General features: G+C 38.8%; 2 protein-coding genes and 1 long non-coding RNA gene across 4 annotated transcripts; 2 read left to right on the forward strand and 1 right to left on the reverse strand.

Annotated features, from left to right (window-relative positions):
* Nucleotides 1-1,007: 1,007 nt before the first annotated feature.
* stk32a.S (serine/threonine kinase 32A S homeolog) lies at nt 1,008-84,117 on the forward strand (the record flags this gene model as incomplete). Its single annotated transcript, NM_001092047.1, is given in 13 exon segments — nt 1,008-1,124; nt 7,951-8,107; nt 37,388-37,443; nt 40,725-40,876; nt 50,089-50,262; nt 60,611-60,648; nt 67,582-67,671; nt 72,017-72,114; nt 73,001-73,117; nt 74,956-75,081; nt 76,217-76,345; nt 82,945-83,009; nt 84,007-84,117. Coding segments are annotated over 12 exon segments (1,191 nt in total). The 3' UTR covers nt 84,101-84,117.
* A 15,151-nt stretch (nt 84,118-99,268) lies between these two features.
* dpysl3.S (dihydropyrimidinase like 3 S homeolog) lies at nt 99,269-192,751 on the reverse strand. 2 transcript variants are annotated; one of them, NM_001086642.1, is given in 16 exon segments: nt 99,269-99,704; nt 99,707-99,719; nt 99,721-99,777; nt 101,005-101,167; nt 101,788-101,967; nt 104,150-104,320; nt 105,204-105,345; nt 109,257-109,413; nt 110,935-111,055; nt 116,156-116,224; nt 118,315-118,395; nt 119,362-119,423; nt 120,387-120,551; nt 120,720-120,904; nt 123,655-123,743; nt 146,013-146,210. In NM_001086642.1, coding segments are annotated over 16 exon segments (1,713 nt in total). In that variant the 5' UTR covers nt 146,052-146,210; the 3' UTR covers nt 99,269-99,685.
* LOC121402211 lies at nt 192,737-208,458 on the forward strand. Its single transcript, XR_005966691.1, has 3 exons — nt 192,737-192,868; nt 204,573-204,689; nt 208,012-208,458. It is a non-coding gene; the product is annotated as an uncharacterized LOC121402211 (long non-coding RNA).
* Nucleotides 208,459-231,394: the final 22,936 nt, after the last annotated feature.

A 231,394-nucleotide genomic window follows, 5' to 3' on the forward strand; every position in this document is an offset into this window, starting at 1 on the left:
TCGGCTGAATCTTTCTGCCAGGCCGAACCGAATCTGAATCCTAATTTGAATATGCAAATTAGGGACGGGGAGGGAAATTGAGTGCATTTTTGGAAGGGAAGTAAAGGAAGTAAAGGAAGTAAAAGATGTTTTCCCCTTCCCACCCCTAATTTGCATATGCAAATTAGGATTCGGATTTGGTTCATTATTCGGCCGAATCTTTCACAAAGGATTCGGGGGTCCAAAATAGTGGATTTGGTGCATCCTTAATGCAAATCATAAAAAGAAACCCACATTAGAAGGCCACTTTACGAGAAACCATAGAGTGCAGGCGCTATTATCGGTTCAGGATTCGGCCAGGATTCAGCCTTTTTCACCAGGATTCGGATTCGGCTGAATCCTTGAATATGCAAATTAGGGACGGGGAGGGAAATTGAGTGACTTTTTGTCACAAAACAAGGAAGTAAAAGATATTTTCCCCTTCCCACCCCTGCATATGCAAATTAGGATTCGGATTCAGTTCGGTATTCGGCCGAATTTTTCACGAAGGATTCGGGGGTTCGGCCGAATCCAAAATTGTGGATTCGGTGCATCCCTACCTATTATATAAAAAAACATTTTCAGTAGTTTCATTTTGTTTTCTGTGTAATAATTAGTCCGTGCCTTGTACATATGACTAAGCTGCATAAATCCATACGCAATTCCAATTTTTGCGATTGAAGATTGTGTTAGCTTTCTTTAAGGCATGGTCATGCAAACATTGCAGATAATAGAACATGTACCTGTACATTGAACAACTGACCATTTCAGGTAAGAAAACAAACCTGGCCGCAATACAGTGGGATTTTTATTACTTCTGATCATTTTCCTGATATGACCACTAGGGGTCCCTAGAAGCCTCTGTCAGTTTGTGCCGATATAGAGGAAACTTCCCAGGGACATCCCTTTGTACTGAACTTGTTTATACTGCTGATTAGAAGGACCACCCTCTATGACTGTCAGCCAGTATCCCTTTCTTACCTCCTTCAGCATCTTCCCCAGCTGCTGCCTGCCTTGCACTTATCTAAGGAGTGAGGAATCATCCTGAACGACCTTCAGCCTCAGCTTCTGCGGTCTTCATCCTCCCTCTGTCAGCCAGGAGCAAGGTAATTATATGATCACCATGTCTGATCTTGTGTCAGTGATAAGTTAGTGCCTCCTACGGTTTCCATTCATTAGTTCAGCGTCTCACCCCTTGCTGCACTCTACCGCACTTTTATTATAATTCTATACAGAGCGCCTGATTGCAGGGGCTAACCAAATTACTGCAGCAGCTTTTAGAACTTTTGCTACTTGTGTATCTGTACCATGTAACGTATTAGTGCCAGGACAAACACACAGCGGAGGTGCAAATGTAACAGAATAACAGCAGCAGTTCCATTAATGCAAGGATGCTGGGAGTTGTACTTCTGCAACATTGGCTGTGACAAAGGCTGGATTCCCTGTTATCCTTCAGGAAGCAATCATTAATAATATATGGCATGAATGAAAGAGCAGCCAGTGGATTGTGCTTCCCCTGTTGCTTCTCTATACAAAGATCTATTGAGTGTTTAAAGATTTCAACTTACAATTATCATTTTATATTTATAAAGTGCCAGCACTTATTTCATGGACTTCCAAGATGGTAGTGTCCTCACTGAAGTTCTTGTCTCAGTTTTTGCTTCAACCCTGTCCCATCAGCTTTCTATTGCTGGTTGCGTTTACTACAAAAAAAAAACTGCAGCAATTCTAAGGGGCCGATTCACTAACTTCGAGTGAAGGATTCGAAGTAAAAAAACTTCGAATTTTTGTGCTCCTCGACTATCGAATTGGTGTAAATTCGCCTAAGTAGAATGATTCGAATAGATCGAGCGCAAAAACGCTGCGACTATTCGCCATTCGATAGTCGAAGTACTGGATCGAGCACAAAAACGCTGCGACTATTCGCCCATTCGATAGTCGAAGTACTGGATCGAGCACAAAAACGATGCGACTATTCGCCCATTCGATAGTCGAAGTACTGTCTCTTTTAAAAATACTTCGACTGCCTACTTCGCCACCTAAAACCTACCGAATTGCTTTAAAAGCCTATGGGAAAGTCCCATAGGCTTGTTTTCCAAGTTTTTGATCGAATAAAAAGGCATTCGATCGAATGAAAATCCTTCGAGCGAATATTCGATCGAGCGCCTATTCGCCTGGCGAATATTCACCAATTCGACTATTCGCCAACGCGTGAATTCGCCCGAATTGCCTATTCGATTCTATTCGATTCTATTCCCCAGTCGAATTTCGAGGGATTTAACCCCTCGAAATTCGACCCTTGATGAATTTGCCCCTAAGTGATTCTTCAGATAATGTATTATTTCTATGGAAGGGTTTGCTCTAGGAACTACATGCTATGGCTTGATAAATGTGGTGGATCTGACAGTTGAGTTGTGCTAGGGAGCAACAGCATGTCTAGCATGAATGTGTTCTATAACACTTGCTTCATACATGAAGGGTGTTAGAGTTCTGCAAACATCAGTGTGTGTGGCACATGTGACACACACACACACTAGTGGCATAGTAGCAAAATAAACTCCACTTAAAATGTTGTTAGGTAAGTTTAAAGTAAGTATAAAGTATGTTTCCCTCTATAAAAACACTGAATTTGCCCTCACCAAATCTGAAAACAGAAAGTTGGAAGTACCCTTACATCACGGGGCACATTTACTAATGGTCGAATATCGAGGGTTAATTAACCCTCAATATTCGACCGTCAAAGTAAAATCCTTCGACTTCGAATATCGAAGTCGAAGGATTTACCACATTTCAAACGATTCGAAGGATTTTAATCCATCGATCGAACGATTTTCCTTCGATCAGAAATTTGTTAGAAAGCCTATGGGGACCTTCGCCATAGGTTAACATTGATGTTCGGTAGGTTTTAGGTGGCGAAGTAGTTGGTCGAAGTTTTTTTTAAAGAGACAGTACTTCGACTGTCGAATGGTCGAATAGTCAAACGATTTTTAGTCAAAGTCAAAGTCGTAGTTGAAGGTCGAAGTAGCCAATTTGATGGTCAAAGTAGCCAAAAAAAAATTTGAAATTCGAAGTATTTTTTCTTCTATTCCTTCACTCCAGCTAAGTAAATGTGCCCCCACATGTATATTACATGCCCGCTGTTAAGCATGCATTTGTGTGCTTGTTAAATAACCGTTCCAGTCCATAAAATCCCTCTGACTGGTCAGCCTGAAGGGGTTAACATTGTACCTGATTCTGGAACCTTTGTTTTATAGCAGTGATCTCCAACCAGTAGCTCGTGAGTAACATGTTGCTCTCCAACCCCTTGGATGTTGCTCCCAGTGGCCTCAAAGCAGGAGCTTATTTTTGAATTCCAGGCTTGGAGGCAAGTTTTGATTGTATAAAAACCAGCACTGCCAAACAGAGCCTCAATGTAGGTTTCCAATCCACATAGGGGCTACTAAATGGCCAATCCCAACACGTATTTGGCAGCCCAAGAACATTTTCATGCTTGTGTTGCTCCCCAACTCCTTTTATTTCTGAATGTTGCTCACGGGTTCTAAAGGTTTGGGATCCCTATTCTATAGTGATACAAGACTAGTACAGGTATAGGATTCGTTATCCGGAAACCCATTATCCAGAAAGCTCCAAATTATGGAAAGGCTCCCATGGGTTCCATTTCATGCAAATAATCCAGACATAAAAATAATTTCCTTTTTCTCTGCAATAACAAAACAGTAGCTTGTACTTGATCCAAACTAAGATATAATTAATCCTTATTAAAAGCAAAACCAGGTTATTGGGTTTATTTCATGTTTACATGATTTTCTAGTAGACGGGGAGGCACATTTATCGAGGTCGAATTTTCGAATTCATGTTTTTTTAAACTCCCCTAAACTCCCCTAAATTCACAATTCGACTAGTCGAAGTTTAATAATAAAACCAAATTTTTTAAACTCGAACGAATTTAAGCAACCTGAAAACTCGAATCAAATTTGATTCGAAATTAAAAAAACTCGATTCGAGTTTTTCTCTCCGAAAAAAACTCGAATGTCGGAAAGGCTACAAACATCACCAAAATGATCCCTGGACCTCTCCCATGCAGCAGCTTTTTAGCAGGTAATGCAGCAGGTTTAAGGTGGCGAATAGTCGAATTTGAGTTCTTAAGGGCCAGAGTATGATAAATCTCGAAATTCGAATTAACATTAAAACAATTCACAATTCAAATTTGAGAGTTTTGATCAAAACAAAAATTTGAAAATCCACTTCCACCCTTAATAAATATGCCCCTTAATGTATGAAGATCTAAATTACTGGAAAGATCCATTATCCGGGAAACCCCGGCATTCTGGATAACTGGTCCCATACCTGTACAAAAGATGAAGTGAATGCCCTACTCACATAGGGAAACATTTATTTTTCCAATATTTGTTGCCATATCTATGGCTAGCCTAATTTAGCCTGTGCCAAGGCAGTTCCAATTCTTCCTATCAATGAAGGCTTTAAGGCTTAGTACCTGCAAGACCTTCTATTTAGACTTGCAATTTCAACTTTATGTCCAGAAGTTAAGACAGCAATTCATACAAGCTTTGTGCACCGTTAAAAATGGGTATAAAAAAAATTACAGTTCCGAAAATAAGATCATTTTATATCTTCAGGAAATCGTTTCCCTTTGGCGTTTCTCATTGCCGGTGTGAATGCTATAGCAAAATAAAATAAGTGCGAGGAGATAAAGCTCTCTCAGGGAGAAAACTGCATTGTTTTGCTTTGAAGGGAAATCAATAGGAAGTGAGAAAATAGTGGGAGAAGAATCCTCTTGATAACATGGTGTAAAAAAGGATCATCCAAAGGGTATCAGATAAGCACAGGATAACCATGAAATATTAAAAACAACCTTGAGCAGTGCACGCAAAACTAATATGATTGTTCATTTATAAAAGGGTCACTTTTAATTTACAGGATGCAGTCAGATACGCCAAAATGAAAAAGATTGATAAGTCTATGGGGCTCTTTTACTAATATTCAAATCTCTCTATTTTTCACAGAAAAAAATTGCGGTTTTTCTGTATTTACTTACAGCTCAAAACATGTGAGATTTATTAAAGGGACAGATTTATCAAGGGTCGAAGTGAAAATTTAAAGTTCGAATTTAAAAATTTAAATTTTCAAGTTTGTTAGTGTAATTCGACTAGGGAATAGTTAAAATTTAATTTGAATTTCGAAATTTATCATGTACTGGCCCTTTAAGAATTCAAATATGACTATTCGCCACATTAAACCTGCCGAATTGCTATTTAGCTTATGGGGGATGTCCTGGAATCAATTTGGAGTTGTTTGGAGACATCCTGAAAAAGTTTTTTTTTGGTGAAAAAACTGAAATCAAATTCGATTTTGATTTGAGTTTGCGGCTCAATCCCATTCATCTGAATTTGAGACATTTGATTTTTTTTGAAAAATTTAGATTGGTCTGTTTTTTTTTCAAATTTCGAGTTCATGGGAGTTTTAAAAACTCCCATGAACTCGAAATTCGACCCTTGATAAATCTGCCCCTAAGTGTAAAACCCACGAAAACCTCTAAGAAAAGACTGTGCCAAGTAAAAGTGTCTCGTGAGCAACATGTTCCTTTCCAGCCCCCTGGCTGTTGCTAACAGTGACCCTAAACCAGGTGCTAATTTTTGAATTATTGGCTTGGATAGAAGTTGGCTGAATAAAAAGCAGATGAACTGCCAAACAAAGTCTCCTGTAGGCTGCCAGTCCATATAGGGGCAACCAAATAGCCAATCACAGACATTATTTTGCACCCATAGGAACTTTTTGCCTGCTTGTGTTGCTCCCCAACTCAACCAGAAGAATTCGAGGTTTAATAAATAGGCCCCTAAATTGATAGTTACATAATTAATTTGGATTGAAAAACGACACAAGTGCATGAAGTTCAACCCCTACACATTAACCCCAGTGCAAATATATATATAATACAAATACCTTACATTCACATATATTAAAATATATATGTACACATATCTATATTTCACTAATTGCAGATTTTAAGATTACAAAGGCCTTGGATATTCTAGATCAGGGATTTCCAATCTTTTTTTACCTGTGAGTCACATTCAAATTCAAACACAAACACAAACATAAAGAGTCCCTGGGATGCTAAATACAGAAATGTCACTTATTTGTGTTGTTTAAATACTGGCTGGCAGTTGATGTGCATCAGATGTATTTTTAAAGGTTTTTGTGTTATGTGTACTGTAAGGATTTAGATAATTTATTTCTTTTTGGGGGTTCAGTGTATAAAAGATCTGTTTTGAATCACTTGGTATCAGTCATTTATACATTTTCTTTTATTTTTTTTAAAGTATTTATTCATGAGTGAAAGATGTGAAACCATGAGTTGTGTGAGTTTCCCGTAGACATAGCTTGAGTGGTTTGACCCATAGCATAGAATTCTTATTATCTACTCAGAAACTTGAGTCTACTCAAAATTAGTGATGGGCGATTTTCTCCCGTTTCGATTCAGTCACGAAAAATCGGAAAGATCCCAAAAAAATTGTGCAATTCGAACATTTTCACTAAAAAATCGAGCAATTCGAGTTTTCACAAAAAATCTAGCAAATTTGAACGTTTTCACGGAAAAATCGAGCAATTCTAACGTTTTCACTAAAATCGAGCAATTCAAACGTTTTCACAAAAAAATTTAGCAATTCGAACTTTTCCCCAAAAAAAAAACCGAGCAATTCGAACGTTTTCACTAAAAAAATCGAGCAATTTGAACGTTTTCATGAAAAAATAGATCAGTTTGAACATTTTCACGAAACAATCGTGAAAATCGGAAATTGAGGCTGGCGAATTTTCGCGGGAGATTTGCAAATTTATTCGCCAGTGTTGAAACGTGGAAATTTGCAGCGAATTTGTGCCAGGCGAATTTATTCGCCCATCACTACTTAAAATGCATTAGACTAATAAGTTAAGTAAAAAGAAACGGCAGTAGTAGAGAAATGCTTTGATAACTGAAGGACATTCTTTTGGGATAAAAAGTCTTGAAAAGTTTTAATGAATGTGACAAAAGACCAATCTTCTCCTCTTATACAGTCCACCATTCTTTTCCCACCTGTTCTGCTATTCTCATACTCATCCAGGAGATAGTGGACTTGCAATGAGTGTTTCGGATGCCCTCCATGCTGGTACCTGAACACTATGGGGCAGATTTATCAAGGGTCGAATTTCGAAGATAAAAATACATCGAAATTCGACCATTGAATTAAAATACTTCGAATTCGAATGGCAAATTCAAACTTTTTTTCATCTAATTTGGCTATTCTGCAGTCGAAGTAAAATTGAAACGATCGAACGATTAAATCCTTCGAATCGAACGATTCAAAGGATTTTAGCGATCGAACGAACGATTTTACTTCGATTAAAAAAACTTAGAAAACTGCTCTAGAAGGTCGCCATAGGCTAACATAGCACTTCGGCAGGTTTAATTTGGCAAAGTATTGAAATCGAAGTTTTTTTAAAGAGACAGTACTTAGATTATCGAATGGTCGAATATTCGAACTATTTTACTTCTAATTCGAAATCGTAGTATCCTATTCGATGGTCGGAGCATCCAAAAAATTACTTCGAATTTAGAATTTTTTAACTTAGAAAATTCCCTCGAATTCACTTCGACCCTTGATAAATCTGCCCCTAAATGCAATTTATTCACATACAGGAGCATACATACACTGAGGGAGGGGGAGGATGAGATAGCACAACCAATAATTACTCTTTATCTACAATAAACAATCACTTTTGCTGGCATTTTTCTGTGTATGATAGACAGCATGAGGAACGGTTGGGGTGTAATACCAAACAAGAGATGAAGTTGTAGTTCTATAAGAATTGCTGCATGCTATCTTTCCTAAAAATACCATAAATGTTACAGAACATATTCTCTTGTTCACATAGAATGGAAGCTGCCAATAAGGAGTATTTTTGTCAAATGGATAAAAATTGATCGTCGGATCTATGAATCTTCGGAGAATGTAACTACAGAACTTGACAGTTGCAACAATGGGAGCCAACAATTCAAGTAAAACCCCCGTGTGTGATGAAAATGAAGAAGGTAAGGAGGACACAATATTAGCTTTAACTAGCTCAATGTCTTTACTAATTAGTAGTAGTTTATGTTTCTCTGCATGCAAGCGATTCACAATGCCAGATGTGAATACAAATGTTGGGATGATCTGTTGGTATCAGGCTTTATCAAGGTTGCTAGATGGTCATAAGAGATTTGCTTCTCAAATGCGCTGATAATAGCATCACAAATCAATACAAAAACTTGAATGCTATCAATCCATTAAAATATTCCTTTGAAGCCTTGCTCAGAGTACCTTTTCCTGATTGTTATTTGCTGCATGTTGCTGGAGCCCTAGGTTACAGTATATTGCCAATAGAGTAGCCACAACAGTGCAAGCTAGAAGCTCTCTCTGTTTGTTTAGGATAACAGCTGCCATATTAGCTTGTTGTGACATCACTTCCTGCCTGAGTCTCTCCCTGCTCACTCATAGCTCTGGGCTCAGATTACAGCAGGGATGGGAGGAGGGAGGCAGGAAAAGGGAGGGGGGAGTGGGAGAAGGAAACTGAGCATGCTCAAGCCCTAGCCCTGGAGTTTTATGATGAAAACAGGAAGTCTGATACAGAAGCCCATGTGTACACAATAGAAGGAAAGAAATGTGGTGTTTCTTTTGACAGAGGACTCAGAGCAGCATTATTTTGAGGGGTTACTGGTGTATTTATATAGACCTTTCTGATAAAGCTTACTTCATTTTAGCCTTTCCTTCTCCTTTAAAGGAAAACTATACCTCCCAAACAATGTAGGTCTCTATAAAAAGATATTGCATAAAACAGCTCATATGTAAAATCCTGCTTCATGTAAATAAACCATTTTCATAATAATATACTTTTCTAGTAGTATGTGCCATTGGGTAATCATAAATTAAAAATTACCATTTTAAAAAATAAGGGTCGCCCCCTGGGATCCTACTATTCACTGTGCACACAAACAAACCATACTTGTTAAGTCACATGAGCCAATTAACAGACAGGGTTCTGTCTTTTGCTGAAACTCATGCAAAATCGTCAGATGTCAGGGGGAATGCAGAAAATCTGGTAACTCCCCTTAAAATAGAGTAGGTTGACAGCCCTGCTGCAGTGCTCACAAGATACTTCAATAATTAATCATTCATGAGCTCATTAGATATTAGCACAGTATTATTAAATACCTTGAAGCACATCATAAAAACTCACTGATCCATTTTTTAAGGGTTCAATGTGCATGACTGCTATATTTGCTTTTTTGTTTCCCATAATTCTCTTATCACCTTCAGTTTGATACGGGTAAGATGGCATTTATTGACAGCAATACCATCTGTTATATATTGGCTTGGAAGATCAAGTTTTGCACTATTGCATTATTCTTTCCTCTAGACTGGAGCCCAAATGAATGCGTTGAGGCACAAGGTTGAAACAATTGGATTAACTACCACGTTTCCATAAATACAGGTCTGGCTATTGTATCTGCAGAAAGGTGTCCAATTAATTCAACACTTAGGGGCTGATTTATCAATGTTAGCAATTGGGATTTTATCAAACTCAAATTGTAACTGCAATTCAAGTATTTGTCAAGCTAGCAAAACTTGAATGCAAAATGTTGGTATCTAAAAGCTTAGGAGGTCATGAAGAAGTCAATGGGAGCTGTCCTAGACAAAATGCAAAGGAACAGTTCAGTGTAAAAAAAACGGTGTAAATAGATGAGTTTGCAATTGATCCTCAGCATTCAGCTCAGATTCAAAAGCAACAGATATGACCCATGTGGCTCTCCCTCACATCACTGGTTGGTTACTGCCTGGTAACCAGTCAGTGGAAACTAAGAGAGCTGAAAAGCAGGAAGTAGTGTTCTGGCTATTATGTTACACATCCAGTCCCTCCAGCCTTTATACATTACATTTTTGGCTAACTAACTATATTGAATTTTTTATTTTATTTTGCAGAGCCTATCTATTTACCCCGTTTTTATTTTTATACCGAACAATTCCTTTAAACTATTTATTTAATTCAAGTTTTTGAGTTTTTCTATGCCTGTTATTTTTTTTTCAATGACTTTATGCATTTGAGTTCTAATATTTAGATTTTTTAATAAATAAGGTAACATTCACAAATCCGAAATGAAAAAAAAAATTGGCATATTATATATTTTCACTCAAAAACAAAAACTTTGAATTTGTAGTTATCAACTCTGTCATTGCAATTATAGACCTTGCACATTATTTGTTAATATTATGTATTAATTATGAGTTTAGTTGAGAATATGTAAGTGGATGGATTATGAATTCGGCTGAAAATATGTAAATCATTACAAATACATCTAAATAATTTAGAGAAAAATAATCAGTATCAGTAAAAAAGTTATAGGGGGAATGTAATAAAAGTCAACAGAATAGCTGCCATGTGAAATATTTTACTTTTGGGAGAATGGTTATTCCTTTGCACAAATTTAACATTTTGCAGATATGGAAACTATTTAGCAACCTCATCGGCCAGTTGAAGAAAGATTGCACATTTCATAGATGCCCTTCAAGGGGTCATTGAAATGGTGCAGCATATAGGGCCCATGATGGGGTGAGCAATATTGCCTTAACCCCACAGGTAGTTTTGTAACATATTTTGGGTTGGGCGTTAACCAAGTTATGAATCAAAAAGGAGTTTGGAAAGTGGATTGGTGACAAATAGGAGGTAAGAGTAATGAAGGCATTAAAGGAGAACTATAGAAGTAGCTAGAAATTTTGTACATTATGTTTTGGGCTTCTGTACCAGCTCAAGGCAACCAAAGAAGATCTGTGCCTCCAAAGATGCCCCTGTAGCTCCCCGTCTTCTTTTCTGCTCTGTGCTTTGAAAATGTAGTCATCAGTTTTGTCATTCATGTTATAGAGCTTGCTCATTATTTAATATTGTAGAGGAATGATGATTAGTGATGGGCAAATTTGTGCCGTTTCGATGAAAAATTTGTGAAACACATTGAAGTCAATGGGCATTAAAATAATTTTGACGTGCGTCAATTTCAATGCCCGCAACAATTTTTATACGCCTATTTTGTCCAAATGCATTAAAGTCAATGGGCGACGAATAATTTTGACGCGCACCAATTTTTATGCCCACGACTATTCTGACACGCACCCACATTTTTGCTGCAGTTTCCCGAATGTATTTGCCGGTGGCGAAATGCGGAAATTCGCTGCGAATTCACATCGCAAATTCGGCCATAATATAATGTAGGGACCGAAACTTTGAATAAATCCACTAATTTTTCACAAGACCTGTGAGTGCGATTGTTTTTCTAAAACTTAATATGTTGCAACAATTTTACCAGCACCCAGGCATTTTTCCTTATGTTTTTTGAGTGCACCAGAACAGGACTATATATAGATATATAGATATATAGATATATAGATATATAGATATATAGATATATAGATATATAGATATATAGATATATATACAGTATATATTGGTATCTGTTGATGAGTAAGTCTAAAAAGTTGTATGTAACTGTCAATGACATAGCTAAAAAAGGTCCCAGTTGAGGACTGAAATGTTTACTGAATAAAGTAACTGTTGTTATACAAAGTTCTCGAGTGATCATCAGCATAGGATGATTTATAGACAACTATAAAACATATCAGTACTTTGATCAGGCACAGATCTTCCAATTACGTATGCAGGAACTCGATGAGTTCAACTTTCCAACATCAACATGTTTATTACTTGGTTCAAACAAGACCTGGGGACATTAAACCACTCCAAATATAATTATACTCCAATGAACTTAGATTTAATTGCACTCTTTATTAAATGAAATGGCAGTACAGAATGTTCCATTGAAACCTCATTCCGTGCCTTAACTTTTTATTAGATTTTAGCTGTACAAAAGCTACAGATTCTGGGTGATCTAAACCCATCTTTATTTGGAATAAAAGTAGCATATTACACAATAACAGAGTTTAGTATCTTAATACTGGGAAGCCAAATGTGTGTTGCCAAAAACTAAATGTTGAGTTGTTTTGCAGACCATCAGGTTGGGATGTAAAGGGACACAACTTTATTATAAGTATATAGCAAGTTTACAAACATATAATTATAACCAATTACTGTAGGTTACACAACATTTTTAGTAAAATCAATATTATTACCAGCACCCTTGTGTATTTTCTAGGGGATTTACCCCAACTCCTTGGCAGTTAACCCTAATGGTAAGCTATGACAATACAAACACAAGCATCTGAAGAGGCTTCTAGAGGCTTGTGTAGCTTCTTCTGCTTCATCTAGTAAAATATATAAATCAGAAATGGCACATTGGGACTGATTTTTTTCACAAATATAACTTCCAACCAAACTGTGAGATCCTCAGTTTGTAAGTGGGCTCCCTAACAAGCAATTTGGTCTTTCATATTTAATATTTTTTTATTGGTTTTCAGTATAACAAATGAAAAAATGCAATAAAGTACAACATGTATTCAGCTGTAAGTTTGTCCATGTCTGATTATTTTTCGTCGTTCTTAGTGAAACAATCCCATATATGGTCAATTACCATGAACTCTCAAGATAGACTGTTTCAGTGTTAATCTAACAGCTGGCATTGTTTAGAATAATGAACGAGAGGTGAGTTGGTGAGAAAAACAGAGAGAGAAGGAAGGGAAGGATGATTTAAAGTAAGAGATAGATATTTTGAAATCAGTAAAATATTACCAGATGACATCTGATGGGTCACGCTGCTCAAGTAGCTCCAGAATCACCATGTCAAGATCCGGGTTGGACGCTTTCCAGGAACTGGGCCCACGGATACCACTCCAGCTCACCCTCATAGCTCCTATCCAGAATTCTATCTCTGATAGATTCCATTGTTCATGTCCAATTTACTTTGGTTATCAGCAATTGCCTATCAGGTAATAGTGGCCTTTTCCAGTTTGCTGCCAGGAGAGATCTTGCTGCTGTCAGGATATGTGTAGCTAATTTATGGGATTGTTTAGAGTTTATAGCATCAATTTTCATGCCTAAGAGAAATGTTTGTGGAGTTGCTGTAATAGTGCTGTGTAGGACCTCGGAGAGCAGAGTGGCTACCAGAATGTTGGGCTACTGTGCAGGACCACCGTGTATGTATAAAAGACCCTTGTCGCCACAGCCTCTAAAGCAGAAGGCATGATCCGGATCGTTAGTCAATTTACTTATGCGTGTTGGGGTATAGTACCATCGAAAAACAATTTTATACGCTTTTTCACTGGACGTTGCGCATATAGATGTTTTTTTGGCATTGTCCCAAACATATGACCATGTCTTATTTGGGATTGTGAGGTCTAAGTCTGTTTCCCATTTCGTCATGTAGGGTTGACGTATGTCAGTGGTATCTGATGACAGTTGGCTATATAATACTGATATCAAATGTGCTGGATAGGAGTGTTTGAAACAAATTGATTCAAAGTAGGTCATGGGCAATTTGGTCTTTCATACAATAGATAAGTAGCAACAGTAGAAAGCCATGCTAGAGAATGACCCTCATTCGTGGGCCCATGGGATGAAAACATAACCTTACATTTTATGGGTTTATATTGCTTCTATGTAAAAAAAAAGTTATCAAATATACTTTTTATGAGCATGTCTTTCAATGTTCAGTAGTTACAAAGGACTGGAACCGCAGTGTAACCCATACTCTTAGTTTATACAAGTGTTGCTTGGTTTTATCTATTGCTTTACATTATTATGAGAAACACAGTGCCAGTAATATACTGTAAATGCCTTAACACTCACTGCCAATTATTTCCCAAATTTGTTACATTTATTATAAATCATCTGACTGCTGCATCCTCAGCTTGGCTTCCACCAATTACCACTTAATGTAATTAAATGCCTTTGCATTTTTGCTGCTTCATAGCTGGCACATAAACTCAATTTAGAAAAAATGGTATCTTATGATTACCATCAGGCTGAATATTACTGAAAGCATGTGCTGAAGGACATATGCTCCAATTCTACCCCATAGGAAGATAATATGAATGACTTAATAAATACATGTAATATATTGGAAAAAGGATCGGTTACCCAATTCCAGACACCTACCAAAGCTAAGTATTTGCCAGCAGTAGCAGGACCATCATTTTATTGAGTTCAATAAACTTATAGTTCTCATAGCAATTCTATGTTGTCCATCATAACTCACTGTGAGAGTTATAAGAGCCTAAAAACCCCATTTCTTTTAAAGCATACAAGAATGCTAAAGTACTAACATATTCTGAAACTTTATGAATCTTTAAATTGGGTGAGATCAGTACTGTTTCACATTTCTTTGGGGAGCTGGCTTACTGAACGATAGAAGGCTTTATCCTAGGATTACCAGTGTTATAAAGGGGATATATACCCACCCATATAAAGTAGAAGTCAGGGTGCTATTCTGAGCATTTTTGTTATTTACATTATTAGTTTTTACATTCCGTTGTATTACCAGTTGGTCCCTGCTTACAGTATATCATTAATGTGTACAGTTAATAATGTCTGTGCTACTAATATTAATACGTAATGATATATATAGGGTACTGCACACTGAGAACAACAGATGGAAATGTAATAACTGCATCAATTTTTTTTTTCCATTCCGGAGAGCCTTAGCAAACAATCAGCATTTTTTACAGCAAACCAGAAATGGGCGGAACCTTTGCGATACCTGATTATATTACCCCCTAGGGGTATATATATGGAAATATAAACAACTAAAGTAATCAAGTAGCAAGTTAAGGGTATTTCTCATCTAAGTTTCTACAATTTTGACATTAAGGGGCAGATTTATCAAGTGTTGAATTGAAAATTAGAATTCAAAATTAGAATTTTTGTTATGGTCAAAACTGTCAAATTTGGCTAGGGAGTTGTTCAAATTCAATTAGAATTTTTGAAAAAAATTGAATTCCATTTTTGAGATTTAGCATACTCTGGCCCTTTATGAACTTGAATTTGACTACCTAAAAACTGCCGAATTGCTGTATAAGTCAATGGGAGATGCCCAGGGATCAATTTGGAGTTGTTTTCAGCTGTTCTTTCTCCAAAAAAACTCAAGTTTTTTAAATTCAAATCTAATTTGCTTCTAATTCGATTTGAGTTCTTGGGTCAATTTAATTCAACAGAATTTGAAAAATTTCGATTGGTCGAATTTTGAATTTATGGGAGTTTGGGGGAGTTTTTAAAAACTCACATGAATTCAAATTTCGACCTTCGATAAATGTGCCTATAAAAGTAATTGTGGGGGGGGGACCGCATCACGCCATGATTGAGTGAGCATGCATAACTCAGGAGCTCCGTGATACAGACTGATTAATTCTCTTGAAGATTAGCTATCAGCGCTAAAAAAACCTACAGATCAGAAGAATAACTATAACTAAAGGTGCAACGAACGATGGGGAAACACAAGCCGAAAGAGCTGCAGATCACAATGTCTCCCTTCCTGCAAAAAACATCCGGGGACAAATAACTCAGAAGCCAAGATGGCGGCACATCTCCATACTCAGCTGTGGATGAGGACTCGCCAGCCTCTTCTCATAGCAAAGGCAGTGCATCTGTACAACAAAAGGCATGTCAAATTCTTGATATGCATATGCCTAATACTGATTCTATGGATAGTTTATCAGTCACTCCATAAACACTAGCTCACCAGCTCTCTCAACTTAAGAAAGGCCTCACTGTCACTCTTACTAAAGCAGTTACAGCTACAGCCATTAGGGACATACATCATGATCTCAATGAACTGGGAGAACGTACTGATAAACTGGAATACATTACAGATGATTTGGCACAGAGACAAGCTAACTTAGAGGAGGAATAAGCAACACTTACTGAGGAAATACTCCACTTAAAAGTATGTGTGAAGATCTTGAAAATAGATCTCAGAGACAAAATTTGTGTATAAGGAGAGTCCCAGAGGAGACAGAGGAACAAGAGATCCCATAATACTTAAAGGAATTGTCAGTGTAAAAATAAAAACTAGGTAAATAGATACACTGTGCAAAATAAAACATTTTTCTAATATAGTTAATTAGCCAAAAATGTAATGTATAAATGCTGGAGTGAATGGGGGGCACATTTACTAAGCTCGAGTGAAGGATTCGAAGTAAAAAAACTTTGAATTTGAACGATTCAAACTAAAAATCATTCAACTATTTGACCATTCGATAGTCGAAGTACTGTCTCTTTAAAAAAAACTTTGACTACCTACTTCGCCACTTTAAACCTACCGAGCATCAATGTTAGCCTATGGGGACCTTCGCCATAAGGTTTCTAAGCTTTTTTTGATTGAAGGAAAATCCTTCGATCGATGGATTAAAATCCTTCGATCATTCGATCAAAGTATTTGCAGTAAATCCTTCGACTTTGATATTCCCTCGATATGTGACCCTTAGTAAATGTGCCCCTGGATGTGTAACATAATAGCCAAAACACTACTTCCTGCTTTTCAGCTCTCTTGGTTTACGCTGACTGTTTACCCTGGTTACCAGGCTATGACCAATCAGAGACTTGAGGGGGGGGGGGGCTCATGGGTCATATCTGTTGCTTTTCAATATAAGCTGAATGCTGAGGATCAATTGCAAACTCACTGAACAGATATGTCCCATGTGGGCCACTCTTCAAGTCGCTGACTAACTCAGAGTTATAGAGCTGAAAAGCAGGAAGTAGTCTTCTGGTTATTATGTTAGACATTCAGTCACTCCAGCCTTTATACATTACATTTTTGGCTAACTAACTATATTAGAAACATTTTTTTATTTTGCACAGCCTATCTATTTACCCAGTTTTTATTTTCACACAGTTCCCTTAAAGGGTCTTTTCAGAAAATATAGCACATCGCTAATTGGGACCCAAACCACCTTTAACTAAATCTCCCAGAGATATTGTAGTGTGTTTTCACTATTTCACACAAAAGGAATCTGTAATCCCATGGGCAAGGTCACATGCCTCACATGAATATCTAAACCACAAGATTCAGATACAGGTATTTCTCCAATTACTTTAGCAAAGAGTAAAGTATCATTAGGGTTACCCATTCAGACTTATAGTGCAACATTGTGGACAGTGCTATTCTTTGTTTAGCTTGGACTAGCGACAACAGTTCCCACAAGTCCTGGGTCTTATGGCAGTCACAAACTGCACATTCTACGTTTGTAGAAATTTGGGTTTCAAGAAGGGTCTAGGCACAAATAGGCATGTTGTAGAGCAGATCTGGCCTGTGGACTTAAATAACACTGTTTGCAATTTTTACATATTGTGAGTGTGCAGTTTATGTTTTTGTTTCTGCATGTGTGTGTGTGTTGAGGCAACACACACAAGTGATGCTGCACTCCTCAATAAGTGAATCCCTATACTAAATAGAAAAAAGAACCTCTCCCTTTTACTGGTAGAGTGTGAGCCGCCCTCCATTGTGTTAGGGATGCACAAAACGTTGTGTGGGAGAATGGAGTGCCACCAAGCTGTTTATTGAAAGGGGCTACAAGAGCAATACAATCCTTCCTGCTAAGGCTAGGACATCCTGACCTTAACTCTTCACATTTCATTGGGTAGGAATTAGTGCAGATAAAGTTAATGATCAATTACTAAATTTAACAAAACTTTATTTAATAAAATATGAACAGTAAGCACTGGCAGTTTCTAAAGAATCATTTCTTGCAGGGTTACTAATCCCTATTGATTTACATATTTTATGACAAACATAACATATTTTTACCAAATACACAAAAGATATTACAATTCATTTTGTTACTGCTCTCCGTGGGTTTTTTTTTCTGATGAAAACAGTGGCATCTTAATAAAATTTGTGCTGGCGCATTGTATAACTTAGAATATCTTGTTTCTGCTCGGCGTTGATTGATCACAGTGGGTGCTGACTCAATTCTAGCCATTACAGGCTGTAACTATATACATTTGACTGCTTTATGCACCAAGGCATCTTGCTGAACTTCTGAGAAAGGCGTATTTGTTTGGATGGTATTTTTGCATGAATTGCTTTAATAAGTTTAAGATGTATATTATAAAGGTAAAAGGCAACTGCAGAGGTGAAGACTTACCTGATGCTGATTTGCAGTGGTTACAGTGCATGAAAAATCTTTATAAACCAATTTATTTTATTTATGTAAATGCTGTTTGCTCAAGGTTTTGGCTCATCATCAGGAATCTAGCGAAAAAAAATTGGTGTATAAGGGGAGTCCCAGAGGAGATATGGGCATATACAATTTTTACATATTGTGAGTGTGCAGTTTATATATATATATATGGGGGGAGCCATCGTTGTGTTGGACACAGAGATGTATGTTAACGAGATATTACGCCAATTGTCAGATGATACAGTGTATATGGTTCTGAAGGGTGACCCGACAGAAAGTTTCAAAAGAGAATTTGATAAATTGTTGCTGGATGGTGTACAAAATTTAACTATTACTGAATCCTCCAGAAAATATATGACGATACAATTCCCTATTGTTCCTCTAATCTACGTACTACCCAAAATTCATAAGGACCCTATTAACCCGCCCGGTAGACCGATTGTGGCGGGTATAGGGTCCTTAACCAGCAAAGCTGCGGAAGTATTGGATAAAGTACTTACTCCTTTATTTAAACAGACGAAATCTTTTATCCGTGATACGGGTGATTTTCTTGAGAAGCTTTCTGGTATACAGTGTGCGGGTGAAGAGGTTAGACTTGCCACGTTAGACGTGGCAAGTTTATATACATCTATCCCCCACGATGAAGGTTTGAAATCAGTTAAATATCTATTACAAGGGAGTGTTCAATATTCTGAGCGTGAGATTGACTTTTTTATTGAATTGCTGAGATTCATATTAAACAGAAATTACTTTAGATTTCGGGACAAATATTATTTACAGACCCGGGGGACGGCCATGGGCTCCAAGGTCGCCCCGGCATATGCCAACTCATTTATGAGCTGGTTTGAGGAGGGACACGTCTATCGGAATGTGCTCTTCGCCAGCCACTGTGTGGCTTGGTGGAGGTACATCGATGACGTGTTCCTTCTATGGCGGGGTGACCTGGAGTCTCTGTCCGCCTTCCTGGATGTACTTAATGGAGCCCATGTAAATATAAAGTTCACTATGACTGAAAATTTGCAAGAAATAGCATTCCTTGATGTTTTAGTCTCACGCTCAGATATTGGATTTAACACTCAGATTTATACAAAGCCGACTGATCGAACCAGCTACTAGACTATGACAGCCATCATCCCCCGGGGGTAAAGAAATCGATTCCCATTAGTCAGTTCTCTAGAATATACAGGATAACAAGTGATCCAAACACTCGCGAGAAAGATTTGGAAAATATGGAAAAAAAGTTTCTACAAAGAGGATATCCAAAGGAGGTGATAGAGAGAAATAAAGGTAAAGTTCAGTCTAGAAACTTAGGCTTTACGAGACAGCGAGAGGATAATCAGATTAACCAGAAAAGAGTTACTTTTGTTTCACAGTATAATGAATGTAGCAATAATTGTAACAGGATCCTGAATAAACACTGGCATCTTCTGAGGGAGGCCTATCCTTCTGTTAAAGAATTTCAACAAATGCCACTAATGTCCTATCGACGGAACACAACTATAGGTAACAGGATGGTAAAAGCAGATGTTCGCTCTACCCCCAGGAGAGAAACATTCCTTGGCCCTAGAAGGGAGGGTATGTTTAAATGTAAGGGCTGCACACAATGTAAATATGTATTAGTGGGTCCTGAGTTCGGGGATTCAGATAACAGTCGAACCTATAAAATCAAGGGGTTTAATACATGTGATACGAACTTTGTTGTGTATATGCTTGTCTGTCCATGTGGTTTGATCTATGTTGGGGAAACCACCCAGAAGGTCAGGGATAGGTTCTCCCAGCATAGGTCAACCATTAACACTAAAAATAAGTCTTTACCTGTCTCGAGACACTGTGTTGAAGCTGGACATACTGCAGATGATCTCAGATACAGAGTGATTCAGCATATACCTCCTCCAAAACGAGGTGGTGATCGCAATTTAATATTGAAAAGAACTGAGGTTAAATGGATCTATAGGTTGAGGACCCTCTCTCCAAAGGGACTCAATCGAGATTTTGATTTACATCTATTTCTGTGAAAATCATTAATATGCAAAGTATTCACAAATATCCAAAGTTTGATATACATGCAGATATACATGATGTTATGTGTTAATTTTTATGTTAACTATTTATATCTACCTGCAGAACATAAGTTTTTTCATATTTGGGTACATTTTAACTATATGCAAATTTTCCATGGTTGCTATGAGAGCTCCTAGGGGCTTGAAGTATGTTGCTTCTTTTTGCGAATGCGCTACTTGATATCCCTTTTCTTATGAGCGCGCAATTTGACGCTGCTCTTTTTGGGTGTACGCAATTTGACGCCACTTCCCTTGAATGCGCGCGACCGAATGCCGCGTGTAACCAAGGGGACTGTGCGTCATTTCCGCCCATACGCTGTAAAGCGCGTCAACATGGACGCAATTCTGTTAAAAATTCTTTTCAAGACTACACAGAGGGGAGAGGCTTGAGAAAGGGGACTGGATGCCCCCGAAACGTTATGCTTATACCTATGCTGGAATTATTTTAAGCGTTTTTAATAAATGCTAAGTTTTAACCACTGATGTGTGCGACCCTGTTGGACTGATTGTATGCTGTTTGGCGGAGTGACTCTTCCGCAGTTTGGGTCTGGGCACCATTGAAGAAAGTTATATAAGAATAATTAACCAATTTACGGATGGATTGTGCAACACAAAAGTTGGAAAATTATATATATATATATATATATATATATATATATATATATATATATATATATATATACACAATTACAAGAGTCCTCAGCACTCAACCCATTATCAATATATTTAAGACAGAGACATTTTGTGCATACTGCTACTGAAAAATGCCTTACCCTTTAAACAAAACAGGGATTGTTTGTCCATATATTGCAATATATATATCAAAGTCATCCCATATCTGGCCAGTCCTACACTAAATTTTCATCTGATTCATTAAGAATTCTATTGCTTCATTATACATTTTACAAAGGGACTAAGTTTTACCTGCAACTTACTAGCTGCTTTCAAAGTAAAACTCCCAAACTTGGCTGCCCTTTTATTAGACACCAGTGGGATCACCTGACTATAGTTGGAGAGGGTGGGAGCTACAACATATATATACATACAGTTCAGGCTGTGGTGCACTCCAATCCAGCAGAGTTTTACTGCCTGGGTGCTTTCATATATAGTGTAGATAGTCGTATTCCAAAGAATGACGCACTCCAGGACTTCATAATGAGATCAAGCAAAGTGAAGTTTTATTTGTCAACGTGATCTCATTATGAAGTCCTGGAGTGCATCATTCTTTGGAATACGACATATATATATATATATATATATATATATATATATATATATATATATATATATATATATATATATATATAATGCATTTTCAAAGACCAGCAACACCGGGATTTTTGTGCAAAACAAAAATATTATATTTATGTGAGCATATACAGTCAATGTGACGTTTTGGTCCACTCTGGGACCTTTCTCAGAGATATACAGTAATATCACATGGGGGATAAGGCATGTTGCATTTGTGAAATTTCTATAGAATAAAAGAAAACATTAAAACTTATTTGATCTCTCAAACATTAAAGTTTTTTTATGCTTTTGTTGAAAACCCCATAGTATGCCAAATAAGTTATGTTGTTTAATATTGCATTGGGTGAAATAGCTATGGTAATAATATCTATAATAATGGTGGCCTGTTGCCCCTAGTAATGCAAGTTTCCTGTTAGAGGACTCGTGTTGGGGGCTAGTTTTTGTGTTGCCAATAAGGGTAAGCCTTTACATTGTGGTTGATTAAATCTATGTGTGCAACACCAGCCATTTTGTCCACACATATATCCAGACCTGTTTGAAGGTATTTAAAAATCTCAGCTGTCAATAATATATATTGTCTGTCCTGCTTCCATACCTAAGGCACAGAGGCAGGGCAGGCAATGAGTTTCCTTTTCCATTCTGCATTACGTGGATGTCACTGCACTCCTCACACTCTCCCTCCCTCCCCACCATCTAATTGTGTAGCCAATGTGTAAGCATGGGCATCAGGTCCTCCATTTTGGCACATAAATAAGACTTCGAAGTAATACAAAGCTTGCCTTAATAACATTGTCTACGCAATATGGTGGCGCTATATAAATACATGTTAATAATAAAATGCCTGCTTACTGTGATTGTGAATTCCAAGACTAAATACAACAAAGATTTACATATCTTATATAGTTAAAGTACAATTTATTTTGCTTAACAGACCCAATAGAAAAGAATTTGGATTTATTTCTTAGGGTGACAGGTCCCCTTTAAAATGAAACCTGAGAGCTTGTCTATTGGCTGAATTTCTCAGTTGAAGATCAGAACATACATTTGTAGCTCATGATTCCAATCCATATAGACCGCACAATGTTACATCCAACCATACAATCCCCACCCTTATTGTTAGTCCAATCCCTTTCTGTGTCTACTGATTGGGACTAACAGGGCTGGATTTACATAGTGGGCACCCCTAGGCCCACTGCCGTTCGTTGCCCCTGACAGGAGCAATGGGGATTGGTGCATGGGAAATTAAAAAAACAATTGTATCTTCAGCGCATCTCCAGTGTTTTTGAACCAATGTGGGTGTGGTTGGGCAGCATGCCACCCCCTAAAATCCTGCCGCCTAGCAAGTGCTGTGTGCAAAGTGTAGTTTCAGGCACAAATTACCATGTTTTATACCCATAAGGCAGCATCCCCCCCCCCCCAGAATTAAACTCATGTAAGAAGTTGTACGTGTGGCAATTGCATAAATGGGATGCAAGTTTTGGCTAACATTTTCAGAGTTAGGCTGCCTCTCCAGGAGAAACACGTTTTTTATGATAGTGCCCTTTAATTATACAAAGTGAAAGGCATTGAGCCCTATTAACCTTAATCTAGCAATAGTTTCTATTGTACCTCCTCTTCTAAGATTCAACGTATCACCTTTACTAAGATTTTGTTGCAGATTGCTATAAAGTAATTTATCCTTGTTGGATTAAAAAAGATGAAAGGTCATTGTACCTTTAAATTTAAGACCTGTCAAGGAGCTTGAGTCCCATTAAACTGTCAGTTTCATTGTAGCACAGCAGCATCTATATTAATGTACTGATTGCATGACAGATTGATTACAAAATCTGCCGAAGCAGTAATCAACATAACTAATGCTAATCTGTAGTTTCAGAGACTGTTGCTAATTTTACCCAAGAAACCCTAGTCAGAAATACCTGCCTCACACTCGCATGGAGCTTCCATTCAACACAATTGTTTCCTAGTCTGAACACTTTTTTAAAGAATATTGCTAAATGAATACAAGGATAGAACATTTTGCAAAGGTGAATAACTCTAGAAAGCATTTTTTTATATCTTAATCCTTCCACTCCAGTTATTTTGGTAATGTAAAGGTATATAAGATATATGTATATAATATGTGGCTCTTGTACCAAGCATTGTATGGCATTCCTGATGCTTTGGATCACTACCCTGTGTTTATGCCTTTTAAGAGCTAACATAAAATAACATTGAATGGTTCTTCAGTAAAGTAATGCTACAACGTTCTGCATTTGGTTTACAAAAATAACTGTAAGATGGGACAAAAGTAATCTCACATTCTGACTATGAGGCACATTTAGCAATTTGAGGAGCCAAGTGCTCCTCCAGGTGAAAAAACTTTAGTCACGTCTGGGAGACACAGTCCTATTAAGGCAGGGCTAAGATGGTCAGCAATGATGCCCAGGTATCCTATGTGTAACACACTTTTCATTACTGAACCACAAGAATGGAAGAATGGACAGGACATGCGCCATATTTGGGTTTACACTAAATTGTGTAGATAATTTGCATTTATATTATTTCTGCCAAAGTGCATAACCTTGCTTTTATCAACACTCAATCTCATTTTCCAGTTTAGACAAATCACTTTGCAAAGTGGCAGCATCCTGCATGGAACCTATAGTTCTGCACAATTTTGTATCATCTGCAAAAATAGAAACAGTACTTTCAATGCCCACTAGTGATGGGTGAATTTGGGGTGTTTTCCTTTGCCGAAAAATTTGCAAATTTCCTGCGAAATTCGCAAAATGGCGAAAAATTTGCATAACTGTGCCGGCATCTAGTTTTTGATGCCGGCATCCGTTTTTGACGCCGGCTTTCATTTTTTTGGATGCTGTCGTCCGGTTTTGGTAAAATTGCGCCGGTGTCCATTTTTTTTTGACGCCGGCGAATTTTCACTGCGGTTTTGCAAATGTATTCATTGGCGGCGATTTGTGGGAACTCTCTGCGAATTCGCACCTGGCAAATAAATTCGCCCATCACTAATGCCCATCTCCAGGTCATTAATAAAGTTGAAAAGCAAAGGACCAAGTACAGAGCCCTTCGGAACTCCACTAACAATACTGGTCTAATTAGAAAATGTTCCATTTACCACCACCAATTCTCTATCCAAGTACAGGTATGGGACCTGTTATCCAGAATGCTCGGGACCTGGGGTTTTCCGGATAACGGATCTTTCCATAATTTGGATCTTCATGCCTTAAGTCTACTAGAAATTCATTTAAACATTAAATAAACCCAATAGGCTCGTTTTGCTTCCAATAAGGATTAATTATATCTTAGTTGGGATCAAGTACAAGCTACTGTTTTATTATTACAGAGATTGGATTATTTGGATAAAATGGAGTCTATGGGAGACAGCCATTCAGTAATTTGGAGCTTTCTGGATATCGGGTTTCTGGATAAGGGATCCTATACCTGTACAAATACTATGTTCCAGGCAAACATTCCTTAATTTAACCAGTAACCTTTTGTGTGGCACTGTATCAAATGCTTTAGCAAAGTCTGAGTAAATCACATCCACTGCCATCCCAGAATCGAGGTCCCTGCATACCTTCTAATAAAAGGCAATTAAATTGCCGGGCTAAAGATAATTAAAATTGCTTACGGAGTTGACCATGCAGCCCCACTAATTATATGTATTTATTGCCACCAAAGTTACTAGAATTGAAGTTTGAACCAAGTTGATGTAAGTTTGTGTAAGAGAACATAAATGTGTGTTTTTTTGCATGTATATTTGTGTTTGTGGTCAAACAGTAGCATGAGACTGTCTGTATAAAATGATTGGCTTTGTAAGTGTATGTAAGTGTATCTCATAAAACAGCTCGTATGTAAAACCCTGCTTTGTGTAAATAAACCATTTTCATATTAATATACTTTTTTTAATTGAAAGTGCCATTGGGTAATCATAAATAGAAAAAATGCCATTTAAAAAAAAAAGGGCTGTCCCCTGGGATCCTAGGACTGGTTGTTGGGCTGACTTCCCAGTGTTTGCCAAGTTACATTCATAGTATAATCATACATGTGACAAGGACTCCACCAGCACCATCTCAGCATTGTGAATCATCACCTTCTAGTACACAAGAAAAAAGCAAACAGACATTCTGTCCACATTCTAATGCCTTTCTCCAAAGCCACAAAACAATAGACTTCTCAAAATTCACTTTATTATCATGCAAATCATCGCCCAGCACCACCGTAAGTACTAGCTTTTGATATTGGAAGGTAGCAATACTATGCTAGAAGCCATCTGACATTTAATGATTTCCTTCCTTGGTTTTATATTGTGCTTCTTCAGTTTCTATGGACAAAGAAAAACATAATCCTTTCCTAAATGACAGGGAAGAAAAACAACATTACGTTTGTAGCTTAATCAGTACAATTGTGCACCGCAGTAGGAGCATTTAAATTCATTATAGGTTAGGCTGGGTCTGACACCCTTGGGGAAAGTACTTGTTCCTTGTTATTATTCTGTTTAAGTCTCTATTTTTGTTGTGCCACAGTTGTTATTTTTCTTCCTTCTCTTCTTGTGTTACACTTATAAAATATCACAGTACCTGGAAACACCACCTGGCAATATAACTTGAAGAGATGGAAAGAACTCTTTACTAAGATAAAGAATATTTTGGTGGTCAAAGAAATACAACATTCCCTCTTTCATAAAATAGAAAAAAACAACAAAGGCTATATTATAAAAATATAGTTAAATATAGTTAAGTTTATGTAGGCAACTTTGAATTACAATATAATATATTGGGACTATCCTTTTTTATCCCTTTTGTTCACAAAATACCTTTATGTTGTAAGATTCATATCCTCTTTTATGTCTATTTATAAATATGCTACTCCAGTCTAGTAATGGACATTCTATTGACAACAATAGATTTCCTGTTAATAAACAATCAGCCCGAGCAGAGCCTTACAGATCTTACTATCTGCCGTCTGCGGAATGGGTATGTTTCAGTATTGATAAGTGGCATTAGGCAGAGACAAACGCGCATATTCGGGGAGATCAGTCGCCCGGCGATAAATCGCCTCTTCTTCGAGGCGACTAGTCTCCCCGAACTGCCTCCCGTCGGCTAGAATGTAAATTGCCGATGGGATGGCACTTGGATCGCTTTGTTTATCGAAGTCGCCCTAAGTTTCCTCGTGATGCAACTTCGGGCAACTTCGAAAAACAATATAGGAGGCATTATAGCCTACATACACGCATATGTAGGATGCTCATGACTTGGGGTTTTCCTCATAAGAGATCTTTTCGTAATATGGATCACCATATTTTTAATCTGCCAAAAAAATATTTACACATTAAATAAACCCAATTGGATTGTTTTGCCTACAATCAGGATTCATTATATCTCAGTTGATATCAAGTACAAGGTACTATTTTACTATTACAGAGAAAAGGAAATCGTTTTTAAAAATGTGATTTATTTGATTAAAATGGAGTCTATGGGAACTGACCTTCCCTGTAATTCTCCCTGTAATTCTGTAATAGTTGTGTTCTCTTAGTATGGGCCATGAGTTCTTTATACTGATAGACTGTGGTTAATATGTAATATACAGTATTATAAATGTATATATTTTGCTAAATAATTTTATGTTCAAGAAATAAATTCCAGTAAAATGTAAATAGCTTTAGCATCTTTTACACCCATGTAATGAGTGCATTGTGTATTTCTAATAAGCACTTTCTGATGGCAGCACAAAGAGTGTTTAGTGGTGCTTGAAATCTGATGTGTTTAATCAGAGTTGTAAGTGAGGCTTTTTGATCATTAGAGTTGAGGAGGACAACACCAGCCTTTTAGGGAACCAAGCATTCAGCATGCTAAGTATTTTACTGCAAATATTTATTCCTCTATGGATGATCCTGGTTTATATTTTCATGCCATTTAAAATATTGCTAAGAAGATCAGTCAGTGTTCTTAACATAGTTAGTTACATAGTTCGTTACATAGTTAAATCGGGTTGAAAAAAGACAAAGTCCATCAAGTTCAACCCCTCCAAATGAAAACCCAGCATCCATACATACACCCCTCCCTACTTTCACATAAATTCTATATACCCATATCTATACTAACTATAGAGTTTAGTATCACAATAGCCTTTGATATTATGTCTGTCCAAAAAATCACCCAAGCCATTCTTAAAGGCATTAACTGAATCAGCCATCACAACATCACCCGGCAGTGCATTCCGCAAACTCACTGTCCTGACTGTGAAGAACCCCCTACGGTGCTTCAAATGAAAGTTTTTTTCTTCTAGTCTAAAGGGGTGGCCTCTGGTACGGTGATCCACTTTATGGGTAAAAACGTCCCCTGCTATTTGTCTATAATGTCCTCAAAATGTACTTGTAAAGTGTAATCATGTCCCCTCGCAAGCGCCTTTTTTCCAGAGAAAACAACCCCAAACTTGACAGTCTACCCTCATAATTTGTCTTCCATCCCTCTAACCAATTTAGTTGCACTTAGTCTCTGCACTCTCTCCAGCTCATTTATATCCCTCTTAAGGACTGGAGTCCAAAACTGCACTGCATACTCCAGATGAGGCCTCACCAGGGACCTATAAAGAGGCATAATTATGTTTTCATCCCTTGAGTTAATGCCATTTTTTATGCAAGACAGAACTTTATTTGCTTTAGTAGCCACAGAATGACACTGCCCAGAATTAGACAACGTGTTATCTACAAAAACCCCTAGATCCTTCTCATTTAAGGAAACTCCCAACACACTGCCATTTAGTGTATAACTTGCATTTATATTTTTTTGCCAAAGTGCATAACCTGCATTTATCAACATTGAACCTCATTTTCCAGTTTGCTGCCCAGTTTTCCAATTTAGACAAATCACTCTGCAAAGTGGCAGCATCCTGCATGCATAGTTCTGCACAATTTAGTATCATCTGCAAAAATAGAAACAGTACTTTCAATGCCCACCTCCAGGTCATTAATAAACAAGTTGAAAAGCAAGGGACCTAGTACAGAGCCCTATGGTACTCCACTAACAACACTGGTCCAATTAGAAAATGTTCCATTTACCACCACTCTTTGTAGTCTATCTTTTAGCCAGTTCTCTATCCAGGTACAAATACTATGTTCCAGGCCAACATTCCTTAATTTAACCAGTAACCTTCTGTGTGGCACTGTATCAAATGCTTTAGCAAAGTCTAAGTAAATCACATCCACTGCCATCCCAGAATTGAGGTCCCTGCTTACCTTCTCATAAAAAGATTAAAAATTAAGTTAGTCTGGCAAGATCTATTACGCATAAAACCATGCTGGCACAAACTCATAGTATTATGATTTGCTATGAAGTCCAGTATCTTTTCCTTTATTAACCCTTCGAAAAGCTTTCCTACCACTGACGTCAGACTAACTGGCCTATAGTTTTGAGTCTGAGAACAGGATCCTTTTTTTGAATAGAGGCACCACACTAACAATTTTCTCGGCACTATGCCAGACCTCAATGAATCCTGAAAAATTAATTCTCTGAAACCCGTTATCCAGATAGTTCTGAATTACGGGGTGACCGTCTCCCAGACTCAATTTTATCCAAATAATCCAAAATTTTAAAATGTATTCTTTTTTTCTCTGTAATAATAAAGCAGTACATTGTACTTGATCCAAGTTAAGATATAATTATTCCTTATTGGAAGCCTAACCAGCCTATTGGGTTTATTTAATGTTTACATGATTTTCTAATAGACTTAAGGTGTGAAGATCTAAATTACGGAAAGATCCATTATCTTTAGATATATTAACCCCAGGTCCCGAGCATTCTGGATAACAAGTCCTATACCTGTACTGTTTTAATGTTGGGAGAGAGTTCAACAATTATGACTTTCCTAAATGCTTTCAGAACTGAAAGACAACACCAAACAAAGTGAAGTTAAAAAACCTTTCATGTAGATAGGGCTTTCTTTCATCTTGGACAATTAAGCAGCAATGTTTCAGGCTTACAACAACCTTTCCTCAAAGGTTGTTCACACTTGAGTTAATTTTTAGTGGAACATGGAGATATTCTGAGACAATTTGCAATTGGCGTTCATTTTTTATTATTCGTGGTCGTTGAGTTATTTTGCTTTTTATTCAGCAGCTCTCCAGTTTGCATTTTAAGCAATCTGGTTGCTAGGGTCCAAATTCCCTTAGCAACAATGCATTGATTTGAATAAGGGTCTGGAATATGAATAGGAGAGGGCCTGAATAGAATGATGAGTAATATAAAGTAGCTATAACAATACATTTGTAGCTTTACAGAGTATTGGTTTTTACATGTGGTCAGTGACCCCCATTTTAAAGCTGGAAAGAGTCAGAAAATAAAGGCAAATAATTGAAAAACTATAAAAAATAATAATAATAAAGTCCAATTGAAATGTTGCTTCGAGTGCGTCATTCTACAATATACTAATATACCTAAAGGTGAACCACCCCATTAAGGGCTTTCAGGTAAGGATGCACCAAATCCTGTATTCAGCTCAGAATTCAGATGAATCAGGGCCTCTTTACAGCTGGATTTGTCTGAATCCAAAAGCCTGTGCAAATGGAATCTGAACCCTATATAACAGTAAAAATGTGTTTCTTTGCACGTGCATCAGCTTTTTTTGGCTTTAAGGGTTCAGATTTGGTTCAATATTCAAATCCATTCCCAAGGATTAGAGGGTTCGGCCAAATCCGTTCCCAAAAATACAGGGATCTATCTGTGTTTGCCTACTTTTAGGTAACAGTTGTACCAAGTAGAGAGGGCCTTTTTTTTTGCTTGAGGGGGCTACCAATAGAATGGTTTCCACTGAAGAACTTTAAAGGGGCAGTTTGCTTTTTAATACACTTTTAGTATACTATGAAATATCCTATTCCTAGCAACTTTGCAGTTGGTCTTCATTATTTATTCTTTAGAGATTTGAGTTATCTGCCTTCCTCTTCTTCCTCTTTCTAAGCTCTCAAATAGGGGTCACTGACCCCAGCAGGCACAAAACTATTACTCTGTGATGTTACATTTTTTTTTATTGCTACTTTTTATTACTTAACTTCCTATTCAGTCCCACACCCTTTTTATAAGTATTCCAGCCTCTCATTCAAACCACTGGCTGCTTGCTAGGGAGAATAAGACCCTAGCAACCAGATGCTGCTGAAATACCAAACTAGATATCTATATAACAAAAACTAGATAATTGGAAAACCATAAAAAATATTATACTAATTGCAATTTGTCTCAGAATATCACTGTCTGCATCAGTGATCCCCAACCAGTTGGATGTTGCTCCCAGTGGCCTCAGGTGCTTATTTTTTAATTTCTAGTTCGGAGTCAATTTTTGGTTGTATAAAAACACGGTTTACAGCCAAACAGAGCCTCCTGTAGGCTGCCAGTACAGATAGGGACCAGCAAATAGCCAATCACAGCCCTTATTTGCACCCCCAGGAACTTTTTTCATGCTTGTGTTGATCCCCAACTCTTTTTACAATTGAATGTGGCTCAAGGGAAAATAAATCATACTAAATGGCCTAACAACATTTACAACAGTTAGAAAAAGGACCCCAAGGTTTTATTTTGTTTTTCTAACAGAGCATCATATCTATATAATATTGTGTAACGAATTTTGTGATATTGTCATAGATTGCAGATGAATAAATGGATATGCTGATCCTAATATAGGCACAAATACATTGCTTTTAATACTTTAAATAAATCAGAATGACTTTGGGCGGCAGTTTTTCCTTAACCAAAGTGGAGACAGGTCGTCTGATTAATAGAGACAGAAAATTGCAGTGGCTTGAAATGGAATCTTTCCCTTTAATTACATCCCATGCATTTCTTTCTCATTGGCACTGATTAATTTCTGTCATGCCTCAATTTTGCAGTAAAGAGAAATTACATTTTTTTTTAGCATTTTGTCCTTGACCTTGACCATCTGAAACAAGTCTCTTTCTTTAACTGCAGCATTTAGCAGTGACCTTTCCAGTGCTATTATGGCACTTGTATTATAATATAAAGTATTGCCGCAGCTCATTCTTTATTGCAGTGCATGGTAATTAACCTGCTATCAAACTTCAATGTGTTATTGTGATGCTCTCTCTCTGTAGGAGAGAATAAAGTGCATTTTGTGTCTTCATCATCATTAAGATGGGGGTCTGGAATTTACAAACCAAATGGGTATAGTCAGCTAAAAATTGGGCGTGCTCAAAGTTTTTTAAAGGCAGGGTTGAATGGATCAGAGAGACAGAGACATCACCCCTCAACATGAGTTTAATGATTAGAGCTTGTGCTGAACATACTTTGTGGCAATTGGATTAAAGATATAGGCTCTGTTATTTTGAGGCCAGGGGTTTATGGATATTACTATTTTTTAAATAAAAATCAGTCATGTGTAAAAAAAAAAAAACTCAAATGGGCAAATATCCTTATACCTGCCTATTTTACGTCAAAGAATAAGGAGCATGAGCTTTTATAAATTTGCACTAAGGGGTTTATTTATTAAAGTGTGAATGCCAGAAACACAAAAAATGTATTATAAAGTAATTTTTTTACTACAAAACCCGAATTTTTAGTGAAAAAAACCTCAAATTTTTTCGAGATTTATTATACCCACAAGGATGGAAAAAGTCAGAATTCAAAAATTCAGCATCTCAGACCTGCTTAGGTTGCATATAAGTCAATAGGAGAAGTCCCAAAGATTTCCTGATCTGCGTTGGGTTTCGCGCAATAATCCAAATAATTTTGTGGTTTTCTGGCCGAAATTCCGAAAGATTTGTACGATCTTCACGTTTTGTTTTTTTTAGTTTTTTCCCGCACAGGAATTTTTTGGGAAAATGTATTGAGAGATAAGGGGAAATACTGTAACCTGTGTGGATTTGGTCAGAGTATATTTGAAAATATATATAATGAGATATTTCTGGATTTTAATAAATAACCCCCTAGATGTTCCTCATTAGTAATGTTTCTGGGAAAAAATAATTATTCTGCGTAATCATGCTGAAATTATTTATTCTGTTATTTGTAAGTTTATTGATGGCCCCCCAAATTAACTCCCCTCCCCCCATAACAGGACTGTGACAAGCCTACATTTTTACGGGAACTACTGTACACTACTGGAAAGAATATGCTCAGTTCCAAACAAACAGAGCAATCTTTTCCTGTTAAAATAAGTTAGCAATGACCTAGAAGAAGTGTAAAATAAAAACATGCCACTACTTGTCACTTTGGATCTGTTATTTCTCTACTCTACATGCAGCTGTGGATTGGGTGTGAGTGGTTTTGGACAAAAACATGTCAGATGCTGTCCCATTCCTCTACCTAATTGATTGGAAGTAAAGCCCCAGTGAAAGGAGGATTAGCAGAGTAATATCTGCAACTGTCACACTGATGTCTACCAGAGTTAGGGTCACATTAATTAGAGGTGATATGTTATTTAATGTTATGATTTATTTCTCTTTCCAGCAGAAACATCCAGTTCTAATAAACGTTATTTATGCAAATACATGAGACCTGAGAATGTAATCTTTGCTGCTGGCCCAGTATTGTTTCATTTTAGCACAAGTCAAGGGCTTTTAAAGGAGAAGGAAAGGTTAAAACTAAGTAAGCTTTATCAGAAAGGTCTGTATAAATACACCAGTACACCCTGAAAGTAATGCTGCTCTGAGTCCTCTGTCAAAAGAAACACTGCATTTCTTTCCTTCTATTGTGTACGCATGGGTTTCTGTATCAGACTTCCTGTTTTCAACTTAAACCTCCAGGGCTAGGGCTTGAGCATGCTCAGTTTGCTTCTCTTTCCCCCTCCCTCCTCCCCTCCCTGCTATAATTTGAGCCCAGAGCTACAGTATGAGTGAGCAGGGTGAGACTCAGGCAGGAAGTGATGTCACACCAAGCTAAAATGGCAGCTGCTATCCTAAACAAACAGAGAGAGCTTCTAAAACCGTTTACTCAGGTATGGTAAAGCATTCTGCAGAGTAAATATAGTGTTCTAACTTGCACTATTGTGGCTAATCTATTGGCATTAAACTGCTTTGTAGCTTTACTTCTCCTTTAAGACAGGTAGAGTGCTTGTAAATTAATTGCCAATGCCTATACCTAATATGTCTATAATATAATGTCTGTAATCTATGATGTTTTACAGAACCATAGAAAGCAAAAGAGAGAGCTCTTGTCATCACTAGTATAGAAGGAGAGTGGAGCAATGGAGAAAGTAATAGTCAGGGCTCCTATAACTTGGGGTTTCTCTGAAACAAGGGCACCTGTTTGGTTTCCTATTACCAAACTACCTTTTAATATAGAAAAAATATTGACCAGCTTGGGGTTATAGATTGTTGATTTTATTTAAAAAGTTATATTTTGATAATACTGCTGGTATGTAGGATCATTTAGCCTTTGAAAGCACTGTGTCAACCAACAGAGACATCAGATAATTTGGTTGTCAAGCTTCATGCAATCATGTCACACCTGCATATATGGGGAGTTTCTCATACTCCAGATGTAATGCAGATCATACAATAGGCTGGTTACCCTGCTGTTCTAATAAACAGTAATTGCAATGCTGCTTTGCGACTGTCCTATGAGCATCTTGAGATTTCTTGGGGTGTGCCGCCAATTAAATACAAATTTTATGTTCTAAGAGTAACAAATAGGACGACATACTGTAGATAGAAAACTTGTTGATATTTGTTGACTTTCTGACATCACAAACAATTCTTTTTTGAAGAGACTCACCACGTAAACGAGGAAGCCCAGGTGCTCTACCCCAGGCCTTTAGCATAAGGGAGCGGACATCACCGTATTGTTTTTAGGGTAGGCACTCAAAGAACAATCCTACAGGCAGTAGTAGTAAAATAAGGTCTTTACTGAAGTGCAAGTGTGGATTACAGTTTTACGTGTTTCATGTTATCACAACACTTAATCATAGGCTCTAGAATTAAGTGTTGTGATCCACATTTGTACTTCAATAAAGACGTTCTTTCTGGCTGACTACCCCATTTCAATATGAACTCTTGTTGAAAGTGTTGAACTACCAATTTCAAGACAGTTATAGGATCTGTTGTCCAGATACCTGTTACCCAGAAAGCTCTGAACTACGGGAAGGCCGTCTCTCATAGATTTCATTTTAATCAAGTCATTAAAAACTTGGAAAATTATTTCCTTTTTCTCTGTAATAATAAAAAGTACAATGTATTTTAGCCAAACTAAGATATAATTATTCTGCATTGGAGCATAAGCAATGCTATTGGCTTTAAGTAATGTTTAAATGATTTTCTAGTAGACTTAAGGTATGGTGATCTAAATTATGGAAACACCCCTTATGCATAAAACCCCAGGTCACAAGCATTCTGAATACCAGGTTCCACATGTATTACCATTAGGTGAGTAACTCAGCTTTTTAAAAGTTCAACATAAACCTTTACATAAAGGGGCATATTTATTATGCTGTGTAACAAAACGGCGTACATTTTTTATGCTTTTTTTCTCAAAATGACTTCTGTCGGAAGCAAATCTGGCGTTTGCATGGCGTAAAATAAAATACCATTTTTTACACCACTTTTTACACCTTTTTTTTTAGAAAATTTCATTTTATACAGCAAAATGTTTAATTATTACTTATCGATTTAGTATTTACTTTATTTAGTATGCTTCTCTTGCCAGGGAAAAAAATAGATATGTGAAACACTCACAGTGAATTTTAGTAGATACTGCAACAAGACAATTCCCCTTGGAATAATCTGGCTAACCAAATCGTCAGCAGCATTTATCTTTAAATACTGCGCTGAAGCAAAATATGCTTTGCATGGAACCAGTGAACACAACTGTCAGCCAGCCAATGATTCTCTTTAAGTAATTGTATAGCTTTTACAAACAATTAGCAGATTTCCCTCTTCTTTTCTTCTATCAGGAAGCTCTGTACAGATTATCTTTTGAATCAGGCAATGGGAGAAAGAATCTGGTAATTTTTGGAAGTGGGCAGGTGGTATTCTGGGAGATAAGCTCCTGGGATATAAATAATCAGTATGTGAAAAGCAATCGGCCAATCAACTTTTTTACATAAGTGCATTGTGGGCCCATTGTCCCCGATGGCACTTGCTCTTCTGCTGTGCCCCGCAGGGAGTCATTTTCCTATGTGATTTAATTGCTGTGGAATCATGATTTGGTGACACTGCCTTCACCAGAATTGTTTCAGAAGCACAACAACATATAACACAGGACGATATTAATTACAGCATATATATATAGTGAACTATAAACTTTGTAATGGGGTTATGCCCATAAAGTAAAATGGACACGTGGATTGGAAAACACAGGGCTCCATCAGTAGATGAAATATCAGTGGAATAATGGACTCTCAGCATGTTGGCGTGTAGCTCATTTCTTATATTAAAACCAAACATGAATGACTACTGACTCAATAGCAAAGTTATGTGGCAGTTGCTTTACTTGGGCATTACTAGTGTAGGAGATGTCAACAAATTATTTTCCCCTACTGTTCAAGAAGTCCTCAGGTAAAAAAATTTGCCTGGCGAAACGATCTCTAGAACTAAGGTTTTTCACTAGCGAATTGTCCTAGTAAATAGGACATTTAGTAAATAGGCGATGTTGTGGCGAAATGCCTTTTTGCAGGGTTTTCATAACATATTATATTACTCTGCATGATTGCCATCACCCTTACCCAAATTGGGCTCCCTTCTTTCTGCAATGTGAGCTCAGAAAGAAGCACAGAATACCACTGTTATTAGCAATCCCAGATTTTTTTAAATCAATGTTTAACAAAAATATCCATAATTCAACATAATCCTTTAAAATAAGTGTACCCAAAATGCGATGTGTGGAAATGAATTTATGTTGAATTGAAGTGAGTAGGGCAGCATTACGATCAATATTCATCTGTCTGTATTTTAATGCTTTCCTATTTCTTTATGTGGCTTCCTTTCTAAAGGCCATATCTTATACTCAGACACTTTCCATTTGCGAAGGTCCATTGCAATCATTTATATAAGGTGTCATGGGCGAAGAAAAATTGAATATTATGGCTCAAGTACAATCCCACTTCTAAAATGCTGGCAGATATTCAATGGCTATTTTATGAAGCTGCTATTTACACTTTGTGCATCTGTATTTTACCAGCAGACTGCAGCGTAAGACACTGGCTTTTCAACTCTTGGCAAGGGTTCAGCAAGTAAATAAAATTCACTTGTTTCTATATAAATTAAAAACACAGGCCTTGTTAGACGTAAAATCAACATGTTATTAATATTCTGTTGTCATCTGCAGATAAATGTTAGTTGTACGTGTTGCAACCAAAGTGTTCATATTTCAGGGTTAATAAATATTTTTTTAGGGAGTGGGACATGTTGGAATTGCCCCCCTCAACCCACTACCTGTTAGGTCTCCTCAACAGAGACCTTTACTTACCACCTGCCCTATTGCTGATTTAGGTGGTTAACTTGGTAAAATGTTTTTGATGCGGTCAAGCTCATCAAGCTCTCTTTCTCCCTGGAACAATTCAATCCAGCACAGAAATGATGGATTAACTTTAACAGAGCTCTTACACCCTATAGGAAAGTGTTTAGTAATTGTGCTTACTTAGATTCTCAAGGATTTCAAATGTTAGCAAATCTGCTCCTTAGTCTTAAAACCCAGGTTTTTAGATTTTACCTTGTGCTACTGAAAGGTATTCAATTTATATAATGTATGGGAAGCCTCATCTATCTATTCTATCACTGGTTTTACACCTTTTGCTTGTAATACAATTTGCCTCTGCACTACTCAATATCAATATTAGTCTCTTAAATTACTGAAATGAGTGATGCCGGAATGGTAAATAGATTCAGACGTGAGATTTTATTTAACATTTAAAAACATTTTGATAGTGTATATATGTGTCACTAATATTTTCCTTGTGCTTTTCTTACAGTCAATTTTAATCATTTTGAAATTCTGCGAGCAATAGGAAAAGGCAGCTTTGGAAAGGTGAGTGCCCATTTGGTTTAGCAGTTTGGCTTTAGATAGAATTTTTTCAGTGTTTTAAAAGAAAATGTAGCACTTATATATACAGTTGTGGTATGCTCGGGATCTGGGGTTTTCCAGTTAAGGAGTCTTACCTTAATTTGAATCTCAATATCTTGAGCTACACTACCTGCACCGGGAGGGAGCTCCCGGTGCAAGCAGCCATGTTGCGTCACTTGCATGCGCATAACGCACATGTGACTTCACACGCACGCATATAGGTTGCAATTCGGGGCACATTTTCATTATGCACATGTGAGTGACCAGACATGGCTGCATGCACCAGGAGCTCCCTCTCGGTGCGTGTAGCGTAGCTCTGGCGGGGGGCATTTTTTTTTAAAAAAAAACTACTTTTATCCCCAAACAGAATGTGGGTTCTATTAGCCTGCACCTTTGGTTAGGGATAACATTTTTACCCAACAGGAGCCCTTTAAGTCTACTAAAACACAATTTGTTTTTTTTGCATGGAATTGTGAATTTCTATTCAACCGCAAGACTTAAAATTAAGGTCACATTATTGAGTCTCAGGGTCAGTCTTTGCAATTGTGCGGGTTACATGTATATTTATCCCATGTGTTATTGTTTGCTTTGTAGGTTTCAGATGTAGGGAATTGCTTTTGTTGTGATAGATCAGCTTTCTTAAGGGGTAGTGAAGACTGACTGTATAATCAATTAATTTCTATGGTGTCATAATTTCATATGGTGTAGTTGTTCATCTACTGTACAGATATAGCATAGAAATCTATTACGTGTGCATCGCAAACAATTCATTCTACTATTGAACATGTTATTCTTAAAACAATACATGTATTTTTTTGTTTTAATAATAGTGTAGGCAGCCATCACAGTCCATTATGTAACAGCCACACAGTACAATGCAAGTCTTTTCAGGCATGTACTTAATGCTTGAAACACAGAAAGAAATCGTCAGCGATGAGTCTAACTCCTGCCGTAGACACCATTTTCCTAGCGCTCATTCTAACCCACATTCTGGAGTTGACCTGCTGCCGTAAACGATAAAAAGACAATATTTGTACACAAAGAGAAAGAGAAAATTTGGCAGCGCTCGGTTTACCTTTAAAAAATAATTACAAAAATGAAGGCGTTAGTACCGGACTTTGGCCAAAATATGTAAGCTCACGTGCCACGTCAAGGCCCCGTATTGTACGTGAGTCTTACATTGTTTGTGAGCATTATAAGCTTGTAGTGCATTTAAAATCAAGTCCCCCAACAACCAGTGTGACTGAGTAGTAAGACCATTGTGCACTTACCCTTAGCTCAGAGCTCTAGTGGGAAAGCTGGGAACTTTTAAGCCCCAGCCAACTAACATACACCTGTGAATAATTTCCTTCCTACACGATTAGCATTTTAACTTTGTAGTGCATTTAAAATCAAGTCCCCCAGTAAACATGTGACCATGGTGCACATCCCCTTAACTCAGGGGTTATAGTGAAAAAGCAAGGAGCTTTTTAGCCCCAGCCAATTAACAGACATCTAGAAGTAATTCCCTGTTTTAAAGGCTAAATGGCAGCCATAGGCAATATTTGGCTACACTTTCTACACGAAACACAGAAGGAAATGATCAGCCCTCGGTCTAACTCACGCTGTGGTGTTGACCAGCTGCCATAGACACCATTGTCCCAGCGCTCGGTCTAACCCACATTCTGGAGTTGACCAGCTGCTATAAATGATAAACGGCCAATATTTGTACACAAAAATGTATATAATGCTTATCTTCCTATCATCCACTCGCAATTGACTTATGCACCTATTTCTCCTACTTGGGTGCTACTCTCATATACACTAAGGGGCACATTTACTAATGGTCGAATATCGAGGGTTAATTAACCCTCAATATTCGACCCTCGAAGTTAAATCCTTCGACTTCGAATATCGAAGTTGAAAGATTTAGCGTTATTCGTTTGATCGAACAATCGAAGGAATAATCGTTCGATCAAACGATTAAATCATTTAAATCGAACGATTCGAAGCATTTTAATCCATCGATCAAACGATTTTCCTTCGATCCCAAATTGGACCTTCCCCATAGGCTAACATTGATGCTCAGTAGGTTTTAGGTGGCGAAGTAGGAGGTCGAAGTTTTTTTTAAAGAGACAGTACTTCGACTATCGAATGGTTGAATAGTCGAATGATTTTTAGTTCAAATTGTTGGATTCCAAGTCGTAGTCGAAGGTCGAAGTAGCCAATTCGATGGTTGAAGTAGCCAAAAAAAAACTTCGACGTTTTTGAAATTCAAAGTTTTTTTTATTCTAATCCTTCACTCGAAAATTTGCCCCTAAGTATACTATGGAACCATTTTTAGCAATGCAGAGAATTTAAGAATTAATTTGGATCCAATCAATTTTTTTTTTTTGGAATTGTATGGTTATGAAGGTAATGAACAACAGTAAGGGGCCGATTCACTAAGGGTCGAATATCGAGGGTTAATTAACCCTCGATATTCGACTAGGAATTAAAATCCTTCGACTTTGAATATCGAAATCGAAGGATTTAGCGCAGATAGTTCGATCGAGCAATCGAAGGATAATTCCTTCGATCGAACGATTAAATCCTTCTAATCGAACGATTCGAAGGATTTAAATCCAACGATCGAAGGAATATCCTTTGATCAAAAAAAGTTAGCCAAGCCTATGGGGACCTTCCCCATAGGCTAACATTGACTTCGGTAGCTTTTAGATGGCGAACTAGGGGGTCGAATTTTTTTTAAAGAGACAGTACTTCGACTATCGAATGGTCGAATGATTTTTACTTCGAATCCTTTGATTCGAAGTCGTAGTCGTAGTCGAAGGTCGAAGTAGCCCATTCGATGGTCGAAGTAGCCCAAAAAAACTTCGAAATTCGAAGTTTTTTAACTTCGAATCCTTCACTCGAAGTTAGTGAATCGGCCCCTAAGTCCATTTAAAAATTACAGAAAAACCTTAACAGGAAAGGTGGGTAAAAAGTGTGCTGGTGTGAAGCAATGGATAAAGGAACATATGCAAGTTTTGACTAGATGTGGCAAAATTAACCTGTAATACAGTTGCAGTACCATTAATAGCGTTGATTAATCATACCGTTTGTGGGACCTATTATACGAAAACCCATATCCAGAAGGCCCCAATAGACGGGAATGCCATTTTCTATAGAATTCTATTTAAGTACAGAGTTTTTCTTCATTTTTTTCACGCTTTCCCTTTGGCAGCAAAGAAATGGCTTTATTTTTAATAAGTGTGTTTTCCTACCAGGTCTGCATTGTTCAGAAAAATGATACAAAGAAGATGTATGCCATGAAATATATGAACAAACAGAAATGTGTGGAACGCAATGAGGTCCGAAATGTTTTCAAAGAACTGCAGATCATGCAAGGACTGGAGCATCCGTTTCTAGTGAACCTGTGGTGAGTCCGTGTGCAGAGTGCAAAAGGGAATGACTCTTTCACGCACTTTGCTTTTACAGTTGCCCTTGTTAGAGCCTGGTTAACAGAAAAACATGAATGCTAGAAAGGCCATGGCGTGTTCACAGCACAAGTCGGAGTTCAGAAACTGACAATTGCTGAACCTGAAAAAATAAGGGAAAGAGCAACAAGGGATATTTATGAAATTGATTTGCATTATCAGCAAAAAATAAGTTGCAACTGAATAGTGCACAAAAGCACTCACGTCTGGATGGAAGTAACAGGTGCAAAAATGTGCCTCTTAGTGCTTATTCAACTGCACTTTCGTCTACAAATCACCCCCCCCCCTGTTTCTTGTATATGATGTTAGCTAAACTAGCATAAATCAAGATAGATGGGACAACAATCCAAGTCTTTAGTTTCAGTGTTTTTAATAAGTCTTGCTGTAAATAACAGAAAAATCCCTGACAATTGAGACCCTTTTCAGCCATCCTACTGAACCCCATTGTTACACACCTTAATGAAACATCAGGAGACAGAAATGGGGTAAAATGGCCACAACGTTTATTCACATTTCATCAAATAAATAGGACCTTGCCAGCCTCACCCCAAGGCAATATTCAAAGCCAAAATTCCATAAGAGATCGCTACTACGCTCTTCCGTTTCTCAGTTGAGATTAGCAATATGGCATTATATCCACCACTGAGTATTAGGCTGCCTCTACCTACAGAGAGGATGGCCCCAAACTCTGCTACGAGCAGGAGCTGCATCTCCCACCATGAGAGAAGTTCAGCAGCCCTGCTGTCGGTCCGGAATCTGCAGTGTGTCTATGATAGGAAATTCAAGCAGGATGTCACCAGCACAAGCAGTAGTAGCGTCTGTATAAATCAACCCACTGTGCAGTCACAGGAGAGAACCTCCTTTCTCCCACTTCTAAATTTACCTGTGCAGTACTCTGGCAAGTTCCTACTGTTGTTGTGACAAATAAAATTTAAAATACATTACCATATATCCACTGTTTGATACAGAGGAAGGCAAAAAAACCCAGCCTGAAGCCAGTGACAATTAAAAAAGACAGGTCCCAAAAGATCCCATACTTTTATTATGATTCCAGGAAGTGAATGCAAACCTGCCTTTGAAATGGCAACCTAATAAAGCGCATTTGCCCTCTGATATTTCATAAGATGACATCATTTACCATAAAATAAAATAAAATACTTGGCAGCTGCAGATTCTGGAAATAACATTTTATATTCATTAGTAAAATGTTCCAAGAACTAGACACTAATATTATGGAAGGCCCTTGAAAATAAAAATTCTCGACTGCCAAGATTTGCCTCTGCTGCCTCCCTGTGTATGTTCAGTGGGAATCTGTTGCAATACCAGCAATGATACTACACTGGTTCTTTATAAACACCTGTTTGAAATGCACAAGTACTAGAATAAAACAGCATTATCAGGCACCTTGACACCATTTTTTAAACACTGATTATGTAGCAAAGCACTCACAAAATTGAAGACAAGTATAGCTGAACAGTGGTCTAAATGCCAACTGTGGCACGGTGCCACGGAAAAGTCTGCCCATGGATCTTCAGCATTCTCCTGCCATTTAATAAAGATATGGAAGAACTGGCAAACAGCGGAAATTAAATGGAGCTTCAAATTGATTAAAACTTTAAGATTTTCTTCCAATATTTTATGCTAACGCGGCTTCTAAAATTGACAGCTTCTTTCTCAGAGGGTGCCAGTATCTTGCAATTGGCAATTAGTGATGCCGGATTAATGCAGGAAGCTCTAGAAGCCCCATTCATAATGCTGAGATGCAAAGTAGCAAGTAGGTACTGATGGACTCCATTTCTGTTCATTTCTGGGGAACTGACCTTCTGCTTTATTCTAAGAAACAGTAGCACATGATGAAATCAATAATGCAAATAATCTAATCTATGTTCATCTGCATTTTTAAATGCACAATGCCATCTGTTAGACTTGATACCTGCAATTCTGCCTTTTTACTGATTATTTTATGTTTTTCTCTCTTTTCTATTGTTTTTTGTAATAACAATTTTAATTAAGAAAATTAGCATATGCTTTAACTGATTATAGGGTAGTTCCTTTACAAGAAAATTATTATTCTGAGGCAAATTGGTTTTATTTTTTTATAATATGGGGCCCATTTACTTAGTTTGAGTGAAGGAATAGAGGAATATTAGTTTGAATTTCGAATGGTCGAATATGGCTACTTCGACCATCGAATGGGCTACTTCGACCTTCGACTACGACCTTCGACTTCTAATCGAACAATTCAAACTAAAAATCGTTTGTCTATTCGACCGTTCCATAGTCGAAGTACTGTCTCTTTAAAAATTTCTTCGACCCCCTAGTTCGCCACCTAAAACCTAGGTCCCCATAGGCTTCCTAACAATTTCCTGATCGAAGGAATATCCTTCGATCGATGGATTAATCGTTCGATTCGAAGGATTTAATCGTTCGATCGAACGATTATTCCTTCAATCGTTCGATCGTAGGAATAGCGCAAAATCCTTCGACTTCGATATTCAAAGTCGAAGGATTTTACTTTGACGGTCGAATATCGAGGGTTAATTAACCCTCGATATTCAACCCTAGGTAAATGTGCCCCTATGTGTTTTTTGAGTTTTTTAGCTTTTTATTCAGTAGCTCTTCAGTTTGAAATTTCAGCAATCTGGTTGCTAGGGCCCAAATGACCATGGCAACCATGCTTTGATTTGAATAAGAGACTGGAATTTGAATAGGAGAGGGCATGAATAGAATGACGAGTAATAAATAGCAAAAACAATACATGTGCAGCCTTATGGAGGATTTGAAATCCATTTGAAAGCTGGAACGGGCCAGAAGAAGAAAGCAAATAATTCTAAGAATTCAAAAAAAAAAATAAAGGCCAATTTAAAAGCTATTTAGAGTTAGTCACATAGTAAAAGTTAACGTAAAGGTGAAACTTGTGAAAATATGTGATCTATGTTTGTTTCCACAGCCAGGTTATAACTAATCTAGGCATTAATCTATGTGAAGTTAACATTTCAAGAGATTTTAATAGGATATATAGAGAACTTCTGGAGGATAGAAATAACAGGCAGGCTCTGATGATGTAGGAGAGACATACACTTTTTTTCTTACCCTAAATTTCTTTCTTAGTTGTGTTTTTGTCTAAAGTAGTGAATAGTGCATCTATTTTTTATTGTATTTCAGTGTTTTTTCAAGTTTCATAGCATGCTGACACTACTGCAACTGTGATTTTGACCACTAATAAAAAGTATTGCTGTGGTTGCTTTTATTACATTTTAACAATTGCATTACATTCTACATTGTTTTTGGCCAGGAAATTGTTGTGTGTAGTGTTGTCACTGTGAGAAGGTAAGCAGGGACCTTGATTCTGGGATGGCAGTGGATGTGATTTACTTAGACTTTGCTAAAGCATTTGATACAGTGTCACACAAAAGGTTACTGGTTAAATTAAGGAATGTTGGCCTGGAACATAGTATTTGTACCTGGATAGAGAACTGGCTAAAATATAGACTACAAAGAGTGGTGGTAAATGGAACATTTTCTAATTGGACCAGTGTTGTTAGTGGAGTACCGCAGGGCTCTGTACTAGGTCCCTTGCTTTTTAACTTGTTTATTAATGACCTGGAGGTGGGCATTGAAAGTATTGTTTCTATTTTTGCAGATGATACTAAATTGTGCAGAACTATAGGTTCCATGCAGGATGCTGCCACTTTGCAGGGTGATTTGTCTAAAGGTGGCCATACACGGATAGATCCGCTCGTTTGGCGATGTCGCCAAACGAGCGGATCTCCCTCCGATATGCCCACCTTGAGGTGGGCAATATCGGGCTGATCCGATCGTGGGCCCTAGGGCCCAACGATCGGATCCTAGCGTTCGCCAAACGGGCGGTCGGATCGCGGGACCGCATCAACGAACAGATGCGGCCGCGATCCGACGGGATTTTTAACCCCATCCGATCGAGATCTGGCCGACTTTCGGCCAGATCTCGATCGGGGAAGCCCGTCGGGGGCCCCCATACACGGGCCAATAAGCTGCCGACTTGGTCTGTCGGCAGCTTTTATCGGCCCGTGTATGGCCACCTTAAGTTGGGAAATTGGGCAGCAAACTTGAAAATGAGGTTCAATGTTGAAAGTCTTTACACATTTGGAATTTGAAAAGCTTGTGTACTTTCCAAAGGATACATTTTCAGGGTCCACATACTTTTGGGGGCTTTTATAACACATAAAATGCATGCAGGGTATTTATTTTGCAGCAGCTAAAGAAGGACAAGGAACCCCCCAAATGAATTATGTTGTCCTAAAAGGGTGCATTACAGAGACACTTTAGGCAGTTACAAATAATTTCTTGTGTCACCTGTTTTCTTCAGCAGCTCAGCTGGAAGCTTTCCGAATCCTAGTGATTAGTGTACAGGTATAGGGCCTGTTATTCAGAATCCTTGGGGGTTTCCAAATAATGGATCGTTCTGTAAATTTGATCACAATACCTTACACCTACTAAAATTCATTTAAACCCAATAGGATTGTTTTGCTTCCAATAAGGATTAATTATATCTCGGGATCAGGTACATGGTACCGTTTTATTATTACAGAGAAAATGGTAATGATTTTTTAAAAAGTGAACTCTTTGATTACGGGAGACAACCACCCCGTAAATCAGCTCTCTCTGCATAACGGCTTTCCGGATAATGGATCACATACCTGTAAGTCATAGCTGTACACTAGCTGCTGAGACCATGTAACCATGAAAAAAAATAGAAATTCACAAGGGTGGGTATGTTTCAAAAAATGTGTTTACAATTTATAATGGAGGGATTTTGTTTGTCCTTTAACTTAACACAGCAGAGAGATGTACTATTGCTTCTTCTGTCCCTCAGCGATGCTGAATTTATTCATTTCTCTTAATAACCCACTGAATTTCACACCTAGCCTTCCCAGCAGAGCATTTCTACATTAACATGCCTTAGTTTATCTGTAACAGTAGATAATGAATAACTTTCATTCCTCATTCCAATAGTAATGTGTGAAAGGAAAACAAGAATAGTAAAATAAGGATGGGTCCAGTGTTTTTTTTCTTCAAAAAGATCAAGGGGCAGATTTATCAAGGGTCGAATTTCGAGGGTTAATAAACCCTCGAATTCGACCCTCAAAGTAAAATCCTTCGAATTCGAATATCGAATTCGAAAGATTTTAGCGCAAATACTTCGATCGATCAAATAAAAATCGTTCGATCGAACAAGAAAATTGAACAATTTTAATCGACCCATCAAAGGATTTTTATTCGATCATAAAAAACTTCGGTAGGTTTAAACTGGCAAACTATGCAGTCAAAGTTTTTTTTAAAGAGACAGTACTTCGACTATCGAATGGTCGAATAGTCGAACGATTTTTAGTTCGAATCGTTTGAGTCGAAGTCGAAGGTCATAGTAGCCTATTGGATGATCGAAGTACCCAAAAAATTACTTCGAAATTTGAACTTTTGTGTGCCCCCAAATGTTGGACTAAATAAAATGTTACAATTTTTTTCACCAACCTGTTCAGTGCTGTACCTTTAACGAAATACTATGAAATCTCAATTTTACATCCCCTGATTTTGAGTTTTCAATTATTTTACACCTTTTTTGTAGGTGGGATGGTCGTACAAATATCAAATCCATAATATATTTCTCTGATTTTACACTATTTTTTTCTGGTCCCCTGAAAAACATAAAATAATGGTTCTGATATACAGTATAGATATATATATTTAAATGGATGGTACTGTATGTGCAGAGGATTTATATCTGGAATGTAGCCATGTTTTAACAGTAGTTTGCTTAGTATGGCACAGCTGAGGGTGCCATGCATATTGCTTAGAGATATTTTCTTTCGTTTTAAGCAGTGTTTGCTGGAAAAAAAAAGCCTACACCTTTCTCATATTTCTTTCATATGTCTTTCCCTGGAAAAACAAAACTGCAGATGAACCACGTTATTACAAAAAAAGAGTGGGGAGTACGGTGCGGTTAGTAGTTATTGGGGGACTGGAGCATATCTGCTGTTCAAGTTCATGATGACTTTTAGTGAAGTATAAATTCTATAATTTTCTAAATCCACCAAATGTATAAATTTTACTGAGTGTGCCAAAATATTCGTTTGAAATCATATCATTAACATTTCTAGGGGATTGCCAATATATAATATAATAAAACATAAATATGCCCACATATACTATTGCCCCAAAATATCCCTATACTCAAAGTTAACATGGCTAATTGGTCACAGATATAATCTTCAGAGAGCCTTTGTCCAGGTGCAACAATCAAGAGTGAAGTGTAAGTTCATGGGTATAAAAACGAGGGACAGTGACATTTATTACCTATAATGAGAACACTGATTGTGCAATACTAATATTAAACTAGGGATGCACCGAATCCACTATTTTGGATTTGGCCGAACCCCCGAATCCTTCGCGAAAGATTCAGCCGAATCCCGAACCCGAAGGGGAAATCATTTTTTACTTCCTTGTTTTGTGACAAAAAGTCAGGCGAATTCTCTCCCTGTCTCTAATTTGCATATGAAAATTAGGATTCGGATTCGGTTCGGCCAGGCAGAATGATTGGGCCGAATCCGAATCCTGCTGAAAAAGGCTGAATCCTGGCCAAATCCCAAACCGAATCCTGGATTCGGTGCATCTCTATAATAAACCCACAAATGATATCTAAACCCCAATGTATATTGTTTTTTGTGATTAAGGGGTTTATTTATTTTCTGCTACAAACTCCAAACAAATCCTCTCAGGTTTTTTAATGCTTATTTATTATTGCATTTCCACGAAAATTTGCTTTGCAGGAAAAAAAAATCGGATTTTCAAGTTTTTTTAGGATTTTTCATCCGATTTTCACAATTTTTCACCCGAAAACTCCGATTTTTGTCCGAAAACTCTGAAAACTTAGGGGTATTGAACGAAACCCAGTGCACATGATAAAATCATTGGGACTTCTCCCATTGATTTATATGCAACCTCGACAGGTCTGAGATGCCGGATTTTCTGATTTGGACTTTTCCATCCTCGGGGTATAATAAATTCCGAAAAACTCATGATTTTTTAAAGGTCAGATTTTATTAAAAAAAAAAATCAAAAGTTTTGTGTGATTTTTGCATTCGGAGTTTAGTAAATAACCCCCTAAGTCTCTTGAAAAAGATAAATAAAATAACTGCAACTTTTATTGTTCTTAGGATGCATTGTACCATCCCCCTTCCAAGACTTTAACCACATATTAGATGGAACATTTATTACATTTGTTGATAAGGAATGCACCAAGAGGAATGATGAACTGATCCTTATGTGCTTGGATCATTTTGATGTAATGTGTTTTTCCACACAGAAGCTCTTTAGTTTTGTGGCGAAAATTGCATCATTTACAGGAAATTTGTATTTAATCATTTCTCATGATCTGAACCTTTTCTCTGCTATTCCCTGAACTATCATACAAATCTCCGTTTCTAAGAAACTATAATGAAAGCATTTTTTACTTTTGTGTTTGGAAGTCATGTGGGGGTTCTGAGCTAAGCAATAATATCTGACATTATTCCTTTTACATCACGATTAGTTACAATGTGTTCTGGATATAAGATGCCTGTGTTGAACTCTAGGAAGGAGGGTTGTCTTTGCTGCCGTTCAGAGAATAGTATATTATTAAATGTATAAATTAGTAATCTATATTGTTTGCCTGTTGTCAAGGCATCATCAGTGCTCATCAACATTTTCAGAAGGAGTTTTATACATAGGCTGGTCTGTGAGTGATTTTCTAAGTTTGTTACATTTTATAAGCAAAGCTCCTCATTAAGATTATGTGAGCAGTGAGTGACCGTTTTTAGAGAGTTGTTCCCCTAAACAGCCTACTTTGCACTTGTTATTCATGTCAAGGTGCTTCCAGAGTAATGTATTGCTTTTTGACATGGGATATTATGTCTATATATGTATATATTTATTCGCCTACTATGTAACATTTTCAATTATTTTCACATTCTCATTTGAGCTCATTTCTATGTTTTATTCATTCCTTCAAACGGTTCTACTCGCAATGTGGTTACTGACGTGACCTATCGTTCCCAATTATGCTGATTTTTTTGTAGAGATCGATGACTGTGACTCGGTGGGATCTCCATATCTTGCCATAACATTGTATCTCTTTATACTAAACTAGGGAGACTCATTTAGTCCACATCTGTACAGACAGAAAGAAAACATGTAAAGGCCAATGAACTGACATTCAAATCTCTCTTTCCCACTTAGGTTGAAGTAACAATTTCATATTTTTATAGTTTTATGCAGTATTCTAAAGCATTTTTTGTTAGTCCCTTTGACTTTTTTTTCACCTAAAATTTTCACCCGCACTGGCGTGAACATTTATAACATATAACAAAATGATACAGGTATGGGATCTCTTGTCCAGAATGCTCAGAACCTTGGGGTTTCCTAGTAATAGGGTCTTTGTGTAATTTGGATCACCAAAAGCTTTTCAATTAATTCCAATAAAAAAAACAAAACATATTTTAGCTTAGCTACCATCAAATACAAATTACTCGTTCATTAATAAATTATTAAAAATACAGGTATGAAATCCGTTATCCAGAAACCCGTTATCCAGAAAGTTTTGAATTTTGGAAATGCCGTCTCCCATAGACTTCATTTTATCCAAATAATCCGCATTTCTAAAAATGATTTCCTTTTTCTCTGTAATATTAAAACAGTAACTTGTACTTGATCCAAACTAAGATATAATTAATCATTATTGGAAGCAAAACCAGCCTATTGGGTTTATTTAAAGTTTACATGATTTTCTATTAGACATAAGGTATGAAGATCCAAATTACAGAAAGATCCGTTATCCGGTAAGTCCCAGGTCCAGAGCATTTTGAATAGCAGGTCCCATACCTGTATTAAAATTGTTTGCTTTAAATTGATACGATCATGACTGTTTAAAGTAGCAAAATGACATTGCTGCCCTACCATAGTACTTGGCCAGTGAGCTTGCATTGCCAATGTGTACTGCTCCACAATATGTCCATATTCAAAGGCTACTGACAGTAATTTTCAATGCCATATACAGTATATGCCATGTGATGCCAAATATAAGGGTCATTTATTTAATTTTTTTTCAATTCGTCCATTATTTTTAATTAATCCCATTCAGGTATTCATTTCAAGACGAAGAGGACATGTTTATGGTTGTGGATCTCCTACTTGGTGGGGACTTACGATATCATCTGCAGCAAAACGTGCGATTTACCGAAGCCTCCGTAAAGCTTTACATCTGCGAACTGGCTTTAGCCCTTGACTACCTTCAGAGCAAAAGTATCATTCACAGGTGAGTGATTTGCTGTAAAACATCATGCTTTAAAAGGGAAACTTAGGGGCAGATTTATCAAGGTTTGAAGTGAAAATTCGAAGTATAATCATTTGAATTTCGAGCTATTTTCGTGTACTTTGACTATCGAGTAGACCATAATTCTATTTGAATTTAAAAAAAAATTGACTAGAGTATCGAAATTTATCATGTACCGTTAAAACGTCGACTTCAACCATTCACCATCTAAAACCTGCTGAATTGCTGTTTTAGCCTATGGGGGACCTCCTACAACCTATTTGGAGTCATTTGGTGGACTTAGAAAAATCAAAGTTTTTTGGGGCAAATACTTCGATTCAAATTTGATCGAATAGGATAAATCTTTGATTCGAACAATTTGAATACAGCCTATTCATCCAAAGTTAAAAACTTTTTTTTATTAAATTTCGATCTGTCATGGGAAATCATGTTTTTTTTAAAAATGCTTCAGTTAATAGTGCTGCTCCAGCAGAATTCTGCACTGAAATCCATTTTTCAAAAGCGCCAACAGATTTTTTATATTTAATTGTCAGTTTCCCAGCTGTCATGTGACATGTGCTCTGATAAACTTCAGTCACTCTTTACTGCTGTACTGTAAGTTGGATTGATATCACCCCCTCCCTTTCCCCCCTAACAAAAGAACAATGGGAAGGTAACCAGATAACAGCTCCCTAACACAAGATAACAGCTGCCTGGTAGATCTAAGAACAACACTCAATAGTAACAGCCACGTCCCACTGAGACTGATTCAGTTACATTAAGTAGGAGAGATAACAGCCTGCCATAAAGTAGTTCCATCCTAAAGTGCAGGCACAAGTCACATGACTGAGGGCAGCTGGGAAACTGACAATATGTCTAGCCCCATGTCAGATTTCAAAATTGAATTTAAAAAAATCTGTTTGCTCTTTTGAAAATTGGATTTCAGTGCAGAAGTCTGCTGGAGTAGCACTATTAACTGATACGTTTTCAAAAAAAAACATTATCCCTTTAATTGTCTGGTTTAATTACAGTTTCGGTTTTAATTCATTTAGCGTTGCTACCAATGCTACTCTTGATACATACAGTTTCAGAAAGAATCCAAAGGAAAAGTACCCTCCTATCCGATCCTTTCCGTAGCACTGGTTTCATTTAACTAATTTTGTGTCCTCTAACTCTCAGGTGTCCAGTTTACAAGATTTTATAAAGCGTTCTGAATAATGAATGACTGTTTTCCTATTAAAATCTGATGAGAGTCCAATGATATGGCAGAATCATGAGCATATAATATAATAAGGGATCCTCAATGCACAGTAATGGATAATGCAGTATTATCAGTGCTTTAAGTGGTTTTGTGGCCACCATTCATAGTTTGATAGCTAAACATAAAACCCCCATTCATCAAAGTTTTATTTGTTCAGTTCATGAAATTGTCTTGATATTTCCTCATCTGTCGTGCATGAGTCATTCCATAGTAAATACAGAGCCGGCCGTAGGGACAGAACAATGAAACGTGAATATTTATGTGTATAATCCTGCAAATGTTTTCATCCAGCTTCAGCCTCAAGCGCTGCCAGCGGGAAAGACTAGACCCTGGCACAGAGCTAAAATATTTATATTAATTAATGGCAAGAGCTTATTTTATATAAGGGAATGCCAATAAATATTGACAACACCCTGATTGTGTAATTTTACAAAGCAAACATTTCATTTCAGTAGATCCATCGTGTATGCATTCATGTCATTGAGGAATGATTACTGTTATCGAACAGAAGTGTTTATAATATAAAGTTTCCCACTCACATGTACTGAACTCTTCAGTGTATAGACACAGATAATTGTTGTGTCTCTCTTACTGACTTTATTGGATTGTGATAGCCATTAATCAGAAAAAAAAAGTTAATTGTTGCTCTGTAGAAAACTTTATATCAGTCTCAGGCTGTGGATATATTGGAGATTCTGTTCTAATTGCATCTGCTTGATTGCTATGTAGTAGCTGATTAAAACTACATAATGAGCAAACACACACAATTGTGTTTATTGGCTTTGTTCTATACAGGGTATTATGTTTAATATCACCATGGTTAGCAGGGCATTTGAAGATTTTAAGACATTTGTTGAGATAGAAATGTCGGCTCGCACACCCAGGCCTTCAGTCAGGATAGCCAGGTGCTCAATGCTGGAGGGATCGGCACCCTCCCCAAGGTCAAATGGTAGAAATACACTGGCACACACGGCAATTCAAACAGGGAAATCCCTTGTGTCTTTATTTGCAGAAAAGCAACGTTTCGGGGTAGTACCCCTTTGTCATGCTTGACAAAGGGGTACTACCCCGAAACGTTGCTTTTCTGCAAATAAAGACACAAGGGATTTCCCTGTTTGAATTGCCGTGTGTGCCAGTGTATTTCTACCATAAGACATTTGTTGAGGCCACTTGAGATTATGTTCACTTAATAGTTTCTTCCTCTTTTCCATACAAATGTTGAACTCTTGAGTGTCTGTTGTATGTGAAATCTATTTTTCAAAAGGGTAAATAGATTTTTTTACACCGTATTTTAAAATCTGACATGGGATATGCTATTAGTTTCCCAGGTGCCTTCAGTCATGTGTCCATGCTTTGATAAAATTCAGCCATTCTTTACTGCTATGCTGCAAGTTGGTGTGGTATCACCACCCCCCACAAGAGCAACCTGGTAGATATAAGAATAGCACGCAATAGTAAAAATCCAAGTCCCACAGCAACTCCTCAAATTACATTGAGTAGGAGAAACAATAGCTTATCTGAAAGCAGCTCCATTGTGAAGTGTTGGCTCTTTCTTAGAAGCACAGAATCAGGCAAAATTACCCGAGATGTCTGCCTACACACTAATATTACTAACTAGAACAATTACACTTGTTGGAGCAGGAATATATTTTTATATGGTAGAGTGAATTATTTGTAATGTAAACAGTGCAATTTATGAATAAAAACTACAACATAAAAATCATAACAGAATGCATTTAATGAATTAGATGAAAGTTAGTAAAGGACTGGCCAGACCAGGGATGAATTTTAGGTGTAGCTACTCACCCTGGTGGCCTGGCGGGGGCTAGGGCCTGGCAGGGATGCCCGCCCTGGGATGCCCGCAGCCCTAGTCCTCTCTTCTCAAGCGCCGGTTCCTCTATGGCCGAGCGGCCGATAGCTTCCGGGTTTATGCCAGCCGCGCGTGACGCCAACACTCATGGTGCGAAATTCAAATGTATTTAAAGAGGCTTTGGGCTAGAACTCATTGTTAGGTCTAACTTGTTAGTTCCTGTGTGCGATTCCTGTCTTGCTTGATTCCAGTTTTGACCGTTGCCCGCCTGACTACTCTGAACTCTGCCAATTCTGACCTTTACCTGCCTGACTATTCTGAACTCTACTGGTATTGCCTGCCTGACTATCCTTTGAATGCTGCCTGTACCGACCCTGGCCTGATTGACCTTGATAGAATTCTGCCTGAACCGACCACTGCCTGTCTGACCCCGCTTGAACTCTGCCTGTACCGACTCTGGCTTGCTTGACTATGCTTTTGCCTATTCCCTAAACTGTTTCCTTCCATCCAAAACTTCGGTAACAACCGTGCCCCTTTGCCTGTCCAGAACTCTTGTTTGGGTCCTCTCTTATAAAGACCTGGCAGCATCTGAGTATCTGAGGGCTCCTCACGAGGCCAAAGGCGGCCGCTACAGGCCCTGACCAGAGAGCCTAGCATCTGTTCTGGATTTAGGGAGCTGATTGTGACATTAGGTAGTTGGCCAGCTTGAATACATTACAATGTATGGACAAACACTCCTTGTTTTGTTTAAAGGGTGGGCATTTTTTGGGGATCATAATGCACAAGAAGACCTCTTGTCTTTGTCTATATTGTTTTAACTGGTGCTCATAGTTCCTTCAGCAACTAGGGCCACGGTAACTATGTCACAACTGTCTAGACAAAAGGAACACAGATGAGGAAGGTGTAAGAAATAGATCCATATTTTTTATAAAGGCAGAGTACAGAAGTTGATTGAAATGTGTGCTGCATTAAAATAAATCCAGGTAACAACCTATTTGAAGGGGGACCTGAATTCTCCAGTATATATAACATTTAAGATCAGTCTGTGTGAAATAATAACCTATTAGCATATATTACTTTCAAACAGACAATTATTCTTCAAATAAGGCGATTCTTCCACTTTATCCTTGTGCCTCTATGTAGAGGAAAAATGATGTTCAATTCTACTGAGGACTAATTTATGTGTCTGCAAAGCTCTGTCAAGATCATTAAATATTTTATCTCACACTGTGAAATGCCTGGACATTTGCACTCTGATTTAACTACAAAACTGTCTCAGATGCCACTGCTTCTATTCATTTTAATTGTAATTTGTACAAATGTTTTAAATTATGAAGTTCTGTCTGGAATTATCTTCCTCCAAAGCATGTCAGAAGCCATTCTGTGCCAAAACAATTAGTCAACTGAAGAGCTGTCTGAATAAAGAAATATATATATAATCTAAATAACAAAATTATAATATATTTCTATAACACATTTCTGATTTTGAAAAGTCCCTTTAAAGCCAGTATTTCATGTTTGCCATGGATTATTAAATGTATATCTTACATTTTGCAATGGCTGATGGACTACAGATGTCACTGGCCTATGTTTCCGTGGTTCACTATCTTTGTTGTAATGTGCCGTTTGCATTTGTGTAAACACGCTGCCTCTTGTGAGTTTTGAGAACAATACAGCTGTTCTGTACGTATATCTGATTCCCCATCAGCCTAGTCACTCTTTGTGCTTGTTTCATACCCCTGGGCAAAGCCATAATTATAGACTATTAAAGATGTTCACTTGCCAAAGATATTTCATCATGTTGGCTGATTTCAGGTTATAGTTATTCTGTGTGCCTTTTTTCCCGTGTGAGTCCCCCTCCCCAATTTGCTGTTTTTTTCATCTTCCTTTGGAATCTTTCAAGTACAGCAAAGGAGAAACATGGGATACATATTCGGATATAGCAATGTACAGTTCTCATAGTTTTGAGAAGATATGGCCGGTATGCTAGCTCATATGTTGCCCAACGCTGTTTTAAAGAAAGAGGATGTTCACCTTCCAACACTTTTTTTAGTTCAGTTGGTTTCATACAGTTCACCAATTCCTTTCTGTTTTCTATGTGAGACTGTTTTGATGTGTATATTGAAGTGTAAAGTGTCATTTTTAACCTTCTAAAGCAGCTCTGGGAGAGGGGGTTGCCGACCCTGTAAACTGTTCCAAATTAATACATTTATGGGCAGATTTATCAAAGGTCAAAGTGAAAATTCAGATTAAAAAAATTTTAATAGGGAATAGTCCAAATACGATTCAAATTTGATTGGAAACTGACCTATTCAATTAAATTAAAATTCTGGAATGACATTGAAAATCACCTAAATATGAATTTACATTTAAATATGACGTTGTCTTCGCAGAATGCCCTTTTAGGTGATAAAAATGTACTTTCAATGGTATGTAAAACTTATGACTGGGGCTCTTCTCATATTTCAAAATACATAAAATTGACACTAGCTCCAGCTCGTAGAGTAATATTTAAAAATTGGATAGTTAGTTCTAGTGATGGCCGAATTTGTCCCATTTCACTTCGTCAAAATTTCGTGAAACTGGTGAAAAATTTGCGAAATGCCGATTTTGTTGCCGGCAACAGTTCTAATTCGCGGAAATCGTCACGGCAAATTCGCAAATTTATTCGTCTACGGTGAAACTGCCAAATTTGCTGTGAATTCACACCTGGCGAATAAATTCGCCCATCACTAGTTAGTTCTATTCCCACTCTGAACGAGACATTGTTAGAACTCAAAGCCCTTTACACTAATGAAGCTATGAACTACAGATTTGACAATATACACAAATGCTTAAAGTCCGACTCAAGATGGAAAATATTTTCTCAAAAATTAGAACCAGAGGAAAGAAACAAATGAAATTCTATCCGTTATTGTTCCATGGATAGGTAAATCCAATGTGCTCTAACCTTGTCTTTGTTTTAGTCTTTGAATTTAGTTTTTGCTTAATTTTGCTGCTTTATTATTATTTTTGTTCTTCTTATTCACAGATGTATTCTGTGACTTATTTTAAAGTTAATAAGTCTGTATTATTGATTAATACTATGTCTTAAACTGTATGAAGCAAATCAAATAAAAAGAGTTGGAAAAGAAAACAGAACTATTCACCCGGAAAATTTTGAAGAATTTCGGTCTTTTTTAATTCGAATTTATGTTATGGGAATTAAAAAAAAAAAAACTCCCATTACTTTGAAATTTGAATCTTGATAAATCTGCCCCTTGGTTGATACATTTTTTTATCATTGTCCCTGCTGAACAGAATCCCTGAATTTCATTAAAGGCAGCTGTTAGAATTGATACAATAATTGCTAGTACTCCAGACATAATTTTGCAATAGAAAAAATGCGTTTCAATCCTGGACTTCACTTCTGAACATTTTTGCCAAAACAGATGCCTCCTGAACTGGTCTCTAGTAACTAGTTATTTAAAGGAAAAGCACATTTCATATGTCATAAGTCCTATTTTCCAAAACAAGTGATATTGTACTAACACAGGAGTGCCCATACTTTGCTAATGCGAGGTCTACTTTTGTTGAAATAAAGACTTTTGGATGTTAGATCATTGATACATAAATATATTAACAGCAGGTCAGACAGCAGATTTAGAAACAAAATAATAGCAAAATAATTAGAAGCAAAATACTCCAGACATGCTGATGACAAATGTATCAACTAAGTGTTGCAAAATTGTACCAGTTTAGAACCTGCACCTGAATTACTGAGCTGCCAGACAAACACCAGAGACACGAACATTCAATTTTCAACTTAGATTTTGGAAAAACAGTAAAAAATAAAAAATGGAAAGTAATTGTAAAAAGTCTTTATTTCTGGAGAACAATCTGAAAACAACTGAACTGAAAAAAGGTGAACAAGGAAAATACAGGTGGCCCATAAAGTTCAGCAACAATTAATTGGCTGTATTATAAATAAAATTAGTCCAGTTAAATCTCACATTTAATTGGTTATATGGTACTGGACCCTAAAAAGAGACAATGATTGGAGTTTGCATAACAGTAGCTGAAATGGGTTGTCAGATATCTTAATTGAGGATGGAAAGTGGGTTTGGCTGTAATGCCAGTGCTTTAAATTCAACCGCCTGTCTCAATGAATGAAACTGTTTTTCTTACCGTATGTTGTTTATACTTTGTCCCTTCACTTCATGACTTCTGTACTTACCATAAAACATCTACATTAAAAAAAAGTAATTATATGGAGATGTTGGAGATGGTTGCAGGACTAAAATGTGTAATATAGTGTGGCAAGCTGGCGGCTTGTACACGTAACTTTTAGGGGGATTAGTCAATGGTGAGCAGGCAGCATAGGAGAAAGGAGCAGAAAGACAGGGACACACAGCTTCTTCAAGGAAAACAGAGATTTATTTTCCAACTTTAACACACACCGTCAATAACGCACAGACACAGGGGTGACCGTTTTCAGGACACAAAACATAAATCATAAAAATAAAACCTAGCCCACTGGGCACTACCTTCCAACTCTGGAGCAGTCCCTGACTAGGCTGGGCCCCTTGTAGACTACCAGCAAACAAAACTATTGTTATGGCTCACCCCTGTACTCACAGTCTTGGAGTGAACCTTTTAGCCTCATGGCTTTTCTCCAATGTCCCACACAGACAACAACTCTGGCTCTTAGTCACAGCCACAGGCTCCCTCTGCTTCTGGCAGGATCAGGCGGCACTCCCAGCTCCTCTGGGAGTTCCTCACACAGCCAGGTCTCCTACATGCTGTGCCCTGATGAGAGACTCACTCTCCCATTCTAATTAACTTTAAATAGTCTTTCCACAGGACAGCTTTCCTGTGGAAGGTGAACTCCAATCTCTGGACTGGATCTGCGGAATGGAGTCCCTGACTACTAAAGTCTTTAAATAGAGCGCTGATTCTCTGTTTCATAACTCCCTTCCTGGAGCCTAACTCAGTACCTGGGGCGAAATTAAAGGCTAGAGTGACCTTTTTCCACCTTTTCCTAGTCACTCTACCACAATAGTAATAATCTTTATGACATCTTAACTATAAATTGTCACATATGAAGTTACATTTCTACCCCTTTGATATATAACACTTGTCAGCCAAACCCCAGCAGTCTCTACTGTGCATCCTGCATGTAACACACACTCATACATTATTTGTTGCCCGTGATCCCTTCATTACTACACTACATTTTGTATCTTGATTAAATAACAGAATCAAAGTGAGCTTGTAAAGGCTGAGCAATTTCAGCCTACAGAACTATATTTTCATAACAGTGCCAGGAATTATATTAAACAGCCCCAACTCCTTGCTTGTAAGTATAGCTGGATGCAGAACTACAACTCACAACAGTGCCAGGAATTTTATTAACCAGCCCCAGCAATCGACTGGTGGAAGGTTTCAGGTCATTTTAACCCCTCTTCTAGCCAAAGCACCCCTGACACTCTCTTAATTTATTGTTTTTTAAAATGTATTAGTATTTCCCATATTAATTTAAAGGGCATTTAAAGGCAAAAAAATTATTTTTACTTTGTTTAATGAAAAAGAAACATATATCCAATATACTTTAATTAAAAAATATGTACCATAGACCATAAACCAGGATATATTCATTAAAGGGCATGTAAAGTCTAAAATAGAATATGGCTAGAAATGCTGTATTTTGTATACTAAACATAAACATAAACTTACTGCACCACAAGCCTAATCAAACAAATAATTTATGCTTTCAAAGTTGGCTACAGGGGGTCACCATCTTGTAACTTTGTTAAACATCTTTGCAAGACTAAGACTGTGCACATGCTCAGTGTGGTCTGGGCTGCTTAGGGATCATCATAAACAAAGCTGCTTGAGTTCTGCATGGCTGGGAAGTAAGGCGGGGGCTCCCCCTGCTGTTCATAAGTATGATTGTTTCCCTGCTCAGCAGTTAGGGACCGTCTGACAATTCCTATCCACAGCAGTAAATGAAGGGAGAATTTCACTGCATACAGTCAGGTTTCTTAAAAAAACAGTACACATTTTTTAATTAAAGTATATTGGAGATAGGTTTCTTTTTCATGAAAGAAAGTAAAAATGGGATTTTATTTTTTTGCCTTTACATGCCCTTTAAGGGAAACTACTAAGAAAGCTTGTGAGATGCGCTTGTTGGTGGTTGAGAAACTCAAAGAATAAGAGTAACGTACAAGAGGGTGAGACATGTTCATCCAGGAAATGAAAAGCCCTGCTGAAGTACAAAAATACACAATCTGAGCACCGAGTTGTCTTTTATGAGAAAGCATGCAAGAGGGATTATTTGGGGGTTTTCCATGAAGCCATAATAGGGAAGAAAAGATAAGAGATGTAACACTTTGGGGCAGATTTATCAAGGGTAAAATTTTCAAATTCGAATTTCGAGCTATTTTTAGTGTACTTCAACCATCAAATAGTCAAAAACTTCGACTTCGATCATTCACCATCTAAAACCTGCCGAATGGCTGTTTTAGCCTATGTTTTAAAGAATTGTTGGACCGTAGCTATTATGTTGACTAAGCCTTTCTTAAATTCTAATATTCTAAAATTAGAATCACAATTTTGTGCTTATTATCTAGCGCCTTCAACGGTATTAAAAATAGAGGAGAGAATTTAGTAAAGGTTCATGGTTTTCTGTAGTAAACTATTGCAGTCAGCGGGAACCCCTTAATGATCTCTGGTCTTTGAAAGCAAGCATCTGATTGGTTAGTTTGAGTTAATATACCTGGAGCAAATTTCGGCACTTTTTCTCATTTAAAAATCAATTTTATATGTCCACTGAAATCAGCTGTTCTGGCCGTGAAGGTGTTATAGCTCTACAGGTTAGACTAGTATTATGTTACATCTAAGGTTCCAAAGGATCAAGTCATTAGTAGAAAAGTAGTGTAATTGGCCTATTTATACTGGGTAATGTTTTGTGAGACTATTCAGGTGAAACGGAGCCTAGAAGGCAGCTCATGTTGCTCCAGTCTGCTGAGCAAACAATGGGGCCTATTCTCTGCAATGGAATGATCACTGTTAGATGTGAAACAGAAATATGAAATTGTTCAGTGTAGTTTTCTACAGAATGGTGCGTTAAATGAAATCACTTGCCAATTTACCTAGTATTTAAGGGGAAATGCTAAGTGAAGTTATTTTTCTTAAATGTATGGAACATGTAATGCCTTTGGTTACAATGCAAAGAATTGGCGTGCACTTCTTTGATTAATTGTTTTGATTAATTCTTTTACTAAAATTTTGTCTTATAGGGACATCAAACCAGACAATGTTTTACTTGATGAGCAAGGTAAGATGATTTATTTTCTTTATACTGTATTTGTGTGTATGTATATATATATATATATATATATATATATATATATATATATATATATATATATATATATATATATATATATATATATATATATATATATATGTGTGTATAGGGAACAGCTGGAAGCCGACACGTCTCATCAATTTGGAGGAAAAAAATGCCTGGGTGCAATATACCGATATAAGGATAATAGTCCGATAGAAAAGCAAGCACTCACAGGTATTATGCAAAGAAAATGGAGTTTTATTCAGCAAAAAGTACTGGTAACATTTCGGAAAGCACTCTAGCCTTTCTTGAAAAATGAAAGGCTAGAGTGCTAGTCGAAATGTTACCAGTACTTTTTGCTAAATAAAACACAATTTTCTTTGCATAAGACCTGTGAGTGCTTGCTCCTCTATCGGACTAGATAAATATATATACTGGAAACTGTGGAGGTAATTCAAACTCACCCAATCACACAAACTTACAGTGCACCTCCACACAATTCAGCTTCTTCCAAATGCACAGCCAGTCACAAAATACTTTCTTTTAAATTTGCCTCATTCACACTGCTGATTAATTGTTACCATTGGGGGCTAGAACCAAAGGAAATATGATTGGCTGAATACCCAGAAACAATAAGAGACAAGCGGGTCCAGAAAGGCTCTATCACATGCAATAATCATAGCTCTGTAGGAGTGCAGATCCATGTTTTGTATATCTATCTATCTATCTATCTATCTATCTATCTATCTATCTATCTATCTATCTATCTATCTATCATCTATTATCTATCTATCTATCTATCATCTATCTATCTATCTATCTATCTATCTATCTATCCCTCTCTGTATCTATGTCTATGCAGTTTACACTTGTTATTCACTCAAGTAGAAAGTACCCAAACTTAAATAGTCTTTTATTATCAGGATAGTTTTCTTAAAGGAGGTCACCCTAGAACACAACCTCTTCTAGCTAATTTGTCAGAAGCTGCACAATTTATGTTTCTATTCCAGTGGGTCAGACAGACTACAAAAGCTTGATGGTCCTCTGCACCCTTTGTGCATGTCAAGAAAACTGCCATGCTTATAGTCAGAGACAGGTTCTGTCAGTTGGGATTTGAACAAGTGAATCTCTCTAGCAGTCTATCAAAGCAAGGAAGGGAACAAACAAACGTGTAACCTTCAGGGGTGTGTGATATATAGATTGTGACAGCAACTATGCTTTTTAAGAACCAGTTGCTTCCTCTTGTGCTTCCCTTTGCTTGTCTTTGCCATAGTATTAAATATTTATAAATGGAGATGCTCAGAATCAGATGGAATTTTCAGCTGCAAAAGTCATTTGTGAAGGAACACCAGTTCACCACAGGAAAATGAGAAATATTAGAAATATTATCATCAAAATTAGCATTTAGTATTAAGGTAGGATGTTCTCTTTGCATGTGTCACTAAACCACAATGGATAAGATATGGCGTGTCTAACACCAGTCCCCATGCCTGATCCTGAAAAGTTTTACAGTTTTACCGGGGGCTTTTCCTATAAGGGAGTAAAGTTGGATTTGTGATTTTGCACCTAGTTGGTACAGCTTGTACTGCGGTAAATAACTCACTTTCATCCATAATTTAATTACAAGGAATCCTCAAAGATATTACACTGACACTGATGCCAGTTCTAAAAGGTTCTAGTTGACCTATCCAGTACCAGGACTGCAGGTTAACTTGTATTGCAGCAATCCTATCTTCAACTGGGTACTCCTCTTGGGAACCTATGAATTGTGACATTTTATTGATTCAACATTAGTATCACTCTAATAATGATATTCCCCCAGGTGCTACAAACCCTGTACTGGTCCTGGGGCCTGCCTTCCTTCAGTAACCAAAGATTGTTTGTTATCCTAAGGTAAATCAGGAGGTTGGCAGATGCATAAAAAATACAAAAATATTTTTTTTTCCACATTTTTATTCAATCAAATTTTTTATATTCAGAAATTTTGTGATTAACTTAAGTAGAAAAAGCTTCTAAAACTGCAACTTTTTTTGCTCAGGGAACCTCAGGGGAAAAAACGAATTGTTCCAAGATAATTGGTCGAGGTTTCAGTAATGATTTCTTGGGCCCTAAGGCTTGAGCAGTCATAAATAGGATCCCCTAGTATATGTAATCACCATTTATTTTACATGGTTTTTTTATTTGTATTTTCTTTTCTCCGTTCAATATATCAAACTCTAATAACTTTGTATTACTATGTTAGTTCTGCCGTTAAATGTAAGATGTTGAAATCTAATTCTAAGTGTTTAATGTAACCTTGGACAAAGTCACACTGGATGATGGGCACAAAATGTTTCTTTGGAAATGCTCCAAAATGTTTATGTTCACCCAAATGTGTTGCATTGTAATTTTCTTAGAAGATTATGATTTTTTCAATTATTTATAGCTTAAGATGTCACATTTCTTGGCTATGGAAACCCATTAAATTAGCGTTTTAGTGGGTATTAATTTCACCCTCAGTCTGTTTGATGCACACGGTGAAGCCTCTGCTTTTCAAAATCTCCTTAGCATAAGAAATTAATTCATATGTTATGAACTAATCTTTAAAGGAGAAGGAAACCTGGGCGCAAAACCCCTCCCCCTCCCTTGTGTTGCCCCCCCTCCCTCCTCCCCCTGGGCTACCTGTCCCCCCGGGCAAATGCCCCTAACTTGTTACTCACCCCTCTGCGCAGGTCTTGTCCACGGAGTTCACAGACGCCATCTTCTCCCACGCGATCTACTGCGCATGTGCCGAACGTCACGAAGTTTTTTCCGTGACATTCGGCGCATGCGCAGTAGATCCGTACCTGAAAATGCTCCTACTGCGCATACGCCAGAAGAAGCCGGTCAAAGCAGGAAGAAGATCTCGTGGGAGAAGATGGCGTCTGTGAACTCCGTGGACAGGACCTGCGCAGAGGGGTAAGTAACAAGTTAGGGGCATTTGCCCGGGGGACAGGTAGGCCAGGGGGGAGGAGGGAGGGGGGGCAACACAGGGGAGGGGTTTTGCGCCCAGGGGGTTTCCTTCTCCTTTAATGCTGGTACTAGATGTAGCAAGTCTAGAGTAAACGTTGTTAAATATATGAGACGCTCATACGTAACAACAGCCAAGTACTCTGTAGTTTTAGGTTTATGGAAAACTTTTGTTATGTTAGAAAATATCACATATATTTTATTGGATCATATTTTATCCAGAATATAAAATACTGGGAATAGTGATGAAGAGGTTACAAATTATTTTGTGTAAGTGGGAGGAAGGGTCACTTGTTGGGGTGTCAGAACAAAAGTAGTCAGGAGCTGCATCAGAGCTTCATTCTGGCCTAAAAACATGAAAGGTGTCTCATTAACTGGATGTAGTCTTACATTTATTTCTTGCTACTCTACATCATGCTAAAATATGTATTCTTTTTTTATTGGGATGCTTTTTTTCTTATTTTTATTTATATGGACCCTGGGGCAAATCACAGAAGGAATCTGTTTTATTGCTATATGTAAATGTTGTTTATGAAAAGCAGTCGATTTGAATTATACACAGAGGCCATTATCATTATTATGACTTATTTATATAAAGAGCATTACTGTATACAAAGAATCTTGCCACTTTGGGGTTTTTTTTCTGGTTAGCACACAATTGGCATCTTATGTAATGTAGAAAAAGAAAAGGCACAACATCTTATTTTGAAAATAGCACAGCAGGGATGAGGAGAGCATTCTTCGCGCTATAGTGTAGAACTGAATGGTTTTCAATTCTGTTCTCAACACAACAATCCAAGAAAAGATAGAAAGTGAAACATTGTTGAGGTCAAAATGAAAAACAAAGACATCAGAGACAATATTACACCTAGCAATTGTTAGTGGGGTGGACAAATATTGACTGAGAACCTTGCAAACACAGACAGTTGGTTTGGTCTTCTGAATAATTCTCTTTACTGTATAATACACTCTGTAAATGATAAACTATTACACTACTTTAAAACACAAGCCTGTACATTCTGTGTAGGAGAACTAAAGCATAAATGTATATGTTTACAATTATTTACTTTATGTACTGAACTTCCTGTACCTACCCAGAGGTTCAACAGTCCTGTAACAGTAATGGTCCAGGCCAGTGCTGTCCAACTTCTGTGGTACAGAGGGCCGTAATTTTCTGGTCTATGTGGTGGAGGGATGATAATGGAAGCCACAGTAGACCACTCCCTGTTTTTGAACCACAACCACTTTAAACCACACCCACTTTAAACCACACCCATGTTACCACAATAACTTTTAAGACCATGTCCACATTATTATTGGTAGCACACCAAACAACCAAATAGTTGGTGCTCACTGCAGAGATATCACTCATCATTCATATGTGAAAAATAAAGTCATATTAATACATACCCTTATATCTATCTGCCTTCTCCTCTCCTGTTGATAACACTGTACCCCCACCCAGGACATGAGTAAACACCTTAGGGGCCCCTAAAAACAATTTCCAAATGCAAACAAACCCTACTAGACTCATGCCCCACAGATAGCGTATGGCAGACAGAGTATGGCACACAGGGAGCATAGGGCAGGTAGAGTATGGCACACAAAGGGAGCATAGAGCAGGCAGAGTATGGCACACACAGTGAGCATAGGGCAGGCAGAGTATGGCACACACAGGGAAGATAGGGCAGGCAGAGTATGGCACACACAGTGAGCACAGGGCAGGCAGAGTATGGAACACACAGGGAGTATAGGGCAGGCAGAGTATGGCACACACATGGAGCAGAGGACAGGCAGAGTATGGCATATACAGGGAGCATAGGGCAGGCAGAGTATGGCACACAGGGAACATAGGGCAGAGTATGGCACACACAGGGAGCATAGGACAGGCAGAGTATGGCACATACAAGGAGCATAGGACAGCCAGAGTATGGCACACAGGGAGTATAGGGCAGGCCGAGTATGGCACACACAGGGAACATAGGGCAGGCAGAGTATGGCACACACAGGGAGATTAGGGCAGGCAGAGTATGGCACACAGGGAGCATAGGACAGGCAGAATACAGCAAGAGACAGGGAAACCTATCAGGACTATAAGATGGACAGTTCATACTGTTCTACAGTGATACAATGCAGGTGCCCCTCCAGCAGTTTGTATGAAGTGTGAACAATGTGGGCACTTTCATTCTGAGTTGTGAACAGTACAGGGCTTTAGGGGTCTGAGCAATAGAGGTGTTACAGGTGTGAACAATGCAGGAGTTTACTGTCTGGATTTGAGGTGTAAGCAATGCAGGGGCCAGTTAATCTAAGTACATTTTAAATCTTAGACAAGGTAAGCAGTCAGAGCAGGCAGACTTTCATGCGGGTGCCATTCAAGGGGGGAAACCAGTTGAACAGGACTGATCCAGGTCTTTAAAGTTGTACAAAGCAGCTCCCCATCTTCTGATCATATTAGTCCATTAGTCTGAGTGTTAGTGGCACTGCACATGCTTAGTCTACTCTGGGCTATTGTTTAGAATCTAAAATTAGGGGTCATCTGAAGTCATCAAAACATTAGCAGAAAGTGAGGTTACTTCTATCAATGTAGGTAATACTGCAGAACTGATTATTATTTAATTCTCAAGTAGAATGCAGTGGTTTCTCTGCTGATATGCAGTGTTAATCTGGAAAAATAATACAGTTAATTTATTTTGTGTATAATGAATATTTTCCTAAAATGTAAATGACTGCCGCCAAGAGTATGTGTTATGAATCAGCAGAAAAGAGCAACTGGGGCATGTTCAGTGGCTCCGATCTTCTCTACTAAAGGGTTGTAATGGCCTTGGGCTTGTTTAAAAGCCCAAAACATTAGTACAGTAACACTAAAAGGCACAAATTATACCCTTTAATGCTCAGGCATAGAACTCTTGTATCTGGTGTCAGGCTGCAGTTTACCCTGTACTATGCTCCCTAACTCACACATCTCAATGATACACCAATAAGGGGATTAGTAGGGGAGGGTGGCACATATGTATGGGAACATAACCCCAAGCAGCACTTTTCGGATGAGCACAGGTCTCAGTGCAGAGAACTGGGGCAATTTTTCTAAAGGATAGGGCACAAAGTAATGAAAAATTATTGGTCTAAACGTGTACCTTGGGTTGTATTTGACAAAGGACCTTTAAGGTGTAGCATGTCAACCATAATTCTTGGTTCAACTAGTACAGTCAGGGTTTACCAAAAACCCATATTATATGTGTTGCCTTGCCCAATTGATGTCATACTTTGAACATAACAATATGGAAGCAGATCCTGAGGTTGTTAGGGGACCCTGTGGAGTCTTAAATGATGTACAGTTTCAAGAGTTCAAATAAAGCCATCTTCTGGAAGGTTTAAGGGCCCTTAAAAATGTTGCCATGGGACCCATGTACCTTCATTAGACTACTCATGCTGTTCCAATCACTGACTGAATTTTAATGCCTTTGGAACCTCCATTACCCAAAAATAAATATTTCCACCTGCAATAAAAATGCACCATATCTGTTTTATACTGAAATATATATGAGCATATCCCTGGCACATACTGTTTGGGCATGCAAAGCCTAAAAAGCCCCAAGCAAGCAGTGGGAAATACTGAAAAGATGGTGGCACAGCATAAAGTAAGAATTATCCCTTTATTGGTGCAGGTTTCCTCCAAACATGAGCACCAGGTCCAGGGGGAAAGTTAAATAGGGGAAAGGGGCACTTTAATACACTGGGTAATGCCTAACAGTTAGCACAACCCAGTGTATAACACTTTACTTGACCTTAAAAAGCTTTGCAAACAAACATTTAATCTTTTTTAATAAAATATAATATTATTATAATCTTATTGTTACATATTTGCTTAAAGATTCATAATCTTAAGAAAGTTGGGATTGGAAGTTATCTCCATTTTCTCTTTTTATGTAGGACATGTCCATATCACAGATTTCAATATTGCTACTTTGGTCAGTAAAGGAACAAAAATAACCACGGTGGCTGGAACAAAACCTTACATGGGTAGGTATCCGTTACTTGTATTTCTTTAAATACACTCTTAGCTACCTTGTGGAATGAATAGAGGATGGATAGTTTATCATTAACAAAGGTATGAGCACTTTAAAGGCTGAACTTTTTGCTTATTTTTTCCTCATCTTAATTAGATCTAAAAGCCTCAAATAATTTTAAACAGCCATAAAGTTGTCAGACTTCTTATTGATGTTGAGGCTTTTTAATCATGCAGTCATTTCTGAAATGCTATTAAGATGCATCAGAACTTCATTTATGGAATCATCCTCATTACAGAGCCAAAGAAGAACTTACAAATAAAATGTACTATTGCCAGCTCACTACCTTAAACAATTTGTGTGGTGTCTACACTTGGCAAGCTCTCGAGGGAGGCATCTGTTAGCTGCAGTATTAAAAGCAGCCAGGATAATGCAAAGGCCTATGAAGCTCTGCTGTTTACTGTGAATATGCAAAAAAAATATACTAGAAAACATCTGCAAGAACTGAGTCATTATAATAGATAATGGGTAGCATGCTTCTAGTGGTGGAGCTTGAGTGAGACTTGAGTGGCTTATTGATTAAGGAGAACAAATGTCTTACTAGCTGTGAGAAAGGAATGACTCAGGAGTTAATGAGAAGGAAAGACATAATGCTAATTATAGAGAACAGCAAACAAGAAGACTCAGTAGTTTAGGTGAAGAAGAGGCTCTGGGGCTAAAACTATTAAGTTCAGTGAAGTTTATGAAATTCATTGTTTCAAGAGAAAAAATGGCTTGGGCTGGAGTAGGAATATCACAGATATTTTAGAAAAGGAAAGGCTCAAAGGTTAAGGAGGGCTGAAAAGCAGTTTATGGTTAGGCAGGTATATGATAAGTCCTGGTCCAGCATCTAATGAAGAAGAATGTGTTCAAGGTGGAAAACTGGGTCAATGGTTAAGAAATAGGTTTCTGGTTAAGTCACTATATTCTGAGTTTAAAAGACAAGGTTCATTATGATAAATCATTGTGACCTTGGACAAGTCAAATGATTGCACCTAGGGTTGCCATGTTAACTGGAAGCTCTAGATACTAGAACTTAATTCTCATGCTGTACTTCAAGTTTGTTGTGAAAGTATATTTGAATTCAAACAATAGATCTGCTGCAAGTGGATATTCACGTGGCATGGGGTTCACTCTTTCTAGTCTAGACTGGAAACAATTGCATATTCAGGCTAATTTAATTAAGGTACTGGCATGGGGGCTTTCTTTCATGATATAATAGCTTCCACCACTGACCACTACATCTACTAGGCTTTCCTGAAATTGTTTAACACTAATTATACAATATATTTTTATATATATAAAATCATGTCGCTTTATTAATATATTCCTAGTGTATGTCGCTTTCAGGAAACACTTTTATATGCTGTTTAACATGTGTGGGGTGATTGGTGTGATTAAATACAGACATATCTTGTTGTGAAACCCAATCCATACAATCAAGTTGAAAGGACAAACTGTATGATTTAATCCAGCATTTATATTACATAGATGATTTTGGTGTAAAAAAGAACAAAATCCAAGTTCAACCACTACAAATGACCCTCAGCTTGTGGACCAAAGCACACGGAGATATGGCTTTTTTATAAGGCCACTGTAAGTTTTCACATGGCATTAGCAGGAAATAAACTGAAGTTGAGTCAGAGTATAGTCACTTACTCCCTAAACAATTCTTACTACCATTCTTGCATTTGCACAAGATGTACTAAATTGCAGTTCAGCAATGACTTCAGTTTAAGGATTAATGCTCATAAGTTAGAGATGCCTGTGTAAAGACAATGTCAGTGGAGGGGAACTACCCAGTCTAACATAAAAACCACTAAGTACTACTTTACTGCCTTCTTGCATTTTGCTTCTCATATTGCTCCAACATAATCTGCCGATGTGACAATTTTACAGGTCTGTTAAATATCTCAAATATAATGTGCCTTCCAGTAATTGTTATGGATGTTAAATAGGATTCCGACATTTATTAGAGAAACAAACCATGCATATTTATTAGAGCGTGAAAGGAATTTGGGACCCAGTCATTTTTAGCTAGTATTTAGTAAGTTTAATTTAGTGTCAAAACAATTAGTGAGCATGTGTACCATGCAATTAGTCTGACGCATGTTTCCAGCAGGTGTTGTTACATGTCATCTAACATACACGGTAATTTTAGTCCTGCACAGTCTCACAGAGGAGTTAAATAAGAACAGATCAAAGCAAGCGTTGTTGCAGTCTTGCCGTTCTGAGCAAAATGCATTCCTCAGCCTTATAAATAAAACTTAGAGGGATTAGGGTGGAACTAGGCCAGCAGGACAAAGGGAAAAAACCTGGTGGACCCAGACCCGATATTGCCGATGTCCCCAACCTCCATCCCAGCCCCCGCTCATGGCAGTGAGCAGGAAAAAAAATATGCGCAGGCGGGCTGGAGTGGCGGTTGCAGCCGGGAAGGGGGGTTGAGGTGTCTGTGCCGCTGGGGCGACCCTGAAAGGGATGAAAAAAGCTATGTTTAGGGATCCATTTGAATCCTATATGTTTTTATTATTCATTAGTTTTACAAAAAGAGAAAGAGGAAGTAAACAGAGGGAACAGGGAATGGGGGTTACCATGGATCACCAAAATGAAAAGCTTGGCAGGCATTAAAATGCGGAAACAAAAAGTCATGCATGTAAAAATTGTCGCACATCAAAATAATTTCGACGTCCATTGACTTTAATGCTTTTGGACAAAAAAGTCGCATGTGTAAAAACTGCACGCGCGTAAAAATTGTCCCTCCATGAAATTACTTTAACATCCATTGACTTCAATACATTGGCTCAACCTCAACTACTTCCTCACAAAGTTTTCAACCAAATTGCGCTTGCGAATATTTTTACTGTTTGTAATAAAATGTCCCCATTGCAAAGCATTTTTTTGTGACAAAATATTTAACAAAACTTCAGAGCAGGTGTTAAAAGGTTCGTAATGTGCAATGAAGATTCACAATGCAATAAAATTCTAGTGAGGAAAATTACATTGTGACAGCTTAATTTTTAAAGTTTTGCTCTTTGTGAATTTTATTACATTTCCCCCATTGACTTACTGTTAAAATAAACTCCGTTGAATTGCAATTAAAAAAACACAAAAGACTTGTTTAATTCCTTGGACCGTAAACTCTCTCTTTTATATTACTCTATTTTATTACTTTTATTTTTAATGAAGTTTCAAAATGGCAAGGAAACAACTTGTACACATTGAAAAAAATAATATGGGATAAACCTCACTGCCTTTATTGTGAAGAACCATCTTCAAATGAAAGCTCAGTTGCTCGAGTCCAAAGGGGTGGCCTTTGCTTCATTGATCTTTTCTATGAGAAAAAGATCCCCTGCTATCTGTCTATAACAGGGATCCCCGACCTCTTGAACCTGTGAGCAACATTCAGAAGTAAAAGGAGTTGGGGAGCAACACTAGCATGAAAAATGTTCTTGGGGTGCCAAATAAGGGCTGTGATTGGCCATTTGGTAGCCCCTATGTGGATTGTCAACCTACATTGAGGCTCTGTTTGGCAGTGCACTTGGTTTTTTTTACAACCGAAACTTGTCTCCAAGCCTGGAATTCGAAAATAAGCAGCTGCTTTGAGGTCACTGGAAGCAACATCCAAGGGGTTGTAGAGCAACATGCTACTGGTTGGGGATCACTGGTCTATAATGTCCTCTAATGTAGATGTAATGTACCTCTAATGTACTTGTAAAGCATAATCATGCTCTCTCACAACTCAAACCTTAACAGTCAACCCACATAGTTTAAATCTTCCATACCTTTACCAGTGCAGTAGCATGTCTCTGCACTCTCACCAGCTCATTGATATCCTACTGGAGATCAAACCTGCAGTGCAAGGTGAGGCCTTACCAGGGACTATGGAGAAGAAGATTAACTGGCACACAAGGCAGGGGCAAGCCTTTGCAAGTTTATTGTGGAAGTGCAATTTGCTTTAGTAGCCATTGAGTGACACTGCCTAGAGTTTCACAGCTTGTTATCCACAAGAATCCCCAAATCCTTCTCAATTAATTAATCTCCCAACACACCACCGTTTTTATATATATATTGCATTTATGTTATTTCTACCAAAGTGCATAACCTTGCATTTATCAACATTGAACCACATTTGCTAATTTGCAGCCCAGATATTTCATAATTAAAAGCAAAAGCCATAATAATTTAACTAATGTTTAAAAGGGGGATAAACAGCCCTTTATGATTCAGCATTTACCCACTGAAGTTTTCATTACTCCAGAATCTGAGGTAAGAAGATACAAATATATATTGTTACTTTGACATATATTTTCTTGTTACAGCTCCAGAGATGTTCTGCCCCAGAGGACAGATTTGCTATTCTTTTGCTGTAGACTGGTGGTCATTAGGGGTCACTGCCTATGAACTTCTTCGTGGCAGAGTAAGTATCACAGAATACTTTGCACTGGTTCTTGCTTTTCTAGAAGCATATTGTGCACAAAGGTATAGCAGATTGGCCCATTGCTATTCTTAAGCTAAAATCTGTGGTTCAAAATCGAAATTATATGCGCCATTGCAGATGGATCACACATTAATTGGCTAAAAGCCTGACTTTATAAAGGTCGGTGTACATTTACAGTGTCTCCAACACTACGGGGCACATTTACCTAGGGTCGAATATCGAGGGTTAATTAAGCCTCAATAATCGACCGTCGAAGTAAAATCCTTCGACTTTGAATATTGAAGTCGAAGGATTTTGCGCTATTCCTATGATCGAGCGATTTTAATCCATCGATCGAAGGATATTCCTTCAATCAGGAAATTGTTAGGAAGCCTATGGGGACCTTCATTAACATTGGCCTCGGTAGGTTTAAGGTGGCGAACTAGGGGGTCGAAGAAATTTTTAAAGAGACAGTCTCTTTTAAAGAGACTATCAAATGGTCGAGTAGTCGAACGATTTTTAGTTCGAATCGTTCGAAGTAGCCATATTCGACCATTCGAAATTTGAACTATTTTTCCTCTATTCCTTCACTCGAACTAAGTAAATGGGCCCCCACCTATTCTTATTGCACCCTTCTATATTTCTCATTTGCTTATCATTAATTTTGTGACTTCTCTAGCTGCTACGACCTAATTGATATTTCTCAGCCAAGTCTTGCATACAGTACGTCAGCTCCCCCATGGCATAACAATAGCAGAAGTTTCCCAGATAAGGCTGACTCACACACAGACTTGGAGTTCCTTGACATTCATGGAATGTTGGAAAAATGTCTCGGAGAGAAATTATTGTATAAAACTACTAAGATGTACTTTTCTTGCATTTCCAGAGACCTTTCCATATTCATTCAAGTACTGCAGCCACAGACATTGTCCACGTGTTTCATACAGCCACTGTGACCTATCCCCCTGCCTGGTCCAAAGAAATTGTTTCCTTACTACACAAAGTAAGTCATAAATTTTGGAGAATGCTATACAATATTGAGTTACACAGTAGCCAAACCAGTATGGAAGGATGTGTATGGAGTGGAAGAAAGATAATAATAACTTATTTTTATTATCCTTCAATTAGGTAGCAAAAGACATTGTTCTTTGTTGGCATCAGTCCTTGCCCCAAAGGAGCACGTAGTTTAAACTTGCCATCAAGTCACATCACATGTTTGGATTTGATTTTGATAAAATGATGGAAAATTTTATCAGGATGCAGTTGCACTGCCTGTATGGAAACAGGACTACCTGGAAGATATAGGAAGATCTGGCACATGTAGAGGAGAAACATTTATACCCAGCTATTCTGCATGTCATATACTTTAATATAAACTGTGGTGACAGATGGATCAAAACCTACAGAAAATAAACGGTGTATGCCATAAGCCTAATCCTCATGGGCTCCTAAGGCTTCACAGTACAAGTGTCAATGCACTGGTTCAACCGTGTATAGATCTACACTTGAGAGGGCCCTGAACTCAGACTTGCCATGAACAGACACTCAAAATAATCATATAGGAATAGTGAAACCTTTTCTCAAATGCAAGTCTCTGAAATATAATTCTCACATTTTCGTAGGCGAATTGTAATTCCATCGTTGCCCCCTAGCAACGGCTGTAGTATTTTTCATCCCATCACATTATGCTTTTCTTCAGAGCTTTAGTTGTTATCATCCGATTCGTGAAAACAATGCCAGTATATTCAGACTTCCCATTGATAAACATTCAACAAATTTCAGTCATTATTCCCAGCTTCCCATTCCCCGGTTATTTTCTTTTCACATTTACAATAGATGCTAACTATCTGAGTAATTTGCATGGTCATAAAACAGATCATTTAGGACAATTACCTGGGGAGCTTTAGACATTTATGGCTCCCATCTACATCAGTGTCATAATTCACAATGAGACAGTGGTGGTCACATCAATGCCTTTGTCTACACTAGGGCACATTGTTAAATACAAAATAATAGAACAAACAATGACGTTTGAAGTAGATTATAAGATTGCATTATGGGTTCATTTTCTTATGCCATTTGTTCCTATGGAATTCCTGTCCAGTGAGGATTTCTTATATTGTTCTGCTTCTGGAAAAGGGGGCATCATGTATCCATTGGGGTGGACTCCAATCTTGCCCTGTCTTTATATAGCCAGCTAAAGGTGTTAATTTTAGCCCAGCTTCCAAGTCAGTTTCTCTACATTAGGAACGCCTCCTTAATTATTATGTCTGACACAGTAAATGCCAGGAGACTGGGGGCGTTCTTCTTCTCTGCTTTTCCAAAAGGGACTTTAATTTAATTTTATGTTCTCACGACAATTAAAATTACGTGTGTACTGATTTCTTACAATAGAACTACAATATTAAATTGCCAAATTAGTAGCCATGTTTATTTTTTTGTATAGCATGTTCTTGGTTGGACCCTTCTTTTTTATATTAAAGGAGGGGGGTAGATGGTGTAGCTCCAGTATCTCCTTTTCCCCTTCTTTTTATATGTAGTTTATTTGAGTTGGGAATTGTGGGTTTTTCCACTTTTGCCTCTCCTTACTGAGTGTAGGCTCACCCTTATAATGAGATAGAATTAGAATATATATATCCACGAACACCAAAGAACCGGCACACCCATGTAAAAATAATTCACTTTTTTATTATATCATAGTCCTATATATAAATTTCAAGCCTATTTAAATATGCTCTTATTTAAAGCGTATACATTATTTTTATACATTCACCTATTCTTCTATGACAATTAAATGACATTGGCAAAACAGAGATTTTCAGTTTTGCTTTTGTGTTACAGCTGTTAGATAGAAACACAGAGGAGCGGTTTTCCAGCTTAGAGACTATCCAAGACTTTCCTTATTTATCAGATGTAAACTGGGATGCTGTGCTGCAGAAAAAGCTCTCACCTGAATTTATCCCAACGGTAAGTTGTGAATGCAACAAATCTCAATAGACGCCAAGGGTACTAATATCAATACAGAAAAATAATACCAATGCAGAATAATTCATTTCCTCTATAAACCTCCTTTGGAAAGAGAACCATGTGCATGTAACCACTAGATAAGGACAACTTCTTGCTCTCTGTCACCAACCATACACATGCCCAGGCAGGGAAGGTGACATTTGTTGAGATCCAATGAAAATAATGGCTGGTTAACTAAAAGTCTTGAAAAGAAACAACCAAAAACCTAGTTTTAATTTTAATTTTCTGCTGTCATTTCCATAACATTAGAATGCAATCATAAAGAGACTAGTTCAAAGCCAAAAAGATGGACGGCACTCCGTTCGAGGAGGTAGCAAGTTTTATTGCAGGCTCCTACAAGGATCAAGAGCCCTATGCGTTTCGGGATACAATCCCTTAATCACATGCCTATGATTAAGGGAATCTATCCCGAAACGCCTAGGGCTCTTGATCCTAGTAGGAGCCTGCAATAAAACGTGCTACCTCCTCGAACAGAGTGCCGTCCATCTTTTTGGCTTTGAATTGATAAGGCGGTGAGGACGCTGCGGACAGAGCACCTAACAAGGAGGGATTGGAACAGCCAGAGGGAGGGTAAGCTTGGCGGTCTTTTTGGTGTGGAAGAGGCATAAAGAGACTAGCACCCCAGGCTTAAATTATGGCTCACTTTACTGAATAACTGCTATTTTTTTTTAGGACTAAATGAAAAAAATGTGATTTGCCTAAAAATGTCTGTACCTTAAAATAATTACTTGGATGTAGGTAGGTACACATTTAATGAATCTGAGGCAGAATTAGGGGGAAAGACAATAAATAGCTACAGTTGGCCATGATTCTTTAGCCTTGATGAAGTCCAACACCATGATGACTTTTTTTTTACTTGCATTTGGTATCTCACTTCTTGAGTATCACCTTATCCCACTGAAATCGGTCTGTGCACTGTATGTAAAATGGACATGGCTGCCTAGTTAAAAAGGAACCTGAAACAGCCTTCTCTGAATATTTTTTTTTACCCCGCTCTCCACTGTGCACAGGCCGTGTACCACAGGATTGCCTTCTTCACTTCGGTGACGTCTGTTTTCTGTGCTTCTCCAAACAGAAAGGCCGACTAAACTGTGATCCAACATTTGAACTTGAAGAAATGATCCTGGAATCGAAACCTCTCCACAAGAAAAAGAAAAGGCTAGCAAAAAAAGTCAAGGACACTGGGAAGTCTAATGCAACTCTGGTAGGAAACTAGACAAAAAAACATAAGGATAAAAAAAATGCCCTGATATTTATATTTTGTTAATTCATATAAAAACATTCCAGCGACCAACGTCAGACTACAGAGCTGTCAATGCGATCACTGCAAAATGTCTGATTTCTATTTAAATTTTTGCTTTGTCACCCAAACTTCCCCTTGACCACTAATGAAGTACTGATGAGTACTCACGAGTCCCTCCCCTGCAACCTGGTCCAATGTTCACACAGTTATGGGGCATGGGTGATCAGGACTCGGGAAAATTCAGAATTAAGTCCCTGCCAGATCAACTTAACTGATAATTGATTACTTGGCCATTTTGGTTGCTGACTAGCACAGTCCTGAAATGATAATCTTCCAGTGTGAGTACATGGCTAAAAGTGTGACTGACACTATATTTGACAGGGCTATAACAGGGAAGGATGCATGACTATAATAAACTGGGGTTCTGTTTATTAAAATGAGCATCCCATTTCCCTTTGTTTCTGAGCAGGTTTACAATCATCCCATCTCCTGATATACTCTTTAAAAACGAGTGGATTTGCAAGATTTCTAACATTTGCCTGCATGGCTTGTTCCATATCATTTATTCAGCTCCTTAGTGACTTCCCTGCGTTTAACTGCCGTGAGAATGGCATCTAGTTTGGCTCTAGCCAAAGGCAAAAATCAAAGTTACAATGAAGAGTCGCCAGAAAGTTGTCCTCAAGGTCATTTCATTTATTGACTAGAAAGTAGAAAATGACATGGCAAAACGTTAAATGTTTTATTCTCCTTTTGGCGATTTACGCTCCTTTGCTTGCAGATTACGGGATGTGATTCAAAATTAAGTGTCTCTATTATTGGCCTGCAGCTGACTCTCCCTTATTGCAGAAGTTTTGTAGGTAAAGTTAATCCTTAGACGCTGAGACATCAGACCATTCTCTGCACTGTAAATGTAATTCTTTCACAATGAACAAATAACAAATGTACAAAATTTTAAAGGAACTGATGCAGCTGTGATAACTATCTTTAAAAGCCAATTAAAATGATACTGTCACCAACCATTATCCATGGATTTATAATGCAATTTATTTTTTGATGCAGGCTAAAACAGTGCTGTACTTACAATGATCTGTATTATATCACTGTCAGGATGGTCATAATGGATGACCTAGTCTTGTTTGCTTTGCACTTTTCTTCTGAAATAATTGTCAGTATCAACTTTATCGATTGGCAGCCGTTCACACTATCTGCCATTCTAATATGATCTTACTACATTTTGTAAAAAGGAATAATCATTACTAGTCGCAAATTCACTGAGAATTTCCTTGTTTCGCGCCTGCAAATAAATTAGCGAAGCCACGACAAAAATTCAACGGCGTTCAAAAACTTTGGACGCACAGCGGAAAGAGACTCTCATCATGCGTCAACATTATTCGGACGCCCCTTGACTTTAACGCCGGCGTCAAAATTGATGTGGGCGTCAAAATCCACGGGACAAATTCGCCAATCACTAATCATTACTTGATTGGCCTATGACACTCAATCAGTTTGATAGGCCAGCATTTAGGAATGTGTTATTTCAGATCCCTGAAATAATGAATGGTCTGAGATGTTAAATTCAATAGAAGACGATGGACCGCGTCCCAATCAGATAAAAAAATATTGTTTAGGTCTGATAAAATACAGTATTTAAGGGCAACTAGCAACAGTTTATAGATCAGTACACATTCACAATGTTAGTTCTAAAATATCTAATGGATCTGAACTGAAGGAGAAGTAGTTTGTCAGCCATTCGAATTATTTCCAGCTGGTTATTATATTTTGCCAAGAATGCTGAAAGATATGGTAAATGGCACATGCCCAGTTCTGCGCAAGCTTACAGGCATTTCATTTTGATGGATGAAAACTACAAATGGCTGTAATGTAAAATTCCAAGCGATAGATTTCTAGCTCACTTAATTTAAGTGTTTTTTTTAGCTTGTGCTGTAACAGAGCATTAATTACATTATAAGCATTCAGCGTCAATTGATCCATTGCAGTTTCTCAGGTTAGTATTGCTGAACAAAGCCTGAGTGCAGTATTTCCCCAGCAGATGCAAGGACAGCTTTACTTTATTGGCACATCCTCCAGTAATTCACACACAAACCTTTCAAACAATGTTCATCTTGAAGGTCTTATTTATTAATTGGGTATCGCTGCCACACAGGCAACAACTCTTATGGTGGCCACACACAGGCCGATAAAAGCTGCCGACAGACCGTGTCGGCAGCTTATTGGCCCGTGTATGGGGCCCCCTGACGTGCTTCACCGATCGAGATCTGGTCGAAAGTCGGCCAGATCTCAATTGTATGGGACGAAAAATCCCGTCGGATTGCGGCCGCATCTATTCGTTGATACGGTCCCGCGATCCGACCGCCCATTGCTATTCATTAGGATCCGATCGTTGGGCCCTAGGGCCCACGAACGGATCAGCACGATATTGCCCACCTCAAGGTGGGCATATCGGGGAGAGATCCGCTCGTTTTGCGACATCGCCAAACGAGCAGATCTCTCAGTGTATGGCCACCTTTACTCTTTTGTTTGCAGGTTACTAAAGATTGTGCAAAACAGATCATACCCAATGTTTAGCCAGTTTGGATTTAAGGTTCTTTTAAAAGGATGGCTCATCTTTAAGTTGACTTTTAGTATGTTATAGAATGACCAATTCCAAGTAATATTTCAGTTGGTCTTCATGTATTTAAATTTAACGTTTCTTTTTTTCGGAATCTTTACAGCTTTCAAAGGGAGGTCACTGACCTCATTAATAAAACAAATGCCCTGTAAGGCTACAAATGCTACTTTTTGTTGCTCATCTTTCTATTCAGGCCTCTCCTATAGTGATGGGCGAATTTGCGCCATTTCGCTTCTCGGCAAAATCCGTGAAATTCGCGAAATGGTGAATAATTCGTGAAACACGGGGAATCGCGCAGATTCGCCGTGAATTCGCACCTGGCGAATAAATTCGCCCATCACTTCTCTCCTGTTCATATTCCACTCTCTTATTCGAATCTATGCATGATTTCTATTGAAATTTAGACTCAAGCAATCAGATTGCGAGAATTTCAAACTGGAGAGCTGCTGAATTAAAAGCTAAATATAGTAACTCAAAAACCAAAATTAATAAAACATGAAAACCAAATGCAAATATCACTCTGTACATCATACTAAAAGTTAACTCAAAGGTGAACAGCTCCTTTAATGATTTCACTGTATAGAGAAGGACTTATCTACCTACAGAATTAACCTCATTTAAGATTACAAGTGTTTCCCCAGTTTGTGAAATGATCTGGGGTTTTATGTGCAAAATGCATCCGTTAATCATGCTCCTCAGGCATAATCCTATAATGAAATCCATTTTTAAAACAACAAATTAATTTCTTTATACTTAACTTTAAAGGGGTGGTTGGCCTTTAAGTCAAAGGGGAACTATCGTGAAAATGAAAATGTAATATAAGCTTCAGCATGCAGAAATAAGAAACGTTCTAAATATAATCAATTAAATATTCTCTACCATTTATGAAATAATCAAGTTTACCTTCACGATTCCTCTCTCAGCATCTGTTTCTCTTCATTCTGTCTTCATGCAGCAGTTGGGTGTCAGATATTCATTGACAGTTAGATCCAATATATCTTATAGGGGGGCTCCTTTTGCCTAGAAGATGTATTAGAGTTCACTCTATTAAAATCACCAGACATCATGTCTCTCTACATGCAGAATTTGTGCAAATGGCAGTTATTTTGTTACTGGAATCAGTTATTTGAGTGAGCTCTAATTCATCTGCTAGGAAAGGAAGCCCTGTATAAGATATAAGATAAACTTGATTGTTTCAGAAACAATGCAGACTGTTTAATTGATTCTATTTACAAAGTTTCTTATTTCAGTATGATAAAGCTTATTTTGAATTTTCATTTTCGTGATAGTTCCCCTTTAATATGTAGTATTTTTAGATACTAAGCAACTTTTCATTTAACTTTCATTTTTTTTTTATAAACTCTGACTCTTTTCAGCTTGCAAATGGGGGTCACTGACCTAAAGTATGTAAGGCTTCATATCTATTGTTATTGCTATTTTTGATTACTCTCCTATTCTCCATTATTCCAGTCTCTTATTCAAATCAATGCATGGTTGATAGGGTAATTTGGACAGCAAACTGGAGAGTTGCTAAAAAGCCATATAACTCGAAAACCATAAATGATAAAGCATGAAAAGCAACTGCCTACTAAAAGTTAATTTAAAGGTGAACTACCTCTTTAAAATCAGGCAGGCCATATCAGCATGTTCCCAGGATTGGTGGTTTCCTGATACACTGCAGTCTTTCTTTACTGCTGCCTTGCAAATTGATATCGTTACCTCCAGCCCCCACTCCCCATCAGCTGATGTGACCAGAGCCTTGTCAGTTCAGCCTGGGCTCAGAAAAAGACAGGTAACAAGATAACAGCTTACAGCTCTCCGGCAGAATTCCACTGAACTGATAAAGTGGAGAAAACTGCCCTTGCTGCCTGCCATTCATTTTAAGGGCAACCACACAAAAGGGGAGTTTTGACCAGCACTTTTTTTTCAGTAAAGCTCCAACTACAATTTGCAGATCTTCAGACAGAGGAACCCCCCAGGTCCCACACCAAACCTGTATGCTCAGGCAAAGGAACTGCAGCCACAGTGGTCTTATAAATAGTCTATGATGGCACTGGATTGGTGCAGACACAACATGCAATTAACCACCAGCCTTGCTGGAACAAGTAGCAAGTCGCATACCTTTTATTATCAGAAATATTATATGATTTGTAAACTTTTATTTTGTTTCCTGTTTCTCGCTGCATAGTTTGTATAGTTCTTATTAAATTATATGTAATATATTTATCCATGTTATCAATATACACAGGTTATCAATATACACAGTTAAAGGAGAAGGAAAGCTACCAAGGCAGTTTATTGCCAATAGATTAGCCACGACAGTTCAAGCTAAATTCTTTATATTCTTTAGAATGCTTTTCCATACCTGAGTAAACAGCTCTAGACACTGTCTCTGTTTGTTTAGGATAGCCGCTGCCATATTAGCTTGCTGTAACATCACTTCCTGTCTAAGTCTCTCCCTGCTCGCTCTGAGCTCAGATTACAGCAGGGAGGGGGAGAGAGGAGCAAACTGAGCATGCTCAAGCCCGAGCCCTGGAGGTTTTTGCTGAAAACAGGAAGTCTGATACAGAAGCCCATGTGTACACAAAGAGGACTATAAGCAGCATTATTTTGAGGGTTTACTAGTGTATATAGTTTAACCTTTCCTTCTCCTTTAAAGGAATTAATATTTCTTAAATTCATTTCTCCAGCAATGGTGACCTAACAGTAGTGGTTTGTCACAGAGAATAATTTTTCTCTTGGTAGCCATAGTAGCAACTTAAGGGCTTACTTAAAGGAAAATAATATGCAAAATGAACTCCATTAAAATGCTCTTCACAAATGCATTTGCATCTCTGCGCATTCTTCTATACTTTGCATGCTGCATTAGGTGCAATGTACAAATGATGGGATGTTTGAGATCTGCTTCCAATGCTCCCTTTGTGTTTAGCTTGCACCTAATTAATCACACACTAATGCTGAGATGGACATGACCCAATCTTCAACCGCACTGATGCCAGCAAAATGCTCAAATTTACATTTGTATTGATAAATTGCACACAAGTTGAGGTGCATGCTACTTGTATATCCACATGTCTCTCCTTCTAAACTCTGTATTAACCAAGACATTTTTGCTGACAATTAGCCTGGCAACAATGATATCAGACATGTGTCATGTAAAGTAACTTAAAGGGAAATTAAAGTCTAAAATAGAATAAGGCTAGAAATGATGTATATTGTATACTAAATATAAACATGAACTTACTGCCCCACAAGCCTAATTAAACAAATAATTAATGCTTTCAAAGTTGGCTGCAGGGGGTCACCATCTTGTAACTTTGTTAAACATCTTTGCAAGACCAAGACTGTGCACATGCTCAGTGTGGTGTGGGCTGCTTAGGGATCGTCATAAATTATCAAAACAGGGAAACAAACAAAGTTCTGCATGGCTGGGACGTAAGGCGGGGGCTCCACCTGCTGTTCATAAGTATGATTGTTTCCCTGCTCAGCAGTTAGGGACCGTCTGACAATTCCTATCCACAGCAGTAAATGAAGGGAGAATTTCACTGCATACAGTCAGGTTTCTTATAAAAACGGTACACATTTTTTAATTAAAATATATTGGAAATAGGTTTCTTTTTCATTAAAGAAAGTAAAAATGGGATTTTATTTTTTTGCCTTTACATGCCCTTTAATGATTCAGAACAGTTGCCCTATTAATAAAAATATGTGTATGTAAAAGCAATGTCCACTGTATGCACATATCTTACAGAAACAATATAAAACCTAAACTACCTAAATAAATAAAAAATGTAAAGGGTAAAAAGAAAGTAAGCTGACATTTATTTTTTTATTTTTAGAACTTTTTAAAGTATTTTTGTTCTGTCCTTCCTAACGTTTGCCCTTTGTTTATTCCTTTTGCCTCCTTGCTGATTGATATCCATTACTGAAGAATGGCAATCTGCAGAAACACTTGGACTCCGTGGAGAGAGACTTCATTGTTTTCAATAGAGAAAAGTAAGTCTGGTCAACTTGCTGCACTCTTTTATATTAAAGAGGAACTTGTTGCAAAATTTTAAAAAAAAAAATGCGATCTTAATCGTCAGCTCTACAAAAATTCTTTATTATCATAATTTTTTTCTTATAGTTTTTCATACCTCTGATATGTTATTTGTGGTGTCCTTCAACCTTTCCATTATTCTCCTGCTGTGAATCTCACGGTCACGCAGTGAGTCCCAGACTGATTGCAGGAGCAAGCGATTGTGCTAGGAGAAAATTGGTAGGTGGAGAAGCAGGTATTAGTGATTTCCCTGGTCCAACAAATTTAGGATTTAAACTCTTCTAGGTGATTAGAAATTCCCAGCTGTTAAAGAAAAGTGGTCGTATTGTTGGAATATAAAACCAACAAAGCTCTTCACTATAAGTAAAATAAAAGATGAAATTAAAAAAAAACCTGTTTACAAAGGGAAACATTCCCTACATGAACGGGTTTCTAGAGCTATGACTAGTGATGGGCTACTTGGCAGGCGCAAATTCGCGTTGAACTTCAGCGTTTTTCCGCCGGTGAATAAATGTGCAAATTTGCAGCGAAAATTCGTCAGTGTCAAAAACATTTTTTGACGCCGGCAACAGTTCTAACAAAACGCTAATTTTTAGCCCGTGGCGTAACGAAACGGGATTTATTTGCCCATCACTATGTTCCTCTTTACACAGCTGCAAAGCAAATAGGGATGACTTAAGTTATGACAAGTATCTCACCGGATAACCCAATCAGATATTTGCCTTCATTTCTCTACCTGCAGTAGGTTGATGAAAGCTATTTGCTCATTGGTTGGCTACTACAGTATGTTAGGACACATTTTCTCCACTTAAGTAAATGAGACGGTGTCTCTGCACGCATACAAGGCATTATTCATGAAGTGCTATTCTTGGGATACAGGGAGAGAGATACATGGATGTTACGTTGTGCCAAAAGCATCCCTGCTGATATGATGCTTATATTTGTTCCTTTCAGGTCATATTCTAAACAGCTTGCAGTGCATCAAGTGAACCTATTTTTCTGTCTGTCTGTCTGCCTGTTTATCTGTACCCTTATTTTTCCTAAATAAAAATATATAATGATATACTTAAGGTATCTGATTTACCAAAATTGCTGCAATCAGATCTGTGCTTTTCTTTAATAATTTGTAGCAGACTGGTTTCTATTGGTAACTGCAATTTAGGGTATATCTGTGTTAATTGTGCCATTCATACTGTTTGTAGCCTGATACTGGCCCATTCTTCAACAAAGCCTGCAGTTCTTTGAGAAATGTTATAGGAAGTCTTCAGTACACAATTGGGTTCATTTACAAAGACCCAAGTCAAAAGTGCAAGAGCACTAAGGGGGGCAAGAGTGAAAAAAATATTGTGCAAGGGGTAGAGTGCAGCATTGGTGGGCGCATGCCAGTCCTGTCTTTCATGAATACATCACTGCCAAATGCATGCCTCTACAGACCTGCAGCTATTCAACTAGGCAGGGTACAAAGTTTAAAAAAGGGTGGTTTGCGCCTTTGCACCCTGTCTTGTAAACAAGCCCTATTATCTCCTATAAATAAAGGATTTGTACTGTGTTGAGACACACGATGAAATATGCAGTCCTGTAGTCATTTGAGGCTGTAGTTATCATATATACAAGTGGCCAGATTTCCCTGTCTCTGACCTTTAACTTGAAATTTATTTTAAAAAAAAAATTGGCCCAAACTCCCAAACCCAAATCCCATTAATTTATCAATAAATCGCGAAAAACTTGGTGCGTCAAAATGTCGCAATAAGATTGAGCGTCAATTCGAATTGTGCAACTTTTTAGAATTGTCACCCCGAAAACTCGACTTTATAGAAATGGTCACCTGGAATATTAAAATGTATTGGATTATCGAGCAAAAACCAGCGCAAACAGGCCGCAACCATTGAGAATCCTGAAGGTAAAAAGCATGTTTCAATTTCTATAATAATTTCACGTTTTTTTCCCCCCCGAGTTTTTCCCCTTTAAAAACTCGACCGGAAAAATTTGAGGTTTAATAAATAGGTCCCTTAATGTTGCTATTCCCATACAATCCCACAAATTGCATAGCCCTAACCGCTGCCAGAAACTTACAGCAAAATCAGTCAGCAGGTTGCACCATTGAGAACACCTCTTGGCGCATAAGCAATACAGTTTCTCTAAACTGCAAAGCTCCAATTCGATACTAGAGAAGGGGTGCCATAACTGAGTGTGCCTACGGTGGGGAAACACTGAAATTCATCCCTGAAACTTTTATTCTGTCCCTTTTTTTCCCATCATGATTTTTGATATTAAAGTGCTTTGTTTTCAGATGTGTCATACTAGAAACATGTTAGTCATTATTACTAAAAAATCATTTGTATTCCATTGTAATATAAAGTTAAATGTAGGTGTTTCCATTATTTTGTCTCCCATGTTACGTATACATAATATTTGTGTTTTTCAGGAGTATACAGGATCTTAATGATAACCAAGAAAGCCTGACTGTGGTCCAGACCAAAGAAGAGGAAGATGATGGAAAGAACAATAATCTATCGCTGTTATAAACTTCTCCTCCATATGCACTGAATATGTGGCCATTGCCGTCCAGGCTAGGCTCAGCCGTTGCTTGAGATGATAGAGAACATATAAATATCTCTCAGGAGATCCAGAGCCAGAGCACTTGGTGTAAGGAGGATGTTTAAGGTCATAGTTGATATCGGTGTGTTCATCAGAGGCTTGAGATGCTTTGCTAGTGGGCAAGCTGCTTATAGGCATTGTTTAGCAGATGGGTATACAGTTACTAGTTTTTACTACATATTAAACTTCAGAGGCGTTTTGCTTAACAAAAGATAGGTTTAAGGGCTATCTTATAGTCATGAAGTACTTTTTTATATGCTTACAATAATGACAATAATTAATATTAAGTACCATATCATTATGTAGCAATAGTCTCTTACTTCAAAAAACACTAAGCATAGATAGAGGAACTGAAGGGTTACTTATGACCCCAAGTGCAGTGTGCAATCTTGGACAGAAATCAATGCTTTTTTTACTCAAAATTCAGCATTTTGCTAATAATTCAGCATAGGCAGGCTGCAATATCCACTGCCGAAAAATAAACCCAGTTGCACATGTATGTAGTAGCACTTCCAGTACCTACCCTGGTGTTGAAATGACATAGAATGTGATTCTCTTGGTGTCTGCTGATACCACCACTGTGGGAACCCTGGAATTACTGCCATGTTCAGGTTGTCAATAGCTCCATGGATCCACAATGTCAACAGAAGCACTTGCACACGATTCAGCAGAAGGGATACAATGGCCGTTGGTGTAACTACATGAAGATGCAAGAGGTTGAATGGTGGAAATAATAACAATGCTGCTACATTTGTGCCCGTTTTATCATGACCACACTTGTAGCTACATTTGTAAATGACCTCTTTGATGTTGGGGATGAAGATCAGGGAGTGTCAGTCCTGTTAGAGTTAAATGAGCAATATGCAAAAATAGGGGCATTTGTTGCCATGTGTGGAAGACAAGTTCTGCAAATCTCACGGTTCTTGCGACCGTTATCAAGGAATTCAATTGATTTGTTCACTGTAGATCAAAAGTTTGTGTTTGTCCTTCTGTAGGAAATGTTTTTACCATTTCTTGTTAAAGACATACATTGAAAATATGCACTGGAGTAAATCTCAGAGATGCTGTTTTATAGACATCGATACATTATTATGCAATGTCTCTTAGTATCCGTATAATGTTGTTATTTGAGCCATTGCCTTCACTTGTGAGCCAGACCGTTTGATTTGTTAATGAAAGAGCCAAGGCATGTGTATAAAGGTATATTTCGTATAACGTCCCCGCCTCATTTGTATTGATACTGGACCTACATTTATATTATAAAAGGCACCCACTTTATTATTAAGACTGTGTGATAAAGGTTTGGCCAGGTCTAGTAACTCATGGCAACTGTGCAGTAAATGAGTACTGCTGATTGGTTGCTATAGGTTATTATTTACAATATATATATATATATACTGTATCGTTTTGAGATGCTGTTGCATCCATCATTTCAAATGATCTGGAAAAAAAATGTGTCCAACATAACAATGGGTTTAAGCCACTACATGCACTTTCAGCATCAATGATATCTGATATAGCAGGTAGGATATGACCTATGACCAACTAGTGTAGTGTATAATAATAATAATAATAGTCATAATTGCCAAACAACACAGAATATTCAGGTTTTCCTTGGTTTTCATTTGCATGTTTTTCTTTATGCTTGCGCACATTTTACTTTTTTCAATAGAACAAGTCAATGAACCAGTTCTTAATTTAGATTTTATGGCAAGAACTTTCTTTGATTATCCCATGATTCCATGCTCTAATGAAAAAATGCATGCACATATGTTGTTTAGCAGGAAAAGCATCATGTTATTGACAGGGCTAATTGAGTTGCCCAAACACATAAGTGCCTGTAAACCACAGATATGTCCAGTCGCCATTTGGAACCCTAATCCCAAGTATCATATAACCAGCTAAATGAATGTAGGTATTAGGCCTCAGTACTCTTCTTACCCCTTCAGATGACCTTCTGAGTATACCCTAATCTTTCCTAGCTGCATTAGCCACAACATAGGTATTCAGCCAGTAGGCAGCTGTTCTGCTCAGTGCTGAAACCCCCTATGGAAATGAACCACTTGCCACCCTACTTTCCAAAATATCAAGCTAATACTAATAATGAAAAAGACAAGGACTGCCTTTATCATTAATTGTGGAGTTGCTGTTTCTGGTTGACTCCCAACAGGCAGCAATACAACCAGAAAAAGAGAAAGCTATGTTAAAATCTGCACATCTTCTTTTCAAACATGCAAATTTGAACTGCTATTTAAAAAGCACTGAGACAATTAAAGTGCCTTTAGAGATATTCTTCATTCCACGCCTTAGTTGAGTTTATATTCTAAGGTACCAATCAGGCACACACACACAATGGTTAATTTAATTAGGAACCAATGAACCTACTTATATGATATGATTTGGGAGGAAACCCATGCCGACGTGGGCAGAACATAAAAACATAAAAAATATTGCCAGTTTTGGAACTGAAATGAGTACTCCAGTGTTTCAACATAGACATCAAGCTGCTCATGTAGCTCTCACATAGGTTTGGTATTATCTCATAGAGATTCGGCGTCTGATACAGAATTTCAATGTAGCAATTGTCTTAGTCAAGACAGGCAACAAAAAATGCAGCGTACCTTCTCAAGTTCATCTATAAACAGTGTTGGACTGGCCCACCGGGATACATGGAAAACTCTGGTGGGCCCAGGTGTCAGTGGGCTTCTTGCTTCTAATCATTTGGCCTATTTTCATTTATTCCAGGCAGTGGTAAACACAACATGTTTCGGGTTCAATACCCTTTATCAAGTGAATACTAGGCGAATAAAGAGGTTGAGTGAGGAGAGGAGGTATAATAGTTTGGAAAATGGGCCCTCATCCTAAGGTTTCTGGTAGGCCCCTGGCATCCCAGTCTGACACTGTCTATAAACACTGGACAAGTTTGCACCTGGGTAGTAATGTATGACAACCAATCAAATGTTAGCTTTCATTGTTCAACCTGCAGCGGGCGGAAAAAAAAGCCAATAACTGATTGTTACTGCCCAGATAGTAGACTTAGAGACCCTAAACTGACACTTCGAGCTTTCGCCTAATTCCCTTGTGATGTAAACCTTTTTTAAGTTGCCTCGAATGTATGGTCTACACACAATCATTTCCCTTTTCAATATATGATACTTTGGCTTGATCTCGTTTTCTGTGATGCGAGGGACTGTACAGTTATAGAACATGAAACCACCAAGCATTTACGTGTTTAAGGTTCTGTACATTTTGGGAGAGGCCTCCACCAGGATACTTACATTATCATTGAATGCCCACTGCAAGTCTGCTTCCACTTGCCATCTACTGTATATGTGCTAAATCTATCACACCATGCTGTGTAATCCAGAATAATACCACTGCCATTTCTCTGCTGAATCCCCATTCTTTGTTTAATATTAATAACCATCACTTTTACTGGCAGTTTCAATTATCATAGGCACAGCAGAAGTATACATGCCCCATTAACCCCCACCCCCAGCCAAGTGTCAGCCAGACTCTCTTAACAGATCACAAGTCTGTTTTCGAGAAAGGGTTGTCATATTGACAGCACTTAGCAAAGAAGTATGAGCCATCTGCATGCCAGCAGGGAACAGCAATGAGCTGGAAGCCATAGCACAGCTGGGCTGAGTCCTGGGTAGGTCATTAAAGAAGAGCCAACATTGAAGCACACTGAATATTTAAGGTAGCCCAGTTCTGATTTCCTTTGATCAATGTGGCTTGGAATGCGTGCTGTGCTTATATAGTGTACATTTTGGGAGTTCAGTAGGAATATCAGTTCTTTGTTCCCTTTTTGCAAAATAAATATAAAAGGCCACCCATGAACTAAATATAATGTAACGTTACTCTGTGGTAAATACGATATATAAATCAAAGTGGCCTATGGTGGCGTGTGCCATTTTAACCTTTTTAGACAATACTATTAAACTGTATTACAAAAAGGAGCAATGGATACCCTTAATTACCTACTTATTATATCCAGTTAATTAAAGCAGAGGTCTGACCTAGGTCAGTGTAGCTAGATAAAGACAATTTGGAGAGAGAAAAGTACCCCACTTATCCCAAATTATCACCTACAAATGGTCACCCAAGAGGCAATGTCTTTTTAATTACGAGTAACCACAAAAATTTGAGAATCAATAAATTACCGGCGCAGATTATCCCAACTTTCTGGGTAACTTAATTATTTCTAAAGTGCTTTATAAAGTGCAGTGCAACGATTCCAATTAATAGAGTTGATTAAATAGTAATACTGATTCCAAAAAAATCAATCAAGTTCCTTCAGTAAATGATAGAGTAATTAATTCATTATCATAGTAGATGACTTGATACGGATCAATTAATCTAAAGTGCAGTGCAAATAAATAGCAATCGATTCTCTTTAAAAATGAATTGTGGTTTCTAACTAGTAAAATGAATTTGTGACCATTAATGAAAGGATAAATGATATCACAATGTGTTCAAATTCATGAAATGATAGTGGGGAAAATGAAATAAAAGATGGTGGAGTTGTCTCAATAGTTACTGTCTATTGATTTCTATTCCTGGGACATCACAAAGTAGAGGAGAAGGCAGGGTAACCGGATCTATGGTCTTGGTAGTTAACTATGTCCTAAGCTCTTAAAGGACTGACAGTTGCATGGTGTCTGGTGTCACATTCGGCACCCTATATCCAGAACCCAAGCTAAGCTCCCTGTCTCGGCTCTCACTTCTGCCGCCTTTCACCTCAGGAGGAGCCCTCGGCTAATCGGATGCCGCCAGGTCTTATTTGAGAGAGGAGCAAAGCTAACGGTTCTGGACAAGCAAAGGGGCACGATCGTCTCACCAGGATACTGGACGAAAGAACACCACCAGGTACAGGCAGGTCGGGCCAGAACAAGCAGAGAATCGTCAGACAGGCCGGAATCAGGATAGGAGAGCGTAGAATAGTCAGTGGACAGGCAAAGGTCAGATTGGGGAGGTCAGAGTAGTCACAAGCAGGCAGGATCAGGATTGGAGAGGTCGGAGAAATCAGGCAGGCAAAGGTCAGGATTGGAGAGGATCAGTCAATAGTCAAAAAGACAGGCAAGGGTCAAAACCAGTAATAACAATTAGAATCAGGCACCTAGGAACTTTACAAATAGAACCTAACAATGGGCAGTGATTTTGAGTGCGAGGCCCCTTTAAAATGTAATTTGGATTTCGTGCCATTGCGCGATGACGTCATCACACCGGTGCATAAACCTGGAAGCGCGCGGCCGCGCACACCATAGAGGAATCGTCACTGGAAGGATTCAGATGCATGCGGCGGGTGTCCCCGCAGAAGCACGGCGTTCGCCCCCGCATGCTGCCAACGAGTGGACCACTAGACCACCAGAATAACTATTAGTTACACTCGGCCTCTTAGAAATGCAATTAAACAGTACAATGGAGGAGAAGAAGATAAATATGAAATGAGCAGTTTGCCACTAAATCACCACCCCGCACAAATTACCAAACTAATATATGTAAAACCCCATCAAGGTTAAACTGCTTTAAAACCAAATATTTCAGAAATCCGCACATCCTCCATAGGTATAGGATAAAGAGTATAATAAATCAAATGATAGAGTGATCACTCGCCACATAGAGGAAGAGGCCCAGATGCACTGCCCTGAGCCCTCAGCACGGGAAGCGGACAAACCGAAAATTCTTTGGAGCAGGCACTCAATAAAGGCAATCTTCCACCAGGCAATTGGTTCAAAGTGAAAAAATACTTTATTGTGTCCACAGCCTTTTATTACAAACACTTAATCATAGGCTAGGATAAAGAGTATCAGCAAAACCCAGATATTTAAAGGGGTTTGAACAGGGCCTATAACTAATGAAATGAGTTCCTTTCATGTGACACTGTGCAATGGCCCTACACGAAGGGGCACAACAATTTATGCGCGCAACTATATTGACGTGCGGCAAATTTCCGCTGTAGCTCCGCAAATTTATTTGCTGGCGGTGAAACGTGGAAATTCGATGCGAATTCTAGCCTGCCGAATTTATTCGCCCATCACTACTCGGAACCTAAGGAAAGGGGATATATATCTGCCATCTAAGATATATTCTCTCCAACTTGTACACCCCATACAGTATATAATTCAATTTCATTTAAAGAAGCATCGGTTTTGTTTGCTCTGTCCCCAACTAATGTATATAAAAATATTTAATTTTAACGGTATTACTCTTTTTTTTCATATTCAAAAATGTGTTTATTGAAATAAAATTTTCAAAATATGTATAGAAGCATTTGTTACATGAATCCCATTGCACCAATAAACAAGAGTTCAATAAATGCAAAAGTTGTTGATGATACACATTACAAAATAAAGAAATAAAATACAGAAATGGAAAATAAAAAAATATAGAAAGATTGAACAAAAAAAAAAAAGACAAAAAAAAATAACCAAATAAGTAAGTAAGGCAAGGCAATACGTCCATATAAAATAATCTAAAATACATAGCACCGCTTTCAAGCTACAGTGTATCAATGAACACTTGTTTCCCCTTTATTTGCTATCGGTATTACTCTTTTAACTTATTACTCCTCTAACTAGAGTCGCCACTTTTTCCAGAAAAGAATACCGGCCTTCCTACATATATATATTTATCTTTTTTCCCTATTAATAACATTGGGATCAACCATCATTTTTACCAGCAAGGTGGCAACCCCACCTCGAACTTGGCTTTTGAATATACAGTACAGTAGATATACTAAATGTGCAGCCCACTGTTTTGCTAAATATGGCAGCCTTTCCATGGGATTCATTAGAAGCAGTCATTCCTATGACAGCAGGGTATGACACTATACATGCAGCATTTCAAAATCTATGTTCTGGCAATGTTAAAACCTAGACAAGAGGCGATGTACTTTCAAAAACCTCCCTGCAGAGTGTGTTCAGCATGAGACCTCTCTGCATATAATTCATTCTATTAGCATAAAAAGTCATCGCATTTACATATTTGCCTATTCCCTTTGAAATATGACTTCCGCAACTGTCAAAGCAAGGTGTTTGCTGCACTTCTAACCTGTCTGGAGCATGCAGAGAAGAAGAGCGTGCATCAAGCCAATAATTAAACAACTGCATGATTTTTCTTTCTATGTATTTATTATAGATTATGAGATTATGCCGATGAATTTCCATTGGGGACTTTTTCTTTTTTTTATTAGTTTTTGGCATATATATAATCTAACCTACTCCTTCCGGCAGTCTTTGTTCAGAAGAATTCACAGCCGTATAAGTGTATTATACAGTATATCTGAAGGCAGTGACTGCTTCCTAGAGAATATAGAATATAGCTTTGTACATAATATAGATTTTTAAGGAAAAAAAGAATTAAGGGGCTGCAACATTATATTGTACTTTTGATACGTTATCCTGAGTAACTAAACTGTATGAAGTATACAAATAGTATAGGTAACCCAAAACTTGGCACAAGTGAGGGTCATTTATCAACACTGGGCAAATTTGCCCATGGGCAGTAACCCATGGCAACCAATCAGCTTGCTGATTTCATTGTTCTACTTGCCTCTGGCTTTAAAAAGCTAATCACTGATTGGGTGCTATTGGTAACTGCCCATGGGCAAATTTGCCCGGTGTTGATAAATGAGCCGGAATGATTAATTCTCTTAAGGTGGCCATAGACGTGCAGATTTACCCTCACATCAGACAAACAATCGTTTCGTGCCATTTCCGCCACCTTCAAATGCCGGCATCCGACTTCCGGTTTTATAGTCTCGCGTCTGCTCGCCCCGCCCCCTTTGTGATGTCAGTGTGACGTCATCGGTGCAGCGCGGGTCTATAAAAGGACCCCGGAAGCGCAGGTGCAGGCAGGCACGGGTTGCAGCAGGACGGGTTAGGGTCGGGTGCACATCACTAGCGTCTATATCTGTATATAGGAACCACATATATGTCACATTCACATATTACTGGATAATCCTGGCACAGGTATTATATTGGCCATTCATTGTACATTATATTTTCTCTTTATCTGTTTAAAGAATATAACACAGGTGAATTTTGGGCGGATAATTTTTGCGGCAGTTTCGCAAACGTATTCGCCGTCGACGGAACGTGGAAATTTGCCGCAAATTCGCGTCTTGCAAATTTATTCTCCCATCAATAATGGTGGTCCATCTTCCTCCATAACCCCGCCACTCCATCACGACCCGGCTCCCAAACATCACTGCCTTGCCCCTGACTCACCATCCTGAAATTTTGGTTATGTACTGATACATAAACACATCGAAAAAGGTATACAATGATACACAATAATCAGGTCTCTACAGTATATAGGCAAGAACCCATTTGTGGGTCCCTATTGGCACTGATTGATTTTAAATTGTATAAGACAGACAAACAAGTCCAACTGTCTAATCATCACAAAAAATGTTCTGAAAATTCTACATTCTTAAAAGTCAGTCCAGCTTTTTCTACCAGCCCCATTAGATAGTAGCTGCAGTATGAACCAGCAAATTTCTGATATTTACAATGGTCCTGGGCAACATACCCTTGTCTTTCCATGACAATCAATTACAGAATAGTTACTTGTAGGTTTCGCTGTTCGTACCATGAAGCTTGAACATAGTTAAAACATAGAGATACAAGGAGATTTTGTAAAGGGGAATCAATTAGAGCCCAGTGTGATTCAAATGTGTTTTTAATCTGAAATGCGTCTGATTTATCAAGGTTGCTTTTAACCCCATACAAATGTCGCATCTACAAACTGATTGCATCCGACATGATGAAGACGCAACCTGCAGCGTTTGCATCCGACAGTCGTGACGTGTCGGATGCAATCAGTTTGTAGATGGGACATTTGTATGGGGCTATAAGCAACCTTGATAAATCAGACGCACTTCATGTGCTTCCTCTCCGTAGTGATTTTCTGGACCCACGCCGACCCTAACCCGCTCCCTCCCGAAATTTACCCGGCTGGGCCCGCTCCTGCCCTATTTTTATAGACCCTCGCCTGCCCCACAGTAACATCACAAACGGGGTAGGCTAAAGTCTATAAATTCCAGTGCCGGAAGCCGGCAGTACCAGGTTGCGCGCCCGCAGGAGTCAGCCTGAACCCGCTCAACCAGCGGGTAAACCCACGGGTCCCGCGGGTTTCATATAGGCCGGCACTAACATCACTAACGCACCATGTAGTTCCAGCCATATAGGAATATCTGCTTGGGGTTTATAATTAAACAAATAGACATCAGCTGCAAATGCCACTAATTTGTTTTGGGTGCGGCCCATTTTAAGGCCTTTAAAGGAGAACTAAAGCCTAACTAAAGAAGTAGGGAATAAATGTTGTACATTATGTTTTGTGCTTCTGTACCAGCCCAAGGCAACTACAGCCCTTTAGCAGTAAAGATCTGTGTCTCCAAAGATGCCCCAGTAGCTCCCCATCTTCTTTTCTGCTGATTCACTGCACATGCTCTGGGCTGCTGTCACTTACTGAGCTTAGGGACCCACTCACATATACAGTACACATAGAATAGAAATATCACAATATAAGGCTGATTAGTAATTAATTCAGATTATTGGTACATGGCAGCTCAGAACCCACCACAATTAGAATCAGAATTTAATAATCAGCTCTGTAGCATTAGCTTATATTACACACAAACCTAGTTTTCTGATTGGTGATTTGTGATGTGTAGGCAGCCATCAAAGGTCATTTTGCCTGGTCATTTGCTTTCAGGCAGAGCTTTCAAGTTAAGCCACTGGCCCTGTGGTATCTGTGATTATGTTCAGTGACATTATCTTTCTGATGTTATAAACAGCACTGGTTTGAAATAATGTGGTTGATATAAAATCTCTGGGAAAACAAATATTCCCTGATGTACTAAATCTCATTCTGCAAAAAAAGTTTTTTTCCAGTTCTAGTACCTGTATTGGGTGAATGTTTGGAAACCATGACGCGGGGCCCTTCGTAAGTAAGTATAAATAGGAATAAACAAGCTGATGTGATGCCCTGATGAGTATTATGGTGATTTATAAATAAAGTTTAATAACAGGGAAGATCTTTATGGAAACTAGTCATTTGGTTACAGAACACTTGCCGTAGCCAGATAAACAGGAAAGCTAACTGGGACTTTGTTGCCACCTAGTGGCTGATACTTAGTAGTGCAGTATATTGAAGGATTTTGGCAAGGCTGTTATGAAATTGGGCATTTAATCCAATAAAGTGGTTCCCTGGCAGCTCGCTGAAAGGGAGGCATTGTAACTAATATTCAGCACACACCTCACCAAGATATCTGCAGGAAGTCTGCAAATCCAGGTTGTCGCAGTTTGACTGTACAGATGCAACTAGATCACAATACATGAGGCCATAACCACCAGTGAGGTTTTTAGTGAGCAATGCAAAAAAGGAGCATTCAGTCCACCAGTTTTGTGATATTCAGCTTTCGGCTCTGTGTAGCCTGAAACGTTGCTTATCCAGCTCCTGCCAGTGTTCCAAATAAAGGCATTTTTATATAAGAAAGATTTGTGGTGCTGTGCTTCAACTAATTTATGCAAGAGGATTGGAAGGTGGCCTTTCAGGGTATATGCACCAGGACCCATAAATTTGAAAGATTCGGGAGCTGATTCTACTAACCAAGCATTTAATAAATAACCATCTTAGTCTTTATTAGTACCAAGTTCTGTGTGTACAACCTACAAGAAAGCAACATATACTAGTACTAAGCACTAAGGGGTAAATTTATCAAAGATTGAAGTTCCGCCACTAGAGTGAAATTCCGCAGCTCTCCATTCATTTCTATGGGATTTTGAAAGGCGTATTTATCAATGGGTGAAAGTGAAATTTCACCCTTTGATAAATACGCCTTTAAAAACCCCATAGAAATGAATGGGAAGTGGCGGAATTTCACTCTAGTGGCGGAACTTCACTATTAACTTCACTCTTTGATAAATATACCCCTAAGTGCCCTGGAGGGGCCAAGAAATATGGTTACTCTCAATGTTTCAGCTCCAATTTTGTATAAAAGGGTTACTATCCCTTCATATTTTCTCTGTGGCTACAGTATGAGAAGTATTTCTCCTTTCACACTTTATCCCTATAAAGGTCATCACAGTTTTCCTTAACCCCAAAACCCCATGTACCATTGGACTGCATAGTAATAACTGGGTTGACAGTTGAAATGATTTTTACTGGTCCTTAGGGGAACTATTTGCCCTCTTTATGCATTCACTTTACTGTTCTAGAAATGATCAGTAATATATATTGGCATGAAGGGGAGCCTTTTTATCGGTCTATTTGAGTTGGTTTATATTTTTATCAGAGCCCCCAGATAAATGTCATTCCTATCTTCTAGTATTGCAGTAACATCTGGTGAGTTTAGCTTATACAGTAGTTTGGCTTTTCCAAGTAATTTCTTTTGAATGCTATACAAACATTAACATCCAGAATGAACTATTATAACACCAAGTTATTGCTGATGGGGAGGGCTGTAATGGTGCATGTGGCTCCATCTAGTGTTCCTATTGAACCTATTATCACCATGTGAGATCCATGCTTTGTGTTTTATTTGATATTTAAAGGGGCTCTGAATAGGTGAAAAGTGGCACGTGCATGCTCGCGGGACGCTCAAGGCCGAAATCCACTATGTCTACTTTGGGGAATAGAAATCTGGTTAAGTACAGGACTTACTTTTCATTATTGTGTATTTAGGTGTTAGAGGTTGTGTCACTTTAGTCCTGTGCAGTTGAAAATTAAGTTTACCCCCCTCTTACAGCCAATTGCTCCCAATTAACTTACCCAGGGGTCCCCAAACTTTTTTACTCATGAGCCACATTTAAATGTAAAAAAGAGTTGGAGAGCAACACACGCATGAAAAACTCCATGGGGATGTCAAATAAGGGCTGTGATTGGCTGTTTGGTAGCCCCTATATGGAATGGTAGCCTACAGGAGGGTCTGTTTGGCAGTACATCTGGTTTTTATACAACTAAAACTTGCCTCCAAGCCTGGAATTGAAAAATAAGCACCTGCTTTACGGCCACTGGGAGAAACATCCAAGGGGTTGGAGAGCAACATGTTGCTCACGAGCTACTGGTTGAGCATCACTGAACTAACCGATTCAAAAATGTATGCATCCAGTGTCTGGAACAAAATATAGTTCCTTTCTGAGGAAGGTGCAAACAATGTTGTACTGTGGCTAACAAATCATGGCAAATTGTTAAGATATTTGAGCTCCTATAGTACAACTCTGTTGTGTTGTAGTTCTTACCTACTCATGAACTATACAAACTCCTTTTCCCTTGATGCACTCCAGGTCAGTAATTACTAGAATAGCCGCTCCCATAAGAAGGATCCCTCCAAATCTTTAAAAAACCAATCCCACTCCTCTATTGGTATCTTTTTGGTCTTTCTGCTCCTGTTGGAAACACATTTTCAGCCCCTGTCCCATAAGGTATCCTAGAGACCGTTTTTTATTTTCAATGGGACTTTTCTGTTTTCCAGCATATTCCCTCATGACTTGGAGTCTTCTGTTACTCAGTTCCTGGATTGGGTAGGGCTCTGGGGTGTCTGTGTTTCAGTTGCCTTTCTGTATTGCTGTCATTGTTTATCTGTATGCTCCCCCAGCATCTGGTGGCATGTGTGGCCCTCTCTGGCACCATCTTCTGTATCTTCAGATACTCTTCTTTTCCTTAGGCAATCTTCGGAGCATCCCGTGCATGTGCAGTAGGCACGAATACCAGAATGGTCCCAACCACACATGTGCGAAAAGCTCTGTGCCGGCGCCAGAAGATACAGAAGATGGCGCCGGAGAGCTCCCCTGCGCTACTCTGAATGAACATGCCAAGGTACATGACAGGGACACTTTTTCCACTGAGTTAATAAGAAGGGAGAAAGCAGTTAGAGGGGCCAATGGACGGAAGGGGATGGGGATTTTTGATTAACGGGGGGTTTAGTTCTCCTTTAAGGCAGAACAATAAAACAGGTCCCCCATTAGGACCCATTTAGGCGTATAAAACCCTGAGGATTTGCCTGCCAGTATTATTAAGGGTGGCTATTTTACCAGATCCCTACATATGTATTATATAAATATTTTTTCAGTGTATGTATTGGTGAAACCTATGGAATCAATTTAAGGAAAAACCCCCTGCTGCACATTAAGGGAATAACAGAAGTCCCTTTATAATTAAGTGCACTAGATTATTATCAAGTTATTTTTAGAGCACCAACTAGGGTTGTGGCCTGTCCGGTTTTGACCCGGACAGCCCGGTACTTTGAAAACCAGGCAGGATTCCCTTGATTGACACGGTGATCGTCCAATCGCCGGGTCAAAGCCCCACTCCCTCATGTCACGGACATTCCCGTCTATGTCACAGCCCCGCCCCTGATGTCACGGCCCGCCCCCTGCCTGGTCTCCGTTTTAAAAAGGTGGCAACCCTAGCGCCAACATATTGTGCAGCACTGTAGATAAAGGAACTTTTGTGTTCATGTGGCTTCAAAACTCAATAATGACGTCTAATAGCCATATAATGTCAAGTAGGGAGCACAGTAACCCTACAAACCAGACAAAAGCCTGATATTTTGTGTACTACGCACACCTAATGGTTGTTCTGTTATAAAAACGCACACACACGAGACTTTTGGGGACCTTGATTTTATTGCAATTCTTGTACAAAAACAGAAGAGCTTTTTTTTTTGACAGAGCATCCATTATTTTTCACAACTAATGAAGTCACCCACCAGAAATGTGTGTTTCGATGCCTCACTTTAAAGAAAAAAAGAATGTAATGGGAAAATGTAACCATATCAGATGCCCTCTGGGAATTGAACTGCATGCACGAGTTGAAAATGAAGGCTATGCAATTACGGAAGAAAATTAAGCAACACTTTTAAAGCTAGGTAGCAAAAAGCATCTGTAAAACATAAGGCCTGAGGGTTAATAAAAGTCAAATCAAGTTCATTCTGAAGAATTAATCTGTTAGCCTTTTCTTAAATACCAAATGTACCATTTTGGGGTTTTTTTTCCGGGTTGTTCACAATTTTGGACTTGTGTGTTTAACTGAGAGATGTTATATTGGAGCGTCCCCCAGGGGGAGCCACAATCCTTCTGCTGGCAGAACGAACGCCACTTTCATCTCCCTGGTTTCCTGTGAGTAAAAAAAGATTCAATGTGTTAACCTTAAAGTGATACTGTCATGCGAAAACATGGTTTTTTTTTTGTTGCATCAGTTAACAGTGTTGCTCCAGCAGAATTCTGCACTGAAATCCATTGCTCAGAAGAGAAAACAAAATTGTTTTTATATTTAATTTTGAAATCTGACATGGGACTAGACATATTGTCAGGTTCCCAACTGCCCCCAGTCACGTGACTTATGCTCTGATAACCTTCAGTCACTCTTTGCTGCTGTAATGCAAGCTAGAGTGATATAACCCACCCAACCCCCAGCAGCCTGACCACAGAACAATGGGAAGGTAACAATTTACCAGCCCCTGACACAAGATAACAGCTGCCTGGTAGACATAAGGGTAAGGACACACAGGCAGATTCAGGGAGATTAGTCGCCCCGGCGACTAATCGCCTCTTCTTCGGGGGCGACAATCTCCCTGAACTGCCTTCCCCTACCTTCCCGTCGGCTATAATGAAAAATCACCAGCAGGATGGCACTCGCGGCGCTTCGTTTTCCAGATGCGCCCGAATTTGCCTCACAAGAAAACTTTGGACGACTTACATTCTAGCCGACGGGAAGGGATTGCGGGGAGATTAGTCGCCCGAAGAAGAGGCAATATGTCGCTGGGCGATTAATCTCCCCCAAATAGCATTGTGGGCCTCTATGCTTCTGATGAAGTGACCTTGTCGTCACGAAACGCATCACGCAATCTTCCCCTGCCCGCGAATTTTAAAATTGTTCAATAAAGATGGATTCATTTTAAATACTTCGGTTCGCACTTTGATATTACTTGGTGGAGTCCGCTACCTTCACTTTTTGGATCATTGTGTGCCTCTACCCTTATAGCAAAATCCAGGTCCCACTGAGACACATTCAGTTACATTGAGTAGAAGTAACAACAGCCTGCCAGAAAGCAGTTCCATCCTAAAGTGCTGGCTCTTTTTTTTTTTTTAAAGGGGAGGGGGATGCAAATATGTTAGATAACCCCAAGGGATTCTAATCTCTAATTTCCCATCACTGACAGTTATTTAGAGTATACCTGTGAGGCAGGAGGTGTGTGCTATACAACAGTATACAATGCCAATGCTTTTTTAAAAGAGGAGAAGTACAAGCCAGGGGTAAGCAATAAGTCATTGTGTGACTGTTTGGTTACACCTGGACAAAACTGGTGGGTTAAGAAAATAGGGTTAGACAAGATAATATTACCAGCTAGGCTAAAAGCAGAGTGGTGCAGGTTCCGGACTGGTGGAGTCTGCTTGGTTGGAGAACCTTTTGTAGAGCCTGCAGGAGTTCCAGCCTTGGGAGTGGATGCCAAGTCATACACGGGTCCATCGTACATGCCCCTGGGCACCCCGTGCAACTCTGCCATCTGTTATGAAAGTAGATATGAGGAAAGTACTAGAAGGAACCCAAACACAGATCTGTGGAAGTGCTGTGTGTGACATTAATGTAATGTAATGCCTGTGGCTAGATTTATGGCACTGCCAACAATAGGTAGTTGATTCTATTTTTTACTGATGAGGTGTATGGCTTTCCCTTTCAGTCTTAGTATAATGGCCTAAATGGCATTTTGTCCCATAAAATCAGAATCACAGGTAGGTGATAAAATACCACACAATACCTTTGCAATAAATAGTAAATAATTTATTGCCAATACAGCAGTGAGCCCCTAAAAACCACCTACAAGTGAATGGTGAGCTATGTGACCATGCCCATACTTAAATATGCTTCATAAATCCCCTCATGTCTCCACCCACACTACCCTGGATTGACTTATTTCTTTAGGACTCTGTATATTAGCAGGTTCATGTTCCTAAGCAAGCAGCATGATAAGAAAACCCTTGTGTTTAACCTGTATCTGTTAGCGTCAACAGACTGCTTCCAGCATGCAAAAATAATGTCTGACAAATACTACATCTGAATGTGGTTAAACTCGCACAAAAGATCATGGAAATAAATATCATCACATGGACACAACCATATGCTCACCTTGGTCCTGGCCTTGATGCGTTTGTACACATAATCTGGGAAGGGACTGCAAGGGATAAAGCGTCCTGTTCCCTGAGTCACATGAAGAGTCCCATCCTCCATCATGATCTTCCCCTGGCAAATCACCACAAGAGGGGCCCCACGAAGTTCCATTCCTTCAAAGATGTTGTATTCTGCAGCCTGAGAGAGCAGAGAGCAGGTTTAAATATGCAGAACGACATTACCAACATCACAATGAAATGTGGCCACAAATCTACACTAAACAAACGTAATATCATTAAGATCATGGAAAATCAATATATTCATACTCATGTGCCATAATAACAGGAACTATTACTGTATATATAGTAAATATCAGCCATGCTAACTTACTTTTAAAAAAAAATCACGTAGGTGAGTCGTAACATATTTTGTCCTAGACACAAGGGGACTCAAAAATCAAAAAAGTTCCAAGGTGCAAAAAATGGTGTAAAACATCTATGTTTTTTGTACTTTGCCCCAATGAAATTAGTTGGTTTCTCCACATAGAATGACCTACTAAGGATTGAGCCACACTCTGTATGAAGCCCTGTCTGCTTTCAGCAGTGCTGTATCAGTTGGGATGGGAGGCTGGGGGCACAGCGCCAATTATTGAAAGCCTCACAATAATACACAGGAAGGAAGTGGTTCAAAGAAAAGTAAAAAAGCTATTTATTAGGGCATGGAAACATAATGCATTTCATACCTGTTGCAGCACTTAGTCATAGACAGTCTATAAATGATTGCATTCCTGCATATTATTGTAAGGTTTTCACTAACTAACTGGTGGTAATATGTTATACCAGGGGTACCAACCTCTGTTACCTGTGAGCCACATTCAAGTATAAAAAGAGTTGGGGAGCAACACAATCATGAAAAAAGCCCCCTGGTGATGCCAAATAAGGGCTGTGATTGGCTATTTGGTAGCCCCTATTTGGACTGGCAGGCTACAGGAGACTCTGTTTGGCAGGACACCTGGGTTTTATACAACCAAAACTTGCCTCCAAGCCTGGAATTCAAAAATAAGCACCTGCTTTGAGGCCTCTGAAAGCAACATCCAAGGGGTTGAAGAGCAACATGTTGCTCACAAGCCACTGGTTGGGGATCACTGGGTTATACCCATAGAATGGGGCTTATAGTGATATGCCTCCTTATATTTCATTAATTTAACAATTGGTTCCTATTTATTATATTCTTTATTCCTGGAGCATTAACGGAACCAAAGAACGTTTTTATTTTTTGGTACATGGACATCCCTTGGAACTAACTTGTCTATCATTCAGAAAAAGCAAGGAGGGAAGTGCTAGAAAGTCCTAACTGTCCACTAAACCGGAGCATGTGAAGGTATGAACAAGACCAATTCAACTATACTGTTAGGTTATATTAGAAAATAGTGGAAGCCCCAAAGAAGATCCATGGCCATATAAAGGTTGTCACAATGCCACATGCCTTAGAGGTCATGGAATTTCAAGGTGAATTCTATACGTAGGGGGTGCATAGACAATCACTAAATATGTTTTAAGCCAATCACTAAACACAGCTTATAAGAATATATTGACAGTTAATTCATGACTCTTATGTGTTATACCGTCTTCTTAGTACATTACTTCCTTAGGGGACAATAACTAGGCGATTTCCAGCTGTTGGGCCCTAACTTACAATAGTTCGAGAATAACGGAGTTGTTATATAACTAGTAACATTTTGTATGAGAGAGGTGCTGGCATAAAGGCCTGTCCTGTGTAACTCTGTACTTGCTGGCTCCTTACACTAGAAGTTCTCCAAGAGATGTTGTCATTCTGTTGGATCGCTGACATTTGGTTAATGAGAATAGTAGTTTTGTCTCTTGCTGGCTCAAGTTCTTCTCAGACATAGCTTATAAGGGCCACGTTTATTTCATGGCACTAATTATAGAACTACTGTAGTTAAAGGGACCTGGACACAAATATAGTTTCAGATGGTGTTTGATCATACAGTTGTATGAGTTGTACGAGATAACGTGCACCAGTCCTGTCCTATAAATATACCCAACCTGCCAAATCTTGACACACCTTCCCAGATGTCCTCACCATTTAGTTATTTCCCATGCTATGTGCACGTCTGGCTAGATCACCATTGAGGGGTTAGTCTTCATGAGGATACCAAGCTTCCACGAAGAACAGATCCCCAGTGTTAGAAAGCTCTTGCACCCCCAGAATGTAGAACAGCCCTATGCAAAATCATTTCTAGCCTGATACCTAACATATACAGTATACACAACATATTACTCTTTACCAGAGAAACTCAAAGCATTAGAATCCTGTAGACCACACCAATTAACCAATGTATCTTCCTGCTGATACTTACAGAGTGGTGGCTTTTAGCGGAGACAATTTTCACTGCATCGGGATCCCAGATGACCAGATCACTGTCTGATCCCACTGCTATTCTTCCTTTCCTAGGATAAAGGTTAAAGATCTTGGCAGCGTTGGTGCTGGTCACAGAAACAAACTGGTTTTCATCCATTTTGCCTGTAGCCTTTAGGAATAATGATAATCGTATTAATTAATCGGCATACAAGAAGGAACTACCACTGGATCATTTGTGCATTTAGGAGCCTACAGTGTACGAAGCATAAAAATATTGTGGGATACAGAAATGGTTATAATAACTAAGTCAAAATAAGTATTTGCATTTTTTACAGCTTTTTGGTGGGGCACTAAACTATGTGTATTCCTTCTAGCACCACTTTAATGGCTGTAAAACTAGAAGTGTTCTCAGTTATAATATAATTCATTTATTATATTTATTTAACACTGATCCAAGCAGAGAAATTTCAGATCTATATACGGAGGGAACCAAGCCTAGTCCGCCAAAGTTGCAGAAGGAAAAGCTCTCAAATGTTGTACAAGATAATGCAATGTGCAAGGCAACGTTGAATTACTTTATTCCTAGAGTTGTTGAAAGTACTGCCTGGTTGCTAGGGTAAGGGCACTAGCAATCAGATAACAGTTTCAATTAAAAGCTGGAGCGATGCAAAGAAAAAATAGCATATCTAAAAATAATAGGACCAACTGCAGTTTGTTTTAGAATATCAGTCTACACCAACTAAAAATTATGTTTAAAGTGAATGGCCTCTTTATAGACTGTGTCTACCTGTCCACCATTATTCTGCCCATGATAATACACTGTGCTTTGGGAAAAGTTTCTTTGCATTTATCAGATAATTCCGATCTTATAGAAGGCCCAGCTTGGGCCCCGTGAGCCCACAAAAGGCACTCTAATCAGAAGCACAGTATGGATGTACCTGTTGAATAGAATCATCTATACATTCAGCTTGTTTACAATATTGCATATAGCAGAGGAGCAGCTAACCTCCTGTGCATGTGCACTGCTTAAGAATATCAAATGGAGTACTAACCACTGACTTATCCCAGATTACAGACATTCTTTCTTCAATTCCGTTTGTTCCCTCAGGGATAAGAGTGAAGTTGTCCTTTCCGATGGCCTTTTGGGCAGTACTAAATGTTGCGTGTGCACTTCCAGTGACCTGAAGATCCCCACTGCAAAATGCAAATGGAAATTTCATTTTACTTAGCCTGCTTTAGAAATACCTCAGTTCATCAATATATTCCAGAAATTGTAATGAACAAATATAATGAGTAAGGGTAGGACTACATGGACGTTTTCAGCACAATCCGATGCGCTGCAACAAAATGCCAGTGTCAAATCGCATGCGAAATAAGGTAAGTGAATGCATTGTCGCATGGTGTCGCATCGTTGATCCGACGCAACTCGACTGTCAGATGCAGACGCTGCACACTGCGTCTGCATCCGACAGTCGTGTCACATCGGATCAACGGTGTGACTTCACTTCCATTACTTACCTTATTTCCGTAGCATGCGATTTGACGCCGGTGGGTTTTTTCAGCGCGTCGGATCGTGCCATAAACGTCCATGTAGTCCTACCCTAATTGCCACAAATTCTTTAAAACATTTATTCACATCATCCCAGTTAAGCTTTGGAGTAAAGCAAACGTTTTCAGTTAGCTCCATCCACTATCCATCAGGTTGGCACAGAGAGGGCTAAAAACTCCAGCCCAATTGTTTTAGACTTAAGGCTGGAACTACACGGTGCACGTCCTTCCGATCTGACGCGATGAGGAAGCGCAGGTGTCACGTCGGATGTGCCGAATCTAATGTAAGTAATTAGGGATGCACCGAATCCAGGATTCGGCCGAATCCTTCTGCCTGGTCGAACCGAATCTGAATTTGCATATGCAAATTAGGGGTGGGGAGAGAAATTACGTGGCTTTTTGTCACAAAACAAGGTAAAATAATGTTATTCCCTTCCCACCCCTAATTTGTATATGCAAATTAGGGTTCGGATTTGGTTCGGTATTCGGCCGAATCGAAAATAGTGGATTCAGGGCATCCCTATATACAAATGTCACATCTACAAACTGATTGCATCCGTCATGACACGACTGTCAGATGCAAACGCTGCACATTGCGTCTTCATCCGACAGGCGTGTTGTATGCAATCAGTTTGTAGATGCGACATTTGTATTACTTACATTAGATTCGGCGCATCCAACGTGACGCCTGCGCTTCCTCTCATTGCATCGGAAAGACGCACACCATGTAGTTGCAGCCTAACTCTACTAGATACTGTATATCATAATGCAGATGAATGAGAATCTTTATAGACATGTACATGTGTACTTTGAAAACAGGCAAATCTGCAAATGATTCATGTGCAACTGTCCCACATGACACAAGTATTATTAGCCTACATGGCACAATGAGGTCCTCTCCCAGCCAAAAGTGACTGCTAACTCCCTGAAACTGGAGCTTCGTGGCAAACAAAGGATCATTTCTCTAATGACTTGTGTTGTAGTAAACACTTTTGATTCCGCTGACATGCAGCAGTGATTTACAATCTATGGCTCTCCAGCTGTGGTTGAACTACAATTCCCAGAAGCCCCTGACAGGCTGCAGCTGTGGGGAGTCGTATTTCAGCTGGAGAAATGCAGGTTGCAGCATTAGCCAAAGAATAGCACTGCAGAACATTTACATAGAACAATACACACTTGTTGGTGAAAACCCCAGCAGTGAGGATATAACATCACTCAGGTTGATGGGAGAGGGGCACAGCTAACAATCTTACGACATGACAGACTATGTGTGTAGCCCAGTCCAATTCCTGCAGCTGGACTCCAAGCTAACGATAAAACATATCAGATGTCGGCTGACAAACAATAGATCACGCAGAGCTCCCACAGGACCAACCCGTCTGCCTGTTTTTCTTGCATTGAATGACATTATACAGTGATATCATTTACTCTAAAGCCAAAGAACGAAGTAATTGCATTTGACCCAAAACCACATGAATTGTGAACATAGTATGAGGGGAAACATGCTTTACATTGTACTTTAATACTCAGGGCAGGGCTGCAGATTTGCATACAAAGCAGGCACACAGGACTGGATAATAAGCGTTGGACTACACGGGCGTATTCGGTGCAATCCAATCAAGTCGGAAATAAGGTAAGATATACATATGTCGGATGAAGTTGCAGCGTTGATCTGACGCGGCACGACTGTCGGATACAGATGCAGCGCCTTCATCCGACAGTCGTGTCACATTGGATCAACGCTGCGACACCATCCGACAATGCTATTGCTTACCTTATTTCTGTTGCATCCAACTTGCCGCCTGCATTTTTGCGCAGCGCGTCAGATACGCCAGTGTAGTCCTACCCTAAGGCCTGCCTTACATATCGAGGCCCACAGGGGCTCATTTAAGCACAGCTGATAAATGGCTCCACTACAGTTGCCTACAGCAACCAATCAGGCATTATCTTTTATTCTCACAAGGAACACAAGAACCTCCAGTTTGGCCATTAGCAACCATTCAAATCTATAAGCAATGCCCGCTCCAACTCAAATACATTACTGGTAGGTTGGCAACTGTCTGGTTTTGATCCGGACAGCCCAGTTTTTTGAAGGGGTCAAAACTCCCTGCCCGGTTTTCCTAATTTGGGGATTCCCTATGATTGATGCGGCCACAAAAAGTACTGTGGTTTAGAAAACAACTAACTGCATTAGGGTAAGGCCACACGAGGAGATTCGGGGAGATTTTGTCGCCGGGCGACTAATCGCCTCGTCTTTTGAGCGACTATCTCCCTGAACTGCCTCTGCATTTTTCCCCATAGGCTACAATGCAAAATCGCCTGCGCTAATGCACACGCGGCGATGCGTTTTCTATAGTCGGCCGAAGTTGCCTCAGTGAGGCAATTTTGGGTGACTATTGAAAACACATTGCCGCGTGTGCATTAGCTTAGGCGACTTTTCATTGTAACCTATGGGGAAAAATGCAGAGGCAGTTCGGGGAGATAGTCGCTCAAAAGACGAGGCGATTAGTCGCCAGGCGACAAAATCTCCCCGAATCTCCTCCTGTGGACTAGCCCTTATACTAAAAGTTTATTTGAATGTGAACAAACCTTTTCATTCCATGAAACATAATCCTCCTAAACAATTGATATCTAAAACTGCTAATGCTAAAAAAAAAATACTCCTGTGTGTACTGGGCAGAGAACACCTATGGGATCTGCTTCCAACCTTCTTTGGAAGAAATAATTCTGCACGTGTTTAATCCTCAGTGGTTAGCCCTGTTTGCTTTATTTAACGGCTTTTAGTCTATCACAGCTACTAATGGATAGAGACCATGCACAATAAAATATGTTCCCTAATCTGTACCAGATGGAGAGAAACTGCCAACAGCAGAGATTAAAAAAATAGTCCCAGGCACTACGCATAGATAAAGCTTAACATGACTTCCAACATAACATAGAAAAGTATGTACAACATAACAATGTACGTACGGGATACGGGAAGAAGGGAAAAGTGTCACTGGTACTATGAATAGTAAAGGAAAGTTATGCACAATGCTGATTTCTTAGCAACAGACAGGGCTGTGTGATGGCTTGGCTTGCTGGGTGCACAGAACATTCTGCATACACATTTAAATACTGCTGCCATATTTGTGCAGCAGTAGTCCATTAGCATTAGAATTAGAATTATGAATAATAAACGGCTCTATCCCTGGTGCAGTATGAAGGCAGGTGATAAGCAGAGCAAATATGAAGATAAGCTTATCAATATTGCATTTGGATATGTACAGTATATGAATTCTATATGCACATGAAACATGTGGTGTATATACATGTGTAATTAGAACAAAAGGTCATGCTGTTAAGGGAGAATACTGTATGTAGTAAGAAAGGCAGCCTTTTGCCTTAGCCCAAGATCCAGCAGTCAGTTTTTATTGAAAGAAACCATTTAATTGGTTGCCAAAGTTGCTGGACTGTAGAAAATTTAGCCCAACATTTTACCTAATAGGATCCTAAGTTTTCTAACCAAGAAGAGAAGTAGTTGTTAAGGACTTTTGCAATAGTCATCACTCATTTACCTTGCCAGAAGGGAGTTGATGTAGTCAGGGGTCGTTGGATCTGGACTCAGAGGTGGTGATGTCACAAATGCAGCTGCTTTAGCCCAGTTCTTGCTCCAGTAGTGTGTTCCATCTGTGCCCAGACTGGCAGTGATTGGTTCACCAAAAACAACATAGCCTGAAAATGATGACATTTAAGTATCTATTATCATTTTGTGTACAGCTTTTAATTAATTTGGTCGAATTCTGATTACATCTGCAGCTATTATCTCATGTACTTCCACAAATCCAGTTTCCCCAGTGAGCTGCGTGTAAAACCACTTTTGATAGGTACTTGTGTCAAAATGCGCTCCTTGCACTTCTGTATAGTTGCACTCTGTGACAATCAGTCCTTACTGCCCTCCATTTTGAATTGAGCACTTAAGCTGGCCATAGACGCAAAGATCTGATCGTACGAATCGAGGATTCGTACGATTTTCGAACCGTGTGTGGAGAGTCCCGACATTTTTCGTCCGGCAGAGATCGGTCGCTTGGTCGATCGGACAGGTTAGAAAATTTCTGTTGGTTGCTGATAATATCTCTGCGTGTATTGCCGGTCGTACGATTTTCAGTGGGAGACTGTCACTAGCTTTGGTTGGACATAGATATCGTACGATTGCTGTCAGGGGCAGAACATTGCTGATCTGTTCTTTAACTAATCTGACTGGTAAGACTTTGATCTGAATGGTTAGTGTCGGGTCGGGAGATGGGAAAGTCCGATCGTACGATGATTCGTACGATCGGATCTTTGCATCTATGGCCAGCTTTAGGTGATGTAAGGAAACTGCAGAGCTACCATTAATTCTGGACCAGGTGGTAGCTCCAGAGCTCAGATTGATGGAGGGAGGGAGGGAGCTGAGGGTATCCTGGAGCTACTGTCTGGCCTGGAGGTAGTGGTAGCTTCTGAGTTCCCTCAGTGCCCTGCATCATTCAGTGCAGGTCAATTGCACCTAAGGAATATGGTGCACATTAACCCCTTGCAACCACAATGAAACTAGACATTCTGGGGAAAAAGTTGCATTGTTAGGGACACAAGCATGAGATTGCACTTAAGATTTGCACTTTGCTCACTGCACCTGCAGACATACATGCGCCCTCTTGAGCCATAGGTCTTAGCGTACCCTAATATCATTAAGTAAATAAATTTTTTATGTAGATGACCCACAAAACTTCCATATCTGCTCAAAGTATGTTCAGCGATCTTTATTCTGCAACTACAATGCAATAGAAAGCAAAGGGAATGATTGGTAACTGTCCAGTAATTTTTAACATGGTCAGGTGGCTTTCATAAATAGAGGTTTAGTTGTCTTCCTTTTTGATATTAACCTGACTTACAGTTGTTAATTAGAACAGCGGCTTTTACAGTGGTTGCCTAGGGCATATGATTTCAAGAAGACCCAAGGTCGAGCAGATCTAAGAATTGCTGAGGATACCTGAAACTCTTTCCATATGTCGTTATACATTTATGTTTATTTATTGCAATTTTTTGTCCTCCCGGTTTGTACTTTTATGTTATTGTAAAAAAAAAAACGTACAGTGTTGTGAATACAAATAGCGATATAAATAGTTATACATACATGCATATTCATCTTTTTGAGAAACAGTTATAGAAACACAACTGGTTATACAGTGAACAATGGGCTCTGTAGAAGTCATTCACCTTTTTTTCTGGCTTGGGAGATCAGATCTACAGAGCTTTTGCTCATCACTTTGGTGACATACAGTGGGCAGTTAGTTTGGCTTGCAATGGTGATGGCACGGAAAACAGCTTCTGCTTCCAGCTAGAAGAACAAAGAGACAAGCAACGATAGTGAAGCGCACAACACAGGACAGATATTAGGATACAATCCACAAGCAACATGTAAAACCAGTCAGCAGAGTTTTCATTGGCCAAGGGAGGACACAAAAACTCTTGTCAACTATGGAACATGCAGATCCAAAAAGAACAATGCAGAGCGTCAGACTTCATTCATTGTGCCACCAGGAGATTAGGATCTTTTTCATGCTGCCTGCTGGTGTCTACTGTGGATAATTGGAGCTGCCTCGAATATGGTAAACAAATTGCACATTGTGCTTGTGTTTCATACTTCACGAAAACTAAACTGTCCACAGTGGAAACCAACAGACATCAATAAAATGTGTATCTGCATCTCTTAATAGAAAAACTGTCAAATGCCTAAATTAGCACTAAACTAAACGTTTTAACATATATATATAAATAAATAGTTAGGGTGATAAAGTTTAAAAATCACACCATAGAAATGTTAGTCACCCAACACAAAGCTTGAAGTCCACATTTTTCTAGGTGTAATTTGACCTCATGTACAAGGAATAATGGTACGGATATTCTGTACCAGAATAAGGGCATCTAAAGGGGTTTTGATCATTATTACTTGTGGAACCAATCACCATAACAAGTATCATCCCCAATAATGCCCCAAATAATGCTGGTGCAGGTAGCAGCAATTAAAGTGTATAGTTTGCCATCATCCATTACACTCTAATGTACTGCTACTGTGCATCTGCATATATTGTCCCTCTATATTCTGTTTAAATGAGATATAAGTTTCCATTATATTGTTTATATTGAAAACAAATGCACTAAGCGTCAAATGATGTCAGTGAGTTAGTACAGCTGGATCCCTGTATATCATCTGAGCTGGTGTGTTTGGCTGTCTGTGAATGTGTTCTTCCACATTAGCTGCACCTGGTATGTAGAAGATCCATTCAAATATAAATACTATCATTTATGGATCTGTTTCCTTTCACTGCGTTGCACACTGGGTCCTTTTCTTCAGCCTCAATGCATCCTGTGCTTTTATGGTTTGTGCAGAGAACGGCAATGGTGGAAATCCTTCCTTCATTCCATCACAATCAGCCCAGAGTTTAAGCTTGGCTCATTTCACTTCTTGGCAGACACACACGGGTAAATGGTTTGATATGAGATAAGACTTGCTGTCAACTAAATAAACTGGTCCAAGCACCCTTTAAACTTTCTACAAATTAATATTAAACTATAATGGGCTCATTCAACATTCCCTGACAAGTCTTTTATCATTTAATAATGAGTCTAATATTAATGAATAGGTACATTACATTTCTGAACTACGGGTTATAGTTCAGCCCAACAGATGAAAAGCTATCAATAAATTAAGTATACTATAGTATTTGAAGGTAAAAAATATGTCCTTTTTAAGCCTGCTTAAGTTTTAATTATTTGCCAGGCCAAGTGCTCCTTGTATAACCCTAATTGGGCACAATTTGAGCTACAACCAAGCTAGAAGATTCAAGATAAAAATTTTACGATGAACAATTTAGACAATCTTCCAAGCCTAATACTAGGCAAGACCCTCAGGGCCCATAGGCACAGTTCTTGCAACTGCACAAGTGAAGCAGCAAAGCAATGTTGTCTATATAGTAACACAGAATGGGGCAAGGTGCAAAGTACACCTGTTTTTTGCACTTTGAATCTTGCCCCATGTATGTACATGACCTTTTCCCTAACTTACCCCTTCACTATAAAAATCATATATATATTCCTAGAGGTCTGTGAATTTTTGTTTCCCCATTTTCTTTTTTGATAAGCATTGATGGTCAACATATCACATAGTCCATAATCCTTAGGTAAAGACTCCAAGGAGATTTTAGTCATCTGACAAGGCTCTATCCTTATTGAAATTCATTATGCTGATAGATTTAACACAGAGTTTGAGCAGCAGGGGTTGAAAAAAGGTGTACAGAGTCCACAGTCCAGACAGCACTTCACTGCTGACATCCAGGTAGGTGCCCAATGCCTGAATGACTATTCACATAGCCACCTACAACTCATGCAGTTTACATTATGGCCCATACCCTGCAAATGCATATTTGGAGCTCAGTGTTCCCTTAGCAACAAGCAAGTAATTCTAGGAGCCACTGCATGCATGTTCTTATAGACCCAGCTTGACTACCTACAGGCTAGTAACGGCCACAACACGGCACAATAAAGTCATGTCTACAGCCTTCTAGCTGTGTTTACATGTCTACCTTAACAGGAAGAAGAAATGTCAAATAAAAACCACTAAACTGTAAAAATAATGTTAAACTAAATCTCTTGAGTGACAGAAAAGAGCACAGTTTAACCTAGTGCAGAAGTTCAAAATTACTACTACAAGATGTGGCCCTTCATTTGATTTTTATGGATTCCAGACTGATCCTGATCTCTACTAAATGAAATTAATAACATCTTAATATAACATCTAGCTGCATAAATGTGTATGTAAAATTGGCCCAATACATGGACGAAGCTGAACATCTCCGAATACCTCTTAACAATCACACTATTGGGTTTTGTTAACTCTTTGATTTTTATAACGGCAAGAATAGCACAAAATTTGCAACTTGTGTTCTTCCAGTTGTTTAAATGTACATCCCCAGCTAATTCAAGGCTCACATGAATAACTATATTCCCTAAAAATAGCAAGTACTGGAATTTCCTCTTTTGTTTTATTGTCTTCTCTGGTCTCTAATTATAAATATTTATATTTTTATAAGTATTTCATGATGTTATTACATCACTAGAACTAATTAGTCCAATAAGCTATGAACGGGGGAAACTGCTAGTCATCTGTGGGTATACAAAGGATGTGACCATGGATTAAATCACATATTCCACATCGTGTGTTCCGACCATATAAAAACAGTGTGATGGATGAGCAATTACTGTATACTATCAGTTTCACTGCAGAGAAATTACAAAACAACATGGCTCCCTGGAAGCGTTGGCTTCATTATGACCAGTTAATGACTATTATTAAGTGTGGTGTTAGGCTGATTAAAAAATTAACCTGTTTTTAGTAGGGATGACACCACCGCTCTCACTGAGCCACATTTACTGCTAGGATGAGTTTGAAGAGGTTTAAACAAGCCCCCCGTGGCCCAGTACCTTTAGGAGTTTAGAGAATAGACTAAAAGCAGAAATGGTAAATGAGACCAATAAAATGGCATCAATAATCGTTCACATAAATATTAGAATCTCACTATGGCAAGGTGAAACATCTTTCAGATGATTAGAGAGATTTGTGTTTGGTACACAAAACATTTTGGAGCATTTAATGTTTTAAATCCGTGCAGTATCTTACCCCTGGGTCAAGTTCTTTACTTTTCCAAGATGGCTTACTGTGACTGTCTGCTTCAGAACTGGCTATTGAGTAACATAATGCTCATGTATGTGTTTTCTGAACTACAGAGCTAAATGGCCAAGAGAATGCCTCAGCTTGACAACGGTTTAGGCACATTGCTATAAAAAGTGTTTTGCACCAATGAATTGGTGATGGAAACTGGCATGGGTGACATATGTCTGAGAAGTTGGTGGGTGGGAATCCGATTATAAAAGTGAGGGTGTCTCAGAACTGATTGGTTTTCCCTGAATAATTTGAAAGAACTCTTGGTGAAACAAATATAGCAAAAAATGGAGAAGGCTACAAATACTGACACACAGATGTAGTGCTAATGCGTGGTGCACAACTGAATAGGCACACAGAGAAAAAAAACACACATTGCGGGAGTGTTGTGGCATCAGGTTGTGTTAACATAATTAAAACCATTGCAAAGCACAGATTTAGACTTCCAGAGAGTTCGATGAGCACAGATAGAGGCCACTCTGTACAGCACACAAGCAATACAGTACACCTAAAGGCACATTTATCAAGGCTCGAATTTTGAATTCATGTGCGTTTTTTTTAAACTTTCTTAAATTCGAATATACTCGAAATTCGACTGGGGGGGTTGTTAAAAAAATTGAATATTGAAAATTTGTACAAATTTTACCGACTCGAAAACCCAAATCAAATTCGACCAAACCTCGAATGTCAGGAAGGCTACAAACAACTCCAAATTGGTCACTGTACATCCATTGATTTATACATTAATTCGGCAGGTTTTAGGTGGCGAATTTAAATTCTTAAAGGGTCAGAGTATCTCAAAAATTTAATTAGAATCGAGTTTGGATAATTCCCTAGACGAATTTGACAGTCTTGACCATAAAAAAAAATGTAAATTTCGAATTATAATTTTCAATTCGATCCTTAATATATCTGCCACCTAATGTGTTTGCTATCTATTCAGAAAGTACAACCCAGCTCTGATTAAATTCAGCACCCTTTGATGATTGTGTTTTATAAAATACTTGTTATGGGAATTTTCATGTTGTTTTTGTGTAAAGAAGGTTGAACACTTAAAAGCATCTGCAACTCTTTGAAGCCACTGTATCAAACCCAAAGTGGGTATGAATAATAGTTTATTATAGATCCAACAACACCTACTAAATGAAGATTAAACTGTGTACTGTATACATCTTTTTATTTATTTATTTTTAATTTCTTTTGTTAGTTGACGACTTGTGGGTTTTTGAATTATTTATTTTGTCATTCCTTCTTATGAGTTGGGGGTGTCTTCAATTCAGCACTGAAAGCTTGTTTTGGCTGTGCCATAGGGACCCTATGATTATTATTATTATCAACATGTATTTTTATAGCGCCAACATATTGCTCAGCGCTGTAATAAGATATAACTATATATTTGTATTATATTCATATTTCTATTTTTGTGAGGGTTTTTTTTTTGTTATTTACCATTCTAGACCATCAAGGACCAAGAAAAAATACTGTGCCACTGGGCCTGGTGCATTCAGTGCAGACACATAACCAGGGCACCATGTAGCCAATTAATGTTTCTCCCTCTGATCCCACCATTGTTGGCATTGATACACTGTCTAAGGCATCCTCGACAAAAGCTACAACTTTAACATTCAGTTACAGATACTGATTACTGTAACGCGTATCCTTTGCCCATTCTTCTAATAAGCTGGTTATAACAAAAAGCTTTTAGATACATAATCTTACCTCCTCTGGTCGACTCAAAACATGACCCTCAGGTCCAGTAATGCCCAATTCTAACATTCTGTTTTGCTCCTAGAAGAAAAAAAGTCCAATATAATTAAAAGATGTTTTCAGCCTCTGTGTTCATTCCAGGTTTAGTAACCCAGAGCAACCAATCAGATGTTTCCTTGTACATAACATATGTTGATTGGTTGCCATGGATTACTGGCCTTGCAGGAAACTGTATCTATTAGTATTTCCCCCTTACATCACATAAACCCAAGTGCTGGTGACCACCTGCACTAAAAGACCAGCTGACTTGCACAACATTGCGCACAGCAACAGGCTAGAAAAAAACCCAGATTTTTTCTTTATGATATTTTTTCTTTTTTTTCTTCAAATATATTGTGCCTTCATTAAAGTCTTTTAATGTTTTTTTAAGTTATGTGTGTAATTACAATAGAATCCAGTGTTTGTTTATCCCTTTCTCTTCTCTGGGTTCTGACTCTTAAATCAGTGTAACAGGAGTCAGTTGGCTGGCAACATTGCTTCAGAAGTGCAGCCACAAAAAAATGAAGACCAATACTACAATGTGAATTTTTACATTTCAAATATATAGCTCTAATTACTTCCTTCTCTGCCTCTGATAATGATTATCAGTCTGTCTGCACCATGACTGATAATCCAGAAGTTGGTGATTCTTCTCCCACAGACTGCTGTACACACCATCCTAGACAAATAATTATGAACTTTCCAGAAGATTCTGAGCTTTTCTTTTCTCTTGAGTTTTGGATGCCTTACTCACTGACTTCATAATGCTTGCATTCGCATTCTTGACCTCTCTAACATTTTGTATCAATTAGCAAGGATTCTGGAATACGAGCCAAGACCTGCAGTTCAGAGGTTTGCACAGGACTGTGGTTACGTTTATGTTGACACTAAGGCAACTCCGCCAAAAGACACTACTTTCATCAGTGCTGTTGCTCATTATGGAAATATTATTTTAGCAGCCCATAGCTGTACTTTGAAAAAGTCTGGAGATGGTACTTTAGAATAATGTATAATTTACAAAAATGACTATTTAGTTGGCTTTAACTAAATATCTAGATAGATTGACCGATCGATAGACGATTGATAGATAGATAGATAGATAGATAGATGATAAATATATATTGATGATAGATAGATAGAAAGTTAGATGATAGATTAGATAGAGAGATGAGTGATAGATAGATGATAGATAAATAGATGATACAAAGTTTAGATAGATAGATGATATATAGATAGATATATAGATAGATAGATAGATGATAGAGATTGATGATAGATGATAGATAGATAGATAGATGATAGATAGAGATTGATGATCAATAGATAGATAGATAGATAGATAGATAGATAGATGATAGACAGATGATATATTGATGATAGATTACATAGATAGATAGATGATAGATAGATGATAGATAGATAGAGATAGATAGATAGATAGATGATAGATGGATAGCTAGACAGATAGATAGATGATAGATAGTTTATTGGTTCAAAAACATTATGTTTCAGTCACTAACTTTGACCCTTTACTTGAGAAAGATCACTTTGTAAATTAAGGGTGTTCTCTTCTTTCTGCACTTCTGTATCAGTTTATTGGTTTGCATGGTCAAAGTTATTTCTCTATCAACCTTATTTGATCATAGAGTAGGTTATCTTTCAGGTCGTTTGCGGTGTTAAACTGGAGGGAATCTGCTGCTTCCCACTGGCTCTCAGCATAGCTCTAATATCTAAAAAAGATACATGGAGCACTGTAACGAGGGGCATCTCATTGGAGACACCCTCACAAAACTCGAGGGACAGTGACTTATGGAGTGAGGCATGGAGAATGGGTGGGAGGGATTTGGACATAACAGGACAGTCACAGATTACCAACAGTGTGAACATGGGGGGACATTTTCTTTTTAATTAGTTTCCATTGTACCTGTTGACCAACATTCACGTCATTTGTTCTTTACTCCAGTGTGTCAACTGAGCAATAAAACCATTGCATTTTCCCTACATGTCCAAAATATAAGCCTCATAATGCAATTTTTACAAGCAATCTATTTCAATTCAGTATTTGCAGCATGCATTTAAGCTTTACGTTTATTGAAAATAAAATTCAAGCAAAGCTTTCAATAAGACCTTACCTGGGCAATGATATCCCCATTCTCAGCATGAACCTGAGCAATAGCTCCAAGGCTTCCCAGAAAAGTAAAGATTTCATATAACTAGAATACAAACACACAAAGTACCAAATTAGAAATAAAAACCCTCCTTTCAGAAAACCATCACCCTTTTCCACTATAGTAAAAAAATATCATTCTGCAATGTATTGCACCATTAAAACATACAATGTTAGCTCTTCTTAAAGGGATACTATCATGGGAAAACATGTTTTTTTCAAAACTCATCAGTTAACAGTGCTGCTCCAGCAGTATTCTGCACTGAAATCCTTTTTTCAAAAGAGAAAACAGATTTTTTATATTCAATTTTGAAATCTGACATGGGGCTAGACATATTGTCAGTTTCCAAGCTGCCCCCAGTCATGTGACTTGTGCTCTGATAAACTCAGTCACTCTTTACTGCTGTACTGCAAGTTGGAGTGATATCACTCCCTTCCTTTCCCCCCAGCAGCCTAACAACAGAACAATGGGAAGGTAACCAGATAGCAGCTCCCTAACACAAGATAACAGTTTCCTGGTAGATCTAAAAACAACACTCAATAGTAAAAGCCAAGTCCCACTGAGACTGATTCGGTTACATTAAGTAGGAGAAATAACAGCCTGCCAGAAAGTCATCAGTCCTAAAGTGCAGGCACAAGTCACATGACTGGGGCAGCAGGGAAACTGACAATATGTCTAGCCCAATATCAGATTTCAAAATTCAATATAAAAAAATCTGTTTGGACTTTTGAGAATCGGATTTCAGTGCAGAAGTCTGCTGGAGCAGCACTATTAACTGATGTGTTTTGAAAAAAACATGTTTTTCCATGACAGTATCCCTTAAACTCTAAATGGCTGCATTATGACTGCAGTGATACTTCTGAATGAACAGAAGTAGTACAAAGCTGAGTACATCATCCCTAGTCCTTAAAATATGACTGTGCTTCTAACAGATACGCCTAAAAGAAGGAAAAAAAGTGCACTCTGTTTGGCTTTCTGCCCAGAAAGGAAGGAAATAGAAATTGACTTTACCTCAGTGTTTGACATCTGATACAAATCTTTATAGGCCATGTAAACCATGAAAGAGTTAACACCTGCAAAGCAGAGTAAAAATGGAAATTCAGGAATGCGGTTTCCTTTGGAGCAGAGACGTGATAATTACTGCACACAGTTGGAATGAAAGAAGTTGGCTACTGAAGTTAAACATATAGTGGGGTTTGGGGGATGTCAGTCCAGCATTTATCTCTTAGGAAACAGTTCTGGCAGCTGAGGTAAAAAACGTATCCGGGATTGAACGTTTTCGCCGGGGCGACAATTACAGTATGAATAAAATGAAGCAAAATATCCCCTTTAACCAGGCTAAAAATAACACATTGGTGAAAAAACACAGAACTCATTTTCACCTCTTTAAGAGTTATGTTCTAGCAAAGGGCTGGGATTACTGGCAAAGGAAAAACAGGTTCACTCTCTCCAAAACAACTATTGCTAGAAGAGGCTCTCGATACAATATGATGTATTTGGCAGGAGGTCCCAGCAGGATGTGGGTTATAAGTGTTCCTATAAAACAGTAGTGGAATGACTTGAACTGTCATACGCAGAAAAAAACATCACTGATGAAGTTACTACGAATTTGGGGTTTTTTTGCCCCATGAGCCCTACAGTACAACTCCTTGGCCAACCTTGAACTCCATTAGTTATTTTATTATTACTGAAGGAATCCCCAAATGTAATTCTATGCAGGTTTCCAAACCATATATATTAAAATGTTTTAAAAATGTTTGTTTATGCCTTTATGTGCCCTTGAAACAATGGAGCAGAAGTTGTTTCTTTGCTTGGTCTTTAATTCAGGTGCTACATTATTTGAGACCAATATCAGATGGGTTGTTTTTGACGTTGCATACACCCGCACCAATATCCGCACTGTGTGTGCCAACAGGCCAATCCAGTGTCTCTCAGTGAACATGACTAGGTGTTGCAGAATTCAGTTAATTGGCTTTTCTCTACTGGTATATAGAAAAAACAGACCCTGTCGGTTTCCAAAAAATGCCCAATGGTACCTTTCTGCTTGACAAGTGTCTCCACTTCTTGCTTTACACTGTCGCTCCAATGAGTGATGTCAACATGAAGTGAGTAGTCACAGCATGTTTTCCCATCAGCCCATTCTCTCCATTTTTCAAAGGCCTCAGTCAGGCTGGCTTCTGGCTCTGGGATCACATGGTCAACTGGAAAAGAGTATATTGCATTAGGGAATCAGTGAAGCAGGAACCAGAAAGGAGTTTTTGGAAGATATATATGGCAAGATCTGCTGGACAATAAATATTTGATATAATGAATCCCCTTAGATATAAAATTATAGAACAAACTAGAGAAAATCACCCAAATATACTCACCTATCATGGTGGTTCCCCCAGCAAGAGCTGCCTTTGTACCCTGTAAGAAATCATCCACAGTTGTCATCCCTCTGTAGGGCATCTGTAAGTGGGTGTGCACGTCTATGCCTCCAGGAATAACCATTTTGCCATTGGCCTCAATGGTTTTCACTCCACCAGGAACAATTAAGTTGTCTCCAATCTGCCTGAAATGTCAACAGACGTGTCACTGACTCATACAACATTATCATTGAATACTGGGTAATCAGCTTTGGTGTGCCCCAATGTTTGTCATTTCTGCTGTCCTGAGTCTTGAAACAATGCAGAAGAAGTTGCATCTTTTCCAGCCAAGAATCAATTTCCCACAGTGTCATGTATGCTTATTCACAGCTAGGGTCGCCACCTAGCCGGTATTTACCGGCCTGGCCGGTAAAAATTATGGTTGATCCCAATGTTATTAATAGGGAAAAAAGATAAAAATATAGGAAGGCCGGTATTTTTTTCCAGAAAAGGTGGCAACCCTATTCACAGCTGTATAATGTAGCTGTATATTGTTTCAGTAGTCCAAAACAGCAGCGCAAAGAATAGCATGGGATAGATACTGCTTTCAACAGCAATTACATTTGCAAATAACTTTACAATGAAATTGACCTTCATTGGACATATTTTTACAACCTCCTTTACTGTACCCAAGACCAGTTTCTGTAAAGGGCAAGCAAAGAATCCAACCTAGTTAGGGTGAAATGGGCTAAACAGCCCTTCACAATGCAAGACATGCAGAAGGCTTTACACTGCATGTAAAGGACAAAGAATGAATCAGAAAACCTGGCAGAATATGATGGGAAAGGAAAAAGTTTGAATGATTTTCAGAAAAGTCCATACCACTTAAAACTCTTCCCTGTTTATAAGTATCTCTGTACTCTACAGTATTTTCTACCTAAGCATTCATCCTGTGGTTCAGTTGGAAATTTTCAGCCAAACAACCAGATGCAGGACAGTTAGTTGAATGAGAGCCTCAGAGCATTCACGTTTGACCCTGTACAACTATATATATTTTCCTTCTCATCTTACACAATCGGAAGATGCGAAAATCAGAAAAGAAAAGGACTTTTCGCAATTCTTTGAAATAATGTGGCCTCAATTGAAAACTTCTGTTCCAATTGGGTCTAGCACTGGAAAACTCAAGATCAGCTGTGCAGCTGCTCTGTCAGTAATATGGATCATAACCATATCCTATAGTCAGGTTTATGGTGCTTTGCTTTAGGAATATTTTCACAGTTTGAATTATGGTGAAAATAAACTGGCTGGGCTTAATCTTCCACAAATGTTTTTTTCTTTTTAATCCCATGTTTTAAATTGTACAGGCTATAGGGGGTAACATAGTAAAAGTCACAAAGTTTATACCAAAACTAGTAGCCCACAGGAACCAGTCAACATGGTGGATGTCGAGCCTGTCAGTGCTTACAGAACACAGCGCATCCCATGTGACATTAGCCTTAGCCCAGAGCATGGAAAGGCAGAGAAAGCTGATAACAAAAATGCAGTTATGTTTCCTAGATAGTAGATACCAGAAACTCTTTATTAAAAAAGAAGTTCTTTTGGCATGAGTTTAAAATTTAAGAAAGAAAGGCGGTGTTTCATATGTATTGGGTGTAAGGAATTTCAGATAAGAGACAAAAGAATGGTATAAGATGAAATAACTGGAATGGTGGGAGAACATGATCAAGGGGCCCCTTTGTTCACATGTAAACTTCTCTTTAGGTTTTATTAAACAACCATTTGAACAAAAGTCTTCATAAACAGTAATATAAAACTATATCCTAAAAGTATGCCAAGAACCTGCATGACGTCCCTTTTATAAGCCTTGCCCTTTTGCAGGCCTTCCCACCTTGGACTGCAAAAGGGCAGTACTGGCTACAGGTCTTATATATAAGACTGACAAACATAACGTGTCCAAATCATGGAGATGTCTCCAAAAATAGCTTGTGCCTACTTTTACATTGCTGCTGTTTAGTACAATGTCCTTATAATTGTGTTTTAGGGAATGTTTAGATTCATAGGCCACTTTTTGGCCCAACACTGACTCTTCTTACCTGTAAAAAGGGAACACATACATAAACATATAAAGCATAAAATGTCTTAGGTGGAAAATACGTGTTCATCACATCATAATTGACAGTCAGGCTGTGCTTCCAGGAGCATCTAGAACAGCAAATAAACATTCTCCCCAAATTGCATCTACCTACCTACCCTACCTATCCTTTAAAAAAATCCTGCAACTCTCACAAGTAACACCTGTATCTAGGAGTTGCATGACACATTGGATAATCCTATCACAACTACACAGAATCAACACCTCTGTGAGTTTCTTCAGATGTCACCACTTTGAAGAGTTACAATGTGCCATTGTAAATGGATTAGTGGAAGAGTTTATATGCCGAGAACTTCCCACACCAGTCAGTTGAACTGAAGAAGCTGCTCGGATGAGTAGTGAAACGTCTTCATTGATTACTCAAGTCCAGTTGTTTTTAGATTTACCTATACTAGATATACCATGACCTGGATGAATGAAAATCTTCATAGTCATCCTACCTATCCTTTAGTTTAGTTCTATCCATCGGTCATTTATTTGGCTCCCTTACAGGAGTCATAACCATAGTTTGAAAACCTCTACATAAGTATCCCTCACACAGCAAAGCTGCTCTGTGATTCCCCATAATGACAAGCAGCCAACATATAAAATAAAAACAGTCTTTGCTGCAAACTCCATGATAGTGTATTTTTGTATATCAGGGGTCAAAACTGTGTCGGCAAAATACCTTGATCTAATGTCAATATTTTTTTAAAACGCTACTCATCAGATTTTGCAGTCTAAAATGTAATCCAGTATTGGAGACAATAACACAGGAATAATATAAAAGAAAATATATTCATATTGAACCTTTACAAGACTCACTTGATAAGACCATCTTCCATATAAATATCAGCGTAGAAAGACTGGTCATCATTCACTATCCGGCCTCCTTTGATTAAAAGTCGTTCGCTCTGTAGAAACAAATACATCATTACTTTTCAGAATTCTCCAAATACTTTGCAATATTAAATACATTAGTCAAGAAAATGATACATACAAATATAGTGTGTGTGTTTATATGAGAACTCTATACATTACAATCAAATATACATTTCAAAAAAATATGAAAATTCACACAAGTACATATATAAAAAGGGGTGCTGTCTTGTTTTCAAATGTTGATGTTGAATTGATTTACCATTTGCTAATTGAAAGCAAAATAAATCGTCATACTGGAAGATCCAGAAAGGGTACTACAGAGTCCCACTGCTTAAGGAAGGCCTTCACTTTTAAAAAGCCAAGCAAAGAAAACCTAACATGTTGACCACAAAAGAGTAAAAAGCCACTTTCAACTTTTGTGATTAACAGTTCCAAAACAGCCAAACCCTAGATTGCAAACTGTAGGCATTATTTATAAATGCAGCTATACTGGAAGTAATAAGGGCAATGCATTAAAAGCAAATTGTAAACAAAATACACAATCACTGGATCGGATTGGTTACTCAGTGGGTGTGGTCAAAAAGACCTGGTTACTTGGGAAAGGCTAAGGGGCAAATTCACTAAGAATCGTAGTTGCGCCAGGCGTAAATTCGCCGCACTTCGCCGCTTTTCGCCACACTTCGCCAGGCGTAGTTTTGCCAGCGCTCCGCAAATTCACTAAAATCCGAAGTTGCGCACAGGGGTAGCGTAAGTTTGCAAAGTTGCGCTAGTGTTAATTCGCCAAGCGAAGCGAAGTTTCGCTAGCGATGGTTAATTTGCATACGGCGCCAAATTCAAATTTCAATGGAGGAATACGTATCAGCACTACAAATGCCTAGAAAACCTTCAAAACATCTAATAAAAATTTTATTTTGCCCTACACATGTGCCCACTGTATAGTTAAGTTGCCATGAGTTAGAAAATGTAGGGGGGAAGGAGGGGAGCCCCAAAAAAATTATCACCCATAATATAGAAAACACGCCAGCGTTTTTTGGGACTTAGAAAAAATTTTCACTTTTTTTGAAGCAATCCCTATCTACTCTATTGCGCTTCGCCTGGTCTGAGGTGGCGAAGGAAGTCTAGCGTAAAAGGTGGTGTTCAGAACAATGCGCGTGTTAGTGAATTTGCGAAGTTTCGTTCGTTGCACAAATTCGTCAGGCGTAAGGGTGCGAAGTTACACTAGCGAAATTACGCCAGCGTCCGTTAGTGAATTTGCGAAGTAACGAAAATGGCCGACGCTAGCGAATTGACGAAAGCGTTCGGCGCTTCGGCGCTTAGTGAATTTGCCCCTAAAGGAGGTAATTATTATTCAGATTAAACCCTGGCTATTGCCCGCATCCTGCATTACACTCATTACACTATAAAGGTTTGTCCAAGTTGCAGGTTATTTCATAGATATAGTGCAGTATGTCAGACCTATTTTATATTTCCCATAACAGTAACATGGCTGGTTACAATTGCCCTCAAACTTCTCGGACCCCCACTCTCATCCAAGTGAAGGCTAAAGCCCTGATAACACAGAGGACATCACAGTATTAATGCGCAAGCAACAAGAAATTTATGAAAACAGGAAACACGAAAAAGTTTTGTGAACTTTTGTGAATTCGCCCTTCCCTGGCATTATATTAAAGGCTGTGTAAATCCTAAAAATGAATAATCTCAAACTCCTATCTGAAGTATCCCTCTGCTAAATCATCATTCCATTTCCTGCAGCACTAAACTATAAACTAAAGTTGGAAATAGTCATGGAAACTTGCCATTTTTTCTATCATTCAAACCTTTTCCCCTTACAAATGCACAATCTAATAACATTCTACATACTGCCTTAATGGCTAGTTAGAACACTATACTAAACAAAGGAAATGGTGGAGCAGCGATATCATATTTACAGTGGTTTCAGCTTTGTGTAACGCAAATGAATCAACGCGATTAACAACTTCTCATTTATATCTCCCGAATACTTCTAGTCACTCAAAGACTTAGCCCCAATAACATTCCCCTAGCTAATATTTCAGTTACCTCATTTTATTACAAAGCTCGAAATGAAATGAAAAACAAATGGGTCTTCTTTATTTAGACAAATTGCATTTTAGCACTAAAGCCCATCAATCGAATTTGGAACTCACATCTGTAGATAAGTGGCATCATAATCTTGGCCCTCTTGGCAGTAAATAAGCACAGCAATCCACTAATTAACATTTTTATACCCCATGCAATGCATTTAAACTCAGCAGGTAATATTTACTGGGCACTGTTTAATTAGGAGCATCTGATTGGTTGCAATGGGTTATTATACCTGGACTTTTATTACCCAAATTCTTAAACCCCCAAAGGACGATGATTTTTTATATAGGTTTCAGTAACAGGGAAAATGTAGCACAAGAGAACTGTGTTGAAAAGGGCATAGCCATATAAGATATAACGGTCAAAATACTTGTCTTATATGGCATGTTTAAAGCTCATGATTAAATCTGGCCATGAAATATTATTGGCCAGCTGATTAATGGTCACCTGTAGTCACCAATTAGATGCTTTCTTTCTTACTTGTAACTGTACTAGGCCAATAAAAGCTAACTGAGTATGGGTCACTATCAGTAGCATAACAATGGTGCATAGAAAAAAAATCTTTGGAGGGGCCGACGCGAACCTACCCAGTCCTCCCTCCATCTGCCTGGCCGTATCCCACTGCCGGAGTGACACCCTCAAGTGGAAGAAGACTTTCCTTCTCCTTTAAAGCTTAGAAAGTTAAAGGTCTGCTTTAACTTTTTTCCTACCTTGACACTAATTTTAAAAAAAAGTATAATAATAATAATGAGAATAAGCCTCCCAACATAATTATCTCAGTGTGATTTGAAACAACCTCAGCTCTGACACATGGATTATCTATGGTGAGATTACTTTGCTCCCAAAATGCAGGTTGCGAGTATAAAAACTCGCTCTCCCCTTAGGGAAATGGGAATCATGGCAAGAAGAGCTTGGGGGCTACCAGAAAAAGACACTGCTGGTAAATAACATAAGAACACGCATTGGTAAAATACATGGAATTTGACTATATTTGCTATTTTAGATACAGATAGAGAGATAAAGTGTGTACACATAAACAATAGCAGCCTCTGTTTCAGAAAACATAAAAGCCCCTTTAAATTTGTGACTTTGAAAAAGAGAAACTGACCAATTTTACTATTTTTAAAGAAGCAAAAATCCTCAATTTGCTGTCTTGCAATGTACTGAGGCTCCCAACCATCTGGGTTGTATAAAGCACATCTGGTGCAAACCCTGTGTTGGTAAGTTTGCTAGCTGAACTTACTCTGTGTTCCCTGAACAAATTGGGAACTGCGCACACACACAACAGACAGAGAGTTTATTTCCACAGATTGCATCTGTCTTATGACTCAGGGCCCTGGGAAAGCACTTAAAACAATTGCCAAGCTTTAAAGCACTCCAAATGTAGGCCTGTCTCTCTCCAATGTTAAGAATAAGAAACAAAATGTCACCTTAAATTAACATGGTGTTGTTATTGTGTTGTGATCAACACTCTTAATCAGGTGTCCCGCTGACCCAGACCCATCTGACGTAACAAAAGGCACTAAGTTTGCCCAGTAACTGTAACCCACAGCAACCAATAAGATGTTTGCTTTTAAACAGGTGACCAGTAAATTCTACCTGCCGATTAGTTATTATGGTTTCCTTCTCCTGGACAAACCTAGCGCCTTTTAAGTCATAACCTCTTAAAAATTTGACTGCAGTTGCAAGATGACAGTCATAGTTTTGTCACATCATGTAGTGCCGCTTTTCACCAGTGCAAGATGTAATTCGTTTTACTTTTGCCAAAATCCAATAAAATCACGTTTTCTTACAAATTATACTATAAATGAATATAGACAAGGTCATAATAGTTAGAATCATATTTAATTGAAGACAATCATGCACGTGGTGGTATGTTTGACAAATTCATCTGATTTCAACCAGTGTCCTCTGTAATAAGCCGAAAACAATGCAGTTGTACAAATTGGCACTGCCTGTACTTGTGCCTATGATTACGTATCGGTAGATACGAAACGCGTTAGGACATGTATTTTTAGTTATATGGAATAAACTCGAGTTTTAACTTCATCGGCTGGCACCAGGAGTGCGTGCTCGTTTCTTCTTCACTCGGTTGTATTTTCACCCCAAGCTACGGCTTCGGGGCAAGGCACCCGAGCCACCTGCCACTACCGGTGAGTGCAAAAAAGACTGATTTTACTTACACAAATTACGTTGTATAAACTAAGTCTGAGAGTAACGTGCTTGGGGTTCACACACCCAGGCCAATCTCCCTATCGGATGAGCTACAGTTTTACTCATTTGGCTGTCCTATATGTTATGCTCGAGCTTCACATTCCCGAGCTCGCTAGAAATTTAATTTGTGATAGAACCACTTTTTGCCTTCTGAATACAAATTGGGCCAGACTTGTGTGAAACAATGTATTAATGTTAATATATGGGCAGATTGTTTCTGGTGTCGCTATTGAATCTGAATCATCATTTTGAAATGGACCATTTCTACAGTCCAGGTTTTCTTATTATTGAGGAAAATACAGCAGGAAAAATAAGTATTGAACACGTCAACTTTTTTCTCAAATCTTGTTCTAATGGGACTATAAACATGAAATGTATACATGAAATATATACAAGATGTCAGTAACAACCCAAGAAATGCACAAAGAACTCAAAACAAATAGGTTCATAAATTAAATTCAAGTGGAATGACACAGGGAATAAGTATTGAACACACTTACTGAAATTGATTTAATACTTAGTAAAAAAAAAAGCCTTTGTTGGTTATGGCAGCTTCAAGACGCCTCCTGTATGGAGAAACTAGTAACATGCATTGTTCAGGTGTGAGTTTGGCACATTCTTCCACATGCTTCCAATATTGAAGGTTGTTGCATCAGTATCTTTTGCAACAATAAGTTTGCGAAGGTCTTGAGAGAGCTCTTTGCTTTTATCCATCATGAGATGCTTTTTGTGTGATACCTTGGTAATGAGAAACCTTTTTATATGCTATCAATAAAGGACTTAACCAGCTGAAATTAAATTGCACTGATAGGGTGCAGGATTGCTTTCTATATACTGACAAATTTCCATGCCTTTTAGCCCCTCTTTTTCTTCATGCGTTGAATACTTATTCCCTGTGTCATTCCACTTTACTACACATCATTTATGGACTAAATTGTTTTGAGTTCTTTGTATGTGTGGATTATTTGGTTTGTTACAGAAACCTAGTGTAAATAGCCCCATTAGAAATATATTAACTAAGAAAAACATTGACGTGTTCAATACTTATATTATTGCTTTAATTGTCCTTATTAACTAAACTATAGGTATGGTGGCTTTATATTACAATTCAAGCTTGTGTAATAGAGTGTGAATTCACAACAAGAGCTCTTTGAGAAAATGCAAAGATGTGGGAATTGACATGGAAAGTAGAAACATATGGAGGACAATGGGAAATATAAAAATATGGAAGATATAAAGGAAGGTGAGCAATTTGACATATATGAGAGAAGAAGAAAAAAAAAACTGATGTGGAAGATATGAGGTGCAGAACTGTAAGAGCTGTGGAAATGAGTTGCTATATAAAAAGACAACTTTTGCTACATTTCCTGTCTTTGGGGATAACTTTGTAAAAGCCAAAAGTTTTACACTGCTTACAGGTGCATAAAATGACAGTTTAAAATCATAGGAATGCTACATAACATATTTTATGGTCTCCCAATTCAACGGTGTTTAAAGCCTTGCCAATGTATTCCTTGGAAACACATCAAACACTGTCCTGAAGGGAACGTTGAATATTAAGGGCAGTCCAGAATAAAAATAGTATTGTTTAGCTAGAGTCCTAGCATTAGGGTGCTCTATGGATTCTAACTGCCAGCAGCCCTGTGTCTTAAATTATGAAACAAAGAAACCCAGACTTACATTTTGGGATATACTAGTGCAGCCATTCTATTTGCAGCACTAAATATTGAAGTGTTGAATACTTGATCTGCATGCACCTTACCAAGCTGCACCCCATGATAGCACACTGCTTATGTGAAATGTGGGGTTCATTTCTGGCCAGATTTGCACCTGGGCAGTAACCCAGAGCAGCATACATAAAGAGGGGTATTGGGCACAAGAATTCCACAAGGGCTGCCAAGATGAAAGCTAAAAATATAATATTTATTGTTGATTCAATAAAAAAGGAGTAATATCTCTATTGGCCCTACGCGTTTTGGGCCCCCCCCAGGCTAACCCAGAGCAACCAATCAATGATTAGAATGTTTTCAGCCAGAACAATGGAAGTAAAGAACTGACTAGTTGCCATGGGTTACTGCCCAGGTGCAAAATTGCCCCGTGTTTATAAATGGGCCCCATGTCTCTATCACACTCTGTCTTGATTTGACTCAGATGTCATCTTCCCATGTTTCTAATACAGAAATTGGGTTTAGCACCCTAGGTCCTAAAGAAGTAGCTGGAAAGGGAAGCAGGTTAAAGGACCAATAGGATAGGTTTGTACAGAATATTTATTCTTATCTTGTTTTGGTCTCCTTGCTGCTTATGGATGCCCAAACTAAAAGCCTACTGAGGTGGGATTTAGGGTGAAGATTATTTGCTGCCCTAGATTTTCATGGCACTCTGTAAAATGCAATGTTTCCATACACTTGTTACAAGCTAAGGTGGGCCCTGACCAAATGTCCAGTGATGTGTTACACTGACTGTAAAGTACAAAGAAAAATTAACTGCTCAGGTCTGCTTTACGGCTGCAGTATACATCTACACGAGCACAATACATTTTAAAAAAAATGTGTATGTTATATTTTTATTATAAGAAGTAAAAGAGCATTATTTTATTATTTATTTTACTTTCATACTTACCATTAATTAGTTCAGTTAGTTTAATTAGAGAAACCAAGATCTATATAAACAATCCCCATAGTTCAGTTAGTTTAATTAGAGAAACCAAGCTCTATATAAACAATCCCCATCCCTTTCACCCTTAGCTGTGACTGTTTTGTTTAGAAGTCCAATACGCAGGGGGAAATATATGTCCACTGTTATTCTAATTATCTACCTCGCTAGACCAAATATGGATTAATATAAATATCCATAATTTCTTTGTTACCTCTAGAAATAGCAAACACCACTGGGCAAAAAGGTATTTTCAGCAGAAGTCCTCTTCACGGCACTTATGATTCCCCTGAATACTATACAAGGTATTATACAGAACTACTAGAAATATATATTTTGCCCTTTCAAATAGAGACTTCCCAGCTGGGAGCTTAACATCTATGAGTTTTTAGAAACTAAATTGTAAGCTGCAGCTGAGAAGCAGGATCTATGCACTTAGCTTATATCTAATGATGCCTCAGTGCAGCATATGAATGAGTTAAAGGAACACTAACACCAAAAAATTCAGGTGTCCGAAAGTAATGAAAATATAATGTAGTGTTGAGCTGCACTGGTACAACTGATGTGTTTGCTTCAGAAACGCAACTATAGTTTATATAAACAAGCTGCTGCATTGCAATGGGGGCAGCCATTCAAAGCTGAAGGCACAGGATACACAGCAGATAACAGATATGCTTGGTAGTATAAAATGGGTTTCTTCACATCTTATCTTTTATCTATTCTGTGTCCTGTGCTTGAATGGCTGCTCCCATGGCTTTACAGCAACTTGTTTATATAAACTACAGTTGTTTTTCTAAAGCAACCACACCAGTTAGAGTCCTGCAAATACCTGCGGTACTCTGTGGGTTGCGGGTAGAAGTTCCGGGTGAGGGTATAGACGCGGGTTTGCGGTTCTGCGGGTTTGTGGGTGGCGGGTTGGGCCGCGGGTCTTCTCAATAGCGATTTTTACTCCTTTTTTCTGATCACACCTACTTCCCATGATGTCACTTCCGGTTTACGACAGCACTTCCTGATTCTTAATGGTCAGCAGGTCGCAGGTCAGGGTTGCGGATAAGGTACTTGTGGGTCGTGTAGTGGGTCTAAGCGGGTAAGAATGCGGGTTTGCGGATTGCAAGTTGCGGGTATGGGTACGGGTTCCAAAAAATGCACCTGCGCAGGACTCTAACACCAGTTTTGCCAGTGCAGGGCAACAGTACATTATATTATATTGTATTTCCTTTAAAACAATTTAATTTTTTGGTGTTACTGTAAGAGAAGTTAAGAGAAGAGGTCTAGACCACTATATAAGTGTCTTAGCTTTCAAACATAACAACTACAAGAGGAAGGGGAGAAGTTTCCTCATTCAGCTGCCCGTGTTTTCTTACATTCTTTCTTTATCTCTATAAACAATTGTTGCTTTCATTCCCCCAATAGACTTAATACATAAACGATTTAAGCAATTGACTTGGATTAGGTAGTCTGTTTGCAGTCTTGCAGTGATCGTGCTACTTCTGAAAAAAATAATAATAAAGTTGCTTTTTTGGAAGTCTTTGATGTTTTGGCAAACCACCCAAGTAATGAATTCCTTTACATAAAACCCTTGATAGCAGGCCAACGTGGAAGTGCAAGTGGGCTGATGGCAGAGTGAAGTCTATGGAGATTAGTGTCCTTTCTAAAAAAAAAACTCCACATGTGAAAGCCTTTCACATGTCAGGTGATGGAGAAATTCTGTCGGACATATGTGCCAAAATGAGTAGTACCAAATAAAAGGGCTTTTTCTTAATATAAACACGTGGTACGTGGTTTACCACAGTCTATATTCAAATCTTTTTTACCATTTAGTATCAGATGGCTATATGGAGCCAGTGGATATAATACAGAAATATTATGTTTACAGGGCTAACATAGGGGACTTGCAGAAGGTTGGATAAGGCAGAAGACTAGTAGGTGAGACAGACAATGCTCGTCTCACTGGATTGTGCCATTAAAATGTAAAGTTACTAATGATCACACAGATGCTTGGAAGAAAATCTCGATAGAGAAAACAGTTTAGGAAAGAATAATCCTGAATTAAAACAAATTAGGAAAATGCAAACAGTGTTATTGAGGCACAAATCTTGTTTATCAGCTTACAATTATTTGCTGACAACATCTTTATGACAAAGCAGCTTTTCCAGCTGAACTTATAATGTTTAGCCTGTGAGTCAGTCGCAGGGATGTCAACGATTTATCATTCCAGTCGAAGTCAAAATAAAACAGGTATCCTATACTACACCAGCGGGATAAGAATACTGTAAATGATTGTTCAGTATGACTTACAACTTGAAATTACAGGCAATAATGAAATAGCAGCAGTGTACAAACTTGTGTTTTGTCATGGCTCATTTTCTATCCCTTTACAGTTTCTACATTGTGTTGTTGCATCTCATAGTGATCACTTCCTAATGACAGCAACAAGGGGAACCTGTAATGCTTGCCAACCAAGATCCTTTTAGAAATGTAGATATGAGATACAATATCCAGAAACCTGTTATCCAGAAAGCTCCGTATTACAAAAAGGCTGTCTCTCGTAGACTTTGTTTTATCCAAATAATCACAATTTTTTAAAAAATGATTACCTTTTGCTCTGTAATAATAAAACTGTACCTTGTACTTGATCCGAACTAGGATATTATTAATCCTTATTGGAGGCAAAACAAGCTCATAGGATTAATTTAATGTTTAAATGATTTTTTAGTAGACATAACGAATGAAGACCCAAATTATGGAAAGATCCCTTATCCGGAAATCCCCAGGTCCAGAGCATTCTGGATAACAGGTCCCATACCTGTATTAGATGCAATAAAGAAAATATTTCCAAATCCATACAAAATACAATGATACTATTTTGTAGTTATTTAATGTTAAGATTAAATAAATAAATAAATTAATACATTCTATAAATAACTTTTAACTGTAACAGTTGGAATTTTTTCACTATTTTTCCACATCCAATATCTACTTGTCCTTTTTGCCAAATCAAGACGCATATATGGAAAGCTAGCATAACAATGTCACAACTCTAATGGGATTATTTATCAAAGTCCGAAAATTTCTGATCATTTTCAGTAAAATAGTCCGACCAAATCTGCACAGATTTTTTTCCCCTTATTCATCAATACATCTTTCCAAAAATTTCCGGTGCAGGAAGAAACTCGATAAAATCATGAAAAAATTCAAATTGTAAGAATTTTTCAGATTTGACTCCAGAAACGCCAATTTTTTTGTATATTTTTGGCCAAAATCCACTAAATCTTTGGATTATTGCACGAAACCCAGTGCATATCAGGATATCTTCGGGACTTCTTCAATTGACTTCTATATGAACTCTGCAGGTCTGAGTACCCAGATTTTACTGTAAAAAAAACTAACATTTTTAGAATTTTTGGCATTCTGACTCTAATAAATAACCCCCTAAATCACCAAAAGTGCCTAAACTGTCTATATAGTGACATTTAAAATTAACAATGTTATAAAAGCAATGACATTAATTCTAAGGGCATCACATGAAAACGTCCTACTGCCAAAGACTTTATAACCCTTATTTCAGAACTTAAAAAACAACATGACTTCATATCTATTTTGGGAGTGGAATTTCCATAGCCAGGGCTGAATATGTTCGACATGGATCCAGATGCAGGCCAGGAAAAATGAGTGCTTCTGAGTAAATGGATTAGCAATGGTGGCGTTCACCAATACATTTACTCACTACAGCAGAGAAGTACAAAGCACATACTGTGTGAGGAGCCAAACACCGTTTGTATGTAGAATGGCCAAGGGGCTGAACGCCAGAAAATGTTGTGATCACAGTACTTAATAAATAAATCAACATAAAAGATGTCCTCATCTTGAAACATATTCCTGGACACTCTCTTCCACATAAACATTGCCAGGATGGCTCCTAAATTCCTGAGTCGAGCCACTTAGCTATTATCCCTGGTAGACAACCAACTGCTAAATTCACTTTACTAACTATCAAGGAATCCAGCACAAAGTAGGTCTTCCCAGGAACCCATATACAGTAACTGCAGACGTCTTCAAGACCTGCAATGCAAAATCTTTCACAAGGCATCCAGGGATCTAACATGGAAAATATATAACAGGAAAATGTAAACATTTCCTACACGTTACATAGAACATCCCAACTCATTTCCATCCAATGCTGAAAAATGGCTGTAATATCCATGTCATAGAAATACTTATAATCCTTCATTGCATATAAGTCTATTCAGGACCGCCATCAGAAATGGCAGGGCCCCATACGACAAAAATTTCTGGGCCCCCTGGGCTGCGCCCACCGCAAGCCCCACCTACAGCTCCGCCCTCCCCACCACACAGTAAAAAAACAAAAAAATTATTTGTGGCTAGGGTTCCCACATGTTAATAAAAAATAAAAAGATATTGGTGGTCAGGCCCCCCCATAAAATAACATTTGTGGCCAGGGCCCCCTCATTAAAAAATATTGGTGGCTAGGACCCCACATGAGAAAAAAATTGGTGGCCAGGGTGGCCCCACATTATAAGGAAATTGGTGGCCAGGGCCCCTTAAACATCCATGCCTTCCCGAAGTCAGCAGCTCTCAGAAAGATTGGGGGCCCAGCTAATCAAGTAAGTGTGGCGTGGCCGCCCCCCCCTTACCCTCGGGCCCCCTACAACTCTCCCCCCTGTCACCCCCTGATGGCGGCCCTGAGTCTATTACTGCTATAAAACAGCAAGTTTGTCTAGACACAGGGATCATATAATTGCATAAACAAGATATCTATATAAATTATATTTATTAAAAATATCATAGAGACATGTAGCTTCATGTGATTGTAGCAGGTACATTTGCCCATGGAAGTTATTCTATAAATCATAAAAAAAATGGCAATATAAGCTGCAAAGTATAGAAAACTAGATCAAGCTAAACGGCAATGATCTACCACTGTGATCAGCATTTCAATATGCAGCATATATACAGTACAGGTATTGGATCTATTATCCAGAATGCTTGGGACTAGGGTTGCCACCTTTTTGTTTGTCCAACTCTGGGCAGGTGGTATCAGGGGCAGGGCAGGTGATGTAGGGGCAGGACCACAGCTGTAGGAGCGGGCTGATAATGGCATGCGTGGGGCTTGAGAAGTGGTGATCAGCCATTGGCTGATCACCATGCCATTTACTTCAATGTCCTGTCCAGATTTCCTAATTTGGAAATCTGAACAGGCAGTTTTCAAATGAACAGCCTTTCTAAAAACCGGGTTGTCCGGATGAAAACCGGACAGTTGGTAACCCTACTTGGGACAGGTTTTCTGGATAAGAATCACCAAACCTTAAGTCTGCCAAAAATCATTTAAACATTAAATAAGTCCAACTGTATTTTTTTTCCACCAGTTATTTATTTCATGCAGCTTAGTTACCAATCATTTTTAAAAATTAGATTAAAATGGAGTTTATAAGAGATAGCTTTCCGGTAATTCAGAGCTTTCTAGACAACTGGTTTCAAGATAAGGAATATTATATTATAATATTATATATTATACCTGTATATGTATAGACATAATAAAATAGATAGATAGATAGATAGATAGATAGATAGATAGATAGATAGATAGATAGATAGATAGATAGATAGATAGATAGATAGATCTCCCAGAATCTTAGCGTGTGCTCTTACCCTGCAAATCACAGTTTCCCCAAGAGACCTGCTTATCTTAAATAGTTATAATTACTTATTTGTATCTATTCTGGGCTCAATGCCAAAAGCCATTTAAATAAGAAACTTTGTACATTTTTCTGGCTATTCAGTGCAGGAGATCAAAGAGAAAGTCGTGACATTTCAGTAACAAACCCCAGACTGCGGGTTAAACTGTCAAAATCTGGACTGTCCCACGAAAAACAGGACAGTTGGGAGGTATGTTTTACTGGGTATTTGCTGATGTTCTAGACTTGATGTCTAAGGAATATAATAAGTAAATCCCAGATATACAAACAATAGGTAATAAACGAGGTATGGCACTGTACTGGACTCCTCTAACAGTTTACATATTTTGCAACTCTAAATAAGGAAGGATTTGCATATAGTTATACACATAATGATGAAGCCCTGTTGCTTCTGTATGCTATAGGATAATAAACTGAAATGAGACAGCACTACCATGTAAATATTTTAATTTGGCTTTACATTCCACCTGTAACTTTTAATGTGAGCAAATGCTGTTTTAACATATTTTGAGAAACCTGAATAAAGAATTAAAAATAAAATAATAATAAGGGCCACTGCTGCAGTTGTTATTTTGCATATCTAAAGAATACTATGAATATATGACTAACTCATGGGGACTTCCACTGTATTGTAGGGGATACAAATGTTCTCTTTTTATGCTGAATCCTGAACGAATACCATAAAGAATGTCTGCTCACCAAAGAGTACAACACTCAGCAGGAAACGCATGTTGTTACTATTTACTCAGTGTTTTCGCTTAAACACATTAAAGGCTAATTTATATATCATATTAAGTGATAAATATCCCACAATGACAGTTTAATATCGAGTCTGAAGCTTACTGTAAGCATATAAATTTACAATTTGTTAAAAGTGAGTCATAATAACGCTAATTACTGCCTCCTGAAAATACAGCATCATGCTGCTCCACCCTGCTCCATCTTCCCGAATGTAACTGGACACTACGAAATTGGGTGCAGTATATTGTTTTAAAATATAGTAAAGAAAATCCACTATTATGAAGCAGCATTTGGGAGTATACACTATACCTGCTCGTCTATACCTACGCTGTAAATTACTCTTGGATGAAAATCCCATTGAATGCACCAAAATACGCACCATTCTAAAATGTGGTACTTTAACATCTTATCAATTCTATACAGGTATGGGACCTGTTATCCAGAACGCTCGGGACCCTGGGTTTTCCGGATAACAGATCTTTCTGTAATTTAGATCTTCATTCCGTAAGTCTACTAGAAAATCATATAAACATTAAGCAGGTATACATATTTTCTGCTGATTCATGCAAAAGCTCTAGGCCACTGTCAGTTACCTGACATTAGGAATCGATTCACTGTACCGTATATACCCGAGTATAAGCCGAGTTTTTAGCATCCAAAATGTGCTGAAAAAGTCTACCTCGGCTCGGGTCAGCGGTACCCGACCCAAGTAGCTGAGATTGCAGTCACTTTTAATCATTCCTATACCAACAGTTCACTTGGGGAGAGACTGCAATATCCCACAATGCCCTCTGTTGGTTATATGAAAGAATAACAGTGCACCCTCTGTTGGTTATATCAAAGAATAACAGTGACTGCAATATCACACAGCGCCATCTGTTGGTTATATGAAAGAATAACAGTGCGCCCTCTGTTGGTTATATCAAAGAATAACAGTGACTGCAATATCACACAGCGCCCTCTGTTGGTTATATCAAAGAATAACAGTGCACCTTCTGTTGGTTATATCAAAGAATAACAGTGACTGCAATATCACACAGCGCCATCTGTTGGTTATATCAAAGAATAACAGTGCACCTTCTGTTGGTTATATCAAAGAATAACAGTGACTGCAATATCACACAGCGCCATCTGTTGGTTATATCAAAGAATAACAGTGACTGCAATATCACAAAGCACCCTCTGTTGGTTATATCAAAGAATAACAGTGCGCCCTCTGTTGGTTATATGAAAGAATAACAGTGACTGCAATATCACACAGCGCCATCTGTTGGTTATATGAAAGATTCACAGTGACTGCAATATCACACAGCGCCCTCTGTTGGTTATATGAAAGAATAAAAGTGATGGCAATATCACACAGCACCCTCTGTTGGTTATACGAAAGATTAACAGTGATGGCAATATCACACAGCACCCTCTGCACATGGTAGTGGGACAGTGGGACAATGCACACAGTCATACGTTTGGCAATTCTCTGTCACCATCAACTTTGCAAAGAAGTCCGGTTGATCGCTGGGGGGGTCTCTTTGGCGGAATGTGCGCTGCTGGGAGACAGGGCTGTAGTTGTGTCTAGGCTTATACTAGAGTCAATAAGTTTTCCCAGTTTTCGTAGGTAAAATTAGGTACCTCGGCTTATACTCGGATCAGCTTATACTCGAGTTTATATGGTATATACAATAAAAATGTATGGCACAAAGTCATGGTGATGATAATTATAATCCCATTAAGAAATTATGGACTGGACTTTGGGAACTGATGGCTAATTTGTCCTATAAGAACTTTTCTGGAAGGCCATTGGCTTTTGTTCATTTAGGGGATAATTTACTAAACTCCGAATACAAAAAATTTGTGATTTTTTTTATATATAAAATCTGACTTTTAAAAAAATCACGGATTTTGCGGAATTCATTAAACTCCGAGGATGGAAAAGTCGAGGTTGCATATGAGTCAATGGGAGAAGTCTCAATGATTTTTTACCCCAAAGTTTTCGGAGTTTTCGGGTGAAAATTCCAAACAAATCATGAAGATCGGATGAAAAAATCGTGAAAATAAGATTTTTTCCCACAAAGCAAATTTTTGGGAGTTTGTAGCAGAAAATATTGAGATAAATTCGAATTTTGATAAATAACCCCCTTAGAGTTATTTAAACTGGTATATTTACTCTCTGGAAAAAAACTGTGTACATGGATGTTATATGTTAAATATTATGTGATTGTGTCTGGTTGCACCCAAGTATATAATTGTACTTTGCACTGGCATGCTCCTCTCATTACACTCGTTTAATTAAAACTCTCTTCCAAAAAACTACCTGCTATACACACACACATATCTAATAGGTACAAGGTGACTCAGTGACTAGAATAACCCCTGTGAATAATGTGCAAGTTATGAGACAGAACCCTAATGAATACAACACTGCCAAATACAGGCAGCACTGTATTCACCAGGGAAACACAGATTGTATGCTCCATGACAGCATTTGGGCACTTGGGGGCTGATTTATCAAGGGTCGAATTTAAAGGTAATGGGAGTTTTTTAAACTCCCATCACCATGAAATTCGAATAAAAAAAGACAGACCGAAATTTATTTTAAAAAATCAAATTTTTTTAACTTCGGGTGAATAGGCTGTTTTCGATCGTTCGGTTCTAATTCGGATCGTATTCGAATTTAAGTATTTTTTTTTGATTTTTCAAAGTCCACCAAATGACTCCAAATAGGTTCTAGGAGGTCCCCCGTAGGCTAAAACATTTGGAATTTGGACTATTCCCTAGTCGAAATACACTAAAATTACCTCGAAATTCTATTTTACAAATCAGAATTTTTACTTCGACCTTTGATATATCTGCCCCTAAGTGTAGGATCGGGTGCATAACAGGAAAAAATAAGGTGCCGTGCATCAGAGGGGCCTATATATCCTACTGTGTAAAATATCACTGGTGATGTTGCCTATAGCAACCAATCAGCATTTAGATTTCAACAGTCACCTACAAATCAGAAAACAAAAACAAAGATTTGATTGGTTGCTATTGACAGAATCACCGTTGATGTTTTAACCAATACTTTACAGAGCATTATACATAGGCCTTATACATAAGTGTTGGATTTTGCACCCTGCTGAGTGGGTAGTAAATAAGCCTTGGGGGCTTAGTATTACCAAGTAAAAGCCAGTCAATCGAAAAAAAAAAATGACAAAATTGGTACAATATTTGCATGGATTTTTAAAAAAAAAAAAAAGTAATATACATTTAATTAAAGAAAATCCTGAAGTACCAATGTTTTTACCCATGATGCACCCTGCCCTAGTATTTTGCATGATAGCTGCTGTCAGGTTCAATTCCCCATTGCACATTATGCTGTATCTGCCAATGAGCACATTCCACTGCACTTCAGATATAATTCCCCATCAGCCGACAAGAAACAACACTGGCTTTGTTTATCCAAAATCTCTACTTGATCCCTAGTGGCCTGGGTGCCTGTGTTCAATTTGACCCTACATGTGTATAAGTAAAACATACAGCAACTATGAACTATCATTAATATGCAAATATACAAAAAACTGTAGTGGATGTTTAAATAAATATTTTTCACGAATGGTCTTCATTTTTTTTTTCTATTTAGATAGTAATTAGCTTACTTTTGAGCTTCCAAACCAAACATTGTTTCCAGTTGCTCTAATTGGCTTTTCTAATTGACTTGCTCTAATTGGCTATTCTAATTCATTTGCTCTAATTGGCTGATTCCAGCATGAGTCAGCAATTCGCTATGCCATACTCACAAACAGCAAGGTTAGGCTGTCTGCACAAAGAACAAAGTTAGGCAGAGAAAGCACACCAATAACCATTCACTAAAACAGGATTCTATGTTGTAGGCAGGTAAAGCAAGTATAATTAAAACCAGAAATACATACATTGTGTCTGTCCCAATTATGAAACACAATCCTTTCCCTTGTTATATTATTCTTTATAAGACATCTTGCCTCCAAAGATCATCATCATCATTTATATATATAACATCGACAGGTTGCGCAGTGCAAAGATCTGCCAGAATATTGAGAATGATGCTGTATTTATATTAGGCTCTATTTCTGGCGGATCAGAATACATTGGTTACTACCTGTAGATAAATATACGTGGGCTTATTCCTTGTGGATACAAGAATCCCTTCTAATAGAGACAAAGAAGTATGACTATTTAGATACAGGAGTGCCCATACCTTACCAATGCGAGGTCTGCTTTTAGTCATTTCCCATTATGATCTCCATCCATAAAAGCATTAGCATTCTGTTCCATGGAAAAAAATACTCAAATATTGATTCATGAGAAATTGTATATTGCTATATTTATTTCTATTTCTCATAACATAATAAATATCTGAAGGAAAAGCATGAAACAAGAGGGTGATTTAGACAAGCTGTTTGTTGACAGTGTCTTGAGATCTACTGATCACCAGCTAAAGCTCTACTGGTAGATCCTGATCTATCTTTTGGGCACCCCTGATTTAGACCATATCCATGATCTACCTGTCCATACCCAATTACACCCGTGATAATCTGCCTTAAAGTGGACCTGTCGCCCAGACATAAAAAGCTATATAATAAAAAACCTTTTTGAATTAAACATCAAACCCAAATTATTTTTTTTTATTAAAGCATTCATAGATGTTGGAAACTCATTTAAAATCGCAGCTGTCAATCAAATATTGCCTGCCCCTCCTCTATGCCTAAGGCATAGAGGCGGGGCAAGCAATTACTTTCACTTTCCATTCAGAACTACTACTCTCCCCACATTCACCCTCTCTCTTTACTATTTAATTGTCTAATTGTAAGCCACTGCATGAGGATGGACATAAGGTCCCCCATTTTGGTGTACAAACAAGATTTTGAGATGATGCCAGTCTTGTCTTAATAACACTGTCCACAAAATGGCTGCTATAATTATGAATTCCCAGACTGATGGAAACAAAATTCAAATAATTTATACAGTGTAATCAAAGTTCATTTTCCTTGACTAACATGATAAAATAGGATCTGGAATAATTTTTTGCATGATGGGTCCCCTTTAATCCATTCACATTTTAGGTAAACCCTGCCCCTTTCCTGCTCTGCAAACTGGGACAGTCGATCCTGAATAAGGGCAATCAGGATCCAGATTTCACCAAAATAAGGACTGCAGACCCTTAGCAGGCTCTAGGCAGCAATTTATAGTAGAAGGCGGTTAAGTGAGATTTGTGAAGGTCACATATTCTGAACCCCACATTCTACAAACAGAATACTAGAGGATATGAGCATATGATTGTCTCGCTTGTGCTACTTGTTTATCCCAGGGGGACAGCCAATTCATACACCCCATTCTGCATTTAGACCAGGGGTCCTCAACCTTTTTTTACCCGTGAGCGACATTCAAATGTAAAAAGAGATGGAGAGCAACACAAGCATAAAATAGTCCCATGGGGTGCCAAATAAGGGCTGTGATTGGCCATTTGGTTGCCCCTATGTGGACTGGAAGCCTACAAGAGGCTCTACTTGGTACTATACTTACTTTTTATGCAATTAAAACTTGCTTCCAAGCCTGGAATTCAAAAATAAGCATCTGCTCTGAGGACACAGAGAGCAACATTCAAGGGGCTGGAGAGCAACATGTTGCTCGCGAGCTACTGGTTGGGGATCACTGATTTAGACATTTGCTGCTGCTTTCTTATTTTTATTGCACCCCCAACAAATCAGAAAATTCTTACCCTTAATCACAAGACCTTAACCCTAAAATTAAGGATGTGCCGAATCCACTATTTCGGATTTGGCCGAACCCTTCGCACCCCTTCATATGCATATGCAAATTCGGATTCGGTTCAGCCGGGCAGAAGAATCCGGCCGAATCTGAATCCTGCTGAAAAAAGCCGAATCCTGACCGAATACAGAACCAAATCCTGGATTCGGTGCATCCCTACCTAAAACCATTCAGCAGAATAGTAAATGCAAGAACTTAATAAAAAAAAAAGACTGAAATTAATGCAATGAATTTTATCAGGCAAGAAACTGGGGAATTTGCAAATGCAGCCACTCGGCTTTTCAGCACAGAGCCCCCTAGACATTTTGCACCAGCTGCACCAAAGGAGGGGCCTCCCTTGCTCCTCACCAGATGAGTTGCCATGGTAACTTCTCTGTATTTAGCACTTACTGATGCTCTCAACAAGCATCTTGTGAACAGACCTATAATAACAACAATAATGTATGTGCAACATTACTCTGGTTTAAATATGATTGTTTCAACATATTTTCATATTCTGAGCATTTTATGAACCTGGATGAAAATGGGAAAAAAAAAGAGTATTAGACAGCGTCCAAATACCAAGAGCCGAATGTGCCTGGCAGGGTGTGGCAAGTTAGATGCACCTTTTAGAATGCCTTTAAATTAACAGTAAATGGATTCCTGTCTCTCATGGGACACAGCACAAAGGATATGGGATGGTGCTACTCAAAACATATAAGAAAAAGGTTTTTTTATTATTATACATTGAAATTGTAACAGAAGAACAGCATTCATACTGTATATATTACTGTAATTATTTACAAATATTAAGTACATATTTAATAAAACCTAAATATGTGACTCTTCCTTTTGTTACTATATTATAAATTTATATTTTAATTATACTACTGAAAAGCTACAGATAAGGGTGATTATTATAGGTCTGTGATGTACAGTAGGAAGTGATCTGTGGCAACTCCCATCACCTTGGCAGCCTCATTTTTATATGACTAGCCAGAGCATGCCACACCTCATGCCAATCTTATGTGATTATTTGGCAATGAGGTTGTTCTGGCAAGAGTGAACAATACATCTAGTCTATAGCGTTGCTTAATGATTATTGATTTATTATTTTTCTTAAATGCCCAGGATTTATTATATCATGATGCCAGTGTCCCCTGCCTTTCTAGGAACAGGAGGTTGTATTTGGCAGCCTAATATGGATGCTTTTGAGGAAATCTAATTAATGTGCTTTGTACATACCCTGTCCTCTCTAATTCATGAATGAAAAGGCAGTTGTAACTACCGCAATGTTATCTGGCTGTCGCAGCTGCACCTGCTTAGCTTTCCTATGAGCGACACAATTATATAATATATAAATATATGTAACACCAATGGAAGCCAGTAACAGCATAACGTGCTTCTATCCTGCACAGTGCCACTAAGTCACGGCATGCATACGGAGTTGGGGTGCAGCTGTATTGCAGGGTTTTGGGTGCAGCTGTATGTCAGGGTTTTGGGGTGCAGCTTTATTTCAAGGTTTTGGGGAGCAGCTGTATTGCAGGTTTTGGGAAGCAGCTGTATTGCAGGGTTTTGGGGTGTAGCTGTATTGTAGGGTTCTGGGGAGAAGCTGTATTGCAGGGTTTTGGGGAGCAGCTGTATTGCAGGGTTTTGGGGAGCAGCTATATTGCAGGGTTTTGGGGAGCAGCTGTATTGCAGGGTTTTGGGGAGCAGCTGTATTGCAGGGTTTTGGGGTGCAGCTGTATTGTAGGGTTCTGGGGAGCAGCTGTATTGCAGGGTTTTGGGGAGCAGCTGTATTGCAGGGTTTTGGGGAGCAGCTGTATTGCAGGGTTTTGGGGTGCAGCTGTATTGTAGGGTTCTGGGGTGCAGCTGTATTGCAGGGTTTTGGGGAGCAGCTGTATTGCAGGGTTCTGGGGTGCAGCTGTATTGTAGGGTTCTGGGGTGCTTGTCTGGGAGTTTTAATAAGAAGAATCGCCATTTCCCTGCATGAACTGGATCGATAAAGGTGCACGTATTTCCTACTATAAATAACACAGCCATATATATATATTTAATTAGGATTCATACGATACTATGGGGACACCCATATATTCGATTAACAAATGTTCCCTCCGTCTCCAAAAGAAAGAAAAAAATCTAATAAAAGGCAATGATAATTTACAAAATGGAGAGTCCTATAAAGAGAAAAATATAATCCCATTGTGGACGGGGCAGTAAATCAGAGACCCCCCCCCTCCCTTCAGACCATGCTCCCTTTGTCTGATGTGCAGAAATGGAGTAGCCCTCCTGCTCCACTCCCTGTGCATCCCCCCCCCCACACCCTACAAAAGGTCTAATTAAATTCAGCAAAGACAAAGCCCAAGTGCACATCTTGCATCTGACGATAAAGGGTCTTGAGGGTTCTAGGACCTCTATTGCCTTTCCCTTATTATTAAATCACTGTCCATGCCCAGGGTATCAGCAGTGGAGGAGAGTGGGGGGAGAAAAAAAACCCTCATCCCTCTCAGAAATGAAATGCAGTCCTGTGTTTCCTTGGGTGGTGCATGGAGGACCAGCCCCCTTCCCAGCTGTAGATCTGTCATGTTTTACTAAATCCAGGACAAGCCCAGTGCCTACACTTTCCATAATAACCCTCACTGACTATAATAGCCACACTAGGTACAGAGCAGGCAGTAACAAGGCCAGCACCCACAAGCCTTATAATAGATCTTATAATAGATCACTGCACCTGCTCATGCCCTGGAATCCCACTATGTGACTGTCCGGCTGCAGGACCACAACTCCCAGTATCCCCGGCAGCCGACGATCAATCGGGAGATCTCCTTCCCGGCGATTAAATCAAATAAAGGCCGATTTCGCCTTCTTAAACGAATCCCTATAAACCTGGGCTCAGGGGGTCGGCAGAAGGGAACGATTTTACCCGATGTAAAGCTGTCAGTCGCATTTTTCTGAGACAGGCAGAAAAAAAAGAACAAAAAAGAACAAAAAACTGGAGGCTGCGACAAATCGCACTCGCGCAAACCCTCCCCATTGCGTCTCCCGTGTAATTTTGTGCGGCTGTGATGTTAAAGAGCTGTCTCGGTGCAGAGAAAGGATGGGACTTACTGTTATCCTAGGAATGTTCTTCTTCCCCTGGTAAGACATGTTTTGCCTCCGCAGCCCGCTGCTTCTGCTTCCCCTGACTGATTTACAGCTGATCAGATACAGGCAATGTATTTTTTGTTTTTCAGCTGCCTTAGACAATAGTAAATCCCTCCTTGCAGTGCCAGCTGGGACTCTGAAAACAGAAGAGAGAGAGAGAGCAGATCGGAGCTCCTCCCTCACCAATCTCCAGCCACTTGCCTCACCCACTTTCCGACTCTGCATCCGCACTTCGCGTCTGCGCTCACCAGGGGGCGCTGCGTACCGAGGCCAAGCATTAATAAATTGGACTTGTTTGCTTTATAGAAGGAAAGGATCCTTGGGCTTTCCTGCAATCTCTCATTGATAATAGAAATACAAGGTTACATTGCAACACACACACACACACACTGCTTCTTATGTGCCCTCACCATTTTCTCACTTAAATTGCTACAATTAAAATACAAAGTTCTGGGGCTGTTCATGGAGAGGGTTAGCTGCAACAGTTGCACATGGGTGCTGCACTGCCATAGTTCTTGCACTGTGACTGATCAAGCCAATGAATACAACAAGCGCTTGTATTATTTCTTGGTTTGTTCCATTTAAAACACTTGATAAAATCATTGACCCCAGGACACTGGGTGACCTTAAAGGAGACACATAGGATAAATGGGGAAAAAAAACTAATTTTGTAGGCAATTATGAGTAATATATGGTGTTGCTTTTACACGGTGCTAAAAATTGACATTATCCCTTTGTTAGAGCTCCCTATAGATGTTCTCTGGTCCCTGTCAATGTTTCAAATAAGGGGTGAGCGTGTCCGGTCCCTGACAGAAGTACAGTAGGAGGGGGACAGCCAATCACAGCCCTGCAGTCACACAATTACAGACAGGCTTCAGTTCCCTATCAGGTCCTGCTAGCTGCTGATTGGTTCCTGTCCTACACTGCAGTGAGCTGAGAGCCACCAGCTCCCCTGCACAGCGTGGGAATTCAGGGAGCAGAAAGTGGAAGGGAAGGATTATTAGGGTTTTTGCAGAAATATTCAATAAATCAGCCTGAAACACTACTTTTTTAAGCACAATTCTAAATAAGTATAACTCACTGGTACATTCTTATTTTTAACACAAAATGTCTCCTTTAATTAACTAAGAACAAAACAATAGGGACCCTGCAGTCAGGCCAATGTTATTGCATATGCTGCTAGTCAGCAATCACAGCCATAGAGCTTCAGATAGGATTTGCCCTAGCCAAATAATGCAGCCACTAACCCTGGCAGTTTAGGATTAATGAGATGTGAGGCCTCTACGCTACACTTTCCACAGGCCACCCTTCTAGTCTGCTCCCAATCCCAAAAATTTGGAAATATACAGCAATTAATTAGGGTCATGTGTGCACCTGGACACACAAGGGGTCCATGATATAGCTCCTTTCAGTTATTCTTTGTATTTTTTTTTCTGTTATATTTAACAGTTCATACTCATTGCCCTCCTACATTAGTAAGGGCAGCTCACAATTATAACCACTGTAGGCGTCAAAGCATCATTATTGGAGTGTAAGCAAAGGGGGAAGAGAAGCTGAAAGGACCAATAATGAGGTCCAGCACCCTGGACAGCAGCTTGTTGTTCTAAGTAAGTCTAAGGTCAGTGGTACACGGGAAAATTTGTCGCCTGCAAATTTTTTAGACGCGGACGCGGATAAGCGACAAATCTCCCAAAAATGCCTTTCCATTGCCGATAATTGAAATCACTGGTGATACGCATAGCTGATCATTTAATGACCTGAACATGCCTCCAATGGAAACTTCAGGCAATTAAGTGATCAGTTGGACATACCGCCAGCGACTCCTATTAACGGCAATGGAGAGGGATTTTTTCAGGAGACGCAGCCACATCTAAAAAATCACGGGCCAAAGAAATCTTCCCGTGTGCCACTGCCCTAAACAGGCCATAGACATGCAGATTGTAGCCTTGTATCCAACAAATGATCGGACGTTGCAATTTTCCGACCTGCCACCAACCATTCAGATTAAATAAAGTAGTAAATCAGACAATTTCGACAATATTCTGCCCATGACAGCAATTGTATGAAAGTTATGTCCGACAAGTGACAGTCACCCATTGATATCATCAGATAGGCAATGCATGCAGAGAAATTACCATTAACCGACAGAAATCTTCGAACCTGTCCGATCGACTAAATGACTTGATCTTTTCATCTATGGCCAGTTTTAGGGGAACACCCACACTTTCATTATGGAACATAAATGTTTTACACAGCAGTTACACATACATATAGTATAAAGGGTTTTTTTTATCACATGCTTTCAATTACTGTGCATTAAAAGTCAATCAGTGTAGCCTCAAGTTGAGTTTCTCTCTTATCAAAAAATATATATATATAGGAAGATCAAGTAAAACCACATTGATGACTTATGTATTTAGCTGCCATGTTAAGCTGCGATGCAAGCTTTTAAGCAGTGACCCTTAAAAATTCATCATCTATCCATACTAACTTTGGGAGAACTTCAGAAAGAAAAGAAATGAACGTGTAACCACTGTTTATTAACTGGTTTCATTAAGCTCGGTAAATGGTCTTAGCTCACAATAAAAATATGAAATAGTAAGAAAAAATATGCAATATGATAACAAAAACCTTAGGACTGTTTGCCTGTGTGTGCAACAAACTAAGAAACAAGAGACAACCAAATACAGATAGTTTTGTTCCATTTTTGTAAAAATCCAATATTGATTTTTGGATGAAGGGTTCATTGACATTTTAAAAGGAGACATCTGTTTATATGACATATAAATTACTAATTCGATTTTATAGCACATTACTTAACTACTACATAGTTAACAATTGGTCAGGTATATGTTACACAAGAATGTACATCATCATGGCAAATCACAATAAAAAATAATTGGAGTTGTGTCACCAAGAAAAGTCTGTATGAAAATCAGTTAAACACATGGGCATGCTGTAATGGTGGTTCTAAACAACAGCCCTGTTTCGTCAATGGCATGTCAACAAACCCAGTCAAGACCCCAATCTGCCCAAAACCCAACCCCTTCCCATCAAGCACCTTTCAGCTCCAACTAAAGGGACTGCCACTTAAATAAGAGATGGAGGTAAGGAAACAGACATGATACCATAACACAAGTAAAGTTGTCCTGAGCCTGTAGCCATTATATAGCCTTTTATAGTTCTATTTAAATAATGTCAGCTGGCATGTATATAGTAGGTATCCTTTAGAGAGCTGATATAGTGAAATGTGTAACACCTACCCACATTTATTACAGAAAGGTGTACAATTTACACTACTGTACATTTTGAACTCTACAACAATGTACACAGTCACTAAGGTATAGCTTAGTCCCAGGAGCTGAACTTTAATATCACACACACACATACGCGAAGGTAATAAAACAATTTATTAAATCAAACAAAAAGCTGAATGATACTTTGAGGAGTGTATCTGTCTCCCAAACCCAAAAAAAGGGCTTCCGAAGTCACCCGAAGTTTCTTAGTGGGCCAACTTCAGGCGACTTCAGAAAACAAAGCAATCCAAGTGCCATCCCGTGGGAAGGCATTTCGGGAGATTAGTCGCACGAATAAATGGTGATTTGTCACTTGGTCGACGAATCTACCTGAATCTGAGCGTGTGCCACCACCCTAAATGGCTGCTGGCTCTCTTTTCACTCCCCGCCGGCAATTTACATTTCGGGGATATTAGTCCCCCGAAGAAAAACGATTTGTCGCTGGGCGACTAATCTCCCGAAATAGCAGTGTGTGTCTCCGCCCTTATATTTGCCTTGATAAACAAGATAATTCCCTCAGCAGATGAGTGTGTGGATTTTGGAACTACTGTATTTATAGTATATAAGTTATACCAGTGGAATACCTGTTAAAAAGAAGCCCCTAGACTAAAATCCAAAAGAAACTTTGCTTGCTGAATGGCCTGTGTACATAAGATGATCAGCCTCAAATTGATGAGATGTCTTCTGTTCATGAGCACGTAATGCTCCAAAGAATACTATAACGTGATTTATAACAGCCTTTTTTCCACTAAATTTATTTACCAAGATCCAATGTCAGTCTATATTCAACCTCTTTTAATCCCCCAAATCCCCAAGTAAACTTAAAGCAAATTTATAGTCAACCTTTGAGCCGCATGGCTAAAAAAGAATATCCTTAGACCGAATAATAGATTAGATCTACCCTGGGCCGAATCTGGACATTGAACAGCAACATCCATGATTAATGGATTCCCTCTAAGAGCTATCGTTACGCGTATAGCACATTTAGGAAACAGATGTTACTGAGAGCAAATGCATGGACAATTTCATTGTTACATTGAAAACGGACAAAAAACTAACTGAACATTTCACATGATAGTATTTATATTGCATTTTAAGTCAGTGATCTCTTTTTACAGCAAAAACTGGAACTTAGCATAAGAAATCAACATTATTAACAATTGTATCTTGTTGACTAATGTAGGATACACTGCAAATGAGAGTAGGACTACTTAGATCGCTAATATATTTGCGTGATATTGCGCATAACACGGAGCTTTTGTGATGGTTAATGTGCTTTGCACAAAAGATTGGCCATTAATGTCACAAGCTATGCTGCGGCCGTCGCAGATTTGCATCTGTATATAGTTTCACGCATCGCATTCTGTCTGCGTCTACATGAGCGCACAAATTGCACTTGTAAGGTATTGTGCGCTACATTATTAAATACTAGCATGCGCTAGGGAAAATATCAGGCCTCTGCGCTCTTTTTAGCGCTGCGTTAATAAATGAGCCCCAATGTGTGTAATAATTAGGGCTTTGATTTGCATTGAAGAATTAAAATACATTTTTGGTGGACAATACGGTATTCGTCAGAATTCAAAAATGCTAGATTTTGTGCATTCCTAATAACTGTATATAAATACTCAAATAGTAGATGTGTCAAAAACTTTTTTATAGGAAGCGGCAATGACATCCAATGTAACTTCAAGAAGTCCATGCCTGTATTTTATTCACAGCAGGGTTCTCCACAAAACAAGGTGCTTTTAATATTCTCATTCAGCATATGTAAAAAAAAAACGAATGTTTTATCCTTGGTCAACAGTCGAGTAACTCAAACCAATAAAGTCAATATTTCACCAATCTTTTGGGTGCTTTCTTCTCAGCCATCTCAGGACCCAATATTGGATCCCAACCCAAGTACATTGCTATAAATCCACGCCAATGTTACTTTTATTTGAGCAGCACAGCACATTATCCTCTTCACTTTGCGCATCTGAAGAAAAGAATATTCCCACTAAAAAGGTTAATGAACTACAGAGATAGAGATAACCAGCATTCACCATTCCACAAAACCACCATTCACTATCAGTATTTGTAAGGGAGTCGTAAATATCTACTCCTGCAGCATTTACTCTACTATAACCTGACAATGCGTTGTAGAACTACTGCCTAAGACAAAGCTTTCTCAGGTGGTGAATTGGGTCCAATCCTATATTATAAACTTTCCCACGGAATGTCTTGCCTGCCTAACACACAGCATTCATTATCCATCCCATTGCTATTATATTTGAAGAGAAATCAAATAAGCTCATTCTAGTAAATGTTTCCCAATATATCCGTGTTTCAGTGTGGTTTTGTGTCGGCAACAATTTACGTTCCTTAATATGTTTTTTGGCTTATTGTTTCATCGCTACTGCCAGTTGGCCCTTAGTTTGGGAATCATATCCCTTGATTAAAATAAAGTCATGCATTTTAGTATTCACAAGAGCCTACATTTAATTATTCCTGGTATGAACAAATACATTGTTTAACAATGAAAGCAACTAATTTATGATGTGCCTTGACCATCTCACAGAAAAGAGTCTGGAAACCTGAAAGGTCTTCCAAAAAATATTCTACCTTTAAAGGGGAACTCCACACAAACATAACTTGAGCTTTTTGAAAAGGAAACATAATTTCAAGCAAATTTACAGTATACATCAATTAAAAAATATGCAGATTTTTCATGATATTTAATGGTTTGGAACTGTCCCCTAAGCCTAGACCTTTGCTCTGCTGCTGATCTGTCTGACTACTTTGCTGAGCTGGCTGACTACCGTGACTTTGTTTTAGCAGCCGTCTGTCCTTAGATTGCATCCTCCAAACCCCACAATTCCCTGCACACATGATTTTAATAAGGAACAGAACATCACAGAGCAATGCATTGTGGGCTATGTAATTCCTGCATGCTGTCTGTAAGCTGTGGAGAAGTTTGTAACATCAGTGTTAAGTCCCTCCTTCCCTGCCAGGATTTCAAATGATGCAGAAAGAGAAAAACTGCTGGATTTCAGCATAGAAAATGGCATTTATTCATACTTTTTGAAGAAACAGGTAACTGTGATGGGTATATTAGGGGTTTCTTTCTGTGATATGCGGGCCTTTAAAATTAAATTTTAGTTTGGAAGCCAGAGTTCTCCTTTAAGTTCTCAAATCATTTGTAATTCTCCTATTTAAAAAAATACATAAATTAAAAACACTTTTAACTTGGATATTCATTTTAACTACTCCTCTGGCTTTTGTATCTTATTTGTAGCAAGATTATACACCGCATCATCAATAAACAAGTTATCTTTAATTAGAAACACTTTACTGATATTGTACTGACTGCAGTTAATTTAGCTGACAGTTGTGTCAAATATGGTGCTAGACCCTCTCCAAACTTGATGATATATAACACAATACACATCAACATCATACACAGATTAAACATGTGAGTGATGATGGGAGGGGGTGTGAATTTTCTAATAATGAGCCTATTCAGTGTGTGAGACATCAGAAGCAGTACGTTGTATCAGGGTTGACCAAAAAGTAGGAGGAATGGCTTAGTCATATAGTCTCAACACAGGGAGACCTGTGTTTGGTGCCCAGTGATGCATCTTGTGGCTTTCCAACAAGCAGATCTATAAAGAGTAATTATAATAATAAACTGCAACCCTTTAACTATTATATAAAAACAGCTTTCAGTAGGGTTGACCACAAGCTCTGGGTATCCCTGTGAAGTAACCTTTCTCTTTAATTATCAGGATTCCCTGTTTATGCATTGCCATGGCATCAAGATTTTCAATTGGGTTTCCAACCATGTGTGACGTTTAGACTCTGAGCCTGTAGTTTAGAATGAGTAGTAAATCCGAGCATGTGGCTGTTCAGTGGCTGAGCAGTACGGTCTCTAAGTTCGTTCAAATGTGAGAAATTGGGCCAGTGTCGGACTGGGATGCCAGGGGCCCACCAGAAAACCTTAGACAGTGGGCCCACTTTCCAAACTATTATTGCTCCTTTCCTCACTCAACCTCTTTAGTCTCCTAATCGACTTACTATTTATTCTCTTACATTATTAAGCATTTTCCCCCATAAAGAAATAGGGAATGACCATGAAATAGGCTAAATATTTAGATGCAAAAGACCCACTGATGCTGGGAGTTTTCCTGTCATTCTGGTGGGCCAGTCCGTCACTGAATTGGGCACACATGAAAATATTTCTATGGATATACATGCAGTTATTTATCAGTTCCAAATTACTAATAATATACCGTTATGGGATCTGTTATCCCAAAACCTGTTATCCAATTAGAATCAAATAATTCAGATTGATTCCCTTTTTCGCAGTAATAATAAAACCTTGTACCTGATATTTAGCACATTTACCTAGGGTCGAATATCAAGGGTTAATTAACCCTTTATATTCGACCTTCAAAGTAAAATCCTTCGACTTCGAATATCGAAGTCGAAGGATTTTGCGCCATTCCTACGATCGAAGGAATAATCGAACGTTTCGAAGGATTTTATTCCATCGATCGAAGGATATTCCTTCGATCAGGAAATTGTTAGGAAGCCTATGGGGACCTTTCCCATAGGCTAACATTGGCCTCGGTAGGTTTTAGGTGGCGAACTAGGGGGTCGAACAATTTTTTAAAGAGACAGTACTTCGACTATCGAATGGTCGAATAGTCGAACGATTTTTAGTTCGAATTGTTCGATTCGAAGTCGAAGGTCGTAGTCGAAGGTCGAAGAAGCCCATTCGATGGTCGAAGTAGCCATATTCGACCATTCGAAATTCGAACTTTTTTTCCTCTATTCCTTCACTCGAACTAAGTAAATGGGCCCCTTAATGTTCACACAATTTTTTAATAGTCTTAAGATGTGGGGATCCAAATTAAAGAAAGCCCTTCTTATTCAGAAAATCCCAGGTCCTAAGTATTTGAGTTGAAATACTCGTTTCAGGCGGCAGGTTACGAGGGGTGGATTTTTCCCATTTTGCTTCGCCGAAAATTTCTTGAATTTCCCACAAAATTTGTGAAATGGCGAAAAATTCACGTAACGCGAATTTTGACAATTCTGACGTCGGCGTAAAAGCCAATGGGCGTCTGAATAATGCTGACGAGCAACGGTTTTGACGCAAGCGACTTTTCCGACACGCTTCTAAAAAAAATTTATGCGGCAATTCTCGTGGCAGTCTCGCAAATTTATTTGCCATTGGCGAAACTCTGAAGTTCGCCGTGAATTCGCACCTGGTGAATTTATTCGCCCATCACTAGATAACAGGTCCCATACCTGCAATACTATACAATACATACTACAAACACAATTTTAAAATTCTGTATTCTTTGTGAGAAAAACACTAGTTTTTAGCTTTATGTAAGTATGAAAAACATTGTACAGTCAAATCTAAAGGTCCCTCAAACCCCCCATGCTCAGTATAACACAGGCCAGATAAAATTATACTTGGGATCTGGACATTGTTGAGCAGATACATACTGGTGATGTGCCAGAAACCCGCTTTCTCTCCATTTAGAAGTTCCACATATTTTCCTCTGAAATGCACTCCAGAGCTTAGCCTGGAAAAATAATAAGAAGGGCTGACAGATGTAAAGCCTGATGCCAAATAGTCACTTGCATAATTTGCCTGTGCCACTTCTTGAATCTGCAAACTTGCTACTGATCAGATGAAAGCTTCTAAGGAACAGGTTACTGTATGCAGCATGCAGCCATACTGTATAGTAAAAAGTATAGATGAACAAGATGTGTTATCTTAGAAATGTACTAAGGTTATGTAGGCAGAAACTGCTAATTTATTCATGTTAGTTTTCCATTATATTTGCCAAATATGAAATTTTGGAATCTCCCTCTATGTTCTAACAAAGCAGCATTAAGTGCAGATGTGTGGGATTCATCAGAACAGTACACATATAATTTAAAGGGGACCCATCATCCGAAAAGATTGTTCCAAATCCTATTTTATCATGTTAGCCAAGCAAAATGAACTTTAATCACACTATATAAATTATTTGAATCTTGTTTCCTTCAGTCTGGGAATTCATAATTATAGCAAGCAGGAAGGAGCCATTTTGTGGACACTGTTATCCCGTGCACTGGCTACACAATTAAATGGTAAAGAGAATGGGGGAATGTGTGGAGAGCAGTGACATCTAGGAAGTGCTGAATGGTGAAAGTAATTGCCTGCCCCGACTCTATGCCTAAGGCATAGAGGAGGGGGAGGCAATAGTTGATTGACAGCTAAGATTTTTAATTGCGTTTACAACAGCTGTAATAAAAAAAAGAATTTGGATTTCATGTTTCATTTGAAAAGGACTTTTATTATACAGCTTTTTATGTCTGGGTGACAGGTCCCCTTTAATACTTGCATGGATACCCCTGCCATGTTGAGTGTGCAGTTCTTAAAAAGTGCACCCAACAGGCAGCCTATTAAAATGAAAAAGAATACTATTAAAACTAATATCTGGCCCTGCCCTGCTCCCCGCCCAATTGGGCATTAAGGTCCCAAGTATGGTACGCGTTATCCAGAATTTCCAGGACCTGGGGTTTTCTGCCTAATGGACCTTTCTATAATTTTCATGTGAACATTAAATAAACCAAGTAGGGTTGTTTTGCTCCCAATAAGGATTCATTATATCATAGTTTGGACCAAGTAATGGGTACTGTTTAATTGCAGAGAAAATGTATCATGTATCAATGTGATTATATGAATAAAATGGAGTCTATGGGAGATGACCTTCCCTTAGTTCATAGCGTTCGGAGCTTACAGGTGCATGTAAGCGCCGAATGCAGCTGGAGCACAGCATGTTGCGTTCCACCTGCCTTTGGTGCTCACATGCACCTGTGTCAAAACATGCCCCTTTGTCAAAACATGCCCCTAAACCTCCAAAATGAATACTTAAGCAACAGATAGGTTATATCATATTGAGTGGCATATTAAAGAATCTTACCAAAACGGTATATATATACAGTATTTAAGTAAATATTGCCCTTTTACATCTCTTGCCTTGGTCCACCATTTTGTGATGGTCTGTGTGCTGCCTCAGAGATTACCTGACCAGAAATACTGCAGCTCTAACTGTAACAGGCTCTAACTGTAACAGGAAGAAGTGTGAACGCAAAAGACAGAACTCTGTTAATTGGTTTGGTTTGTTTGTGTGCACCGTGAATCATAGGATCCCTTATTTTCTAAAGTGGCAATTTTCTATTTATAATTACCCAATGGCACATACTACTAAAAAAGTATATTATTATGAAAATGGTTTTTTTACATGAAACAGGGTTTTTACATATGAGTTGTTTTATATAATATATTTTTATAGAAACCAACATTGTTCTGGGGTATAGTTTTCCTTAAATTAATAGTTTGCGTTACTGGGGCACAACACATTTAAACTGAATGCAGGGGAATACAGGGAAAATCGTTCATCAGTACGAACCCTAAAGGCCTGAGTATTCCCATCCCCCTGCAAATGCTGATTTTCTTTTTATGTGACATAAACCAGAGAACAAAGTCCCAAGTTAAGCATGTTAGGAGTCAATCACTAGCACATCTCCCTGATGCAGTTCAGTTCCCATCAACCCCCCCCACCAGCTTTACTTGTTATGAGAGGATGGTAGGAGGAGCTCTGTTTATTCTGTGGGTAGCCCATCCCTTCTTAGGGCAATGGCACACAGGGAGATTTGTCGCCCACAGGTAAAGTTTAATACGGACATGTTACACCTTCAGTACTGTAGATGGACTACAATTCCCAGTATCCCCTCAAATGCTAAAAGCTGTATGCTCAGCTGTTACAACTATGGGACAAATTTATTTACCTTCAAAGTTGCGCCAGCCTTGGCTTTGCCGCACTTCGTCAGGCGAAGTTTCGCCAGGGTGCCGCTAATTCACTAAAATCCGAAGTTGCGCTCAGGGAGGCGAAGTTGCGCTAGCGTTAATTCGTCAAGCAAAGCGAAGTTACAATAGCGATGCCTAATTTGCATACGGCGCCAAGTTAATGTAGAATGGACGTATATGTAGCAGCAAATAAATTACACTACACAAGCCTGGGAAAGCTTCATAAAATAAAATAGAGTTGTTATTTTGCCCTATACATGTGCGCACTGTATAGTTTAGGTGCCATATACAAAAATTACGATCTTTTTCAGCCCATCACCCTTAAAAAAGTAAACAACGCCAGCGTTTTTCAACTTTTTTTGAAGCAAGTCCTATCTACTCTATTGCACTTCGCCTGGACTGAGGTGGCAAAGGCAAGTCTGTCGCAAGCGGTAACGTTTAGTAAAATCCGCAAGTTAGTGAATTAGCGTAGTTACGTCCCTTCGCCATAGCGCAACTTCGCCTGGTGTAACGGTGCGAAGTAGCACTAGAGTAGGTCCTATTTGCTAGCGAATTTACGTCAGCACCCGTTAGTAAATCGGCGACGTCACGCTGGCGAATTTTCACTAGCATTAGCCAATTCGCCCTTTAGTAAATTTGCCCCTATACCTTTATGAGGATGTTTTTTCCCTGACTGAATGTCAGTTGTCTGAATTCTAACAGCAATGTGGTGCATTTCCCCCACAGAGCTATTTCCGTTTCCAGCTGACTGGAAAACTGTGAATATAGTTTGTTTTCTCCCCAACCCAACTCCCAGCTGAGGGGATATTAGTCGTCCCTGAAAAACAATCCTGTGAGCTTGGGAGAATATTCTTTTCCTGCGCAAAGAAGTTTTGGATACTCTCTCTCTCCAGGAAGGGAGTTTGTCTTGTGTTTATTTTAATTGCCTCATTTTGTGCTATCCGTCCATAGCAACAGCTGTAATGTGCCCATGTTACATGACTGCAATGGTTACCTCATAACTGATACAAATCCGTGCACTGAAAGGGGAACAACTGTGACATGCTGGCTGCAAAATATCTCACTTCCCTTCCAAAATCACCAGAAAAATGTGTTTGCCGTTGCCTGAAAACAATGTGTAAATTTAGTGCGGTGATGTGTCACGTTGATATTTTGTCATGAAAACTTTAACGCTGATGGCACATGGAGCATTTTCTGCCGCCAGCTTATTTCAGCCACAGTAGAAGCGCCAGAAACCACCACTGAATGGGGAGGGCCTGGTTGCACTGCTTATTTGTATTGCTAAAAGCTTTGCCTCTTTGGCAGAATGACTTATTGTTTATTGTGTGTTGATAGTCCACTTTATATAAACTTGATATATATGTATATATAATACACAAAAGCCATGAATATCCTGTAAATTATATCCTTATAAACGGTGAGTTCTGATGTCATTTCTGTCACATGACTCACTGAAACTTGTGTATTATAATAAATAAAGTAACCCCCGGTTGCAAAATATGAGGATATTAGAATTAACCTCTGAGTTCCATGACCTGCATAAAAACCCTCGGCTTTGTGTTTTTATATGGTCATGAAACGCCTCGGTAACTTATAATATCCTTATATTTTACTTATTTTACTTTATTCACCATATATCAAGTACTCCCTCTTGTAAATTATAAGTATATTATAAGTGTGATGTTTGGGGGATCACAGTGGGGTTTTCACCAGACATGCAGGCCACTTCAGATTGAAGGAAACCAGTCTGTTTATTTTTCTCAACTGAAGATTAGCTTTCAGCAGCAAGCAGTGGTACAAAAAACAAAACAGCTTCACTTCAGCAGTATATAAATCCAAAATAAGAATAGCTTACTTGCCAAACATATAACATCCAGTCTTTAGACAGACAGCATTTTCTGTTCAACTCAGCAGTGAGTTCCCACATGTGAAAAACTTCCACCCCCTTCACCTGCTGCTCACCTCCATTAAACTACCATTGGATGTCCAGCCCACCTATGGCTGGTTAACCACATGGTGTCTCTTGGTTTTAAAACCTAAAGAATGGGGATATATACCGGTCATCTACAATATATCCCCCCCAGCTTCTACATAAGTTACTGAGGAGCTTCATGAAAATATAAAAACACGAGGCCGACGGGCAAGTGTTTTTATACAGGTCATGGAACTCCGAGGTAATTTCTAATATCCTCATATTTTGCAACTGGGGGTACTTTATTTATTATAATACACAAGTATTAGTGAGTCATATGGCAGAAATGACATCACTACTCACCGTTTATAACTGATGACATCAGAACTCACCATATACAATTTTTGAAAATTTTCCTTTCTCTGTGTCTCAAGAGTTGCCAACCCAACATTTTTCATTTTTCAGGTTTGTCACTTCCTGTTACACCATAACCATATTCTGTTCCGCCCCTGGCCATCCATTCCAATCACATTGCCAGTTCTGCCCAATGCTGCTTGTCTCTGAGATATGTTTGGGTGCAGCTAAAGCCTTTTTAAAAGTGGTAGAGAGGGAGTGAGAGACTGAGCTGTTACAGGTGACCAAATAGATGGAATGAAAAACAAGGTGATGCCCTAAAAAAATAAATCATTCTTGAGATGATCCTCCTACTATGTCTCCAAGATATTTTAATATATATATATATATATATATATAAAAGTTCAAGATGGACCAGCACACCAATTTCTTCAATCACCAATATTTTATTGCAACATCACTGTGCATCCAATGTTTCGGCCCACATTGGGGCCATTGGTGCCACATTGGGGCCTTTATCAAGGATATAAAGGCTCCAATGTGGGCCGAAACGTTGGATGCACAGTGATGTTGCAATAAAATATTGGTGATTGAAGAAATTGGTGTGCTGGTCCATCTTGAACTTTTATATATGCTTTATTGACCAAGCACACACAAGAATACACACGAGGACAGAGTGCGGGAACCTTCGAAATTATATATATATATATATATATATATATATATATATATATATATATATATATATATATATATATATATAAAGTATCAAAAACAGACCGCACTTGTATTTTATTTTCGACGTTTCGGCGCCATAACTCGTGCCGTCCTCAGGAAGGTGACGGCCCGAGTTATGGCGCCGAAACGTCGAAAATAAAATACAAGTTTCTTCACACTTGAAAAGTCCTTGGAGTGCGGCCTGTTTTTGATACTTTGAATGATTATTTTGACCAGCACCCAGGCAATGCGTTAGGCAGTTGTGAGTGCACCAGGTCGGACTTACTTTATATATATATATATATATATATATATATATATATATATATATATATATATATATATATATATATATATATATATATATATATATATATATATAAATGCAGAACCAGTTTTGGGTCATTTAAATGTGCCTCTCAAACAAGCGTCAGAGGCACAGAACGTACAGTACTTGTGTATAACAGCAGACAAGGGATGTTGGGAAAAGGATAGTTGGTTTGGGGTCAGTGCTATAATCAAAGCTGTACCAATCACAGCAGCGCATTCAACTAAACACCACCCCTTGTCACTCTATAGGACACAGATAAGTGTCAAGTGCACACTTTTGAGCAAAAAACACTGTTTTTCTACATAAAGCAGGTAAAAATAAATGCACAAGATCTAAATAACTTAATACAAGGAATCTGATGCCACGTATTATAGGAATCAGTATGATTTTAAATATTACCATGTATAAATGCAAGAACAACATGCCAACCCACTTATAAAATCAGCTTTTAAAAGCATGGGTCTGGAACTGCCTGGAAATGTACATGCTAGGGTTAATTTATTGCATCTGCCCCATAGTTATCACGCACACCATATTACATCACTACAAAATATTACCCTGCCAGCATTACGCTCAGCTTCCTGAATGTCTTCCCATCTATGGATATACGCAGGAAGTAACCAGATGTTTGGTTTCTAGGGTTCTTGCACTAACAGTTCTGGAGATCTCATTAGACTTTATTTTCTCTGAAACAGGAGCAAGAATACAGTATATCACTGCCCTCGCTTGCCCATGAGTCACACTAAATAAATACAATCTTTTCTATATAGTGGCGCATACAGGAAAAAACATCAACTAAAACATTAAGGGGGAACTAAATTTCCCATTCTAAATATATATTTATGTCTGTCCTTGAGTGTCTGCACTCTAAAAATAAACAATTTTCAGTAGGGTGCACAGCCAAACTTAATATGCGAAAATCATTACGTGACTGGCATCCTTGAGAAAGGTCCTAACAAGGACCGAAACGTCTGGAATAAAATTGCTTGTGATTTTTATATGGTGTGCCAGTTTCATAATGAGCTCTCAAATGGAGGGCAGATGCCTGTGTCTATTCATACAATGTCTCACACAGTAGGAACTTTGTGTGGGACATTGTAAGCCCTCCGTATGTGTTACTAGTCCTGACACAAGCTTCACATCTGTTATTACATTACCCCCACTTCATCAACAATTCAAAAGGATACTGTAACGAAAGCTGCAAAGTTTTTATGTAACTCAAAGTAACCATCATCAGCAAACAACACCAGCAAAACAAATTATGTGTTGGGTTGCTATAGGTGACCTGGTGCAATTTTTGAACCTTATAACCCTTCTTATTAAGAGGCAGTCATGGGGCATAGCAACTGAAACAGCAAAACCAGCAACTGGAAAGAGTGCAAGGAATATAGATTTTCCAGTGTCCAGTATAACTGCAAAACTCTACCCTATGAGGGATAGTATCTGCTTGATAGGACTATATTATTCTAGCAACATCAAACAAACCAATGGTGTTAAACAGGCCTGTATAAACCAGATATGCCCAACCAGTGGCTCACAAACAAAATGTTGCTCTCCAACCCCTTGGATGTTGTTCCCAGTGGCCAGGTGCTTATTTTGGATTCCTGGCTTGGAGGCAAGTTTTGGATGCATACAATCAGATGTGCAGCCAAACAGAGCCTCCTGTAGGTTGTCAGTCCACATAGGGGCTACCAATAGGGTTGCCACCTTTTCTGGAAAAAAATACCAGCCTTCCTATATATTTATCTTTTTTCCCTATTAATAACATTGGGATCAACCATTATTTTTACTGCCCAGGCCGGCCAGGTGGCAACCTTAACTACCAAATACCCAATCACAGCCCTTATTTGACACCCAGTGACTTTTTTTCATGCTTGTGTTGTTACCCAACTAGTTTTACAATTGAATGTGGCTCACAGATTAAAAAATAAATTGGAGACCGCTGGTATAGGCTAATGACTAGAAGTAAATACTTTTTTCTCATACTGTTACTTTTATGTATCAATTCAACATATTTCATACATTGTCATCTGAAGCCAATCAGACAGAATAATAATTACAAACACTTTTAGTTCATAGGCACAACTGAAGAACAAATGGCACACATATACAATATAGTTCTTTTCTCTCTGCAACGCCCAACATGTGACAGAATAGAAGCTGTAACTACTTTGGGGCTTACCTATTTCGTTAGGAACATGATTACAATAACAAATGCATTTCCTAACATATTTACATACCAGCAAGGGGCCTTGGACTTTCCTGTCATATATCTGTTTTTATTTATTATAGTAAGTATCTACACCAGTACAATTCTGCCTGTGAAACAGCGGTTATAGTGCTTAGATGGCAGAATGGCCTAGTGTTAAAACAGAAAAAGGTTCCATACACGATGTAAACACGTCCATGAAACCTTAATGTCTGAATCATTTTTGAGTTTTCAGAAGAAGATGAAAGAGGAATCTTTAAGTGGAGCACAGGGAAAGTTTCTCTGTAAATCGAATTGCTTTACCAATTGCCCCATGTGCTGATATTTTAGCCTCAAGCTACATAAGTGTGGCCCAGCTGTTTCCTTATGCAGTCCTCTCATTTACCAACACAGGCTGGAGTACACTGGATAATTTCTGATCAGGGTGGAGCCCTGAAAACTCATGATCATGGCAGCATGATCACAGTACTAATAAGAAGGAGAAATATAATGTTTTCCAAGCTCTCTATTGAGAATGCCTCAGATGAGACAAACGATACCAAAACCAGTTCCTACTTATATTTGTAAATTGTAACAGCCGTGCATAAAGTCACTTAGCCCATGTACTGTATGTGAGCAAGCCCTATCAGGTTGTTGGATTCCAATGCTTGGAAACTGTTCATATTTAGCCTGGAACTCAGGCTAAAATTCATCTAAAATATTTGTCTCCCTTTATTGTACTTTGCAATTCAATACTACAGGATAATGTAGGCTGGTGCCAATTGAATGCGTAGCTGTTGTTACGGGTATGATGTCCTGGTCTGCAAGAAGCTAAACCCATTTTTACAGTATGCTCAGAATATGCCCCATGAACATCTGATCAATTCTGAACACATTCCAGTTAGAGCGTTGGTCAATTATATCACCCTGAAGGGGTAGACATATAAAGAGATTTTTAAAATCTGGAAAAAATTGTCCAAAATGCTCTCTATGCATAGGCACCTTTACATAAATACCCAAAGATTTTAGCAACCATTTAGCAGAAAAAGTAGATTTACTAGTGTAGCAATAATTTATTTTCACTGGAAAGCATTGCCTCCTTAGAAACTAGTGGCACACATGCAGTCATATGTCTTCTGCGACTTTCCCAGGTTATTATTATGTGCAACAAATCACAAACAGAACACTGGCAATAGCCTGATTATGCCACTAGTTGTATACAACCCAGTTTATATATTAAGTAGACAAAGAGATATTCATCCACTAAAAGCTGTAGATATTCCCAATGGGAACTGAAATCAAGTAAAAGTAAAGGTATACTGAGGACAAAAGAAACAAAAAAGATATAATTGTCTCCCTCCTGTGAGTCCAGCTGTCAACCTTCCTAATCTTGGCGAGGGACAATAAAAAGTATGTCGCTAAAGAATAATTTGGGGGTTGGGAGAAAAAGATGGCTGAATGTAAATTTAGAAAAAGGAATTAATGAAGGCAAAATTTAGCAATGTTTACTTAAAGGGATATAAATGGTTTAAACCCTTTAATCAACCGTGCTATTGCCACTCATTTATCTGTGGCCACTATACCATGGCACCAACTAGTGCTGATGGCTGAACCACATCAATTGGGGGCACCGATCTGATCACTAATCACTGAGATCCCGCCGAAGAAGCACCTAAAATAGGATAGTCTCCTTCTTCCCCTACTCAGAATGGGCAGAGAGTGGGCCTGATGATGGCAGGGGCAGGAGGATGATATCAGGTTGATTGGGTGGGAAATCCGGACATGCAGTTTTCAACCAGACAGCCTTTCCAAAAACTGGATTGTCTGGATGAAAACCAGACAGATGACAACCTTAAAGGAGAACTATACCCCCCGCGATGTTAAATCCCCACTGGCCCCCCTCCGTTGACCCCCCTCCCTGCACAGTCTTAGCCCAGAATGTTATCCCCTCTTGAAATAGTGACCGCACATGCAGAGTGAGCACAGCGGAGCTCACAGACGCAATCTTCTTCTCTTCAGTAATCTTCGCAAAGTGAGCATCGTAATCAGGGCCGGCCTTAGGCCTATCGACCAATTGGGCCCAATAGGGCCCCGCACCTCTGGGGGCCCCACCCCAACTCCATAGGTCTAGCCTGCCCCCAACTCTCAAAGGCCCAGCTTTCCTCCAACCTTGATAGGCCCTGCCTGCCCCCAATCCAACCAAGCCTGCTCCCAAGCTGAATCGGCCCAGCCTGCCCCAAACTAATTGGCCCAGTCCACTCTCCTATTTCCTCCCTCTCTCTCTTACCCTGTGTGCCCCTATTATGTGCCCCTATTTCATCCCTCTCACTCTCTTACCTTGTCTGCCCCTTTCCTTTCTATTTTGTGCCTGTATGCCCTTATTTTCCAAATGCTTGTGTAATGGACAGCACCACTCACGATTCTCTGTTTCTTTAAAAAGCCTTTATTCAGCCATGGGCTCTGACCCCAAACAATTCGGCATCATTCTGGTCACTCTCGACGTGGAGAGCCTTTACACCTCCATCCCACATGATGGGGGTGTGGAGGCGATCCGCGTCGAGTTGGGCCGCGATGAATCCTTGGATGGTTCACAGAAGAATTTTGTTCTGTCTTATCTGAAATTGGTTTTGCATAATAATTTCTTTTTGTTCAGGGACCAATTTTATTTGCAAATAAGGGGTACAGCAATGGGGTCAAATGTGGCCCCGTCATATGCAAATATTTACATGAACGCATTTGAAGAAACTTTTGTGTACACTAATGAGCTATATAAGGCGCATTGTTTGTGTTGGTACAGGTTCATCGATGACATCTTTGCAATTTGGACGGGGCCACATTGGACCCCTGAAGAGTTTCATCACCAAATGAACTGTACCAAAACAAAACTTAAATTTACTTTACACAGTGATGTAAACAATGTTTCTTTTTTGGATACTAGGATTGGTCTTCAGACCTATATATAAAACCCACTGACAAAAATACTTTATTACACTATAATTCATTCCATCCAATACAAATTAAGAGGTCAGTACCAAAATCCCAATTCAGCAGGGTTAAACGAATAGTGTCTGATGACAGTGCATTGGAAGTCCGATTAGACCAAATGCAAATAAAATTTGAAGAGAGAGGATATCCGGTGGGACTCCTAAAAAAACAACGTCTTGATGTACAGAATGATAGGAAAATTCAAAAAAACCAAAAAAACCAGAAAGATAGAATTCCATTTGTATCTCGCTACAGCACAGTAAGCTCCCAAGTAGAAAAGGCCATAAAAAAACATTGGTCAATATTGGGGGAAGGTTTACCTGAGATAAAGCATTTTAAACACCCCCCAATTATTTCTTATAAAAAATCGAAAACAATCGGGTCAATGGCCATACGATGTAGGAGGAACTCTTTCAGAGGAGCGACAGCTGCATCCCAGGAAAAATGGAACATTTCCATGCCTGGGATGCAGTTGCTGCTCAAACTGTCAGAAGGGAGAGGTGTTATACCATCCGAGGAAAGGTACAGCTATTAAGATAAATGGCTTTTATACATGTGAAAGTACCTTTGTGGTATACGTGATAAAATGCCCATGTGGGCTAGCTTACGTTGGACAAACTACACGAAGCGCAAAAGAACGCATAAGTGAACACAAGTCCGCTATCAACACAAAAAAGAGTGATCAAGCAGTTGCAGGTCATTTCCTTGTTGCAGGCCATGGGGTACAACAATTAAAATATCAAATAATAGACAGCGTACCTAAATTACGGAGAGGTGGAGACCGAGTAAAATTATTACTTAAAAAAGAAGCCAGATGGATCAGAAAATTGGAAACTTTAGCTCCCCACGGCCTCAACAGGGAATATGATTTAAGTACGATTTACCGTTAATTCTATTTTTAAAGGAGTAAATTTTAATCTGTATATCGATGGAGAACATTTTAATTATATGCATTTTTTGTATTTTTACAGTGTAATTTTTTCACAAGAAAACTTATGGACACTATCGAAAAGGATATGACACTAAGGTAGATAGAATGTATCCACGTGTAATTTAAATGCAATGATATTGAGACAATGTTGCAGACTGCATATGTGACACAAATTTTTTTCAGGTGTTTGAAAATGTTTCAATGCACCAGTAGGGGGCACTGTGATATATTGTATAAATGATTGTGCACAGGTGTTGCAAAGGTGGCTTGACAAAAGACCGATGGCGGTCTGAAACGTTAGCGAATTGTTTGGGGTCAGAGCCCATGGCTGAATAAAGGCTTTTTAAAGAAACAGAGAATCGTGAGTGGTGCTGTCCATTACACAAGCATTTGGCTAACAAGTTTTGAGTGGAAACTGTTGGACCTGCATCAGTGTGAAACGGCTTGAAAGGCACAGGTGCTGACTGAAACACTTTGCCCTTATTTTCCTAAATACTTGGTGTGTCAGTAGCCAGCAACACTTTGTCTAGGGGCCCCGCCAACATGGTCCCAATTGGGCCCCACATTTGATAGGATCAGCCCTGATCGTAATGGTGCATGCGTAGTTGGAGCAATCGTCTGGTTTGCGATAACTGCGCAAGTGCCGAAAGAGATTGAAATTGCCCAAGGGGAGGAAGAAGACCCGAAGATTACCGAAGAGAAGAAGATGGCACCCGTGAGCTCCACTGCACTCACTCTGCATGTGTGGTCCCTATTTCAAGAGGAGACAGAATTTGGGGTAAGACTGTGCAGGGGGTAGGCAGGGAGAGGGGCCAACAGAGGGGGGCCAGTGGGGACTTAACATCATGGGGGTTTAGTTTTCCTTTAATGTAAAACCACTGCACAGCTCTGCAGTTCTGGATGTCATAATGGGCATAGTCAGGAGCAAGAGGCAGTGATGTGGCTGGGGACGGAGTGCTCTGTTGTTAAAAATTTCAAATTTGCCAGGGAAAATTTTATAAGCATGAGTATAAAAGAAAATGAATACATTAGTCTTCAGCAGCAAGACATATCATTTAGGACTAAATAACATTATAAAATCACTGTCCTCAGGGCCGCAATTGGGGGTAGGCAGAAGAGGCACCTGCCTAGGGCGCAACGATAGGGGGCGATGGGCAAGTACCTATTAAAGGGTCTTCTGCTACTCTAGTCTGTGTTTGCTCCCCTATGCCACTCTCTCTCCGCCCTTCCCTCTTACACTCTCACCTCTGCCACTATTATAGTTTTTGGTAATTTTCTTTCCTCTTCTGAGTCTTTCCAGCTTTCAAATGGACCCCAGTAACTTTTTAAGCAACAATTTTATTGCTATTGTTACCTTTTATTAGTTAGCTTTCTAGGCAGGTTTTCTATGCAGGACCCCATTACAGCAATATTTACCCCTAGTCACAAGGAAAGTTGCCTAAGCATAGTGAGCTGTTCTGTCATTAATGCTGGGCTGCAGGATAGAGTACTGTATATAATCATACTTCAGCCTACTGAATTAGCTCCAGTGCCATCCGATGTACCGGTAGAAAACAACTTAAAGGGGAAGGAAACCTCGTCGGCGCTAACCCCCCTCCCCCCTCCCGTGTATTGCCCCCCCTCCCTCCTCCCCCCTGGCCTACCCCTCCCGCTGGGCAAATGCCCCTAACTTGTTACTTACCCTTCTGCGCAGGTCCAGTCCAGGGAGTTCACAGGCGACATCTTCTTCCACGCGATCTTCTTCCTCCTTTGACCGGCGTTTTGGCGCATGCGCAGTAGGAGCATTTCGCCGGTACGGATCTACTGCGCATGCGCCAAAAGTCATGCGCATGCGCAGTAGATCGTACCGGCGAAACGCTCCTACTGCGCATGCGCCGGTCAAAGCAGGAAGAAGATCGCGTGGAAGAAGATGTCGCCTGTGAACTCCCTGGACTGGACCTGCGCAGAAGGGTAAGTAACAAGTTAGGGGCATTTGCCCAGTGGGAGGGGTAGGCCAGGGGGGAGGAGGGAGGGGGGGCAATACACGGGAGGGGAGGTGGGGGGTTAGCGCCGAGGAGGTTTCCTTCCCCTTTAAGGCCCCCCCATACACGGGCGGATAAATGCTGCCGACAGATCAAATCCAACCGCCCATACAGGATGCATTATGATCCGATCGTTGGGCCCTTGGGCCCATGATCGGATCAGCCAGATATCGCCCACTTCAATGTGGGCATAGCGGGGAGAGATCCGCTCATTTGGATCGAGGTTCTCGAGCAAATCTCTACGTCTATGGCCACCTTTACACTTGCACACTCTGGTGCTCTGAATACATGAATCCCTGGTGCACAGTGAAAGAGGTATCGGCCACCTCACAACCAACATGGTAAAGGGAACAAAAGCACCGGCACACAGGGATAATGCTAGCAGGGCAAGCACTTGCAAGGTTTATTGCGGGATGCAAATTTCGGGGCAAAAAAAACCCTTTGCTTGACAAAGGGGACAGGCCCTCTGCTGCCTATATACAAATATGGCCCTGCACAGTGCACTTGGCTGAAAAATACAAGGTCATGCGTTTCTTATATAAATTGTTTTGGCAGCCAAGGCAAAGCTCTGAAAAGTCTAACAATATAAGTTCTGCTGTACCGCACTGTGTGTATAAGTAGTGCTATGTAAATAATAATACTCCTTAGTGCTATGTAAATAATAATACTCGTGGCTAAATGAAATGTATATCCTGTGTAGGGATGGGCGAATTTGAGCCGTTTCGTTTCACCAAAAATTCGCCGCCGGCTAAATGTTGCAGACTCCCATTAAAGTCTATGGGCGTCCTTTTTTTGGCAAAACGAGGGGAAAAAATTCGCCCATCCCTAATCCTGTGGATTTAGTTCTGCCTCAGCAGGTCTGTTGTTTTTTCCCTACAATGACGCCTGTACTTTGTCCTTTCAACCACTAGGGGGAGAAGTGACATACAGGTCAGAGCACAGGGCACAGGGTCAAGACTTTGCGTATGATCAATCTCAATTGCTTTCATAAACATGAACCATTTCCATTCACTATGAAAAATAAAATCACGATTAACAGTACAACTTGGAGTTTGATATAATATAAGGCCTGAAACATGAGAACACTATATACTGGACTGTAATTAATTATTGCACACATAAATAGCTGGAAAGATCTGTATTCAGATGTGTGAGTGAGTCTGTGTCAGAGTGATTGTGCGTAAAAGACTTTTGTGTCTCTATGCTAATGTGCCTATTTTTGGGGGAAAGAGCCTCTCAATGACTGTAGGGCATCTCCTTTCACAGACCAAGGAGATTTGTCAGCCATTGTGCTATTAAATGCAAGTGCTTGCATTTAAAGTCAATGGTGTAACGAAATGGAATCCATTAATAAATAGGAGTAATTTTCCCTTTATTTTACTCTAAAGGCCTGGGATAATGTATTGGCTTGGCTATTCAGCCGTATTTATCCGTATATTCAATTTTCTTCATAGAAGTAGGAGCTGCAGGCCCGCACTAGCAATCTGTGGGTTCTGGCAAATGCCAGAGGGGCTGATGTAAGTTGCCATAGATAGTCACTATATATTGGGCTGGTGAGGGGACTGTTTGGGCTGCTGTGTGGCCTATTTTGGCCTCTTTTGGGCTTTGATCAGCACTGTGGACATGTTATCTTAAAAAAAATTAATAGAATGTTTGCTTAACTTTTAGGGAGAAGACACACAGAGCTACTAGCAACTACTTTTAGGGAAGAGACACACGGGCAGATTCGGGGGGATTAGTCGCCCGGCGACAAATCTCCTCTTCTCCAGGGCAACTAATCTCCCCGAACTGCTTTCCCTGCCTTCCTGCCGGCTACAATGAAAATTGCCAGCGGGATGGAACTCGGAGCCCTTTGTTTAGTTGCCCCGAAGAAGAGGAGATTTGTCGCCGGACTACTAATCTCCCCAAATCTGCGCGTGTGTCTTTGCCCTTAATGGTTACAAAATAGGCAATAGTGATAGTTGGCTTTACTAAAATTACATTTGTTTTAGCAGAGGCAATTCTTAAAATTGTCTATGGCAATTTACAGTAGCCACAAAAGTAGCTGTTATAGTAGCTTCAGAGATACAGTCGTTTTAGCTCAGCATATTCATGCTGATAGATTTTTAAAATATAAATGGTTTATTGTTCCCTCAACCAAACTTTTCCCTGTACTGCAAACAATGCCCGCCTGCTGTCAGTGATACACCGCAACGGATTTCCGCATTTCGACGCAAGCGAATTAATTCGCAAAACTGCTGCGACAATTTGCAGTCCAAAAATTTGCCAGGCGTCAAAATTGCCGCGCACATAAAAATCGGCGCATCTCAAAATTATTCGGGCGCCCAATGACTTCCATAAGTTTTGCGGATTTTTCGTTGTTTTTCGGAGAAGCGAAATGGCACAGATTCGCCCATCACTAACTATATGACACAAATAATAAACACTGTTTGTAATAAAGACATTAAACATACACTATAATTTCATGTTTTCTTTTACAGTTGCAACTATGTCCCCTTTAATTTGTCTCTTACTGGGACGATACAATTTTTTCATTTGCAACGCTTGCATTGTCCTATGAAATGTGTTTTCTACAGTGAGACTGTTCCCAAAATAGTTCTGACCTTCACTTATCATTCTGAATCAATAACATGCCCTGTTGTCTGTCATTGATGTAGTAATCTTTTTGCAACTATAGCCTCTCTAACCCCCTATATTTTCCATGGAACTCTTTCATACTATCTGTAATAATGTTCCATGCGTACAGAGTCTCTGTTTTGCAACAGACATGCAATTTGTTGGAAAAATAGGCCACAGATTTTTGCTGTCCAAAAGTGTTAGATCAATTACTGTTTAATTACTCATCAACAAAGCTGGTAAAAGGTATGTTCATATTCCATTATTCCCCTGAACAACATGCCAATACTGCTTTATGGGTTATTTGTAACCATGTTGCCTAATTGGAAACACAGTGCATTGCCCATTTGACACTATTTGCTGGCAAATGCAGTTACTGTATAGCGGCTCAAAGCCCTGTAACAATGCTAATTTTTGCACATATTTCCTGGTTCTCTGTGGTTCCTTAATAGTGTGGGTGGAACACATATCGCTCTCTTATATTTGAATTCAGAGCTGGGACACTCAGTTTAAACAAACCTGTAGGTTCTAAAGGGGGCAGCCCATGTATTGTGTTTGGACCCCAAGGTTTCTGTTTAGGCAATAATAATAATAATAATAACATGATGCTGTTGATTTAAATGTAACACTGTTTTAATTTTGCCTGAAAACGTGCCCACACCCCAGAAGTACTGCCTGAAAATTTGTCACTACCCCTGGCTGCAAAATGAGTCACTTCCTACCACTCATGAACAAAAAGGAAACCTCTCATTGCTGCTGATAAAGGCAACTAGCCAAAGACCGTGACAAATTCCGCTGTGTGCTTAGAGGAAATAATAGCTTTGTGTCACAGCAAACGGCATTTACATCAGGGCAGTTTTTTTAAAGCCGTGTAAAATAAATTCATAGAATGCACTGCATGTTGCCACTAGTGATGGGGGAATTTATTCGCAAGGCATGGATTTGCACCGAATTTCTTGACCTGCGAGTTGTTCCGTTAAACTGCTGCAAAAATTCGCAGACGAAAAATTTCCCTGCAACAAAAAACTCACTCATGTAAATCAATAGTAACTTTGACGCCCATTGACTTTAAAGCATTTGGACAAAAAAGTCGCACGTGTAAAAAATGTTCAGTGCCTAAAAATTGTTGTGCGTCAAAACTATTTGACGCATTTGGACAAAGTCATGCATGTAAAAATTGTCGCTCGTGTAAAAATTGTATAATTTTGATGCCCATTGACTTCCATGCATTTCGGAATTTTTTTTGCCATTTCGGAGTTTTGCAAAAAAATTTTTGGTGAAGCAAAATGGGACAGATTCGACCATCACTAATTGCCACTTGAAAGCCTCAGTATGTAGTGTAAAATCATGTGTCGGTATAAAGCTGTAAAAGGTTTCATGTATATAAATAGCTGGGTGTAAAATTCTGCCATATAAAGAGGTTTCTTGAAAAAAGCAGTGTAATAACCACCACTCTTTGCAACATTATAAACCATTTTTCACGCCGGAAATTCTTTGCCACCTAAATCTGCCCCATTGATTTCAAATAAAATCAAATGATTTCAAAGGGTTACTCCAGACCTGATGTGGTAAAGTCTTTTTTATTTTATCGTTAGAAATAGTCTGTAATAAAATAAATAGCACCCCTTAATAAATATGCATATCATATGGCTAATGCCACAAGATTGTCAAGGGCAGCTATATCGGCTTTTAGGCATTTTTGGGGTTTTCCGGATTTTCCGGGTTTTCCGGATAACGGATCTTTCCGTAATTTAGATCTTCATACCTTAAGTCTACTAGAAAATCATGTAAACATTAAATAAACCTAAAAAGCTGGTTTTTCTTCCAATAAGGATTAATTATATCTTCGTTTGGATCAAGTACAAGGTACCGTTTTATTATAACAGAGAAAAAGGAAATCATTTTTAAATATATGGATTATTTAATTATAATGGAGTATAAGGGGGACAGCCATTCCATAATTCGGAGTTTTCTGGATAACGGGTTTCCGGATAACGGATCCCATACCTGTACTGTATATTCCTGGTGATGTGCATTCCTAACACTGTTTCTTAAATCCAATAATAATTACAACCAGCTACCTGCGTATATGATAGATATTGGTTGGGCTTGGTGGGCCACCATACATACCAAAAATCATACTAAACTTAAATTCAATATTATTGGTATGTGTATGATCAGCTTAAGAGCAGCCTCATGACATCAGAACCAATATACTGTGAGGGCCTGGATGGCATGTAGGGAGTCCAGTGTCCTCACAGAAGATTTTATTGTAGTAAGTTATAGTGCAGCAGGGTTCTACCATGTTTGAGCTTGTGGAGCTTAAGGTGCAGAAAGAGCTAATGGTTCTGGTGGGGGTTCTCCTGCTCCACTGAAGAAAAGTCTGTCTCCAGTCTCCAATGGGTTTTACACAGACAGGCATTAAACAGAGTATGTTGCTGCTACAGAAAGGTCAATAATTATTTTGTTGTGCAATGCAGCATGCCTATGACTACGTATCTAGTATACAAAATGCGTCAGGATTTTTGAATAAAGCTGATCTTTTAACATCGAGTGGTCTACGGAAAGTGCTTGCCGTTTCTTTTGGATTTTGACTTCACCTTCAGCTTGGGGTTTGGAGCGATGCACCCGAGTCCCTCGTGAAAACCAGTGAGTGTGTCTTTCTCCCATTTGGAAACCATGCTTGATCGAAGTGCTCGTAAGCCCTAAAAGCTTGGGGCCTGGGGTTTACACACCCAGACCAGTGGAATATAAGGGTGAGCAATTACCAATATTTACGGAAATGATCTACAAGAATTGTTTGATTTAGAACTGTTAGAAATAGTAATAGTAATATTAGTATCAGATCAAATGGTGCTTAACATTTTTAAACAAATATACAGCTGGCAGTTACACATACTTACTCAGTAACAGCGGCAACATTGGCCAACACAAGTGTAAAGCCATGCCACACACAGGTTGTCCCACTCCACAATAGTTATATACAGTTGTACCAGCATTAAGAGGAAGACTTAAAGGTGGCCATAGACTTCTCTTTTCTCTCCCTAACAACCGATTTTCGTCCGATCCAACAAATCCGTCAAATTTCAACGATCGATCGAAGGACTTTAATTCGATGTGTAAAGAAAAAGTTTGTAAAAGGTCCCCATAGGCTAAAGGTGGCCATACACGGGCCGATAAAAGCTGCCGACAGACCCCCGACGGGCTTCACCGATCGAGATCTGGCCGAAAGTCGGCCAGATCTCGATCGGATGGGACAAAAAATCCCATCAGATCGCGGCCGCATCTATTCGTTGATGCGGTCCCGTTAGGCATCGTTAGGATCCGATCGTTGGGCCCTAGGGCCCACGATCGGATCAGCCCGATATTGCCCACCTCAAGGTGGGCATATCGGAGGGAGATCCGCTCGTTTGGCGACATCGCCAAACGAGCGGATCTCTCCATGTATGGCCACCTTAACATAGCAGTTCGGCAGGTTTAATTTGGTGAAGAATTGAAGTCAAAGTTTTTTTAAAGAGACAGTACTTCGATTATCGAATGGTCGAATATTCGAACTATTAAAGTAAGTAAATTCAAAGTCGTAGTATCCTATTCGATGGTCGAAGTATCCAAAAAAATTACTTTGGATTTCGAATTTTTTTACTTCGAAAATTCCCTCGAATTCACTTAGACCCTTGATAAATCTGCCCCTTAGTGTCTTTCTTCCTCATCTCTTCTGTCACCAAAAGAAGGTGTTACTTAAACATGCAAAAATTTATTAACTATCCAAAACAAATGCCTACGAAGAAGGGCTACTTAAACCTCGAAAATGGAAATGGTGCCCTGGTATTCCAACAGAAGAAATGTAAAAATTATGTTAGAATCCTTTTAATAAATAAACCCAATAGGTTTAACAAATTACAACGCAACTATACGGCTTTAATAAAGCCATAAACATAAACATTACAATAAACATTTCATCATCATTTATTTATATAGCGCTGTCAAGATACGCAGTGCTTTACTGCAGTTATAGCAAACAGGGAATAAATGGTGGATAACAAACAAGGATTACAGTACATTTGTACTGGTTTAGCTGTTACAATTAATTTTTGTATACTCGCTCTCTCCTGTTTCTGCCCGGACCATGAATGATTTTCACTAGCAAAGCCAGACTCCCTGCACAATTGCTTTTAGGATAAGCATTTTTGTCCAGGGTCTTTCCATAGGGCTGATTCTCTGTCTGCATTTTCCATACAGAATTCCGCTCAGTGTTTTTGCACCCAGACTGACAGAAGTACCTTTGTGAGTGGCTTCAGGTTTCAATCAATTGTTTGGTTACATAGTTTTAACTGGCAAACATAATTGAGCCCTATGATGTCATTTACTAAAATCGTCGACATTGTTTCCAGATAAAAACCGATACTTTTGATTTTGATGAGAGTGTCCCTTTAAATCCCACAAACCACAGCTAAAGTGCCGATTGAGGTCATCTAGTAGAAAAATGGATTCTCAATTGGAACTCACGGTAACCATGGAGAAGGCACATATTTGCTCGGTGGCCTCATCACCAACTCAAACCATCTCCCAAAAAGCTCCCGTAATGTAAACTTGAGGAGCCTAATGTACAGTCATTATACAGAAAGACTATCACTATAAACGCAGCAATTACCAGAATTGCCTTAGTTTCAAAGGTCGAATGAGCCTTTCATTTCCTTTGTGGGCTATCTCTCAGTTATGGTTTAAACAAAAAATCCAGAGTGAGTTTGCCGTCAGGCAGAATGGGGAAGTCGGTACGACATTCATTACATAGTACAGATTCTAAGAATTATCATTTGCCCAAGAGTATAAGTAAGTGCCTTGACTTTGTTCCATTGTTTAAAGTAACCATGTGGTCTAAAATTAAGTAAGCCTATAAATATCTTTTATAGAGTGCTTAACTGCGCTAGACTTTTTCGGTGGATATTGTGTGTGCCGATCTGCTCTGTTACTGCTCTGTATTTGCAGATACTAAACAAAACCATCTGTACAATTTGGCTCAAACTGAGATTTCAGCCATTTTCATTTGTCAGTGTTCAGTCATCCTTGTTATTAGCTCACTAACCAACCTATCAAGTCCTGATTATCTAATAAAATATAGGAGAATACAATTATATTTTTTATATATGCTACTTACATAAATGTGTGCATATTTTCAAGAATTCTTAATCTACTGTGGGGAATATGGGGAGGACTAGTGGGTACAAAGGTACAGGTATTTGCACTTCATTGGCTTTCTGATTTAAAGGAGAACTATAGCCAACAAACAATTAGGCTATAAATACTACACCTTAGACTACAGCCAGACCGGGATAATTCTCAGCCTACATATAACCGTAGGTAGAGAATCAGCCGATCCACTGGCCTCTGCTCCCGCCTGTGTTGGCACCAAGAGACACAGTGTCCATACATGCTCCTAGCAACTTGAAGCAAGCACCATTATGCCTATTCAGCTTAATCTTATGATTTGTTCTCATTTGTAGTTATGGGCGAATTTGCGGCGAATTTCCGCGCTTCACCTCCGGCAAAAAAATAGCGAAAAATCCAAAATAATAATAAAAATCAGAATAGGCGCGCGCATAAAAATTGTCACGCGTCAAAATTATTCGGCCGCCCATTGACTTTAATTCATTTGGACAAAATAGGCACGCATATAATATTGTCGCAGGCGTCGAAATTGACGTGCGTCAAAATAATTTTGACCTCCATTGACTTCAACACGTTTCACAAATTTTTCGCCATTTGGTGAACAAATTCGGCAAATCAGTTGTACCCATGGTTGCTAGGGAACACTGGAACTAACGTCAGCCTAAATATAGAAGTGACTCCAGGGTTCCCCCTGCAGGTTTCATCCATTCGAACACTGACATCATTTATGTTACACGCATTAGTGCACCATATGTGCCATATCAATTATACCACAACTTGCACATTGTTCACGGAAAGAAGGCATCGATTTGGGTCCATATGTGACATGACATGCATAATGGGTAAAAAAAAACAAAATTGGGGACGTGCGTCTAAATTTTGCACTTAGCAATTTCGAAAATGAGCTCTACGGTTACATTGTGCTAGGCAAAGTGTTTCCTGATGTAGGAAAATTAGGTTTATAAAAACTAGTGATAACACACAAAGAAGTCTATGGCAACCTAAAAAGTTTGTAAATATCCACTAAAATGCTGAATCAGACCACCACCTACACAACCACAAACACACTGTCCAAGCATGTATTTAGCCACTGTCGCACTTAGGGATGAACCGAATATTTGAGATTCGGCTGAATCCTTCGTAAAAGACTTGGCCGAATCCGAATCCTAATTTGCATATGCATATGCAAATTAGGGGTGGGAAAGGAAATGTGTGGGGGGGAAACATTTTTTTTTACTTCCTTGTTTTGTGATGTAAAGTCACGTGATTTTGTATATGCAAATTAGGATTCAGTTCAGCCAGGCACAAGGATTCGCCTGAATCTGAATCCTGATGAAAAAAGCCGAATCCTGCCCGAATTCCAAACCGGATCCTGGATTCGGTGCATCCCTAGTCACCCTGTTATAATGCCATCATGCTTTTATTTGCTTTATACATTCTATTGTTATTGTTGTATTTCAGATTTTTCAGCTTTTCCCATTATAATCGCCCCCCATCCTTTATTCTTTGGTGCTTTCTAGTGAGCGCTGAGAACGGGACACTGTTCATTGGCCAGTGTTATCGATATTCTGGCTTCTTATTATACTTTAAAATATAGCAAGATGTCAATGAGAGAATAAACGCAATCAGGATCCAGGCCATTCTTTAAAATAGATTCTGTATAATAGGGCACTTCTGGTCTAGACTCATTGCCTCTCAGAATTCAGCAGAAAAAATATAATTTAATACCAGTTTAAACCTTCTACTGACCTGACTCCATTCCTTAACTACTGTTCCTCGGTCCTTTGGGAATGAATCCAATGAATATGCAAGGATATATTTACATATCAGTGCTTTGTATTTGCATTTGAATTGCTCCGTGAACCCCGGTAAAAGTTTAATAGCTATCTCATCTTTCAGCTTAATGGAATCCAGACTTGGACACCATGCTCCTTTAAACGGACTTCATAATTTATCCCTAACTCACACCCTATAGATGTTGACATTCTAAACTTATGGATACAATGAACTCAGTTATAAATGTAACTGGAAACATCTGAGGCCATGGGCTAAACAATAGCTTTTGGAAAAATTGCAAGAAAATAGACATACGCACGGCCAAGACTGCTTGGAATGCAGCTCAGTTTTATATTTATACAAAGCAGTGAAAGTTGGTTATAGAAATGCTCTTACGTGCAACCAAAAATTAGGCACATATTGTTATCCAACAGGGCTCATTTTACGATGGCAGCTAAATTGGAATTGTTTTGTATATTCAATTATCAATTAATTAAAGGTAATTCCATCCAAACACACTCTGTAATTCTGTATGGTTGCACTATATGCTAGTCTGTCCTGTCTCATCTGTTGAATCCTAAGCAACTGCAACGCCAGTAGGGAACCCAGGAGCTACTGTCCGACATTCCACTTTGGACACGCCCTGCAGGAACTCCTCGGACGCGGTGTGCTACGGGTTCGAGACGCAGCACCCAGACCTCCAACAGAGAACGGTGAATGAACCTGATCTTCAATACTGTATTTAAGTTAAAATAAGCGACGGGTTTAGGGAACGCATCAATTAATTAAGTTGGCAGCACCTGCATTTAACCGGTATTAGTTTTCACCAAGGCGCTATTTTCACCCTGAATATGGCAGTAAATATGGGTTCCCAAAGCAATTTTCTGCACAGTGAAATAAAATATATTTCAGGAGTTGGAAACATTAAAAATAACCATACAATAATTATATTAAATAATAATATCTGTTAAATGTAGTATCTCTCCAAATGTTTACATTCTCTTCTCTCCTGGCTCTGAGATCTGAAAAAATGTTGCGGCTGATTAACAGACCCGGAGGAGTCCTGTTATACTGTTTGAGTCCGACCCAAATAACAGAAACAAATAAACAACCAGTAAATTTATTTTCAAGTACATTTAGGAAAAACTTTAAAACGACAGATCATTTTTAAAGAATGCATATTCAAAAGTTGAATTACATTTTCGTTCACAACGAAAAAAAAGGCCCAAAAGCACAGTATAAAAGGAAATACACAACTTTTTAATGGATGATTTTAAGGATTGAGGTGAATGATGTAAACTCACATGTACAGCCTTGTATGCACATTTTATTTTATACTGTCCCCTAAATCTTAGCTTAGAAACCAGTGCAGCATGATCAGCTTCAACGAGCCTCTCTTTCTACTATTGATATGATAATTAAAAATAAGGTTCCTACCTTTTGTTTTACCCGCCTATTTTTCACCTTTTAATTATTCAAAAATAAGAAATAGAGTCAGAGTCAGCAGAGGGCCCCTCATATGGCCACACTACACAGACAAGGCCATTATCAGTAACACATTAAATGAGCTGGCAAGGAAGATATCTGACCCTCTGGTGTCTAATTTTAAAAACATTTTATTATTTTTTTAAAAAAGAATAATTTATATGTGCTACTCCTTGACCTGGCAGTGGCTGTGCCTTGAGTAGATTTTTATGCCACAAACCTCCCAAAATGACTTATCATATTATTATTCAGCTGAATCTTTAGTGCTCAGCCAGAATGATTCCAAACCCTTAGGGCAATGGCACATGATAAGATTTGTTGGCTGCAGTTAAATTTACACTACTGTGGAGGACAAATTTCCCTAAAATGACTTGTCATAGCATATCATTAGGATCCCAAGTATAACATATTACGCTCAGCGATCCAGCTTATCGTAGAAAATTGCCTCCATTTGCATTTTCCCGCAATTAAGCCAGGTCACTGCAAGTAATATATTTTACTTGCGGCAATCCTAATATTATGCTATAGCAAGTCATTTTAGGGAAATTTATAGCCCACGGTAGCACAGCCAACAAATCTTACCATGTGCCATTGACCTAAAGGTTTGGATTCAGTCTGGCTGAGCACTAAGAATTCAGCTGAATCAGAATTCTGTAAAATTAAACAAAAAGCTGTGATTCTGCCAAAATACCAAACACAATCTTGGATTCATATTTGCATATCTAAATCCAAAGGAGCTAGAGAGATATCACAGCCCAAAATTGACTTGTTTGGCGGGAGCCAACAGCAGCTGCAATAGGCCTGCTGTCCTAATGGACTCATAAGTCAGATACTGTAACTGTAACAGACTGTCTGAGTGGTACATTGATAAATTCATCATAAAGATTCAATTAAATATTCAGTTATTAAGCCATGTAGTCAGCTTAAATCAAACATAACTTCTTTCTCATTAAGCTGTGCCAAGTTATTATCATGAGTATTACCATAATAACATTCCACTTTCCCTAGTTAAACCATAACTTATATATTTGGATATGAGGCAAACAATATTAATAGCGCCATCCCCCAGGTTAACCGCAAGCTTTTTTCTGTTGTTGATACTTATTTAACTTGCCCATTGATTTGGTTTCTCATCTGTTCTTCTTATACCTTTCTTTTTGTACCAAGAGGTCTGTCGTGGGGTCACCAAAATCCAGGCTGCAGTTGGTTCACAATCAAACAATGGGTTTCAGACATCTGCGACCAACCACAGCTCAACCATCATAATATCAGCAACTTCAAATCAGCTGCCTAGACTTCTTGGAAGGATATGCAAGATCAAAGAAAGAGAAGCAATCCCTAAAGGTTGCCATACACGGCTGATAAAAGCTGCCGATAGACCAAGTCGGCAGCTTATTGGCCCGTGTATGGGGCCCTCTGATGGGCTTCCCCGATCGATATCTGGCCAAAAGTCGGGCAGATGTCGATCGGACAGGACTAAAAATCCCGTCGGATCGCGGCCGCATCTGTTCGTTGATGCGGTCCCGCGATCCGTCCGCCCGTTACCCATCGTTAGGCCCTAGGGCCCACGATCGGATCAGCCCGATATTGCCCACTTCAAGGTGGGCATATCGGGGAGAGATCCGCTCAAACGAGGGGATCTATCCGTGTATGGCCACCTTAAGGCAAGAAATGGGGCACATACATACAGAGTTTGCAATAAATACATAACACATCATCAGTATTTTCAGCATTGTGCACTGGCATGACTGGTATGACTTGGAGAACAATTTAACCTGGGGTGGGGGGGAATAAACTTTTGTTTTCTAGAATGATAGTGTCCCTTTAAAGGAAAACTATACCCCGAACCATGTAGGTCTCTATAGAAATATATTGCATAAAACAGCTCATATATTCATAAGGAACTGAAATGTCCACTTTGCCCAGCATAACCGTGTACTAGAGTTGTTGTATAGCACCGGGGGGTTCTGGAGGAACGCCATTTCGTTTCTACTATGTACTGTATTTATTGTATATGGCTGAAATGGCAATAAAATCCACTTGACTTGATATGTAAAATCCTGCTTCATGCAAGTAAACCATTTTCATATTAATATACTCTTTTAGTAGTATGTGCCGTTGGGTAATCATAAATAGAAAATTGCCATTTTCAAAAAACAAGGGCCGCCCCCTGGGATCCTAGGATTCACAGTGCACACAAACAAACCATACATGTTAGGTCACATGAGCCAATTAACAGATATAGTTCTGTCTTTTGCTTCCACATTTCTTCCTGTTACAGTTAGAGCTGCAGTATTTCTGGTCAAGTGATCTCTGAGACAGCACACAGACCATCACAAAATGGTGGTTCAAGGCAAGAGATGTAAAAGGGCAATATTTACTTAAATATATATACCAATTTGGCAAGATTCTTTCATATGCCACTTCATTTGAAATAAACTCTGTTGCTTAAGTGTTCATTTTGGGGGTATAGATTTCCTTTAACTTCAAATATGAAAAAAAATATGCTTTGTAGCTAAAATGGTATTAATCTAATAGCAATATTGTTTCAAAGAAAGCTCGGCATCAGCTCAATCAATGTCACCATTGTGCATCCATGCCGCAAAATTCATTTCATTCTAAATATAAAAATGGCCAGAAGCCCCAACTAAGCATTCTTGTAAATTAGTTCCTATCTGCTATTAAAAATCAGCTACATGCAGGCATATACTGTAGTTATATTCAGTATATACTGTAGTTATATTCAGTATATAGTCATAAATGCATATATACAATAACTTTCTAAAAGAAAGATGATTAGTTGCATTTGATATGGGGGGGGGGGAAGCATATCAACCTGTAGTTGGCAGGAGGTAAGTAGAAGGCAAGTATCTCAGTATTCTGCCATCCCTGACTTCACCAACTTGCTTAGATCTCAGAATGCATTTGAGTTCCTGGGAACCCAGACAGAATGATGTCAGTGCACAGCTGTAAAAGAATGACATCACATTGCTCACTAGAGAAAACAAAGAATATCTACTTCCAGCTACACAACAAAGCAATGGGTGACAGTGGTAAAATGCTAATGCTAGGGCTATCTTGCTTATCTTATTACTAGTAAAATAATGTTTTGTTCAATACCCCAGTGACATTATTTGTCAACTGATATGGACACAGTCCCTGAACACAAGTGCTAGAGCACTAAGGGCTGCAATATCACCCTAAGTACTCCGTTAAAGAGCACTTGAGTCCAATGATATAAGGCCAGCTCATCATTTGTACCTTGCACTAAATCAGGGAAGGTGTTACACTATGGGCACAAATGGTGCTTTCTCATAATGCCCTCATGAAAACTGTGCCACTGAAAGCAGAAAGCATTGTATTCAAACAGAAAATGTTATCAAAAAATGGTTTTATTGGACCCAATATATTGGATCCGACCACTACCTGCGGCTTAGCTTAACCTGAAGCCAGAAATAACAAAGGTGAGCATCCCATGATGTGGATCGCAGAAAGCCATAACTGTGCTACACTGAGAGCCAAAGAATTCAGTCTCGTCTGTCAGCGTTTCTCCCCAGACCCCGGCTGTTTTATTGCAGGTAAAAGTGACGCATAGGTAAAGGCCAAATGCTGGCCTGACTGTGAGAACTCCTGGACAGAACCTACCTACCTCTATCCCCTGTCCTTCTCCTTCTAAGCTTCTTCTTCTTTTCATACTTTTCTATTATAACATTATTATTGAATGTTACAAACCACATTTATCAGGCTTTATCATTATTAACATATGTCAGCACAATCTCGTATACGCTCATATATGACCGGCTAGAAGCAGCTGATCTGGCTACAGCCACTCCACCTCGAATATACTCCGGATGCCGAGATAATGATGTAATATATACAGCAGATTGCACGTGGACCTACAGTACCTTTATGCTTTATTATTATCATTTATGCTGACATAAGAATGTCACCTGTTTTTGAATGTATAAAACTAATAAAAATTCAAAAAAATTCAAAAAAAAGAAAGAAGAACAAAACGTTGTGCTCTTCTATAGAGGCACAGAGACACTTCTATTGAGGCACAGAGGCACTTATGTGTGCTAAGTGTGGGGAAGGGTACAATGTGTAAAACATATGTTTGTGCCCATTTTGCACTTTTTAAACCTGCATAAAATATATGAGGACTGAGAAGAAGCCGAAACTGCTAATTTACTAAACAAGTGTAAAGTACAAAAAACTGGTGCAAGTCTCTATAGTTCCACCTAGATGGTATCTATCACAGAATCTGATTTTTAAAATGTTAAGATTTCTCTGTATGATTTTCGAAATCATGAAAAAACTGGAGGCTGTAAGTGAGGATACATCTGGAAGTAACCAGCCATTGGAGCGGGGAGCAACTTAAGTTAGTAATATAGAAATATAGATTCAGGGCAAACACCCTACATAGGGTTTTTAACTGGTTGATAGCAAATGAGCCCTTAAGCCTCTGTGCATTGTACAACAACAAGAATCCAGTTTAATTCTGTGTGCAAATGTGTACTGTATCTGTATGTGTGTGTCTGTGTGTGTATGGGGGGGTATACAGTACCCATATATTCACCCAACATTCAGCCAGGCATACATTCTAGATATTTGTATCAAATATGACCTGCATTGGGCTGGGCAACAATTATTGCTTCATTTTTCTTGGTGGGTGCACAAGCCGTAAAATGAAAAGCCAAACTTAAAGCAAAAAGTGGGCCTTTTCATTTTACTGTGTGTGCTTTGGCTCAGGCAAAAGAAGAAGCAAAAAAGCTACAAAAAAGAAAACTATTATAATCACTGGGGGAGCCTAATATTTGGTTATTTGGTGCCTTACATTGTCCTTTAAGCTTCATGTTTAGAGACACAAGGTAAAGGTGGTACCTTAGAGCTAACAGCCCCTTATTTTCCCTTAAAGGGGTTGTTCACCTTCCAAACTTTCAGTTCAATTGTTTTCAGTTTGGTCATCAGAAATAAAGACTTTTTTTAAAAAAAATTTACATTTTTTCCAATATCTAAGTTTAAAGTTGAATGTTCCGGTCTCTGGTGTTTGTCTGGCAGGTCAGTAATTCAGGTGCAGATTCTAAACTGTTAAAATTTTGCAACATTTAGTTGATATACTTAGTTGATACATCTCTGGAGTATTAGCAACTATTGTATCAATTCTAACAGCTGCCTTTAATGAAATCCAGGGATTCTGCTCAGCAGGGACAAAGATAAGAAATGTATCAACTAAATGTATCAACTTAAAACAGCTTACAGGGTCGCCGACCCCCCACCCAGAGCTGCTTTAGAAGATAAAAAATGAAACTTTACACTATTAAAGTTTATGAAACTTTAATATTAGAGAAATGGTTGCACATAGAAAATAGAAAGTACTGTAATTGGAAAAAAGTCTTTATTGCTGGCAATCTACTGTATCTGAAACCAACTGAACTGAAATAAGTGTTTGAAGGTGAACAATCCCTATAAACTCCCTTACTGGCAGAAGCAAAGGATATGTAGGTAAAAAAATATTCAGGCCATATTCTTTTTATTAAATTACAGAAACCCCAACATTTGTTTTAAGCACATATTTGCCATTTACCAGTGTCTAATATGCATCTGTATTTACTAAATCCAGTACAGGTGTATCTGGGAACACAATATCCATAAACCTGTATTAACTGTGGGATTTGCTAAATTGGAATACTTCAATAATGTGCTATGATTCCTCTTGTGTTCACTTAAAGGAGAACTAAAGCTTAACTAAAGAAGTAGCTAGAAATATTGTACATGATGTTTTGTGCTTCTGTACCAGCCCAAGGCAACCACAGCCCTTTAGCAGTAAAGATCTGTGTCTCCAAAGATGCCCCAGTAGCTCCCCATCTTCTTTTCTGCTGATTCACTGCACATGCTCTGTGCTGCTGTCGCTTACTGAACTTAGGGACCCACTCACAGTATACAGTACATATAGAATATAAATGTCACAATATAAGGCTGATTAGTAATTAATACAGATAATTACTACATGACAGCACAGAAACCAGTGCAATCAACATCAGCATTTAATAATCAGCCCTGGAGCATCATCTTATACTACAGACAAACCTCATTTTCTGCTGGATATTTTGCGACGACCACTAAGCTTAGCTTCTCAACAGACACTTTCCAAGATGGTGACCCCCTGTGACAAGTTTGAAGTCCTGGATCATTGCTGCTATTGACAAGCTGAAACTTTAGGCTGGTGCTACGAGTTCAGTATATAAAATATGGCATTTTTAACTATATTCATTTTTAGGGTTTAGTTCTCCTTTAAAACGGAACCATGTCATGTGACTTTAAAGCTCTAGACAACCGTTTTGTTAACGGACTTGTTTTGTTTTTTTTTGCAGTGAATGAAACTGAGATTTTAAGCATGTTTCATTTTAATTATGCAGTTGCTATTGAAAAGCAGTGTATGGATGTTTATAGTGCCTATACTTGTATAGTGTTTAGACTCCTGACAAAACGCAGATGAAGCCAGCTGATTAAATGACCTGGAGGATAACTGACCTCTGCTACATTGTTTCAAGTCAGAACCAGAGAAAATAAATACTCCTTGCAACTGCAGTTATATTTTACAATAACTTTAAACCATTTAATTAAAAAACGATTAATCAATGTATATCGGTTAGTTACTTAGAATTATATTTTCTTGAATTATGAAAAAAAAATCGTTTTGTCAGTTCCACAAAAATCCGGCAGTGTTCCACGGACTAGAGGCAAGAACAACACTCCAGGAATTCATCATGAAGCATTCCTTTGGTGTTACCACAATAACCTAAAATGCAGATCACAACATAAGTAGAAGTCTGACATTAACACAGAAAAATGCTACATGAGGTATTTCTATAGGATAGAAAAAGTAACAGAATTAGGGAGAACTGGCCATGGTATTACATTACCCTCATCTGGACTGGGATTCAGTAATTGAAATTGAGTCCACAGATCTACACCTTGGTTTTTAAAAGACAATTTCTCATGGTTGAGTGAAGGGGTCAATCCTCTGTGAATAGAAACCAGAGACCCACTAACAGATTAAACAGCAATGCATCGGCACTGAATATCAATCAGAATTGTGGCCATTATAATGTTTGCAACACTGAAAACGTTGACTGCTTGTATTTCAGACCTTGGGGCTGATTTACAAAGATAAGTGCTAAATTGCATCAGTGCAGTTGGCCAGCAAACAGTCGGATAAGTGATGTGATTATAGGGGGAGCAGAATCCATTGCTGGGGGTGCACAGAGAGAGAGAAAGTTCAAATCCAATTCCCCATGGACATTGATGTGGAGGGCCTCATGGTTGTAGTAGTTGGGGGGGGCTGCATGTTTGTGTCGTGGAGGGGTCTGCATGTTTGGATGGTGGAGGGGGCAGGGGATGCCAAGTCCCACACCTTTGAATCAGATCTTTTCTTTCATCTTTTAACTAGTTCTAGACTAAGTAGATTGGTTGCTTTGGATAACTACACAGCAGAACTGTAGCACATATGTTTGTAAATGAGCCATTTGGTGTGCACAAAATCTGCAGCATGAAATATTTTGGCGGACAGCAGAGTGGTGCAAGCTCTTATCAAAGTTCATCACACGTTAATTAACAGCTTTATTAAACAAGAGTAATTGGTCTTAGGACCTGCATGAAATCACATTTTGATCAGGCTAAAATGGCAATACCAGAAAATATAAATAGATCAGATTTTGTTTGCATGCTTCAAAACAGAATAAAAGGCTAAAACCCTGGAGGATGGCAATTTGTTTGGCACCACCAATGGCTTAAATCGCTAACTTTGTACACTGGGTCAGGTAGCCCCTTCTTTTGAAAATGTGCTGGCCCAGGGTACTTGACCCCAGAGTACTGCATCATTTTCTACCCGATACAGGTAGCCCTTACACCTTGTAAGGTGGGCACAAAGTATGATCCCAAGAAACTTCTAAATACGTGGGAGCACACTGGGCTGTGCTCTAGGCACCTGCCTCTTCTGCCTACTCTAGTTCTGGTCCTGGGTGGACTATCACTTTAAAAAGAAAGCTAATTTGCCATAAAACTCATCAAAGTGACCACTGGCATTACAGCTTACACTTATGTAAATAATAGCAGCTATTCCAAGACAATTTAGGCAGATCTTAGAGCAGTAATAGTGAGTATCACATTTATTATGGTGCCAGTAACTCACAGCATTAAACACTATCCTCAAACCCTGGCCTAGAGTTGCCCTCTATCCGATTATGATTTGGACAGTCTGGTTTATGGAAGTTCACTCAAACGAAGGCACAACGGTATACTTGATAACTGTAAAAGATTTACTTTGGTCCATTTCACTTTCACTGAACTTACCCAGTTTCAGGGGTTGGGGGCGAGAAGGAAACTGAATATGTATCAAAGTTATAAAATATAATGTACTTTACTGTGCGGCTGGATTTTCCAAAAAAAGGTATAAGTGGGTTTAGTTCTCCTTTATTGAGCAATGACTGACAACAGCCCAACTCTCAATATCACTCTGTGCCACTTTAAAAACAATTATTACAGTGTTTCATGCACTGATAATGTCAGAAATGTAAATAGAGGCTAGAGAACTACTACTCATGATCCTTACATTCTAAATAATCAGCTGTACTACTCGTACGATCAGATCTTTGCGTCTATGGCCATCTTTAGTATGATGTAGAGCAGTGATCCCCAACCAGTAGCTCGCAAGCAACATGTTGCTCACTAACCCCATGGATGTTGCTCCCAGTGGCATCAAGCAGGTGTTTATTTATGAATTCCTGGCTTGGAGGAAAGTTTTGGTTGTATAAAAAACAGATGTACTGCCAAACAGAGCCTACTGTAGGCTGCCAGTCCGTATAGGGGCTACCAAACAGCCAATCACAGCCCTTATTTGACACTCCCATGGACTTTTTCATGCTTCTGTTGCTCCTCAACTCTTTTTACATTTAAATGTGGCTCATGAGTAATAAAGGTTGGGGACCCCTGATGTAGAGAGTGATATTCTGAGACAATTTGCATTTGGTTTTCATTTTTTATTATTTGTGGTTTTCGCGTTTTTTAGCTTTTTATTCAACAGCTCTCCAAATTGCTAGGATCCAAATCAACCTAGCAACCTAATTTGAACAAAATACTAGAATATGAATGGGATTGGATCAGAATAATAGGATGAGTAATACAAAGTAGCAATAACAATACATTTGTAGCTTGACAGAGCATTTGTTTTTAGATGGGGTCAGTGACCCCCGTTTGAAAGCAAGAAAGAGTTAGAAGAAAAAAAAACTTTCAAAAATAAATTATGAAGTCCAGTTGAAAAGTTGCTTAGAATTAGTCATTCTATAACATACTAATAAATCCCTTTAAAGGGGGTGTTCACCTTTGAGATAACTTTCTGACACAATCTGCAATTGGTTTTCATTTTTAATTATTTAAGGTTCTTGAGTTATTTGGCAGCTCTTCAGTTTGCATTTTAAGCAATCTGGTAGCTAGGGTCCAAATTACCCTAGCAACCCTACATTGATTGGAATAAGAGACTGGAATTTGAACAATAGTGGGCCTAAATAAAAAGATGAGTAATAAAAATTTGCAATACCAATACATTTATAGCCTTACAGAGCATTTGCTTTTAAGGAGTCAGCGACACCCCTTTGAAAGCTGTAAAGAGTCAAAAGAAAAAGGCAAATAACTATAAAAAATAAATAATGAAAGCCAATTGAAAAGTTGTTTAGAATTGGCCATTCTATAACATACCAAAAGTTATCTTAAAGGTGAACCACCCCTTTAAGTTAACTTTTAGTATGTTATAGAATTCGAGGCAACTTTTTAATTGCCCTTCATTATTTATTTTTTAAAGTTTGTGAATTCTTCAGACTCTTTCCAGCCTTTCACTGGGGGTCACTGATCCCATCTAAAAACAATGCTAGGTAAGACTATACATTTATTGTTATTGTTGCTTTTTATTACTCCTCTTTCTATTCGGGTCCTCTCCCAGTCTCTTATTAAAATCAATGTATGGTTGCTAGGGTCATTTGGACCCCAACAAACAGAGTGCTGAAACTGCAATCTGGAGAGCTGCTGAATAAAAAGCTAAATAACTCAAATATATCAAATTTTATTGTCATTACAACTGGCGGTAGTATGGTACCCTCATAAGCAATCTCTTTAGGATGCTCTCTAGCTGTTACTTTCTAAAACTATAACTCTCATGGCAGCATAACAAGGAGGGGTAGAGCAGCTTATCTACCTCTGGCTGTTGGGGACAGATATATGTTGTAGCTGGAGGAGCTCAGGATGGAAATCTCTGTGCCAAGCAACATGGACCACTTTCAGGGGACCAGCAGACTGTAGCCTTCATTGTGGAAAAGGTACAAGTGAAATTCTATGTGCAAAAGACAATTAGAAACTGGGCATATCTCCTGGGTATGTCTCAAGCTCCTGTAACATGCCAACAGGCCAGACAATAGCACCCCCTGAGACACATGACCTGACCCTTTTGGAGCATCTCATTTTGCAACCACTTTAAAGTCATTGTTCACCTTTGAGTTAACTTTTATTATGACATAGAGAGTGATATTCTGAGACAATTTGCAATTGGTTTTCATTTTTTATTATTTGTGGTTTTTGAGTTATTTCACTTTTTATTCAGCAGCTCTCCAGTTTGCAACTTTAGCAATCTAGTTGCTAGGGTCCAATTACCTTAGTAACCATGCATTGATTTGAATAAGATTCTGGAATACAGTATTGGACTGGGACACTCAAAAAAAAAAAGACCAGGGGCCCACCCTCAGTACTATTATTCTTCTTTTCCTCATGCAACCTCTATTCTCCTAGTCACTTTTCTTTACATACTATAATCTATTATTCCATCTATTTAGCCTCTTTGTTCTTGTGAAAATAGTAAATGGCCATGAAATAGGCTAAATGTTTAGCAGCATGAGGGCCCCCTGACACCTGGGCCCACCTGGAGTTTTCCTGGTATCCTGATGGGCCAGTCCAACACTGCTGGAATGTGAATAGGAGAGGCCTGAATAGAATAAAGAATAATAAAAAATAGCAATAACAATCAATGTCTAGCCTTACAAGGAATCTGTTTTTTTAGAAGGGGTCAGTGACCCCCATTTGAAAGCTGGAAAGAGTCAGAAGCAGAAGGAAAATAATTCAAAATCTATATAAAATAAATAATCAAGGCCAATTGAAAAGTTGCTCAAATTGGCCATTCTATAACAAACTCAAAGTTAACTTAAAGGGGTTGTTCTCCTTTAAATGAACTTTTAGTATGATGTAGAGAGGGATATTCTGAGACAATTTGCAATTGGTTTTCATTTTTTTTTGTTATTTGGCTTTTTATTCAGCAGCTCTTCCGTTTAAAAGTTCAGCAATCGGGTAGCTAGGGTCCAAATTACCCTAGCAACCATGCACTGATTCATATATGAGACTGGAATATGAATAGGTGAGGCTTGAATAGAAAGATGAGTAAGTAGCCTTACACAGCATTTGTTTTTCAGATGGGGTCAGTGACCCCCCCCCCATTTGAAAGCTGGGAAGTGTTGAAAGAAGATGGCAAATCATGGAAAAACTATAGAAAATAAATAATGAAGACCATTTGAAAAGTTGTTCGGAATTATCCATTCTATAACATACTTAGGGGCCGAATCACTAAAGGTCGATAAAGTGAGTGTTATTATAGCAAAAATGTTTTCACTTCTAATATTTTTAGAATTAACGATCGATTCACTAAAAGTTCACTTGTCTTGTCTGATATTTTAATGTTCATTTTAGCTAAACCGTGTGCGGTATTTTATAGCGTGCATTATTTTGTTTGATATTTTAAGGCATATGATATAGTCACACGTTAGGCATTCGGGATGCCACTGGCAGAGTAGAAATCTCTTTTTACAGTATTCTAGTCATTCCTTTCCCTGAGACCTTTTCTGGACCTGCCCAAGGGATCATGAAAATGTGTTAGTGGCTGTAGGTAAGTCTCCAGCTCCTCATAAAGGTCTTTAATTGCTGAACTACAGCTCCTCACTACATCTTCCTCTATTAATCCATCTGATGTTGTTTAGTAACGCCTACACCTGGGAGTTGTTAAATTTCACTGTAATTATCGCACTAATTTATGCTTTTATCGGCAAGATGTTAGTGAATAATGCGTTAGGATTAATTCTACAAGTATAGCAATGCGATTAGAATACCGATGTGCACAAATGTAGAATTACCGCTTGCGATATGTCTATTAGCGAATGCGAAAAAATACTTTGGTGAATCGTTCCTTAAATAACGTGTCTTAAATAACGCACAAAACTGTGCGTTAAGGGAAATCGACATTTTGTAAATCAGCCCCTAAGAGTTAACTTAAAGGTGAACCACCCCTAAATACAAAACGTGCGTTGATTAAGAAAAAAAGTGCCGGTGCTCTCATATGCGACCGTCTTGTGGATAACAAATGTGGATAACAAATGGCCCCTGTACAGTAATAGTCTGGCTCAGCATTGTCATATGAATGGGATTTGCCAATCGCCATTAGTTTAGAGGAACGAGCAGCAACTGCCCAGCCAACTCCACTGACTGACGCCCAGCAGCCCGAGTGCCCACAGCCAACTCCCAGTAGCCAAAGAGAAGGGGCAGCTGCCCTTTTGTACAGAGCTTATCCCCCACCCCTCCCACTTAGTAGACTTTACCGCTTTCTCGTCCAGGTTCTGCAGCGTTTCTTTGCCCGGGGTTGTACCAATCTCCACTTTCGGGGGTTCCGCTTCATTGCCGCAGTTGAGCTCGCTCTTGTCTTGTGGTTGGTTGGCAGTGGCCGGGCGCATAGGGGTCCCTCTCCTGTTGGGCTGCCCCACGCTCAGGGAGTCGAAATCGATCGTCTTACTTTCGTACGCTCCCTCCACATTGCAGAACATGCCTCCGTACTTTACCCGCGGCACTTGACTGGTGGTGCCCGGACGGGCCAGGTAGAAGGGCAGGTCGTCTTCCTTGTCCCATTTCCTGTTGCCTGAAGCCATCGCTGAGACTCTGAGGAGAGGAGCGGGAGCTGCTGTTACAGTCCGGCCAGCGAGCAGCGGAGAAAAGGAGGAGAAGCGATACACCTTCCGACCAGAGAGGGCAGCACTGAGAACACACCGCTCAACTCACACACTCCTCATCCCCAGGACCAGTCCCTCATATGGACTGACTGAAGGACAAGTGTGAGTGCTCTCTCTCTCTCTCTCTCTCTCTCTCTCTCTCTCTCTAACTCTCCCTCTCGCTCTAACTCTCCCTCTCTCTCTCTCTCTCTCTCTCTCACTCTCTCACTCCCCTTCTCTCTCTCCCTCTCTCTCATTCTCTCTCTCTCTCTCTCTCCTGTGCCCCTCCTACTATAATCATTACTGCACACATTTCTGACATATTCTTTATAGTAGTGACAAATATTTCATAAAATGCACATTGGTGCATCTTTCATCTCCAGCTCACACAAAGGGGTAACTATCATGAAAATTTAATATAAGCTTCGGCATAGTGAAATAAGAAACTTTCTAAAATACAATCAATTCAAAATTCTATAACATTTTTGGAAATAATCAAGTTTATATTCACTATTCCTCTCTCAGCATCTGTTTCTCTTCATTCTGTCTTCATGCAGCAGTTGGGTATCAGATATTTACTGACAGTTAGATCCAATATATCTTATTGGGGGGCTCCTTTTGTCTAGAAGATGTATTAGAGCTCACTTAATTAAAATCACCAGACATCATGTCTCTCTACATGCAGAATTTGTGCAAAAGGCAGTTATTTTGTTAGATTTTGTTTGTACTGGAATCAGTTATTTGAGTGAGCTCTAATACATCTGCTAGGAAAGGAAGCCTCCCTATAAGATATATTGGATCTAACTGTCAATGAATATCTGACACCCAACTGTTGCATGAAGAGAGAATAAAGAGAAACAGATGCTGAGAGAGGGATAGCGAAGATAAACTTGATTATTTCTGAAACATTACAGAATTTTTAATTGATTCTATTTAGACAGTTACTTATTTCAGCATGATAAAGCTTGTATCAAATTTTTATTTTTGCGATACTTCCATTTTAACGATAGGCCAGTACAGACTGCTATTACCACCTGGATAAATACAAATATATCTCCTGTAGTGGTAAATTAATAAAATCCTAAAGGGGTCATTCACCTTAATGTTAACGCTTAGTATGTTATAGAATGGCTAATTCTAAACAACTTTCCAATTGGCCTTCATTTTCTCATTCTTATAGTTTTTGAATGATTTGCCTTCTTCTTCTGACCGTTTTTTAGCTTTCAAATGTGGGTCACTGACCCTATCGTAAAAACAAATGCTCGGTTTATGGTTGTTGCTACTTTTTATTAATCATCTTTCTATTCAGGCCTCTCCTATTCATATTCCAGTCTCTTATTCAAATCAATGCATGGTTGCTAATGTTTTTGGACCCCAGCAAACAGATTGCTGAAATTGCAAACTGGAGAGCTGTGAATTAAAAAACGAAATAACTCAAAAACCACAAATAATAAAAAAAAAAAAATGAAAACCATAAGAATGGCTAATTCTAAACAACTTTCCAATTTGCCTTCATTTTCTCTTTCTTATAGTTTTTGAATGATTTGCCTTCTTCTTCTGACTGTTTTTTTAGTTTTCAGATATGGGTCACTGACCCTATCGTAAAAACAAATGCTCTGTTTATTGTTGTTGCTACTTTTTATTAATCATCTTTCTATTCAGGCCTCTCCTATTCATATTCCAAATATAGAATGTCACTCCCTATATCATAGTAAAAGTTAATTTAAAGGTGAACAAACCCTTTAAATTAATGCACACCAGAAAATACCAAACACCAAAAATATTCTAGGAAGCTATTGTATATCTTATATTCAGGGTCGGACTGGAGCACAGGGGGTCCACCGTGCATGCTAGAACGCCGAAGCAAACCCCAGCGCGCATGCACGAACACTGGCATAAACGCCAGCGCATAATGCGAGGCACACTTTTTTTCTTGGGGCTCACCAGATTAGGGGAGAGGGCTTGGGCCGGCATTGGCCCATGAGGGCCGGGGCCCACCGGGTTTTTTCCCGGTGTCCCGCCGGCCCAGTCCGACCCTGCTTATATTGGTCCAACAAATAGTTTAATGAGAAGGACTCCTTGTGAGAAATTACCTTATAAGGTCAGATTTAGAAAACCTCAAAACATATTTTGTTCCCTGTAAAAAATGTGCCTCAGGCAGGAGATATGGGGCTTAGGGGACCTGAACTGGTCAGAGTCACAGCATATTTCCTATCAGGCTTCTGCAGATTTTGTACTGTAGCTCTCACAGGGACCCTTTTCAACAGGTGCTGGCAACATACAGTAACTCACTCTAAATCTCCGAGGTGTTTTTTTTTTATACTGGAAACAAAGTCCTCCTTGGATATTTAGAGTATACCTGGCAGATGGAGAACTTTCATGTGTTACTTTTATACTTGCCATCGATAAATAGCTGATTTTCTTTATACAGATATAGTTGCACAGTACATCCGTATTTATTGCCTACATATTGGTGCACTTATTTTAACTTTTTTAACTTCTTTCTTAAGAACTGACTGTGCTCCATGCAATAGAGATCAACAATCATCAAATTATCAGTCAGGGTAAAAATTATGTTTGGGGCGATAACTACAAAAGGCTTTCCTTGTAACACCTAGAATTGTATATCAGTATATAGCAGGTGACCTCAATTTGAGGAGGCCTCCCAAAAACTTCCTTATTTTCCTCCTGTGCTGGTGATACTGGAAATTGTAACCTACCCCTGGAAAAGAACTTGCAAAAAATAATTTTTTCACCTTATCAAGCACTGGAGTCTTGTTCATGCCATGTGAATATAGATGCCACTTTAAAGGAGAACTAAACCGAAAAAATTAATATGGTTAAAAATGCCATATTTTATATACTGAACTTATTGCACCAGTGTAAATTCTCAGCTTGTCAATAGCAGCAATGATCCAGGACTTCAAACTTGTCACAGGGGGGTCACCATCTTGGAAAGTGTCTGTGACACTCACATGCTCAGTGGGCTCTGAGCAGCTGTTGAGAAGCTAAGCTTAGGGGTCGCCACTAATTATGAATCAGAAAATGAGGTTGTAATATAAGCTGATGCTACAGGGCTGATTATTAAATTCTGATGCTAGTTGCACTGGTTTCTGTGCTGCCATGTAGTAATTATCTGTATTAATTACTTACCAGCCTTATATTGTGACATTTCTATTCTATGTGTACTGTATATTGTGAGTAGGTCCCTAAGCTCAGTAAGTGACAGCAGCACAGAGCATGTGCAGTGAATCAGCAGAAAAGAAGATGGGGAGCTACTGGGGCATCCTTGGAGACATAGATCTTTACTGCTAAAGGGCTGTGGTTGCCTTGGGCTGGTACAGAAGCACAAACACAATGTACAACATTTCTAGCCTGTTTCATTAGTTAGGATTTAGTTATCCTTTAACAGAGGGAGGTGCTAATGGTTGAAAAGGGTTGTCTATTGAAGAGTACTTTCATTGTCAATGAGGATAGCCATACATGTATAGATTTGATCAGGTAGCTTGGCTAATTTCATAAATGCTGCACAATTGTTTGTTCATATGTAGAACCTCTGAGGAGGGTTTCAACAGAGCATCCTAAGGATTGTACTATGCATGTCCAAATTGAAAATGCCATCTTCCAAAATATATTCAAATGCATGGTACATAAGCAGATAAAAGGGTTATATCAGATCCAGCTCCCTCTCCCTTCTTCTCAGATGCCTTTGTTTAGGCCAGCTGCACAAATCAGAGACGCAATTGAATTTGACCATATTCTATACCACTAATGTGCACGGTTCAAAGATTTGCTGGACCACCAGCAGGCCAGAATCCTTAATTACTTGCAGTTTAATTCCATCTAAGAAGATAGTGCCAGCAATGAGTGCAACAGTCTGCTAATATATACAATATGTTCTTAAAAGAATGAGTTATATTTGCTGGTCACACACAGGCTTGGGGAAATAGAAAGCCAAACAGCTCAGTGTGGCCCGGGATGAATGAAAAAGAATGATATTTCACCTATAGCAGGTACAAATGTTTTTCTGCAAAACAGGAAAAATATTGGGACTTCCAATTGCATATAAACATAGCACTGCAAATGAAACCCACCAGCAAGACACTGTCCACTTGCATGTAATCATTGCACTGCATATGAAATGCACCAAGATAACTTAACATTATCTTTGCTGCTGGAACGCAATGTAGCTTCCCTTGTTTTCACTGGTAATGTGTAATTATCACAACTTCTAATTAAGGGGCAGATTTACTAAGCTCGAGTGAATAGCTCGAATCCAAAAATATTCGAATTTCGAAGTATTTTTTTGGGTACTTTGACCATCGAATTGGTCAAATTCGATCGAATAGAACGATTCGAAGTAAAAATCGCTCGACCATTCGATAACCGAAAAACTGTCTCTTTAAAAAATTCTTTGACTCAATACTTCACCAAATAAAAGCTACCGAATTGAATGTTAGCCTATGGGGACAGTGTAGATAGGTTTTGGGCACTTTTTATGATCGAATAAAAATCATTTGATCGATCACTTAAAATCGTTCGATTTATATTCGATCGTTCAATCGAACATTTTGCGCTAAAATCCTTCGAATTTGATATTCGAATTCAAAGGATTTCACTTCAAGGGTCGAATGCAAGGCTTTTTTAACCCTCGAAATTCGACCCTTAATAAATCTGCCCCTAAATGTTCTTTTGCTAATTAGCACTGCAGTGATGAAATAAATACGCTAGGAAAGCTCGTCATCGAAGTAAACTTTAATCCAACTTGCAAACTACCGAAATGCAATCAACATTTCCACATTAGTGATTTTATTATAAAAGCTATTATTTATATCCGAGTGCAGAAATTCGGAATAAACATTAAGACCAGGAAGCAACAGATTATCAGACAGCAGGGCACGAGCTTGTTGGAATATATATATATCTCAGTAGGTAGTATGCAAAGTAAACACATTGTATTGCGCTAGTTATAGACAATAACGTTTTAATTAATATGCTTAAACAAGGTAATTAAAAGTAGCTCATGGTGGAACTAAAAGTTCATTGTCTCTGTCTACAAAACATAGCCTTGTTTCTTCAGCTAACTGCCCAGATTTCCAATCACCACAAATATCTGAAGTGAGTATGGGGCTGGCTGGTAGACAGGTGGGTTTCCTTGGGTTGTTATACGCACATTCTTATTGATTTATTAATCCATGAGCAAAAATATTCACAAAAACCTCAAAGGACAGACAAGGAAGGGTAATAAATACATAGACCAGCTTACATCAAAATGTACCCAAGACTAATTTAGTAAGGGAGTGCAGGAGATTTAATAAAACAGTCTAGTTGTCACATCTTCTCCTTCATGTGGATAGGAGGTAGCAGTTTTGGGTAATGACGGCCAAAATACACCACATCTGCAAGCAGCATCAGTGCATGGGATGCCTTTAAAATGCTGCTTATTAAATATGCATTTCAGTATATTCCCCTTATAAGTGAGGGACGTTGTCGCAAAGCAAAACCTTTGTGTTTTGACAGAAGTGTTGCGTTTAGTAAGAAACGATGTTCTGAAACGTTTGTCATGTATTAGGAGGCCAATAAATCATGCAAACATTGATATGGAAAAGGGTATTGCTGCATGGAGTAAAAATACCCCAAAATTATTTTTTACATATGTAAATAGTAAAAAAAAATTAAGTAGAATGGGGTGGGACCCTTGTTGGGGAGGGGTTAGTTGGTTTATGAGAACAGAATTAAAGCAGAGATCCTGAACTGTTATTTTTCATCGGTCTACACAAATGAGGAACCACGTAATGAAAGATTCCTTATAAATAGTCCCAATTCTAGTAATACAACAAATGATGTATGGTTCCCGAAAGTGGAAAATCAAAAGAGACTAGAACATGTAAAGATAAACAAGGGTTCAGGACTGGATGGTATTCATCCCAGGGTACTAAAGCTTAGCTCTGTGATTGCCAACCCTTTTTACTTATTTTTTCAAGATTCATTGAGATCTAGTATGGTGCCAAGAGAATGGCGAATTGCTAATGTGGTGCCACTATTTAAAAAGAGATCCCGTTCTCAGCCTCATAACTATAGGCTGGTTAGTCTGATCAGTGGTAGGAAAGCTTTTTGAAGGTGTACTAAGAGCTTAAATACTTGACTTCATTGCAAATCATAATACTATGAGTTTGTGCCAGCATGGTTTCATGCGTAACTGACTTTGCCAATCAAATTTAATTGCCTTTAATAAGGGAGGTGGGCAGGAACCTAGACTCTGCAATGGCAGTGGATGTAATCTACTTGGACTTTGCTAAAACTTTTAATACAGTACCACACAGAAGTTTAATGGTTAAATCAAGGAATATTGGCCTAGAACATAGTATTTGTACTTGGATAAAGAACTGGCTGAAGGATAGATTACAAAGAGTAGTTGTAAATGGAACATTTTCTTATTGGACCAGTGTTATTAGTGGAGTAATGCAGGGCTCTGTACTCGGTCCTTTGCTTTTAAATTTGTTTATTAATATTGAAAGTGCTGTTTTCTATTTTTTCTATTAGCATAATATAAATGCTACTCCAAAGTGATTTGATTAGATTAGAAAACTGGGCAGCAAACTAGAAAATGAAGTTCAATGTTGATAAATGCAAGGTTATGCTTTTTGTTATTTGAAATAATATAAATGTTTTTTGTAAAAAGTTGTCTAATTCCAGCAGTGTCATTCTGTGGCTATAAAAGTAAATAAGGTACTGTCTTACATAAAAAAGGGCATTAACTCAAGAGATGAAACATCATTTTGCCTCTTTATAGGTCCCTGGTAACAGGGTCGGACTGGACTGGAGGGACACCGGAAAAAAACCCAGTTGGTCTTGTCTCCCTGCAAAAATTGTCCTGCTGTCGACCTTAAAAGTATGCACAAGCGCAGCACAACACGTGCACAGGGGGGCGATGGTGTGGCAGGTAAACAAGGGTTACCAGTCCGACCCTGCCTGGTAAGGCCTCACCTAGAGTATGCAGTGTAGTTTTGGGTTCTGGTCATAAGAAGGATATCAATGAGCTGGAGAGAGAGAGTTGAGACGTGCAATAGTGATGTGCTCTTCGCACACTTTGTCTCGGGTGGCGGGCGGGTGTGGGTTGAGCTCTTCTCCTGCACTCCCCGCCCGCCACTGTCAAATGCCGGCTTCCAACTTCCGGGTTCATCTTTTATAGATGCTGCGCCTGCTCGCCCCACCCTTTTGTGACGTCATCGGCAGGCCGGCGCGGGTCTGTAAGAGGAACCCGGAAGTGCAGGTGCGGGCGGGTGCGGACCAACGGAGGGCAGGTTAGGGTTGGGTGCACACATCACTAACATGCAACCTGGTTAGGAGGATGAAAGATTTAAATTATGAGGGTAGATTGTCAAGGTTGTAACTTAACTATGTATGTATACAAGAGTAAAGCTTTTGAGCAAAAAGGTAATTTATTAATACCTTCAGGATCTAATACTTTGCAGAGTGAAGGAAGTAAAATATCTTTAGACAAACTATTCTATGCAAATAAATTAAAAATGATGTGAAACTATAGGGTGAAAAAATGAGTCCCCCAGCCTTATGAAGAACAGCATTCAGTTAAGTTCATTTAACTAAACAATTGTGAATTTACTTATTACTAATTACTTATTATGTAAAATTAATTTGAGTCAAACTGTGCTGTTACTGTCCCTTTAAGCTTGTACAGGAAGTATATGAAGATGCCATGTATGTTTATTTTAAAGCATGCTGATTGCAAGAAGAATTATAATCACCTTTCTTATAATCAGGCGTAATTAGTAGGATTCTATGGACTTACTAAAGGCAGGACCTTATGCCCTTGACAAATGCCCATCAACATGTGCAGACAGCTTTGCTTACTCATTGAAAATGTTTCTTCTGTCCTAAATATTTTTGCTTGATCCAGAAGCTTTTTTTTATTAACTGACCTCACAATAACAAGCTTGCCGAGTTGTTTATGCAATGGATTTTAAAATATCTTGTTAAGGAATAAATAGTTACATTCTTATTGTTGTTTCTGATGATCTTTAAACAATGTTTGGAAAGGCCATCACAAGAACCTTAATGTATTACTTTGTGTCATTATACTGGAACTACATATATTGCTTTTTTTCTCTTTAAAAGGATCAATTTCCTATTTAAAATAGGGGTATTTTATGCCAAGAAAAATACCCTTGTGATATAATTTAAGAGATTGCTTTACACTAGGTAATGCTATTATATTTGGTTCATACTGCTGTCCCAAGCACTCTCCTTATGTTCAGGCTGTGTTAGTGTTGAAGGTAATGTTTATGTCTTTTCTTTCCTTTCATTAGACTCTAAAGGTCATTTAGTCCCTCCAACCAGAATGGAGTAATTCCACAATTTGTGTTTTATACCCCCTTCTTCTTTAGATTAGCATTTATATGCAGCAGGGTTTATAATTCCATCTAATTTGTATGTTTGGTGCATACATGCTTCTATAGTGGGATATGTTAGATGCTTTATAAATACATGCGATTAATAATTTCTCCTTACTTTTTTAGATATATTAGGATTAAACACATTGCTTCTGGAAATCAGTCAGATAGCTTTGTTCCCCTGGTACCGTTTTAAAAACTTTCATATAACTTCATATTGTAAGTTCGGGAAGCACTCACAACAGCAGGATAACTGCAATTAAGCTTTTATTGTGCTTCCATACAACATGTTTCGGGCACACAGGCCCTTTTTCAAGTGGGTTACAGCCAATTGTGAAGTGAACATCTTTATAGCACCACACACATAGTCCCACCCACCAATTACCAAGTGAAAGCAATTAATTCATCAGTCCTTGTTCATGGCTTAGAGAGTTTAAAATATAGCTGTTCATTTGCTGTGTCAGTGTTTAATGTCCAAAAGTGAATGTGTTCCAAGTCCATGTTGATGGCACAAAACGTGATCATCCATAGCCAGAAAATCATGACCCCCCATTCTACTAGTAAAGTCTATTTTCAGGAAAATACTTTATTTATATACTTAATTTATATAGGCTGCATTATGTGATGTATTTTTATAGAGAAACTGGGTATGTGGAATAACTGTGAGGATGAAGCTGTACTATTCTGTTGCATAGTGCGGAATCTTGGTCCCACAGTGTATTGCAGTATTAAATCACCCTTCTTTTACACCAAGCAGAAAGAGGGGCTTTCGCTAGAGAACCACACTTTGGGGCAGATTTACTCAGGAGGCTCCGCCACACTTTGCTCACGTTAATTCGCAGCAAATACAGTTATATATCAAAATGCAAAGTTTTGTCTCAGCTGACCAACGCTGGCTAAGTTTCGCCAGCAAGAAGTAGTCAGCAAGGACATTTCTAAGTGAATGTTCGATATCGTTATTTTCTTCATAGCAAAACTTCGCTAACAAACTTGCACTTACGTCAGTCTAAATATGGAGGGTACATATAGGTAATCTATATACTGTATGTCTTTATTAGTAAGTATTGGTGGAATTGCTGGAAGTGGCCACTTATTTTTAAAAATGTGCAAGGAATCAAAATAAATACAAAAGAGATCCTCTATTTTGCTAGACGTGAACCTACCCTAAATTAAATGTGGGAGGATTTTTAAATTGTTAAAACAAATTACGAAAAATTATATTTAACAGATACACTATTTAAACGTAATCCCACATTAAAGTATGAAAAAAACGCCAGCGTTTTGTCTTTTTTTATGACTTCGGCATACAGGATATGATGTCACTGACATAAGATTGTTCAGGATGTAGCTTCATCTTATCAATTTGCCAGGTATAACTTGGCGAAGCAGACTCTGGCGAAAAGGGTAAAGCATTATAAAGTTTGCACTTTGATGAATTTGCGTAGTAACGCTCATTTGCCTGGAGAAAGGGGCTCAAAACTTTCTATAGCAAATTGTCCTCTATGCCTTTTAGTAAATTCGCAATGACCCTGCAAATTGTCTTTTTGGCGAATTTTCACTACTGATGGCCACTTCGGCCCTTTAGTAAATCTGCCCCTTTGTGTTAGATTTGTGTTAGATTTACAGTTTTGTGTTAGATTTACAGTTCTCATAATACTAAGATGAGCTCTCAGTCAGCATCATCCCATCAAGCTCAGCTTTATTCAAGAGTTAACTTATGTCCGCAGCCTGTTGGTTTTATAAGTACAAATAACTATTTAACATGGAGATGCTTCATCATCTGCCTTTTTAATGTACTTTAGGTTTCTGATCATTTGTTGAGAATTTATATTAGGTTTGTAAATAAATAAAGGCCATAGCAAATGTACTGTTTTAGCGTGCCTTTTGTACTGTGACCTAACGACTCATTAATTAACTTGTAGAATATCAAGTGATAACTTATGAAATAATGACTAGTCAATTTACCATGTACACCAGTGATGTCAAACATTTGACACAAGTTTTGTGACTGCGGCATATTAGGTTTGCGTTCGTCTTCCAAAAGTTGGTGGTTTAATTACAATGCCCCACACAGTGTGTGAAGTGGAATAAAAGGTCACTATAGTCTTATTTTTTTGCACTTTGCCCATTGAGTGGGACATGGTGCATATAGCAGCAGGTCTCTGCACTCAGAGTGCTGATTTCAGAGCAGTTTCAAAACACAGAGACCCGAGGACTGCTGTTTGAATCTGCACTAGATTCAAAATTGCTGGCTAGGGGGAGGCATGTTGCAGGGTGCACTCCTGCGGCCTTTAGTGCTCTTGCACTTGCACCCCTGGGGTTGTAAATGGGCCCTATTTAGTATATAGGATAGGAAAACAAGTTTTTCAGTAGTATGTTTGAATGAATGTACCTGTAGCAACACACAGTACAGTCAAACCAGTGATTTGGTGTTTCCATGCTGTCTGCATTATGTCTACCCTATGTGAGCAGACAGCTAAAGTCTAGGTTCACTCCTATTGCTTTCCTTGTAACTGCAAGTAAGCATGGCTTGTTTCATCTGTTGCTAATGTGGCCACAGGTGATCAGTGTAAGCCATTAGTCTGGCTATAAAACCCCCTGCTTTACACTGACTCGTGGGCCAATGTAGGTCTGTTTCAGATAGTTCCTGGGTGTGATCTTAGTCTGATTAACTGTTCCTGACCCTTGCCTGTCCTTGACCTTTGCTGTTTCTCTGCCTGTACGGACCATTCCCTGTTGACCATTTTTCCAGATCCTGACTTTGTACTGTGTTACTGTTTGGTTTGACCCGGTCTGTTTATCCTGACTACGCTTTTGGTTCCTGATTCTGTACTGCTCTTCTGTTTGTTTTGCCTGTTCCATGACTATGCCGCCTGTCTCCCCATTCATTGAGTCATACGATCTGGTTTCCTTGCCTTCCCAGAACCCTTACCTTGGTCCTCTCACTTTAAGTTCTGACAGCATCTGAGTAGCGAAGGGCTTCTCCCAACGTGAAAGGCGGTGTGGGAGAACCAAGGAAAGAGTTCTGAGCGAGAAAGGGAACCAAGCGTAGTGTTTTAGAATGGGAAACAAGGAACGTTGTGAAAAGCCAGGCCAGGTCGGTAACAAAAAGTCAATATAGTACAGATACAGGAGACGTAGGAATGGTCGGGGTCACAGGCCAGGTCAAACGCACCAGAATTGCAGTACAAAATCAGAATCCGAAAGGGTTGTCCAAAAAGGGCAATAATCAGGACTGGCAGCAGAAAGGACGAGAACCAGGGACAGGCAGGATCAGTAACAATAGGAATACACAGAACAAACACACCCAGGAACTTTAAGAAAAGACCTTTTACATTGGGCTATGAAAACTACACAAAGAGCCCTTTAAATATTTGAATTTCGCACCATTGATGACATCACTTTGGCACTTTCAGGATAAAATCCAGAAGTAGCCCAGCTCGCAACCCGGAAGAACAGCGAATTCACAGAGACGACGTGGAAAGACTCGGACGAGGCGGGCGCACCCGTCGCACCTCCACTAGACCACCAGGGTGAGTTATCACAGGCAGCTGTTATAGGCAGAAGCATGAGCCGGAACCTTAGTGTTGTTGGTTCTGGGTTTTGAGATACTGAACGTAACAACAGGTATGTTATCCAAAATGCTTGGGACCTGGAGCTTTCAGGATAATGGACCTTTCCATAAGTTCGATCTTCATACCTGAAAAAATTATTTAAAGATTAAATAAATCCATTAGGCTTGTTTTGCATCCACCAAGGATTCAGTTCTGTTCTGTTTTATAATTACAGAGAATACGATATTTTTAAAATTTTAATTATTTGGATAAAATAGGAGATGGCCTTTCTGTGATTTGGAGCTTTCTCGATAATGGATCCCATACCTGTACTTTTCTTCATAGAGCTAAGCCTGTCCTTTATGTACTGTTTTATTATAGTTTGATTGCTATCTGCTACCTTTGCATATAGAAATGAAGCAGCAGTTGATATACAGTTCACCAACAGGTTACAGTCCATAAAATATGGTTGCAGTTTGGTTCTAGTGTGATCCAAACCAGTGAGGCCCCATGGGGGATTAGATGCATAAAAAAACAAGGACCTCTTTCAGGAAATTATTTTGGTACTGAAACAGCTTTACTTTTATTGCATACGGTACTTGTCAGCATTACTTTAAAGGAACCACTGAAATGGGCAATTGCTTACAGTGGAGCATCACATTTATATACTTAGTGAGATTAAACATGATATGATGAAGTGTGGCCTATGGCCATATCTGGCACTGCAAAGAAACCGTAACCAGAGCCAAACCAGCTAGAATTTAGTTGCCAAAAATGTTTTGTTGCAGGAGAGCCAAAATCCTAATGAATGTTTCTGGTTTCCCTCAAAGCAGATGGAGAGCAGGATATACCAGTGTTAGCAAGCTTAGTGCATGCTTGATCTTTGATGTGATTAGCAAAATTAAAAATATATTTTTTTTATGATGTTTTCCAGATGGACAATGAATGTCATGATACATGATTTTCTGCTGCATTAATTCGATTTATAACTGTCCAGTGGGGAAAATACTATCTGTTCTAGGAAACAAATCTGAAATATGACGTTACAAAAGAACAATAAAACTAAATATGATGATATTCCCATATGGCTATATATCTGTAGTTGTTTTACTGAAAATACACTTTCAAAATAAAAAAAAAAATGTGGTTTAGATTTTAGGTTACAAATCAAAAGAAAAAATGTATTGTGAGCAATGAAGAGAATAATCTATGTTTTTTTTTTATAAACATTACAAAAAGTGCTTATGAAGGATTAGGCACATGTGCTGGAGTTCTAATAAGCAGAAAAGTATATCCCTTAGAGTATCATATACATGGCACCTCCATCTACCCCTTGTACAGCACACAGTATGGTCTGCTCATTGATCCTGGCAACAAGGAACAGAGCGCAGCCTTCAGGAGTGCACTTTAGTACAGGTGTGGGATCTGGAAACCCATTGTCCAGAAAGCTCCAAATTACTGGAAGCCTTCTCCCTTAGCCTCCATTATTAGCAAATGATTGTTATTTTTACAAATCTTTTTCTTTGTAATAATAAAACAGTAGCTGGTAACTAAGCTGCATGAATTTATACTAAAGGCAAAACAATCCTATTGGGGTTATTGCATGATTAAATGATGTTTAGCAAACTTTGCATACGGAGGGAAGTTAAAGTCCAATGGAAGTATATGTTGCAGCAAATACATTACATTACACAAGCCTGGGAAACCTTAATAAAATAAAGTTGTTATATTGCCCTACACATGAGCCCAGTGTATAGTTTATGTGCCATATTTTAGGAAATGTAGGGGGAAGCCGGTTACCCCAAAAAAAATTTACGCTATCACCCTGAAAAAAGAAAAGACGCTAGCCTTTTTTGGGAATTAGAAAATGTTTCAACTAAATTTTGAGGAAGTCCTATCTACTCTATTGCACTTCGCCTGGTCTGACGTGGCGAAGGAAAGTCTGGCGCAAGAGGTAACGTTCAGTGAAATCCACATCTTAGTGAATTTGCCTAGTTACGTCCATTCGTCAGAGCGCAAATTCGCCTGGCGTTAGGGAGCGAAGTACCGCTACAGTCTATCTCCATCGTTAGCGAAGTTACGCCGGCGAAGCAAAGTACCGAAATGACGCCATGCCAGCGTTAGTCACTTCACCCTTTAGTAAATTTGCCCCAAAGAGACTATGGCCTTGTACTTGGGGAAACATACATTATGGAAATATTAAACTAATGTTCTGACTTCTAAAATGTTCTAAAACTAAATGTTCCTGACTTCTCTGACCCCCCTGCAAGGTATATTTGTAGGTCCCTACACCACCCTATGTACAGCCTGCGATACCTCAACTGGGGTTCATACCCTGTGAGCTGCACGCAGGGTATAGATCTTTTAATGCCCTTGCCCCTCTGAGCTCTCCTGCAGCTGCCTGGTGTACTGGCCTGCGATTGAGTGTCTGTTGTATGACATACAAATAATTAGCATGAGCATTTCCCTTACATGGTGTGTGGAAGGCGCAACTGCCAACCCTTTATTGACCTTTAATGGAGCCCTAGGCCATCCTTGAGATGAAACCCCACTCCACACACTAGCACAATGACAAATGATTTAAATACACCAAACACTTAGCTGCCCGTTCATACACAAAAGTACAATAACAAAAGTTTTGTTTAAAGAGATATCCTCTTTACAGGAGAAGGAAAGTTACCAAAGCAGTTTATTGCCAATAGATTAGCCACAAATAACACTATATTTATTCTGTAGAATACTTTACCATACCTGAGTAACCAGCTCTGAAAACTGTGTTTGTTTAGGATAGAAGCTGCCATATTAGCTTAGTGTGACATCACTTCCTGCCTGAGTCTCTCCCTGCTCACTCATAGCTCTGGGCTCACATTACAGCAGGGAGGGGAGAAGGAGAGAGGAGCAAACTGAGCATGCTCAAGCCCTAGCCGTGGAGGTTTATTCTGAAAACAGGAAGTCTGATTCAGAAGCCCATGTGTACACAATAGAAGGAGAGAAATGCGATGTTTCTTTTGACTCAGAGCAGCATTACTTTGAGGGTTTACTGGTGTATTTACTGTATATGTATTTATATAGACCTTTCTTTTCCTTCTAAACTAATCTCTGTACTTAAAATACCTAAGGAGAGTGCAGTGTAGTATTATAGCCTTTGCGAATGTATTAATGAATAAAAGGAAAAAGTTCTAAGCCACAGTTTAAAAAAATAAAACAGGCTCCAAAATGGGAACAGTGCCTGAAGGACAGTATTTTATGCCTATGCAGTCATTTCATGCTTTCATGTAAATAAAGTGTCGAATGTTTGCAGGTCACAAGTGAAACAGATCATTCAGAGGTTCATTAGAAACACTTTCATGCTGTTGCCATGGAATAATCTGCGTATGTAAACAGAGCCAGACAATCGCTTTAGGAGCCAGTTCCTACTTTACAGCATGTGGCAACCGGCCAGAAAACTCCAGCAATGACATCAATTTGTGGAACAAGAGAGAGATGCGAAAAAGAAGAAATTAGAAAGTGCAGGAGACCGGACAGCCGACACGTCTACTTTGTTTGCCCTGAACTCAGATACGCCCTTTATATGGCCCAAACTACTGACATATATTGTACTGGGTAACAACCTAGATTAATTGGCATGGGCTTAGGGGCATAGTTAGAATTGCTGTGTTAATGAGACCCAGAAATATGTTTCGTATTGCTTTGTAATTCATTGTAAATCCCAGGGATGCTCCCGTTTAAATTAAACCATAAGAAATGACTGTGGGGATAAACATCAAAAGTACATTACTGGGGTGTCCTTAAAAAAATTTGTTATACCATGATAAAACCAAACATGCTGGCCGGATAATGAACTCTGGAAGTCTGGCTGGATATTTTCCAATTGTGAAGTTCACTTGTAGGTCTAATCCGTGCACACAGATAACAGTTGCCCTAATGTCCTTAGTGCATCTAACAGGGCTAGGCTTCAAATAATATTTAGACCCATAGCAAAAATGATGAGGGAAACATTTTATCTCAAAGTCATCCTGATAAGGGAGCACATCTTATATTAATGTATTGAAAACAGAAGAGAGCAGCAATTCAGGCGATATAATCATACCTCCAAACTGTCCCGTTTTTAGAGGGACAGTCCCTCTTTTGACAGCTCAACCCGCAGTCCATCATTTGTACTGGAAAGTCCAGTTTTTTTCTGCACTGAACAGCTAGAAAAAGAAACAATGTTTCTAACTTAATTGGCTTTTGGCAGAGAGCCCAGAAAAGCCACCAGGTGCACTTGGATACTTTTGTAACAATTTCAGATAAGCAAATAAGTAATTGTAATAAAATAACAGGTCTCTTGGGGAAACTATGATTCACAGCTTTAAGGGCAATTCACCTTAATCAGCAAAACTGTAATAGCTGGAAAAAAAACACAGAAATGTGTTCAAACTTTCATAACCTGCCAAATTTTGTAAAATGAACATGGTAATTAGGGGGTGTGGCCACAACAAATGGGCATGGTCAAAAAAATTGCAGCGCTACGCACAGCAACTTTTTTGTCCCTCTTTTTATTTACAATATGTTGGGCGGTATGATTTATTATAAGTGGGAAGAGGTGGGATGTCAATGTTGTCATTGTAAAAAGGGTCGAAATGAATTTTTGAATTCAAAAACTTCTAATTTCGAAGTAATTTTTGGGTACTTCGACGATCGAATAGACCAAAATTTGATTTGAATTGAAAAAACTTTACAAATTCGACCATTCGAAAATCGAAGTACTGTCTCTTTAAAAAACTTCGACACTTCGCCACCTTAAACCTGCCGAATTGCTGTTTAGCCTATGGGGGAACCTCCTATAATCTATATGAGCCGTTTGTTAAGTTTTGAGGAGTCAAAGGTTTTTTGTAAAATCGTACGATTGTACAATTAAATCATACAAATCGAACGATTCGAAGGATTTCATCATGCAATTGAACGATTTTAATTTTATCAGTTAATGAATCAGTTAATAATGCTGTTCCAGCAGAATTCTGCACTGAAATCCATTTCTCAAAAGAGCAAACAGATTTTTTTTATATTCAATTTTGAAATCTGACATGGGGCTAGACATTTTGTCAATTTCCCAGCTGCCCCATGTCATGTGACTTGTGCCTGCACTTTAGGAGAGAAATGCTTTCTGGCAGGCTGCTGTTTTTCCTTCTCAATGTAACTGAATGTGTCTCAGTGGGACATGGGTTTTTACTATTGAGTGTTGTTCTTAGATCTACAGGCAGCTGTTATCTTGTGTTAGGGAGCTGTTATCTGGTTACCTTCCCATTGTTCTTTTGTTTGGCTGCTGGGGGGGAAGGGAGGGGGGTGATATGACTCCAACTTGCAGTACAGCAGTAAAAAAGTGATTGACGTTTATCAGAGCACAAGTGACATGACTTGGAGCAGCTGGTAAATTGACAATATGTCTAGCCCCATGTCAGATTTCAAAATTGAATATAAAAAAAATCTGTTTGGTCTTTTGAGAAATGAATTTCAGTGCAGAATTCTGCTGGAGCAGCACTATTAACTGTTTCATTTTGGAAAAAATTTTTCCCATGACAGTATCCCTTTAAGGAAAAAACCTTCGACTATCGTACTACACCTATTCAATGGTCGAATTTCAAAGTTTTTTCACTTCGAAATTCGACCCTTGATAAATCTGCCCCATACTGTATAATGTGCCAAGCCCTGACTAAGAATGAACCTCCAAAAAACGAAATGCAGCTGCACACCTGGTCCCTCTCATCTACGTTCACGGTGCTTGGAACATCAGAGGACGGCACCTCCACAATTGGACAGAAAATAAAGTGAATCCAGCACACGTATTTTGCTCAAGGGTTATCACCCAAGTTTAATGTCAAGCCAAACGGAATACAACGTTTCGGGGGCGTACCCCTTCGTCAGGTGATCTGTGCCTCCCACTTTCACCATTAAATAGGTAAATACCCATTAATCACCACCCACATGGTAAGAAAATTTACATATCAATAAAAAATTCACAAAAATTCAAAAAAATTCAAAAAATGCATCCTTGGAATATAATAAAGAGTCCAAAGTCCATCCAAACAATTAAAGTTCATAAATCCAAATAAAGTCCAAATACCTGAAAAGATTTTCAATCATGTATTGTTATAAAAAACTCTTTTTTAACATTTAAAGAGAAGCATTGTAGAAAAGAATTAATCATACCTTTCCTTTTCTAACGAAACAAAATATCAATTTAGGAGAATCTGTAGGAAGATGGAAACAAATTAACAAAAATAATCTCAAAGCAGTTAGTACAATGTTACAAATAACATCTCAGGCTAAACTCCTCATTTAACCCTCTCGGTACTTGAGTTTGCAACAACCATATCCAATAAGCTTCACGCTGTGCCAATTTTATCTTTAAATTTTGATTGGATGTATATATTTTCTCCAGTACCTGCCATCTTAATTGCGATGTTCTATGGCCTGCTTCAAAGAAATGCTGGTATAAAAAAGTTTCCTGTTTTTTCTTTTTTTCATTTTTTTCACAAATTCCCTTAGTGTTTTCGTTTTTCAATGGTTTAAAATTTCTTATAGCAGCCTTATGTTCGTTTAACCTTATTTTTACTTGTCTACTCGTTTGGCCGATATATGCCAAGCCACATGGGCACTTTAAGCAATAAATTACTCCCTGCGAGTTACAAGTAAAAAAACCTTTCGTGTTGTGTTTTGTGCCCTTCAAGGGATGTACAACATAATCTCCCTTAATAATGCCAGTACAATGGCCGCAACCAAGGCAAGGAAAAGTACCCTTCCTATCAGTATGTTTTTTGTGGACATTCTGCTCCCTCTTTTTAATGATATCACCAACATTTCTGCCACGTTTATACGAAAACACCGGGGGCAACGTAAATAATTTACCCAACGTAACATCGCTTTTTAAGATTTTCCAATGTTTTAAAATAGTTTTTCTTATATATTTCGCATTAACATCATATGTTGAAATGAAAGGTATGCGTTTATCTTTATTAGTAGTTCTTATCTGTTTCTGTAAGAGTTTAGTTCGAGGTATCTTACCAACCTCTTCACGAATTTTAAATAGGTTATTCCTGTCATAACCCCTTGTGTGAAATTTTTCAATCATCTTTTCAGATTCACAGTTATACAATTCATCATCAGATGTAATTCTCCTAACCCTCATCAATTGACTTTTGGGTAAGCCATTAAAGAGACTAGGGGCATGAAAACTGGTCGGACTCAATAAATTATTGCGGTCAGTGGGTTTTATAAAAACTGTAGTTTTAAAACCATTATTCGATCGGCAGATATCCACATCTAAAAAATGTATGTTAGTAGGATGGTATTCAAGGGTAAATTTTAAAGTGCTATGTGCCGTATTTAAATATCCAAGGAATTCCAACAATTTCTCCTTACCACCTTTCCAAAGAAAAAAAGTGTCATCCACATAGCGCCAATAAGATAGAATATGTGATGAAAATTCAGACCTAGCAAAGATAAATGTGTTTTCAAAATAATCCATAAAAATATTTGCATATGCGGGTGACATATTAGCCCCCATGGCGCAGCCTTGTGTCTGTAGGAAAAAATTGTTCTGAAAAGAAAAAACATTTTTCGTAAGAACCATCTCCAATAAAGTGCATAAAAAGTTAATCTGGTGTGTTGGTGTTTTTGTAAGGCCCAGATAAGAACGAACACATTCAATGCCTTCATTGTGCGGGATGGAAGTAAACAGGTCACATACATCAAGAGAACATAAGAGATAATCATCCAATGGTACTGTTATTTCATCTAATCGTACCAAAAAATCACCTGTGTCTTGTACACAGTGTTTTAACATTGGGGTTATTTCTTGTAATGCAATGTCAATATAAATAGCAAGTGGCTGTAACAAAGAGCCCACATTAGATACTATAGGTCTCCCTGGCGGATTAACCAGGGACTTGTGGATTTTTGGCAGAAAATAAATGTGTGAGATTTTAGCTTGTTCACGAAACAATAGATTGTAAGTATCTTCAGTGATAATACCCTCCATAACTGATGAATATAAGAAAATTTTTATTTCATCCCTAAGTTGTATGGAGGGATCATAATCAATTTTCTTATAATGACAATCATTGTTTAACTGACGCAATGCTTCGTTCTCATAGTCACATTTATTAAGTAAAACAATCCCACCTCCTTTGTCAGCTTTGCAAATCATAATGGAATTATTCTCTTGAAGACTAACTAAAGCCTTCCTCTCAATGGCCGAAATATTAGGTCTGATTTTACCAAGATTATTCACTAAATGCTTTTCAACCTCCATTCTCACCAGAAATTCAAAAGCATCAAGCGAGGGGTAGTTCCCAGGGGGAACAAATGTACTTTTTTGTTGCAATTTACAAGCCAATTTTTTATTCACCTCAGTATTTTTAATACCCACATTTTTATCAAGAAAATGTACCTTTAGTTTAAGCGATCGCATAAATCTAAAAAAATCAATTGTAAAATCAAATGGGGCATTCACATGAATTGGTACGAAATTAAGTCCTTTGTTCAGGACTGATAATTCAGGTTCAGTCAAGGTATATGAGGACAAATTAAAGACATTATTCACCTCAGTTTTTGTTGTTTCTTGGCACTCGGTTGGCGTTTTTTTGCCCCTCCTGGTTCTCTTGTGTTGCTTTTGCGCTGGCCTAAAAAAGCCGGTGAGGATTGTGCAGATGTGCCAGAAATAGAATCTGAATCTGAAGATTGTTGAGAGTATACTCCTTCCAAATCCCCTGCTGTTCTGGGTTGTCTTGTATACTGAGCCTTTCTTGTCGTTTTCCAGGTGTACACTTCTCCCCTCTCGTAATCTTTTGTGTCCCTTTTGAATTTGCGTAATTTCGATTGGAGGATTTCCTGCTCGAGCGTGTCTATCCTCACCTGGAGCTCCGCAAGCGCCGTTTTGACAGAATTCGTCATATCCTTGGCCTTGAATTCCTCCTCTGCTGTGTGTATCTGTTGGCGAGTTTCCCGTAAGCCGTTTTGTAACTGCTGTACAGTGAGAGTGATAAGATCGAGACTGCACCTGTTCAGAATGCTCTGCCATCTGGCGACAAAATCCTTGTCCTCCCGGAATAGACCTGGCTTTATGTGCAGTCTTAATCCTCGAGGTATTCTTTGTACCTTTGCATATTCGGACAAAGTAGAGGAGTGCAGCGTCCATGCTACCTCCCTTCGTTTCAGTCTTTCAAGATGGCGCAAAATTTCAGCGTCACCCGCCGGTGCTATTGAAGGCAATGCCTGTGCGGCGTTCAGTATCCTTTTCCTTTCCGCCTCAGTAAAGCTGAAAGTATCAGCACGATGGTCAGTTGAAGCGGAAATATCGGCAAATGACATCACGTAGGGGACACACACGAGGGTGCAAACACTGCTGCCGTAATAGTAAACGAACCTCCAAAAAACGAAATGCAGCTGCACACCTGGTCCCTCTCATCTACGTTCACGGTGCTTGGAACATCAGAGGACGGCACCTCCACAATTGGACAGAAAATAAATGAATTGTATAACTGTGAATCTGAAAAGATGATTGAAAAATTTCACACAAGGGGTTATGACAGGAATAACCTATTAAAAATTCGTGAAGAGGTTGGTAAGATACCTCGAACTAAACTCTTACAGAAACAGATAAGAACTACTAATAAAGATAAACGCATACCTTTCATTTCAACATATGATGTTAATGCGAAATATATAAGAAAAACTATTTTAAAACATTGGAAAATCTTAAAAAGCGATGTTACGTTGGGTAAATTATTTACGTTGCCCCCGGTGTTTTCGTATAAACGTGGCAGAAATGTTGGTGATATCATTAAAAAGAGGGAGCAGAATGTCCACAAAAAACATACTGATAGGAAGGGTACTTTTCCTTGCCTTGGTTGCGGCCATTGTACTGGCATTATTAAGGGAGATTATGTTGTACATCCCTTGAAGGGCACAAAACACAACACGAAAGGTTTTTTTACTTGTAACTCGCAGGGAGTAATTTATTGCTTAAAGTGCCCATGTGGCTTGGCATATATCGGCCAAACGAGTAGACAAGTAAAAATAAGGTTAAACGAACATAAGGCTGCTATAAGAAATTTTAAACCATTGAAAAACGAAAACACTAAGGGAATTTGTGAAAAAAATGAAAAAAAGAAAAAACAGGAAACTTTTTTATACCAGCATTTCTTTGAGGCAGGCCATAGAACATCGCAATTAAGATGGCAGGTACTGGAGAAAATATATACATCCAATCAAAATTTAAAGATAAAATTGGCACAGCGTGAAGCTTATTGGATATGGTTGTTGCAAACTCAAGTACCGAGAGGGTTAAATGAGGAGTTTAGCCTGAGATGTTATTTGTAACATTGTACTAACTGCTTTGAGATTATTTTTGTTAATTTGTTTCCATCTTCCTACAGATTCTCCTAAATTGATATTTTGTTTCGTTAGAAAAGGAAAGGTATGATTAATTCTTTTCTACAATGCTTCTCTTTAAATGTTAAAAAAGAGTTTTTTATAACAATACATGATTGAAAATCTTTTCAGGTATTTGGACTTTATTTGGATTTATGAACTTTAATTGTTTGGATGGACTTTGGACTCTTTATTATATTCCAAGGATGCATTTTTTGAATTTTTTTGAATTTTTTTGAATTTTTGTGAATTTTTTATTGATATGTAAATTTTCTTACCATGTGGGTGGTGATTAATGGGTATTTACCTATTTAATGGTGAAAGTGGGAGGCACAGATCACCTGACGAAGGGGTACGCCCCCGAAACGTTGTATTCCGTTTGGCTTGACATTAAACTTGGGTGATAACCCTTGAGCAAAATACGTGTGCTGGATTCACTTTATTTTCTGACTAAGAATGAATACATCATAAACTAATAGTGAACATTCGACCCAGACGGAGTGACAAATGCAAGGGAACTAAGGGGTTGAAATCTGTGCCATTTACTGCTAAATTACACAGCACTTGTGTACAGGGCTCTCGTGTGCCTTGGGCCTGCCAAAGCTTGTGCACTGCTTATGTGCTGCCCCTCATGAATACAGCAATGCTGAATGCAGGTAGCACTTTATTCATGGGAGTGCAAAGACCTACATCTAGGCTGCTAAGTGTGAGGTAGTGTGCAAAGATGCAGTTTGTGTCATTTTTTTGCATGCTGCATCATTCTCTACATTTGTGGTGTTTCCCTAGTATGTCTAACACAATGTCACAGTCTCTGACATAAAAATATCAGGGGCCCACCAAAAGTGCACATGCTGCTGCAACTGCCACTACCAACCCTTACAGCTTTCACTCCCACACCCCTCTATGTACATGGATGAGCAAGTCTTGACAAAATATATCATCACAAACATTTATTTTCAAAAGAGAAATGAACGAGGAGGCCCAGGTGCTCTGCCCCAGGCCTTCAGCATAAGGGAGCGGACATCACCGTATTGTTTGTAGGGTAGGCACTCAAGTAGCAGTCCTCCAGGCAGTAGTAGTAAAAAGGGTCTTTATTAGAGTACAAGTGTAGATAACAGCCTTACGCGTTTTGTGTTCTCAGAACACTTAATCATAGGATCAATGATTATGATTAAGTATTGTGAGAACACGAAACGCGTAAGGCTGTAATCCACACTTGTACTCTAATAAAGACCTTTTTTACTACTACTGACTGGAGGACTGCTACTTGACAAAATATGAGGCCTAATGCGATACTCAAATCTGGTACACCCCCCCCCCCCACCAAAAAATGCACTTTGTTTTGCCACATCCTTTAATTGGGCCTGGGGCCTGGATATATAAATTCGGACTCTTCTAAAATAATTTGTAATCTATGTATATGTGTATGCGTATATCTGTTCAATGACCTGCTCTTTTGAATATTTCCTCCTGGATGTACTGTCTTTCATTTGGGGATACAGAATAAGTCAGAAAAATGTGTATCTAATGAAAAACACATGCGGGTCCCTACACTCCCAGGTATGTCTGTGAGCCAGAAACAGCAGAGTAAATAATGCATTAATGTACTCATAGTTGACCTCTATAAAGATCAATGTGCCCCAATTTTCTTGAAATGCAGTGAGTTAGAATGATAGTGTGCAAATCTACCTAGCCAGTAAATCTGTACAATTCCTCAGCCTACAACCAATGCAGTCATGGCACAGTAAAGGGATAATAATGATTTGGGATCATTGGGGCCTGACTGTCTGAACTTGGTTGTACTTTAGCTGTGAAGCGTGTGAACTGAGCTCCTATGGATTACTATAGCAAAAGACCAAATACAGAAGGACTTGGCTACTAATTTACTGCAGGTGCAGTTGGGAATAGCAACAAATCAGCAAGAGGCTATTACAAGTTTGCAGATGAAAGCAAAGATCCTATTGGTTGCTATGGGTAACTGCACTGGTGAAGTTTATCACCGTTCTTTGTAATTCATCCCCAGAGATTTGCAGTGTATTAATCACACAAGCAGAAGTTTTGTACTGAACATGAATTGCGATTCTACAGGATATGACTGCAATGAATCTGCTGTGGAAAAATTCATGACTCCTACACAATGGCTGGAGTGGCCTGTCTGTCTGTCCCACTCACAGGAATGTCTGGCAGACCCCTAGGGCCTGAGGTGAGTCTGAGGAACAGAACTTTCCAATATGTCTACAACATCTTGCTCCAGTTAACCTCAAGCATTTATCTCTAGTTTATTTAGGAATCCAAAACACAAACCATTGATTTTTTTTTCGCTCATGTAATCATTTCCTTTCGCACATGATAGTTTTCATAACAACCACCAGTGCAATCACAGCACATAGACTATTGTGCCAGGACAGACAGGATCAGATGCAAGTGCTTTATTGTATACACAGTTGGATAAGGTTTCAGGCATCTCAATATCTCCTTATATAAAGGGATTCTGTCAGAGAAAATGGAGTGTTCCACAGTAACAGAGACCACAGTGGTGTTTGACTCAAGAGTCCTAGGGTGAAGACAACACACAATCATTTTGCTATGAATAATGTTTTTGTCAGAATTTTTTTTTTTAAATAAGAATACTATAAAGGTCAAACCAACTTAGCATCACAAAAGAAATCCAACAGTATCTAGAGGTCTAACTCTCCAATGAATAACGTAAATATCAAAAAGATGTAACCTCCATTGTCTTCTTTCTTATGCAAGGAGCTTGTCAGGCAAAATGGTAGAGCTCGAGTTAATCACACTGATACATCTGGTATCACTGAGACGTGGTGGCATGAAACATGTGAGTGGGCTGTGAATTTAGATGGTTACATCCTTTTTAGGAGGGACAGCAGAACAAAAAAGGTGGAGTAGTGTACATTTATGTAAAACCCAAATTAAATGACATAGACTTATTCACAGATCCTCTAGGATAGTGCTCTACAACTATTACATTTCATGGGCAGGACCCTGTGTATAGATATAGCTATATATCTATAGATATATATAACTGAATTAGGAACGCACAACCAAAAGTGTAGTCCAAATGCTGGATATATATATATATATATATATATATATATAAAAGTGACTTTTGTCATGCACTGAGGGGTAAAGTGACTTTTGTCATGCACTGATTTACATGATGTCATGTGCGGATTTTCACACAATTTTTTGTCCCAGATCCGATTAAATCGTGCTATAATATAATAATTTTTATTAAAATAAATAATAAATAAGGTCCAATCGTGGATTCTAGTTTGGTCAGACTTTTTTTTCTTAATATAATCAGAAAAATTCTGATTTTTATAAATAAGGCTTTAAAGGAATTTTCAGTGTAAAAATAAAAACTGGGTAAATACACTGTGCAAAATAAAAAATATTTCTAATATAGTTGTTAGCCAAAAATGTAATGTATAAAGGCTGGAGTGATTGGATGTGTAACATAATAACTAGAACACTACTTCCTGCTTTGCAGCTTTCTTTGTTTCCACTGATTGTTTACCAGGCAGTAATCAATGGCACATGGGTCATAACTGTTGCTTTTGAATCTGAGCTGAATGCTGAGGATCAATTGCAAACTCACTGAACATTTATGTCCCATGTGGCTTCACTTAAAGTTGCTGACTAACTCAGAGTTAGAGAGCTGAAAAGCAGGAAGTAGTGTTCTGGCTATTATGTTAGTCTTTATCATTACATTTTTGGCTAACTAAATATATTAGAAACATTTTTTATTTTGCAGAACCCAACAATTTACCCAGTTTTTATTTTTACACTGAACTGTTCCTTTAAGACTATGATGCTGTTGAGTGGATGGGCATTTATAAATCCCATAGATATGAACTGATAACCAGCATTTATACATATATATATATATATATATATATATATATATATATATATATATATATATATATATATATATATATATATATATATAATGCTTTTACAGCAGTTATTTCATATTATCAACCCTTGTTTATTTCATTATAATAAAATTGTCTCCTATCCTTTAAAGGGATTGTTCACCTTTTCACTTTTTTCAATTACTTTCCGTTATTTATTTTTTACTGTTTTTCCAAAATCGAAGTTTAAAGTTGAATGTTCGTGTCTCTGGTGTTTGAGTCTGGCAGCTCAGTAATTCAGGTGCAGACTCTAAACTGTTACAATTTTGCAGGATTTAGTTGATTCATTTCTCAGCAGCATCTCTGGAGTATTCACAACTATTGTATCAATTCTAACAGCTGCCTGTAATGAAACCCAGAGATTCTGCTCAGCAGGGACAAAGATAAGAAATGTATCAACTAAATGTATCAATTTAGAACAGTTTACAGGGTCGGTGACCCCCCTCCTAGAGCTGCTTTAGAAAGTGAAAAATTACTTAGACTTCAATATTAGAAAAACGGTGACACATAGAAAATAGAAAGTAATTGGGAAAAGTTGTTATTTCTGGTGATCTATCTGAAAACAACTGGTTGTTTGAAGGTGAACAACCCCTTTCAGAAAATGTTATGGGTTAAGGGTGGGATGGCACTTGAATTGTTTTGTTTTCCGAAGTTGCCAAGAGAGGAAACTTCGGGTGACTTCGGAAAACGAAACGCGCCGAGTGCCATCCCGCCGGCGATTGAGATTCTACCAGTCGGAATGCAGTTCGGGGAGATTAGTCACCCAAGACAGAATCGATTTGTTGCCAGTTGACTAATCTCCCCGAATCTCAACGTGTGTCTCTGCCCTAAACGTATAATTGGATTATATGTAGTTGAAATGAGGGCACAATGAAACACACGGGCCATTCAGATGCCTATAGAAAACATGTGCACTGCATGTGTAACTAGGTTTAACAATCGGTTTATTATCTGATGCTGTTCATTCACTTTGAGACATGATATGTGCAACACACAAACACTTCACCCTATACATGAACCAAACTCATCTCTACAGCAGAGCTCTGTGAATTGCACTTTACAGACATAATATCTTGGATTATTGTTATCAGACTAGAAGTAATTCAGAAATCTGTTTCTTCTGAGCGCAGAGAATTACATCTTTGCATTGCAATGTAGTTTGGTACACTTCCTGCTTTTAACCTCGTTAGGTTAATTTGGGTTTTTATATCCTGAAAGGTCATGAAATATGTAGCAGATTTCCATCAGCTAACTTATCCCTTCCTGACAGATCAACATTTTACACATTACAGTCCACTGCATTCATATTATTATGTTTTTTTGCAGATAACACTGTGCAGCCATGTGTGGAGGATAGGGTTGCCACCTTTTCTGTAAAAAAATACCCCTTCCTATATATTTATCTTTTTTTCCCTATTAATAACATTGGGATCAACCATCATTTTTACCGGCCAGGCCAGTAAAATACCGGCCAGGTGGCAACCCTAGTGGAGGATACGTTTATCCAGGGATATTGCCCAATGAATACATTTTTACTATTACTTAAAGGGCTTGCAAAGGCAAAAAAATAAAATCCCATTTTTACTTTCTTTAATGAAAAAGAAGCCTGTCTCCAATATACTTTAATTAGAAAATGTCTACCGTTTTTATAAGAAACCTGACTGTATGCAGTGAAATTCTCCCTTCATTTACTGCTGTGGATAGGAATTGTCAGACGGTCCCTAACTGCTGAGCAGGGAAACAATCATACTTATGAACAGCAGGGGGAGCCCCCGCCTTACTTCCCAGCCATGCAGAACTCAAGCAGCTTTGTTTATGATGATCCCTAAGCAGCCCAGACCACACCGAGCATGTGCACAGTCTTAGTCTTGCAAAGATGTTTAACAAAGTTACAAGATGGTGACCCCTTGTAGCCAACTTTGAAAGCATAAATTATTTGTTTGATTAGGCTTGTGGTGCAGTAAGTTCATGTTTATGTTTAGTATACAAAATACAGCATTTCTAGCCTAATTCTATTTTATGCCCTTTAACCTTTGGAGGGTTCTGTTTTGCCATTTGTGATTTTGGTTTTTCAGATTTGTGAAAATTAGACAATCAGTAGATCTAATTATCTAATCAGATGTGACCACTGGCATCGTAAGTCTCATATTTATCTTATTGGACTTATATTTTTCATTATACGTGGTTGCTTGGCCGTGTGCATCAAAATGATTTATTATCCTCTAAGAATTATAATTTAGTCTGGTATTGCTGCATCCACTGAGACCTGTCTCCATGGCGAACTGGAATTCTTATATTTTGAAATAGATTAATCACAGTGGGAAATGCAACTGTGCCATGGAGTCATGGTTATATGATAAGCGCATCACGAGTTTATAAATCGTAAAGTGATGGACAGATTTCATAGGAAACCAGAAGAAAACTCTCTGTTCTATTACTATATAATAGGTGACTTGGTGAAGCAAGTAGATGTCTTTTCTAAAAAGGGCTGGTTCTCAAAATCCTCATCCTTTTTCCCTGTTTTCTTGGCTGTGGTAGTTAAATTGAATTGAATTTTCCTTTAGCAATTTCATTGCTCTCTTTAAGCCGGGTTTTGTGTAGGATGTAATGACAAATATATATAGTGGTGGATCTAGAAGTCTTCAACCTGCTATGAAGGTTACAAGGGCCATGACAAACAAAGTAATTTGATAGCTGTAACAGTGGTTGAAATCTAATGCATCTCTTTATCAGTTCACTTCCCTGTGACAACAATGGGAATAGGTCCAATACATGCAACTAGGATGTGTTTCCAAATTATATCAGTACCTAATGTCCAGACATAGGTATGTGCAAGGGCAGAGACACACGGGCTGATTCGGGGAGATTAGTCGCCCTGCGACAAATCTCTCTTCTCTTTCCTTCGGGCGACTTCGAAAAAAGAAGCTCTCCGAGTGCCATCCCACCAGTGATTTAGATTCTAGCTGGCAGGAGGCAGTTCGGGGAGATTAGTCACCCAGAAGAAGAGGACATTTGTCGCCGGGCAACTAATCTCCCCGAATCTGAGCGTGTGCCCTGACCCTTAGAATTTATGAGCTATAGCAGAGAGCTTACATTTGAGGTAAGGATAAAGGATATCTTTAGGCAAGTTAGGAGAAGGCCTTGTGTGGTTTGTGTCGGAATTCCATTGAGGGGTGATAAAATATCTAATACATGTGTAAAGGTGACTCTGGGACATGTGCTTAATGTGTTCAAGCCATGTGATGTACCATACAAGGAGAACATGCAGAAGAATGTAAATGTATAAAGCCTAAACGATTAAGATGAAAGTGAGGACCATGCACTGTGGAGCAGGATTGAACTGGAGCAGAGGCATAAATATTAGGATAGTTACCACAATTCTTATGGATTCCTATGGATTATTGGATAGGTGTACAATCACTGTTGGGATCTTTGGGACTGAGTCTACATTTTGGCAACCACTAACTATTAGTGGTTAGTATGTCTTTCAGACAAATTTTGGTGCTTTAGGTACAGCCTATGATTAAGGGGGTCCTTTCGAAAGGCCTCATTACACAGCAGCCACTTGTTTTTTAATGGTACAATAAATGGTGGTTTTTACTTCATGAGATAGTGTGCCTTCAAAAAAATTTTCTCTGTTGGTCTTGGATTATTGTAGTTGGAGGAGCCCAGCATGAGTTGAGGCACACTGAATTCACAACATTCTTTAACTTCAGTAGAGGAGCAGGGGTGAGTCTGTATTGCCTTGCAGATCTCTACAAATTCAGTCTCTTTTTCCCTATTGTGCCAGTTGCTCTTCCCCATGATCCTGTTTTTTTTATTCATTACAGATATTTCAAAAGTTGGATTGATTGATCAAGAAGACTAAGATGACCAAGGGACCTATAGAATGAGTTAGGATTAACTCACTCAACTTAAGTGGCTATTTGGGTGGCTGACGTGCAACTTTTGGAAGAATTTTGTAGGAAGGACTTTCTATCCTCTCCTAACGCCTTTATCTGTCATTATAAGATGGATGTTTTGTCTGCAAGTGCAGTTTGGCTCTATTGTTCTACATTCAATCTGTCTGTCTATAGTTAAGTGTGATATCTTTTGGGTTTCACGCATGTTTCTTGGGCGGGTGCTTGCTACAGAGAATACAGATGTAATAAATATCCCTTGTTTCAGTGCTATTCAACATATTGTCATATCAATGGACAGGACTGTACAGTATCAGAGGCAGAAATGCCTGGCATAGAATCGAATGATTCTGCTCACAATCTGGAGCTGCTTTATCAGACACCCGCCCAATAAACCTAGTGGAGCTTTTGTTTAGCACATCCTTTGATTTTGTGTCCTCTTTCCCACAATGAATGATTTTCCTGTATGAAGGTCAATCAAATTAATTATGCTCTAATTCTTACATCACATAGAAGATGATAACATTGTTCTACATAGATTAAGTGCAGGCCATTTGGTTAGTGTGTAAGTTAGCAAAGGGACATCATGCCGCTATTCAGCAATTAATCGAATGAAATCTACATGCAGAGATATCACTCTATTAGGTGCAGTCTATTCACTGGAATGTGTTTATACAGGCCAACATTATTGCACCTGTCCAGTGCCCAGTACAGTAGAGTCCTACGCAGATCCAGTTGGACAGACCCATGCCCAACCATGACCCACTGACTTGCAACCCAACCCAGACCGATGACCCACTAGCCTGTCCCTGCTAACGGACCCTATTTTCTCTAGCGATGCCAATGGCCTGACCCAGGGACCCGGAAACTGCAAGTGATTTCACTGCTGTGCAGAAGTGATGATACTCCAGAGACGGACCAACCAGGTCAGGGGGAAATATAACTTTAAACCTGGGAGGTGGGAGGAATGTGAACCTGCAATTAATCTGGGTAGCCAGGCAGGGTTCCTGTGGACTGCCCGTTTGGTCAGGGGATCCAGGTCTTTCCACCCAAAATCAATTAACCTGGATATCTCAGCTGCTTCTTATTGGAAAGGATGAGCCGTTGGTAAATCCTAAACTGTCTGTCTGTCTGTCTGTCTGAACTGGTGTTTAACCAAATAAGCAGCCATTGCTAGTTTTAAATAGGTAGCTCACCATATGATCTACTGATGATTTCAAAGATAGTTTGCAATTTGCCTTCATTTATTTTTGTTTGTTTGTTTTTTTAAAGAATTTCATTATTTCTTTTGTATCTCTGAGGCTGGGGATTTCCGCCAGGATTTTTTTTGTTAGGTCTCATCAATATAATAAGGTTACCTGACTAGTCGAATATCAAGTTGCTGGAATGCACTGAAACTATGGTTATGCTGCTAAATGTGCAGGGAGATTGAGCATAACCGTAACAGGCAGGTGCACAGGAAAAAAATGTTTAAACAGAGACACAATCATGGGATTAAGCCTGAGATCACAGCCTGGCAACATGAACTTCAATTCCTGTTCTGATTGTGCATCTTGTTGCTCATTGCTGTTATCAGATCTGGAGGATTCTTGTCCGTTGATTTGTTGTGTCTGGCTTGTTTCATTCATTCATTGTACATTTATTTTATGAATCATGTAGAAGACATAAAACTGAGACACAAATGCTCTGTTACATCTGGACCCAGTATTTTCCTCATCTCATTTATAATCTAAATTAGCCCTAGATCTGATTAAGAAGGAAGACTGCAGGCTCATCTACTGCATGAGACACAAAGGTCATTTAATAAATATAATATTATTTTATCTTCAGGGACTATATCCTGGGTGCACTGGTATGTCATTTAACCCTTTGATATCAGCTCTGCATCTGGGGAGAGTTTATAGGGTTTTTAATGGCGGCGTTCAAATGAAAGCAAATTGAGTGAATGGGTGACATGGTCAAGTTCATATGACTATTTTAATTATAAAGTGCACTCTTGCATTATGAATTTTACATGGCATACATACTAGCCCATCCTTGAACCAACCATATAAAGCATGAATTGGGCATTACCCACCTAGATTTAAATGCAGCTCTTTATACTTTTATAAGCTTTTCACTCTCTCTTTCTCTCTCTCTCTCTCTCTCTATGGGGCAGATTTACTAATGAGCGAATTGGTTAACGCTAGCGACTTTTCGCCAGCGTTGCCACCCGCAGGGACATTGCCAATTTACTAACGGGTGCAGGCAACAATTCGCTAGTAAAAAACTTAGGCGATAGTGGTCATTCGCACTCTATGTACTCTATGTACGTTACTCTGCAAATTAGGGATGCACCGAATCCAGGATTCGGTTCGGGATTCGGCCTTTTTCAGCAGGATTCTAATTCGGCCGAATCCTTCTGCCTGGCCGAACCGAATCCTAATTTGCATATATAAATTAGGGGTGGGGAGGGAAATAGTGTGACTTTTCCCATCCCTAATTTGCATATGCAAATTAGGGTCCGGATTCGGTTCGGTATTCGGCCGAATGTTTCACAAAGAATTCCAGGGTTCGGCCGAATCCAAAATAGTGGATTTGGTGCATCCCTACTGCAAATTCACTAAAATGCGGATTTTACTGAACGTTACCTCTTTCGCCAGACTTGCTTTCGACCAGCTCCGACCAGGCGAAGTGCAATGGAATACATGGATCCTCCTCAATCTTCAGTTGCTTACATCTTATTCTGAGTGGAAAATGCATCAAAGTTCAAAAAAATGCTGGCGTCTTTTCCTTATTTCGGAGTGATAGCCTGCAAAAGACCTTAAAAAAAATCATTTTCTCCATACATTTTCTAACATATGGAACATTAATTTTACAGTGGGCTCATGTGTAGGGCATTGTATTAACTCTCTTGCCTTTATAAAGGTTCCCTGGACACGTGTTTTAAAAAGTGTAATTTGTGCACCAACATTTAACATAAAGACGTCCATACAACTTTAAATTTCCACCCTATGCAAACTGACCTGAGTGCAAGATCCCTAACGAAGTTTCGCTTGGCAGAAATGAACGCTAGCGCATCTTCACTATCAAATGCTCGGATTGCCGAAGTAATGCTAGTGAAAAGTCGCCAGCGGTCGGCGGCCACGACGAAACTCCCCATTTTAGTGAATTAACTCAGTTGGAGCGAATTTTCATCTGGCGAAGTGTTGCGCTGGGTGTGAAGTGGACGCCGGCGATTTTTCGCTGGTTAGTAAATCTGCCCCTTTCTCTCTCTCTCTCTCTCTCTCTATGGGGTATATTTATCAAAGAATGAAGTTAGAGATGGCCACAGTCCACTAGAGTGAAATTCCCCCACTCTCCATTCATTTCAATTGGATTTTTAAAAGCGTATTTATTGATGGGTGAAAGTGAAAACTCACCCGTTGATAAATACGCCTTTCCAAATCCCATAGAAATGAATGGAGAGTGGGGGAATTTCACTCTAGCGGACTGTGGCCATCTCTAACTTCTCTCTTTGATAAATAAACGCCTATGTCTTTATTATTAGTAGTCTGACAACGATCAGAACACCAGAATCAGCAAGCAAGAATTTAATAATGTTTTATTATATTTTATCAAACAGAGAATAGTGAACAAGTGACATCGAAGGTGTCGGCTGCAGGTTTATAATATTTTATTATGAAACTATTGCTGTGAACACCACAAAGGAATATCTGAGACTGGGATTTTTTTTGGATTGTTTAATAGCTAGGCATTTCCAAAGGACCCAGCCCTACAATGTTAACATTACAATGATGTTTGATACCCCCTAGTGGCAGTCAGCTTAAATTGCATCAGCCTTACCATAGAGCCATGAGAATAAGTTTTCAAGGGTAACAGTTAAAAGGGGATAAGTCTCAGCATATCTGTTTGTAGCTGTTCTACCCTGTGTGCGCCTCTGGGATCCACAGCCGATTCTCATGGCAACTGAACTGTGAAAGAGGGGAGGAAATGTCAGGAATACTAAGGGGCAAATTCACCAAGGGTCGAATATCGAGGGTTAATTAACCCTCGATATTCGACTGGGAATTAAAATCCTTCGACTTCGAATATCGAAGTCGAAGGATTTTGCGCAAAATACATCGATCGAACGATTAAATCCTTCGAATCAAACGATTCAAAGGATTTTAATCCAACGATCAAAGGATTATCCTTCGACCAAAAAAACTTAGCCAAGCCTATGGGGACCTTCCCCATAGGCTAACATTGGGTTCGGTAGCTTTTAGGTGGCGAACTAGGGGGTCGAAGTTTTTTCTTAAAGAGACAGTACTTATCGACTATCGAATAGTCGAACGATTTTTAGTTCGAATCCTTCGATTTGAAGTCGAAGTCGTAGTCGAAGGTCGAAGTAGCCCATTCGATGGTTGAAGTAGCCCAAAAAACACTTCAAAATTCAAGCTTGATGAATTGGCCCCTAAGTGTACTAAACTACAGAATTGAAGGCAACATAAAGGAAGGTTAACATAAGAATAAGGGGCTGATTCATTAAGGGTCGAATATCGAGGGTTAATTAAATTTGTTGGAAAATCTTCTGGTTTATTTTAGAGGTTATTGGCAGTTCTGTAGAGAAGGAAGGTTCAAATTCTGTAGAGAGCCATTAATGACATTGACCCCCTTTTTATCTTCATACTAAAACCATTGTATTTAAAGGAATAGTATCACCAACAAATGTGTGTGTGTTTCCTTTAGAAACTCTACAATAGTTTATATAAACAAGCTGCTGTGTAGCCATGGGGGCAGCCATTTAGAGCTGAAAAGGGAGAAAAGGCACAGGATACAAAGCAGATAACATAAGCTCTGTAATATACAATGGGATTCTTCAGAACTTATCTGTTATCTACTGTGTATCCTGTGCTTGAATGGCTGCCCCCATGGCTAAACAGCAGCTTGTTTATATAAACTATAGTAGTACTTATCTGTTATCTACTGTGTATCCTGTGCTTGAATGGCTGCCCCCATGGCTACACAGCAGCTTGTTTATATAAACTATAGTAGTACTTATCTGTTATCTACTGTGTATCCTGTGCTTGAATGGCTGCCCCCATGGCTAAACAGCAGCTTGTTTATATAAACTATAGTTGTTTTTCTGAAGCAGACACCCCAGTTTTACCAGTGCAGGGCACCAGTACATTATATTGTCTTTCCTTTAAAACATTTTCATTTTTTGTTTGGTGTTGGTGTTACTGTTCCTTTAACACAACTGCCTACTGGTCATTGAAATGAACAAGGGCCGCCCGGTGTGCCTTACACAACTGTGCAGAACCATGTCCAGAGAAGATGATTTCATCAGTCATTTAACCCTCTGGATGCTCGTCAGCTAAGCTAAAGTCAACAAATTAGCAGTTTAATACTGCTGATATCTATAAAAAAAAAATTAAACAAAAAATTATATTAAAGTAAATTGCAAAAGTGCTCAGAAGGCAACTCTTAGTGGTTTTTAGGTGGCGGGTTAGGGGTCAGCGGGTCTGGATTGGGCACAGGTCCTTCCAATTGGCCCCATAAAGGACTCTAGTTCCCAGGCCTGTAGTATAATTAACGTGTTTATAGTTGCCAGGTTGTTAAGCCGAACAGCTCAAGGCCCCAATGGGGAGAACAGTGGGGTTTGTACCCTTGCGGTGATCAGCTGACAGCATGGACACAAGTGGGTGAGCTTAGGGCAGGGGATTTGTCAAGGTGTGAGACACCACCATTCAGTGGGTGAGCTCAGGGGCAAGAGGTCTTCCAAATAAGCAAGATATCCCCAGAGAGTGGGTGAGCACAAGGGCAGGGGGAGCTGGCAGAGAGCAAGATATTACTGTGAGTTACCTCTGCTGGGGAGAGGATCACCAAGACAGGCAGTACTACCACTGGGGAGGAGATTTACCACCAATCTGTGAGTTTTACAATCTATTGAGAGGATCTCTGGGATTGATGTGAATTTGTACAAACTGCCATTGAGAACTGCTGCATTCACTAGATGCCTGCCTCTTGCTCAATGAAGAGGTTTATTTGTTTAAAGGGATACTGTCATGGGAAAAAAAATTTTTTTTGAAAATGAATCAGTTAATAGTGCTGCTCCAGCAGAATTCTGCACTGAAATCCATTTCTCAAAAGAGCAAACAGATTTTCTTATATTCAATTTTGAAATCTGACATGAGGCTAGACATTTTGTCAATTTCCCAGCTGCCCCTAGTCATGTGACTTGTGCCTGCACTTTAGGAGAGAAATGCTTTCTGGCAGGCTGCTGTTTTTCCTTCTCAATGTAACTGAATGTGTCTCAGTGGGACATGTGTTTTTACTATTGAGTGTTGTTCTTAGATCTACCAGGCAGCTTTTATCTTGTGTTAGGGAGGTGTTATCTGGTTACCTTCCCATTGTTCTTTTGTTTGGCTGCTGGGGAGGAAAAGGGAGGGGTGATATCACTCCAACTTGCAGTACAGCAGTAAAGAGTGATTGAAGTTTATCAGAGCACAAGTCACATGACTTGGGGCAGCTGGGAAATTGACAATATGTCTAGCCCCATGTCAGATTTCAAAATTGAATATAAAAAATCTGTTTGCTCTTTTGAGAAATGGATTTCAGTGCAGAATTCTGCCGGAGCAGCACTATTAACTGATTCATTTTGAAAAAATGTTTTTTCCCATGACAGTATCCCTTTAAAGCAACCCCTGGACTGCTGTTATTTCCAAGCTGCTTGATCCGTGGACCAGGAGACACCCAGGATCCCTCTGGGGGTAAGGTGCTTAAAGGGGCCACTACACACTACTGGGAGTTGCAGGGAGTTGCCTACATTATTTCCACACATCTCAGGCCCACCAATGGGTGTGCTACAGAATAATGACAATTATTAAGCATTAACCAAACAGATATAAATGATTTCTAGGCAGAAACATGGTACAAAATCAAACTGTACAGTTTAATAAACATTATTATCCATAGGAAGTACACTTTTGTAAGCTAAAACATCCTACTATATACAGTACTAACGTCATTATTTACAGTCTTTGTTGTGTCACAAGAAGTGAACGTTCGCCGGCAGTAACAATAATGTGGCACTAATGGTTGTGCATATTGACGGGATGTAGAGAACAGATTGGAGGATTCATAATGCCACGAAGGACAGATATTTACCCTTTCCAAGGGGTCCCAAACAGCATATTGGGAGAAATGGTTATTCCAGCACGACAGGTTTAGATTATCAGAGGAACAGTATGTTGTGTGTATGTGTCGTAGCTTTCGATTGTGTAATACTGCTTTTGTATTCCAAGAAAAAAAATGCACTCTAATGGTTACAGCTCCGTACGGTTATAACGCTTTAGAGGGATAATAATGCCAAAAATTCTTCTTTCTATTGTATGGAAATGCCACTTGTAAAACATTCTGTTGTACAGCTCAATTGAGACGACTCATTCTATTTTGTTAACAATGGTTTGCAACATATGAGAAAAAAGATGTTTTTATTTGCCCATCTCATGTTCTGGTCACAACACTGTGCCAGAGCTATAGTGAATTACAGAACAAGTACTATATACAAGTGATACTGAGAAGTGGGAAAGGACAGTTGTAATGTTAAGACTGGACATTCCCAGTGTAAAAGCAAAGTCACCCATTAACAGTAAAAAAAGGTCATTATAGGCTACAGTATACGGAATAAACAGTAACATTTACCGTATATACTTGAGTAAAAGCCCCCAAAATATGCTGAAAAACTTTACCTCGGGTTATACTCGGGTCAAGCGCAAAAACGGTCGCCGGCACCCAAGAATAGTCGCTGACGCCCAAGAATAGTCGCTGGCGTCCAAGAATAGTCGCCGGCGTCCAAGAATAGTCTCCAAGAATATTCGCCGGCGTCCAAAAATGAGACGCCGGCACCTCCAATGGGAGCAGAAACCCTCAATTTTTTGATTGAAACTTACCAGAAGCTGCTGCATTTCTCACCCTAGGCTAATACTCGGCTTATACTCGAGTCAATAAGCTTTCCCAGTTTTTGGAGGTAAAATTAGGTACCTCGGCTTATACTCGGGACGGCTTATACTCGAGTATATATGGTATATACTGGACAATCCTACTCTTTATTGCTTCCTAATCATTTTAGGTATTGTCCCTCTGTGGAAGGCACCATCGTGTAAAATCTTGAAATCCGCTGCGCCCTCCACACTCATTGGGAACCAAATATGAAGGTTTAGAGATTTTAATATGTACAAGGGACAAATAGAGAGAGGGAGCATAATAATGTCACAAAGAACACTCTGTAGCGTCACATTAATGTTAAGTTAAAGGCAGCTTTGTAAGGGGGGGGGGGAAGTGCCAGATTATTCTGACAGATTTAGGAATCTGGTGGCAGCTAGAAATGTTGTTGTGTCAAGATAAGAAACTGATTTAAGAACATTGGAATGTCACAGTGTAAAAACGTGAACAAATCCAACGATATAAA

Source organism: Xenopus laevis, chromosome 3S, assembly GCF_017654675.1.
Source record: "Xenopus laevis strain J_2021 chromosome 3S, Xenopus_laevis_v10.1, whole genome shotgun sequence".
In the NCBI taxonomy this organism is placed as follows: Eukaryota; Metazoa; Chordata; class Amphibia; order Anura; family Pipidae; genus Xenopus; species Xenopus laevis.

Excerpts from the sequence above, each read along its gene's own strand:
- dpysl3.S (XM_018254060.2), bottom strand. The coding sequence starts at position 192,685 with ATGGCTTCAGGCAACAGGAAATGGGACAAGGAAGACGACCTGCCCTTC. Across the intron at positions 120,905-123,654 it reads ATGGAAGATGGTCTTATCAA|GCAGATTGGAGACAACTTAA; the intron begins GTGAGTCTTGTA and ends TTGACATTTCAG. Across the intron at positions 111,056-116,155 it reads TTTTGAGTCGACCAGAGGAG|CTGGAAGCAGAAGCTGTTTT; the intron begins GTAAGATTATGT and ends TTGTTCTTCTAG.